Source organism: Peromyscus maniculatus, chromosome 1, assembly GCF_049852395.1.
Source record: "Peromyscus maniculatus bairdii isolate BWxNUB_F1_BW_parent chromosome 1, HU_Pman_BW_mat_3.1, whole genome shotgun sequence".
NCBI lineage: Eukaryota > Metazoa > Chordata > Mammalia > Rodentia > Cricetidae > Peromyscus > Peromyscus maniculatus.
The window spans coordinates 92,294,799-92,581,647 of record NC_134852.1 but is presented as its reverse complement, the minus strand read 5'-3'; the positions used below and the strand labels follow the sequence as shown (position 1 = coordinate 92,581,647).

The 286,849-nt window shown below is 48.9% G+C and overlaps 4 protein-coding genes and 1 long non-coding RNA gene across 25 annotated transcripts in view; 1 reads left to right on the top strand and 4 right to left on the bottom strand.

The window, feature by feature from the left end:
• The window catches only part of Pde8a (phosphodiesterase 8A), a 130,587-nt gene extending 91,737 nt beyond the window's left edge, over nucleotides 1-38,850 (bottom strand). Inside the window, exon 1 of one of the 2 annotated variants that reach the window (XM_006969981.3) lies at nucleotides 38,531-38,850. In XM_006969981.3, the coding sequence (XP_006970043.1) occupies nucleotides 38,531-38,710 (180 nt within the window). In that variant the 5' untranslated portion in view covers nucleotides 38,711-38,850. Of the gene's footprint in view, nucleotides 1-38,292 lie in introns of both variants that reach the window. The other variant, XM_076546029.1, reaches the window with a different exon arrangement.
• A 44,075-nt stretch (nucleotides 38,851-82,925) lies between these two features.
• Slc28a1 (solute carrier family 28 member 1) lies at nucleotides 82,926-131,817 on the bottom strand. Of its 9 annotated transcripts, none has more exons than XM_076546018.1 (20): nucleotides 131,664-131,801; nucleotides 129,868-129,918; nucleotides 129,149-129,556; nucleotides 127,648-127,759; nucleotides 126,808-126,893; nucleotides 125,540-125,631; nucleotides 120,922-121,105; nucleotides 117,966-118,107; nucleotides 116,674-116,787; nucleotides 115,711-115,788; nucleotides 104,988-105,068; nucleotides 102,557-102,637; nucleotides 99,270-99,395; nucleotides 92,528-92,658; nucleotides 89,339-89,507; nucleotides 89,039-89,236; nucleotides 85,685-85,766; nucleotides 84,614-84,712; nucleotides 84,394-84,505; nucleotides 82,926-84,071 (listed from the first exon to the last, which is right to left on the bottom strand). In XM_076546018.1, exons 4-20 carry the CDS (start codon nucleotides 127,741-127,743, stop codon nucleotides 83,999-84,001), a joined length of 1,944 nt encoding a protein of 647 aa, XP_076402133.1. In that variant the 5' UTR covers nucleotides 127,744-127,759; nucleotides 129,149-129,556; nucleotides 129,868-129,918; nucleotides 131,664-131,801; the 3' UTR covers nucleotides 82,926-83,998. The 9 variants fall into 9 exon arrangements, with proteins under 9 accessions (XP_076402133.1, XP_076402096.1, XP_076402136.1 ...); XM_076545981.1 differs by having other exon boundaries at nucleotides 129,868-130,146; nucleotides 131,664-131,790; XM_076546021.1 differs by lacking the exon at nucleotides 129,868-129,918 and adding an exon at nucleotides 130,073-130,146 and having other exon boundaries at nucleotides 131,664-131,790.
• Nucleotides 131,164-143,610, top strand: LOC143267568 (uncharacterized). 2 transcript variants are annotated; one of them, XR_013042805.1, is made up of 3 exons: nucleotides 131,971-133,405; nucleotides 139,304-139,338; nucleotides 140,530-143,610. It is a non-coding gene; the product is annotated as an uncharacterized LOC143267568 (long non-coding RNA). The 2 variants fall into 2 exon arrangements; XR_013042814.1 differs by lacking the exons at nucleotides 131,971-133,405; nucleotides 139,304-139,338 and adding an exon at nucleotides 131,164-131,964.
• A 542-nt stretch (nucleotides 143,611-144,152) lies between these two features.
• Nucleotides 144,153-190,672, bottom strand: Alpk3 (alpha kinase 3). 2 transcript variants are annotated; one of them, XM_006969983.4, is made up of 14 exons: nucleotides 190,489-190,672; nucleotides 184,646-184,684; nucleotides 180,769-180,890; nucleotides 171,869-171,986; nucleotides 170,019-171,294; nucleotides 156,956-159,023; nucleotides 155,507-155,654; nucleotides 155,025-155,152; nucleotides 154,861-154,896; nucleotides 151,161-151,441; nucleotides 149,822-149,910; nucleotides 148,858-149,084; nucleotides 146,527-146,575; nucleotides 144,153-145,786 (listed from the first exon to the last, which is right to left on the bottom strand). In XM_006969983.4, the coding sequence occupies exons 1-14, from the start codon at nucleotides 190,629-190,631 to the stop codon at nucleotides 145,441-145,443; spliced, it is 5,070 nt and encodes a 1,689-aa protein (XP_006970045.2). In that variant the 5' UTR covers nucleotides 190,632-190,672; the 3' UTR covers nucleotides 144,153-145,440. The 2 variants fall into 2 exon arrangements, with proteins under 2 accessions (XP_006970045.2, XP_006970046.2); XM_006969984.4 differs by lacking the exon at nucleotides 184,646-184,684.
• A 15,010-nt stretch (nucleotides 190,673-205,682) lies between these two features.
• On the bottom strand, nucleotides 205,683-260,797 carry Znf592 (zinc finger protein 592). Of its 10 annotated transcripts, XM_076545918.1 has the most exons (12): nucleotides 260,203-260,408; nucleotides 258,885-258,986; nucleotides 244,566-244,689; nucleotides 241,702-241,807; nucleotides 226,489-228,739; nucleotides 221,144-221,322; nucleotides 213,444-213,620; nucleotides 213,006-213,165; nucleotides 212,634-212,921; nucleotides 212,288-212,400; nucleotides 211,398-211,533; nucleotides 205,683-209,557 (listed from the first exon to the last, which is right to left on the bottom strand). In XM_076545918.1, the coding sequence occupies exons 5-12, from the start codon at nucleotides 228,718-228,720 to the stop codon at nucleotides 209,030-209,032; spliced, it is 3,813 nt and encodes a 1,270-aa protein (XP_076402033.1). In that variant the 5' UTR covers nucleotides 228,721-228,739; nucleotides 241,702-241,807; nucleotides 244,566-244,689; nucleotides 258,885-258,986; nucleotides 260,203-260,408; the 3' UTR covers nucleotides 205,683-209,029. The 10 variants fall into 10 exon arrangements, with proteins under 10 accessions (XP_076402033.1, XP_042134685.2, XP_076402048.1 ...); XM_042278751.2 differs by lacking the exon at nucleotides 258,885-258,986 and having other exon boundaries at nucleotides 259,054-260,408; XM_076545933.1 differs by lacking the exon at nucleotides 244,566-244,689 and having other exon boundaries at nucleotides 259,753-260,408.
• Between the last annotated feature and the right edge of the window lie 26,052 nt (nucleotides 260,798-286,849).

Genomic DNA, 286,849 nt, shown 5'->3' with positions numbered 1-286,849 from the left:
TAGACCTGTCATGTGACTCAGATTAACCATTCCTCAATCAACATGCCACAGAGATAACTTTCATATCAGTGTTGATTCCAGCACTGCTCATAACAGCTAAGGGATGAGACCAAGCTGTGTCCTTCAACAGGGGATGGATCAAGAAACTATGGCGTATTTATACAATGGGATGTTTTTTCAACCATAAAGAATGAAGTTATGGCAAGGCATGGAAACACACACCTTTAATCCCAACACTTGGGCAGCAGAGGCAGGTAGAGCTCTGAGGTGGAGGCTAGCCTGGTCTACAAAGCAAGTCCCAGGCCTATATAGTGATATTCCATCTCAAAAGACAAAACAAAACAAAAAGTAGTGTGTCCTCTTCACGTCCCAGCTTTCTACTCTTTTAGGAAACTGGCAAAGATTAGACTTAATTTTTAGTGAAGCTCTGACTGTTGGTCTAGACCACACACCCCTCCAATGCAGGGACTAGCCAAGTTTACCTGACAGTCAAACAGGGCCTTGAAGACCTTCTGGTGGGTGAAAAAATTAGTTTGAAAAGGAAAGGCCTTCCTTTTGTCTTTTTATAGGCAATGATGATCAGTTCCTTCAGTTTTCATCTTTACAACTAGGGACTACATAGCAAAAATCTACTAATTAAGTATTAATAGATAAAATTTGGTACTAATAAATTAGCTATAGTTAAGCAATGTTTACATTTTTTTTGTAGTCTACAGAAGAAAAACACCAGAATATATGTTACAACTGAAACACATTTCACAATACTTAGTCCTCCCACATCCACTGTTATTTTCTATTCTATGTTCTTCTAAAACAAAGTTGGTGCAGTTTTTAAAGGCGTTGCAAATGTTTTTGATGCCTACCATGAAAGCAGAAGACTGTGTACCTTCCTCTACAACCATTTCTGTCAAGAACAGCAGAAATGGTGCTAAAGCTGTTAAGTGTTATGCAAATATCCACCTTCTGTTCTTAGAACACTGGCTCTCTGAATGTTTCCTCTACGACACTCTCTCTTGGAACTCAACCACACTATTAAAACTTCCAACCACATAGAAAGACTACACACACTGTAGTCATCGGTACTAGCTGATAAAACCAGCCTACGGGTAGCCCCAGCCCCAAGATGCGTGAAAGAGACTTCAAACAATTCCAACCATCAGCACTCACAGAGCAGAGATAAGCCATTCCCTCCCAGGACCTGTCCATATTTCTGACCCACAACGTCTGTGAGATTAATAAATGGTAATTGTTTTTTGTTGGTGGTGGTTTTTTGTTTGTTTTGTTGTTTGGTTGTTTTATTCATTTCTTTTGAGACAGGGTTTCTCTGTGTAACAGCCCTGGCTGTCTGGGAACTCGCTTTGCAGACCCGGCTGGTCTTGAACTCAGAGATCTGCCTGCCTCTGCCTCCTGTACCAGCACCACTTGGCTAGTGGCAATTGTTTAATATCACTAAGTTTAATGTGGTTTATTTTATTGGGATAGTAACCAAAACAACAGTGCTAGATATAACCTGATAAACTGGTGTTTAAACCAACTAAAGGGCAGTTTAACAAACATTGGTTTAAAAGACATTAATTCAGTATTTGGAGCCTGGGACTCAACATCCATAGTTTCCACAGCCTTCATATTCTGACAGTCAAAAGTTTTTCATGGATATAAATAAATAAAAGGTGGTATGGAGTAAAGTAGGCCAGAAGGTGTTTTGTCACGTGTATATATCAGCATTAAAATGGCTGGGACACGTTGGGATCAAATTATGAAGCTCATAGGTAGCCTGCATTTCAAGGAACCTCTCCCTTCCTAGGAATGGCCCACATCCTTGTATAGTTTCTTGCTAAAGACTTTCTGGTCTGAAGGCTGACCTCTAGCCACTTAAAGGCAGTCAGCCCTGTCTACAGCATCAGGTTTTTCTGTTAATTGGTAACTTTCATCTAAATATAAATTCAGATTAACCTGTTAAGGATTAGCAGAATCTAAAGAAAGTGGAAAGTGTGCATAGCATTTCTGGTAGATGCAGAGTGTCAAGCCACTCTCCAATCAGATAACTTAAGTGCAACTGATTCCCTGGACTTTCTTTCTTTAAATGCCACTGTCAAGCTAATAAATAAGGAACCAGCCGTGAGGACAAACAGGAAATTCATGGCTAGACTCCCAGGAAGGCAGCCTGGGAATGGGGGCACTACTAAGCCCTCCAAGGAAGAGGAAGTTCTTTATGCAAGCCCCTCCTGAAAGCAGGTCATCCAGGGGAACTGACCTAAAAGGAAAATTTCCCCTGAAACGGAAGGCTCATCAGGGCTAAAAAGAAGCCTAAGTCAGAGGTCAGGTGACTTCAAAAAGAAGAGGTCTCATCCAGGAGATATGGTGGACTTGGGGTATGAAGAACACATTCATGCTACATTGGTAAACACAAAGGTAAAAACAAATAGTTCTGAGTTTGAGAATGAGGGGGGGAAAAGACTAATGGGGAAGGGGGAGTGGGAATCCACTCCAAAAGCCTGAGTTGACATGAACAAACCTGACTTTATCAAGGCATGTTAATCCCAAACAGCAACCATGAAAAAAAGGTCGACTATGCCATCAACTAAGTCTGATGTCTTTGATTTTAATCTGGATAAGCTGTTTGTTGCTCAAGGTCCTCTAGAGTGGAATCCACACATGGAACATTAGGTTTGTGCAATGAGTAAGCTGTAATCATTGTCCAAAGGAGCTATTGGCAGCAATAGCAAGGGTATCTTCAGTGCCACGGTGAAGCCAACAGATTCCACCACGCGCCACACTAGGAAGGAGGAAACTAGGACCAGAGGGTGGAGTCAGCTGACTCAGTGCTGGACGAGTGTGTATGAGACCCTGGGTCTGACTTGCAGCATCACAGAAACCCCAAATACTTGAGAGCTGAAGGTGGGAGGATCAGAAGCTCAACATTACCCCCAGCTACACAGTGAGTTCAAGGCCAGCCTAGGCAGGCTACATGAGACTCTGGAGAGAGCAAGGAGAGTGAAGAAAGAAGGTACATTCTAAGCCAGCCTAGGCTACATAGTGAGACCCAATCCTCAAAAACAAGAAAAACAAAACAAAACAAAGCAAAAAAAAAAAAACAAAAAAAAAAAAAACAAAACCACTGAACTAAGAAAGGGGAATCAAAAGAAGGATGATATTTATAGACAAATGACTAAAAAACAAAAGCTGGTGAGGATTTGGGGAAAGGGGAACCCTCATTCACTGTCGATGAAAAAACTGTAGAGTCACTATGAAAATCAATATAAAGAATTCTCAAAAAGCTAAAAACAGATCTACTATATAACCCAGGTATACCAACCACTCCTTGGCATATGCCCAAAAGACTCAACATTCTACGCCACAGAAACTTGACCATTGTTACTCATAATAACTAGGAGATGGGAACAATCTAAATGTCCTTGACCTGATGAATGCAAAATAAAAATGTGATACACACACAATGGAATTATATTTATTTGCAAAGAAAAATAAAAGCATGAAATTTGCAGATAAGTAGAACAAGAAAATAATATACTGAATGAGATAACCCAGACCCTGAAAGACAAATGCCACATGTTCTCGCTTTCTCTTAAGATTTATTATGTATACAGCGTTCTGCCTGCACGTACCCCTGCACACCAGAAGAGGGCACCAGATCTCATTACAGATGGTTGTGAGCCACCACGTGGTTGCTGGGAATTGAACTCTGGAAGAAAAGCCAGTGCTCTTAACCTCTGAGTAGTCTCTCCAGCCCCAACATGTTCTCTTTTACTTGTGGATCCTAGCTCTGAATCTTTAGATATGAGTTTAGAGCATGGAATACCTAGAAACCAGGAAAGTAAGAAGGGACCATGGAGTGGGAGAAGTAGCTTTGGAGATGGGGGAAAATAGGACACAAGCGGTATGAAGGGGGACATGAGAACAACAGGGGAGTAATACGGAGGGAGAGGAAGGAGAGATAAATAATACTAAAGATGTCTGAAAAAGCCATAGGGAAACACATTTCATACTTGAAATATTTGAAATGACATTATAACACTTACAGAAATAATATTCCCCCAAGAGCTCATAGACTAACAAAAACCCCAGTGATAAGTATGGGACATATCACTTCCAGTTGCTATTCAGGGGAGTCCAAAAGACTCCCCCCAAACAATACAGGCCACTGTCATTGCCCTTGGTTATCTCCTAGAACTTCAAATTAAGAGACTGTTGCTCTTACACACTTCAAATACAGGACTTGGAGGAACTGGGCTGGAACCAATCTAGGAGCCTCCTCTCTGAGGACTAGCACTTATTGTATCTAAAGGTGCTATGCAAGCTGCCTAAAGGGAAAAAAATCAACAGTTCTACTTAGTTGTAAAGCCTACAAACCACAAGAATGACCAGCCCACTAAGATATCCCTAATGATACTTACATCTTGATAGTAACTCACAGCTGTCTAACTGGACTTATGGCCCACTCAATAGGAGGGAATTCATCCCTGGTTGTTATGAAATAATCTTTTTGTACGCTGTGAAGATTTGTCACTTGGATTGGTTTAATAAAAAGCTGAATGGCCAATAGACAGGCAGGATTTAGGGGGCAGATATGATGCTGGGAAGAAGAAAGGTTGAGACATGGAGAGTTGCCAGCTAGAGACAGAGGAAGCAGGAAAGCAGCATGGGCAGTACAGAGTAAAGGTAATGAAGCCACGAGGCAGAAAGTAAATTAATAGAAATGGGTTAATTTAAGTTACAAGAGCTAGTTAGAAACAAGCCTAAGCTATTGGCTGAGTTTTCATAATTGATAATAAGTCTCCGTGTTGTGATTTGGGAGCTGGCTAGCAGGACACAGAAAGTCTCCCTACATCTAGTTCTGCAAGCCTAGCCAACTACATGTGGCTGGTGGGGTCATAGATTCTAGGGAGAAACCACTACTTCCAATTTCCTAAACCTACTCTCTAACTGCATTCTAAATATTTATCCTTCTACAAACAGATAGGTGTAGGTGTCACCCCTCATCAAAGAAACTTCTTTTTGCGCCGGGCGTTGGTGGCGCACGCCTTTAATCCCAGCACTCGGGAGGCAGAGCCAGGCGGATCTCTGTGAGTTCGAGGCCAGCCTGGGCTACCAAGTGAGCTCCAGGAAAGGCGCAAAGCTACACAGAGAAACCCTGTCTCGAAAAACCCAAAAAAAAAAAAAAAAAAAGAAACTTCTTTTTGCATTAGATGGGGGCTACTACAAAAATATACAACTGGCCAAAAGGCAGAGAACAACAGACTGTGGTATACACAACCCTAACTGATACGTCTACAACACAACCCCTATACCTAAGGCCCAGAGAACATCATGGGAAAGGGGCAGAAAGATTTTAAGAGCCAGAAGACAAGGAAGTCTGCGGTGAGATAGTGTCTTCTGTAGATGACACAGAAGCTGTACCCATGAAATACCAACAATATAGTTGCCTAAATAAGAACTGCATAATGACAACACAGACAGGAGAAATTTTACAAGGTCCCACTCATAGATGAAGAGTTACAGGCGATTAATGACTGCTGAGAATGGGAGAATCAGTCTCTCTGGGGACAAGTTCCAATAGGTTATCCAATCCCAGGCGGTTATCACTAAACACACACACACACACACACACACACACACACACACACACACTACTAAATGGACTCAACAACATGTATATGTAAGTGTTAACATGGGGGAGGGGTGACAATCATGTAAATATATAGGACTCATGTATGAAATCCTCAAAAATTTTTAATTAAAAGATGATTGAATAACTTTTGGCACCTAGAGAAGACTAATTACAAGGTAGTTTCTTTTGAATTCTTCTACGAAATGTAGAGAAAAGTAGAAGGGACATCAGCCCAGCAAAACTTAAGCAGGATGGACATATGTTGTTAACTAAGAAACAACTTCACTCATGTACATGGAACTTACAACTAAGGCCAAACTAAAAAGAGGCTTTGACTTCAGAAAATTAAAGATGAGTTGACAAAGGAGGGTCACAACTATTAAGGGAGATTAATAACAAATGAGACCCAATTCACTTTCCACATGGAAATGTCATACAACTAAACCAACATAATACCGAGTACAAATATCAGGTCTCTCGGGAAGGACAGCAGATGGTGACAATAGACTATGCCTCCCTCTAAATTAGCGGGAAACCCAAGGAGTAATGGGAACAGAAAAACACATCACGAGATTCAAAAAAGAACTTCTAGAAGAGGTCATCTTGTAGCTCATTCTTGCAGGGCTGGAAAGAGTAAGCCAAATAGAGAAAGTGAGAAGAGCAGAGGAGGGTAGGGGAGCGGAGCAGAGCCACGACAAGAAGAAATCATATAATCTTCTGTTCCACCCTCCATTAGCTAAAGGCTATGACATGTGGTTTAAGCAAACCTCAATATCTCACCAACCTTGATCCCCTGGAGGCCCCAAACACCACCTCTTCTGAAGGCTGTTCCTATCATTTGTCTGCACTCCATTCTTACTCTCTCTGAATACTTTTGAAATACAGGGAGCTCCTCTAACAATGCTCTGAAACCAAGTGAACAACTCCCCCAGCGACTTCAGTTTCCTCAAACCTCAATAATCCAGAAGGGTCTCAGGCCGGAAAGGCTAAAGTTGTATACTCTATTCTCTGACCAATATTCCTATCTGCCATTAATCCTGAACCCTATTCCTCCTCCATTAACTACCTGACTAACAATCTTTCCCTCATCTACTCTCTCCTGTTCCCTTTCCCATCCTCTACAAACAATGGGATCTTGAACCATGATTCACTACTCAAACCTCTCTTGCTCTGCCTTCTCTCCACTTCTCTTGACTTTACACAATGTCTTAGCTTGCTTTCTACTGCTGTGATAAAACACTATGACCAAAATCAAGGGAGGAAAGTGTCTATTTGGTTTATGGGTTACAGTCCATCACTGTGGGAAGCCACAACAGTAACTCAAGCTGGGCAAGAACTGAAGCAGAGGCCATGGAGGGGTGCTGCTTACTGGGCTTGCTCTCCATGGCTTACTCAGCCTGCTTTCTTATACAACCTAAGGCCACCTGCCTAGGAATGGCACCACACACAGTGGGCTGGGACCTCCCATACCAATCATTAATCGAAAAAATGCCCCCACAAACTCACCTACAGACCAATCTGATAGAGGCATTTTCTCAATTAAGATTCCTTCTTAACAGATGACTTTATATCAAGCTGACAAAAAACTAGCCAGCACACACAGATTGTGCCAAAGCCGATCACCTGCATTTCTTGTTTGTGTACCTGGGCTGCTGGAGAAACTCACATGGCCTTAAAAGGGGGGCCACCAAAAATCCATGGTCTCTCCCGTCAGCTGCTTGAAAATCCTTTAAAGTGCCCCAAACAACTGATTTCCCACAACTCTTTCCCTAGTAAATAGAGGCCTCAAGTCTGAACTTCAACTCTTAAAGTGTGATTTCACTCCTACTTGACAAAGAAAATTAAGACGAGGCAACTTCTTTAAATTTGTACTCACACATAACCTATAAAATAATGGTATTCACTTCCTTCCTTCCAAGGTCTTAAAAAAAAAAGCAAAGATCCTCTCTCTTGTTCAGAGATAATCCTACACCTGTGCCTAACATTTCACTAATTTATTTCTCCTCTATGACTCTGTCTCCTTAGCATATAAATATGTTCATATACTATGACAGTTGATCATCACTGTCACTTGACTGGGTTTAGAATCACCTAGGAGACACACATCTGGTTATGTCTCTCAAATCCACGGCTGTGTTTCCTGGAAGGATTAACTAAAGAGGGAATACCCACCCTGAACATGATGGTATCAGCCCACAGGCTGGAGTTCTAGACTGAAAAAAGAGCTCTTGCAGCCCTGCCTTTCCTCCCTCTTCTGGCCTCCTTGGGCACCAGGCACACAAGAGGTGCACAGATACACATGCAGGAAAAACACTCATACACATAAATGTTCTGAAAAATTTAATAACTTCTAAAATATATATTATAATAATAAAAAACTTAAGAACATTAAACTCTTTTTAAAAATAATGTTTGGGGAAAGCCAATAGAACTGACGGAAAAGGTACAAGTCAGAAGATTTATTAAGTTACACAATAAATATATCAAATAGATTTCATTTATATATAAAAAGGACATTCTGTTAGAAATACAATAAAAGAGAAAATCTTACTTATGAAAGCAAAAAAAAATGTAAGCATGAATTTAGTAAGAACCTCTAAAAATATAAAAACACTCCCCCAAAATGCAAAAGATTTGAATGAAACAATACATTCAGCTAACTGGGAAGCTGAGGCAAGATTATGGTAAATTCAAGGCCAACCTAGTCTAGACTGAGTTCTAGGACAAGTTGGGACAACCATGTAAGATGCTGACTCAAAATTAAATTTTTTTTTTAAAAATTAAAAGCGCTATAGCTAGAGGGAAGGCTATAGCTCCGGGGTAGAGCACTTGCCAAGCTGGGGTGAGGCCCTAGGTTTCACCTCCAAAACTGATCTGTAAAACAAACCATAGAAATCTCCGAAGATGCAAAGAATTTGTGTAACAAGGGCCAGCCGCCTGGGCAGCTATGGAACTATTAATGGGGTGGGGCACCGGGGAGAATGGTCCAGTGACTACGAGCACTTGCTGCACAAACGTAAGGACCTGAGTTCAACTCCCCAGAACCCACATACAAAGCCAGGCATGGCTGTACAGTTCCTAATCCCAGTGTTGTAGGGAGCAGAGACAGGAGCATCACTGGAGCAAGAGCTGGAGAGAGCTCAGTAGTTACGAGCACTTGCTGTTCTTGCAGAGGACCTGAGTTCAGATCCCAGCAACCACATCGGGTGGCTTACAACCACCTAGGACACCAGGGGATCAGACAGTCTTCTAGCCTCTAGCCCACACTCAAAGATAATTTTTAAAAATTCCTTAGCTGGTATGGTGGTGAGTTCCAGGCAACCCTGAGCTACAGAATGAGACCATCTCAAAATTAATAATACATAAATAAATCTGTATAACAAGTCACTTTAAAAGTCAAAAGAGGAATTGGTAGGATTCTTATGTCTGAAGACTCATACCCAGCACAACATAAAATGTGGAGTGATGATGTACACCTGTAATCCCAACATTCTAGGAGTAGAGGCAGGAAGACCAGAAAGGCAAGGTCATCCTTGGCTACACAAAATTCAAGGCCAGCCTGGGCTACATGGGAGACCCAGTCTCCAATTTCCAATACAGAAAAAAAAACCAAAAATGTAAGAAAACATTCTCTTTGGTAAAATAGTCTAGAGGTAGAAACGGGAGAGTCACAGAAAAAGGAATACAAGTGATCCTTAAATAATATAAATATTCACCAATTTGGGCTGGTTGACTAGGGTGTAGATAGATTAACCCAGTAATGGACTAGTTACCCATTGACAAAGAATGAGGAACTGATTTCTCACTACAAGGATGAACCTTGAAAACATTACACTAAGTGAAAGAAGCCAGACATAAAAGCCAAAAATCTGATAATCTATTTAAATTAAATATCCATTATGTAATCCAGAGACAAAAGCAGATTAGTGGTTGCCACGGCCTGAGTGTAAGTAAGCAGGAGAGTTTCTTTGAGTCGGGGTTGGGGTTGCACAACTCTGAATGCACTAACACTACCAAGCTATGATTATGAGCGTGCTCAGGGCTGGGGACGCAGCTCAGTGGCAGAGCACTTGCCTAGCATGGACAAAGCCTTGAGCTGTATTGCCAGCACTTAAATAAAAAAAAAAAAAAAGGATTATATGAATTATATTCTGAAGTTCTTTTCCTAAATAATGAATTCCTGCACAAATGGAGGGATCTCAAGGATATGTAATTGAGTTAGAAAAGCAAAACAAGAATATTACATATACTATGTTACCATTTCTCAAAAAGGATATCAGCCAACCAAGATGGAACAGCCATCCCAGCACAGGAGAGGCAGCAGCAGGAAGACTGTGAGTTTGAAGACAGCATGAGTCAAACAAACCAATGAGACATAAATATAAGAGCATCAGTACCGATAACAAGTGTGACAGATTGAAGTATATGTTAAAATCCTTGAGGCCAGAATAACTAAATGACCCTCCCTTTTTTAGTTTTGTTTTGTTTGTTTGGAGACAGGGTTTCTCTGTGTAACAGCTCTGGCTGTTCTGGATCTCGCTCTGTAGACCAGACTGGCCTTGAACTCACAGAGCTCTACCTGCCTCTGCCTCCCTAGTGCTGGGATTCAAGGCGTGCGCCACCACTGCTGGCACAACTCCCCCCTTTTTAAGATGGGGTGAGTCACATGAGGCCCAAGCTGAAATCCTACTTGCTTTGTTACCCAAGATGGCCTTGAGTTTCTAATCCCCATGCCTCTACCTCCCAATTATTGAGATTATACATATTGAGGTATGTGCGATACCATACCTGGTTTTATTTGGCGATAGGGATTAAATCCAGAACTTTATGTGTGCTAGATGGCTTAGTAGGGTTTATATTGCTGTGATAAACACCATGACCAAAAAGTAACTTGGGGAGAAAAAGGTTTATTTTGCCTTACAACTTTTAGTCCGTCATTCAGGGAAGCGAGGACCAGAATTCAAGGCAGGCATCTGAAGGCAGAGGCCATGGACAAGTACTGCTTACTGGCTTTCTCCTCATAGCTTGCTCAGCCTGTTTTCTTATACCATCCAGGACCACCTGCCTAAAGGTGGCACTACCCCATCCATCACCAACAAAGAAAATGTCCAACAGACTTGCATAGGCCAACCCTATGAAGGCACTTTCTCTACTAAAATTCTTTCTTCCAAAATGTCCCTAGCGTGTATCAAGTTGACAAAAAAACTAGTCAGCACACTAGGCAAGTACTCAGTGAACTCAGCTACATCCACAGCTCCCACAATAATACTTAGGATGATGCTAAAGAACCCACTCTTCTAAAAACTGATAAATTGTGGTCAAGAAAAGACATTTACTCAGCCTAAGTTATTCAAGCCTTATCACAGTTAATGAATTTCTCCTTACAGCATAGTCAGTATTAAGTTAAAAAAAAAAAAAGAATGACACAAAAGATCACTATTTGTCACCAAATTATTACTAATGAATTAAATATATGACTAGCACAAGATTTTTTTTAATATTTATTTTGCTGGGCATGGTTGAGAGCATGTTTAATCCCAGCAGTTGGGAGGCAGAGATGGGCAGATCTCTGAGTCTGAAGCCAGCCCGATCCACAAAGCAGGTTCAAGCAATACAAGGCTATCTATATAGCAAGACCCTGTCTCCAAAAGCAAATAAACAAAAACTTATTTTACTATTTATAATTTATGTGCAGGTATGTATCTGCATGTCGGATGTGTATATGTAAGTGCAGGTACCCTTGAAGGCCAGAGACATTAGATCCCCTGGAGGTAGAATACAGCTGGTTATGGGTGCTGGGAGTCAAACTCAAGTCTTCTAGAAAAGTAGAAGTGCTCTTTTTAAAAAGAATTTCTTTACTTTTAATTTTATGTGTATGGGTGTTGACAGTATGCATGTCTGTACACCACCTGCATGCCTACAGCTAGATTTACAGGTGGTTGTCAGCCACAAGAACCAGTCCTCTGGAAGAACAGCTGGCACTCTAGCTGCAGGGCCATCTCTCCAGCCCCTATCACAAGATCTTGTATAGTATATACTGTCACTGAGTCCACGTGAACAACAGAATATGTTAAAGTTGATTTCTCCGATGTCTCAGTCTCTTAGATACTCCTCTGGCAGCAGCTCATGCTATGAGAATATTTATGCAGCAGCATTTATGAGAACATGGCCTACAGGAACAGAAACTGGACTCCTATTCTAACTGGCCAGTCACACAAGCAAACCATCTTGGAAGTGAATCCTCTGGCCCCGCCCAGCCAGTCCAAGGCTGACTACATTCTAGGCATCCTTGATAGCAACATTATAAGACACTGTGAGTTAGAATCCAAGCCTAGCCAACTCTCAAATTCCTGACCCATGGACACTGAAAAATAATGGTTAGTATTGTTTTAGTCAATACATTTGGGGATAACTGTTACACTACAAATATTAACTCTATTATAAATTCTACACAATAAAGCATTTCAGAATACTAAATCAACTAATTATAGACAATCCTTTAAATGTCTTCACTCTTGCCAAAGGATGCAGTATGTTAAACTGAAGGAGTAGAGGAAGGAGTTAATAAAAACTCACTCCTTTACACTTATCAATCTCAAGTCTCTTAGGGAAAGTATAATTCATCACATTATCTCAAAAGCTATATAAAGTAGAACTTAACATCTCTATTTTAGAAAGAAAGCAATGCCTCACAATTCATTTTCAAGACCTCTCCCTGCTCCCTCTCAATATACTTTGCACTTTGCAAAAGGAAGGGGGGAAGGAGAGGGAGGGAGGGAGGGGGAAAGAGAGAGAGAGAGAGAGAGAGAGAGAGAGAGAGAGAGAGAGAGAGAGAGAGAGAGAGAGAGAGAGAGAGCGCCAACCTACCGAAGCTGGGCACAGTGCTCTGACTTCAAGGCCAACCTGGATACCACAGAGAGGAAGGGAGGAGGAGATTGGCAGGCTGACTCAAAGAAGTCAGTGCCTTGGTTAAAGGTGCAGTTGGAGAGACAGAAAAGGGGGTCCCATTCTTTCCAACACACCCAAATCCCTTTGGACTTTATCAAACCCCTTAAGATCAGAGTTGTATGTGAGTATTTCCCATTCTTAGAAAAATAATACTATTTATCATTTTCTCACTGGAAAATGCAAGGTTATTTAGTGTAGTCTTTAATAGTTAGGCAAATTTGTAAGAAATTGCTGAAGAAAAGAAAAACTGATAAGAATTCAAGGCTCCACTGAATATCCAAATATTTGGCTGCAATTCTAGATGAGTCTGTTCTTCAGGAAGTGTTTGTTAAAGTGAATCAGGTTCTCCAAAATTATCTCCCTGCTTCCCCATCCTTTGTTCCCAGAGCAAAAGGGAGATGCAGTGAATCAACACAGGTAATTATAGCTAGACATAATGATACCACACTTCTTCTTCAGTCTCAGTGGTAAACTGTGAGAGGACACTGGATGCCCTGGAACTGGAGTTGTGGACAAATTGTAGGCAACTATGAGGGTTCTGGAAACCAAACCCAGGTTCTCTGCAAGAACAATAAATGCTGTTAACCACTGAGATACCTCTCTAGCCCCAATACTATACATCTGAATCATTTGTTTAGACAACAATAAAGTTTGAACTGTCTTCTTAGGTGACTGCTATTAAAGTTTTACAATTTTTACACATTGAGTAGACTGTTTATGTTAATTCATTGGATCTTAATAAGTACCTGACTTTACAAATAAGAAAGCTGGAGTTATGTGACGTGCCAAAGGTCAAAAAGTAGGGAGTGGTAGGACTGAGATGGACTAGAACCGCCTGGTCCCAAACCTGACACCCAATCACATACCAAAGGAAAAAAAAACTATAAAAACCACCCAAGAAAGCAATCGATGTAAATGCCTAAGTTCTTTTTCCTACTGCATTAGCTGGAACATTCTTTTGGCCTAATTCTCTTAAGTGATAACAATAAATGAGAATGTGCCATTTTCCTAGATCTAATTGAAAAAGAAAACCAAAGTTCAAAGAAAAATTCAAATAGAGGATATTTATTATACTTCTAAAGTTTTCCAGGGGAACAGTTGAGAAGGACAGCCAAGACTTCAGTATTGAGGAAAAAGGAAATAAAGACTCTGGAGCTGACTTTCAGGGCATATTTCTCAGACTTAAAATAGTCTTGACCTTAGAACTGTCATGAGAAAAGGCAGAACAAATGAAGTCATCATATATAAATTATTCTTTCACAGGAACACGCCTGGTGGACACAGAACTAACTACGTTAAGGAGCCCTGATGATGCAGCCTGGTTTCCTGTTTTCAACTGAATCTTCTTCCTACAGGTCACATTTTAAGGCTCTTAAAATTACTATATTCTCAAAAGCACTTAGGCAACTCGGCAGGGCTTCACGCTCATGCTCCTTTAAGCTTGTGCTCCCCATACTAAAAGTCAAAGGGTGGAGGGCAGCCACTGCTCGCTGTGAAGGCATCCATCCTGTCCCTTTACTGACAGGGACCCTGGCAGCACCAGGAGACACAATGGCTGCCATAAACCCGGCCAGCCTCTGCTCTCCTGAGCTCCCCCGCCAGGAAGCCAGCAATCAACCACTTACACACAGGCGGCTGCCATCGGGGTGCCAGTGCCAACGGAACACACAGCAGGGAACCTGAACCCCGTGTAAACGGGAAGGGTCCTCACCAGAGAACGTGTCTCCGAGGGAGAGTGGGAACTACACAAAAATCGATTAAGATGAGGGGGCAGGATGCATGAAAGCTGCTCAGCTGCAGTGTGTGCTGCAGGGCTGCAACAGAGATCTGCTCAGCTGCAGTGTGTGCTGCAGGGCTGCAACAGAGATCTGCTCAGCTGCAGTGTGTGCTGCAGGGCTGCAACAGGGATCTGCTCAGCTGCAGTGTGTGCTGCAGGGCTGCAACAGAGATCTGCTCAGCTGCAGTGTGTGCTGCAGGGCTGTAACAGGGATCTGCTCAGCTGCAGTGTGTGCCGCAGGGCTTCAACAGGAATCTGTTCAGCTGCAGTGTGTGCTGCAAGGGCTACAACAGGAATCTGTTCAGCTGCAGTGTGTGCCGCAGGGCTGCAACAGGAATTTGTGCTGGAGGTCAGTACACAGCAAAAAGCATGCCCTGCATTATAGCTTAGGCAACCTCATGTGTATAACCACCACCATGGCAAGAAATAGAACATTCCCAGAACCCAGAAGCCTTTGTGCCTTCTCCAAATCACTGCCTCCCCCCCCCCCCGCCCCCCGAGTCAATACCCTCCAGGCCCCAAACACCAGCTGCCAGGTTTTGAACTATGTATAAACCAAATCATGTAATACACAAGGTGTTGGCTAGCCTCCGTCTCTCAACACTGCTGATGAAATCCATCCATGCCTTTGTGTGCAACTAGGGTTCTTTCATCTCCATTGTCACAAGACGTTTCATCCTGTGCTTATTTCCAGTCGTTAGCTAGTGTGAATGATAGTGCAATAACATTCTAGTATGTGATTTTTGTAGTGAGCATGTTTACACATCTCTGTTAGCTACATGCCTAGAACGAGAAGTGGGGGGTGAGAGAGAAATGACTGTGTTGAAGTTCATTAAACGGTGCCAACAGTTTTCCCTAGTAATCTCACTAACATGAATGCCTCCTAACAGCAGACAACCCCTCTCCCGGGGTTAGGCGGGGCTCTCCTAGCAGACAAGATAATCTCTCAGGGTCTGGAGAACAAGGCACCGAGGAAACTGGCCAATGGTCCTTCTCTAGCCTCGGATCCTTATGTGTACCCTTTACGTAAATCCCATAGTCACCTCCCCAATTCCTCAACTTTACAAGGTGAAAGCCATTACAACAACAACTGCACCACAGAGAGAGCCTGGACTGCCATTACTTCCAGATCACAGGGAATACATCTAGAAGTGGCATACCTTAGTCTGATTATAAACCATTTTATATCGTCTGCAGCCCAGACCTTTCTAATGGTCGCTCTCACAAGAAAAGAGAGCTTGCTTTTATGCCACTTATTTTATATTAGTAGGTAAAAGAAAACTAGAGTAGATTTCTTTTGCCTTAGAAATTAAATAAAAATTAGCTTTCAACTTTCCTATCCTTTTTCACTTTGAATATCCTTAGCACATACTAACTAAACGTCACATACTCACAAAAAACTAACACATCAGCAAGAATAAAAGAACAGAAGCTGTGTGAAGAACATTTCCCTTTTTTCCCCTTTAAAATATACTGGGGGGTGCGGGGGTACACATGTGCATGCCTGCCACAGCACATTGTGGAGTTCACAGGGTAACTGTGGGAGGTGGCTCTCTCCTTCCACGTGGGTTCTAGGAATCAAGCTCGGGTCATCCTATGTCAGTAAGCCCCCTTACCTGCTGAGCCATCTTTCTGGCTGTCTCTCCCATGTGTTCACTGTTAGGACACAGATTCTGATGAGGAAGGGCAGGCTGGACAGGAGGACGTGCCCAAGAAGTCTCACAGGCTCATTGACCTGGTCAGGTACTTAATTACTCAGGCAAGAAAAGGGAGGCCCGATCCCAGGACACAATGAGGCTGACAGGCCTCAGGAAGAACCAGCAAATACCAGTGTCCTAGCAGACAATAGGGTGGGGTGGGATGAAGGCAGAAGCTTAGGATTCAAGCAGGAGAGTCAGGAAAAGGGAAGAACTCTGTGGCAGATGACAGGGTCTCATCCTTCGGGTCTAGGGTCAGAAAATTAGTTAGCAAAACACACAAGGACAACCTCAGATGTGCAGAGCCCAGAGATAACAGGGACATTCGGAATGGACAGGCTGTAGATGTTCAGCTGGGAATGCGTGCACAGGCACAAGGTAGTTATTAGGAGCAGGCCGAGGCCCGGAGTGTGGAGCTGGAAGGACTCGAACCTCCTCCAGATGAGCTGGGGCTGGAGGGAGAGGAAGAGAACTGACAAAGTGTCTGCAAGAGAGAAGCAAAGCCAGCCCAAGTTTAGGGAGGAAGGAGGACTCAAAGAACCACGTTGTCCACAGCAGCTACCAGCAGACTGAGACTGGAATTCAAAGCACTGAAACGGTAACTAGCCAGTATTCCACTGTGACTGGGCTACTGCATACCTAAGCTGCAGGAGAGTTCTGGAAAGGGACTCTGCAGAGCCACCCCTCCCAGACCCTGCTCTGCAGGGTGTTCCTTTCAGACAAGCCCTCGACCCCAGCCTTTTGGGACCACATCACCCAGCCGTCTAACCCCGGCCGCCTTCTCCTGGCCTCTAGGTCATCGTATCTTTAAAGATCTCAGTGCCTGGGGCTTTGCCTGCTCCACCCCAAGTTCTACCCAGACAACGTCAAGGTCACATGGCAACACCACTCCCTCGCAGTTCCTTCCCTTTCATTATGTGGTGTGGAGCCCAACTCCACCTACACAGGTCCCACTGCAGAGCCACACTGAGGACACCACCGAGCAAGATGTCTACAAGCAACTCCAGACTGTAACTTCTCAATTCATTATATATACATGTGTGCGTGTGCGTGTGTGTGCGTGTGTGTGTCCCCCCCGTCGTGCGTCACGCCTGTCACATCTATGGGACTCACCCATCTCTTGCTCCCTCATCTGCCATCGCAACAGTTAACTAACAGACAGCCCATAAGATGTAAAACTCTAGATCTAAATCCAACGAGGCAAAGAGAACACAAGTGTGGCCAAGCCCTGCTGAAGAAAGACATCGCCCAAGTTTGCGGAATGGCACCTCGGTGCACAACCTCCCACAACAGGGCTTCAACTTCCTCTCCGTCCCTGGCACGGCTCCCCAGCTCCTCATACACTCACCAGCACACTCATTAGGAAACAGTGCTAGGAACCTTGGCCCTCCAAAAGAGCTCAGGAGAGCGATTCCTTTAGTCCTCAGCCCAGAAACTGCAGTTCTCCTGAGTTACTCCCAGTTTTCCTATTTGGTGAGGCTATGGGAAGCTCAGAGCCAGATGTGGGAACAGCCCCAGGCAACCATGCATGTCCCTAAGGCAGGCATGCATCTTCACATACTGCCCTGGCTCCTGACTTAACTCATCAGTCCACCTTTGTGCTCTCTTGGCCCTGATCCCCTTTCCCTGTCTCTCTACATAGTCTTCAAGTTGCTTCAAATTCTTTTTGAAACCAAGTAAGGTAGGGCAGTCCTACGCTGAGAATGCCACCCCTCTGCTGCTCTCCACATGCTGACAGAGTGAGTCAGGCTGGACTTGCACGGTTTACATTTGTCACCACAGGTGGATGAGGTGTCTCTGTCCTGTGCCAACAACTTTTGGTTGCGCAAACAAGCTTCTTGAGCAACAGTCCCTAAATACTTACCAGTTTATTTCCAACAGCCTTAATGAATGCCACATAATTCTGTCAGTATCCTTTCAGAAATGTCACGTGGCATTTTTCTCAAGTTAGATGTGCCATAAAATCAACAAATACCACAAACTATTCCAAAGAGGTTAGAACAGGCAATCCAAAAATTTTAAACCTATACTCACCTACAATAAACAATTATAAACCAAATACATTCTGCAATGTATATCTTACCTGCTGAATAAAAAGATAAGCAAGGGCTATCACTTGGGAGGCAGAGGCTGGAGAATCAACTGCAATGGGCAGCCTGGGCTACCAAGTAAAAGCCTGCTTTAAAAAAAGGAAAAAAAAAAAAGACAAGCTTCAGAGAAGTTGCTACAACAAAACATATGAATATATGACTACATTCCATTCATTTTAGTAAACAGAACTACATATTTGGGCAGAGGATGTAGCTCAATTGGTAGATCACTTGCCTAGCATGCATGAAGCCTTGGGTTGGAGCTCTAGCACCCTACAAGCCAGGTGCCATGGATGGTGGCACATGCCTGTCATGCTAGCACTCGGGGAGATGGACAGGATGACTCCAAGTTTAAGGTCATCCTCAGTGACACACTTAGTTTGAGGTCAGCCTGGGATACATGAGACCTATTAAAAGGAAAAAAAGGACTCTGTACCATTCAAATCAGAGAGAAATCATTGTGTACATTTTTAAAAGGAAGAGGAAAAAAATAGTATGAAAGGGTGTCATAACCCCACCCGGAATTCCAGGGTTCAGGAAAGTCAAACTAAGAGAACATCAGTTCAAACTCTGCTTGGGCATGCTCTAAAACCATCACAGGAAGGCTAGTGTGGACAGGAAGTGGAACTTGGGGGATCCAGGCTCTATCCTTCCCCTCTCCCTGATCTTTTTCCATTGTATAATCTTTGTATAATTCCTGTGTCAGTCAGGAAGCTTGTAAGTAAAGAAAATGAACCTCAAAATATCATGTGATGAAGTGAATTTAATGATTCATGCTAATGCAAAGTCTAGCATTAGATATCAGAACTGGCAAGGTCCAGAGAGACTCCTGCTCTCTGCCAGCAATTCTCTAAGCTGTTCTCTAGGAGTTGCTCTGCCCTCATTGCCAGGGGCTGGATAAGTACATGACGTTAACTACCGACAAGTGTGGCAGAGACTGGCTGCCCCTTCGAACCCAGTCCCCTTCTCCTGGGCACTAGGCAAACTGCACCTCCCAACTTTTGGTGATGCGAGGTGTGTCTGTCCAAGAAAACATGAACAAACTAACATAGACCCCTTCCAGACCTGACACTAGAAAACCTTTCTCCCATGACCCTCCATGTTTTTCCCCATTCTGTGAGTGTCCAGACATGCAGATAGGATTGAAGTGACCCTGAGACTCATGTGTTAAAGCTGACTGAACCATTGATAGGAGCCATGACTTCTGCATCTACTTAAAAAAGAGGGCCCTACAGATCAAGAACATCTACTTTAAATTTGATGGTACTGATAAACTTCTACGGAGGTTGAATCTTTTGTGTTTTGTTTGGTCTATCCCAACAGCAAGCCCAAACTGCCAGGTAAGGAAATGAAGACCCATAAAATTGGACAACTTGCTCCAAATTACAGTTAGCAGATTCATTACACACATCGTGCAGTGATAACTGCCACTGGAATGCAAAACCAACGGACAGCCACTTTGAAAGTACATGATAAATGAGAAGTAATGACCTGTAATCCTAGATACCCATGACACTGAGACTTGAAAATCACAAGTTCAAGACCTGCCAGGGCTACACAGTGAGATCAAGGACAGCCTGGGCAACTTAGTAAGTTCTCAGAATAAAATGGAGGGCTGAGGATACAGTGTCTACCAGGGGAGAGGGAGAAAGATGGGCTAGGGTCCTCCTTAGGAAGAGGTAAGAAAGGTCAAATTGGAACACACACTCTTTTTATGTTGCACCCAAACGGAGTTTTCCCTTGTGTTATTATTATCCAGTCTTCTCTTACCAAACAGACCAAATGGAAAGTTTCTCCAGCAATGAAACATGCAAACCGCCTCAGAGTCATTATAAGGAATAATGGCCATTACATAGGAAAGTGGGATTCATTCTTAAACTGACAAGCACTGGGAAGCCTCAAACCCAGTATAGGGCAACACTGGCCTCTCTGGCCAACATCCTTTCTTCCTCTAAGGTGTGTTCCCATTCCAGTTGCCTACTTTCCAGGAATACTGCTGCCAATCATGAAGGCTACCTCCTGGCCACTGAGGGTAGGTACGCCAGGCAGGCTCATCTCGTTTCCTGCCTAGGAATTTTCAGATTGGAATTAATTTTCCATTAATAAAGCTATGAAAGGAGGTCAGATGGCATCACTGCCTGTTGAACAACCAACCCTAGAAAACAAAAGATAATGCTTGTCAGAGGCCAGCATACCCACAGCCTTGCCTCCGTTCAGTTACCTAAGCCAAACTACAGTGGCCCACAAATTCCCTTTCTGGCTTCAGCTAGCATTCAAAAAAAATCCTGACCAATTTACAATTGGCCCTCCCTATATCCGCAGGCTCTAAACTTGCAAATTTAAATAACCACGAATAGAAACTATGTGGGGAAATGTGCCTGCACTAAACATGTGCAGACTTCTCTTTCTTGTCATTATTCCCTGGACAAACAACAACTATTTGTATAGCACTTACACTGTATTAGATGTAAGTCATCTAGGAATGATTTGACATTTATGAGGGAATATGCACACTTGAACACTCACAGACCTGCTATCTAAGGCCTTAGAACCAATGCCCTTTCATAATGAGGGATGACTGTGGTCCAGAAAAAAGTCTCAAAATAAGACAAAAAAAAAAAAAAAAAGATTTGTAATGTCTCACAAAGCTCAAAAAAGCCAAGTAAAAAATACAGACATAGCAAAGTACAGCTGTGATATAATGAGAAATAAACATAGTCCCTGGCTTACAAAACATCTTTTGTTATAATATTTGGTCTTTTGTCCTTTAACAGCTCTGGAGAAGCTCCAGGAAAATAAAGGCAAAGGCAAAGAGTTAGGCATGGCAACAAGGAGCTATAATCCCAGCACCTAGGAGGCTGAGGTGGGAAGATCTAAATTAAAGACTAGCCTGGGATAAGAGTATGTGTCCCAGTTTGATACAATTAAAAATAAAAATGAAGGTATAAGAAATGTTGTGATCAAAACGACTCTGAGATACCACCTTACACCTGTCAGAATGGCTACGATCAAAAACACCAATGACAGTCAATGTTGGAGAGGATGTGGAGCAAAGGGAACACTCCTCCACTGTTGGTGGGAATGTAAACTTGTACAACCACTGTGGAAATCAGTATGGCGGTTTCTCAGAAAATTAGGAATCGAACTACCTCAAGACCCAGCCATCCCACTCTTGGGCATATATATACCCAAGGAATGCTGATTCATACCATAAAGATACATGCTCAGCTATGTTCATAGCAGCACTATTTGTAATAGCCAGAACCTGGAAACAACCTAGATGCCCGTTAACGGAAGAATGGATGGAAAAAATGTGGTATATATACACGATGGAGTACTACTCAGCAGAGAAAAACAATGAAAGCATGAAATTTGCAGGCAAATGGATGGAACTAGAAAAAATCATCCTGAGTGAGGTAACCCAAAACCAGAAAGACAGTCATGGTTTGTACTCACTCATAAGTGGATTCTAGATATAAAATAAAGAACAATCAGACCACAACCCATAGAACCATGGAGGCTATATATATAGCATGAAGGTCCCTAGGACGACTGTGGCTTATAATAAATTTCGGTCTTACTAAATTATTGGGGGAAAAAATAGCCAAACGAATGGAAACACATGAACTATGAACCAAAGGCTGAGGGGCCCCCAGCTGGATCAGGCCCTCTGAATAGGTGAGACAGTTGATTGGCTTGATCAGTTTGGGAGGCAACTAGGCAGTGAGACCGAGTCCTGTGCTCATTGCATGAGTTGGCTGTTTGAACCCTGGAGCTTATGCAGGGACACTTGGCTCAGTCTGGGAGGAGGGGACTGGACCTGCCTGGACTGAGTCTACCAGGTTGATCGCAGTCCTGGGGGGGGGGAGGCTTTGCCCTGGAGGAGGCGGGAATGGGGGGGGTGGGCGGGGGGTAAGGGGAGGGGGTGGGAGGGGGGAGAACAGGGGAACCCGTGGCTGATATGTAGAACTGAATAGTATTGTAAATTAAAATAAGAGAAAAAAAATGTTGTGTTATTCATAACAAGCCCCTTTCACCTAAATTTATGTTAGTAAGATAATTTATGAAAAGTCTTAGATAACTGTAAGGGGGGGCTAGTTGCCTGGGGAACCAAACATGTGGCTAAAGAGGACGGGAAGGGAGGGGAGGAGAGGAGGGGAGAAGAAGTGTGGTGGTTAAACAGAAATGGCCCCCACAGGCTCACATATTGAATGCTTAAATACCAGGGAGTGGCACTAATTGAGAATTAGATGTGGTCGTGTTTGAAGAAGTGTGTCACTGGGAATGAGCTTTGAGGTTTCAAAAGTTCAAGCCAGGCCCAGTGTCTGGCTCTTCCTGCTGCCTGCGGATCCGGATGTAGAACTCTTAGCTCCTTCTCCAGCACCATGTCTGTCTACATAATGCCATGAAGATAATGGACGGAACCTTTGAAACTGTGAGTGAGCCATACCAATTAACTGTTTCCCTTTAAAAGAGCTGCTATGGTCATGGTGTCTTGTGACAGCAACAGATCACTGACTAAGATAGGAACACAAAATGGGAGAAGAGGGGAGGAGAAGAAACTAAAAGCTGAGTCCATGACAAATGGCCAGTCATTTAGCCAACTATATGTATGTGACAAAGTCTTGGTAACAATCCAAAAGGATTAACTAGGGGGACTGGAAAGGGGGTAAGAATGGGGAATGAAGTGCATATGTGAGTGTGATCGGAATATACCACACACAGGTATAAAAACATCACAATGAAATCATTATTTTATATAATTAATATATGCTAATAAAAAATTAAAAATAAAAAGAATCCAAAAGGATGGGTTCAAGGAGTCTCCAGGTTTTTCTTTTCTTTTTTCTTTTACTTTTTAAGTGTTTTTTAAAAATGATTTATTTAACTTTATTTTATGTGCATTGGTATGAAGGTGTCAGATCCCCTGGAACTGAAGTTACATATAGTTGTGAGCTGCCATGTGGGTGCTGGGAATTGAACCTGGGTCCTCTGGAAGAGCAGCCATCTCTCCAGGCCTGGTATTTTCTTTTTTTAAACTGGCTTTTAAAAAGATAAATTTATCTTCATGTGCACAGGTATTTTGCCTGCCTGTGTGTCTGTCTGTTCCCCACATGCATGCCTGGTGCCATCAGAAGCTCCCGGATCCAGGATCCCCTGAGCTGGAGCCATAGGCAGTGGTTAGCTACCATGTCAGCAATGGAAATCAACCTCAGGTCCTCTGGAAGAGTAGCCAATGCTCTTAACCACTGAATCGGCTACACAGCCCCTCACTGCATTTTTTTGTGTGTGTGTATTTTGGTGGTGGCACACAGGTCGGAGGTCAGAGGTCAACTTTTCTGAGTCAGTTCTCTCCTTCCACGTTTAAATGGGTTCCAGGGATTGAACTCAGGCCATCAGACTTGTGCAGAAGATACTTTACCCATTGAGCCATCTTGAAGCATGGTCCCAAGTTCTTCAAACAGAATATATCCACACGCCAGGAAGGCGGTGCACCCTATGTCACTGGGGCAGAAGATGACGTGCCCACGTTGGTTTTTCTGTCCTTGTGTCAGAATAGCTGCTGACTCCAAACCAGCCTTGCTGGGACAAGTCAGGCACAACGCACACGCCACCCTTGGAGGCCTGACTGGGGCCTGGTTAAGGACAGGTACCGTTATCCTGATCTCTGAGTGTCCACACACTGAAAGAACAGGTTCAGTTCAGTGGCCCTGACTAAAGACCACCCTTGGAGGCCTGACTGGGGCCTGGCTGTAGGACAGGTACCGTTATCCTGATCTCTGAGTGTCCACACACTGAAAGAACAGCTTCAGTTCAGTGGCCCTGACCAAAGACCACCTCCGCTCCAGGGGTTCGTAACAAAAGCAGCTCCATGAACAGTGAGCCTGAACCAAATCCATGGATTACCCAGAGATTTGCTAGGGGCCTGAAGCTGTCCTGCATTGCACAAACAGCCTTGGTATCTCAAGGCTAGCATAGTTGTTGGTGATGAAAATTATTTTTTCATTTACAGGCCAAAACCTCAGCACATCCTTGTTTGTAGTTCCATTATCAGAATATTTAGCAGCACTAAAAGAATTATGGTACAGCATCTTTCTCCACTGACTTTCTGGTCAGCCGCTGTGTCTTCTACACAAAGACAAAGACCACCACTAAAGTCGCACATAACAGATCAGAAGGTCTGTCCCCACACTCTCTCTCATACCTGCATTTTAACACAAAATACTATGGCTCGCAAAGAACCACGTGATTTTTGTCCATCCTACAGTTAAATAAGCCAAAGCCAGAATTCAAGCCTAAATCCTGACCTCTACCTCCTCTGCCTTCTTCAAGCATCCAGTAACAACAGTACACTCAGATTTCTGGATACACAGTGCACAATCGGGGCAGAGGAGAGACAAACCTGTCCTCTCCGGAGTTTGTTATGTTATCATCTTCACACTGCTAGACGGAAAAAAAAAAAAAAAAGACCTAGGACAGCATTCAGCCCACAGTAAACATTAGGGGGAAATGTATGCTGAATGATTAAGATAATAAGAAATTTACTATGTAAAAATTTATGAAACCAGAGGTGAAATGAAGAGAGGAAGCCTATAACAGAGTTCAAGTGCTTTCTAATTCTTTGTCTCCAAAAACTAGAGACTGCTGGTTTTCACCGCTGCTGAAAATGACTATATGCTACTCACTCGGTCAGCTATTGACGCCTACATAAAGGTCTTTAAGTCTGTGAGAATCCTGCTAGAGCACAAGATCTGCCTTCCACACTCCCAATCAAAACTTTACTCTAGCTCAGCTTATCTGGACCTTTTGGCTTTTCAAGACCTTGTTTCTTTTTTTTTTTAATTTATTTATTTCTATTTTATGTGCAATGGTGTTTTGCCTACATGTATGTCTATGTGAGGATGTTGGATCCCCCGGAACTGGAATTACAGACAGGTGTGAGCTGCCATGTGGGTGCTGGGAATGGAACCTGGGTCCTCTGGAAGAACAGCCAGTGCTGAGCCATCTCTCCAGCCCCCCAAGACCCTGTTTCTTAACACCAGAATATCAAAAGACATAGCACAAGAGCTTAGATAAGAAAAAGCAATAAAACTGCCATTTTATTGAAAAATGTTAAGGCAATTTAAAAAAACTAGCCAAACAGTCTATGAATGATTACATAATAACATAATCTTCATTGTGTGCCAACTCCAATTCTCTATATATGAAGTACAAAGTAAAAAAAGTAGGTATATGTACAGGTCTTTAAAAAAAACTTTTTTTTTTTTTTCAGAAAAGTAGAGTTGAAAATATTGAAGTTTAGGAGTCTTGGGGATTCTGTTCCTTCATTGTTTCTGACACATGTCAGCCACTCCACAACACAGCAGTGTGAAAAGCTGTGTGAGGTGGGCATGCAGACAGCCTGAGGCCTCTGTATCTCAGGGAACTGACCAGTGCGGCTTAGTGCAGAGAGCTTGTCTCACGCACATGACATACTATCCCCAACCCCTAATACAGCTGGAAAGGAAATTGTTAAAAAGAAACAAGAGCGTTTCCCACAAACACAAAGCACCAAGGGGCACAGGACAGACTGTTAACAGGACGAGGTTCTCACCCTGGCTCCCCGTTACACACAGTGTGATTCTGGACATGCTGTCTAAATGTCTTACAGTTTCAGGTTCCTCTCAAGTATGGCCAAGTCAAAGGTTCTAGTAAGGAAAAAATTTCTGCTGGGCAGTGGTGGTGCACGCCTTTACTCCCAGCACTTGGGAGGTAGAGGGACTCAGATCTCTGTGAGTTCAAGGCCAGCCTGCTCTACAGAGGAGTTCCAGGACAGCCAAGGCTACACTGAGAAACCCTGTCTTGAAAACACAAACAAACAAAAAAGAAAATACATTTGTTATAAAAAATAAAATAATTCAATAAAATAACTCATCTGAGCCACGTTTACAAATACAGTTTTTAAACACAATGTAATGTTTTTCATTAGACTGTACCAAAATATATTAAAATTTGACTTCAGAGAATTGATTTTTTTTTTAATTAAGATAGATTCAAACTTTTAAGAATAAATCCAAGAAAAGGACCACAGAAGTGAAAAGACTTATGATAAGACATCCATGGCAGCATTAGTAACTTAAGTTATACTTTGGGGGGAAAAAACTTAATGATACAGGAAACAGTTGCAACGCATTGCTAAGTTTTAAAGTCAAGACATAAAGCCATGCGTAAGTATTTACATTTAGTTTACATTTAGGTCTGGTGATGTAACTAGTGGTAGAGTGCTTAAAGCCTCCTAGCACCAAAACAACAACATTATTGTCATTAAAAACGTCTATGCACACATAGGGAAAAGGTATTACTAATATGAATATTATTATGTAATATATACACACAAACAAATAAATGTAAAAAAAGAAAAAAGCTATATGTAGAAAAGGAACTGAGTTAAAGAAACCTCATTTAGCTGAGCATTTAATCCCAGCACTCAGGAGGCAGAGGCAGGCGGATTTCTGTGAGTTCGAGGCCAGCCTGGTCTACAGAGAGAGTCCCAGGACAGGCTCCAAAGCTACACGGAGAAACCTTGTCTTGAAAAAACAAAACAAAACAAAACAAAAAAAACCAAACAAACAAAAAAAAGAAACGTCATTTATGAACTCTAATCAGAATTATTTTAGATAATAATTATCAATTCCTTCTTAAAGAAAAGGAAAACGCCGAGGCTGGTAGTGAGCATTCATACAGTGCCAAATGCCACTGTGACAAAATACTTGAAATAAACAGCTCATAAGGTGGAAAGATTTATTTTGGCTTATGGTTTGAAAGGTTTCTATTCATGGCCAGTTGGCAGTCCTGCTTCTAGGTTAGGGAGAAGGGAGTACACCCCGGCAGCCAGGAGGCGAAGGGAGGAAGAGCTGAGGCCCGGCATCTCCTGCAAGGGCATGCCCTCCATGCCCTACCTTTCTCCTACAAGTCCTTGTCTCCTGAAGGTTCCATCCCTTCCCAGCAGCTCCAGAGATCACAAGTCTTTAATGTGTGTCTTTAGGTCAGTCATCCAGACCAGAACGGGGCAAGGCCCAACAGCAGAGAGATAGAGCAGTCATCCTGGCCATTCAACCTGAGCGTCTGTGACGGCGGCTCCATCAGACTTCGTCTTCGGATACAATTCATGAATCACCAACAATACAGTCTAAAAATATTTAACTTGAACTTATTTTAGAGACAACTTCTGATTTATAAGAAATGCAGAAGTGTGTATGGGACTAAAAAGATGACTCAGGGTTAGCAGAGCTTGCTGTACAACTATGAGGATCTGAATTCAGATTCCAGCACCTACTACTACAAGCTAGAGTGGTCTCACATGTGCCTGTAACCCAGCACTGCGGGGGACAGGGATAGGAGGATTGATTGCTGGGACTTGCTGGTTGCCAGCCCGGCTAAAAATCACAAGCCCAGGTTCAGGAGAGACCTTTCCTTGATGGAATAACTCAGAAAGTGATCAGAGAACACCTGACACTTTCCTCTGGCTTCAGCTCACAGACTTGTATATATACCATACACTCTAAAAAAAGAGTTACAGAAAGTAGAATGAGAGAGAATTGATAGCTCAGGGAAGCAAGTTTGGGTATGACTGGTAGGGTCTCCTTAAGAAGAGTATGTGTATGTTCCAGATTTTAAAAAAAGTAAATGATCATAAGCAGATGCAATGCAGGACATTTATGAAATTATAAAGGAAACTAGTAAGGTATATAATGTAGGCAGTAAATACTATTTTTATAAATTAATGAAATGGAAATGTGCAGATTATCAGATGAAAAAAACTACACTGCCAAATAATATGTATTTATTTAAAGGGCGGTACCTTTAAAAATTAAGGAGAGTTACCATATGATCCAGCAATTCCATTCATGGGTATATATCCAAAAGAATTGAAAGAAAGGACTCAAATAGACATTTGTATATTCATATTCCTATCAACATTATTCAAATTGTCAAAAGATAAAGGCAATCAAAGTGTTCATCAATGGATAAATAATGTGCTAACACATACAATAGAATATTATTCAACCTTAAAAAGGAAATAATTTCTGATATATACTATAAGAGAAATGAGCCTTGAGAACATTATGCTAAGTGAAATAAGCCAGTCCCAAAAAGACAAAATCTGTACCTGTATCTGTAGTCAAATAAATAGAGACAGAAAGTAAAATGGAGTTTTCCAGGGCAGAGAGGAGACTTAGCAGTTATTTTGGATGTGTGGCATTTCAGTTTTACAAGATGGAAAAGTCCCAGAGTTGGCTGGTGTCAACAGCTGCACGACTCTGTCAATGTACTTAGCACTAGGAACTGTATACCTAAAGCTATTAAAATCTATAAAATCTATAAAAGCTATAAACTTGTTCATCGTCATTTTTTAAAAAGATTTTATTTTTAATCATGTGTGTATCTGTGTGAGCATTGTGCAGGGGTAGAGATGTACAAGGAGGCCAGAATTCCCTGGGATCTGATGATCCTCTAGAGCTGGAGTTACAGGTGGTTGTGAGACTTCCTGGGTTGGGCGCTAGGAACAGAACCTGGGTTCCTTACACAAGCAGTTTGTGCTGAGACATCTCTCCAGCCCCTAACTAGTTTTTAAGCGTAAGCAGAGTGTGGCTCAGTGGCTGAGTACTCACCTAGAGCACACAAGGCCCTAGGTCCCATCTCTAGCATAAGTGAACTACAGTCATGTGTTGTATGATCAATTTCACTGAAAAATGAATATACATACTAACATGTTGTAGCAAATAATTTCAAGACAGTGAAAACTACACTGTAACATCTGCCTATTTTCTAGAATGCATAAACATTGCTTCTGTAATAAAAGAGAACACAGAACCTACAGTCTAGTACTTGGGTGCAGTTTAAGTGCTTTTGCAACTTAAATGATCCTTGTTATTGTGTGTATTTTTCAAGCTCCCTGCAATAAACAGAATTTATACGAGAAAAAGCAGAAGTGTACTTTTATAAAATGAACAAAGTGGCAAAAGCCAAGAACGGCTTTTATGGAAAACCAAGGCTTCCTTCCCTGAGCTCTCTTTGCACTGACACCTGCCCTGTGCTGATAGAGTGAACCTGCTCCTGTAACTGGTCATCACCAAGCTGGACAAGTCATTCGATCTCTTTTAATATCTGCTTCTTTCAATCTTAAACATGGGAAATAAAATCCCTCCATTCTACTCCACAGAGGCCTGGAGAACATCAAATGAGGTGATTGCAGAAATAGCATTGGCAGCCCATAGAGCACGGGACAAACCGTGGCATGCTATCATCGTCCCTCTAAGCTGGTAAACCCCAACCTCTGAGTCACCCTCCACTTCCTTTCCCTTCATCCCCCAAATCCAATCTGTCCTTAGCCTATTAGATGTTTCTTTGTTCATCCCCTCCACTCCCAAACCACTATGCAAATATCAGTTATACCCGACGGCATCTCATTCCTGGACAACAGGACCTGGACAGCGCCTGCCTCTCCCTTCCCCTCACCCAACACTGGAATTCCTGCCTGAAACAATCTTTGTGAAATACATTTATCACTTAACACCCTTCTGGAAATGAAAAGGCCTTTGGAGCTCTATGAGGTTTATAAAATGGACTTCAAACTCCTTATCCTGATTTTCAGGCTTTCCCCCTCTTATCCTCTATACAGTATCCAGGAGTTCCTCAAAGATTGACAGAAATCCCCTGCCTCTGCCTCCCGAGTGCTGGGATCAAAGGCATGCGCCACCACCACTGACTTAATTTCCTCCAAGTCTGCCCATTTTTCAACTGGAAGAACCATATATATTTTGAATACTGATCCTTTATTGATATTATACATTGCAAATATCTAAGTCAGAGGCACAGCTTTTCATTCTCTTTTGATAAGATCTGTATTTTTTAACTTAGTTGAATTTTATCAACTTTTCCTTTATCATAAATACCTTATGGAACTTGCCTACTGAGACCTGAAGACAGACAGACAGACAGACAGACAGACAGACAGACAGACACACACACACACACACACACACACACACACATGGTGGCTAACAACTGCCTGTTAACTCCAGTTCCAGGAGATCTAACACCTTCTTCTGGCATCTACAGTCACTGCATGTACATGGTGCACAGATATATATGCTGGCAAAACACCTACACACAAAAAATGAAAATAAAAATAAACCTTTTTTTTTTAAAAAAAAAAAAAAAAAAAGAAATGTATGTCTTAAAGAAAGGTGTCCTTTGAGCTGGCGACACAGCTCAGAAACTAAGAGTGAGTATACTGTCCTTATAAGGTCCCAAGTTGGGTTCCCATCGTTTATGTCAGATGGCTCACAATGGCCTATAAACAATAAGTGCAGAGGTGCCAATGCCTCTGGCCACCTCTGATACCTGCACTCAGGTGCACACAGACAGACACACACACATACATGTAATTAAAACAACTTTTTTTTTTCCCCTGAAACAGGGTCTCATTATGTAGCACTGGCTGACCTGGAACTCACAGAGATATGCCTACCTCTGCCTCCAAAGTGCTAGAATAAAAGGTGTGTATCACTACTTCCAGCCTAAATAAATCTTGAAAGAGAGAGAGGGGGAGAGAGAAGGGGGAGAGGGAGGATTCATCTGCCTCTGTGGCTCAGTGGGTACAAGCTCTCTCTTGCTGCCAAGCCTGACTACATGAGTTTAGTCCCTGAGAGCCCTGTGGTGGAGGAACATCAGTGACCATGAACTGTCTCCTGACCTTTACATGCATAGCATGTAAACAAGCAAAGCAAGTTTTTTTTTTTTTTTTTTTTTTATTTATTATGTATACAGCATATGTGACTGCAGGCCAGAAGAGGGCATCAGATCTCGTTACAGATGGTTGTGAGCCACAATGTGGTTGCTGGGAATTGAACTCAGGACCTCTGGAAGAGCAGTCAGTGCTCTTAACCTCTGAGCCATCTCTCCAGCCCCGCAAAGCAAGTTTTAAAAGACGTCAAAAAGAAAAACAGAAAGGTACCTGTCCTAGCTTGCTCACCAGCACTGACCGAGGGGAAAAACGAAAATGGTCAATCCTTACATGCTACAATAAAACACTTTTAAAGACATTTAAGTAATCTCACCATAAGTCAAGCATTCTAGTCTCCTTTTGTTTGTTTGTTTTTCTTTTATCTGTGTGTGAGAGGAATTGCTGGAGATTGAACCCAGGCCCCGCCACATGCTAGACAATTGCTTTACCACTGAGCCATGGAGCCACATCCCTGTCCCTCTCTAGTCTCCTACAGCTGAGAAGACACAAGATCAGGATGTGCCAGTTCTAGCACCAATCCCGGATGAAGTGGATGTCAGCCACGTTCTAGCCCCTCCTCCTTTCCACATCACCTCACTGGGGAGCTGCCATCAACTCCAAACACCTAAGGACGGCATGGGGGCGGCGTGGGATACCCACTAGCAATGGGAAAGGAGCTGAGGCAGTCATTAGGACCGGAAAGAGAGTGACAGCTGGTGAGCTCAGCAAACAAGAAGGTATGTTCCCAAGCCATACAGAGAAAAAGCACTGGCGAGTCCCGCACCCGAGTCCTCTGAAGTCACACCACAGTTCAGGGAAATCGGCAACATCCTTCCTGTCGGTGTGGATGGACAGACTACATTTCATGCTTGTAGCTGAGAAACAGCAGCATAAAACTTGTCAAAACAGTGCTCTAGCATGATATTCCACCACTGCCTCCCAACGGAGCAGAACAAAAGTAGAGCAGAAGGAGGGGACCCAGAAACACTGCTCAGCTTAAACATGGCCCAACTGGAGACAATAGTTTACTAATAACCTGGCAGATTAATCACTGGCTCAAGGGTGTTTCGGCTTTTTGTTAAAACACGTGCAACACACCCTAACCATTTTTGTTAACTTTAAATGAGATGAGACAGACCTAGGGAATGTGAACAAAAAGCCCTACCAGACTCAAAGCTGGGGTTAGTTATCCGAGTACTTTCGAGTGTGCCCAGCATGTAGGAACTGTCACGAAACTAGGACACAGTCCCCGTCCTCCTCGAGCAGCCGAAACTCCAGGCAAGGGCCCCACGAAGCCATCTAGGCCTTTAAAGTGCAAGCCCTGCCAGGGGCTCAAGAAAGCCTTTGGTGGGACCTGGAGTGACTCTGGGAGGATGCCTACATGCAAGCCTGGGGGAGAAGCACACCAGGCAGAGGGCAAAGGTCACACAGCTCCTGGAGAGCCACGCTAAGGAAGGCAGTCTGTAGCCTGAGGAGGGGGAAGGAACGAGTCCCTAGGGATTCTTTAGTTGGTTTCACACAGCACAGAGGACAGACTGGAGAATGGATAGCTCATTTTGTAGATAACTGGGAGGACTGAACTGGCTACAACTTCCACACACAGGAACTTAAAGCAGGGCATACCCGCGTCTTCAGTAAGTGAAGACCTAACAACATCATAGGAATACAACTTCAGGACACCCCATTAAAACTCAGGTGACTGGGGCTGGAGAGATGGCTCAGTGCTCAAGGGCACTGGCTGCCCTTCCAGAGGACCCAGGTTCAGTTCCCAGCACCCAGATCAGTGGCTCACAACTCTTGTGCAGCTCTAGTTCCAGGGGATCCAACATCTTCTGGCCTCCCTGGGCACTGCATGAGACAGTGCATAGACAGACACTCGGGCACATTAAATAAATAAGTGAGGGGGCTGGAAAGATGGCTCAGTGGTTAAGAGCACTGCCTGCTCTCCCAGAGGACCCAGGTTCAATTCCCAGCACCCACGGCAGCTCCTAACTGTAACTCCAGTTCCAGGGGATCTGACATTTTCACACTAATGCACATAAATTTTTAAAGAATAAAAAAATAAAAATTCATTTATAGCCAGCCTACTGCAGTGGTTCTCAACCTTCCCAATGCTGTGACCCTTTTTTTACTACAGTGTGTTTTCTTGACCCCAAACCAATACAATTATTTTTGTTGCTACTTCATAGCTCTAATTTTGCTATTTTTATGAGTCATAATGTAAATACCAATGTTTTCCAATGGTCTTAGGTGACCCCTGTGACAGGGGTGTTCAACCCCCAGGGGGGTTATGACCCACAGGCTGAGAACCACTGGCCTATTGGAAGGCCAGTCCCTGGGAGGAGGAATGCAATGGGCAGTTAAGAGAGCAACAGTCTGGAGGTTGAGAGCCAGGAGCAATGTGTTCTGACTCCAGCTTGATTATATGGCCCTGGGTGAGTCTCAAACCACTGGTGCCTTCGCTGCAAACGAGAAAATGACGTCAGCCATCTCCCAAGGTTGCAAAGATTAGAGGCGATACCATCTGTAACACATGTAGTACAAGTACAGCTGACGAAGCAGATGACATCCAAGAGGTGGCAAGGGTTACTAACAGAGACAGTCTGCATCCCAGAACAAGCCCACTGCTCTCTATTACCTCACCACTGAGAAACCACCAGCCTTGGGCCAGACTGGGGCTTACTCCTATCCTAACACCTCCTTTAATTGTATTTTTCGTTTTAACTTTCTGAAATAATCTGTGCTTTAAAGCATTTTATGTTATACTGAGATGTCATCCTCACATCACGAACCTCCCCCTGCTGAAGAACTCAATCTAAATGAGCAAGCCACGTAGGCAGAACCAGTGTCCCCAAATCACTTCAAAAGGGACCATGGGCCCCGTCAGAAACTTCACTTCAGTATGGAAAAGATCAAGATTGACCCAGGACAGGTCATGGAATCCTGACATAATATCATTCTTAAGAATCACAGTTAAATTTATGGGGATAATGACACAAATATTGTGTTTATACATACACACATTACAGTTGCTTGGTGTGTATATATTTTAGAGTAAAACTTGTTTCCTCATCTTAATTTGCATGTGTTTATGCTTGCCTAAATTAAAGCAATTCTCTCTTCATGTGTTATCTGATTTTGTTCTCTGCCAAGTTACTGTTTCTGAGAGTGGGAAATATTTTTGAAATATTATGATACAGGCAATTATCAATGCAAAGCATTTTATGTATATAACAAGATTTCAAGAAAATATTTTTTAATATTTTTTAATTCTTCACAGCTAAGCCTGGCAAAAGACTCTATATACGGGAAGTCATAAGAACACAGTAGTGCACAAACTCACCACCCCGCCCTCCTGAGATAAACTGTACCATACCACAAGAGGAGCACAAAGTTAGATCTTGTTTTCTCAACTACACCTGCAGAGGGAAACTGTCGGTAAATCTCAGTGGAGAAACACAATCAGGTGACACACCAAGAGAACACTGCTTAATTTAACAAACATAAATGTGATTGATTTTTTTATAAATTAACATCAGACAACCAATTTTATTCTAATGTAGATGATAATTACTCTATAACTAAGAAGTCAGTTTGTTTTGGTTGACAAAAATGGCTAGTTTGGCCAGATCTCTGGAGAAAGGGGGCCGGTAGGAAGATCAAGGAGGGAGACTGGACGAGGGAGAGGAAGACAGTGAACGGTCAGAGAAAAGCAAAAGGACAAAAAGAGAATTCCAGGAGCAAGGCGGAAATAGACCCAACTGGAGCATCGAGGACCCTGAGGGAGTTCTGATGGGGACACTAACACTCGGTCAGAGTGAGTGTGCAGCCACATAGTCCTGCCGTGGACTGCCCACCAGGCTGTACCAATCCTCACAACCTTTTAAAACACCAACGTGAAGCAGAAGTGGTGATGATGCACCTTTAATGCCAGCACTCAGCAGGCACAGGCAGGAGGAGCTCTGAGTTCAAGGCCAGTCTAGGACAGCCAGAGCTCACAAAACCAACAAAACAATAACCACAAACAACAAGGCTCACTAGGATGGATATATCTTACCCCACCCCAACCCCCGGGTACAGCTCTCTGGGGAACAACAACCAGAGACTCCCACAAAAGCAATCTGAACTTCACAGCCTCCAATCTAGTGGAAACTCTTGTCTGTGTCTCCTTTCTATGACAGGGGAGATCGTCCTTGCCCAGCCTGTTTCACACAATCCTACAATCCAACAACTGTTCATGGGAGGTCTACTGTGGACCAGGCCTAAGCGAGACAGCAAACAGAGGCATGTCTGCCCACCTCACAAAGCTGATGAGGATGGCTGAGAGCAGAGGGCACCAATCATCAGCAGTCCACTGGGGGTTTGTGAATAGATCTCTATCACTTCTTTCCCCACACACGTTTCAAGGGTACCTCAAGTTCCCACTAAGGAAAAGGGAAACAAAGTCAATCTAAAACCTGACAAGACAATATTGGAATGTTACAGTTAAAGCTTACACTGATTAAAAATAAAAGTGTAAGTGTTCAAGCTGAACACAGTGCTCATTATCTGTAACCACACAGGCTATATAACTCCTGGATAAACACACAGCCAGAGTATTTTCAGTTATACTTAAATAGGTTCATACACTCACCTCCCAGTGTATTCCTAAAGTACCTTTGGAATCATTAAGAACTAAATCATATTTGTTGACTTCTACTGTTAGGTACATTCCTTGTACTTCGAATACTACAATCTCATGGCAGGAATCAGAGCCTATCATGCATGGCTTGTCTAAGACAGAACCCTAAGAAAGGGGCTGGACAATCAAAGAGGTCTAGGAAATGCAACTCTAAACACCCTTTGGAAGATCACAAGGTATTTTAAAAAGTTGACTCTGACAAGTCCTGCATTTAAAAAAGAAGAAAACAACACTTGGCTGAAACCAGTTTCAGGGGCATGCACCTACAGTACACCAGAAGGTGGGAAGCTGAGGCAGCAGGACCCCAAGTTCCAGGCCACTGTGGGTGCCACCCCAACACACTATGGGAAGGGCAAGAGAGCAGGGACAGAAGAGAGGCCAGGAGGGAGGCAGGAACTCTGCTGAACTTACTGAGTTCCTCAAACTGATCGGATCCCAGAACACTTCATTTGTGTGATACTCGTTACCAGTCCACAGACTGCTGCATGGGATTACATATGAAATCTATCACAGTGTAAAGCATACACTGTTCAATCCGAAATGTATTTAATCAGTCCTTCAGCAACGCTGAGGAACTATTTAATGTATGCTACGGGAATATAAAACTTTCTCCACTGAACTTCTTGTTTAAATTCACTCACATATACCTGAATCTGCATTTTAAAGAATGAATACATGCACAAACACCCGTATGTGTGCAAGTTTGTGCCCATGTGCCTGCACGCCTGCATGCCTGCATGTGGAGGCCAGAGGGCCACCTCTATGGCTGATTTTTTGAGACAAGGTCTCTGGCTGAACTCGGAGCTGACCCATGGCTAGGCCGCCTGGACAGCAGCTCAGGGGGTCTGCCTGTCTCCAGCCCACTCCAGCCGCAGCACTAGGTTAAGGTGAATGCTCAGCTTCTGTGTGGTGCTGGGCACCTGAGCATGGCGGGTCTGCGTTCTCACCTGACTGCACTCTACTTCTAATCTATCTCCAAGCTCCCAGCTCCAGGAATATTTTTAATGAACTAGCACAGGCTCTTAAGACATTAATAAAGAAGTAAGTCACTTATAATTTGATCTTGCCAAAGCTTTTCCTCTCTAACGTGTATTTTTCAATTTCCAGAGTGCATTTTCATCTTAATTTTAAGAAAAACAATGCTGAACTAAAGAAAGGCTGTAATTACTACTGCTCTATTACCTGATATGCCTAAACTAACTATCTGTAACTGAGATGTGCAATCAGTATGGACAACCCAGGAGTAAAAGCATGGGAGGAGCTTTCATTTCTATTGGCTGTGCTACTGGAATCTGGAATCTGTCTCCTCCTCTGCACATGTTCATTTTAGGCCTATCTTAAATGTTTTATAGACACAAACTGCAGTGATCGAAGTATCAGTGAGTTAAGAATAAAAAAACAAACTCAACAGTTATTTAGCACCTATTGTACGCATGCCAGGAGGCTAACCGCTCTAAGGATGAACTCGCTTGTCTAGGCCATAACCCAGGCAAAGGGCTGTCAGCACACAATACTTGGAACAGGAACTCTGAAGTCCAGAACACAGAGGATGGCAGACAAGCAAATTGCTGTACAGGAGAGGGTCACAAGATGCCTAATAGACATTTTAAGACGACCAGGCCACCACAAAAAGGCCTGTATGAAGTAAGGTGTCTCACTGAAAGGATGATGTTGGAATTTAATATTGGCTAATGAAATAACCCAGTGTTAAATCCAGAAGGAAACTGTGACAGCGGTTAAGGCCCCCTCATTCTATCTCATCTCCAGTGTCTGGTCTGTAAGTCTGCAGGGCTTCATATAGAAGTTCCTCATCAAATGCAGCTGGCCTAACAGTCTAAACTCTTTTAGCTGTCACAGGTTTCTTTAAAGACACTACAGGGGAAAGAATTCAACTCCTGATAATCAGAATAAGGTTGAATTTTCCCTACGAGTCCAGGTAGGGCGGGGCAACCCCTCCAGTATGGAAAGCTGAACAAGACCTTCCCTTTCATACAGGAAAAGTACCATAATGATAGCTGGAAATTTAAGACAGGCAAATCAACTACATCCTTCAAATGGGGGAGGTCCTGCCCCAACTCGGTAAGCAAGAATCATAATTTCAAAACCTGCTAGTAACTTACATCCAAACCCGGCAGCCAAGCACACTCAGAGTTTGTCTATCTTAATGAAGCACCAGCCAGGGTGTGAGATGTCACTCTAAAATCCCAAGTGTAAATGGAAAGCTGCTGCCGCTGCTGTGTGCCTCGGTGAACTTTTATCTTTCCTTGGGAAAACCTTAGCCCTCGAAACTTTTGATAAGAGCTGAGGCAAAAGGCGCTGGGAAGACACGCAATGAAAAACAAACAAACAAACAAACAAAAACCCTGAGTCCCAGTCAGACAGCCTCCATCAACGATTAACTTCGCCCCGCTGAATCCTTCAAAGCTCACGTCTCCAGGAGTATTTTCTAATCACATAGGCTTTAAATACCACACGTATGCCAATAAACCTGAACTTCAGATAACATGTGCAGTGAAGCCAAACCGATGTTCCAGGTTACGTTTCAACAGTCCCGAAGAAGTGGAAAAGTGAAACTGCGTGTGCCAAGAGGGGACAGGGGTTGGGATACACTAGGCAGGGTGTGTGTTGGGGGGTCGCATCCAAGACCCTTCCCAGAGCCGACAGCCCGGGAACCGCAAGAGCCAAGTGCACCCTGGTTTACCGTCTCGGGGACATCCAGACTATCTCGGGGGTCCCTCACCCGGGTCCCCGATCCGCTGCGCTGGGAAGAAACGGACTCTAGGCGTCCGACCTGGCCAGGGAACGAACGGACGCCACCCCAGCCCCGTTAAAGCCTGGGTCCGCGACAGCCCGCAGGGCGGGCGGCTGGCGTCGGTCAACGGCCGCCCGGAGGGCCCCGGCGGCGACCCCGCGTTTGCCACCCTCCCGGCGCTGCTCACCTTCGAGGCGCCGCCGTTGCGAGGCTGAGGCTCCACGAGCCGGACGCGGCCGGAGCCGGACGCGGTCGACCGTCGTCGCTGTCTAGACCGGGGCGGCGCGGGGCCCGGGGCGCCCCGGTCCTCGACGCTGTGGTTCGCCGCTCGGTTGTCGGAACTGTGGATGCTCGGGGAGCAGCCCATGCTGGCGGCGGCGGCGGCGGCGGCGCCGGGGACACGCTGGCGGGCAGCAGCGATCCGGTCAGCAAACGGCCCTCCCGGCGCCTCGGGGCCGCCGCGGGCGCCGTGTCATCGCGGCCTGAACTGGCGAGCGGGCGGGCGGGCGGGCGAGCGGGCGGGCGGGCGGTGGCGGCGAGCGCGGGTCTCGCGTCAGGAAGCGCGGCCACCTCTTTTATCGCGCTGCGGGCGCGGCGGCGGCGGCGGCGGCGGCCGAGGGGAGGGGGCGCTGGGGCGGGAGGCGCGCGGCGGACGCCCCTCCGAACATGCCCTTCCTGAGGCGGGAGCCGCCGCCGTCTCCCTCACATCGCCGCGCGCGCCGCGGCCACCGCGCTTCCGGGGAATGTCGGGGGAGGAGATTGGCGCTCTCGCCACCGGGAGCCGCGAGCCCGCGCCGCCTTCGCACCGCCGCCCTCGCCCCGTCCGACTCTCGAGGAACCGGCGCTCGCGCGGCGCCGGCGCCCGCTGCTCCTCGGCTCCCCGGGCGGGCGGGCGGGAAGCGCCCCCTAGTCGGGCGACCTTTGGGAAGCCTAGCCCTCCGGCCCTGCACCCCGAGCTACGGGACGGGAGGCACGCGGAACCGGCGCGCCGGCGGGTAGCGAGCGCCTCCCGGCTCCACTCGGGCCGCGCCGTCGAGAAGCGCCCGGGCGGCTGCGCGAGCCAGCGGGGAGGTGTTGCGCGGCCGAGCCCTCCCGCTCCGGGCTCCGGACCGCGTCTTGCGGCCGACGCGCCGCGCCCAGCCCCCAGCGGTGACCTCCAGCGGCTGCTGGCGTCAATGCAAAGCAGCTGGGGCGCCCGCCGCCCGCTCCCGGTACCGCCCGGCCCAGAGCATGCGCGGGCCGCGACCGCAGGGGCGCCCAGCCAGCGTGCCCCGAGAGAGGAAGGGACTGGCTCAATGATGCACAGCGAGACTGCTTCGGGGGGCCACCATCTGATCACTGTCACGTCACTGTGTTTGAGACCGGGAGCTACGTCATCCGGGAAGAGGCCGGTTGGAAGGACTTCATGCCGAAGTGGTCACAAGTCCACGGGGGCACCACACTCCAGGTCCCAGACGTTATTAACAGGGACAGCGGGTTGCTCCAAGACCTGGCACGTCACGCCTCTGGGTGCACCCGGATCGGTGCGACTTGCGAGACTTCTGAAGCTACAGTTGCTGGAAGGCCGGTCCTCTTAACCCAAGGACAGTTCCAGGTTCAACAGTCCCAAGAATCAGAACCCAGGGAAGGAAGGGGTGTGCGCCCTTCCAGCAGGGATCAGGCCTGTGAGGACCCCGGTTGTCAGCACTGTCGCCCTCACGGGCAGACAGCCTAGCTGGGTGACTCCGGATGAGTCTCTTAGCCTCTATGTGGCTGAAGCTGAAGGGCGACGCCCCTGGGTGTGCATCTGGGACCCGGAGCCAGCCACTTCGGGGACCCTCCCGTCCTTCCTTGCTCTCCAGGTCCACCGGGACCCCGGCGGGGATGGAGTTTCCTTTCCTCAGTCCACACCTTTCCTACCCGCACCCGGGAGCGACCCTGAAAAGTCCAGGCTCCCGCCCGCCCGCGGGCTGGCTACTGTTAAGACCCGGAGATATGCTCCGGGCTGAAGTCCCTGCTGTCACGCCGAGAAGGACACAGGTGCTTGATTTCTGTGGCAGCTCCGACGTCCTTGAGCATCGATCTTCCGGAGCAAAGGAGGGTACAGGGAGGCTTTGGGAGCGGATAAGGCTGGAGCCGCTCTGGCCATGGGTACGTGGCTCCTTTGTCAAGTTAAAGCGCGCTGTCCTGTAAAAGTATCACTGGCTCGGTGGAGGTGTCTTGAAAAACAGGAAAGAATAATATCACCCGTTATTCCACCCAAATTGTAGTGTTTTCGACTAGCAATCTTAGAGGGTAGTTTTTACAGCTGGCATCTGGATCCCTGGAGAAAATGCCTCTAGCCGCAGATGTGCACACAAGTCTGAGGCTCTTCTCCCCGCCCACCAGAAGTCTGGCCTTGAGGACTTCATACTGACCTTGCTTGTGAAGCTCCAGGAAGCCCCAGCCCGCCTAGCCCTCCCCGCACAGGCTGGCTCTCGGCGTCCCTGCTTTGTCTTGGGGATCCTTGAGCTTTATGTCAATAACAGGGTGGGGCTGAGGAAAGGGGGCTCCTCTGGAGACCAAAGGCTTCTGGTACCTTCCCCTTCCCCCTCCGCCATCCTGAGTTGGTTATTTACTGTCTGTCATCTCAAAACTGACCTCCCGCCCTGCAATTTAGGGACCCGCAGATTTGGAAACCTGAGGCTAAGAAAGACACTCAGGCAGATTGGAGCCATCTGTTTACTTGTGGAGCAGAAGGATCCCACTTTTCCTGGTCTTAAGACCTTAGCCTGGGTCACAGTGTTGGAGCTGTGGTGAGTAATCCATCCCATCCCTCCTCTGGCTAGAATCTGCACCTGCAGGTCTTTGAACACAACCTGTGAAACCGGAGGCGAAACCCCAGGCCTCAAGGACTGTGACTGTAAAAGGGGTCGTGCTGGCAGATGTACGCCCCCCAGTATGTCTCCCGGGACTTTCAGGGCCGGTGAAGAATCCGGCATGGGCTGGAGAGATGGCTCAGTGATTACCAGCCATACTGCTCATACAGAGAACTGAAGTTTAATTCCCAGCTCCCATGTCAGGTGCCTGTAACTCCAGCTCCAGGGGTCTGACCACCCCCTCTTCGCCCTGCACTCATACACACGGACCCACATGCAATACTTGCAAAATAAAGTTTAAAAAATCCCACCAGTGCTGGGAGTAGTGGCCTGTGCCCATTATCTAGGAGACTGAGGCAGAAGGGTTACCATGAGTTTGAGGCTGGCCGGATCTGTGTGGCAAGTCCCTGTATAAAATTTTTTTTAAAAAGAAAGGGGGCTGCAGAGATGATTCACTAGTTAAAAGCACTTGCTGCTCTTGCAGAGGACATGGATTTGGTTCCTGATGACCCCATGGTGGCTCATAACCATCTGGAGCTCTGTGTACAGGTGACTGGATACCCCCTTCTGACCTCCAGAGGCACCTGGCATGCTTGTACACATACGTACATATATGCAGGCAGGACACGCACATTTTTTTTAAAAAAAAAATCTGAAAAATAAAAAATTTAAAAAGAATCCAAGAGTCTGAGGGAACTTCTGAACTGAGTCCTACAGAGAGTGGCCACCCCCCCACCACCACCAGTGCTGGCCAGCTGCAGCCTCGCTAGCACAAGTAGAACCTACCAGCATCCCCATCCATTTCGGGGGGCACAGGAACCCTGACCAGAGTGGCCCAAACTTGTAACTGAACGTCCCTCTCATTTCCAATTTCCAGGACTCAAGCATGAGGTTCGGTGGGACTGAGCAGAGGCTAGCCTCAGGATCTCAGTTTAATCTCCTCCTGAGGGCTGCAGTTTACACATCAACCATTCTCAGGAGACTCCAGGGGCCTGGGGGCAGGGAGAGAGGATCTTCAGAGCTGCTTTGCTATCTAAATCCAACCCTATTGTTTTCATGCTTCTCCTAAAGCTGACCCCACTTTCTCCAACCAGTTCTCCCTCGGAGGGGCCTCTCTTCCTTCTCCAGCCAGGGGCCAGCCATTTTCAAAGGCCACCGCAGGCAGGGCTTTTCCCATGGCTCCTGTCTTCACCCGCTGAACTTGGCTGATGGAGGAGGGAGCATTCTGACAGCTGGAGATCTGACTCCCAGCCTTGCCCTTTCCTAGACCTTGGACGACCAACTTTACCTCTGTGAGCTGATTTTCTCTGCTGTAAATCTAGGATTAAAGCTGTCTACCTCCCAGAGATTAGATGCGCTCCCGGATGTCAAATGCCAATAATAACCACTGTGTCCCATAACCTCAGCATCCCACTTCCTCTGGGAATTGAACATCCATTTCAGTTCTGACGTCTACACAGCACTACCTTCCTTCAGTCCTAGCCCCCAACTGCTACACACACACACACACACACACACACACACACACACACACACACACCCTATAGGAAGAAATGGAATTACCCAAACAAATCTATGGCTTCTATTTTATCAAACCTCCCCCAACTTTCAAGGTCTTGTATAGTATGATTTTTAAAATTACATTTTTTTGTTTGTTTGTTGTTGAGACCGAGTGTCTCAAATTATCATTGTTTTCAAATTGTACATCCTATAAATTTATATACAGATACATTCTGGGAAAAAAAAAACAGGAAAACATTTGAACCGAGCAGAGGTATGTAGTGTACAGAAGGAAGGGGGGGGGCAGGCACGGTGCCCATTAATCCTAGCACTCCATATGTAGGCAGAGACGGAGAATCTCTGTGAACTTGAAACCAGCCTGGGCTACATAGTGAGTTTAGGCCCCTCAGGGCTGTATTGTGAGAATCTGTCTGTCTCACAAAAAGAAAAAGAAAGGCTCTTTCCTTCTCCAAAGATAACTGTGGTTAACAGTTTTGACTATATGTTCCTAGACCCATTTCAACCTTGATACAATATGGAAAGAAGGCTAGAGTGGGCATTAAAAGGGCATTAAAATCCCTTACAAGGCTTTGTGGGGTTGATTTAATAAAAGTCTGCCCCCTGCTCCTTTGCTGCAGAAGGGGTGAAGGGAAATGAGATCAGAGACTTCCAACCTTGGCTGCCACTGATACAGGAATCATGCTGGCCACCCTCCCCACCAGCCCCTGGATCAAGGCCTTTCTGAGCCATCTCTTCGGATTCATCTCTGTTTCTTTGTTACGCCCTACTCTTGTATTCTCTGACTATCCCAGCCTTTCTCGGTTAACAGAGGAACGGAGTGACCACCTTCAGACAGAAGCCACAGAAGGGAGGAGCGCCCTCTGGAGGCCAGAATGATGGAGGCATTAGACCCCGGTATGCCCGGTCCCCTACCTCCAGGACTGTGTGCAGCTGTGGTCCCCTCTCAGGTTGGCTTGGTTCTCGTCATTGACCTGGGGCCCTGGAGTAACAACTCCGTGTGGACTCCCTTTCTGGAAATGCGCTTATTGAGTCTCACCGTTTGGGAAGTCTCTGGTTGCCAGTGCTCACCCCCATGCTTTACTCTGTGATTCCATGGACCCCTTCCTGCAAGGCCAGGGACTCTGCCCCCTTTCATCTACTGGATAAAAAGCAACACTCTTAATAACATTGTCCTCGGAGACAAGTCCTTAGGGGGCCAAGGGCTCACAGTCAACACAGGAATAGAGTGTGCCACCAAAGACCAGGAGCCACCAAAACTTGCTCACCCTCTTGATACCTTGATTGCCCAGAAAGCATTTTCCGTGAGGCCTCAGAAACCCTCAGCCTCCATCTGTTCAGCCCCAGGACCTAGTGATTTCCACCCTAGCTTGGAAGCACTTGACCCAAGTTCCGTTTAGTTGTGTTTTTTTTTTTTTATTGTTGTTTGAGACAGGGCCTCTTGTAGCCCAGGCTGGCCTCAAACTTGATGTGTAGTCAAGAGTGACCTTGCATTCCTGATCCCCCTGTTTCTACCTCCCCAGTGCTCAGATTCCATGCCTGACTTCTTTGCCCCAAATTCTTCCTTAATTTGTGGTGTTCCAGGGGGAGTCTGTCCCTGTACTTTGCAGGGGTCCATCTTGATTACATGTTCCTATATCTCTGCATTAGTTACTTTTGTCCCCCTGGGAAGAGGTAATCTCAGTTAGGAATTGTCCTCATCAGACCTGTGGACATGTCTCTGGGGTACTGATTGCTGGCTGACCTCGGAGGGCCAGGCCCACTGTAGACAGCACTGTCCTTAAGCAAGTGGGTCTGAGTCTGAGGCTGGAGAGTCAGCTCAGGGGTTAAGAGCACTTGTTCTTACAGAGGACCCGAGTTCAATTCCCAGCACATACGTGGTGTCTTACAACCATCTGTAACTCCATTCCCAGGGGATCTGATGCCCTCTTCTGAGCCCTGGTGTATCATGCTGGCACTTGGGGAACACATACATTCATGCAGGCAAAACACTCAAATACATAAATCTTTAAAAAAAAAAAATGAAGAGAAAGAAAAGTAGTTACGTATGAGCCTGGGTGCGTGTCAGGGAGCTGCACTCCTCCAGGGTGCCTGCTCAGTCCCCGCCTCCTGTGCCCTGGGTGGTGGAGTGTGACCTGAGAGTTGTAAGATTTAAAAAACAAAAACAAAAACAAAATAACTCTTTCCCCCAACTTGCTTCCGGTCATCACAGTAACCAGAAAGCAGACTAGGCACCTTGACAAAGGCCACCGAACGGAAGGGGAGTTTCTGCTCCCTCACAGTGTGAGGGGCACAGGTGGAGAAGGGCTGTCATCGGGAGCGTGAGGCAGGTCACACTGTTAGCTGCAGAGGGGAAACAAAGCTAGATGCAGAGCTGGCTTTCTCCTCTTCATTAGGTCCAGGACTCCAGCCCTGTGGGATAAAGCCCCCCTCCCCATTCAGCATAGGTCTTTCTGCCTCAGGTAACCCTCTGGAGACACTCCAACAGTTGTCTCCTAGGTTGATTCTAACTCCTTCAAGTTGACAAAACCAGCCATCACAATCCTGCCTTAGACTTTTTCTCTTCTAAAAACAAACTCTGTGTGTGTCTGTGTGTCTGTGTGTCTGTGTGTCTGTGTCTGTGTGTCTGTGTGCGCGCGCAGCTACATGTGCAGATGAATATGCATGTGGAGGTCAGAGGTCAATGTTAGGTATCTTCCTGAATCACTTCCCACCATATCTTTTGAGATGGCTCTCTCACTGCACCTGGAGCTCTCTGATTGGCTAGACTAGCCATCTAGCCCCAGAGATCTTCCTGTCTCCGCCTCTCCAGCGCTGGGGTTATGGCGAGCTCTAGGGATGGGAACTCAGGTCCTCATAGTTACATGGAAAGCACTTTACAGACTGAGCCATCTCCTTGGTCCTTTTCTGATGTCTGTCTGTACAGCCCAAGCTAGGTAGGGACTTTAAACCTTCCTGCCTCAGCCTCTTGAGTGCTGGGATTAGAAGTGTGGATCTCCTTACCCCACTGAAAATTCTCAATGGTTATGGAGCAAAGGTCTCAGGGTTAGGTTGACCACCACCACCATCATCATTGCCAACATCATTACCCCACCATTATCACCATAAGCATCACCATCACCACCAACTTTACCATATCATTACCATCATCATCTCCATCACCACCACCCCACACAACACCATCATCACCATGGTCACCACTAAAATCATCATCCCTCCCATCAGCAGCAGGCATCCCACTGCCACAGCCTTTGCAACAAGTTCCTGGGCCCCTTTGCACCCTGGCCCATGGGCCTTCTCCTGGTCTTGTGTTAGGACCCCCTTTGACTTCCTCCAGAGTCCTCACATAAGAAGAGCCATGCTTCCTGTCTTATGACTGAGAAAACACGGGATGACAAAAGCCCCCATGAACTCAAGTGCACCTAAGAATGACCTCATTCATTGTTACTTACAGACTGACAGATTCCTCACAGGACTGTCCCCCAGCCTGGGGCCACTTCCTTCAGCTGGGGAAAACTTCTTACTTGGGAGTAGATCCTCATAGTTCTGGGGCCAGAGACCTTGCCAGGCTGACAGGGCCCTGCCCAGTCTGACTGTATCACTGCCCACCGCCATCACCTCCACGCTGTCCCTTGATGCCATGCTTCCTTCCCTCCCTCGCCCGTCCTCCCTCCCTCCTGGTGAGGGTTCACCATGGTTCCCAGGCAGGCCTGGGATCCTACACTGACCCTCCCACCTCAGCCTCTGAAGGAGCTGGGACTGTGTCATGTGCCGCCACACACAGCGTCATGCTTCCTGTGGTAGACATACATCTAGCTCCGCCCTCAGGACCCAGTCCCGCTCCACCGTCTTTATGATTTTCCTTCCCTCTTCTTGGAACGGGCTGGAATGGTCTTCCACTCACATACACTCACATATGTCATTACATGACTCACCCTCCTAGGACAGACATTTGGGGTTGTAGTAGATCAAAAGCCAGACTCAAAGTGATGTTAGCAAACCAGAAGTGACGGGCTATTAAAGCTGAAAGAGCCAAGCACAGCTCTGACTTCAGGTATGGTCTGATCAGGAACTCAATGACATCGATACTTGTTGACTCTGGATTGGCTCATGTGCCCATCTTAACCAATTGCTGTGGTCATAGAAGTGGCAACACTAAAAATTCCACCGAAATGACGAGCTGATACTAAAGGTAACTGCGGCTTCCCAGAGGAAAACCAGGTGCAATTTTAAGAAAGGTGAGGGGATGCGAATGAAAAGTGCTGTTTCTTGTGTCTCGCCTCAGGACAGGGCTTCTGGACGCTCAGTCTCACCCTGTCCAAGATGAAGTCCTTTCCTCTTGGGGCACACACTTAGAGTTTACCTCATGCCGTGGCACCCATAGCCCTCATGACGTCAGGTGAAACCTGCCTCCCCCACCACATTCTGCACTCCTGGGAGACTGGGTTTCTTGGGTTGTCCTGTGTTCCCCACGTGGGGGCTGGTGCCAACATGGACTGTCACTCTGCAAGGCATCCGTGTGTGAAGCGATAACTCCAGGACCCTCCTTACTAGGCTCTTCGATGGCTGGACTTCCCAGCTGCGCTCCCGTTAGCTTCCCATGCCTTATAAAGCAGGCTTGGAGCTCATACATGGGGCGCATGTTCCCAGAGATGGGACAGAGTTCCCATGAGACCTGACAGGCCTGAGTCCCGGGACCTGGAGAGGGGAGAGTTGATTGATCAGGAAAGGAGCCAGGAGGAAAAGGAGGTTGCTTTAGATTAAGAGCTTTAAAAAGAGTGATTCATGATCATTGTGGCTGACATTTCAAAAGCCCCACATACTTTTGGTAACCAGCATGCTGCTTTGCATTTATCCTGGGAACAGAGCAGCCCACAGTTGCTCTGGGGTGTATCATATTGCACTTTTTGCCTCTCAGGCCTCAGTGATGTTTGACTCCTCGGTTGCCCATATTTAGCTCATTATTCTAGAGTTTATTTTTACAGAAGCCCTTGTACTGTACAGGGTAGACACATTAGGCTCTGGTGTCAGGAAGATTAGAGCTGGTCACTTGCTTTTGCCCTCTGCTGTGTGACTGAGAAGTTAAGTGTGACTCAACTTCTCTGAGGCCCTGTTCCCTGTCGGTGCCGTGAAGACAGCATGGCCCACCATCCTGTGGAGCACTAGAAGGGATTTACATGGGGGCGTTTCTGTGTCGTATGGACACTAGGTCTCTGCCTTAACTCTGATGCAATGGACGGAAGGAGGAAGAAGAAGCAGCGGGCGTCTGGTGTGAGGCCGGAGTGTGGATACCCCTCTCCCACCAGGCCTGGGCATGGACCTGGGCCCCCAGGACCAGGTGTGCAGACACAGCTGGAAGAGGATTGGTCTTCCAGATGCAAACTTTGTAGAACACAGAGTCTCCTATCCAAGGTAGCAACACTGTGGTGTGTGTGTGTGTGTGTGTGTGTGTGTGTGTGTGTGTGTGTTAGGGACAATGGTCGTGAAGGGAGTGCAAGGTGGCCAATCAGCTTGGTTGCGTGGGACTATGGGACTTTCCATACACATGTAAGACTTCGGATGTTCAAGCCTGAGTCTCGCTGCGTTAGTCCCCAGCCACCCTGTGGCCCTGCTTCTCCCTGCTTGTGCCTGGAACCCTCTCCACCCCCAGGACGACAGCTTACCCAGTACCAGGAGTCGGTGCTTAGGGCCCGGCTGCCAGCCTGCTGCAGGCCACCAGGGGCAGAGGGGACCAGGTCCCAAAATAACTAGCTGAAGCTTTGCAGAGGAGGGAGGCCTAGTCAATGAGCAGGGGAAGAGCCAGGCAAAAGGGGTGCTGCCTGGGGAGGTCTGGGGAATCCGGGGTTCCATACCATGAGGTCTTCCCACCTTAGCTTCAGGTGCTGAGATTACAGGCATGGGTTGCCAGGCCCGGCACTTACTGCGATTTTTACCATTGCATTTTCTAATTTTTTTTTTCTGATGCATAACAATATAATGTTACTTTGAATCTGGCCACACTAGAGAAAGATTTCTTCTTAGTGACAATTGAATTGCTGTTTTAGAATCTTGGATATAAAGCTGTGTCATCTGTTAGGATGATAAGCATGGTCTCAGATGTCCATAAATACACCCTACTGAGTAAAGGCTCTTGTGGTCGAGCCTGACTACCTGACCTCCTGAGTTTGATTCCCAGGTTCCATACGGTAGAAGGAGAAAACTGACTCCTGTACGTTGTCCTCTGATCTTCACATGTGTTCTGGTATGCCCATGCTCGCTTTCTCTGTCTCTCTGTCTCTCTGTCTCTCTCTGTCTCTGTCTCTCTGTCTCTGTCACACACACACACACACACACACACACACACACACACACACACGCACACACGCACGCACGCACTCACGCACGCCTGCACACGGGCGAGGGAGGGAGGGAGGGAGGGAGGGAGGGAGGGAGGGAGGGAGGGAGGGATGTAATTAAGAAGAGAAAGATGGCAGATGCCACTGTTGTCCTAGGTTCATCCTGGGCCGTTTTGGGCACGTGGCTTCTCTTCTCTAAGGTAGGAGAACAACTACCCCTCTCCTCACAGACATCTCTGCCCAGCAGAGATCCCACCCAGAAGCTAAAGCTATTTCAGTTGGCGGGTGGCAGAGTCGGGCAGTTGAAAAGCTAGAAGTTGGGGTAAAGACACTGGGAGAGCAGGGTCCTGCCATGATTTCCTTGATGTACCATGTGTGTCTCACCGTATACCTCTAGTGCCACTTTCCTGCTGGGGTGGTTCTGAGGTCCCTCCCACCTGGGAGGCCACTAAGGGAGGCACAGGACTGAGCTTAGGCAGGGGCTGGGTCCAGACAGAGTAAGGGGAGGATTCTCATTATTGATTACAATATGACCTGCCTGATCAGACCTTGGAATGTTCGCTGGGTGACCAGAGGATTCCTCCCATTCTCCCTGCTTCTTTTCTGTGTGTACCTGAGCAGAACACTGAGAGGTGCATGGACACAACTAGCCACATCATTTATGGGGACCAGGGCAAGCCGCAATTACCTTTAGTATCAGCTCAAATTACTTTGAATTATTTTTAGTGTTGCCACTTCCCAGTTGGTTAAGATGGGCACATGAGCCAATCCAGAGTCAACTTTTGTTTTTGTTTTTGTTTGTTTTGAGACAGGGTTTCTCTATATAACTCTGGCTGTCCTGGAACTCTGTAGACAAAACTGGCCTCAAACTCACAGAGATCCACCTGCCTCTGCCTCCCAAGTGCTGAGATTAAGGACATGTGCCACCACCACACAGCTGTCGACAAGTATCGATGTCATTGAGTTCCTGATCAAGCCATACCTGAAGTCAGAGCTGTGCTTGCCCCGTCACTTCCGGTTTGCTAACATCACTTTGAGTCTGGCTTTTGATCTACTACAACCCCAAATGTCTGTCCTAGGAGGGTGAGTCATGTAATGACATATGTGAGTGTATGTGAGTGGAAGACCATTCCAGCCCGTTCCAGGAAGAGGGAAGGAAAATCATAAAGATGGTGGAGTGGGACTGGGTCCTGAGGGCGGAGCTAGATGTATGTCTACCACAGGAAGCATGGCGCTGTGTGTGGCGGCACATGACACAGTCCCAGCTCCTTCAGAGGCTGAGGTGGGAGGGTCAGTGTAGGATCCCAGGCCTGCCTGGGAACCCTGGTGAACCCTCACCAGGAGGGAGGGAGGACGGGCGAGGGAGGGAAGGAAGCATGGCATCAAGGGACAGTGTGGAGGTGATGGCGGTGGGCAGTGATACAGACTGGGCAGGGCCCTGTCAGCCTGGCAAGGTCTCTGGCCCCAGAACTATGAGGATCCACTCCCAAGTAAGAAGTTTTCCCCAGCTGAAGGAAGTGGCCCCAGGCTGGGGGACAGTCCTGTGAGGAATCTGTCAGTCTGTAAGTAACAATGAATGAGGTCATTCAAAGGTGCACTTGAGTTCATGGGGGCTTTTGTCATCCCGTGTTTTCTCAGTCATAAGACAGGAAGCATGGCTCTTCTCATGTGAGGACTCTGGAGAAAGTCAAAGGGGGTCCTAACACAAGACCAGGAGAAGGCCCATGGGCCCTGGTGCAAAGGGGCCCAGGAACTTGTTGCAAAGGCTGTGGCAGTGGGATGCCTGCTGCTGATGGGAGGGATGATGATTTTAGTGGTGACCATGGTGATGATGGTGTTTTGTGGGGTGTGGTGATGGGGATGATGATGGTGATGATACGGTAAAGTGGATGGTGATGGTGATGATTATGATTATGGTGGGTGATATAGGAATGAGGAGGAGGAGGGAGGTAATGATGATGGTGGTGGTAGTGGTGGTGAATCTAACCCTAATTCTGTTCTTGAACCCCTCCTAAGCTGCTAGACACTCGCTGACGTCCTTTGTAGGGACAGTCTTCTTGAGCCTTCCTAACCCTGCTCTGAGATCCGAATGTCATCCATCATTCCCCTTTCACAGGTTCGCTGAGACGCTCCAGCTCGGTAGGAAAGCAAGGGTAGCATGAGCTGAGAATTTTGTGAAGGGCACACTGCCAGCAGTGAGGTATGCAGCCCCCTGGCACAGACAGCTTCCTGATCTTTGGGCGACATCTTTTCATGCTTTTTCCTCCTGGCCTTCCAACACTTCTGTGACCAGTCCCTTTCTTTAAACTGCTCTCTTGAAAGCTCTCCTGCGGTGTCCATTTTCCTCGCTGGCCACTGGTGATACAGGTTCACTATCAGCCAAGGGCATCACTACCACCATCTGCCAGAGTGAGTTCTGGTGGATCAACTGGCAGTGAATGAGGCAGGAAGGGCACTGGAAACCTCTGTGTTCTGGAAGATCTCTCTCTCACACTGAGCAGCTGCCTCCCCTCACTAACGATCGGAGCTCACACACTCGAGCTTCACAGGCCAGCTAGGACTCGGGGTGATTGTGAGAGGAGTGTTCACAGAAAATCGAATGTTTAGTTCCAGGCTGGGAATCAAGACCGAAAGCAGCAGGTTGTGGTGGAGCTGCTTGCCTGCGGCAGAACTGCGTTCACAGCCGCCACCAAATCTTGCGGGATGTGGCTCCGAGAAAGGCCTCTCAACCGCAGTCCAGTGTGTAAGAGGAAGTGAGCTGTGGCCGTGGCTTCCGCCCTCACTGTCTTCCCATGGTCCTCCTTCGGCTTATGGACCCTTCCTACACCCAAGGTGTGAGGGTTGATTGCTTCAGCTAAATGCCATCACTCCTGTCCCCATGTCAGGGACTGGTTTAATCGTGTGCACGTGACACAATTTTGGGCAAGGAGGTGTGTGAGTTTGCCTGGGAGTGGTGTCTGAGAACATTTTTTCTCATACAAGGGAGGGAAGGGAGGGAGGGAGGGAGGGAGGGAGGGAGGGAGGGAGGGAGGGAGGAAGGAAGGAAGGAAGGAAGGAAGGAAGGAAGGAAGGAAGGAAGGAAGGAAGGAAGGAAGGAAGGAAGGAAGGAAGCTATTTTCTCAGCAACCTGGAGCTGATTCAGAAATCTGGCCCCCATGACATAGCCTGCCAACACCTGCGGAAGGCCGAGCGGGAAGCTGGGATGAACCTATATCATCCCACTCCATGTGTGATCACGGAACTGCGAGATCAACAAACTGCAAAGCCAGCCTCTGAACTCCCTGCTGTGTGGTAAGATACACGTTGGTGGTTCAAACTAATTGCAGTTGGGGCTGTCACCTGTCCCCAGAAATGTTCAACTTGCCTCATGAAGCCACCAAACAGATTTCTGGATCCTCCTCGCACGTGCCACCTTGTGATTCAATGTGTTCCCCTTTCCAGGAAGGCCAATGAGGCTCAGCAGGAGGAGAACATGGCAGATCCATGCCGCTCCCTCTGCAGCACCCACTCCTGCCCTTCGTACAATGCTAGAGAGACTTGCTGAACAGACCTCATTTCTAAGAAACGCTTCCTTTCCTCATCCGCCGCCTGCTCCTCTGTGCCGCAGGCAAGTCTGAGATGGAACCACCATGCCCCTCCGTCGTTTTCCACGCTGTAACCCAGCCCTGTCCATGTGGGCCCTTGGGACCCAGCTCAGGAAGGGGGCAGGGCACTGCCTGCCCAGCATGTAATTACCGTGCTGGCAAGCCCCGGTGCTGCCAGCTGCTCTCGGCCACCCAGCCACTGTGCTCCTGCCGCTGCAGCTGATGAGGAAGATCAGAAGAGGAGGAGTTCAAAAGGCGTCTCTCCCTTTGGAAATGTGGACAGCTGCCAGTGCCCACATGCAACAGAGCCTCTGTGAATCCTGATTTTTTTTTTTCCTGGCCTAACTTTTGGTAGGAGACCAACCCTGTGTACATTCAACATTCTTCTGGCTCACGCTCCCAACCTTGCAGAGTTTCTTTGTGGCTAGCTGTTCAAGCAGCGGCGGGGTCAGGGAAGCTCTGCTGGCATCTGCCCAGCCTCCAGCTAAGCAGGGAGTCTGGTAAGGCAGAGTCATGAGAAGGAGTGCGAGCCTCTGCTGAGGCTGGACCACAGAGCCGGCCCGAGTGGCAGGCAGCGGCGTCAGGCAGATCATGACTTAAACTCTTTTCTTCCTAACTAGGACTGTTTACATATGTAGCATGTATAAACATGCTCCTTTTCCTCACAGTGCTTGCTCTTGAATCTTAAAAGACAGGGTTGTATTGTGAGGTTCAGGCTAGGAGGCTTGTCTCTTAAGAAGGCAGACAGTCTGGGATTCCCCCACGGGTCTCAGTCAGGGGCTTTGTTTCTATGTCAGACTAAACCCATCTCTAGCTAGATTAACAAAAAGAAAAGGAACTTTCCAGAAGGAGTATCAGGATACCAAGGGCTATGTGTGATACTGCACAAGGACTTCTGAGGATACTTAACAGTCAGGTGCAGACCGCTGCCCCAGATGTTCAGCAGCAATTATGAATGTGGCAGTCTACAAGATGGGTAGGGTAAGAAGACTTGTGGCTTCCACCCTGTCCTCTCCCTCTCCCACACTCTGGTGGAAGCAGCCACCACATGATGAAGACACGGGAAGAGAAACTGAAGCTTCCTACCAAGATGTGCAGGTGAACCAAGGTTTGCGACGGAAGCCCTTGAGGCTGGTAGGCCTGTTGACAGCTCCTCTGTCGCTTTGTGAGAGAATCCTCGACACACATAGCTGGGCAGTGAACTGAGTTTTTGCTCCTGCCTTCAAAACGTCCGTCAGGGAGGCTGTATTAGTTATTAGTGGTTCCTCCATGCAGCAGAAGAGGAAACCAAAGCATAATCAAGAAGTACAGACAGGTGGTAGTGATACACGCCTTTGATCCCAGCACTCAAGAGGCAGAGCCAGGCAGATCTCTGTGAGTTCTAGGCCAGCCTGGTCTACAGAGTGAGATCCAGGACAGGCACCAAAACTGCGCAGAGAAACCCTGTCTCGAACAAACAAAACCAATCAACCAACCAACCAAACAAACAAAGACGCCAGATCCCCAGCACTAGACAGTGGCATGTAATCCCAGCACTTAGAAGGTAGAATCAGGAGAATCAGGAGTTCAAAATCATCCTCAGCTACATAATGAATTTGAGGCTAGCATGGGATACATGAGACCCTGTCCAGAGATGGAGGGGAGAGAGGGAGAAGAAGAGAGGGAGGTGGAAGTAGAGAGAGGGGTAGAGGGGGAGAGAGAGAGAGATGCTCGTGGTTCTGGGTGCCTCTGTCCTCCCTTGTTCCTCAAGTACGGGCTATTTGGACCTTCTAGCCACATGACATGAGGGCGAATAGGAAGGGCTGCCTCCCAGGCTCACTGATCTCAGTCTTCCTTCAGCACATAACCTGACTCAAGTACTCATTCCCAGATCTGGCAGCCCTCTCTTCCCCTCCCCCTACATACACACTCATCCATAAACCCTAGAACTCCTGAGTTTCCCAGGTGCACCTGGGGCCAGTATTTCCAGGAACAGCGATGCTTTGTTAGAAAGGACAGTCCTTTGGGGCATGATGTAACCAACACCCCTGGGTCTTGTGGGTTCCCTACTGGAGTAGCCTGGAGAGAAGTTCCTATAGCAGCAAGTCCTATACCTGACTGCTGCCAGCCTCAGTCTGGTACCAAGTCTCCCAGGGAAATAGGCTTATGCAACTTTTTCTAGGATTTAACTTCCTCTTTCTCTTTGGACTTTATGTTCACCATTTTGTCTTCGTCTGAGTGAATTGTGTGTAGTTCATAAACTATCAAGAAATAGCTGAATTGCTGGGAAGGGAACTTCGGAGTCCTTGGCATCCCTTTACGAGCCAGTAGCTTTGAAATTACATTCCAGCAAAGATTCTGCCCAGTGTTCAACACAACAGCTAAGCTTTTGGCCGGTTAGGGGCAGAAACCAAATCATACTGTCAGCCTCAAGATCCCCTGGGGTGCAGTCCCCAGAGGCAACACCGGAAAAAATGTTATAATTTCAGGACTAACACCTTCTCCCCAAACATACCCAACTGGCAATGCAACAAAGCAAATCCCAGCACCTGAGCACCCCAGCACCCAAGCATCCCAGCACCCGAGCACCCGAGTACCCGAGCACCCAAGCACCCCAGCACCCAAGCACCCCAGCACCCAAGCATCCCAGCACCCAGCGCCCAAACACCCCAGCACCCGAGCACCCCAGCACCCGAGCACCCGAGTACCCCAGCACCCAGCACCCGAGCACCCCAGCACCCAAGCATCCCAGCACCCAGCGCCCAAGCACCCAAGCATCCCAGCACCCCAGCACCCGAGCACCCAGCACCCGAGCACCCCAGCACCCGAGCACCCCAGCACCCGAGCACCCCAGCACCCAAGCACCCCAGCACCCGAGCACCCGAGCACCCAGCACCCGAGCACCCCAGTACCTGAGCATCCCAGCACCCTAGCACCCCAGCACCCGAGCATCCCAGCACCCTAGCACCCGAGCACCCAGCACCCGAGCACCCCAGTACCCGAGCACCCCAGCACCCAAGCACCCCAGCACCCAGCACCCAAGCACCCCAGCACCCAAGCACCCCAGCACCCGAGCACCCCAGTACCCGAGCACCCCAGCACCCAAGGACCCCAGCACCTGAGCACCCCAGCACCCGAGCACCCCAGTACCCAAGCACCCCAGCACCCGAGCACCCCAGCACCCGAGCATCCCAGCACCCGAGCATCCCAGCACCTGAGCACCCCAGCACCCGAGCATCCCAGCACCTGAGCATCCCAGCACCCCAGCACCCAAGCACCCCAGCACCCGAGCACCCCAGCACCCGAGCACCCCAGCACCCAGCACCCAAGCACCCAAGCATCCCAGCACCCCAGCACCCGAGCACCCCAGCACCCGAGCACCCCAGCACCCGAGCACCCCAGCACCCAAGCACCCCAGCACCCAAGCACCCCAGCACCCGAGCACCCCAGCACCCCAGAACCCGAGCACCCCAGTACCCCAGCACCCCAGAACCCGAGCACCCAAACATTGCAGCACCCAAGCATCCCAGCACCTGAGCACCCCAGTACCCCAGCACCCGAGCATCCCAGCACCCAAGTATCTCAGTACCCCAGCACCCAAACATCCCAGCACCCAAGCATCTCAGCACCCGAGCACCCCAGCACCCAAGCATCTCAGTACCCCAGCACCCAAACATACCAGCACCCAAGCACCCCAGCACCCAAGCACCCCAGCACCCAAGCATCCCAGCACCCGAGCATCCCAGCACCCCAGCACTTGGCCAGGCTTTAGTGCTACTTCTGCATGAACCAGGAACCAGGACAGGAACTTGTGGCAGACGCTCCAAATGACAGAAGCTTCCACAGGCTTATTTTTATTTAGACATGTAATTAGAGATCTGTACAGAAGCAAGCAGGATGAACTACACTCATGCATCCTCATGTGCCATACCCACAGAGATTGTAACATGTGGCTTCCACTTCAAGGAGCTGAGACAGTGTCCAGCACATGCTCAGTTTAGCCAGAAGGAACAAATGTGACCAAGTCAGCTGATTTGCCCAGGAATGAGCAACTTCCCAGTCTTCAGGCCTTTCCGTGCTAAAAACCAACAAAGCCCCAGGCAAAGTGGAACAAGTTGGTCACCCTCGAGAAAGACAAGGCTCCACTGATCTGGAGCCCTCCTAGAGATGTGGGAACTGCAGAGGAGGATACAGCTCCTTGCTGTATCCAGCCTCCCTGGTTGTACCACACAGACCTTTCTTTCCAGCATAGCCTGGAATCGGGATGGAAGCTTTTCCTTTCATTTCCAGCTAGAGTTACTCTCTACCCTTCCTCTCCCGTGGCAAAATCTCACTCTCTCTCTTCCTGCTGCTTTCAAAGGCCATACTTGTATCTTTCTCCCTCCAGGACACCTCACAGAACAGAGTCAAGGTTACGACTAATGTCAGAAAGATTCACCAATTGTGGTTTCTGGGTTCTGGCCACGGAAATTAAGCAAGGCAAGGAAATACCTAGGAATTGACTGGCTGGCAAGAAGCGAGGGAAGAGGAATTAGGAAGCATATGACAAGTTAATGTCCCCATAAGTCATCTTGCCTCTGCCATGGGACGAAGGAAGTGTCTCCTCCTGTCACAGGTTCTGTTGTCAATCTCACACACTTCCTGGCTCTCTCCTCTGGCAACCTCACCTGGTGGCCTTGAGACGTTCTCACCCGGACATCTTCCCGGAGGAGGAGGAGGCTGTGGTTATATCTGTCAACTTTCACTAAGCTGTGCAATCTCACAAACAGCCCTCAAGATTCACTTCTTGGGGCCTGAGTCAGCCAGGGTGGCTGTGCTACGTTGGACACATGACCTTCGTCCTAGGATTCAGGAGGGAAGTAGCAACTTTGAGTCACGCTGGTCTTTCAAAAGCAGATCAGGTTGATAACGCAGAGCATGGCCTTGCAGGGATAAACCTGAGCAAAGCCTTCTGCTGTACCAGAGTGCATGTCTCGGCACCCTTCAAAGGCTGGTACTCTCCTCTCTTCAGAGGTGAGACACTGGAGGCTGAGTTCATTTTCTTATCCAAAGACACACAGAAGCAAGAAGTAAAACTGGAACTCCCCTGTGTCAGGTCCCTGAACTCCAAAAGGCAGAAGGGACAAAAGGCTGCGGTATTAGCATACTAAAGCACGTGCTGGCCTCTAGGCTCCCTCAGTATCACAAGTACCTGGTACACATTTCAAACTCTGTGCTAGCATCCTGGCTCTCCTCCCCTTCCCTCCCCTAAACTCCCTCCAGCTCACGGGCTTTCCTCCCCCAGCTGCTCCTTGAAGGGATTTCTTTTATTGTTCTATTACTAAGTAAAACTCAAGAGTCAGATATTGGGGTATAAACCTGATAGATGCACAGAGCAACAGAGACACCATCAGCTGACCCTGCCTCTCCACCTCCCCAGAGGGAAAAGGCCTTGGACTCTTTCTAATCCCTTACCTATTCCTTCTTGTGTCTCTCTATTCTCATCTGGGTTGGCCAAAAACTCTATGGTTAATTCTGGCCAGCTGATTGTTGACTCCACCCTCTGATTCAAGGTTTAACTTTATTGGCAGTCTCCGGAGTGTCCGAGTGCGATCAAAATATCCCACAGCTCATTCTCCCTATAACCCTGCTATTTTGGCTATTCTCTCGGCCTCTCTCGGTCTCTCTCGGCTCTGTTCCTGTTTCTTTCATAGACGGGTCCAGTTTGCTGGCCATGCCCAGTCTACTTTTTTCTTTCTCTGCTTGGGACCCTTCCAGATACCTCTGGATGTTCTCTCTGTCATATTCACAATAAAAATCTTCCTTTAACCATACTATGAAGTGGTCACATCATCAATTCATACAACCTGGCTCTGCCTGCCTCTGCCACCCATCCACTCCCTTCCCCTCTCTTCTGTTCCTACAAGGGAGATTCTGGACCTACCAGTTAAACAGTGACTCGAACATAATACATTTAGCCTTATTGTCTCTCAAAACCCCGCTTTAAATAAGATTAAATGCATAAAAGATTCATAAACCAATAAAGGCCAAGAGAAGAAGCGTGATGATACAGGTAAGGCAGGAACACTTTGAAAGATGATGAGGTGGGAGGGGAGGCAGAACAGAGAAAGCAGAATGCTGCAGCTCAAAAACTGAGGTAACCGTCACTGCACTAGGAACACTGGAAACAGCTTGGTTGGGGGCACCCCCAAATGCCTGGTAACTGTCTGGCTCTATCTTCCTGTCTCACACAGGAAACTAGAGATTCTTTCCTATAGAGGTGGAAGCAGGGATGCAGGGCCGTGGAGGGGAGGATTGTGCATTCTTAAGAGGAGTTAAGGGAGAGTTTATGAATTTTCTTGGCCACTAACTCCTCCTTTTTGATGCATTTCAAGAGCCAGGGTGACAGCTAGGCAGCAGACCTAAAGAGAATCAGCTACGGGAAGGGGGCAGAGGGCTCTTGGATGGTTGTTTCTGCTTTAGATGCAAGGATTAAGAGTCAGTTCTTGAGACCGGCGAGATGACTCCACAGATAAAGGCGCTTGCTGCCAAGCCTGATGCCCTAAGTTCAATCCCTAGGGTCCACATGATAGAAGGAAGAAACCAAGCCTCCAAGTTGTCCTCTGCCATCCATGTATGTGTCCGTACCTGCATGAGTGTGTGTGTGCATGCACGTGTGCATACACACATTCACATGCATGTACACGCGCACACACGCATGCACACACACATACACACACAAATAAATATAATACATTGGGTTTTTTTTTTGTTTTTTTTGTTTGTTTGTTTGTTTTGTTTTTTCGAGACAGGGTTTCTCTGTGCAGTTTTGCGCCGTTCCTGGAACTCGCTTTGGAGACCAGGCTGGCCTCGAACTCACAGAGATCCACCTGCCTCTGCCTCCCGAGTGCTGGGACTAAAGGCGTGCGCCACCACCGCCCGGCAATAATACATTCTTTAAAGAATCAGAAATCTCTCCTCCCTAAGTATCCCCCTCGGGTGGGAAACTCTTCCACTGAAGAAACAAAAGAACTCTACCAAACATACCTATAGGTACTGGCATCTGGGGTACCCCACCTCTCTGGTGAAATGGATCGTCCCAACCCAATACCTGACAGTGATACTCACTAGTGACGAGTCGCTAAGCCTTACACCTCCATGCTGCATCCCAGCACTCCGACCACCTCCCAGGGACTCATTATTGTATATATATAAAACCAAAATGTCACTATCCATTTGAAGAAGGTAGCCAGCATGACAGGTAGAGGAAATCAAACTAATTCAACAAAAGGGTAGTGGGGTGGAAGGCCACAGAGGGGCAGAACTTGTAATCTCAGCACCAGGAAGACCGAGGCTAGGGGATTGCTCTCTGTAAGCAAACATTTTTTGTTTGTTTGTTTGTTTGTTTGTTTGTTTTTGTTTTTTGAGACAGGTCTCTTTGTATAGCCTCAGCTGTCTTGGAACTTGCTCTGTAGATTGGCTGGCCTCAAAATCACAGAGATCTGCCTGCCTCTGCCTCCCGAGTGCAGGCCTATACACACACACACACACACACACACACACACACACACACACACACACACAACTATAAGCAAACATTTTAGTTTGTCTTGCAGTGCTGGGATGGAATCTAAGCCCTCATTCATTTGATATGATACACGTGTCCTTAATTTTTATTTGCATAACTAAGTTACTAGTCTGTGCCTTGTGACTGTGCCTGAGAAACGATGTTTCCTTACAAAAACCACATGCAGAGTCCTTGCACCTTAGCTCTCACCCTCAGAATGGAGGAAACTTGCTTTGTAAAACAGAATCGCACAGGGCAAAGGCATGACTCGAAGGCTGCTGTTCTGTATGACCTGGAATAACAGGGCAGGGCACAGCCTCCTCTGCTCGTAAGGAAGACAATGACCGTGACCTTCCTTGTAGCTAGTGAAACCCACCAGCGTGGTCAAAACTACTGGCACGAACTTCTGCAAACTCATTCCCGCTTTAGCTGAATGCCAACCTGTTCGCTAGCCTTTTCCACCCCGGCCATCACCAATCCTCACCTCTGCCTTCTGGTCACACCCTAGGATCACACTGGCTCAGAGCAGCTGATGGGAAAATAAAAGGCAAACTCCAGGCACAAGCGGAGCAGATTAGAGCTCTCTACCCTGCAGGCACTGCCCAAGAGCAGTTCCCTTGAAAGTAGCCTGCATTGATAGAGTTTGTTTCTTCTCTAATTGAACCCACTGACAAAATTAGATAGATAGATAGATAGATAGATAGATAGATAGATAGATAGATAGATAGATAGATAAGAGGGAGAGAGAGAGAGAGAGAGAGAGAGAGAGAGAGAGAGAGAGAGAGAGAGAGAGAGAGAGAGAAGCCAGTGGTAGCGCACACCTTTAATTCCAGCACTAGGGAGGCAGAGGCAGGTGGATCTCTGTGAGTTCAAGGCCAGCCTGGTCTACAGAGCAAGTTCCAGGACAGTCAGAGCTGTTACACAGAGAAACTTTGTCTCAAAAAACAAACAAAACAAAAAAACTAGGTGAGAAAATAAACACATGTTTCCTCTAAAAGTACAGAAGAGTCTTGGTGAGACATGTTTCAAGACATAAACACCCCATTTACAGCACTAGTGGGGAAGTTGGGGACGGCCCCAGGAATGGTTCCTTCCTCCACCAAGTGAGTCCCAATATCAAACTCAGGTTCAGGCCCGGAGGTGGGAGCCCTCCCCTTGTTTTTAGACAGTATCACACACCATAGCCCACACGATAGGTGGTCCAGGCTGGCCTTGGAACTCAGCCTCCTGAGTGCCGGGATTAGAGCATGAGCTACCACACCAGGCACTGGTTTCCCATTCCTAAAGCACTTCTGTCCTTCCAGGAAAGAAAAGAAAGAAACTGTGCAGGGGCCGGGCGGTGGTGGCGCACGCCTTTAATCCCAGCAAAAAGGAGGCAGAGGCAGGCAGATCTCTGTGAGCTCGAGGCCAGCCTGGGCTACCAAGTGAGTTCAGGAAAGGCGCAAAGCTACACAGAGAAACCCTGTCTCGAAAAAGAAAAAAAAAAAAAGAAAGAAAGAAACTGTGCATGGGAAACTGTCTTGGTGGCAGCTGGAGCTGAGTAGCCAGAACAGTCTGAGGGAAGCTTTGTGACCTGGAGACCACCACCACACTCAGCCATTTGGACAGGCAGAGTCATTGTGTGCAGGGTACCTCCTGGCAGTGTGGAGACTGCAGCTTTGCGTGTGGCAGTGAGCAGCCCTGATCTGTGGGGCAGCACCAGCCTTACGCACAGAGGAGAAACGGGGAGTCCTACCTTGCAAAGATCCGAAAGGTATTTGTTTCGAGTCGGGTGACAACATGACTGTGTGGGGATTTGAACCCTGTTCCAAACAGTTCTCGGGGGAACTGTCTTTCTCTTCCTTATTCTTGTGGCTCTGAACATAATTTGCAAGGGTTGGCAGGTGGGGGGGGCGCTTCTTGAGGGAACTGAGTCTCTTTTCTGGTGGCATCTTGCTGATCCCCACCAGGTGATGACAGACATTTGATTGGTCAGAGTGCACCAAGCTTCCCGGTAGACCTGTGCCGGGTCAGCTTTTCCACTGCTCTGAAAAATTCATCTAACCAAAAGCAACTTGGGGAGGAAAGAGTTTATTTCATCTTACACTTCCAATTCACAGTCCACCTTTGAGGGAAGTCAGGCCAGGAACCTGGAGGCTGACTGGCTTGCTCAGCGGTCCCAATCAGGCTCGGGATACCTGGAGGCTTCTTGGAGAGCCTCCAAGCAGCAACAGCAGCAACAATAACAACATCAGGACAAATCAACTCGGAGGCAAGAGAGGCCAGCTGAGTGAAGGGTTCTTCCGTCTGCCGTGCTCTATTTTATCAGGGCTGCTCTCGGAAGGTACTGCCCACGTTGGAGGCGGGTCTTCTTACATCCATTAAGGCAATCGGGACAATTCCTCAGGTGAGGCTTCCCGTTCAGGCGATTCTAATTTGTGGCCAGTTGCTAGTAACCCTAACCGTCACAACTGTCACCACATGCTAAAAGCTCCCACACAGTAGACCTGCCTTTTTCCCACTTCTTGCTCCAGGAGTCTGAGGCTTAAAGCTGCCTGGATGCTCCATCTGGCTCTCCCCCCACTTTCCCTCCCCTGTGGATGTGTGGCCAGTGGATATACTCCACATTAGGACTTTGCTAGAAGGTGTGGCCCTATAGAAGACCTCCACTAATCACGTCAGCCCCGTGTTACCATGGAACCAGCAGTGCATGGGAGATGGGCACCGGGTTGTCGGAGAATATTAGTTGAAGATGTTACATTTGTTTATGTGGTGAAACATTCGTTTTAATGATGCAAAGATGTGTTGCATTCTTTTTTTTTTTTTTTTTGGTTTTTCGAGACAGGGTTTCTCTGTGTAGCTTTGCGCCTTTCCTGGCCTCGAACTCACAGAGATCCGCCTGGCTCTGCCTCCCGAGTGCTGGGATTAAAGGCGTGCGCCACCACCGCCCGGCTTGTTGCATTCTTTTATGTTGCATTTGTTTAACTCTGTGAAGCTGTGCTACTGTGCCTGTGTAAAACACCTGATTGGTCTAATAAAGAGCTGAACGGCCAATAGCAAGGCGGGAGAAAGGATAGGTGGGGCTGGCAGACAGAGAGAATAAATAGAAAGAGACATGTAGGAGCAGAAGATCCAGGAGTGAGAAAAGGAGGAGAGGAGGACTCCAGGGGCCAGCCTCCCAGGTACACAGCAAGCCACAGAGTAAGAAGTGAAGAAAGGTATACAGAAATAGAGAAAGGTAAAAGCCCAAAGGCAAAAGAAAGATGAGATAATTTAGGAAAAGCTAGCTAGAAGCAAGCCAAGTGAAAGCCAGGCATTTATAGGGAAGACTAAGTGTCTGAGTATTTACTGGGAGCTGGGTGGGGGGCCCCCAAACAGCAAAAAGTAAAAAAGTAAAAACCAGCAACACTGAGATAATAATATTCTGTTCCCCCTTTGTTTACTGCATGCATTGTCATTCTGCCTTGTCCTTCTTGTCCACTGGCAGGGGACATGTAGCAGAGATTGCAAATCACAAGTCAGACATGTATTCCTCTCATGGGAAGTCTGGACAGCCTCTTAGTCTAGAGCAGTGGTTCTCAACCTTCCTAATGTTATGACCCTTTAATCCAGTTCCTCATAGCGTGGTGACCCCCAACCATAAAATTATTTCATTGCTACTTCATAACTGTAATTTTGCTACTGTTATGAATCATAATGTAAATATCTGATATGCAGGATATCCAATATGCGACCCCTGTGGAAGGATTGAGAACTGCTAGTCTAGACTGTCAGACTGAATAAATGGTCTATTAGGGTTTGTAGGTGAAGTCTCCTTCCAAAGGCTCACGTGTTGAAGGTTTGGTCCCTTTAGATAGAGCCAATCACTAAGCTGTAAGTGAATCCTGAGGCCTCCAACCTCACCTACGGATCAATCCATTGTTAGATTCCAATTCCATGCCGTTATTGGAAGGTGGTGGATACTAGGAGGTAGGATCTGATCGGAGTAAGTGGGTCACCTTTGAGAAAACAAGGGGTGAGCCTTTGGAGGTTGAGCCTTTGAAGGATACGCCTTGTCCAGATGACTTCCTGTCTCTGTGCTTTCTGGCCACAAGGTGAGCAGCTTTGTGCCACCATGCTTTCTTTGGGGGATGCTCTGCCTCATCACAAGCCGGCAACCATCAGACCAAGCAACCTCAGACAGAAACCTCCGAAGCCTTCTTCCAAAACAAGTCCTTCCACTCTGTAAGTTGTTCAGCTCAGGTACTGTGCAGAATAGTGAGGGAAAGCACAGGAGCACGTTCTTGTGGCAGCCCCCAGGATCCGGCTCATTCTACCTTGAGCCTGCCTCCACCCCTAGCCTGTTATCTTTGTCCCCATGGTACAAGATGGCTCACCTTCCTACTGCACTCTAACAAATATGTGAAACAAATATGCAAAATGGAGCAGGAACATGGAGAATACGCCCCCTCATCTAAGGCAGGGGTTATAAAGTAGGCCCTGCTTTTGTGTTTTGTGAAGGGGGGGGTACATATGTGTGCACATGCGCATGGAGACCAGCAGTCAGCATCGAGTGTCCTCCTCAGTTGCATCTCCGTCTTGTTCTCACTCACCCTGGAGCCATCCAGTTAGGTTTGGAAGGCAGCACAGCCAACCCCAGATATGTTCCTGTCCCCATGCTTCCCCTCAATAGGTGCGTGGCATCATGCCCAGCTTTTTACATGGGTTCTGGGGATTCAAACCGGTGTCTTCATGCTCGTGCGGCAAGCACTTCATCAACTGTACTGTCTCCTCAGCCCAGAACCTAACTTTGCAAACAGTTTTATTTTTTTATTTCATTTAAATTATTAGTTAATTTATTAAAATTTTTTTTTTAAAGATTTATTTATTTATTATGTATCCAGTGTTCTGTCTGCATGTGTGTCTGCAGGCCAGGAGAGGGCGCCAGATCTCATTACAGATGGTTGTGAGCCACCATGTGGTTGCTGGGAATTGAACTCAGGACCTCTGGAAGAGCAGTCAGTGTTCTTAACCTCTGAGCCATCTCTCCAGACCCCTAATTTATTAAAATTTTATACTCTCGTTTATATAAGTACTTAGAGTGCCTGGCTGCTTTCAAACAGTAATGGGTATCTGCAAGAGAGATAATAAAAACTAAACTATTTACTCTCTGACCCAATCCATTATTTTTTTGGTTGTTGCAACCTGCAGGATGAAGGGTTTAAACTAGTTCACAGTTTGACAAAATGCAGTCCAAGCTGTGGAAGCGCTCGGGGTGGCAATGTGCGGTAGGAGTTCTTAGCATGTGGGCAGCCTGGGAAGCAGGGAGTGGGGAATCCTGCTCAGTTTACTCCCCCTTTTTATACAGTTCAGGATCCCAGACCAGAGGACGGTGCAGTTCACATTCAGAGTCTCTCCTCCTCAGTTGGGCCTCTCTGCAAACATGCCCACAGACACCTCCAGAGGTACATCTTCTAGGTGTTTCCAAGTCTGGACAAGTTAATGATGAAGATGACCTATCGCATCCATTAAGGAAAACCCTGCTCGCCTTTCCTCTAAAGTCTTGAGACACAGTCAGCCTGGTTGGCTTCTGTTCACCCTGTTGGCCAGACCTGAGTTATCTGGCCACCTAGCTACAAGGAGGTTGGGAAATGTCATCTGTCTCCTAAGTGAATGTTGGGGAATATTATTTTAAGGTGTGTTACTTTTGTTTAAGTTGCATTTGTTTAACTCTGTGAAGCTGTGTTACTGTGCCTGTCTAAAACACCTGATGGTCTAATAAAGAACTGAACAGTCAATAGCAAGGCAGGAGAAAGGACAGGTGGAGCTGGCAGGCAGAGGGAATAGATAGAGGGAGAAATCTGGGAAGAAAGGGGATCTAGCAGCCAGAGAAGGAGGAGGACTTCAGGGGCCAGCCACCCAGCTACATAGCAAGCCACAGAGTAAGAGTAAGATTTACAGAAGTAAGAGAACGGGAAAAGCCCAGAGGCAAAAGGTAGTTGGAATAAATTAAGGAAAGATGGCAAGAAAGAAGCCAAGCTAATAATAATAAGCCTCCATGTGATTTATTTGTGAGCTAGGTGGCAGGTCCCCCCACCCTAAAGAAGAGAAAAATCTGCCCACAACAGTGACTGTTCTAGTTAGAGTTTCTATTGCTGTGATTGAAAAACAAAACAAAACCGGAGGTAGGGATTGATGCAGAGGCCATGGAGGGATTCTGCTTACTGGCTTGCTCCTCATGGCTTGCTCAGCCTCTCTTATGCAACCCAAGGCCATCAGTCCAGAGATAGCACTGCTCATGGTGGGTTGTGCCCTTTCACATCAACCATTAATTAAGAAATACCCCCAAGACTTGCCTCCAGGATAGTCTGATGGAGGCACTTGCTTCCAGGATAGTCTGATGGAGGCACCTTCTCAGCCCATGTTCCTCTTCCTAGATAATGCTGGCTTGTCAAACTGACAAAACAACAACAAAAATAAACAACAACAAAACCAACCAACCAACCAGGACGGTGACCATGAACCCTTTTGGACTACAGCTGATACCGAGGCGGGAAAAGAGGACAGTGACCACCGGATGCCCACTCGCTATCTTTTCTATTGGCCATTGCCTTTTAGACAGACTGTGGTGCCTAAAACTTTACAATTACCTGGGCCAGGGAGGTGTAAGGAAGGAGGGGCAGGGGACGGGGGTGGGGTATGCTTGCTGCCAAGTCTAACAACATGAGTTCTATCCTGGACCTCACAAACTGCTCTCTGAACACCATACTTACAACGTACTCACGTGCGCACACGCTAATTAAAATTTTTAGCTAATCAGCAAGGTCCTTGATACTCACTTGCAGCTGTGTTGATTTCTCCCATCACAGCTGCCTCTCCTTCCTCATTCAGCTGTGTTGCCCTGGCAGAGCAGGATTCTGTTCAACATCTGGCTTCCCTTCCAGTGTCCTTCCTGACAACTGTGCCCTCAAATGTGGAATAAGTACCTACTCATGCTGGCCTCTTTGGTGATATTTTATTTGTGCTGAAATGCAATTTTATTTGTATGTTAATAAATAAAGTTGCCTGGGGGGTCAAAGCTAATAGCAAGCCATTTAGCAGAAGTCTGGCAGTGGTAGCACACGTCCTTAATCCAATCACATGGCAGGCAGAGTCTGTGCGTTCAAGGACACAGCCAGCATGGAGACACATGCCTTTAATCCAAGTACCAACCACAGAGACCTGGAGATCTGTATAGACAGGCATTGACGAGGAAGTCATGTGGTTGGGTTTAGAGCCAATGAGAAGGTAGAACAAAAAGGCAATAAAAAGACAGGACACACAGGAGAAGGTCTCTCTCTCAGGGGAAGGATGGCAGTGAGTGGTAAGCTAAAGACTATTTGCTAGTGCTCTGACCGCTTGGGCTTTTAACTCTTTATTTGGCTCTGTGTTTCTTATTTAATAAGACTGTTTAAAAAATCACATCTACAGGCCTCCCCCTTTTTTCCAGTCATAAAGTGTTATTTGTTTTTGCTCTTTTGGTGGGGGGGGAGCCGGGGGGCGCTGACACCCAGCTCCCAAATAAATTTACACACAGAGGCTTATACTTAATTATAACTGCCCAGCCTAAGCTTGTTTCCTGCCAGCTTTTCTTATCTTAAATTATCCCGTCTATCTTTGCCTCTGGGCTTTTCCCATTCTCTTACTTCTGTAAATCTTACTCTTACTCTGTGCCCTGCTGGTTGTGTAGCTGGGTGGTGGGCCCCTGATGTCCTCCCTTTCTCTGGCTCCTTCTCCATCTCCCTCTATATAGTCTCTCTTCCTGCCAGCCCCACCTATCCTTTCTCCTGCCTTGCTACTGGCCAGTTCTTTATTAGTGTTGGTTAAACGGCGGCGCGCTGCTCATGGCGGCCATGCCAACGGAGGAGAGTGCTAGAGGAGGAATCACAGGCTATGGTTATCTTTTTAGAGCTTTATTGGGAGAGGGGGGAGAGAGGGAGAGGAAGGGAGGAAGAGAGAGGGGGGAAGGGGGAGGAAGGGGAGAGAGAGGGAGAGAAAAAGACAGACAGAAGGAAGGAGCAGAAAAGAAAGAGAGGGACGCACAGAGGGCCCACCCACTTTCTAGGCTGGGATGTCGTCGCAGGCTGATGATGTAATTAAGGACCAAATTCTTACATGCCAGACTTTCGCTTATTATTAAAAAAAAAAAAAAAAAAAAAGCAGGTAGATGGGACTAGGAACGTCGTTCCTCTCAAAAACTGCTTCCAGCTGACAATTGGACATCGGTTGGCTCTTGGGGGAGTCTTCCGAGGTATACAGGTGTTGTGGGATGCTGTCTGTCATCCGTTTGCTCTGAATACATGTATCCCTCTTGGTTGTAGCTGAACTTTCTGTTTGACAAGATGTTGATGATCTCTGGACTCCGGTTCTGTGGTGGTCCTGTATCATTGGCTGAAGAGTGAGTTAGAACAGGGAACTGGGAAGAGAAAAGCTTGTGGTGCATGAGAATTTATTTTTTGGAATTAGGGACAAGGCAAAGATCAGGGCCCTGTCTGTATGCACGTGAGAATGAGTGGGTAGAGTTAAGGTGAGTTGGGGCGAGTCGTAGAAACCGCCCAAGCCCGCCCATTTGGACTCGCCCACTGCCAGCGGAAGTCAGACAGAAAAGGTTGCATGTGGCAGACGCAGAAGTCGGGAGGGAGAAGGGTTTAGAGCTTTAGCAGAAAGCTTGGGGATAAAGTAACCCTTATTTGCCCATTTGCTGGCAGAAGTTCCCATGACGCTGTTATGTGGCCAGGTTTACTGGTACCCGCCCCCATCTGCCAATGTAAGTGGTAAATGTATCGTATCCGCCCCTTTGTCTCATGGCTGTAGCCGAGAGAAAAATAAAAAATTAAAATAACAAACCGGGATCAGACTCCAATCTCGGGCATCCCCGAGAGTGAAGAGAGATCTAAGAATCAGTTCAAGTTCACCATCCTCTTCGTCAAGGGATGGGAAGGGCTGCAGCTGCACTGCAGTTGGTCCACAGTGGACCTGAGACAGCATTGACCCCCTCGTCAGGAGTGAAAATGTGCCTGCCGTTGCCAGCACAGCCCGAGGACTGCAGACTCACTCACTGTGGTGAAGAATCATGCAGTAGCATTAGTAGATGCTGTGTAGGGGTCCAGGGGAGGCAAGGGACGCACACGCGCTTGCAGTCTCGAGATCTCGCTGGATGGGGGAGGAGGCGGCAAGCGGCAGCAGTCAGCAGGTCCTCGGTGCTCAGTGGTGCATCTGATCACGGCACTAATGTTGGTTAAACGGCGCGCTGCTCATGGCTGGCCACCGCCCGTGGCAGCCATGCCAACGGAGGAGAGTGCTAGAGGAGGAATCACAGGCCATGGTTACCTTTTTAGAGCTTTATTGGGAGGGAGAGGGGGGGGGAAGGGAAGGGGGAGAGAAAGAGGGAGAGAAGAAGACAGATGGAAGGAAGGAGCAGAAAGGAAAGAGGGATGCACAGAGGGCCCACCCGCTTTTTAGGCTGGGACGCCGTCGCAGGCTGATGACATAATTAAGGACCGAATCCTTACAATTAGACCATTAGGTGTTTTTATTATGTGGCGAAGGAACTTTTGTGTGTGTGTGTGTGTGTGTGTGTGTGTGTGTGTGTGTGTGTGTGTGTGTGTGTGTGTATCCAGCCTATTCGGTGTTCTGTAAGCTTCTTGTATCTTCATAGGTATTTCTTCCTTTAGGTTAGAAAAGTTTTCTTCTATGATTTTGTTGAATATATTTTCTGTGCCTTTGAGTTGGTATTCTTCTTCTATCCCTATTATTCTTAGGTATGGTCTTTTCATGGTGTCCCAAATTTCCTGGACGTTTTGTGTTACAACTTTTTGTTGTTGTTGTTGTTGTTTTTTTTCGAGACAGGGTTTCTCTGTGTAGCTTTGCGCCTTTTCTGGAACTCATTTGGTAGCCCAGGCTGGCCTCGAACTCACAAGAGATCCGCCTGGCTCTGCCTCCCGAGTACTGGGATTAAAGGCATGCGCCACCACCGCCCAGCATGTTACAACTTTTTTGGCTTTAGTTTTTTTTTTTTTTTTTGTACTGGCGTCTATTCATCTCTTCCTCCACTTCATGCAGGTGGGGTCTGTGTCTGAGGGTGCCTCTCCTGTTCTAATTGATAGTCTTGGTCCACTAGGAGTTCTTGGTCAAATTAGTGCTGTTGAGCTCTGTTTCTCCAGGAGCAGCTTAGTCCAATCAGTGTTAGTGGGTTGGGTCTCAGGGAGCAGTTGTGCCCAATTGGTGCAGGGTGAGCTTATGGCTCCAGTGGTTGTTGGGCTCATAGGGGTTGTTTTTTTGTTTTGGTTTTGGTGGGGGAGCAGGGGAAGGTAGCTGTCTGGTCCCTGGGACTCCGATGGATGGGGCCTAGGGGCTAGAGACCTGATCTGCGGGCGGCAGAGATGGGGGCTTACCTGTTCCCAGTCGGTGTAGGGTGGGCTTATGATTCTGGTGATCTGGTTCGGTGGCTGGGCGGAGCCTTTTGTGTTCTCAGGTCACGTTTTGCTCGTTAGTCAACTCCTCAGCTGATCTTGTTTCCTCAGACTGCAGACTGTAGGCTTCTGAAACCTCTCCCGAATGGATCTCAGCTGAACAGGTTGTTCAGTAGGGCAATCTCACCAACGCCTCCATGTTGTTGGGTTTCGCAGGATCGGCAGCTGGGCCCTGGGTTGGCCTCAGGCAGAATGTTCGGGTCAGTTCTGGTGGCTCGGGTGGCGTCTCATGGAGATGGCTCCCTCCCAGAGTGCTGGGATTAAAGGTGTCCCTGCTCCAAGATCTTAATCTGTATGTTTTCACCAACTCCTCAGCAGATAAAAGCTCAGCTTCCGGTCTGACTGCACCTCTGCTGCCTTAGCTCTGCCCGCCTCTGCCGCCGTTCCCATCAGGTGTTTTAGACAGGCATAGTAACACAGCTTCACAGAGTTAAACAAATGCAACATAAAAGTGACACACCTTAAGCCGGGCGGTGGTGGCGCACGCCTTTAATCCCAGCACTCGGGAGGCAGAGCCAGGCGGATCTCTGTGAGTTCGAGGCCAGCCTGGGCTACCAAGTGAGTTCCAGGAAAGGCGCAAAGCTACACAGAGAAACCCTGTCTCGGAAAACAAAACAAAACAAAACAAAACAAAACAAAACAAAACAAAACAAAAAAGTGACACACCTTAAAATATTCTACTACATAAAGTCTCCCTTGGGGGCTGGAAAGATGGTTCAGCAGTTCAGTTCACAACTCTTGCAGAGGACTTGAGTTCAATTTCCAGAAACCATATCCATGACTCAAATTGCCCATAACTCCAGCACCAATGGATTCAAAGCCCTCTTCTGGCCTTTACAGGCACCTGTACTCATGTTCACATACAGACACACATATGTACTAAAAATAAAGTCTCTAATAAGAGTCAGTTGGCTTTACTCCTGCTTCACTATTCCATATCATCAGAACTTGTCCAAAGTGTCAATCGCCTTCTACCTCTGGGAATATAAAGTGACTACCAGGCAAATTAGGAATTGGTTATGATCTTGAATGGCAGCCTGTAGTGGTATTTGCTCCGCCCATGACCTTGGGCTATACAGCCCAAAGGAGGTGGTGCTTCCCGCTGTTGTACCTGACCTCTTATCAGGAGTTGGAGAAGGGTCACATGACCCTTCTCCCTGCTTCTGCCTGCAAGGTGGATTCGCTCCCGTCAGATCAGAGGATGATTTCCGCTGTCTACTCCGTTTTGTAATTGTGAGTATATTTCCTCAATTTATATCTCAATAAATTGTTATCCATTTAATAGACGCATGTGGATTGATCGTAATAGCATCCAGGCCAGCAGGATATCCTAACATATAAGGTTCTATCCACTCCACCCCTGCACTGTCACATCTCCAGCCCCCTATGTAAACTAAGCTGGAACTTTGTCCCACAATGACAATCCCTCCCGACTTCCTCCTGAAACATGCAAGCCCGAGGGTCGAGGACTTCAGAAGCAATCACAGCCTCTCAACACGATTCCTTCCTAAGAAGTCTGCTCTTCTGAGAACGCTGCTAAGGCCATGTCCAGATTTTAGCTCCGTTACATCATCCTGGTTACACCCATGAGGTCATCTTTACCACGCTGTTCACTGGCTTCAAATCGGACTTGCTCGTGACTCACAGGCTGCCTGTATCGGAATGCAGAACAGCTAAAATCACATCTTCTATGTGTTACTTGAGGGACAATTGAACGAACTAAAGGTCCCTGCCTCAGAGAAGGGAAACCTGGATGGTCACCATCTTTAAATGGTTGAAGAGGATTCATCGATGAGATGGCTAAGCTTGGCTTGCTGTCAAATCTGATGACTTGTGATCCCTGGGATCCATGTGGTGGAAGGAGACAAGTGTGTCCTGTAAGTTGACCTCTGACCTCCACATGTGCCCTTACATACACCCTCACACAGAGAGAGACAAAGAAATTTTAAAATTTTAAATTAAAAAATTGTACAAAAATATTGTTGAACTATCATGGGGTGGGGGCGGAAACTAGACTATTCCTATAGTATGTCTAGAAGAGTCAGGTGCAGTGGCAGAGGTCTGGAATCCAAGTACTCAGCAGGCTGAGACAGGAAGCTCTCTGTGACTTTGAGGCCAGCTTGTTCCACCTAGTAAGTACCAGGCCATAATGAAACCCTGTCTCAAAACATCAAAAATAAAAATAAAGTAAGAGGTATCAGATTAATGAACAAAATATTACTTTGGTTACTAGAGGAAAAGAACGGAGTTCCAGCCAGGAGCTGAGGCTGCCTCTTGAACAAACCAGAACAGCAAGACAGATCAAAACAGAACATTTCTTGATGTGAAATCAAAACCCCAGAGGTCTAAGACGGAGAGTCCCCCAGTGTGGGATGGGCTACGTTGAGAAGGTCTTGTCTTTGACGGGATTTAAGGGAAGACTGAACAGCCATGATTCCAAGCAGCCCAAGGGCGGGCTGATCAAGGGACTGCTCTAAGCAACGTCCTTCCGTTACAAAGGGAAGTCTTCTTCCATTTACCCAGGTTAGAAGAAGTGTCTATAAAGAACTCGGCCTTCCAGGCTGGATAGAGAGGGGGACCCTGTATCAAAAACCAAACCCAGGCAACAGTTCTGCTCTCACCACCCTCAAAGAGGAGCTGAGCGAGAGCTGCCGGAAGGGTGGGAGTGAGCTCAGCTCCCAGACAGCCCGTGGTGGTGACTCAGCTCCCAGCTCTCGGCCTCTGGCTTTTATAATTCATATTCTTTTTCACCAATCTGAAAGGCCATTGGCAAAAATACGGACTTGGCTCTTCCCGGGTCAGGCATTCGGTCGTGTTCAATCAGTGAATCACTCTTAGAAGCGGAGTCTCCCAATTAACATACAAAACAAAAGCCCAAACAAAATGTGGTGACCGACACCATCCATGTCATGGGTGTAAAATTTCTCAGAAACACTGGGAGGCAGTGGGGGGGGGGTGGTCACCCTCAAAATGATGTTTAAGGTCCTGTCTAAAAACTTGGGGCTCGCTACTTGTGAGTCAGAGGTAATTTCATGTCGATGATGTTTACCACATGGTTGGAAAGAGGTCAGATCTCCTCCATATTGAGCTGAAGACACGAGCTGGAATTAGTGAGGGAGGCAAGGGTGAGAATGGGGCCGTGGGAAGAAGGGCGGAGAGACTCCAGTGCCGACCCGGGTACCATTGTCAAGAGCGGAGATAGTCCGGGCTAAATTACAGTCGTCCACACAGGGGTTCCCCTTCATGACTTTTTGTCAATCGACTTTTGGGAGCTGGGAGTGGTACCACACAGCTGCAATGCCAGCGCTCGGGAAGCTGAGACAAAAGGACTGAGTGTGAAGCCAGTCTGCACTGCGCAGTGAGATTCTCTCAGGAACAGAAAATAGAGGCCAGCAAGATGGCTCAGCACGTTAGAGCACCTGCCACCATGCCCGAGGACCTGACTTTGATCCACAGGACCTACATGGTGGGAGAACCAACTCCTGAAAGATGCCCTCTGACCTTCCTTCATGCACCTGACATGGCATGTGCGCACCCATACATGTGTACACACAAAACAAAATGCAGAAGATTCAATAAAATAAGCTTTTAAGTTTTAGAAATTTAGATTTACAGAAAGGTTTCGAAAATAATCCAGAGTTCCCATACGCACCCCCCCCCCCAACTCAGTTTCCCCCATTGCTCATGCCAGGCTTTACTAGGTGCTGAATTTTATGCCTCCAAGGTGATCATATCGGGGAGTGGGGCCTTTGGGAGGTGGTTATGTAGTGAAAGCAAACCCTCCACAAATGGGCTGCACACCCTTACATGAGGCTTGAGTTAGCTCACTGGCTTTGCCTACCAAGCAAGGACACAGCAAGACGGCCATCTTTGGGACACTGACCCTCGTCAGATGCTGGATCTGATCCTGGATTTTAAAAGCTTCAGAATGGTGAGAGAAATTTGTCTGTTGTTTGTAAACCATGCCATTTGTGTTTGTTTTGGTATAGTGTTCCTAGCAGAAGAGACACTGTGGTCCATTGCTATCATCGATGAAGCTCGGCCAATATGTGACGGGAGCTGAACTCCATGTTTGATTTGGACTTCATTGGTCTTTCCCTGATGTGCAGGAGGCACAGAGGTCCTCGAGCTCACAGATAAGCACTGGATAAGCCCTGGAGGAGCCAGGAATGTTAAACATACAGGGTTGTCCTTTCAAAGGGAGGGATGCATAACCTGTTATCCAACCCAAAACAGATGTGATTAATAGCCTGGTGACCTTTGCACTATCTGTGTGGCTGAGACCACACCATATCCTCCCTCAGACACTTGTTGTGAGCTTGTCAAGCTATAGAACCTATATTTATGGAAGGTGCCACATGTAGTCAATCTATAGAATCTTTATGGAACATGTCACATGTACTTTACAAAGAGTTTCAATGTAGTCACATCTTAGGCTTTTTGTTGTTGTTGTTTTGTTTTTCAAGACAGGGTTTCTCTGCACAGCCCTGGCTGCCCTGGAACTTGCTCTGTAGATGGGCTGGCCTCAAACTCACCTGTCTGCCTCTGCCTCCCGTGCTGGGATTAAAGGCATGCACCACCACCACCTGGCTACATCTTAAGCTTTAATTGTGCACATAGAACTGAGCTACTTATCACCAGGAAATCTTTCACCAATTTGTGTTCTGCTTAAATATGCCTACAATAAACTCCTTGGGGTCAGACTCCCAAAGTTTGAACCAACACTGGCTTAGTTGTGCCTCCCGCTGATCATTTCTTAGCCAGTCGTGGTGGTCGCAGAGACCCCCACACTGATGTCCTTTTTCTTTCCAGGATGCCTACACCAGTCTGCTAGGGCTGGTTTATTCTCAGGGGTCTGGAGGGCAGAAGTTGGCAGTCTGCCGGTCAGGCCCGGCTAAGCTCCATAGAGGAGGGAGGCTCCTTCTCTGCCCTTCCCAGCTCCTGCAGACACAAGTCCTTCCCAGCTGGTAGGAGCAGGGCTCTAATCTCCCCCAGTTTTCACGTGGCTTCCTTCTGTGTGCACCTCTGGGTCTGAAAGTCTCAGAAGTCCCTATCCTCCTCCTACCTGCCATTCCCTGCCGTACCTAAATCAGGATGATTTCATCCTGGATCCTTAATTTACATCTGCAGGACCTGTGTGTCAGTCAGCTTCCTATCACCATGACAAAGCTGTCTGGGATAACTCACTTACTAGGAACAAGACCTGCTTTGGATCATGGTTGCAGAGGTTTTGGTCTGTGGTCATTTGGCTCCGTTGTTCAGGGTCACTGCAAGGTGATCGGGAAGCAAAGGAAGAGAAATAGGAAGGAAATAGGGTTCTGATATCTTCTCCAGTGAAATATCTCCCCGGGGAACTATCTTCTTCCGGCCCATTCCCACCATCTCTCAGGCTGGGGGCCAAGCCTCCAACACATTGCCTTTGGGGGATACTCTAGACCCAAACTATAGCACTCTGCTTCCAAATAAGGATGCACAGATGCTGTGAGCTCATGGGGGGTGGGGTGTGTGTGTGTGTGTGTGTGTGTGTGTGTGTGTGTGTGTGTTGGTGAACGACACAACTTAACCACTACAATATCACACTTAGTCACGATGTCTCGTTAGGTTCCATTGGGCAGGTTTCACTTGTGGGCGAAGGCTCTGACAGTTCTGTGGCATCGTGGTTGAATATTTTGTAGATTATGTCATGGCTTGAGTTTGTTCACTGTTTTCCTTGTGTTGAGCCTGAGGTTCTAGGTGGAGGGAGCGGGACCTCAGAGGGGAAGGGCCGCTCTCATCACTGCCTCCTGAGAGCGAGCATGCGACACCGGCTCCCTCCCTGCTGGTGTTAGCCGTGCCTAGGAGGCCTCTCCCCTGCAGACTTCCTTTCTTACTTCCTCTATTCCCATGCTGTGCTCTTTGGAACCACATCTCTAAGCCCCGCCCACACTGAAAGAGATGGGAATCATGCCACTGTCCCCAAGAGATGTCTTTGCATGAATTATTCAGACGCCTTCCATTGTCTTTGGAAGTTTGCTCTGTTCTCTCACATGAAAGGGACTGTGGCTCAGTAGGAGCGCTTGCCTCACAGCCACAGAGCCACTGAACCCCAGAACCCCAGAAACCGGGTCTGCCGGTACACACGTATAATCTCATCACTCAGGAGGTGGAGGCAGGAGGATCAGAAGCTCAACTTCATCCTTGGCTATGGCAAGCTTGAGGTCAGCAAGCTTGAAACCCTGTGTCAAAAAAAAAATCTCTCTCTCTCTCTCTCTCTCTCTCTCTCTCACACACACACACACACACACACACACACACACACACACACACACACACGAGAAAAAGAAAAATAATTGAGTCATATACAGTTCGTCCTCTGCATCTGTGGTTTCTATGCCTGTGGATTCAAACAACTGAAGATTGAAAATATTCTAAAAAACAAAAGTGCAAGGGTGTGTGTGGGGGGTATTGCATGTGTGGTGAGCATGCATATTTCTCTTTCTCTTGTCATAAGTACCTTAACAGCACAGTATCACATCTGTTTATGCACACCTAAATTGTGTTATAACAAATATATCCTAGAGTAGGATATATTTAGGCTGTATGCAAAGGAACAGCATTTTGCTTTATTTAGTTTGGTGTATTTTTGTTTTTTGAGATAGGGCCTCATGTCACCCAGGCTGGCCTCAAACTTGCTGGGTACAGGGATTACAGGCATGATTCCCACATAGCCAGCGACATGTTATACAAGGGGCTTGAGCATCTGTAATTTGGACATCTGCATGGGATGCTGGACCCAATTCCTGACAAGCTCTGAGGGACAACTGTCTGAGTTATTATTTTCTAGTCATTTGTTCCGCCGTCTTCCCAGAAGCACCATCCAGGACCAAGGCATACTGCAGGCAGCTCTGTCACTAGGCCAGGTATGCCTCATGCAGACTTTGGTATTCCGGGTTACCACCTCACCAACATGCCCCTTGTTCTCTAGATGTGGTAGAGAGGCCGGGACCCAGCCACAGGCCACTGTCGCAGTCACTATGCCCAGCTGTGACTTTTTTCCCCAGAGTGGGCTTCTCCCAACACTGCCATCCGTTGCAGGTCCTGTCCCACCTTAAAAGCAAAACAGACCCTCTCTGGCCTGCTTCAGTCAGCTCCATGTATGGCCACTGACGACAGGTCTGCCTGGGAGGGTTCTTGCCCACCCTAAGCTTAAGGTGCCCTAGTATTGCTAGTGCTCTGGTCCATGCTGGGGATAGCAAAAGGGGACCGGAGCTTGGCATCCATGAAGGGCTGCCAATGCAGAGTTTTTGCTAAGCTCCAAGCAAGCTATTCATTCACATGGTTGTGGGGACTAAACAGAGTTAATTACCAGTCCAATCACCGGGAATTAATTTAAAATGATGAATATATTGATTAGTACTATACCAGCTACAGAAGAACACAGAGTCTACATGCTTATGGGAAATATGCAATCACAGTCACATATTTGATATAAATAATAATGGTTTTTGAATTGTTAAATTGGGCTTTGGGCAAAAATTTATTAAAAAATATTGTTATTAGCCAGTAGACAAGCCAAATATTGCAGCACATTGTGTCTTTAAATAGATAGATAACCCTTGGCAGGCGGTGGTGGCACACGCCTTTAATCATAGCACTCAGGAGGCAGAGGCAGAGGTGGATCTCTGTGAGCTCAAGGCCAGTCTGGTCTACAATGCAAGTTCCAGGACAGTCAGGGCTGTTACACAGAGAAACCCTATCTCAAAACAACAACAACAACAACAACAAAATAAATAGCCCTTGATAAAATGAATTTCAACAATCCATTTGACATTATTTTCACTTTGTAATATACAAGCAGTCTCAAAAAAGCATGCCAGGGGCTGGAGAGATAGCTTCGTGGTTAAGAGCACTGGCTGCTCTTCCAGAAGATCAGGGTTTGAGTCCCAGCATCCACATGGTGGCTCACAATCATCTGTTAACTCTGGTTCCAGGGGATTCAATGCCCTCTTCTAGGGTACCCGCTGCAGGTACCAGGCACTCAAGGGAAGCACAGACACACATTCAGACACCGTACACATAAATTAAGTAAAAACAAACATAAAGTATGAGCTGGGTGGTAGCAGTGGTGCACACTCGCCTTTAATCCCAGCACTTGGGAGGCAGAGGCAGGCTGATCTCCAGGATGGACAGAAGTACAAAGAGAAACCTTGTCTCAAATCAACAACAACAGCAAAAAAAAAAAAAGTAGCATTGACTCAAGGCACAGTGGCACACATCTGTAATCCCAGCACTTGGGAGGGAGGTGGAGGCAACTCCCTCCTCTCTAAGGAAGAATCCGATCCTTTGGCTTCCTATAGGGTCTGCTGTTCCCTTAAGCTCTGCTCAGGGTCTGGTACATAATAGGTGTGGACAGAGCTCTATCTCAGTAGTTCCTGTTATGAAGCCCTGGCTCCCCATGTGATGGATCTGGAGGTTGGGCTTGAGGATGGTCATTAGGTTCAGATGAGGTCATGAGGGTGGGGCTCTGTCTTACATCAGTCTCCATTACAAAATACTATGAACAGGGTGGCTTATAAACAGGAATTCATTTCTCACAGGCTTTGAGGCCAGAAGGTGCCAGCATGGCTGGACTCCCTTGAGGACCGCATTCTGGCTCACTGAATGCTAACTTCTGACCCTAATCTCACAACACTGGGGAGTCTCTTGCATAAGGGCTCTACCCTGATGACCTTATCACCTCCTAAGGTCCCATCTCCTAATGTCACCTCAGAGGTTACAGTGTCAGCATATAAATCTTATAGGACATGCAATTCATTGATGGATCCCATCTTTTGCAGGAAACCCTCTCTTTATACTGCCTGTAATTTCTGGATTCTTTGCCAAAATCCCACATCCTTGGTGGCAAGTTTTAGTTAGTGTTTTGTTTTGTTTTGCACTGAGGTAAAACAGTTCCTGAAAAGGAACCTTGATCTACTTGGTGGTGGTTTCTTGTAGCAGTGAGCCTTCTGGATATGGTTAGAGAAGGCTGAGATCGATTAGCAATGCCTGCCATGGCTGTTGGAGGGACAGGTAGAGGTACCTGTGCCAACCTGGCTTAAAAGATGTTATCTGTTTTTCTTTTGGCTTTGTTGTTGTTGTTCTTCTGGGTTTTTGAGATAGGAACTTGTATATCTCAGGCTGACATTTAACTCATTATATACCTGAATTCCTGAATATTCTAGAATTCCTGATCCTCCTGCTGCCCCCTCCCAAATGCTGGTATTATAGGCACGAACCATCATGAATGCAGTGAAGCATGGACACTGGGTGCCAGCAACCGTGACTCTAAGCAATACATACTTGTGGCCCCCTCCTCAAGGAACACCCGGCTTCTGTGGGTGTCGATGAAGAGAATGGTGGGAGTTAAGAGACAACAAAAGTCCACTGCTCTGTGACTACAGACCCTGAATCCTGCCCAAGCCCAGAGCAGATCAGTAGGACTGTCACCACACGGGACTCTCAGCAGAGTTGTGATCCATTTCCACAAACCTAAGTCCAGCACCGTGTTAGGTACTTGGGGAGGAAAACAGAGTGCTGTGAAGCCCATGTCCAAGGTGTTGCCATTTTCCCAGGAACACCACTGGCCATGCAGTGAGTAGGCAGGGAGTCCAGAACATCAGGACAAGGACAGCTGGACCCAACAGGCAGGTAAGGAAGGGGTAGAGCTTTGGCCTTGAAAGACAGCTGTGCACACAGCTTTAGCAGTGTCTGGCTAAAAGCTTGAGGGCAGTGGAGGAGGATTTAGGCTTCAAGTGGAGGGCTGCAGTGGAAAAGGCCAGGACCATAGACATGGGGTACAGGAGTCAAACCAAGCCTCCACACTGCAGAGCTGAGGGCCCAGAGGACTGGCACTCAAGCCAGCGATGGGGTCTACAGGGCCAGGAAGGTGGCCCCGGAACAAAAGTCCATGGCAGAGACAGCAGGGACCCAGATCACTGTGGCAAAGCCAGTAACTGCCACACAGGGCCCCACATTCCCACTGCCCCCCGCAAATACAGTCCACACTGGGAAGGAAGGTGGAGGGCCCCACATTCCCACTGCCCCCCGCAAATACAGTCCACACTGGGAAGGAAGGTGGAGGGGGCAGGTAGGGCGAAGAAACAGGTGCATGAAGGTCCCCGAAGCCAAAGGTACTGGTGTGAGTGTTGAGATTAGGGGCCTGGGCAGGAGGGCAGGGAGGGTGTGCCAGAGACAAACTCCAAAAGCCAAGGCCGGTGTCCTACTTTGCTTTTCCTGCTGTGATAAGACACCGGCCAAAACCAACTTGGGAAGAAAGGGTTTGTTTGGTTTCCATGTCCCAATCACAGTCCATCGTGGATGGGTCCAAGGCAGACGCCAGGGCAGGAACCACAGCGAAGGCCATGGAGGAACACAGCTTACTAGCTTGTTCATGTCGTGTTTTTATACGACCCAAGACCACCTGCCTAGGCTGGCACTGCCCACAGTGGGCTTGACCCTTCCGTAGCGATTAGCAACCAAGAAAATGCCCGAAAGACGTCCCCACAGGCTAATCCGAGGATGACAATTGCTCAGTTAAGGTTCTCTCTTCCCAGGCGACTCTGATTTGTGTCAAGTTGTCACAAAGCCATTGACCCCTGTCAACCTGACACACAAACACATCACTATTAAAGCATAACCTTCAAGGTTTTTTGTTCCCAAGATCTCATGCTAATACTAAGATCAAAATATAAAATATGATCCAACTTTTAAAAGTCCCTCTGTCTTCAAAAATTCAGTTACTTAAAAGTTCAATATCTCTTTAAAATACTCAAAGTTGGGGCTGGAAAGATGGCTCAGAGGTTGAAAAATACTTGCTGCTCTTGCAGGGGACCCACAGCTGTCTCTAACTCCAGTTCCAGAGGATCCAACATCCTCTTCTAACCTCTGAGGACACCAGACACATTCATAGTACATATGAATACATACATACATACACACACACACTGCAGTATATATGTGCCCACAAACATACATCTTACACACATATGCAATAAAAATAAATAAATTTAAATATTCAAAGCCATAACTGTGGACTCCTATAAAATCCAAAATAGATCACATATTTTCTTATTCCAAAAGGGAAGAACCAGGGCACAATTATAATCAGATCAAAGCAAACCCCAAATCCAACAGTGTACAAAGCTCAGTCTCTGACATTTGAGACATTCATGATCTTCTGGGCTCCAAAGGGCTTGGGTGGTTCCATTTCCCTGCTCTGCCATTTCTGACATGCACAGCTAGTCTCCAAAGCTCAGGCCAGCTCCACTCCCTCCCTGCTGCTGTCGTTGGTGACATCCCACAGTCCTGACATCTCCCATATGCTGGGGTCTCCACTGTAACTGAGGCTGTCCCTGTACCAGTGTCCTCCCCAGGCCTCTTCAGGACTCTCACACCTGGTGCTGTGCCTCAGTTTATCTCCATGAGCCCTTCAGTCCTAGGGTCTCCACTGGAACTGAGGCTGCACCTCTGCCAGTGGTCCCTCCTAGTTCCACACAGTTCCAAGCCTCGCGGGCTCCTCATTGCTCTCCATGACCCCTTCATGCCTTCAGAACCATGTGTGACTCTTTTGCATTGCCATATTCTGCTGCCTGCTTGATGTACCGCCTTAGCTTAACTCCGTAGGCCACAGTTTCTGTCTGCTGATCTTGAGGAGCTACTTCCCAGAAGAGTTTGCCTCAGCAAACTTAATCCCAGCCAATTTGTCATGCCAGCTCACCAGCACTGATTGTCCCAGTAAACTAAAGGTTTCACTTCCAGGGACCCTTAGTCCAAAATATCAAGTGTCCTTGATAGTCTTTGGGGGACTCTGAAGCTTCATAAGCCAGGTCTCCATCATCTGCACTTCTCTCAACATTCTTGTCTTCCCAAGTTCCCACCAAGAAAAGTTCCTGGAGCTGAGAGAGAGAGAGAGAGAGAGAGAGAGGTGGTGCACACCCTTAATCCCAGCACTCGGGAGACAGAGGCAGGAGGAACTCTGTGAGTTTGAGGCCAACCTGGGCTCCACAGTGAGTTCCAGGCCAGTCAGTGCTATGTAGCAAGACCCTGTCACAAACAAACAAGCAAAACAAAAAACAAAACAAAGAAACCTCTTGAGCTGGCAAATGACCCCTCAGGTAAAGAATTTGCCATGCAAGCCGGCAGACTCAAGTTTGAGCCTCAGATCTGTATAAAGGTGGAAGAAAACAACCAACTCTCAAGTTATTCTCTGATCTCCACATGTGAGTAGTGGCACTCACACACCCTTACACTCACGTCACACACACACACACACACACACACACACACACACACACTAATAAAGTTTTTAAATAGTATTTATTATTATTATTATTATTATTATTATTATTATTATTATTATTATTATTGGTTTTTCCAGACAAAGTTTTTCTGTATACACTTGACTATCCTGGAATTCTCTCTGTAGACCTAGCTGTCCTGGAATTCTCTATGTAGACCAGGCTGGCCTCAAACTCAGAGCTCCACCTGCCTCTGCCTCCTGAGTGCTAGGATTAAAAGTGGTGTATGCCACCACTACCTGGCTGCATTGTATTATTTTTAATTGGGAGGCGGCAGGGCATGTGCCATAGCATACATGTAGAGGTCAGAGGATAACATGCAGAAGTCCTTCTCTCCTTCCACTATGTGTGTGTAGGGGTCTCAGGGATCAGAGTCAGGTCATCTAACTTAGCAGCAGATGCCTTTACCCGCTGAGATCTCTTGACAGCCCAAAGAACAAGTTCTTCTGGGCCAGATGTGATGGGCACACCTGTACTTCAGGCACTCAGGAAGTGATGCAGGAAGATCAGGAGTCATCCTTAGCTACAGAATGAGCTCCATGAGGCCCCCCATCTCAAAACCTAGCCAAACAAACCCCGTCTAACTTTATTTAGGTCCGTGTTCCAAACTTAGTGAGCCGTGGACCGCTGGGAACATCCAGCCTAGTGAGATGCTGTCCTGCAGGACACCAGTTTGGAAAGCACTCCGGGACTGAGTGAAGGTGGGTGTCTCTGGAGGCAGCTCCTGGGGGAGAACCCCAGCAAGTCTGATGCTTGCCAGGGAGCAGGGAGGTAGTTTGGGGCAGGTACACGTGAGGACCCCAAGGGAAGAGGAGTAGAGAGGACCAGCATGTTAGCCTGCAGAGGCCTAGGGAGCAGAGGGATGCTGGGAACTCTCACTTGAAGAGGTAGGACATGGGGGAGCAGTGATGTGACCAGGGGTGGGAGGAGTTTTCATTTACTGAAGTTTCCATTCACTGTAGCACCCTTTCCCGATGGTAGAATGGAAGTAGTGATGCGTCCCGTGGCCTCCTTGAGGACAGACACCTTCTGGGGTGAATGACTCCTGAGGGCAGGAAGACGTTCAGTTCCAGTTATGTGCAGATTGTGTGATTGTAAAATCGACAGCAGTTGTCCAGTGCCTCGGGGCCGAACTCCAAGCTGGTGCTGAAAATAAAGCAAACGCCACAGTAGGGTATCCAGGCCACTTCTGCAGCAGCTGATAGACTGTGCAGCCCTGGGAAAGTCGCTCTACGTCTCTGGTCCACCTTTCCTCCCCAGCCTTGGTCTTTAAGCCTTCATACGCCCCCCACACCCTCATTCCACACCCCCTATCCCCCCTAACCCCAAACTAGTAACAGCTGCTGCAGACATAACATTCCTCCTACCCTGCCCCCAGTGCCGAAAGCAGGAGGGTACTTGGGTCTTCTGCTCTGTGACTCTTGCAGCTCCAGGTCAGCCACCACCCACAGCCCGGGCGCTCGCTCACCTCTGGAAGACCTGGCCACAGCACTGGTACACCTCAAAGCTGCTGCTGCTGAGGGTCTGGTTCAGAAGGGACACACAGTCCACCTGGACGCCCCTGGGCACGTAGAGGACCCCTGTGGAGGGAAACAGCTTAGAGGCTTGGCCTAGCCGACCAGCCCTGCCTGAGAGGGGCTTAGAAAACCAGGCAGGCCGAGTTCTGAGCCTGCTGGAGCAGCACTCACCTGCCACACAGGCGTTCATCAGGGACACGAAGGCCCCGGTGATCAGCGCCCGGAGCACAATCTGGGAGAAGTCACTCCTCCGATGGGGGACCAGGGAGGCTTCAGAGGACATGAGAGCTTAGAGCCAAGGAGGCCTCCCACCCGCCCACCCCTCTGCCTACCTCTTGAAACTCTAGCACCCCCCTCCTCTGCTGAGTGGCAGGAGGGCAGAGGTGGCCCCTCATTGTCCTCTGGCCTACTGGGAAGCATTCAGTGATGTCTCCTTCACCCTACCCACTATAGCAAGAGAAGGAAAAGAAGTTAGCTTCTCTCTTTTCTTTTTTTAATGAAACAGGGTCTCTCATAGCCCAGGCTGGCTTTGAACTCCCTATGTAGTCAAGAATGATCTTGAACTGCTGATCTTCCTGCCTCTGCCTCCCGAATGTCGAGATGCCGGGCACCAGCCACTGTGCCCAGTTGATGTGGCACTGGAGATTAAACACAGCCTCCAGCATGCGAAAGCAAACACTCTAAGCGACTGAGCGACATCCCCAGCCTTGGGGTATGTATGCTGTCGTTTGTTCTGTGACAAGGTCTCATACAGCCCAGACTGGGCCTGAGTCACGATTCTCCTATTTCAGCCTCCTGGATGCTGCAAGGACAGGTGTTTGCCACTATGCCCGGCTAGGGAGCTGAGTTTGGGGTGCGGCACATTGAGGACTAAATACAGGCCGAGCCATTTCCTGGCTGACACTTCACTTCTCCGACACACAGTTTCACTCTCTCTAAACCAGGCCAACTGCACCTTGAGGGCTGCTGTGCCCATCTGTGCAGAGCCACATTCACGAGGGGCCTTCCTCTCGCTGGCTCCGAGGGCACAGTGTGAGGCAGAGGTGAGCCAGAAAACTCACATTTCAGGGGAAGAAAGTGGGGGAGCAGGAAGGGGACAGGGTGAGGGTGTCCTTCACTTACCTATGGCCTCCCTCCCTTTACACTGCCCATTGTCTCCATCACCCCTTCCCAACCATCCCCTAGGAATCCTCCTGGCTCCTGGCTCCTGGCTCCTGGGTGCTTCAGAGCCCAGGGACTCACTCAGGCCTCCCAGCATGATGCCGATGGAGCTGAAGTTGGAGAATCCGCAGAGGGCATATGTTGTCAGGATTTCTGCTCTGACCTGGAAATACAGATTACAAGGAGGCCTCAGCCCAGGCAATAAAGCCTCCCTGGTTTGTTTGTTTGTTTGTTTGTTTGTTTTTTGGTTAATCGAGACAGGGTTCCTCTGTGTAACCGCCCTAGCTGTCCTAGAACTAGCTCTGTAGACCAAGCTGGCCTCGAACTTACAGAGATCTCCTGCCTCTGCCTCCCAAGGACTGGGATTAAAGGTCAATTCCTTTATGGCCTTAGCCTTGGCATCCTCCATGATACTCCTTTGCCAGCCTCATACACGCACTCTAGGTCAGCTCACACTTCTAACTTCAAAGATCCCACCCCCTCTCAGCTGTCCTTCGGTCTGTAGCCTAAATGCCCACCTTTTGTTTTGGTGACAGGGCCTCAAATAGTCCTAAACTGTCCTCAAGCTCGTTGTGTAACTGAGGATGACTTTGAACTCCTGATCTTCCTGCTTCTACCTCTGAAGTTACGGACAGTAATATACACTACCATGCCCAGTGTGTGGGGTGCTGGGGATTGAACCCAGGGCTTCATGTATGCTAGGCAAGCACTCTATCAACTGAGCTACATCCCCAGCCTAGTTACCAGCTTTTGGGGATCTGATTCAGGCAGGTTCAGTGTGCTGAGGGCAGTCCGAGGATAGCCCTTCTCCCAGCTCTGCGGTCTCTTGCTTCTTTCTGGTCCCTGCAAATACCTAAAAGCCCAGACCTCAATCTAGGCACCGCCAGGCTGGAGTGGGTGGTCTGCTGCCGACAGCCATTGGGAGTCCAACCTGCCTGGCTTCCCGGCTCGTGATCAGCTTCTCAGTCACAAGGCCCGTGTAGTATAGAGGAAACGCCAGGTATACAATAGGTGATTAAGCAAAGTGGTTCTCCTCCCATTGTGCTGTGAACAGCTGTCTAATTTTCCAGAAAGAAATGTCAAGAGCCCAAATGAAACACTTAGGAAGAAAAAAAAAACAAAACTGGGTGCCATCATAAAGCTTCACACCATAAAGCTAATTTTAGAGCACTGAGAGCAATAGGAATTTGAAGCATAAAATGTTAGGACATGTATGACAATAATGACTATATTTACACGGTAGTATTACTATACTCCTCTGGGGGTGAACTAAATAAACGGAAGCTCAGAGAGATAAGTAACTGGAAGTTCGTATATCCAAAAGACAGCGGTGCCAAAATTTGAATCAGCCCTGTCTGATCAGCTCACGGTCTTAACTATTATGTCACATTGTTTCAAGAATTTAATCAGAGCTCTCCAGATCACCTCCTAAGAATTTAAAAAAAAAAAAAAAAAAAGAGAGAGAGAGAGAGGAAAAAGGAACCAAGGAGAAAGATTTGGTATAAAAATTGATGTTTAAAAAATTAAATTCTTCCAAACAAAATGAAACTGAGAAAAAATAGAAAACCCTAACAGAACCCAGGCCTGGAGGCTTAGGCCTTATAATCCAATCAGGAGGAGGGAAGAGGACTGTGGATTAAAGACTTCCCTGGTTAACTTAATGAGACCCTGTTTCAAAACAAAGGGCATTTGTAAAGGTAAGAAAGCTTTCCTGGAACTCTATGTAGCGCAGCATGGCCTTGAACCTCTGATCCTCCTGCCTCCTTAACTGGGCATTGGGATTGCCAGCACGTACCACCACACCTGGAGTTTATGCAGTGCTGGGGACCGAACTCGGGGCTTTGCGCATGCTATTCGAACACTCTACCGAATGCGCTACACCCGGAGCCCCCAAACCTGGTTTTAAGTACAGACTTCCGATGCTGCTTTGTTTCTGGCGGTGGCTTTGTTTCAGGGAGTGTGACTAGGTGGCACTAACCACCACAGGATGATTAGGAGAGCTGCTGCAGGCAGACTCTGCATGGGGTTCTGCTCCCCCACAGCTGAGGGAGCTCCTGAAGAATGACCCAGGAGGCAGGGAACGTTCTACGTTCAACATCGTCATACACACAGCCAAATAAGGAGTTGGGATGAATGACCCAACGGCGGCACAAGACTAGTAAATACGAAAGACACTCACAGCTGAGTCTGTGAGGTGCCTCAGCGGGGAAAATGTCTGCCGTAGAGGCTGACAAGCTGAGTTCAACCATATGTGCAACACGCACATGCACACACACACACACACACACACACACGCACACGCACGCACGCACGCACGCACGCACACGCATACTGAAATAACTATTATCAAATATTTTAAAGATACATTAATTTTGGAGCCGGGTGTGGTGGTGAATACCTTCAATCCCAGCACTCAGGAGGCAAAGGCTAGCCTGGTCTACAGAGGGAATTCCAGGACAGCCAAGACTACACACAAAAGCCCTGTCTCAAAAAAAAATTGGGGGTGGGTGGGTGGGCGCGCAAGGGGGGAGCCAGGGTCCACACATAAATTTCAAATGGTGTGTAGCTCAGTTTTAGCATACACAACAAGGGCCTGGTTCAATCTCCAGCACTGAAAACAAAAAGCTACATGCGTCAGTCATAAAGACAAGGGGAGAAAGCTGAGTACCGTGTTCTGCCAACAGTAACTGAAATTCTGTCTGAAAAAACAAAACAAAACCAAAGAAGCTGCTCCTGGAGGCTCACACCTGTAATCCCAGCACTCGAGAGGAATCAAGAGTTCAGGGCCATTCTTCCATGTATCTTTGGCCAGCCTGGGCTACATGAATCCCTGTCCCCCCAACAACATGTGCAAAAGAAGAAAATGGCTGGAAGAGCAATAGCTGTCATCTTAGCACAGTGAGATTATATACAGTTTTTGTTCCCAACAGTATGTTCTGACTTTGTATTCTTTTAGAGAGACTAATGCCAGAGCCCTTGTATCATTTTGTTCACGGTGGTGTTTTTAGAATAAATGTCAACAAAAAAAGCCAAGCACTAGACTGCGCACGCACCGTGTATATCATCGGGGGCTGTGGTGGAGGGTCTCCTAGCTCACTCACTCTTGGAGCTCACTAGACTCTCCCACGTGCTCCTTTGGGGAGCGGTAGCGGGTATTACACCCCTGTTTTCCAAAAGAGAGGCAAGGCGCAGTAGCTTCCCCAAGGCCAAAGCAACTGTGGCCCCTCGGGAACTCGGTCTCAGACAAATCTCTTCCAGGAGCCCACAGAGAGGCCCTGACATCTGTCTGGCCTGCCAGGATAGCAGGACATGGGTGATTAAGCACCACCTCAGTGTGGCTCAGGCAGGCCCGGGGAAACACAAAAACAGTTGCCAGGGGCCCGAGGGACGCTGCGCCATGCCGGTGCCGCCGCCGGGAAGAAATGCGGCCCTCACCGAGATCCACTGTTTCTTGCCACCGAGCCACTCCTCAGCCCCCGCCAGGCGTCTCTGCTTGTACTGGGAGAGCTCTTGATAGGCCACAAACTCATTCAGAAACAGCTTGATGCCCAGCAGCTCAGCCACCACCGGACAGTCCTCCCAGGCCACGCCCATCAAGAAGGCCACGGGCCGCAGGATGTAGGAGCAGATGAGCTGCAGATAAAGGGGCAAGAGAAGTGGGTCAGGCAGAGGGCTCATGCGGGTCTCCGTTTCTCATTGCCTAGCCTGAGACCATTCCCGCCACCACAGCCACACCTGGAAGCTGAGTCCCTGGATATCCACCATGTCCCCCAGCCAGGAGAGGGCGGCGTTGATGAAGGCCAGCACAGCCAGGAAGGCGATCAGGTTGGCGGCGATGTTGGCAACGACCTTCACGGAGATGGCGGCCCCAGCGCTGGCCGCCTCCACAAGGTTCTGAGCGTCTCTGCCATTGGGATCAAGAGGTGTCATTACGCACAGGAAAGGTCCCCACCGTGTAGGTTCAAAGAGGAACCTTGGACAGAGGGCCTCAGAACCAAGGAGCCTTGTTCTCGTTCTGAGATAGGGAGAGAAAAGATCTTCAAGGAGGTGAGGGTGGGGGCACTGCTGATCAAGGAATGAGAAAATACCCAGGGTTCTGGGCTGCGCTGCAAGCCAGGAGTTGACAGTTCAGTGAGTCTCTGGCTGCTGGAAAGGGGTGGCCGCAACCAAGCTGTGTTGAAAATTCAGTCAATACCACTGTGGTCAACACCACTCACGTTCTGAGGAGTTGAGACGAGGGAGGGAGGGAAGGAAGGAAGAAAGAGAGGAAAATATCTTAGCTTTTGTTTTATTTATTTTTATTTTGTTTTTGTTTTTGGGACAGGGTCTCTCTATGTAGCCCTGGCTGTCCTAGAACTCATTATATAGACCAGGCTGGCCTAGAATCACAGAGCTCCAGCTGCTTCCCAAGGGCTGAGATTAAAGACTTGCCCCGGGCTGGAGAGATGGCTCAGAGGTTAAGAGCACTGACTGCTCTTCCAGAGGTCCTGAGTCCAATTCCCAGCAACCACATGGTGGCTCACAACCACCTGTAATGAGATCTGGTGCCCTCTTCTGGCCTTCAGGGACACACGCAGGCAGAATACTATATACATAATGAGTTAATAAATCTTAAAAAAAAAAAAAAAAAAAAAAAGACTTGCCCCACCACATCTGGCTTCATTCATTACTATTTTTATTAATCACATGATGAAAATATTTTTGATATACTGGTTTGAGCAAAAGATTTTATTAAGGGGCTGGAGAGATGGCTCAGAGGTTAAGAGGCTGCTCTTCCAGAGGTCCTGAGTTCAATTCCCAGCACCCACATGGTGGCTTACAACCATCTGTAATGAGATCTGACACCCTCTTCTGTATACATAATAAAAATCCTTTAAAAAAAGATTTTATTAAGAGCATCTGTTTCTCTTTATTTTTAAAAAGCCACCATGAGTGCACACACCTTGAATCCCAGCTGATCTCTGTAAGTTTGAGGCCAGCCTGGTCTACACAGCTATGTCTGAAAAAGAAGATGCTTGCTGCCAGGGCTGATGACCTGGGTCTGATGCTTGGGAGCCACATGGCAGAAGCAGAGAACCAACTTCCACGAGAGTTGGTTGGAACCAGCCTGTTTTCAAGAGGCCGGAGATACACTGAGCTATCAATTCCTATCTTGCAGCCTCTTCAGAAACCTGAGTCCTTTCTCAGTTCTGTGATCAGCAGACCCTTTCCCTCTTGGAGTTCTTTTCTTTCTCTGTCTCAGAAAGAAAACGAGGTTCCTCTGAATGTCCTGTCACCTCCACACAAGTGCTGTGGCACACGCGCGCGTGCGTGCGTGGACCCACTCATATACACACACAGTAAATACATGAAATGCAGTAAGAAGATGTCTAGGGCTGAGGAGATGGCTCGGTGGTTAAGAGATCTTGCTGCTTGCAGAGAACACAGGTTCAGTTCCCAGACCCCACCTGGCAGCTTATAACTGTCCCTAATTCTAGTTCCGGGGATCTGTTTCCTTCTGATCTTCAAGGGCACCAGGCACACATGCAGTACACTTACATACATGTGGGAAAAACCAGTCATAAGCCTTTAAGTGTGTGTGTGTGTGTGTGTGTGTGTGTGTGTGTGTGTGTAAAGATGTTTACTAGAAAATATGTAATAAAGGTTAGGTATGTAATTCAACTGTTAGAGTGCTTGCCTAGCACGTGCGAAACTCTGGGTTTGATTCCCCAGCACCCCAAAAGTTGGGTGTGATGGTACACCTATAATCCCTGCATCAGGCAGTAGAGGCAAGAGGATCAGAGTTTCAAGGTCAGATACCTAGACAGTTTGAGACAAGATGGGATACTTGAGACTTTCTCAAAAAAAAAAAAAAAAAAAAAAAAAAAAGGAAGAGAGAAAGAAAGAGGAGGGAGGGGAAGAGAGAGAGAGAGAGAGAGAGAGAGAGAGAGAGAGAGAGAGAGAGTAGTGGGGGTGGTTTGCAGTCTATTTCCACAGGGCAGAGCAGCCTCAGAGCCTCAGGAGGTGTGAGGTTTGGATAAGTAACCCTTGTGTCTTTTCAGCATCAGTGTGGAGATGGCCTCATGGAGCCTAGGCTGGCCCGGAATTTACTGTGTAGTAATGGTAAGGATGCCCTCCGACTCCTAACCTCCCTGCCTCCATCTCCCAGATGCTGGGGTTACCGACATATGACACCACACCCAGCTTCTTGTCGATATTTTTCAAGGACCGGTTAATGGTGATGATTAAGACCGTGACAAAGGCGGATTAGGCGCCTGGCATGCCACTTGTCAATGTGAGGCTGCCACCTGGTGGTCAGAGGCCAGGCACGCCGAGACGGTGGCACCAACCAAGAGGGGAGCCTCACTGGCGAACCTTGACAGCCCTTTTTTTCTTGCTAGTCAGGAACAGACAGATTATAACTTGAAAAGTGAGATCAATATTCATTGCTGGTTCTTTTTCTTTGTTTTGTTCTGTTGATATGAGTCTCACTAGGCAGCCAAGTTGGCCTAGGCCTTGCTAGCTAGGCTGGCCTTGACCTCTCCATTTCCCTACATCAACCACTTCAGCAAGTCTATGTTTGGGTTGGAGAGATGGCTCACAGGTTAAGGGTCACTGGCTGCACTTCCAGAGGACCCAAGTTCGATTCCCAGCCTCCAAATGGAGGCTCATAACCTAACCCATATGGAGGCTCTGTAACCCCAGTTACCCTGCTCTGGCCTCCCCGAGTTCCTGGTCAGATAATACACGCAGGCAAATACTCATACATACTAAAGAAATAAATTAGTTCTTTTAAAAAAAAAAAAAGAGTGTGTTTTTGCCTGTGAAGCCACACCATGGTAGTGATGGGAGAGAAAGCTCCGTGGAGACGAAAGGAACCGAGTCAAGGGCAGCCCTGCTCCTCCCCACCTCAGCCCCCTCCCCAGTGCCCCCTGCTGCACCCACCCATAACTCAGCCTCACTCCTTCCGCACTCCGGAACTTGGACTCCTCCACCTCCGGGTAGACCAGCTTGGAGAGGGCCAAAGCGCACGGGGCCGCCATGACCGAGGCAGCAATTAAGGAGGCAGCGTCAATCTGTAAGAACAACCGAGAGGGGCGGGGTGGTGAGAGCAGAGTGCTTGTCCAGCGTGCACGAAGGCCTAGATTTCATCTCCAGAACCACAGAACCAGGCACGGAGGTGCCCTCAGGAAGTTGGAACAGGAGGATCAGGAAGTCAAGGTCATCCTGGGCTACATAGTGAGTTCAAGGTCAGCCTGAGACCCTGTCTCAAAAATATAAATAAATAAAATAAATGACAGGGAGGTAGAAGGGACAGGTAGAAGAAATGAGGTGGCAGAGGGACATGTTCTTCACCCCATTAGTATGACCTCGCTGTATCACTGCTGGCACGGTGATTAATAATCCCCTTTATGTTCAGAGGCTCTCCCAGGACTTCTGTAAGGGCCCATGAGATGGCTGAGCAGGTAAAGGCGCTTGCTGTTAAGCCTGAAGACCCGAGTTCAATCCCTGGAACTGACGTAGCAGGAGAGAACTGACTGCTGCAAGTTGTCCCTGCCTCCTACCCAGGTACACAGATACACACACAAACAAATGCATGTAAAAAAAAATAACAAAAAAGAGTGATCGCTGCTTCCCTAAAAAAAATACTCCTGCAAGGTAGGCAGTGCAAGTATTATTACCCCATTTATATGCAAGGAAACCGAGGCCCTGGACGAGTAACTAACTATAAGTTGCTCAAAATAAAGGATGAGGAAGAATTAAAATCCGACATGGCCTTTGGCTCCAATTTCACGGGTCCTCCTCTCATCTAGGCTGTCTCTCTTTGACCACTAATCCCCACTGGCTGAGGAGTTTGTGACAGATTCAGACAATGCTCCAGAACTGAGAGATGGGATGGGTGCGAGAGGTAGCCCATCCCCCTCAACCTTCAACACCCCCCCCCACACACACACACCTGGCATAGCTTATGTGCCAGTCTATGAGCGCAATGCCTAGCCTATATTCGATCTCTGAGTACTTGACAGGAAACTCACTGCTTCAAAGCAGCCGTCATGCTCACTCCCATACTAGGAAGCCCTTTTCAGGAGCCAGCCTCCTTCCAGTGCCCTGGAAACACTGGGTCTGTCTCTGGGAATCACACTGGACAGGCGCTCCAGCAAGATGGGTGGGGGTGCTTCCCAGACACATACCCTCACTGCTCCAGAGACAAACGAGACAGCCCTCCCCTCCGCTGTGTTATCCACTGGCCAGCCGGTGAAATCAGAACCAACTCAACCATCTAACAAGGAGCAAATGGCCGTGTGAATGGCTGTTTGGCCTACATGGTGGTGCATTGCGGTACATCATAGGCGCCTGGTGCCCGTGGAGGCCAGCAGAGGGCCTCAGATCTCTGGAAACTGAGTTACAGATGATTGTGGATTGTCCTGTGGGTGCTGGAACATGGGTTCTCTGTAAGGGCAGCCAGTGCTCTTACCCACAGAGCCATTGCTCCACTCTGAGAACGGTCTCTAGAAAATGATGCTTCTCGGGGTCCTGCGGTAATGCCCACAACATTGCACGAAGAGTGGGACCGTAAAGATGACGGAAAATAAACACCAAACCGCCTAGAGAGAACCCCAGAAACAAGTCCCCCAAATTGCCGGCACACTGGCTGCTCCTGGTGAGCTGGGTTTGAAGTAATTTTCTTCCTTGCTGCTTTTTGGTAGCTTCCAATAGGTCCACAACTCCGTAACATTTTTTTATAAACAGGAAAGTGAACTAGATCTTTTCTCTTTCAATTTTGTAGTAAGCCAATAGCAGTTTTCTGGGATGCAGGTCAGTCAACAGAGAATTTGTCTAACATCAAGAAGTGTTGAATTCCATCCCTGGCATCACACGAACTGGGGAGGGTGGTGCAGTCCTGTAATTCTAGCACTCTGGAGGTGGTGATGGAAGAATCAGGAGTTCAAAGTCATCCTTGGTTTCTCAGTGAGTTTGAAGCCAGCCTAGATGCATGAGGCCCTGTTTTTAAAAGGGGGTGGGGCTGAAGAGATGCCTCCATAGTTAAGAATGCTGGCTGCCTTGCAGAGGAACCTGAGTTCAGTTCCCAGCCCCCCATCAAACAACTCAAAACAGATGCCCTCTTCTGGGCATGGTGGCACATGCCGTTAGTTCCAGTAGAGGCAGGCAGATCTCTGTGAGTTCAAGACCAGCCTGGCCTATGTAGTAAATTCTAGGCTAATCAGAGCTACACAGTGACCCTGTGTCTCAAAAGAAGGAAGGAGGAGAGGAGAGAAGGAGGAAGGTGAGTTTACATGGGCTAATACAAGCGGAGGGCAGAAGTTCCCAGGGAACAGTCAGGAAGCGCAGAGGCGGAAGCAGGTCTGGAGATCTTCAGGCTCAGAATTCCTCCTTCTCTTTCTAAACTTGCTTGTTTCTCCTCATCCAGAAGCAGAAACCACTCAGGGTGTGATAATGAAGTGCTGCTCTCACAGGCTCGGGTGTCAAGGCTTGGTCCTCAGCTGGTGTGATAGAGAGGCCCCTGGCTCACAGCGGGGAGGGCCTAGCCTCAGCAACAGGTTAATCCATCAACACGCTGAGTCGGGAGGAAGAGCCTGGCCAGAAGAAGTAGGTCACCGGGACATACCTTTAGGGACATCTGGTGCCCAGACTCTTCCTCTCTGTCTCTCTGCTCTGCCATGTTGTCCGATCTCAACACAAGCCCACAGCGATGGGGCAAAGTGAGTATGGGCGGAAACCTCTGGTGGCGTGATAATTAATAAGATAAATCTGCATTTTCAGCATTTCTCTGGGGTGCTTTGTCATAGTAACAGAAAGGTCACTCATATCCCATGAAAATGAGCCCGCAGTGGCCCCCAATTCCTCCGTCAGGAGCACTAGATGGCAGGCTCAGGACCCCGGCTCCTTCCTGGATAAAGGGCAGTTTGCATGGGTGCCCTCTTTGAACTTTCTCGGCCTCACTTGTCTCCTCCCTGGCTGCCCAGCTGCAGCGTGGAGAGTGCCACACCTGCAATCTGGGGCTTTTCCTGACCTCTTCTTCAGCTTGAAGAGTACACCCGGTTTGTGAGCTTCGATCTTAGTAGGGAAGACGTATTTCAGAGCCAATGCAGCCACAGCCTCAGATCCCACAGTGGCCATTCCTGCTCTTCATGGAGAGGTGGAGACCTGCATGCAGGCCGTGAAGCTCCTTCATCCCACACCAGCCTACTGCGGCCCCTTCGCGATTTCCCCAGCCCTGTCGCCAGGAGCTCAGTCAAGGATGCCTTCCATCAGCTACCCAGGGCCCCTTCTCCCCAGGTGTCCCACGTGGAAACAGAGGACAAGGGCACACCACCTTTCAGGAAGGAATTTAGTGAGAAAGAAAATAAAGGAGCCAGTCGCTGGACGGATTTCTGATCTGACTATGACCACCTTTTCAGCACCATGCTACGTGTCTTCTGCCCATCTTCAGTTCATCTACTGAGGTCAGGCAGCCAGCACATCTGCCCATTTTACAGATGTGGAAACTGAACAACAGAGTCACTTTACTCACTCAGGATCTTGCAGATCCTGTTCCACTTGGGGGCAATTCAATAAGAGACATGAGTGGCTGACTCCTGAATGTTACTCTGAACCAGCTTGGATTCAGAGACCCCTGCACCAAGAGACCAGTTTGTTTGGATTTGCAGTAAAAGCTGGTGTCTGTTCTAGAGCCTTCGGAACAGCAGCATGGTTGGAAATGTACATGGTAGTCACTACAGAATGATTCAGTCAAGTGGCACTTGGGGCTGTGTGACAAAAGAGAAGACCCCGGTCGGCACTGTCCAATACAACCTTGACGGAGACCACACCTGTAATTTTATGCCTGTCACATTCTTTTACATGGGGTCTTGTGTAGCCCAGGCTAGCCTCAAAGTTGCTAGGCCGCTGATGGTGGCCTCAAACTTGTGATCTTTCTCCTCTACCACCCAGGTGCTGGCCCGGTAAGACATGTGACACCACACAGAAAAACACCAACACCTTCGCTGTGGCCAGTAACCACATTTTTTAAAGTGCAAGGAAAGCCAGGCCTGGGGGCAGCACGTTGGTAATGCTATGTTGGAGGCTGAGGCAGGAGGTCACCAGTTCAGGCCAATCTAAGTAACTTAGTGAGACACCATTTTTAAAAAAAAAATTGGAACGTCAGCTCAGCGGTACAGGACTTGTGTAGCACTTGGGATAGAGGCCCTGGGCTTGCTCACTAACGCTGAGAGGAGAGTGAAAGAGGAGAGATCTGGTTCATTTTTAATGTGTTCTAATTAACCCAATGTACCATCAAAGCTTTTCTCCCCCCCCCCATAATAATATAAACTAATTTAATAAAACATCTTAATTTTTTTTTCTGCGCAAAGCCTTCCACACACCTCTTTTCAAACCAGCCACGTTTCCGGTGCTCAGTAGCCCCTCACTACTGTGTGGACAGGTCCTGGAACTATCCAGACACCTGCAATAGGAAGGTTGTGGGCCAAGGGTCGGAAGCTGAGCCACAAAGAGAAATCTGTGAACTGAGGGGAGAAGGCTCAGCGGGTCAGAGCACGTGCCATACCAAGCCTTAGTTCAAGCCCAGAGCCCACGGTGGGAGGAAGAGAACCGGCTCCCAAAGGTGTCCCCTACCCACACACGCATGCCTTTGACAAGTGTGCCCTGTGCTCAGACACAAACAATAATAGTAAAAACAATTTTTAAATAATGAATCTGTGAACTGAGAGTGTAGCCCAACGACTCGCCTAGCACACCCAGGGTCCTGAGTTTGAAACCCAGCCACATAAAAACAGAGCAAAAAAAGACTGGGAGTCTCCCGGGGACAGGGCAGGAGGCCGGGCAGTGACGGCCAAGGGCAGGTGGGGGCAGAAGAGAGCTTCTCCACAGCCCGGGATGGGAGGAGTAGAGCAGGGGAGAGGGGAGGAAGGGAAGAGGCGGGGAAGGGAAGAGGAGAGGCTGGTTATGTCCTATCCCAGACCCTGCTATGATCGCAGCCTGAGGCTCCCCCCCCCCCTGCCCCGGGGGGCCCTGTGGCAGCCTCCGCACATCTGTAAGGCTACAGAGGAGGGGTAGCCAGACTGTCAGCTGGGAGGAAAAATGTCCCCAGGGCCAGACTCATGACTAAAAAAGAGAAGGAGGGAGCTGAGTTTTAAGCCAGATGGTGTAAAAGGGACAAAGTGTCTTCCGGTATGGTGTGGATGGTCTTTGACTTAATGGCTCAAACAAATAGTTTTTACATCAAGGTAGTCTTAAAGTGATAAGCGTTTTGTAGAAACTGCACTTGGCATTTGGAATGGTGATCTTTCCTAGGCTAGCCAAACACTTTCTTGTAATGCTGGTGGCAGCAGCCAGCCAAGCCCCCCATCCGGGTCTGCCCCCACGATCAGGCCAGGGGAAGGCTTGGTGCTCACAGTGTACTGTCTGTGATGGAGCAGGTTAGACAAATTCCGTGCATTTTCAACTTACGATGCATTTATAGATGTGTTACTGGGCATAGGCCCATTACATCCAATACAGCAGACTGTTCTTAAGTTTTCTTTTACTTTTTGAAGTGGGGTTTCACTATGTGACCATGGCTGGTGTTGAACTTTCAATCCTCCTGCCTCAGCTTCTGGATTGTGCAATTATAGGTGGTGACGGATTTATCTTTTATTTTTTATTTTACTATGGTATAACGAACTCAGGGCTTTCCAATGGTAGGCAAATACTGCCTGTGAGATACATCTCTTGCCTTTTAAGTCCTAGTTAGTGACTGAAGGTCTCTGCAAATCTCACATGGCTAGAAAGAACATGGGGTGATTCTTAATACTGACCACAAGGCCCAGAGCAAAGCTAAGACATTTAAAGACCTTCAGATGTGAAAATAGTATGTCCAATATATCGCTATGAGAAGCAATTTCACGCACACAGTTTGGGGTTTCGATTTTTGTCTGTTTTGTTTTTTTCTTTGTTTGGTTTTTGAGGCAGGAGAGCCTCCAGCTCTGTATGTACCTGATGACCTGGAACGTCTGATCCTCCTGCCTGTACCTCCCAAATGCTAAGATTACAGCTCTTAAAAAATAAAAATTATGTGTGTGGGGGAAGGGTGGCACAAGCCTTTAATCCCAGCCCTTGGGAGGCAGAGGCAGGCAGATCTCTGTGAGTTCAAGGCCAGCCTGGGCTACAGAGAGAGTTCCAGGACAGCCAGAGCTACACAGAGAAACCCTGTCTCGAAAAACAAAACAAAACAAAACAAAAAAAACAAAATAAAAGTGTGTGTGTGTGTGTGTGTGTGTGTGTGTGTGTGTGTGTGTGTGTGTGTAGGGTGATAAGGCAGATCTCCAGGGACTATGGAAAAGTGAGCACACATTTCAGAGTCAGATAGATCTGGGTTCAGATCCTGGCTTTAACCATTCATTTATTCTCTGAGCCTCAATTTGCTTATCTATAAAATAGGTATACTAGAGTGCCCAGCTCAGTGCCTGACACATAATAAAAGCTTAGTAAAGGGAATTCAAGGAACCTGCCCCAGCAGCCCCGTGAGAAGCCTGAGCAAGTGGTTCAGTCCAGCAGTCCTGCCTTGCTCAGGCAAAGCTGGGCTTTGAGACAGAGAGGGGACACCCCATGGCTGCTGTGACTGTATGGAGCTTCCAGAAAGGCAATCTCGGAGCTTTGGCATAGGCAAGCAGCGGAAGGTTCAACCTACCCCAAAGGAGATGTAGGCGCCCAGGAGGCTGCCGGCAATGGTGGCGTAGCCTCCAGTCATGACGACGTGAACTTCAGAGAGTGTCATGTCTGCTAGATAGGGCCGGATCAGCAGAGGAGCTTCGGTCTACAAACAAGACAGATGGCAGACAATGAACTGGGGTGACTGGGCACTGTTCTCATGCACCTCGCCCTGGAAGTGATGGTCATGGTGCATGATGAAGAATCTCAGAGGAGGAAACAGCTGGGTAGTTCCTAGTCGGCGGGGTCTCTCCAGACCTCACTGTCCTCCCACCTCTGTGGAAGGACCACCACACCACACTGTGTTTCACACTGCTCCCTGTGTTGACACATACCATGTGCCTCACACCCAGGCATCTCCTCACTGCTTACAACCTGAGACAGAAAGAGCCTCACTTTCCAGGGGAGCAGAAAAGGGGAAGCAAGCCTGAGCTGTTGATGAGGCCAGAGGGTACCACCAAGAAAGGAGCTGGGTATGCAATGGCCATTTGCTTCGGGACCTGTGGGGAAGTCTGGGCCACTCTTTATTTGTCCAATACAGCTACAGACTCCCTGGCATCTTGGTACTGTTCTGCAGGATAGGGAGATGGGAGGATGATGGCTCATCTTCATTGTCAAGGTGACTGGGTTCAGAATCACCATGGAAACACACCTTTGGTGCATCTGGAAGGGTGCTTTCAAAGAGGTCTAACTGAGGGGGGGCGACCCACCTACCCTGAATGTGGATGGCATCATCCCATAGGATGAATACAAAGTGGAAAGTGAGCTGAGCACCAGCATGCATCTCCCCGGCTTCCGACTGCAGACACACTATGATGGCTGCCTCCCACTCCCGGGCCGTCTCTGCCAACATAGACTGCACCTCTAAAATGTGAGCCAAAGTAAGCATCTCCTAGGGAAGCCTAGGGTGCTGCTGTCAGTATTTCATCACAGGAACATGAAAAGTAAGCAACACACCGAAGGGGTAAGAACTCTCCCTGGGAGCAGGAAGAGGGAGGGAGGTCAAGAGGAAGGAGAGAGAGATAAGAATAAGGAGCCAGGTAGATACTCGCTATGGTTTTAGAGGGTGATGGAATCTATGAAGAGATGTAAGAAAGAAGACCTCATGGTTAGGGAATATTGGCAAAGGTCTCTTTGAGGATGTAGCATTGAGTTAATGTTAGCCAAGATGGGAAGGGGCCGACCATGGACTTGTGGCTCAGCAGTCAGGCAGAGCGAAGGCCTGAGGACAGGAATAGCCTGGCCAAGTTTGAGGAGTGCTGAGGAGGAAGACAGGTCTGTCACGGAGTGCTGTGTGTGAGGACTAGTCTGATATGGAGGCAGAAGAGCGCAGATGGGCTCTGGGGGAAGAAGTCCACTTGTTTGGGTAGGGCATGGCATTAGGTGTGTGTGCGTGTGCGTGTGCGTGTGTGTGTATGTGTGTGTCTAGGATAGAACCTCTAGGGTTTTGCCCATGTTCAGCACGCATTCTACCACTGAGTCACACCCCCAGCTCCTCGTACATGTTTTTGACAGGTCACTCAGCCGTGTCTAAGGATGGATGGGAGGAGTGAGGATGGAAGCAGGGAGGAGGACAGCAGGGAGGACGGGTAGTGATGGCAGTGGTCCAGGAGACTGGCAGCATGGCTCCCAGCAAGGAAGAAGGGCAGGACCAGGGATGGATGGATGCAGGGGCGGAGCTGAGGGACTTGGTTCCAGGTGGGATGCATGGGTAGAGCAGAGTGAGGGAAGCAGAGGAAGGTGGGATGGCTTTCTGGGTTGTCTGAATAACCCACGGGAGATGTTGTCGCTTCCTGGGAGTCTTAAGAAGATGCAGCTGTGTCAAGGAGAGGGACTCTGGGTCCTGCGTGGTGAATTTGAGACATCTCTGAGGTATTATTGACTCACAGGTAGGAAACGGTCAGACCACCAGTCCAGAGTTCAGGGAGGAAGGATGGGCTCGGGGCTCCAGATCAGGACACATATAAAGCATTTACAGCCACGAGACTACCGTAAAACCTTGGGGAGGGAGTGTGGACTGCGTAGGTGGGCCAGGCCTGCCATGGTTATAGACTGAAATGGCGTCAGCAAACCTTTGACGCTCTTACTCTGTCCTCCCTTTGATGGAAATGAGGCAAAGGGTCTAGGGAGATTGGACCAACCACGTAGACACACTAAGGGACGTTGGGAGCTCTTTACGGCAGCCAGAGCGACACCAGGCACCGCTGCCGTTCTTTTCTCAGCAGAAACGGGCTGTGTCTTTAAGCTTTCACCATAGTCGGGGTTCTGTACTCTGGGGCCCTCCTCTTCTTGGGCCTCAGTTTTAACATCCTAAAGGGATTTGGTTGGTGGTTCACGCCTGTGACTCAAACACTCAAGAGGTAGAGGCAAAAGGAGCAGCGGAAGGCCTGTACTCCCAGCCCTCAAGAGGCAGGGACAGGTGGATCTCCAGAGTTCTAGGCCAGCCTGGTCTATAGAGTGAGTTCCAGGAGAGCCAAGGCTACACAGGGAAACCCTGTCTCGAAAAACAAAACAAAACAAACAAAAGCTCAGAGAGATGGGGCGGGGGAGGGAGGGAGATAGACAGAAAGAGGATAGACAGAGACAGACAGAGATAGAGACAGAGGGGGGTTATTTTGAGAACATCTTATCTGCAACCACATCTGTCTAGAACACCAAACATACAAAGTATAAAACCCTTTAAAATTAGCATGCTTGCACCATAACAAAAAATAGGCTGATATTTTCTAAAAACTTCTAAACTACCCAGTGACATAAGAAACCACTTGACAAGGGCATCTCTTAGGGACTCCCTGACTTGCACAGTTTCCTTCTCAGGAGGGTCAGGCCTGAAGAGACTCGGGAGGCCCAGCGCCTTCAGAGCCATAGTTATTCTGAAAACTACATTTCGGATAGAAGAAAGCTGAGACAAATAATACAGTGGAAAGAAGTCTGCTGAGGAATCAGACAAACGAAACCTAAATGTTGTCTTCACTTATCCCTGGGGGGTCTTGGCCAAACCATTCATAGCTTCCCGGCCTCAGTTTCCCCATCTAATGCCCGTGAGTCTCTGAGCTGATGACAACAGCCTAGGCTGTAGTGGCAGAGATGCCGAATAGACCACGTCTGGGTTTGGCATGACACAGGCAGGGCATGCAGCCACCAAACCAAGCATCCCTGGGCAGCAGCCTTCGGTGACCCTGGGGACAGGTTCGGATGGCTCTCCCTCGAATTAAATTGGATCCCTGCGCCCGACTCCAGTCTGGTTTGGGTAGATGCGGTACCCACCTGGCTCACAAAGATGTTTCCGGCCACACTCAGGGTCTCAGTGGCTGAGGTGCCCATGGTGACCTGCATCAGCCAGGCAATCTGGGGGGGATAAAAAAGAGTGCTCATGAGTGGACATTAGCAAGACCAGACTCAGAAAGACTTGAGGGGTGATGTGATGTGGTGATATGTTGTTTGTGCTCTCGCAAATAAAGCTTGCCTGGAGATCAGATCGGGGAGCTCGCCACTAGAGGCCAGGCAGTGGTGACACACACCTTTCATCCCAGCACTTGGGAGGAGGAAACAGGAAGTGATACAGCTGGGCCGAAGTGATAAGGCGGGAGGAGACAGTGTGGCCCCTGGCAGTCTGAGGATTCCTCAGAGGTAAGCAGTCTTTCTAGTGGCTGCTGCTCTGCTTCTCTGATCTCTCAGCTTTCACCCTGATATCTGACGGTGGGTGTTTATTACTAAGACCAATTAGAATTCACACTATGGGGTGAAGGTACCTTAGAAGTCTTCCTTCCAGCCCAGGGCCCTGCTGTGGTTTGAATGGCCTCTCCAAAACTCATGGTGAACTTTAATTAGCACTGGGGTAGTATTACAGGTGGTGGGGGACTGGGGAGATGACGGCTCCGTCTGTCAGGTACCCGTGTAAAAAGCAAGCACCTGTAATCCCAGCGCTGGCGAAATGGAGACAGGGGATCCCCGGGAATTGCTGGCCAGTCAGTCTAGCCAAATCAGTGAGCTCCAGGTTCAGTGAGAGATCCTATCTCAGAAAACAAGGTGGAGGGTGAGCCAGCTGGCTCATCGGGTAAAGGCATTTGCCACCAAGCCTGATGGCCTAGTCTGATCCCCAGGACCCATGAAGTGGAAAGAGAACCTACTCCTGCAAGTTGTCCTCTGACTGCTACACATGTCTGTGGCATACAAACATACATACACAAAAATAAATTTATATATATAATATATTAGCCGGGCAGTGGTGGCCCATGCCTTTAATACCAGCACTCGGGAGGCAGAGCCAGGCAGATCTCTGTGAGTTCAAGGCCAGCCTGGTCTGTCTACATAGTGAGTTCCGGGACAGCCAGAGCTACATAGTAAAACCCTGTCTCAAAAAAAAAAAAAGTTCACCGTAATGTCTGGCCTAGTCCCCTCAGCTACTTCACTAGAGACTTCCTTTTCCAAGTAACATCTGGTAGCATGCCAGGGTCTAGAGTTCAGTGGAAAGGGCTTGGGACACATTGTTCTAGAAAGTTCCTCCCTGGAATGTTTCTGCACCACTCCCGCCTCTCAGCCTGCCCTTGTTCAGCCTCTCTTCGTAAGTGTTTGGAAATAGCCTTCTTCCTCTCGTCCAGGCCTGTCACTCTCTGTCCCTCCAGGCCTGCCGTGTAGGCTGTGGATTCCAGCCCTTGTACTCTGTGGCTTACAGCACGGTTTGTCCACGGCCATGGTTGAACACGTTCTCCAGATCCAGGGACAGTCCCCTCCCTTGGATTCTGCCGAGTGTGCTCTTGACATAACCATGGGTCACTTTTTATTCTTGCTCCCATCCAAAGGTGCTGATTTATTCTGAGCATCTTTTGTGAGGTCTGATGCTGTCGAGTGCTGTACAATGCTGTTTCCAACATCCTGATGTTATGCAGCAGATCTCACAAACCTAAGCACCTTTGGGCTGCCAGGGTGGCCCAGCAGGTAAAGGCGCTTGCTGCCAAGCCTACCAACCTGAGTTTGAGCCCCAGGTCTCACACGGCAGGAGGAGAAGACCAATTCCTGCACTGTGTCTTCAGACCTCCACATGTGCATCCTGATATGTGTGCATTCACACATGTGTGTGTGCGCACACACACAATAAACAAACAAATAAATAAATGTAACAGTCTTTTTTTTAAGTGAGCACATTTATATTAGCTAAGTCTGGCCAACGTGGCCTGATGTTTTAATCTCTCGGGATCATTTTGGTATAATTTTTCTCCTAAAGCTCATGTTGCCTCATAGGCCCCCAACCCTCCCTCCCGTAAAGACTGCATTGAATTTTGATGCCATTTTCCCCCTAGTATTGGGATGAGAGACCTTCTGAAGGGATGTTTGATTAGCAATAGATTCGGAGAGAATGTGAAGTGTGGGAGCAGTGGATTCTGGGAAGGCATGGCCTTGAGGAACAAGAGACTCTGGGAGGGTATGGACCCTGGAAGCAGAGGATTCTGGGAAGGCATGGCCTTGAGGAACAAGAGACTCTGGGAGGGTATGGACCCTGGAAGCAGAGGACTCTGGGAAGGTATGGATCCAGAAAGTAAGGAATTCTAGGGTAGGGAGGTAGACCTTGAGTCATGGGATTCTGGGAGAGTATGGACGCTGAAGGCAGGGACATCCTGGGATGACAGGATTCGAGAGGGCGTGAACCTGAGAGCTGGAGACTCAGAAGACCCCAGAAGACTCAGGCCCGAGAACTCACCTTCAGGATCACCCACTGCATGAGGCCCAGATAGTACAGAACCGACATAACACAGCTGAAGAAAACAATGATGGGCAAAACCTGCAGGGAAACAGAGGATCTCGGGTAAGAGGTGCAGGCCAGGGCTGGGCTGTGGGGTTGTGGGGGGGCGGCTCTGCCCACCTGTTTCTTGGGATTGTCATGAAGGGTAAAGGAGCAGGCTCAGGTCTAGCACCCCGATGGACTCTTCTACTTCTTCATAAGCTCAGTTCTGGTCTATGGCTCTGGCCTGGTTGGGCCCCCTGCACTCTGGGCCCGAGTGAGGCAACTCTCCTCATTGTGGCTTTCTGCTTCTGTTCAGGGCCATCAAGCTTGGAGCAGAGTTATCCTGGCCCTGCCATTAGCATCTCATCCTGTCACCCTGCTTCCTCTTCAACCATGCCGGGACCCTCACATCCATTCACCCTGCTTCCTCTTCAACCATGCCGGGACCCTCACATCCATTCCTTCCCTTCCAGACCCACAGCCCCACCCCGGGGCTTTCTCCCTACAGCTCTTTTATTTATTTATTTTTAAAGATTTATTTTATTGTTTTAATTATATGTAGATGGAGGGGCATGGTACGCGCACATGCGAGCAGGTGCCTACAGAAGCCAAAAGAGGGCATCCGGTGCCCCGGGGCTGGAGATGGTTGTGCAATGCCCGGCACAGGTGCTGGGAACCGAACTCAGGTCTTCTGCAGGAACAGAGCACACTGTGCACTGCCGAGTCCATCTCCCCCCGCCCCAACTTCGGCTCATTTGTGGTAGCAGAACTTGCGTGTCTTCTGACAGAGGGCTGATTTAGTAGCCCACAGCATGGCCACATGCTGTGAACTAAATGTCAGGAAATGAGAACAAGAAAGCTCTTGGAGTCTCTGGAGAAGCTTACACACGCGTCTTGAGTGTGTGCCCTTCTCCTAAGCCCTTCTTGCTCCCTCAATGCTCCTGCTAAAAATAAAACGAGAGAATAGGAGAGTAAGGGAAAGCTCCCTGTGGGGACTTGTGAGAGGATTCTCCAGGCAGGCTATCAAGCTGGTTGTGGTGGCACACGCCTTGAATCCCAGTGCTGGGAGGTAGGGGCAGGAGGACCACTGTGAGTTCAAGGCCAGCTTGGTCTTCAAAGCAAGTCCCAGGACAGCCAGGGCTGCACAGAGAAATCCTGTCTCAAAAACCAAAACCAAGCTATTAAATGAGAAAAGGAGAGACTTACAATTGGCACATAATGTGTACATGAGGGAAAGGCAAGAAGTTCGTGTGGACATGGGACATCATCCAAAGGGTTTGCAAGTGACCAGTGACAATGGACGTCTGAAAGCAAGTGGCTGAGGCCCAGGGCTGGGGGGACATGTGCCTCTTAGGTCCTTCTTCTCATTGGAGTATTTCTCATCTGTGTATTTCTTTTTCAAATAGTTCAAAAGTCCTACAGAGTTGCTAATAATATGGTAATTCTCTCTCATTAAAAAGTTGGAAAATGGGGGGCTGGAGAGATGGCTCAGAGGTTAAGAGCACCGACTGCTCTTCCAGAGGTCCTGAGTTCAATTCCCAGCAACCACATGGTGGCTCACTACCATCTGTAATGAGATCTGGCGCCCTCTTCTGTATACATAATAAATAAATAAATCTAAAAAAAAAAAAAAAAGTGGGAAAATGTCGATGGTGGTGCATGCCTTTAATCCCAGCACTCAGGAGGCAGAGGTAGACAAATCTCTGAGTTCGAGGCCAGCCTGGTCTACAGAGCTAGTTCCAGGACAGCCAGGGCTGCACAGAGAAACCCTGTCTCAAAAAACAAAACAAAACAAAAAGTGGGGAAGCTGGAATATTAAAACATGGAAAGGAGCCAGCAAGCCGGTTCAGCAGGTAAGGGTGCTTGTCACCAAGCCTGGCCACCTGAGCTGCGTCCCTGGGACCCACACGGTAGAAGGGAGAATCAACACATTGTTTTCTGACTTCAACACTGGTACTGTGGCATGTGTGCACCTGTTCTCACACAGCCACCCACCCACACACACACACACACTGAATCAATCTTTTTAAAAAGAAAAAAAATAAAATAAAAGGCACTACTCCCAAACGAACACTTACTGCCCTGGGTGCCAGAGCCATCAAGAATTTCGTTCTCTTTTTAATTTCTGAATTTCCCATCTGTTCCTATAATTTTTTCTTCCTTTTCATTTTGTGGGTGCTGAGGACCCAGCCCAGGGCTTTATGCATGCTCTGCCATATGTTCAGTCCCTGGCCTGAGTTCCTGTAACTTTCTCTAATGGCAGACATGTTTCAAGGAGGGCACAAAGGCAGAGGAGAGCCGTGGGATCATCAATTTAGTTTTGAACTTGGTGGGTTAGAGGTCCACAGAATCTCCGAGTGGAATATTCCACTGGATAAAAGCATCCTGGGCCTGAGCGGGAACACTGGATAGGGACTGCATTGTGAAATAGTACTTTAACTAGGCAAAGATGTGTTACATTTCTTTATGCTGTGGAAAGGTGTGTTGCATTTGTCTATGCTGCATTTGTTTAATGGTGTAAGGATGTGTGTTTAATTATGCAAAGATGTGCTGCATTTGTTTCACCTTGCCTGCCTAAGGCACCTGATTGGTCCAATAAAGAGCTCTTGGTCCAATAGCTAGGCAGGAGAGGGACAGGCCAGGCTGGTGGGCAGAGAGAATAAATAGGAGGAAGACTCCAGAAAGAAGAACAAGAGGAAGAAGAGAGGAGAGAATGAGGGAGATGCCTGGGGCTGGAAGCCAGGCAGTTGCCAGCCAGCCAGAGAGCCAGCAGGAAAGTGGGACATACAGAAAGAAAAGGTAAAAGGCCCCGAGGCATAACACAGAGAGGGAGAAAGAGGTGAAGTGAAAAGAGCTAGCTAGAAACGAGCCTAAGCTAGGCTGAGCACTCACAACTAATAAGAAGTCTCCATGTCATGATTTAGAAGCTGGTGGGTGGCCCAAAAGAAAAAGCCTGCTACAGGACTGGATTTGGGACTTGATCCGAAAGAAATGCAGCTGAGGCCTTCAAGATGGCTGAGCAGGCAAAGGCTTGCCATCAAGCCTGATAACCTGAGATCTACCCTTGAGAGTCACACGGCAGGAGAGAACTGACTGTCCCAAGTTGTCCTCTGACTTCCACATACACATGTGGCACACACACATGCACCACCACTCCACACACACACACACACACACACACACACACACACACACACACACACACTCAATTAATCAATTAAAAGTTATTTTAAAAGAAAGAAAAGATGATGAGGTCAGCCGAAGCAACAGAACAAATACCACTCACAGAACTGCTCAAGTGTGCGGAGCAGGACCCTGGAGTCTGCGTCGCTAAGGTGAGAGGAAGCGAGAGAGTCCAGAAGGAGCCTGAGGACAGCCCGAGTTAGAGTGGTCAAAAGCAGACATGGCCAGTCAGCTATGAGGGGGCCCCAGCACTCTGGCAAGATGCGGGGGGCTTGAGACAGACTGGGGAACTGTGTGAGCCGCGTCAGAGAGGATGTGGACACAGACCAGAAGCCACTGGGAAGGGACAAGAGGCCCGGGGATGGCCAGGACAGGCAGCATTTCCAGAAGGCCAGGCTGGCAGGGAAGGCTGGAGAGCAGGAGCGGGTGATTTGTGTTTTGAAAAGGGAGAGTCTTGCACACTCTCTCAAAACAAGCAGATGGTCGTAGGTGGCAGCAAAGATCTGCTCCCCCAACCCGGCTGGGGATGAGAGAGGGGTCTGGCTGAAGGTTCCCCTCCCCTCCCCAACCAACACCCCCGCCCTTCTCTGGACTTGTTCCATTCCACCCCTACCACTGGGGCATGCCTGCTGCTGGGTTGTCACACAATAGGTACTTGAGGTACCGGCTTCAGAAACCCTATTCCTGCCCTGTAACTCCTCCTTTCCCATGCATGGAGCTGGAACTACTATCCACAGCCCAGGGTGGTGACATCATTCTGCTCTCCCAGAAGCCAGAGCTGCGTACTGTCTAGTCAGCTGGTGTAATTGATCATGTGAGGGGCTCCAGGGCAACCGGCTGGCTACAGCCCCAGGCTCAAGCCAGGAAAATACATCCAGGATTGCAGGTGGGGGCTGTTGGTAACAGGGAAGCTGCGTTTGGGGTGATGTGGTGAAGAGGGGGTGGCCGTTGGGTAGCTTAGTGATGAAGCGTTTCCTAGCATTTGAGGCCCTGCTTGGAGGCCAAGGAGCCCCCGCACCAGAAATAATAGAAGAAAAGCTCGAAGGGGAGGGGAGGGGAGGGGAGGGGAGGGGAGGGGAGGGGAGGGGAGGGGAGGGGAGGGGAGGGGAGGGAAGGGAAGGGAAGGGAAGGGAAGGGAAGGGAAGGGAAGGGAAGGGAAGGGAAGGGAAGGGAAGGGAAGGGAAGGGAAGGGAAGGGAAGGGAAAAGTTTTCCAAGGTAGGATATGTAATAATGTCCCTGTGGCCAGGATGATCTCACAAAACCACCTTTGGACCAACAGTGCCTAGGATGGCAGACGCAGGGTAGGTAACATCGGGCAATGGCACTGAGGAAGGATGAAGGAAGTACTATTAGCTCCTACTATGTCCTGGTGGGAAGTTCTACTATGAGCCAGGTACCCATTGATATGTGGTGGCTCACTGAACCTCAAAGCAGTTGAGATGTTGGTGATCATCTCCACCTGACCAATGTCTACACCGAGGCTCTGAGGTGTGGGCTGCCTGTCCAAGATCACACAATGGAGGATGGGCAGAAACCTCCTAGCTGCCAGGAAGGTTGCCAAAGTCCTGCAGGGCTGAGGCATTTGCCCTGGGGGAAGTTTGCTCCTCTGTGTCCCTGCAATGGGCTGAGTCTCCCAGATTCACACGATAAAACCAAAGCTGGGAGACAGGATTAGAAGGGCCAAGGAGGTGATTGGGTCACGAGTGTAGCCCTCATGAATGAAGTCAGCTTCCCTTACACAAGAGATCTCCCCCCCACACCCCCCCCCCCCCCGTGGTCTTCCACCACGTGACAATTATGAGCAGGAAGAGAGATTCCTCATCATGAATGTGACCATGAGGGGCCTCTGGAACTTTCAGGAATGAATTCTTGTTTGTGAGCCAGCACGCTATGGTTTTTCATCAGAGCATCCCGTACTCTGAGGACCATTGCTCCAGAGTCTCCACTGTACCACACCCTTGGAACAAACTTCATCCTGCCTGGAAATCAAACCTGCTCAAACTGGCTCTCTTTCCTCGGCCATCCCATGTCCTTCCTCTCAACCCTTCCCACTCAGTCCGGGCTCCCTTCCCACCCCTTCTCTGAAAATAATACTGTTTACCTGAGGGGATTAGAGTCGGCCTCAGGCAGACTCCCTCAGACTCTGGGGAGGTAAAAAGTCTCTTTCACCTTAGGGGCTCCTCAGGGGGAGCAGTTGAAGAACAGTTCTTAGCTGAGTAGGTGGGGCCTGTGCCAGAGGCTGGAGCCATCCACTGTGAAAGGCAGAGGGAGTGTGATCTTGGGTCAGCCAGCCCCAGCCAGAAAGCAGAAACTGGGGATGTGAGGAGGGGGGCACAGGGGGATTGGGTGGAAAGTTACTAGAAGTGAGATGGAGCCAAGCAGGGGTGGGGGCAGGGGTGGGGGCAGGGGTGGGAGCAGGGGTGGGAGGGTGACTAATCAGGCAGACACAGCCAGGACAGGGACACCATGTGGACTGTGCAGAACTCTGGGCCCAGGAGAAGCTGCAGGCTGAAGAAGTCCCAGGGTGATTCTACTTCCTGGAGAAAAGATCATTTGGACTAGGTCCCAGCAGGAGACAGCCTGGCTTCTAAAAATCTGCAGGCGCTCAGGGAAGGCTTCTCTGGAGTGGACACTGGCCAAAAACTTAGACTAGATTTGGGAGATTCTGCACAGGAAGAGCTCAATACCTAACCCTACCTTGAGGGCAAGTCTCAATGTTGAAAGGGAGGGAGGGAGGTGTGTGTGTGTGTGTGTGTGTGTGTGTGTGTGTGTGTGTGTGTGTGTGTGTGTCCATCCATCCGTGTCCTGTGTCCCGGCCTTGCCAAGGTTGCCATTGGCTAACACACTGATGAGGAATTTATGTGTAGGACTGATCTCCCAAGTCCAGGAAATTTCTTGGATTGGACTGTAAACTGCTGAGGCTGGTCAGTGATGAGCCATGTGTTTCTCCTTCCCCTAACCGAGTATCGAGTCCTCAAAGATTTTGTTAGCATGAGTGCATCTCCAGTGTTACTAAGGGTGCTCCTGGGTTTACAAGAAAAACACACCATTACTGGTATCACCTCAGAGTGTGAGGAAGGGGGCTGACTCTTGTTACTGGACGTACAGTGACAGGTCTGGCCCCGGACAACCCTGCCTCCCTGGGTGATTATGGCCCAGAGCTTGGCTAGACCCTCTGTAAGTCAAGGGAGGTCAAAGGCCACAGGGCTTCTGCCTAGCTCTGACAGTTGAGGTTCAGTAGTTGTAAAGGGGTGATTGGAGGAGAGACACGTGGGAGATGTGTGTGTGTTCTTCCAGAGTGGACGGCACAGCCTCCACCAGAGAGGGGAGGACACAGAGCCATCCCAGGGACACTGACAGGCTGCCGCTTTGGCTGACCTGGAGCCCCCTTCCTTCTTTAGTTGAGGAGGTTTTGCTGTCCATCAACAACACCTTCTTCACTCTCGGCCTGTGGGCTCCTGGTGTGACAGGGAGGTCAGGTGTGTGTCCTGCCTGTGCCTCACGTGTGTGCCGTATGTGCCGTCAGCCACTCTGTAGGAACTAGTGAGACGTCAGCCTCTGTCTGTCTGTCTCTCTCTCCTTCTCTCCTCCCTTCTCCCACCTTCCCTCTTTCTCCTTTCTAATGCTGCTAAAGCTTGTTGGATACCAGTCGGGTAAATATTTGCCACCACCTCAAGACAGCCTCCTCATAGCTAAAACTGGACATCGGAACCAGGACGGAGGCAAGATCGGACCAAGGCAGATAGATTCCCCGAGCACCTGGCAGCAGGACCTGAAGTCCCTGTACTTCCCTATCATAGAAATCAATCTTTTCTAAAAGATTGCCCTAAAGCCTGTTGGAGTTTGCCTCTCTGCATATACAACTCATTAACAAAAGAGTTGAGCACTCACTGGTCAAGAAGTACTGGTCAAGAAGCCCAGACTCCCAGATAGAGTCCCAGCTTAGCTGTGAGACACTATGGAGGAAAACCGGCCAGAGGCTCCATGCCCACGCTGCTTTTCCCAGGCAGGGATGCCATCTGTCTTCATTGCTCTTATCCTGTACTAGACCCCTAACACAAGCTTGGAACACTAAGGGGCCCTGAAAATATAAACGGTCACAGGTCCTCCAGGGAGCTAGCTGGCTACCTTGGCTATCAGTGCCCACCTCTTCTGGGAGATACTCCAAAGGATACTTTTCTCTTTTGGCTTTGTGTTTTGAGACAAGGTTTCTCTATGTAGCCCTGGCTGTCATGGAACTCACTACCTAGACCAAGCTACCCTTGAACTCAGAGATCCGCCTGCCTCTGCCTCTGAGTGCTGGGATCAAAGGTGTGTGCCACCACCGCCCGGCTAGAGGATGCATTTCTAAGGGTTGCTTCCATTCAATCAATGCTTTAGTCTCACAGCCCCAGCTTCAGGACACAAGAGCTCAGCTGCTCCAGTTGCTGGATGCAGAGTAACTGGTTCAAGCATCATCATATTATCTAATGCAGCCCAATCAGAACCCTGCCACAGGACCTGTCCAGCTGGCAGGGAAGAGCAGATCCATGCTAGCGGGAAGACCGAACATCTGGTGCTGATGGGGTAAACACGGTGTGAGGGATGAGTCTGACCCTGAAGGCTAAGAGAGACTGTGAGACCGCAGCTGTTCTGAGGCCTGATTCTGGCCTCTGCCTGCTCCACCTGCCCTTCTAGTTCATGAGCCAAGAAGCAGCCCTGGCCCCTCCTCCCCCGGAAGCTGGGTGCGAGTGGTTTTGTACCGCTCAACCAGCAACCCCAAAGAATGCTATCTCTTATAAGCCAGGAGGAGAACAGATGTTCTGAGACCCAGATCCCCTTCCACCTAAGGAAAGGGCTCTACCCCCATGGGACTGGACTAGGCCTTCTGGATAGGCAAGACAGTTGTTTAGCTTGAACTGTTAGGGGGCCCTCAGGCAGTGGGATCAGGATCTGTCCCTGGTGCATGAGCTGGCTCTTTGGAGCCCAGTGCCTAGGGTGGAACACCTTGTGCAGCCTTGGTGTAGGGGGAAGGGGCTTGGACCTGCCTCTACTGAATGTACCAGGCTCTGCTGACTCCCCATGGGAGACCTTGCCTTGGAGGAGGTGGGAATGGGGGGGGGGGGTTGGGGAGGAAGGCTGGGGGGGCGGGAGGAGGGAGGAGAGGGGAATCTGTGGTTGGTATGTAAAATGAATAGAAAATCTCTTAATAATACAAATTTAAAAAACAAATAAAAGGGCTCTAATGTCAGGGCACAGAAACTAAAAAACAAGAACATTGGGCTGAGGCTCCCTTTTTAACTCACGGGCCTGTGACTTGGCACAAGCCACAGCCACTCTGAGCCTCAGGCCCCTCATCTATAAAGGGGACAATCGTATTTCCTCTGAATGGTTAGTGTGAGACTGAAATTCAATAGTCTGGCCACATCTTCTCTCTGTGAGTTGCAGCAGTTATTAGGATTTTCTCCCTTTGCCCCAACTGCCAAGCTTTTCTTTTCTCTTCCACTAGAACATCCGGCATTGAGTGGGACAAAGTGGTCTGTAATAACCCTGAATTGCTTCAGAGTCTGCGGTCGGCTGGCCCTTGAGGGATAAGAAGCCTTGGGCCTTGCTGCAGGAGCTAGAGAGGAGGACCCTTGAATCTGGCATGGTGTTGCATGCCTGTGATCCCAGCACTTCACAGGGACAGGAGAAGGGTCATGAATTTAAGTTCATACTCAGCTCTGGGATGAGGTCAAGGCCAACCTGGGCTACATGAGACCCTATCCCAGCACTCGGGAGGCAGAGGCAGGCAGATCTCTGAGAGTTTGAGGCCAGTCTGGTCTACAGAGTGAGTTCTAGGACAGCCAGGCCTACACAGAGGAAAACTCTGTCTTGAAAAACAAAGAAAGGTAGTTCAGCCCTTGTGTTAGACCACAGGGAAGTGACTCCAGGGCCACACAGTCACGGGGACATGGATTCCTAGCGAGCACAGAGGGACTTCCCAGGACCGTTCCAGATTCATCACTTGTTTACTTCACTCATTCAGCAAACAGCAGAGGCCCTGGACATGGCTGTGTGAGGCTTAAGGCTAAATGGAGGATGCAAAGTAAGACGAAGCCTTGTCCTCAAACGGTAAATACTCTTGGGACAGCAAAGTGGAACTGAGGGACAAATGACGTCTGTTGTCCCTACCCTGGCAATCCTAGGCTTCAGTGCATTTTCTTGGCTGGGCCTCTTCCCAGCACACACACAATAGATCTCCAGGGCAAATCTGCCCAGGGTCAGGTAGTCTCTAGGAACCTGGGACACCTTTCCTGGTGGCACTGGCATCATTCAAACTCTTTGGACAGGCTGGATCTTCCTCAAAGGGTCACTGGCACAACAGACACTGAGCTCCAAGGAAAGTGGTAAGAGGTCAGGGTTCAGGCCCAGAAGAAAGGCCTTGACTTTATTTGGCTCTACACGAGCCCACAAGTCTATAGTCGAGGCTGGAAGCGCCCTGGGTCCAACATCCCCAGCAGAGTAGAGAGGCTCTGGGAACAGCGACCAAAGTAAGAATTAAAGGCAGAAGCTTCAGAACCTACCGACATGGTCTGTGCAACCCCTCCATGGGTTTAGCGGTCTAGACAGGCCACAGTGATTCATCTCCTTGTTACTATGGCATCAGAGGCAGAAAACTGGGGCCAGCTGTCACTCACTCTGCCTGGCTTTTGGAAATGCGTCTGGAGTAAGCTTCAGGGTCTCTAGACAGTTCGGCTGTAAAGCAGACTATACTAAAGGGGGACTGTGCTCAAGTACTCACTAACCAAGGAGAACGGGGGGGGGGCACATCAGCAATGTCTCCAGCATGAACTGCTCTGTTTTGAACTAGGTCTGGGCTCTGCCATGAGACAACGGAGTTTTTGTTTGTTTTTTGTTTTTTTCGAGACAAGGTTTCTCTGTGTAGTTTTTGGTGCCTGTCCTGGATCTCGCTCTATAGACCAGGCTGGCCTCGAACTCACAGAGATCCGCCTGGCTCTGCCTCCCCAGTGCTGGGATTAAAGGCAGGCGCTACCACCAACCGGCCGAGACAATGGAGTTTTTAAAACAGAAGGGTAACTTTAATCTTAATTTCTCCGGTAATATTTTGCATGACTGTAGATGTACAATAAAATGTTGAGAGAGCAGAAGAGAGAGAGGACAGAGGGAAGAGGGGGAAGGAAGAGGGAGGAGGGAGGAGGCTGGCTGTGAAGGGTGGCGAAGGAGGGTCTCACCGGAAACTGCACTTACAGACCAGTGTCCCTGCAGCAAGCCGGGAGCTGCCTCTCAGTCCCCACTTCTTGCCCTCGGCCTTCTAGCAGTTCCGTGGTTAGCGTTTAAGAAAAATAATGCAGAAAGAGCAGAGTTGCCCACACTTAACAAGATGTAGCACAAATATCATCAAACAGGTTGCTGGGTTCTTCCTCACTCTGAGCTCTGGCTGCATTAGCATCCTGGGGACCAGCTGTGCCCACTGGAACCCCCATCGACCTGAGCTCAGCTGCCCGACCCCTGCTGGAGCAAGACGCAACTAACCTGAAAGGCAAAGACGTCATTGACCAGAGCCTCCCCGAAGACGAAGCTGGAGCCGGCCACGGTGTAGCTCAGGAAGACCTAGAGGAGACACAAAGACAGTGAGGAGGGGCAACCATGGCCCAAAAGCCGGGCTGGAGCGAGTAGGTCCAGCCCCGATGAAAGAAGGGTGCCGTGGCCACAGGCCTTCCTGCCTCAAGATGTGCCAGCTCTGGGACACGGGTCCTGTGTGCAGCCTCCAACAGCTGTGTTATTTAATAAGACCTACAAGAGTCAAAGCTGGCCGGGCAGCGGCGGTGGCGCACGCCTTTAATCCCGGCACTCGGGAGGCAGAGCCAGGCGGATCTCTGTGAGTTCGAGGCCAGCCTGGGCTACAGAGTTCCAGGAAAGGCACTTGGGAGGCAGAGGGAGGCAGATCTTTGTGAATTTGAAGCCAGCCTGGTTTATAGACTGAGATCCAGACCATCAAAGGCTATATAATGAGACCCTGTCTAAAAAGAAAAAAAAAAAAAGGCAGCTGAAAAAAAGAAAACAAAACCAAGTATGACTTCAACAAACATTCTTTCTAAATCCAAGTGCCAAGTGGGTAAATTTTGTTGTTAGCAGTTGAACTCATATACATCCTAAGCCACTGAAAAGCAACACAGGTCACATGACCTGGCATCTGCACATCCTGAGAACCTCACCACCTGGGAATCCATTCACACCAGACCCAGCCTCTGAAAGGATGTGAATGGCTGGGTTCCTTGCTGGTGGCTCCTGCGAGCTCCTGGCCAGTTCCCCCCCCCCCCAACCTCTACCCCCAACCCTTCCAACCCCCCACCCCCACCCCCGCTCCATCCTCAGCCCAGCTATGGGGCCCTAGTTTTGCTGGTCCCAAACCATCTCTGCGACCTCCACACTTATCTTCCCCTGAATCAAGTGGCCTCTCCCCAACTCTTTGGAAGCAGGGTCCAATATACACACCTGGATTTGATCACCGAGCCACTGGAACGCAACAAATCCTGGTTCTGTTCTGATGACAAAGAGACCCAGCACAAACTGCAGCCCAAGGCCCCAGGACACAGTCCGCCATGACACCTGCCAGCCAACAGAAAGGTCCTAGTGAGCTCAGATGCTTGGGGGATTCACAGGTCCACGGCGGTGGGGTTGGGGTGGGGAGGGGGGAGGACACCATGAGCTCTGTCCTGCCTGCAGCTGCCTGGGGCCAGCCTAGCACTGAACCTGCTGCTGACAGACACAGGAATTCAGACTAGGCCAGGCTCTTGGCAGCTGTGAGACAGGAGCAGAACCGTTTTCTACGGACTGTTGTGTCGTTTGCCTGGTCTTGAGCATGACACAGCATTCAGTTCTCAGACCATGATGGCCTTAGGATAGAGACATGAGCCTGCCCAGGCCCAGCCCCTCTCCAGCTCACTGTATGCCTCCTAACTGCCTCGACCCTCACCATCTATCCTCCGTGGGCTCTCAGCCCCCTGACCTCAGGTCTCATGATGGCCCATGTGACAGAGGAGAGCCCAGGCCCTAGGGCTGCTTTTCCCACTCAGCACAGAATGACTCCTTGAAACCTCCCTGGGACACGTGTGCAGCCATGCTCTGAAGCGCCCAGGGGTCCTGATTCTGGGGCATGGTTGCTTAGCTATGGAGACAATGGGAGAAGAGCCCATCCACTCAGTATAGCAGGGAGGGACTTCCCTTGTGAGCAGGACACTGTGCTGGAGGGCCAGCCTCACTCCAGAGTTTCTAGCCCCATAGGTGAGTCAGGCCTAAGATTTAGCATTTCTAATATGTTCCAAGGAGATGCTGTGGCCCCTGGTCTGGGAAGCAGACCTCAGGAATCACTATTGTAAGCTAATGATTTCAGGATACTCTGGGATTCTCCCACAGAACCAGAAGCTCTTGGGTCCCCTATTTTCTGGGGGGGGGGGTCCTGAGCCTACAGACCTAAGGAACATGTCACTAAGGAAATAAACAACCCCAGTGGTCTGTGAGTTTGGAGAGATATCAGCAGTCCTCCCCAGAAAGCCCCCTGTTCCCTGGGGAACTCAAGGACTTCTTAGACATCTTTCCACTTAGGGTCTCCAGGCCCAATATGTCCCTCAACAGCTGCATAGGGAACTTGTCCCAGCGCATATTGCTCTTTCCCGGCTGAGCCTCAGGTGTTCTCCCAACAGGAGCATCCATCTCCCCACAGCCCCACCCCAGCCCACAGAGAGCATCCACTGGCTTCCAGCCTGGGTAGCCAGCTGAACACTCACAGCTCGGTGATGCTTGGAGCCAGCGAAGAGAAGGGCGAGGAACACACAGATCCCTGCAAAGGACACCAGCTGTTCGGGCCGCTGGGAGGTGTCCAGAGATAGCCACAAGATCAGACCTAGGGCAGCAGCCAGGGCTAGACCTCTACAGGAGAGAGACAGAGAGATAAGAAGCCATCAGCCTTAGCATCTCACACACATGCACAGGTGCACGTGTGCGCGCGCGCGCACACGCGCGCACACGCGCGCACACGCGCACACACACACACACACACACACACACACACACACACACACACACACACACACACACACACATGCACCCTTAGGGACCCAGAGAAAGAGTGACTCTTCCTAGTACTCTACACAATGCCCTGTGGGTTACAGGTTCTTTATTCTGATGGTTGGAAACAGACCCTCTCCTTGGCTCTCGGTAATTCCAGACCCAATTGCCTCCCATCCTTTTCGGTGGGTCTTTGAGATAGTTTCACCAGAGGCATTCACTAATTAGAACTCAGCTGGATGTGCCAGAGAAACACTGGAGCTCTCTGGAGCTTTCTCTCCTGGCAACCGCTTCATTTTCAGTTTAATATGTCATCACCGTAGAAGGCACACATCATAATCTTCGGCTGAATTCCAGCGGTCCACATGGTGCTGCTCCTGCAGATATGCAGGCTGCGAGAACGATAGGGCCTGGCTTCTTCCAGTGGACTGCGAAGAATGCTGGGAGCAGTCTAGGGAATGTGGGTGTAGAGGCCTGTGGTCTTGAGCTGGCAAGAGGGTTCAGCGGATAAAACCGCTTGCCACGCCATCCTGATGACCTGAACTCAACAACACCCCCCACATGGTGGAAAGAGAAAACCGATTCCCAAAAGTTGTCTTCTGACCTCCACATATGTCCACGCCCACCCACAACAATCATGCACATGCGCACAATAACAAATATAACAAGATAGTTTTTTTTTTTTTTTTTTTTTTTTTTTAAATTAAGGTCTTGCCAGGCGGTGGTAGCGCACATCTTTAATCCCAGCACTTGGGAGGCAGAGCCAGGTGGGTCTCTGTGAATTTGAGGCTACTCTACAGAGTGAGATCCAAGACAGGCACCAAAACTACATGAAGAAACCCTGTCTTGAAAAACCAAAAATAAATAAATAAAATAAAATGAAATAAAAAAATTAGGGTCTTGCCTTCTTGGAGTTCAAACTTGCTTGGGTCCTGTTGCCCCGTCTTCCTGTCTCTCTCACCTTTTTGGACTCTGTGTCCTCTCATCTGCTGTATTTAGGAAGTAAACACCTGTTTTGATGTCCAGGCTCTCGGCTAAGAGGAGTTTGCCCTGACCCTCTGATGAGACTTGGGACTTGCCAGTCCATGTCTGACCAAGTAAAGACTCTGGATGGTTGAGACAGGAAGCCACGTTGTGTGTGTGAGAAGCTCGGGGTTTGGGGTGGGCCAGGCAGGGATGCTATGGTTTGGGTGTGGCTTTTCCCATCAAAACTCATGTTGAATTTGTTTTGTTCTGAGACAGAGTCTCGTATAGACTAAGCTGGCCTCAAACTTGCCACCCCCCTGCTTCCAACTCAAGTGCTGGGATTATAGGTGCTCACCACTGTGTCTGGCTTTTCATGGTGCAATTAATTGTCACTGTGCTGGAAGGAGAGTCCTTTGAGAAATAATCAGGTCCTCTCCTGCAGAAACAGGCTAATCGTGGGGGACACGAGTGAATTGTCACTCCACGGGTCTGGATTAGTTACTGTGGGTAGCAGGCAGGTAGTATAAATCCTCTGCTGTTTCTGCTCTCCCAGGGGCTCTTGCTTACCCTTCTTCTGCAGTGAGCTGAAGCATAAGGCCAAACAAATGCCAATGCCAACCTCTTGAAATTCTCAGACTCCAGAACTGTGAGCCAAAGGTAAACCTTTCTTCTTTATAAATATCTCTGTCTGTAGTTTTTAGTCATAGTCACAGAAAAGAGTGGCAGGGGATCTGCTACTCTTTCCCCTAACGTCCCTCTCCTCTTGATGGTGTCTCTGTGGTTTCCAAAACATATTTTTTAAAGATTCATTTTATTTTTAATTGTGTATATATGTGGGGGAGGTGGGTATGTGCATATGAGTATATAGGTGTCTGCCGAGGCCGGAGGAGTGGATCCCCTGGAGCTGGAGTTACAGGCTGTTGTAAACCGTCCAGTGTGGGTGCTGGGAACTAAACAAGGGTCCTCTGCAAGAATGGTAATGTTTTTAACCACCAAGCCATTTCTTAAGCTCTAGGACTATTAAAATAATGTTTTATCAAAAATTATTTATTACATGTGTGTGCGTGCGCGCGCGCATGTGTGTGTGTGTGTGTGTGTCTCTGTGTGTGTGTGTGTGTCTGTGTGTGTGTGTGTGTGCCTCTGTGTGTGTGCCTCTGTGTGTGTGTGTGTGTGTCTGTGTGTGTGTGTCTGTGTGTGTGTGTGTGTGTCTCTGTCTGTGTCTCTGTGTGTGTACATGCATGTAGAAGTCAAAGAACAACTTTTGGGAGTTAGCTCTCTCTTTCCACCAGGGACTCCAGGGATTAAACACCAAACTATTATTCAGAGACATGGCTAATTGTATCAGAATCCCCTGGGGGCTAATTTAAAGTGTTGGCACATGGCCCAACCTAGCCTGTTGAACTGGGCTCCAGGGATGTCCCCAGGCATCTGTGATCTCTGCAGCTGGCTGATAAGCTAGGCCCAGGTGATCCACCTAATAAGACATTATGGAAAGGCCTCTGTGCTTAGTGGCCAGGCTCTTGAATTCAGAAAACTCTGACCAGCCTGGCTTTAGCTCTCAGTTACCTTTGCATCACAAAAACTGGCAAAATGCCAGAGCTGGCCGCTGCTGTTTGAAGCCGCCAAGCACCTCTCTCTGCCCAGGGCTCCAGGGGACAAGCAGAGTGGGACGCATTCCCCTAGGAGGCCAGCGGCTGAGGGCTCACTCACCTTTTCAGCCAGAGGCTCAGGCGGGAATGGCCTTGAAACTTCCCACACCTCCTCAGCCTGGGCCCCAGAAGCCTCTTCAGCAGACCGTAGGTCAGAAAGACGAGAACCACACAGGTGATGACCAGCAGCGCCAGGGCCCTCTGGAAGTCCAGCAGGCAGGCGGTGATCAGGAAGGCAATGTAAGCTGCGGGAGGAGGCATTGGCCGGCTCAGCAGGGGAAGACCGCCGCTCTAAACCCTGGCTCTGCCTCGCTTGCCCGGAGCATTCGGGGCAGGGAAGTCACTCAGTTCCTCCTCGCTTTCCTCATCCAGAAGTGAAAACACTTGTCGCTACTGGGTCAGAAGGTTATTAGGGGCCTGGGGACACAGCTCAGCGGTGGAGGCTTGCCCAGCATGGCCGAGGCCCTGGTAAAATGTGTGAAAAAGGCCTTTGCACTTTAGAAAGTGATGACAGAGACAGAAACAACATAATGGGCCTCAACAGAGCACCTGGCCTGAGCCATGCTAGGTCTAGAGGACCAGGCTGGGTGAGTCAGTGACTCCATGACTCCAGAGTGTGCCTCCACCCTATACTGTTAATCAATGATCGCTCTCTCTTCTCCTTCCCTCCCTCCCTCCCTCGTGTGTGTGTGTGTGTGTGTGTGTGTGTGTGTGTGTGTGTGTGTGTGTGTGTGTGTGTGTGCATGCGTGTTTATGTATGTGTGGGTGCCTGCTTGTACATAGGGTTGTTAGGTGTGGTTTAGGCCACACTCTCTGCTCTCACAGAAATGGCAGGCACCCCACTAGGTCTGTGGGTCTGCAATCCTCATTTCTAAGGGCTCAGCAAGCTCGGGTTACTTGACTCTGGGAACTCGATAAGGCCCCCTGCTGTGCCCCTGCCGTGGCTAAGGAGGATCCGCTTCCGCCTTCCCCTGCTGCCCAGGCAACCTGACTACAAGCGCATATTATTGACGACTCATTAACTTCTTGGCACGTGACTGTCCTCCTCTCTTTGAAACCTTTAAGACAGTGGTTCTCAACCTGTGGGTCATAAATATCCTGGATATCAGATGTTTATGTTATGATTCACGACAGTAGCAAGATTACAGTTATGAAGTAGCAATGAAAATAATTTTATGGCTGGGGGTCACAGTGACATGAGGAACTGTATTAAAAGGTCGCAGCATTGGGAAGGTTAAGAACCACTGCTCTAAGAGAAGGAACCCCACTCTGTCTCCTGGGCCTGCACTCATCCAGTCCCGGCCACGCTGCCTGCCCATAGTATTAAGAACTCCACTGTAACAGGGCCCCAGGCCTTAGCACAACTGACTTCATGATGGAATGACACCATGACATCAGGCCATAACACTCAGCACACAGACAGCACCACCTGCCAAAACGAAAGCAGAGATCTAACCTATCAAGGGCCACAGCTCTGGGAAAGTCTCTGAATGGACTAACCTTGCTTTGGGGATTCTGTAGTTCCGCTTCTGGCTCATTGTTCTTGTTAACTGAAGCGTGTCAACCCAGGACATGGTTTTTGCATTTAAAAGCTCACCCTGAGAATGACTGGGGACTACACTGGGATCCCGACACCCAGGGTAGTCGCTGGCTGGCTAATAAAGACGTGCTGTTGGCTTGAACCCGTGTCCCCGCCGTCTTCTCTGGCGGACACCCCACAACACCACTGATACGTCTCCTCCCTCAGAGGACACTCATGATGGAGTTTTCCACGTGGATATTGGGGTCCTGTGTGTCAAGCGCTGCACTGGTGGAGCCGCCCCCCAGCCTCACCACCAACAGCTTACCCCTAGAGTTCCCTCGTGCCTGGCCTGACTCTCCTGTGGGCCACTGAGCCAGTCTGAGCGGCTGCCTCAGAAAAGGAACGTGACCTTAGCCCAGGGGGAACGCTTCTCCCTGGCTTTTGAGTTTCAGAATCCAAGGCTCTTGAAGAGGGGAAAGGACTTGGCCACCACTGGAAAATGTGAGACGAAGCAGTTCAAGGAAATGTGAGTCTCACCTTACCCTGCCACCTGCTCTCAGGTTACTTAGAGCGGGGCTCAGCAAGGGTCCTGGGGCCGGACCGGAAGGTTGAGGCGTGGACCTCACAAACTGGCCCAAGCCCAGGGCGTTTGCGGCTCGGCAAGCTGAGGGACCCTAGGCCTTGCTTCCTGAGAGGAGTCCCAACAGAGCACCGGCCCTTCAGAGAGGAATGCTGTGCATGGCCTGCAGGTAGGCAGACCTCGAGAGCACTGCACCCCACAGCAAGCACAGAGGCTCTGGAAAAGCCCTGCAGTGGTGCGGAGAGGTGGGGAGGTGGGAGCCCAGGGCGGGTGCACCCTGGAGAAAGGAGACACCAGGGTCACCCGCCCTGAGAGAAGCTAGGACAGTCACAGAAGTGGACGGGGTCGGCAGACACTGAGGACCGGTCGTGGCGAGGGCCGGCTGGAGAAAGGTTCTGAAGGACAGTCCAGAGTCACAGAAACCAAGCTCCGGTCACTCCAGAGATGACAGACTTGAAGTTAATCAAGCTGAACAAATGAAGTTCCCCTTCTCTCACTAGGGAGCTCGCACGGAGCAGGACATTCCTTACCCATTCCAGCTGCAAGACCTGCCTCCTTCCTCCCCTCCCTCCTGGAGCCAAGACAACCTTGAATTACAACCCTAGCCAACCAAACAAGTCCAGGATCTCATAGCCCATGAGGGCAAACAATTCAGCACGTAGCCAAAGATGACCTTGAGTTCTGACCTAGCCTCCTCCATCTCCCGAGTGCTGCAAGTCCAGGACGTGCCGATGCCCTGTTTTGTGTAGTGCTGGCATTGAACCCAGGGCTCTGTGCACACACACACGGTGAGATCCCTACTGAGTGAGCTGCAGCCCCAGGCCACTTAAAAAGAAAACTGGAATTTATCATGGGGTGGCACCTCGCAGGTGCCACTGCACAGGTGTGGAGGTCACGGGACAACTTCTGGGAGTCCGCTCTCTCCTTCCACGCCTACCTGGGTGTCAGGGACAGAACTCAGGTCCTCAGACTTGAGTGACAAGTGTGTTTGGCCACTGAGCCACCATCTTCCTGACCGAGCTGCTTTTGGAGACAAGGACTAATGTAGTCCAGGCTGGCCTCCACTTCACTATATAGATGAGGCTAGCCTTTCCTCCCATCTTCCAGGCACCAGCATGTCATTATTTCATCTTCTTTCTAAAAAGTCTCCTGAGCTCAGAAATACGTTCAAACTGTCTCCCAACAAGAACACAGGGCTGAGCTGGGCGGTGGTGGTGCACACCTTTAATCCCAGCACTCGAGAGGTAGAGGCAGGCTGATCTCTGTGAGTTTGAGGCCAGCCTGGCCTACACAATGAATTCTAAGTCAGTCAGAGCTACATAGTGAGATCCTGCAATAAAAAACAGGGATGGATGAGGGGTCCGGCAGGGAAGACCACCGGTGAGTGCACATGACTAACTCTTTGGAGCTTAGGCAGGCCTAAAGTTCACTGTGTAGTGCAGGCTAGCCTTGAACTCATGGCAATCCTCCTGCCTTAGACTCCTGAGTGCTGAAATTATAGGCATGAGACTCTAACGCTACCTTTACATCCCTGTCCCTAAATCAGTGGACACTGCTCAGCCCTTATCCCTGGCCCTCTGTGGACGAACTGTTGATCCTTCCCTTTTGAATGAAGCCCTTGGTTTCTGCAAGCTCTTTATATGTAGCTGGTCCCAGACTTCCCGCCCCTAACTCATTTCTCAAATCACTCTGTGAAGACCCTTTGGGAAGGACTACATCTACCCATGGCTTAGAAATTCTACCCCTAGAAAATGGCTTTGATTTCTCCCTCCCTGTGGAGACCACCTCCTCCACCTGTCCTCTGTGGAAGGAACTATCATGTCCTGTTTCTACCCAACCCCCCGTCCTCCAAGCAGGAAGCTGAGGAGCCTTAACCTGAGGCCTCCTCCATCCTGCACGTACTGTCACTTCCCAGGTTCAGCAAGCACCAGTCACTCCCTTGATTCTCAGATCCCCCGTCTCTCCTGCAACCAACGGTATGATGTCAATATGTCTGGACAATTCTCCGTGTAAATCCTTCCATGCCTGTCTCTGGACATCAGGGTCAAATCCAAGTTCCTGACCACATCACCTGCCTCCCTCGCTCCCGATTACCAGGCCCTTCAGAGTCCTCCAGCCTCAGGAGACTCAGGCTGGGTGGGCACCCTGCAGAAACTTTACCCTCGGGCCACACTAGACTATAACAGCCCACACCCTGCCGGTTTTCACCTTTGCTCCCTGACCTTTGTGCTTTGAGGGGTGGGGTAGGGGAGGGTCTCAAGTGTCATTGCCCTCCCCTGTACCTAGCTGGTCCATGACCGTAGCTCTGAAGGTTACCATCCTCCCAGGTGGCTTATTGCACCGTGTGAGCGTATTTGGGCATCTCTGTTGCTCGTTGGGAATGGGATCCAGTTAGGTTTGATGGAGACCTGAGCTCCTCTCTTGAGCTGGCCGAGTGGGTGCTTCAGCAAACCTTATTGGGGGTGAGTGAATGAGCCTTATAGGCTGGTGGGGTGAGTGAATGAGCCTGCTCTGTGATGCGGAGACTAGAGGGGCAGTGGCTGTCTCAGGAATGGGGCACGGTGGGTCCCCACTTACCGGTACAGAGCAGGCCTGTGAGGATCCATTCAGACAGCTGCTTGTGCTCCCTGTACAAGCTTCTCATCCGCATGGCCAGCTGCAGGCTCCTCCTGAGGAGAGGACCGCCAGCGTTCATAAGTGGCCCCCAACTTCCACCCCACTGGAGAGCCCCCCAAACCCGCAGGTAGAAGCTCCTCAGGTATGTTCCCAGAGCAGTAATGGGATAAAGCCCAGGCTGGCCTTGCTACCTGACAAGGCTGGGAAGCAGCCATAGTCAAAAGACACACGCCATGGTTCTGCACGTGCTGAGGTTTGCAAGGCTGGCCCTGCTCTTGGGTGACAGAGGGAACTAACCCACAGCTAGAGGCTTATGGGCATTCAGAAAAGTACGACCATGGCTGTCCGACCTCCTCCCTGCTTCCACCTGCCCAGTGAGCAAGATGGAGACTCCCAGCTCTGTATTGGTTCCCCTGGGACAGGAACATTTATTGTCTGAGTCCTCAGTGCCTAGTCAAGAGACAAGACACGTAAAAGTATGCAGCCGGCCACCCCACTGCCGCGGGTGTCCAGAATAGACACTAGTCCTCTGGCCAGCTGGTCACTTGCCTGTCCCTGGAGGAAGGGCTGCTACCCACATCTCCCCTAGGGCCCTGCTGGCCAAGCGCCTCGTTGCTCCTAACATTCAATCCTCTGCTGATGTCGCAAGAGTTCCCCACCTGGGGGAAACAGGGCATCTTCTCTAGTCCCCCCAAGAAGCTAGAGGACCCCCTGACTGCCACACCCTGTCCTTGGGGTGTCCTTCCTGCTCTGCTCAGAGCTGGATTTGGCCAGCCAGGACCCTCTAGGCTCACACCAGACCCTGTGGGTTGGCCCCTTCCTCTCTGAATACAGTGGGGAGTCTGGCCCAGGCCAGGAGTGTCACAAACCTAGTCTTGGAGTCCCCAAGGTAGTTCAGCAACTAAATGGCAAAGGAGGAGGTGGCAGGGAGGCCTGGCCAGTTCCGGGCCTGAGAAGCCCCGTGTACGCATTGGGCTTCCTACTGGGATGACATCCTGGCTGCTCACAAGCAGACAGGTGGGCGCCTGGGCCTGGCTCGCCCCTGAGGCAGAGGCCTGCAGAACTCCCTTCCCTGGACTTCCTTTGGACAGACTTTCATCCTCTTTTCCTGTGACCCCGAGTCCCTCACAGAGATCACCTACCATCTGGGTCCCTCACAAAGATCACCTACAATCTGGGTCCCTCACAAAGATCACCTACCATCTGGGTCCCTCACAGAGATCACCTACCATCTGGGCTTCGTCTCTGCTTTGTTCCAGCTGCCTCTGCCCTCGGATGACTGGCTTGAGTTACCACACGGGAGCTGGCCTTCCTCCTAAAACCAGCAGGGAGCAGTCAGGGCCAGTCTTCCCACCAGGAGACAGCCGTGGCTGAAGGGCATGGAGATGGGAAAGCCACCTTGCACACACAGGCACCTCATGAGTGGAGACAGAGACTGGGCTCCTGAATGGGAAATAGAGGGCTCCTTAACTAAATTCCGCAAAGCACGCATTGGGCACCTACTATGTTCAGACACACGGTGCCTTCCTGGAGACCAGACGGAAATACCTAAGGAGGCCCCAGCAGGTCCACCCCCTATATGACTCCAGGGCACCTCTTGCCTCACTGTCCATGTGTTATTAGTAAAGGAGAGGGAGTCTTGTTAGGAAAGAGGGGGAACGGATGATATCAGATTAGGCTTCACAGTTGGAGATGTGGTCCTCAGCTTGGCCTTTGGGGAGCCAAGACAAGATTGCAAGTTCTTTGAAAGCTGAGGCTTCCTCAGACACCCCCCCACCCCACCCCCACCCCCGCCCATCATCTGCCTCTCTCCTCTTCTTGTGGATCAAATGTTCTTCCCTGCTGGGACCTTTGCTGACCTTTCAGGTGAGGACAGGCAAGGCAGCACACAGTGGGTACTCAGGACCCACTTTTTAAGGGGTGAAATAAAGGATATGCTTTGTGCTGGGGGAGGGGCGCTCTGTGTGCAGAGGTGAGCAGGACAGAGTGAGGGAAGCAGGCAGACCAAGGACCCTCCCACCCGTGAGCCGTGGTCAAGCCGAGGGGGCGCTACGGGGAAGCCAACAGACCATGCTTTCCAAGAACTCAGCCCCCATGTTCTCCAGGCCATGGGCCACAGGTGTGAGAGAGACGGACTCTCTTTGCCTCCGTGTGTCGTCTGCCATGTGCCAGGCTTTTCAGCTGAAAGACAAAGAAGTCAGGAAGGGCTGAGCGGTGGTGGCGCACGCCTTTAATCCCAGCAATTGGGAGGCAGAAGCAGGCGGATCTCTGTGAGTTCGAGGCCAGCCTGGTCTCCAAAGCGAGTTCCAGGTCAGCTAGGGCTACACAGAGAAACCCTGTCTTGAAAAACAAATAAACAAACAAAAAGTCAGGAAGGGTCCAAAGCTGAAGGGAAGGTTGGTGAGAAGAAGAGGATGGAGAGAGAGAGAGAGAGAGAGAGAGAGAGAGAGAGAGAGAGAGAGAGAGAGAGACCTTCCTGCCCTCACTTCAGATCCTCTGAGAGGCAAGTCTTTGCAAGCTCCGGGTATTCCTGGAGAAGCAGTGAGCTGTCCCTTTGACACCAGGAAGGAAAAGCAGGAGTGATGTCTGCACTTGGTATGGCCACTGTTCAGGAAAGGCCACTGTCCATTGCTTCCTACAACAGGTGAAAATCACTGCCAGTGAATGAAGTGCTCGCTCTGTCCATCTTGAACACAGGGTTCCAGCCCCTGGATCCAAACACAGCTGAAGCCAGCCCTCCGCCTGGACTTTTCCATTCAAAGCCCAATGTACTTCCTTTCCGGTGAAGCTGCTGCTTTCAGGTTTTAGCTCATCTGAAAATAGAGCCCCCAAAGTCCCCTTTGCCTTACTGCGCTTCCCTCTCTTTTTCTAAGCCTTAAGCGTATCCTGCTCTGTTCACACAGCAGCTGGCTAAGTGGATCTCTTCACTCACGCAAGGAGTGAAACTTGTGTAGCACGCCTTGAGGGCCGGGGACTGGCCGCTGCCTGGGCACACACAGGCCCACAGCACACCTCGAGAGTCAGGGACTGGCCGCTGCCTGGGCACACACAGGCCCACAGCACGCCTCGAGGACCAGGGAGTGCCCGCTGCCTGAGCACACACAGGCACTCAGCACGCCTCGAGGGCCAGGGACTGCCCGCTGCCTGGGCACACACAGGCCCACAGCACGCCTCGAGGACCAGGGAGTGCCCGCTGCCTGGGCACACACAGGCACTCAGCACGCCTCGAGGGCCAGGGAGTGCCCGCTGCCTGGGCACACACAGGCCCACAGCACGCCTCGAGGACCAGGGAGTGCCCGCTGCCTGGGCACACACAGGCCCACAGCACGCCTCGAGGGCCAGGGAATGCCCGCTGACTGGGCACACGCAGGCCCACAGCATGCCTCGAGAGTCAGGGACTGCCCCTGCCTGGCACACGCAGGCCCACAGCACGCCTCGAGGGCCAGGGAGTGCCCGCTGCCTGGGCACACACGGGCCCTCAGCACACCTCGAGGACCAGGGAGTGCCCGCTGCCTGGGCACACACGGGCCCACAGCTGTGGAGAGGGGGAGAGGACCCTGTGCTACTCACGGATTTGTAGTGAGCAGGCAGCGTCAGGAAGGACTGAAGGACGGGTTGCTGTGGGGAGGGCTGGGTCCAACCTGCCTGGGCTTTGGCCTGTTCAGTTCTGTGGAAATGCCTGGGCAGAGTCCAGAGCTGGAGTAGGCTGGGCTTCCTCAGCGCTCAGGGCCACAGCTGAGGTGGGATGACAGCTCAGTTTTGGGAAAAGGAAGTGGGGGATCCAGGCCCACTCAAGGCCAGGCCCTCTGGCTCCTGCCCTTTCCCACACCAGCCTCTTCTGGGCCTTGCTTCTGGCTGCCTCCTCTAGGAAGCCACCTTGGTTGTCCCCTGCTCCTCTTTCTGTCAGCCACTGGTGATTTGTTTTCACACTGTGTCTCAGCCTCCTCTCCTCAAGGGATCGGCACTCATCTTCTGAAACTGGAAGACACAGAAAGCAGCGTCACTGTCACAAACGGGGGGGTGGGGTGGGGTGGGGGATGTCAGGTCCAAGTGTTGTACAGTCACAAAAGCAAACCGAAATCACACCGTTTCCTCCCTCCCTCCCTCTCTCCCTCCCTCCTTCCTTTTCTTCCTCCCTCCCTCCCTCTCTCCCTTTCCCCTTCCTTCCTAGGCAGCACGTGCAGAGTTGAGGGACAACATTTTTGTCTTCAGGCCTCAAACTTAACATTAAACCTACAGGACAGGATTAGCAACATCTCTTTAATAATTAATGATCCTTTATGACATACACGAAAGATACTCCTCCTCACACAGAGGCGCACACTGGCTATCTTGGAAATCTGGAAAAGAAAGAGATTGGAGACAGGGATTCCCCCTGCTCTTGGAAAATTTCTTTTTCTGTTTGGGGTTGGAAGAATAGGGTCTCATCTCACCCAGGCTGGCTTTGAACCTACTGTGTTGCTGAGGATGGCCTTAAATGTCCAATCCCCCTACCTCCACATCACAAGTCCTGGGATTACAGGTGTGCACCTCCACACCTGGCCTTCAGTCATCCTAGGCACCGACCACTGCATGTGCAGAAATATACAGAGAGCAGGATTTTTCCTTATTTCCTCCTAACTGTATACTATTTCATATTATTCATTTTTCAATAGGAAATCTTACTACCCCAGGGTCTTCAAAGCTTGCTTATCTGACAGAGATCCAATACCCACTGTTTGGGCTCTGGACCCCTTTGGTCACAAAATAAATGTTTACCTTGAGCAAGACTGGGATGGGGCCAGAGCTGATACTGAAGGGGGGCTGCTGTGGATATCACTCTATATAAATAAAACACTGATGGCCAGTGACCAGGCAGGAAGTATAGGCGGGACAAAGAGAGAGGAGAATTGGGGAAACAGGAAGAAGGGGGAGAGACACTGAAGCCACTGCCAGGACAAGCAACATATAAAGACGCCAGTAAGCCACCAGCCACGTGGCAAGGTATAGATTTCTAGAAATGGGTTAATTTAAGATATAAAAACAGTTAACAAGAAGCCTACCACGGCCATACAGTTTATAAATAATATAAGCATCTGAGTGATTATTTTATACGTGGATTGTGGGACTGCGGGGCTTGGTGGAGCCTGGAGAGAAGCCCTCCAGCAACGGGGGCACCCTCAGCCTCAATGAAGGAAAAGGATCTTATCCATTTCGATCCCTCTGTCCTTTTCAGTGGCTCCTTTCATGCCCCCACCCCTTCCCTCTGCCTTTTCTTCTTCTTGGCATCCAGAAGCAGGCCAGAGGTGCACTGATCCAGCAGTGAGTAGGCTCTTTCAGATCTGCCTTACCCCGCAGCCTCCGGGGCCCTAGCCTCTAAACAAGGATTTAACGTGGTGTGCGTCACAAGATGAACCTTGAGCTTGGAGCCCAGAGATCTAGATTCACCCTGGGCTCTTAAATTAGCATACTCCCTCATCTGTGAACTCCTGAGGGTGGGAACTAACGCTGAGGATTAAACCAAGTGCTTGGCAGGGAGCCTGGCACGGGCAGGCTGGCAGCTGACCTTGCTCCCGGGCACACGGCTCCCTTCCTACATCCCAGGATGCCCCATATCCTCCCAGGCTGCTCCCTTCAGCATTAGAGTGGCCAGCAGGGATCACACCCAGGAAGTCAAACCTCTCTGAGGCACAGAGGCTGGGCAGTCAGGAGACTGAAGGACTAGGGTTCAGACACCAGGGCGGGACAGGGAGCAGGGATTGGGTGGGTGTCTGGCTTCTGCCTCTCCACCTGGCTGCCTCACTGGTCCCCTATGCTGTGGCCTGATTCCTGAGGGAATGGTTCTCTGAGGTCCCACTTACCCCACCAGGCCAGCTGAGGGAGGCACAAGCATGGGTAAGCAGGGTCCCGGGACAGTTTGGAGAAGACTATGAATACGTACATCAGTAATCCCAATGGCCAAGAAGAAACTGTTGGTGCCTCAACACCCCCAGCCCCCTGCTGCTCCTTGAAGACAGCCCCCCAGCCGATTTAGCTCTCTTAGGAGCTACTTCCCATTTCAGGAAACTTCTTAGTCAAAGAGCTAGCAAGGAGCCCTCCTTCTCACCTGGCAGTCAGATGTTCATGGTCACCGTCCAACACTGAGTGAAAGGATGGGCCTGCCCCTCACAGACCTCAGTCACAGGGCAGGACTGGTTAGAGGAAGGACACCTGGCCCCGCACCCAGCAGGGGTCAATGCCGTCAGCCAGGGAGAATTGACTCAGTTGAGCGATCACTGTTGGCAGATATCTAATTGGCTGGAGCTTTGGAACGGCCACTTCTTGATCGCGCTGTTCTTTCTGTCTGGCTTGGCTTGCCCTCACACGCTCCACACAGGGAGGGACTGAAGGGTTTCAGTCTGAGCAAGGTAAGATAGTCTGCAAACCAAGACCCACCTTCTCGCCAGCCATTCTGGCTTCTGTGGGATTTGCAGCAAGGCTCCATCTTCCTTCTGAGTGACCCGTGTTCCTTCTGTCACCGACAAGGGTGAAGGGAGGTGGGGGGCCGTTAATTTTGGTTTCTATTGCCTTGTTGGCTTACTTACGTGGCTGCACTTACGGGGGAATTTATTAGTTATACCAGCAAAAATAGCTCCTTGTGTAGTTAGTCCATCACCTTGCTCCCTGTGAGAGAAGTTGACTAACGTGCTACAAACCTAGTTAGTGTGCTTAAAAAAAAAAAATTATTAAAAAAAATTGAGATATGGTTTCATGTATCCCATAATGGCCTGGAATTCACCATGTAGCCACAGATGACCTTTAGCTTTTGATCCTTCTGACTTCAACGCCCTGATGCTGGGATTAGAAGCTTGGCAGCCACCACGCCTGACTTAGGCAGTGCTGGGGGGTCAAACTTGGCCTCGCACGCGCTAGGCAAGCACTGTAGCATCTGCTCCATCCCTACATCCCACGACTCATTTGGACCCACCCCTTCCACTTTGTCACACCCACAGAAGCAAGTTTCATCGCCCCGTCCCTTCAGCTCCATGACTAGGAGGAGTGTGTAGGTGAAGCTGGTCACTTCCAGGCCAAGCCCTGGGCAGCTGGTGGGTCAGCGGGCTCCTGTGTCGTTTCCTGTCGGTTCCCACCAGGCTTCCACTCCCCAGAGAGAGCCGACTGCTTCCTCCCAGACCGATGAGAGCTGAGAAGTCAGTGCTCGGGGTCAGGGACAGAGGTGTGTTGCCAGTCCCTTCCCTGAAGGGACTGGAAAGACAGGGGGCCCCTGGCATGGAGGAGGCGGGAGGCAATGCACGAGGGGTCCTGAGACACATCGTAGAGTCCCGGGAGACGGTGACAACCGTCTGCTTACTTGAGAGCTTCGTGGATCGCAAGCTGAGCACTGACTCATTGCGTCCTCAGTCACAGTGACGCAGTGAAGCAGGTGCCGCCTACCATCTTTCCAGCTGTCCTCCACAGAGGCGGGACAGGGAGCCAGCACCATAAGGCAGTCCTGTTCAGGAGAGAAATAGCCTGAGGTGAGCTGAGCGGGCAGCTGTATACTATGCTGGCATTTGGGGAATCTGAGCTTGCTCTTGAGGTATCTGTGGTGGTTCCAGAGAAAATGGCTTCCAAAGCGAATGGCACTATGAGAAGGTGTGGCTTTGTTGGAGTGGGTGTGGCCTTGTTGGAGGAAGTGTGTCACTGTGGGGGTGGGCTTTGAGGTCTCATACATGCTCAAGCCACGCCCAGTGAGGCAGTCTACTTCCTGTTGTCTGCAAGATGTAGGACTCTCAGTTACTTCTCCAGCACCATGTCTGCCTGCATGCTGTCTTGTCCCACCATGGTGATAATGGACTGAACCTCTGAACTGTAAGCCACCCCCATTAAATGTTTTCCTTTATAAGAGTTGCCGTGATTACAGTGTCTCTTCACAGCAATAGAAACCGTAACCAAGACAGTCTCTAACCCATGTTTCCATTTGGCAGGCAGGATGGATTCTGGGCCCAAACTTGGACCCCTTCATTGTGAATCACATACAGTCTCTGCTCATGATCTGTACTGTGAAGGACATTGTGTCCCTGAATGTCTTTCCAAGTGAGCCCCAGTGTGAATTCTGTAAGGGATGACTGTCCCGGGCAGCCAGCCCAACACCCTGAGCAAGAGCCCAACAACTCCAAGAACACGGTCTGCCGGGATGGCCCCTCCGACACTTGGGTTCCTGAGAGAACCAGTGCAGCACAATGTCTGCCAGCTCTGAGGTGTGCTCCTGAGACGAGGGAATCTCATGAGTGATGCGCTGGGCAGTGCGCTCGGACGGGCTGGGGAGGGCCGCAGAATCTGGGGAGGGTAAGAAGCCAAAACGTGGCCTCTCAGCTGGAGCCTGGCTGTGCTCGGCTGCACAAGGGAAATGAAGAGCACACCCTGCACCCTGCCCAGCCCTCCCTGATGTCGCCTCCCAGGCAACCTTGCTTCCAGTTGGTTCCACGTGACGCTTCAGAGAAGAGCCATAGCCCCTGGGGGATGGGTTCCACGGCAAGGGAGCCTGGGGTTGGAGTCTGCAGCAGCTCAGATAAGTGGGGACCAATTGCTTCTTTGGCACTTCTGGCTCCCCAGAAGCAGGAAGCAGGGCTCTCCTAACATAGGCTAAGACCTGGCAGTCTGTTCCCCACAGATATCTGCACACACATGTGTGCACATGGGCCTGCCTCAGGCATCCCAGAGAGGACCTGAGTCAGTCTGTTCCAATCAGAATCTTTATCAGAAATGGTGGAACCAAAGAGGTTTGGTATGGAACCAGGGCATTTGATATGGCCAGAAGTGTCAGCTGCTTGAATTAATAGGGTCCTATCCCATCATGGTCCTGGATGTACTACATTATTATTGTTGTTGTTTATTGAGTTTTGTTTTGTTTTTGTGTTTTTTGGGTTTTTTTTTTTGACACAGGGTTTCTCTGAAGCCCTGACTTGTCCTAGAATTCACTTTGTAGATCAGGCTGGACTTGAATTCCGATATTCGCCTGCCTCTGCCTCCTGAGTGCTGGGACTAAAGGCGTACACCACTACTGCCCGGCTCACTACTTAATTATTAAAAGGCAGAGGAGAGAAGTGGATGAGATCATTATCTCAGCTCAAAAAGCCATCTCAAAAATCATTTCCTATTATAACTCTACCATCCACCTAGGGCCTTAATTACAGGGTAAGGGGCCTTCCTCACGCGTGGTACATCCCCTGAGGCTGTGTGTATGGTCGCTACTACTCTGTCTGCCCTTTAGAAATGCTATCTCTAAGTTCTGTTGGTTCCAGGATCTCTAGTACCAGTAAGGGGCACCTCCTGCCCAGAGACAGTGGCATCCACAGAGCCACAAAAGTCAGGTGACCCAGCAATCTCCACAAGAGAGCTAGCTCTCTTAATTTTATATGTATGGGGGAGGGGTGTTTGGGCTTCTCAGGGAGGGGGATTGCACACATATGTGTGCACGTGGGCATGTGTGTGCAGAGGCCAGAGGATGATGTGGGTGTCCTGCTCCATCACTCTCCTTTAAGACAGGGTTTCTCACTGAACCTGAAATTAGGCTGGAAACCAATGAACTCCGGTGATTCCTGTGTCTGTCTCCCCGGCCCCCAGCACAGGGGTTACGGGTGGTGCTTTTGACCACACCCGACTATTTTTAATTATAATTTAATTACAACATTCCTCCCTTCCCTTTACCCGATCCAAACCCTCCCACATGTGCTCCCCTCCCCATTCTCCTTCAAATTCACGCCTTCTTTTCTCGTTGTTATTGCATGTATAGATGTATATGCATATACATGTATATTCCTAAACATAACCTGTGTGTCCATATAGTGTTACTTGTATGTATGTTTTTAGGGCTGACTATTGGGCACTAGACAACCAGCCGGTGTGCTCTTCCTTAGCGAGGACCACCTCTCTCCATCTCAGCCTTCCTCGGTTGCCTGTAGTTCTTTGTGCAGGGCTGAGGTCTCATGGGCTTTTCCCCATCCAGTTAGGTGCATCCATTGGTGTCACACTTGTTCAGCTCACCCTTAGGCAATCACGTGGGTGAGACTTTATGAGTATAGCTTCTGATGTCCCTAGGAGACACAATCTCACAGCAAATTCCCTGATCCTCTGGCTCTTACACAGCCCCTCTGTGGTGGTATTGTGTTCCCCAAAATATTGTGCACCCTAATAAACTTATCTGGGATCAGAGAACAGAACAGCCACTAGATACAGAGGCCAGAAAATGCACACGCCTTTAATCCTATCACTTGGGAAGCAGAGATCCATCCGGATCTCTGTGAGTTTAAAGCCACACTGGAAACAGCCAGGCATGGTGACTCATGCCTTTAATCTCAGGAAGTGATGGCAGAAAGCAAAAAGGTATATAAGGCATGAAGACCAGAAACTAGAAGCTTTTGCCTGGTTAAGCTTTCAGGCTTTGAGCAGCACAGTTCAGCTGAGATCCATCTGGAAGAGGACTCAGAAGCTTCCAGTCTGAGGAAACAGGATCAACTGAGGAATTGGCAAGGTGAGGTGGCTTTGGCTTGTTCTGCTTCTCTGATCCTCCGACAATAACCCAATAAATAAGACCATTTAAAATTCATGCTACACCCCTCTTCCACAACATTCCCTAAGCCTTAGCTGCGCGAGTGTTTGTAGATGTATCCACTGGGACTGGGCGCCACAGCCGTGCAGTTTGATTGGCTGTGGTTTTCTGTAGTGGTCTCTGTCTGTTGCAAAGAGAAGTCTCCTTGATGATGGGTAAAGATACTTATCTGAGGGTCTAAAGACAAATATGTATGGGTTGTTTTAGGGAGTTTGGTAAAATACTTGTTGTAGATTCTCCCCCAATGACCAGGACTTCACTAGCTAGGTTTCCAGTACCAGGCATGGTTTCCCTCTTGTTGAGTGCACCTTTTTTTTTTTTTAACATTTGTTTATTTATTATGTATAAAGTGTTTCTGTTTGCACGTATGCCTGCATGCCAGAAGAGGGCACCAGACCTGATTTTAGATAGGTGTAAGCCATCATGTAGTTGCTAGGAATTGAACTTGGGACCTCTGGAAGAGCAGCCAGTGCTCTTAACCTCTAAGCCATCTCTCCAGCCCTGTTGAGTACATCTTAAGTCCAATTAGGGAGTTGTTGGTTACGACCAAGATGTGCATGCCGCTTTTGACATGGATGCTGGGGATTCAAATTTAGGTCCTCACGCTTACGCAACAAATGCCCTTTCCAGCTGGACCGAGCTATCTGCCCAGCTCCGGCTTTTGTTATACGAGATAGGCTTTTGCTCTGCAGCCTCACTATATGGTTTAAGCTGGCCTTGAACTCGCAATGCTCTCCTGTCACCCTCCTGAGTGTTGGGGTTACAGGCTCATGTCACCATGTCACCACTCTCCAGGGCTAGACAGCTTTGTTACCATGTTTAGTTCCTCTGCTTGTGATATCACACAGGAAACTACTTACTTACTCGGGACCAGCAGGGCAGGCAGAAAGCTGAAGAACACCCAGTCTCAAGGACATCTTAGGCTGCTTTGCCAGCTCTGGGTGGACCACATACAGACCTTCCTCCTACAGACTCTTTCCTGAGGAGAAATTACTTGAGCTGAAAACCACCATCACCTGGTGTTTGTCCCACCTGGTTGTTGCAGTGGGTCCTAAGTGATGCCTGCTGCTCTTAGGATTGATGCCAATGTGCGTCCGACCCTTGGTTTTGCCTCTTTCTGGGCCTCACACTGCAATGCCACAGTCTCCTGATGACCACGTCCTCACTGCATGAGCTTTCATTCCATCTCATCCTTCTAAATAGTCAAGTGCCACACAGGCCCGACAGTGGAACCACATCCGTGGCAGTGTGTGATACTATGATAGAGGTGAAAAATTCTTCTCGTGCAGGGACATCATCGCTGTTGTACAACAACACAACTCTTTGTGTGTCTGGCAATGCCGCTGTCAGCAAACCGACCGCACGGTCTGTTGTCGAAAACTACAGCACATGCAAGGACGTCCTGTACGCAGTGTGTGACGATGACCACTAAGAACCGTCTTAAAGTGTACGGCAAACGTGCGCTGTCACCCAGCAGCCACCTCCTGGGCCTCATTTGCCATGTCATTTGACCACATCAAGAGGCCACAGTAAGCCAGACACGGTGACACAAGCCTTTAATCCCAGCGCTCAGGAGGTAGAGGCAGGCAGATCACTGAGTTAGAGGTCAACCTGGGCTACACAGGGAGTCCCAGGCCAGGCAGGACTACATAATGAGACCTTGGTTGTTGACAATATCAAGAGGCCACCACAGATGGTTGACATGCACTCAGTCCTTTGGAGGGGTGGCTGGCGGTTAAGATCACTCGCTGTTCTTCCAGGAAGAAGAAAAACACCCAACAGTAAGGTCATCTAACACCACACATGTCCAGACACGTCCCCTTGGCTGCGCCTGCGCTTTGAGCTGTTGCACTCGTGGTTTCTTGGATCTGATTTGTTCTTGCCTTTCCCCTTCCTTTTCCCAACCCCCTCCCGACCTAAGCTCAGTTGCCCCAGAGTCTGTCAATCAAAGTGAAGCTGCATCATGCCAGCTTCGACTGCTCTTCTTGCCAACATATGTTCTTTGGTATTTTTCTCCTTTGAGACAGAGAATCATGTAGCCCAGGCTAGCCTCAAATTTCTATGCAGCCAAGGATGACTGAACTTCTGACCTTCCATCCTCTACCTCCTGTGTTCTGAGGTTGTAGGCAGCACCATGATATTGGATTATTATGGTGTGGCTTTGACTCTTGCCTCCCCTCCAGGACTATAAACTCCTTGAGGGAGAATTTTGGGTCTGTCATGTACACTGTTATAATTGCAGCACATATAAGTACCACGTAGTGTAGAGGGTCCCTACAGCTCAGTTCAGAGAGGCTAACAGAGCTGGGGTCAGGATGGCTGGGACAGCGGGATTTAAAGCAAGGCTTGTCTGCACACCGAGTCTCCCAATAACACGGCTTCCTGTCGCTGCTCTCTCCAGAAGAGGGGAGTTAGCCTTCTGGTAACCGCAGCATGCAATCTACTGTGCGTTTCTCACTTAAAGCTATTAAGGTGAGTTTACAATGTGCAAGTTCCGATTCCTGGGAAACTGAATGGAATGAGGCAGCCCTTCTCGAGTCTGACCAACACAGGGGTGCTGAGTTACAAAGCTGGGACCCAGACTCTGCCCTGGGGAGACCGACTGAGACAAGAGAGCCCTTGAGCCTAGTTTGGAGTCTCTCTGAGGTGATGACCCTGGGCTAAGGCAACCTTGCAGAGGTCTAGTGCATGCCTCTGGGGTGCGGGATGGGCTAGGACCTTCACTGTGTGCTCCATACTAGTCGTTTGTCTAGACACCTACCCCACTTTGGGGTGGGGGTAGGAGACAGAAACCAGCCCTCCTCCACCTCACAGTAGCCCTGGTGTCCCAGCCTCAGGGAAACATGAGGCCCAAGGCAAGGTTTTCTGTCTTGAGAGGAAACTCAGAGAAACAAAAGGCAGCTGTTGGCTTTGAGTCATCCAAAGGGAGCATGTGATGACAGCGAGTTGCTGAGGTCATCAGATGTCCTGGTTACCATCTTCTAGAATTGCCAGTCAGTGTCTCCTTAGCCCCATGGGCTACCCAGGCATCCCGTGAATAAGTCTGCTCCTACCTAAGTCACAGCCAGATGAGGGCGGGCAGAGCTTAACCCCACACACGATCTCACTAGACAGGAAGGTGACCTAACCGGGTGATTTTTGACTTCTCACTTCCCCAGGGCGTCGGGACTTGCTTCTGGAGTTTGTTGTGAAGGTGAATCAGGGAGAAGCACATTGAGACCCTGTTCATACACTAGGATGGGAAAATCACTGCACACCTATTTTTTAAAGTATTTTTTATTACCTTGGGGGTTGGAAAGATGTCTTAACAATTCGGAGTGTTTGCTGCTCTTCCAGAGTAGACAAACTCTGTTCACAGTACCCATGTCAGGCAGCTTATAAGAACCTGTAACTCCAGCTCCAAGGGAGGCCTTCTTCTGGCCTCCAAGGGTAACACACACACACACACACACACACACACACACACACACACGCACACGCACACGCACACGCACACGCACACGCACACGCACGCACGCACGCGCGCGCATATACAAAGATACCCCCACAATAGACTACTGGCAATGGTCGAGAGACAGCCCGAGCTGACCTACTCTGGTGATAGGATGGCCAAACACCCTAATTGTCATGCTAGAAACCCCATCCAATGGCTGAGAGAACCGGATGCAGAGATCCACGGCCAGGCCCCAGGTGGAACTCCAGGAGTCCAACTGGCGAGAAAGAGGAGGGTTTATATGAATGAGAATTGTTGAGACCAAGGTTGGATAAAGCACAGGGACAAATAGCCAAACGAATGGAAACACATGAACTATGAACCAAAGGCTGAGGGGCCCCCAGCTGGATCAGGCCCTCTGAATGGGTGAGACAGTCGATTGGCTTGATCTGCTTTGGAGGCATCTAGGCAGTGGTACTGGGTCCTGTACTCATTGCATAAGTTTGGAACCTGGGGCTTATACAGGGACACTTGGCTCAGCCTGGGAGGAGGGGACTGGACCTACCTGGACTGAATCTACCAGGTTGAACTCAATCCTCAGGGGAGTCTTTGCCCTGGAGGAGATGGGAATGGGGGGAATTGGGGGGAAGGCGGCAGGTGGGGGAGAACAAGGGAATCTGTGGCTGATATGTAAAATTAAATTAAATTATAAAATAAAATAAAATAATAAAAAATAAAAAACAAATAGTAATAGAAATAAATCTTTGATGATTTATTTATATTACACTTAGTATGTGTGGGAGGGAGTCAGAAGAGAGCTTGCAGGAATTGGATCAACCTTGGGTCATCAGACTGGGGGCCACGCCCCTACCCACTGAGCCACCCTACCATCCCTCATTGGTCACCTTTTAAAGCCATTTATGATAGTTCAAATTCTCTTTCCCTCCACAGGAGTGAAGCGAGGGACCTTCTGTGATTATGTAGACATCTCCTTGCAGCGTGTAGCCATTGATTTTGCTTAAAAATAAGCCCAGCGGTTAGTTCCGTAAAACTGGAAATCCACCTCCAGATGACACACAGCCTCACCCAGTTGCAGAAGTCACCACCTCACCCAGCAGCGTTCAGAGTACACTGACTACAAGCTGACAGGAGCATTTCCTTCGTGCTCTGTCAGGAGACAGCCTCCCTTTGCTGACGCTACACTACTGCTTGGTCAACACACAGAGTCCACGCTCTGCAGCATCCCATGAGGAAAAGAAGAGACCGTGCCCTGAAGAAACTGCACAGAACAGAGAAAACACGCTGTTCAGAGACGAGGCAGAAACTTGTGAAATGGTGCTCAGCAAGCTGAACAGCGGAATTCGAGCTCGGGTCTTCTCTACTGATGCACACGGTCACCAGAGGCTCTTCATTCAGCATAGAACCTCACAGACCCTGACAGATTTTCCCACTTTTGAGGACATTTATGAATAGCATAAATCTGGACCAAATGTTGGCTTATGCTAGGTCACATCAAAGACCACAGGAGCGACTGCAGTTACGTGTGCCTGTAGTTCCATATGTTAGGTCACACCAAAGACCACAAGAGCGGCTGCAGTTACGTGTGCCTGTAGTCCCAGTGACTTGGGAGGCTGGGATGGAAGAACCTTTGAGCACAGGAGTTGGGGTCAAGCTGGGAAACACAGCAAGACCCTCACACATGCTCTTAACAAACACAAAGACCAACACGAGAAAAGCAGGAGTCCTAAGATTTCAGGAGACAAAAATGTTTTACTGGGTCCCTAGTATGCATCCATCCCCACCTGCCTCTGCCTTCGGGCAAGACAAAGAAGATGGATTCCTGCTGCCTCTGAGAGTGGGTGGGGCTCTGCTGTCTTCCCGCCCCTCCCCCCCCCAGAACTGGCCAGCAGGGCTGCCCCCTCACCACAGCAGTGGAGCAGCAGAGCGGACTGGGTGACTAATGGACTTGGTTGTAGGAGCCAGCCTTGGAGCTGAGTCTGAGGAATGGGAAAGGTCAGGCAGCCCCTGAGTGTTACCTGGTGGTCACTGTGACTAAAGACTTCTGGTTGGACCAACAGGCGAGTCTCAGGCTGCCACAGTAAAAGTCAAGACATCCTACCTGATTTCTAGACTTCACCCGAAGAGAAAGTCAGGCAACCAGGCTGGCCTTGAACTCACAGAGATCCGCCTGGCTCTGCCTCCCGAGTGCTGGGATTAAAGGTGTGCACCACCACCGCCCGGCGAAGCCCCTATTCTTACAACCAGATAGATGCATACTGTGAGACTTCCTTCCAACTTCCTCCAAGAGATGTGTTACGGTTGTGGTCTGTAGGACTAGGGGGTCAGCAGTTTCTCTGGATGCCTTAATATGGCACATAATATACGTGTGTGTGTGTGTGTGTGTGTGTGTGTGTGTGTGTGTGTGTGTGTGTGTTGTGTGTGTGAGCAAGAGAGAGACTAGTAATATAGGACTTGGAAATGCAAGGAGCACACACTTGCTCCTTGAGGAAGTTCTGGTGGTAATTGGGACTGTTGAGTCAGAACAGTCTTTGGTTTTTTTAAGTCCCTTTGTACTATGGGTCAAACTCCTTGCCATTAAAGTCCATTTAATGGCACTGATCAATCTAGAAGGCTGCCAGCTCTGGGCTGGGCCTAAAGCAAGTGAAAGCTCTCGAGCTGGGATAGCTGCTGAAATAACTGGTCCAGCCAGCAGGCTGCAGGTCCAACCGTACGTGAGGGGTCTACCTGTGGCTCATGGGGAATTACATCTCCATGTAATTGACAGGCCTGTGACAGGCTTTGCTAGAGAGCTCATGGTTATGCCTAACGAGAAAAATATGGTGGGAGAGTCCAGAATTTGGGACCGAATGGTGTTCTAGTCAACAGGTAACTATTACCCTTCTGAGAAACAGCTCTCTGGCTCCCCACAAGGTCCCCAAGGAAGATACACATCCTCAGAGACAGTAACTCAACTGAAAGCCAAGGCAGCCATTCAGGGTCCTTATAGTGAGCAACCTGTGAAAAGAGGTTATGGACACAGCTAGCAGGAACCCGGAGGAGAAAGAAAACAGGCTGCTACGTAACGCAGAGCAGGACTAGAGATTCCTGGAGTACTTCTGGCCTCGTCCTGTCCAGAAGAAGGTCCTGTCACACAGGCAAGACTCCCAAGGAGGCCAGACATGAGAACCGAGCCCAAGAGGCCAAAAGCCGGGAGCTTCTATCATTTTGGTTGAATTTGGTTAATCTTGCCAGTTCACAGAGTGTAGAATTTCAAAGTGGGAGTATGAAAAGCCGTAGCTACCAGCGCCCGACTTTGACAAATGGCAGCCTCCCCGGCTGTCCTTAGGTTAGCAGTTGGGTACTGAGTGCATCCCTCTCTAAGCGGGGCATTGGGTTGTGACTGAATGTGGACGTGGTAACAGAATGCATGTTGGGGAAGTCTTTGTGTCTGGGTCACGGTGTGTCTCTCAGCATTGCCCACCAAATCCTTTCTGTCCTCCAGTCTCCGTTCCTCCGAGAAGACTGGCTTCTTAGCCTGGGTAATTCCAGCACTTTGGAGGTTCAGGGCCAGTCTCTCAACTACTATGTATAGTGAGTTTGAAGCCAGCCTGGGCTACATGAGATGCTATGTCAGAAATAATCCCCAACTTTTGGAACACTACCTCTCCCCCACCCTGGGAGTCCCTGAGCCCCAGGTCACATTGTCTTGGCCAGAATTTGAATTTTGGTGGAGAAACCTGCTGGGAACAAAGGCAGCAGCTACTGAGAGCTGCCCAGGCTCCTTCTTCCCCAAAACTAACTGTTCAGCCATTCCTTGGTTCTGAGTGATCTGCTCCGGTATCCTTCCCAAAGCCGTTTTCCCCATTCAGTTGGTCCAAGTTATAATTTCTGCTGCTTAACATCCACATCCTAAAAAATACACCTAACTCCCAGACTGATGCACGTTGCCTTTCAGGAGCTGCCCGTCTGGGTCTGGCATCCAGCAGGTGCTTAGTATGTGTCTGCTGAATGAATTAATGCTTGAACAATGAATGGCCCAGCTCTCACTGGATGTGCAGGCTGGTGGAACTGGGGGCACACTGGGGCAAGGAGAAAGAGTGAGGGTCACCGGAGCAGGGAGGAGGGAGAGAAGTGACAGGCACCCCCAGGGAAGGGGAGGCCCTGGGCGGGGCAGGGCGGGGTGGGCAGGGCAGCTCCTGAGCCCTTGCTGAGCAGGAGGAAAGGACCTGGCCAGTAGGTGAAAGCCGGCTGGCTGCTCTGCTGCCGGGCTCCCCTTGCTGTGGAAGCGGCCCAGATGAAGTTTCTGCTGCGCCCCCAGCTCCACTCTTCTTCTTGGATCCCTTCCTGCCAGGCCCTCTGCCAAATGAAGGCTCAGTTCCAAGGGGATGAAGTAAGTTCCCAGCCTCCTGCTGCAGGGCAGGGGTCATCAGCTCCAGCCCAGCCGTGGCCCCAGGTGACTGAGACCAACCCAGGCGAGGAGCCAAAGCACAGCCATTTTGCCACAGGCCCGGGGACTGCTACAGAGAGTCTTCTTGACCTTTCTTAATCGATAATCACACCAGACGAGGGCAAGAAACAGGACACACAGTTGCTGCCTTTATTTCATAACAAGGGGAGCAGGCTAGCTCCGGGACCTACCCCATCCTGGGTCTCAAGGAGGGGTGTCTAGGAAGGACCCAGGGTGCTGGACCCAGCACAGAAATTCCCTGGGAACCCACACCTGAGGATCTGGAGTTGAGTCCCAGGATCAAGAGCAAATGGTTGGAGGTAGGTACAGAGACATCCTTCTCTAGCCGAGCACGTGAATGACGGCAACCCGCCTGGATCACCCTGTGTCCCCTCCCTCATGAGGAAGGGTCCCAGCCTCCCACTCCTTTAGGACAGAGATGTGACGTTGGCTGCAGCCTCACTGCTCTCAGAACGGAGCACAAGGTGCCTCAAAGTCAAAACCCTGCCTCTGCGTCCAGCTGTTCACGCGCCCGCGTGCTCCCTCCCTCCTCACGAGCGGAGAAGCCCGGAGAACCAGGAAGAGTGCCCTGGGGTGGAGCGAAGCCAGAGAGGCCGCTCCTCACCCAGCCACTGGTGGGCAGGGTGCAAGGTCAGGATGGAAGGAAGGCCTTGGACAAAGGGTCAAGCACAAGCCAGTGAAGGGTAGGCAGCAGACTGCATCGGGTGCAAAGCCTAGGAAGAGGGCGTGTGCAAGGAGCATGGGCAACAAGTGCGTGCCAGAGTGACAAGACCATGTATCGTCACACAAAAACAAAAACAACACCGCTCGAAGACACGACTGGGCTCCAGAAGGGCCCCGGGTCCCAGCTGGACTCGGGGCAGGTGAGTTGCAGGATAAGCCGTGACGAATGCGGCAGAGAGGCTGAGAGATGAAACCCTGAGAGTCACAAGGCTAGACCCCACAGGAAGTCTGGCGCCCTGAGGACAGGGAGAGGGCGGGATAAGCAGGGGGGTGAGAAGGTAAATGCTGGCCCGCAGGCCCCAGACTGCAACCTTTGCTTGCATGGCGGCTGGGGCTGCATCAAGAGTGCAGAGCTCATGCAGAGGACTCGGGGAGCCTCCGGCAGTGGCGAGTGTAAACTTAAAGGAGGGCCGAGGCCACCAGGCGCTTGGAGGTGGGCCCCACTTGAGGCCTGGGAGCCCTGGGCAGTAACGGCACTAGAAGAGGCCACCAGGTCACGTGCTGTGCCCAGAACCTTCCAATGAGGTGAAACTACCGAGAGAGGTCCCCAAGAGGTACCTGCTTGGGGCACCTCCTCGGCTTAGTCCTGAATTGAAAAAACGTCTCCATCTGGTTCAAGCTGCTTCCTGTTGGTCTGCTCTCGAGTAGAGGCCCCCAGCCTCCTGTTGGGGCTACCGCATGCCCTGGGCCTTCGAGCTCCCCTCTGGGGCAGGGGCCTGTCCTAATAACTGACCGGTGACTGCCTCGGAGGCCTGAGGTGTGGTCTTGAAGCTTGGCGCACTCTTCCGGGAGCCCTGGGGACTGGGAACGCCTTTCTTCGGAGGCTGGGGACTCAGCTGGGAGCCTTTCCTTCCAGCAGATGGACTCTTGGAGCCTTTGGCCTTGGCTGGGGGGTGGGCAGCCTCCGGGCCCTTGAGGGGTTTCAGCCTCAGCATCTCACAGTAGGTGCTGCACTGATGGGAAGAGGCAAACTGGTCCAGCAGCGCAGGGAAGCAGCTCTCCTTGAGGCCTTGGTATCTGCAGCCAAACACAAGCGCCGAGTGGGCCTACTATGTCACAGGCCCGCGGTAGCCGGCTTTAGGACGGCTGACGTCAGAGTGCTACCTCAGGTGGTTCCCTCCCAAACCCCAATTTAAAACGGCTTCATCCTACCCTGACACCTAGGATTCATCAGATGGGCCATTTTTGATGTAAACTGCTGTAGTCTGGTGGCCCAGCTGTCTAGTTGCTCTACAGCTGTCTAGTTGGTCTACAGCTGTCTAGTTGGTCTATGGCTGTCTAGTTGGTCTATGGCTGGCTGTCTAGTTGGTCTATGGCTATCTAGTTGGTCTACAGCTGTCTAGTTGGTCTATGGCTGTCTAGTTGGTCTATGGCTGTCTAGTTGGTCTATGGCTGTCTAGTTGGTCTATGGCTGTCTAGTTGATCTATGGTTGTCTAGTTGCTCTATGGCTGGCTGTCTAGTTGCTCTACAGCTGGCTGTCTAGTTGGTCTATGGCTGTCTAGTTGGTCTAGCTGCAGGACCCTTGCTCATCTGTATCCTGTAGCTTCTCAAAGGAAGTAGAAGGGGGCCCAGAATTGCAGGAAGCTTTTTGTGTGGGCATTTGGGTCAGAGGTATGGGGCAGGGAGGATCAGTGTCCCCAAGGTGTTACCACATGGTCATAGGTTCAGTGACTGGGATTACGCAGCACCTCGGGGTTAGGGTATCTGACACTCCGAGAAGACTCTATAAGACATTCGGTCTCCAAGAACCACTCACCCTCGAAGTTTGGTAGCAATCTGTACGTCGGTCATCTTCCAGTCAACCCCTGGGGGAAAAAAGTAGAGAGTTGATGGCAGCCTGGCCAGCTGCCAGGACCCTGTGTCTCCAGCCCAGTGTCACCTTAGGAAGGAACTTCTAAACTGACTGGAGCCAACTCTGCAAGCTGGCCTTTATAGGTCAGACCGGTCCACAGAGTGGACCATCCTTAGGCTCTGGACCAAAACCTTCTCCTTCCTCTTAACAGGGTAGTCGTCCAGCCAGGGAAGAGAAGGTGGGAATGGGACCGCAGAAAGACAACACTGGCTGAAACAGGGTTCATACTCTCACAAAGGCAGCAAGAACTCCAAGAAACCAGAGACCTGACTGGGAAAGGCAGCCTCGGAGAACGGCCCGGCACAATGCGGGTGGGGAAAAATCTCTCATGCAGGTTAGTCCGTAAGTGTCTCCGGCATTCAGGTTCGGGCCTATGGTCCTCTGTCCCCGTGTCTAAGCGGCCCAGCCTCTCTCTAGGAAGGTGCCTTTCCCTCATGGGCTGGGAATCATCATGTGAAGGGTGGAACAATCGTGGGCTACAGAATCAGACCGATCTAGATTTCTATTTCAACGCTTTCACTCCCAAGCTGTATGAACTAATAAGACACTTGATTTGTCCCATTCCATTGTGTGTTTTACTAATGACCCCCACGCATGCACAGAATTTTAGCTTGCAAAAGGCCTTCCCAAATGCAGGGTCTCCATGCTGATCACAAGTCTGAGGGGTACGAAGACACCATTCGAGAGAATGAAAGGCAACCACATTCCAGAGAGATTATTGGCTTGACCTGCCTGAGCTTTGCTTCCCTTATGATTGCTTTGGTGTTTGTTTTTATTGTTTACAAAAGGGTCCTGCTGATTTCCTGACTCAGTTTCCCTTGTGCCAAGATGATAGGTGTGCACTGAGAGTTAATATATTGAATAATGATGGCTTGGTATGTCATCTAGCTCCCATACACACACGCACGCACGCACGCACGCACGCACGCACGCACGCACGCACATCAATGATATCTCAGTAGGTAAAGATACTTTCTGAGAAAGCCGGTTAACCCAACTCATGCTGGAAGGAGAGAACCAACTCAACAAAGCTCTGCCTCAACACACACAAACACACACACCACACACACCACACACACACACATACATATATACATACACACACACCACACACACATACACACACCACACACACATACATACATACATACACACACCACACACATACCACACGCACACACCACACACACATACACACACCACACACACATACATACATACATACACACACCACACACATACCACACGCACACACCACACACATACCACACGCACACACCACACACACATACACACACCACACACACATATACACACATACACCCCACACACACATACACATACCACACACACATACATACATACATACATATACACACACCACACGCACACACCACACACACACACACACACACACACACACACATCTTTCAGGTAGCCCAGGCTCTCTTCAGATTCACTATGTAGCCAAGAATGACCACAAACTCCTGATCTTTCTGTGTCTATTCCAGAGTGCTGGGATGACAGTTTGTCTGTGTTGAGACAGTCTCACTTGCTGCTCAGGCTGGCTGCAGGCTTAGAATTCTTCCACTTTGGCTTCGCAATCCCAGGATTGTAGGTACGCAGCACCATGAATGGCAATAATGTTTTTGCGCTAGGGTAGTAGAGCGTTTGGGAGGTTTGGAAGTGAGAAAGTCGAGAGCAAGGTGAGAAGCAAGGGGAAGGAGGTATCGGAAAGCTGATTGTGGGTTTTGAATCAGATCCCATGCAATGCTCTAGAAAATAAGCAGGTGGGCCTGAACCGCACCCCTTTAAATGCAACTGGGACAGGGTGCCATTGGGTACGCCTGTAACCCCGGTACCTGGGGGACAGGAGGCCAGTCTAGTCTACATATCAAGTTCCAGGCCAGCCTGTCTCAAAAACAAGCACTAAAACAAACACAAACCCAGCTATTTTTCGTGCCTTTACATAATAAAAAACTGACATCTAAAACAAATCATTTCAATTTTGGGTGGGTTTGGACTTCAGCCCTTCAAATGTAACTACATTGCAAACTGGCCTCTCGGTGTATCCAGGGGCTGCAGGCAAAACAGTCTCTGCCCAATCTCAGTTATAAAATCAGTGTTACCACAGAGGAGGATAAATGCACTGTGAGCCAACACGCGTGCTCTGTGCTCTGCCTGGATCTCCGCATGCTCCCACATGGTGCGCCTGTGCGCCCTCCACCCTCCTACCTGCCAAATCTGTGACGAGGAAGCTGCCGTTCGTCCACTGATAGAGCCAGTGCTGGAAGGTCTGGCACTTCTGCATGGCCTCGGAGCCACTGGGTGCCGCCGGGGCCCCGGCACAGCCCGGGTATCCTCGGGAGCAATAGGACTGCAGGGGCTTGCCCAGGTCTTCCTCCAGGGTAGCGTAGGGTATGTTGTTTGCCGGCCGGTAGATCAAATACAGTGGGATGATCCTAAAGAGAGCTGCACTCAGCAGAAGGTGGGAAGACCCGGCCACAGAGAGCACCTTCTGCCTGCCCTGTTCATTCCCTATCTGAAAGAAGGGACCTTCCTGGAAAGAGTTCTCAGCCCTGGGCATGATGGACAGAAGGAAGGATGGAAAATGGCCCCTGACTTCAGAGCTGGGCCCATTCTCTGTGGTCAATAGGACTAAAATTAAACCCTGCTGGGGCCCCCAGCAGCCGGTATTTGGGTGAGGGCTGAGGAAAGTCTGTGCGAATGGGAAGGGCACCTGCAGGAAGGGATTTAAGGGATGTGGGCTTGATGGCTTGATGCCAGCGAGAGACCCGATGATGCAGGAGAGGCATTCACAGCTCATGCCAGGAGTCCCCACTGACCCATCCCGTCCACCTGCCACATTAGAATCCTACCCAGATGCCTAGCATCCCTACCCCTTCCCCTCTCTCCAGAGCCCCAGAACCGGCTGTGGAAGGAAGTTCTGCCACTGGGAAATCTGGGCTAAAAGTGAGGGGAAGGAACCCTGGGAGGAGGGGGCGGGGGACTTTCCTGAAGTGGATAGTGAATCTTGAAGTCCTCACTTCCAAATGTGGGATCACTGAGCTGAGTGTGTGGCGGCTGGGAGGCCATCTGTACCTGGTTGGAGCTCAGGAAGGCCCCGAGAGGTTGTGAAATCACGGTCTTTGCACAAGCCCAAGGCACGTGCTACACAGGCCCTCTTTAGTGTACTTACTCGGGTACCTCCCCGAAGCCAGGCACTGCCCGGGCTTCAGCTGCAAAGATTTTGCAGTACTCCCGACTCATGTTCTGGATTTTGCACCCCTACGGATTAGAAGAAAGCAAATCTCGTCAGCAAGGAGGCTCCGCCGTCATCTGGTGTGCCTGTCAGAGTGAATGGGCCGCCTGCCAGGGGACCACAGGGAGAAAGCCTTGCCTGAGGAAAGCAGGGCTCACTGCTTCAGGCTTTCTTCTCCATGTCTAATTTTCTCTTCTGAATAACAATGGGCTGTGGGCTTTTGTCTAATTGAGGTTTTCAAAGTGGTTTCTGAACTGGGTTTACTGGAGCCCTAAGGCTAGAGAATGGTGCCCCAGGGACCCTTCTGAAGTACACGGGCAGACTGTCCTCCCCACCCACACCACTCCCTTTTATTTCCCATAATAAGACTTCAGTGAGGTTGGATTTGAAGCAGGAGAAAGGCTTCTGCTACGAAAAGGATAATTTGGGGACTGGAGAGGCAGAGCAATGATTGACTGGTCTTCCAGAGCCCCTCGGTTTGATTCCCAGACACACGTGGCACCTTACAAGCAGCTCAGGGGTCCGACACGGTTTTCTCAGTGTCACATACACGTAGGCAAAACACCCATACACACATAAAAAAAACACAATTTTTTAATGGGGTGTGATAGCACATGGCTTTAATCTCCGCATTCAAGAGGCAGGGACAGGTGGATCTCTGAGTTTAAAACCAGCCTGGTCTACAGAGCAAGTTCCAGACCAGCCAGAGCTATATAGAGAAACCCTGACTCAGAGACAATGTACATAATTCAGGGGCTGAGTAAAGGGCTCAGTCGTTAAGAACATTTGCTGTGCATGCATGAAGACCTGAGTTCAAACGCCAAGGACTCGTGTAAAAAGTCAGCCTCGGCTAGGTGTGCTGGGCTGCCAGGGCTCACTGGTTGCCCAGGCTCACTGGCTGCCGGCCTGGCTGCAGGTTCAGCAAGAGACCCTGTTTCAAGTGAATAGGGCAGACAGTGGTAGTGCAGGACACCCAACATCCTCCTCTGTCTTCTGCATGAGCACACACACACACACACAAACACAAACACAAACACACACTTTGAAAAGTAGGTGCCAAATGGTTCTGAAACTCTGAAGTTATCTGAGGCCAAGGGTCTGGATTCACAGCTGCATCTCAGCCAGTCCTTGAACCCACCCTAGAAGCCTCATGAGCTTGAAATGGAGGTGGCTTCTATCTCTGCATGGGGCTTCCAAAAGAACCCAGACTGGGAAAGGGAAGAGGTAATAGAGTAGAGGGAGGGGGCATAGGGTAGGGGAGAGGGCGGGACAGTACCTGGATAGTGACGTCATAGTTTCTGCCCAGAAGAGAAGTCTCACTGCTGGGTCCAAACACAAGCAGGCTGGAGACCTTGATGACACACGTGCGGCCGGATTCGAAGATGGGTTCTAGCCCGTAGATGACCTTGGCCTGGGAAGCCTTCTGAAGGCCACATCCATGTCCACCCCCTCGGAGTTCCTCGCTCACCAATCGCCCAAAGAGCTTGTCCCCCCAGCAGCCAGAGTCAGCCAGACCCTTAGCAAACACCATGGGGGTCATCTCAATCTCTTCTCCAACTGAAGGGGAACAGGAGAGACATGGGAACTCGCATCTCCTGCCTGCCTGAGGTAGGGTTCATAGGAAGGAAAGGGCTTGGGATGCAAGACTGTCACACAGTAGGGGGTTCGGGGCAGAAGCTACCTGACTCGTACCACTTAACATTGTTCCTGTGGTGCCCATCACACCGTGAATGCTCAGCAAGAGCCTGCGGAAGGCCAGCGTCTTCTATGGCATTTGCAGTCAACACAGATTACCAGAATTACCTCATAGAGTTAAGTGTTTTGAGCAAATAAATCAATGACTTTATTTTAACCAACATGTTTGATGAAAACAAGCTTCCCAGATCAATTCAATAGCAGTGAAAAGCACCAGTGCTCAGTGTGGTTACTAAGCACCATTTCCCGCTAAAGGGACCAGAAGCCCCAGAAGAAACAGCTGGTTCCAAGGCTCAACAGGAAGTGTAGGGTATGGATCTAAAACATTAGGGTTACTAAGCACCATTTCCCGCTAAAGGGACCAGAACCCCCAGAAGAAACAACGGTTCCAAGGCTCAATCGGAAGTACAGTATGGATCTAAACCATTGTATACCACCAGAAAACAAGGATGTGACCATGAACTGCTGGAGGCCGGACCTCCGGGTACAGGCCTTTCATCGTAGGTACTTGGGAGGCTGAGGGCGCGGCACCACAGGGCCAAGGCCTGCCTGGGCTACTGTGTGTGAACTTCAGGACAGTGTAGGCAACTTACTGAGACTCTGTCTCAAAATAAAAGGTGAGAAGAGGGTTGGAGACACGTTCAATAGGAGAGCATTTGCTTAGTGTATGCCAGGCCCTGGGTTCAATCCCCACCACTATAAAAACACAGAATGAAAATACTGGAGATTTGTCGAAAGAGCATAAGAACCAACCAAAGGGACTCCATTTGGCCCAAAATGAAGCAATTTTAGCAACAAAGAGGATAATTAGTATAAGGCACTGTGCATGTCAAATACATTGAAAGTCCACTAGTTCATAATGGTAATTGAAAAAAACTCTCAGTCCCCCTGGAAAAAGAACCAAGCCTCCCTGGTCACTTCAGAGGCTTCCCAGAGATCAACTTATTATTCTGAAACTGGTAAGTACAGGGGAAGTCAGCACTCAGCCTTCACCTCCTCCCGGAAAGCTTGTATCAAGGTAACTGTGGTCATTTCTTCTCAACTAATGGATGATGATGAAATGGCGGGATCGTATACCGCCATGTTGCAACTCCCAAAGAGACGATGTACTCAGGCAATAATCAGTGACCACTAAGTCAGCCCACATGACGAAGTGGGTGGGGAACAGTGCTTTTTAACTTCACAAAAGGGTTGCTGATCCCACCGAGCACCGAGCATTACCAACAGTGAAAGGATGTAACACTACCTGCTTCTAGGCAGGAAGAAAAGGAAATAAACAGTACTCCTGTGAGTTACTGCTTTTGGTTTTTGTTCATTTGTTTGTTTTGGAGACAGTGGCTCACTATACAGCTCAGGTAAACCTTGAAGGCATAATCCTCCTGCCTTAGCCTCCCAAGGGCTGGAGTTCTAGACATGTAACACTACATCCAGTCTGTGGGTTATTCTTGCCAAGAAAACAAGCAAACACGTTACACCTGAATCTGAAGCTGACCCAACTTTTTTTTTAGGGGGGCGGATTTCAAGACAGGGTTTCTCTGTGTAGCTTTGGAGCCTGTCCTGGAACTCACTTTGTAGCCCAGGCTGGCCTCGAATTCACAGAGATCCGCCTGGTTCTGCCTCCCGAGTGCTGGGATTAAAGGCGTGCACCACCACCACCCGGCTGAGCCAACTTTCTAATCCATCAGTTTAGAAGAAGCATATAGATGGGAGGTACACGAAGATACAGTGAGCAAAATCTGGACTGGGAAACACCACAGGGGTGGGGAGATGGCTCCATTCACTGAATGGCTTGCCAGTAACGCATGAGGGCCTGAGTTCAATCCCCAGTCATGGAACACTATCATGAATCCCTAGGGTTCACTGGCCAGTGAAATCGAAAAGACCCAGGTCTCAGTGAGAAAGCTGTCTCAAAAAGAGCAATTTCTCCCGAGGAGCAACACTCAAAGTGGATCTCTAGCACCTACACACTCATGTACGTGTACCTACTCACATATAAACCCACAACAAAGAAATTCTATGTATCCAGTGACTTCAGCAAATGAATGGCAAGAGAGAAACCAAAGGGGGCAGGGCCAGGGGCAGGGGCTAACGTTAGACAAGAGATGTGTCCACCAAATAAATTAGTGGCTCCTGACTCCAACCAACACACGGACACAACAGGGCAAAGTGGACATTCGATGATACTAAAGAATCCCTATGACATTTTTTGATATGCTTGAGCATTTAGTTTCTTTTATTTTGTTGTTGTTGAGATAGGGTCTCATTCTGTAGTGCAGGGTGGGTTGGAACTCACTATGCAGATCAGACTTGCCTGAAATTTATGATAATTCTCCGAGCTCTGGCTCAAAGTGCTGGGATTACAGACATGCCTAGCCCAGATAGCGGTCTGTATGTGATAGAGATTAAATATTATTTGACAACTGAAGAAAGGGACTTTTTTAAAAAGTAACTTATTTTTATTTAATGTTAATTTTTTTTTTTTTGCCTGTATGCATGTCTGAAGCCCTGGAACTGGAGTAACAGACAGGTATGAGCTGCTATGTAGGTACTGGGAATTGAACCCAGGTCCTCTAGGAAAGTAGTCAGTGCTCTTAGCCACTGAGCCATCTCTCCAGTCCCTGAACAAAGAGATTTTATGGCAGACTCTCCTCTGATAGTCAAACCCTTGAAGTGCTTGTCAAATTTTGGGGGTAGCCAAGGCATGGTGGCACAGACATTTAATTTCAGCACTCAGGAGACAGAAGCAGGTGGATCTCTGAGTTTGAGACCAAACTGGTCTACAGAGTGAGTTCCAGGACAGCTGGGGCTACACAGTGAGATGCTATCTCAAAACAAACAACTTGGGAGTATATCTCACTATCACCAAAGAGCTTCAGAAAATGCACATTTTCCAGGTCTTCCCTAGACATTCAGGACGCTTGAACAAGGGGGCAGAGGAGCTGTGTTCACAGCAGACTTCGGGTGACTCTGATGCCAAAGTCCACGGAGCACCGTGAGAAACTCTGCATGCCCTGGTGGCAGTCCTGCCCTCAAGGACTCTGAAGGGGGCGGAGGACTGCATTAACTCCTGCCAAGGGCTCCCCCACCGCCAGCCTGTCTTCTTCTACAATCTTTAGAAACATCAGTTCTCTATCATCCCCCCAAGCCATACCTTAAACTGGGGGGGCAAAGGGGAGCAGCATGCAGATTTAGGAAGGATTGTGGACCCCTAAGGAAGGAAACCCTGCAAAGGGCAGAGTTGGGGATGGAGGCCCACCCTCCTACCCAGAGGGGCAACATACCTTCACCTTCCTCTCTGGAGATGAAGCCAGACAGCACTATGTGGAGAAAAAGAGGATACCGCTGCCTTCTGGCTGTCTGCCCAGGCAGAGCACCATCCCTGCCCAGCACAGTGCTGCCACCCACAAGGCCTGGCCCCCCAAGATCCTAGCAGCAGGACACTCACCCTCGGGGCTGAGGCAGAAGTCAGTGGAGGCCGAGCCGTGCTCGTTTTGGATGGTACAACGATACGTGCCGCAGTCCACGGGAGACGCCCGGACGATGGCCAGGGCCGCCGGGCCCTCGTCCCCTGCGCTGCAGAGAGCGGAGACCTTTCTCGTGAGGGTCGTGACCATGACATGGGACCTCCGCCCCAACTCTCACGGCTGCTGGGAACCCAGGCTCTGGGAGCCCTGGGGAGGTGGTGAGAGGTTCCAAGGACAGAAACGGGTCCTTAACCACACAGGGGGCACTCGCTGCAGGATTTAGGACCCGTGATTTAAGACCTCTAAGCTTCAATTTTCTGATCTCCAGGTGAAATATCAGACTCCCTCACTGGGGCTACTGTGAGGGCGAAATGAGGGGCTGGGTTGAAAATATCAGGACAGTGTCCGACGTGACTGCAATTGGGGAGCCTGGTCAGGGGCCGGTGGTACCCCGGCGGCTTACCTCCTGCTCACCTCGCCCACTGGGTGCTGATCCTTCGCCCATGTCAAGACCGAGTCACTAACAATGTTGAAAAACTGGCACCAGAGCTTCAGACTGCCAGAAGAATCTGGAAACTGCTCTACGCGAATTTTCCGGATCACCTGTGGGGCTGCCAACAGGAGACACCAACATCCAACTGAGCTCAAGGGTTCTCTGTAACAGCCTACCACTGGACTTGTTAAATGGATTCTTTGTATGTTCAGAGTAAAACTACATTCTTTTCTCATTTTAATTTACTTGCCTGGCCTGGGAGAGCTCCTGGGTTCAAGTCCCAACACTGAAATAAATAAGATAGCTCAATCCTGAATAGAAGTCAGGTTCCAATTCCCACGATGACTAACAACTTGCTTGATCCCTCTTTTTTTTAAGATTCATTTATTTAAATTTTTTTGTTTGGTTGGTTGGTTTTTTCTGTTTTGGGTTTTTTGTTGTTGTTTGTTTGTTTGTTTGTTTTTGGTTTTTCGAGATAGGGTTTCTCTATGTAAAGCCCTGGCTATCCTGGAACCCACGTTGTAGACCAGGCTGGCCTCAAACTCACAGAGATCTGCCTGGAGTGCTGGGATTAAAGGCATGCGCCATTGCCGCCTGGCTCCATTCATTTAATGTTTAAAGGCTTCAAAAAGCTACATCCCCAGCACCCTGTGCCCTCTCCAGCCACACCCCTGCATCCCCGGGTTTCCTTGGGAAACAGACTGAGCCCAGACTTTCATAGCCCTGGCTGTCTTCCATCTATATCTCAGGCTTCTACCCTGACCCCACCCCAGCGCACATCTCAACCAGGAAAATAAAAATCTCCCAACCCCAGGTCTGGGAGGGACTCAGCTAAGCACGCTAACAGTGACAAGCAGTCAAGAAAGGTTCCTGTCTCGACAGACCTGCCATTGAGTCTTAACGTGACCACGAGGTCACCATGGGGCAAGTCTAGTGACCGTGACGGTGATGGCGGATCTGGGATGCCACCGAAGCCAGGTCCTGCGCTGAGTGCCGCCTTTTGGTTTGCTTATTTTTTGCTGTTTGGTTTTCAGACAGGGTCTCCCTACGTAGCCCAGGCTGACCTTGAACTTTCTCAGTTCTTCTGCCTTAGTCTCTGGAGTGCTGGGATCAAAGACGTCTACCACAGGACCTCACCTAGTACTTGATTTCTCCCATGCATTTACCGCTCACTGCGCCACCGCCACCGAGGCTGCCGCCTCTGTCACCTCACTTCCTGAGGAAGGAGAGCATGACAAACGCCAGCCCTCTCTGACAGCTCATGGGGTGCTGTTCCCAAGGGAACCTGCTGACCCCTAGCAGGGAGGTGCTCCCACCATGGGGTGGTACTGGGCGCAGGAGTACTATGCTCAAACTGGCTGCAACTTCCTGGCAGCGCCCCCCTGCCCCCCCAAAAAAAAAAAAAAAAAAAAAACTCACCTTTCAGCAGGTCTTTGGCTTTCCGCGGCTTGGCTGGAGCTTCCTGCTTGCCTTCATCCAGGGCAGGCTCTGAGTCCGGGCCACTGGCTTTGGGTCTGGAGCCCAGGTCTCCTGCTGCAGGCTCTTCTTCTGTCCCAGGCACCTCTAACATGTTGGTCTTTCGGGTCTGGGTAGGGGAACGTCTCTCCCGTCCTGGAGTTCCTAGGGACCCTGGTGTCAGGCCCTTCCTGGGTCCCCGAGGGGAAACTGTGGGGCTCTCCCTTTCTTCAGCCTTGTTCACATCTCCATCTGCTGCTGCTCTGACCTTAGGGACGAACCTCTTCCTCCGGGCCCCTAGAGCCAGTTCCTCGGGTGTAGCTGCGGGGAGACCCGTCACAGCCTCCCCTGGGGTCGACTCTTCTTGGCAGGGCTCCTGGGTTCTGCTCTCTGCTGTCTGCCCATCCACCTCCCCTAGTAGTCCATCCTTGTCCCTTTCCTGAGAGGTCTCCTCCCTGGAATCCCCTCTCTCGCCAGCACCAGATCCTCCTTCCTCACCCACCACAATGGCCGGGATGGTGAGGGGGCTGGGGCTCGGGCCCCGGGAGCCCTGGGCAGCAGCCAGGGCCTGCTGGCCAGCCTGCACCTCACGGTCCAGGAGGCCAGTAAGTCGGCGGGAGGTGCAGGGGCTCAGCAGCAAGGTCTGTGCACTCTGCACCAAGTGATTGTTCTCCACGCGTTCCAGGATGCGCCGCGATGTCCTGGGGCTCAGCCCAGCCACTTCCATGGTGGGGACCAGAGTAGAGGAGGAGGCTGGGCCTCCAGTGGCGGCCTCATCCTGGGACTGTGCCCTGGCTTCACCCGTCTCTGGGCTGGAGAGCTTCAGCAGCAGAAGCAAATAGTTCTTCAGGGAATCGATAAGCCCGGGGTCGCAGCTCCGGGTGCCCGAGGACCTCCCCTCCACATCTGGCTCCTTGGCACAGGCTCCCTCACTGCTGGTAGCCATGGCTTCTGGTGGGTGACTCTGGGTGGGGGACCCTGGCCCCTGTTGCCGGGTGGGAGCAGAACTCAGCAGGTCCTGGTCCCTGGAGGGGAGGAAGTTGTCTGTGCTTATGTGCTGAGAAGCTGTGGGGCTGAGTAGCCCCTCCTGCAGTCTATTGGTCAGGCCGGTTCCAGAAAAAGAGGGCATGGTGGGCACCTCCTGACTCAAGCCAGTTGAATGGCCACCAGGGAGATCCACATACAGCGTTCCCCCGGGCTGCTCCTCCTTGGGGCACTGAAACAGGCTGTCCTCGTGCTTGGCCTTGACCAGACCTACCCACTCTGGCTTTTGACATGTTTCTCTCCCCAACTGCTCCGAGTTCCCCTCAGGGGGCAGCTGTGCTGGGCACATCTGGTTCCCTGACAGGGGACCTAGTAGAGTGTCCTCATGGCTTCTGGAGGCTGTCACTGCTGGCTCTTCAGACCTAAGCAAGAAACCAGATTTTTCTTGGACCTGAGATGCTTCCGGGCTCGTCTCGAAACATTCCATAACCTGAGCAGCTGTAGGGCATTCTGACGGAGAGGGTTTGAGGGCCCTGGGCGGTGAGCTGAGGCTGGCCACAGCAGGCTGCTCTGGCTGGGTTTTGAAAGCTGTGGGGATGCTGTCCACTAACTGTGTCTCCTTTTCTTCCTGTATCCTTGTGTCTCTTGGGTCTCGCTGCTGCTCCTCATCTGCCTGCGTCTGCCCTGCCTGCGGATCCACCCTCCTCTGTGTCACCAGATCCTTCTGCGAACTCCTGTCTGGCCGCGGCGGCCTCTCACTTGCGTGTGTCAGGACATCCACCTGCGCCTTCTCGGCGGCCTGTGTCCTCTGCGGGGCTCGCGCTCCGTCTCCCGCAGTCCTTCCGTCCACTTGCAGCATTCCATCTGTCTGGGTTGCCTTCCTGCCTCCAGGTCTCTCCTCAGCATGTGGCCTCCCGCCCTCTTGAGCTTCCGTCTCCATGGGCTCCATGACACCTCGATTTCCAGGGGTGCTGCCGTCAAATGAGACGGTACCGGGGCTGCTGCTGGTGGACATGGCAGGGGCCGTGGTTGCCTGGGACTCCAGAGCCTGAGAACACACAGCCCAAAGGAACGTCTTAACCACACTGGTGCTGGGCTCTGCAGTATGGCACCCCGGCTCTCTCTGGCCTCATTCAGAACTGCTCTGAAGGGAACCTTGCCCCTGGATTCCTCAGGCATGCTGAAGGTCAGGCAGAGACATATGACGGAATCCCAAGCCTCATGTCCCGAGCCCAGAAACTAGATTAAGGACTATGAAGAATCCAGGCCTGTCTGGCCTTCTGACCTCTCCCTGGATAAATCCTGCTTGTCGTCATGGCTGACTGACTTCACCTCTGCCATTTGGAGAATATTGTCCTTGCCTCAGGGCTCCCAGAACCTCCGTTTAATCTCTCTCTCTCTCTCTCTCTCTCTCTCTCTCTCTCTCTCTCTCTCTCTCTCTCTCCCTCTCTCTCTCTCCACCCCTTCCTACCTACCTCCCTCTCTGTCTGTCTGTCTGTCTGTCTTTTGGAAGGTAGAGAGCCTGGGTTTCAAACAGGGTCATACACAGCAGAGTATAGCCTCAAACTCATTCTGTAGCTGAGGCTGGCCTTGAACTATTGATTCTCCTGCCTCAACCTCCTAAGTGCTGAGATACAGGCACGAACTACTATCCTGGCCAGTCCCTACGTAATAATCAGCCTGTAGAGAATTAGAGGTAAACTGAGAGAATTTCAAAACGTGTGCTGACAGCGGCCTCAATGACAGCATCTCCCAGCAATGGGCATGTGGGAACATCTGACGTCATCCAAACAGACTCAGAGAACCCGGAAGAGCACCTAGGCCACGAAGTCAGTGAATCCGCAGTGTTCTCTTTACGGCAGCTGCGGCCGTGGAGCACTGTGCTGCGTTCCCACACACCAGGCAGCCGGCCTCTGCCGATTCTCGCTACAACATGAGCGAGCGGGATGGCTCTGGGGGAAAAGCACGTGTGGTGCAGGCCTGACGACCTGAGCCTGGTCCCCTGGTGCTTCTGTAACCCCAGCGCTCCCCCGCAAGATGAGAAGCAGAGACAGAAGAACCTAAGCTCATGGGCCGGCAAGCTGGGAAGACACAGCAGGGCTGAAAACGAGAATGACCCTGCTTCAACAAGGTAGAAGACAAGAGCCAACTCCCAAAAGCTGTCCTCTGGCCTACACACACACACACACACACACACACACACACACACCCCTAAAAATAATTTCTTTAAATATCTTACCACAAACAGAACATTAAACCAGGTGTGGTGGCAAACGCCTTTATTCCTAGCACTCTGGAGGCAGAGACAGATGGATCTCTGCAGCCAAGGCTATCCTTGTCTATAGAGAGAGTCCCATGCCAACTAGGGCTACACAGTGAAACCCTGTCTCAAAATAATAATAAATAAATTTTAATTATATATAGCCAAAATACAGTATAATTTAAAGTTTCTTCACTAAATGCAGAATTTTGAATGGGTGGTATGACTATGGGAAATATTCATATTTGGTGAATATGAGGAGTCTGACTGAAGGATTTTAGCTAAAATGTTCTTTAGCTTCTCTCTGACAACCAGGATGTATGTCTGTGTACAGTTATGTGCATGTGTGAGCGCAGGACCCAAGATGTCCTGGAGAGGGCATTGGAGTTACAGGTGGCTGTGAGGTGAGATGCCCAGTGTATGTGCTGGATATGAACTCTAGCCCTCTGTAAGAGCAATCCTGAGCCATCTCTCCAGCCCTCTTAAGTACATTTTCATTTCATACCATGTGCATATGACACACATTCAACAAAAATTTAATTAAAAATGAAAATAAAAAATAAACCCTTCAGATGAGCATGGTGGCACATGCCTTTAATCCCAGCACTCAGGAGGCAGAGGCAGGAGGATCTCTGTGAGTTTGAGACCAGCCTGGGCTACATAGTAAGTTCCAGGACAGTCAGAGCTACACAGTGAGACCCTGTCTTGAAGATAGATAGATCGATTGATCGATTGATCTATAGACAGACAGACAGACAGACAGACAGACAAACTCTTATGTGATAAGTGAAGTCTGTCCTTCAGCAAGAGTCCCAGTATCTCCAGGTTCATCTCTTTGGTCCCTCCACCTAACACTAACTTACTGTAACGACTGTAAACTACTTTGCTTTTTCTCTCCCAGCCATACTGATCCTGCTCCTTGCCTACCTAGTCAACTTTGGGTAGGGTCTCTCAGGAACTTTCACCTTGATTTTTGAGACAGGATTTTCTACTTAGACCTGGGGCTCACCAGTTCAGCTAGGCTGACTGACCAGTGTGCCCAGGGACCTGCCTGTCTCTGCTTCCCCGGGGCTGAGGTTACAAGCATCTGTCACTATGTCCAGCTTTTTAAGTGGGTGTTGGAGATGAAACTCGGGTAGTACTCGGATTTGTGCAGCAAGCAATTTGGCAACTGTGCTGGTTCCCCAGTCCCAACAATGTAGTTCTTCAGACAATTATGCAAGCTGCGGCTGGAGAGTCGGCCCAGCAGTAAAGAGCACTTATTGCTCTTGCAGAGGACACAGTGGTTCACAACTCCAGTGACAGGGGATCTGATGCCCTCTTCTGACTCTGTGGTCACCAGGCACACACATGGTATAATACATACATGTAAGCAAAATACTCACATACGTAAAATAAATTTAATTTTTTGATTATGCGGAGTGAACCTAGGTGGTGCTATCATATAATTTTTCTATTACAAATAACATTAGGAGGTTTTCCTCTCTCATCCATTTCCTAAATCCTCAGAACAAGGGCCCGGTGATCATCTCTCCAGGCCTCTCTGCTGCAGTCTTCTCTTCTTTGGGACTCTGTCTTTTTCATTATTTCCCATGCTTCCTTCAGATTCAGCAATCCATCTCCCTGGTATTTGTCATGGGTCCTTTGGACTGCTATCTGGGTGTTTGAAGATTTATTTGTTTATTTGTTTGTTTATTATGTATACAGAAGAGGGTGCCAGATCTCATTACAGGTGGTTGTGAGCCACCATGTGGGTGCTGGGAATTGAACTCAGGACCTCTGGAAGAGCAGTGGGTGCTCTTTAACCTCTGAGCCACCTCTCCAGCCCTGTTTGTTTGTTTTTAATTAAAGTGCCTTCTTCTGTGATGAACAAGGCCACAACTTTACCCTCTTGGGCCCGATTACACACGCCATCTTTGTCATGACAAAAGAGGAATCCCTTGCCCTTGGGAGTCTATTCCAGATCCTACTCAGCTTCCTTCAGTCTTTTTTTGGGGGGGAATGTTGGAACTGTTCGGACTAGAATTTTTCCCCTGCAAAAAGCCCTCTTTCTCCAATTAAAAAGGAGAGAAAAAGAGAAGTCCCGGGCAGTCGCCTGGCTTCTTGCAAAGCTGTGTACCCTTGCAGGTCATGGTGAGCCTTAAGCTTTTATTCTTACTCCTCTTTTCTTCTCAGCAACCAGAAGACGATGATGCGGAAGAGGGCAATGGCAGAATAATCTTGTTCTCTTGCTTGCTTTTTCTTTTTAAATCATAGTCTCATGTAGCCCAAGATGGCCTTGAACTCACTATGTAGACCAGGCTAGCCTCAAACTCAAGGATCTGCCTGTCTCTACCTCCTTAGTGCTTGGATTAAAGGTGGTGCACCACCATGCCCAGCCAAGATTTATTTTATTTTTACTCACATATATATGTCTGTATATGCATGTGGGTTTGTAAATGTATGAGTGCAGAGTCTGGAAGTGGGTGTTGGATCTCCTGGAGCTGGAGTTACAGGAGGCTGTGAGCTTGCCTGACATGGGTGGTGGGAACCAAACTCCTCTGCAAAATCAGTGTGCACTCTTAGCACAGAGCATCTTTGCAGTCCCTGTGACTTCCTTCTCAAAAGAATCTCTTCTTTGAGCTCCTCATCACTTTTGGGGAAGGTGGAGGTGTTTTTCCTGGAACTCATCTTTTCGAGATAGATTCGCTACATGGAAAGGAAGAAAGAGATAACCTTGGAAGAGATGACCTTGGAAATCTGGAGGATCTATACAGCTGGTCGGATCTGCCTCAGCATCTTTAAAAGAAATGGATCTTGGTTTTGGACTCCTAAAATGTGAATGTCTTGCCCGACCCCCAGAATGCCTCTGTTCCAGACAGGACTGTAACGCCCTCAATGGGATCTGCCTCAGTTGCCCTCCATCCTTCCTCTGCATCTACACGTCATCGTGTGCCTCTGTCACTTTCTGTAATCCTGACGATAATCTCTAGAATGGTTCGGTATCTGCTAGATCTCCCCCACGTCCTGGATGAGGCCTGGGGACTGTCGCTCTTCTTTCCAGGGCTGGAACTTGATGAAGCAGGACTGTGATCCTAAAGAACAAAATCTAGGATTGGGCACAGGTCTTCTGAGGTCTCGACTTTACTGTTCTCAGCAAATAATAGTAATCTTAGCCCACGTAGGCTCCTCTGCCTTCTCTCCTTTACGTTGTATCTCATATGTTAATGTACATTAGAAACTCCACCAGACAATAGCATTATTTTTTTGTTTTCTAGTTTCAAATATATTTTTAAAGAATTCAAGATTGGGCATAGTGGCTCATGCTTATGATTTCAGGACTCTGAAGTCTAAGGCAGAAGGATTGTCAGGAGATTGAAACCAACCTGGATTACATGGTGAGTTCTAGGCCAGCCTGGGCTACAAAATGAGACCCAATCTCAGAATACAAAATCAGAAAGAAAAAGAATTTTTTAAACTTTTTTTTTTTTTTACTTTTTGAAATTATTCTTACATCAGTTAAAAAAATTAAAAAGAACAAAACCCAACAGAGTTGTTAAACAATACATTAGTTCTTTCCTTTTCTGGTTTATTTTGTTTGTATTTTTGAAACAAGGTCTCACTCTGCAGCCCACAGTGGTCTGCAACTCAGTTACAGCCGAGAAACCCTGAACTCCTGATCCTACCAGCTCCTCCTCATTATAAAGTTATTTAGTCAGGTGTGGTGAAAACCTTTGATCACAGCCCACTAGAGGCAGAACAGGCCAGCCTGGTCTACAAAGTGAGTTAGTTCCAGGACATCCAGAGCTACATAATGAGACTTTGTCTCAAAAATCAAAATAAAATAAAAGGAGCTAGGTGTTGGGATCATCTGACTTAGAAGCAGCTAAACATGACAGGAAAGTGTGACCACACAATGGCTAGGAGCCAAGAAAGTTCCAGAAGTTGGAGATGTGATAGATAATGACCCTGGATCCCCTGGAGCTGGAGTTACAGGCAGATGTTGCTGGAAACCAACCTCTGGTCCTCTGGAGGAGCAGCGAGAACTCTTAGCTGCTAAGCCATCCCTCTGGCCCCAAAATGTTTACCTAGGAGGCAATCTTCTTGAGTGTGTTCAGGCGGCAAGTTCCATTCAAGCCTCTGAGGTCGTGGTTTTCGTATCCGTCCATTTTCAAGTCCTCGCCTGTGGTATCTGGGTCTGTCCTTTGTGTGTGCCACCTGTGGCCGGCTTAATACTTGATGTTCCAGCTACATCCATTCTCAAACTTGGAACAAGTTTAGAAAGGTGTATTCATTTTATTTTATTTGATTTTTTGAGACAGGATTTCTCTGTGTGGCCCTGGCTGTCCTGGATCTCGCTCTGTAGCCAAGGCTGGCTTGGAACTCACAGAGATCCGCCTGCCTCTGCCTCCCGAGTGCTGGGAATAAAGGCATGCACCACCACTCGGCTATGTGTAGCGTTTATAAAGTCAGTTATTCATGAGTCTCAGTGGTCATTTTACCAAGTTGCTCCCTCTTCATGATCTCCCAAACATTCTAGATCCCTATGCCTCTGGAATTTCCCAGTTCTACCACATAATTCCTCCTTTGAGCCTTGCCTCAGACAAAGAAGAGAATTCAGAGGAAAACAAACAAAAATCCTCATCAGGGCTCTGTACCATGATCTTTGAACCACAGCCCTGTGAATACAGAGAACATCCTCCTCCCTCGAAGTTCTAGACAACTGGTTTCTGCCACCATGTCACCATGGTCACAAGGAGACCTAGCCTCGAGCCTACAGGGCTTCCGAAAACTCTCTGTCCATGTTAATGGCCACGTCCTCAGCTGCCATCCAGATCTAACCAGTGAGGCAGCCAAAGGGCCAGACGACAGCCCATCAGAGGCTTGAACACTTGACACAAGCGCTCAGCCGTGAGCTCACTCCCCAGCAGCATGACCCAGAGGTCCCCGAGCTAGGTCAGTGTGAACAGCCAGGACACATCCGGGAACCTGGACAGAGTTAACACGGGGAGACGCAGTCTCATCCCCACCTCTCCTCTCCACCTCACCTTTTCACCTCCTTGAACTCAGCAAGTAGAATTTTAACAAATCCTGTCTGGGGCTGTCAAGGCGGCTCAGTGGGGAAAACCCTTGCTGCCAGACCTAAAGACCCGAGTTCACTGTGTGGGACCCACACGGCTATGTGTAGCGCACACAAGTGGATTCTTGCAGGAGAATCAACTCCTGCAAGCTGTCCTCTGACACGAACAAGTACACACTCACACTAAATAAATAAACATAATTCAAAAACTTAAATCATGTATAGTAATCCCCAAAGCTGGAGCTCTATGGTCGGCAGGCTTTCATTTGTTTGCTTAGTTGTTGTTGTATTTTTGTTGTTTTGGTTTGGTTTGGTTTTTTTCAAGACAGGGTTTCTCTGTGTAGTTTTGGTGCCTGTCCTGGATCTCGCTCTGTAGACCAGGCTGGCCTCGAACTCACAGAGATCTGCCTGGCTCCACCTCCCGAGTGCTGGGATTAAAGGTGTGCGCCACTACCGCCAGGCCTTGGTTAGTTTTTTTGAGACAGGGTCTCTCTACATTAGTCCTGGCTAGCCTGGTACTCACTTTGTAGACCAAGCTGGCTTTAAATTGACTGAGATTCATCTGCTTCTGCCTCCCAAATACTGGGGTTAAAGGCGCGCACCACCACACCATACTTGGCTCAGCCAGCTTTGCTGATTTTTTTTTTTTTTTGCCTGTTCCCTACCCCCACCTCACCCCTGCTATTTATCTTAGGTTGCTAAATATTATATTAAGAAATGATTTGAAAAAACAAAACAGGCATGGTAAGCACCCACATGCAATTGCATCCAGCATTTGGGAGACTGAGGCAAGAGGGTTGCAGCACGTTTGAGTCACCAAGGCTCGGGAATCCCGTCTCCATCTCCCAAGTCCTGGGATGACAGGCAGGCCGGCAGGCCTGTCCAGCACTGCACAGCTGCTGCCCAGCCAAACTCTGGTCTACACGCTTGCACAACAAGCTCTTTACCTGGTGAGCCGTCTCTCAAGCCCCTGGGCTCACTAGTCTTTTATAAGACACGTAATTTATTTATTTATTTTATTTTATGTGCATTGGTGTTTTGCCTGCATGTATATCTGGGTAAGGGTGTCAGAGACCCTGGAACTGGAGTTGCAGACAGTTGTGAGCTGCCATGTGGTTGCTGGGAATTGAACCCCGGTCCTCTGGACATGTAGCCAATGCTCTTAACCACTGAGCCATCTCTCCAGCCCTCACTATTCTTGGTTTCAATCTCCTCCCCGAACCTGGCCCACTAACTTTCCACTCTTTTAGCTCTCCAATGCTTTCAAGAGGACACGTCTCGTGTCTTGCTCAGGGTTTCTAGCTTTCCCCAATAGTGGAGTTGGTCCGAACTTCTAGTTAGTTAGCACCTGATTAGTGCTAACGGAAGCTAGTGTTCAACAAACATTAGTTCTTTCCTCCTTTCTCCCTCATCCAAACCTTAGTGCTGCAGAGAGTGGGATGCAGCAGACACACGTAGAAGGAAAGCAAGTGTGGAGAAGGTTCTAGAACTCTGAGGCGCTGTCAGCGCTGTGAGTGGGGCCAGGTGGCTTTGCAGCCCTTGTGCAGCCCACCGCCTCACCTCGACACCCTGGCTTCAGTTGTTCTTCCTAGAACGGCATCCTTTTCCTTGTATCTTTGTATCTGAAGAGATTGTGGGCATTCCTTTACATTTTAAATAATTCAATGTTTTCTCCTAATACTCTATCACGAGTTATCAATCCATGATGTCAAACAAGTCTGGCCTCTTCTGAGATGCCTCTCCCATTGAAATTTGAGCCCCCCCCCCCTCTGTCTCCAAGCTACTGCAGCTGCCAGTTCCAGGGGATCCCCAGGCAAAACAGTCATATATATATATATATATGTGTGTGTGTGTGTGTGTGTGTGTGTGTGTGTGTGTGTGTATGTATATATATAATTTTTTTTAATTTTTAAAGAGAGGGTGGAGAGGCATGCCCAGGTCTCAAAGCATCAGCTGAGAATTTTCATGCCTGTGCTGTCTCCTGGGAAAGTCTAGGCACACAGAAAAGGTGGCTAAAATGTTCTTGCTGTGGCATTAAAGATCATGCGGAATTTTTTTAGACCATGGAGGAAGTAATGAGAAGGAAATAATGAGAAGCTTAAAACCAACAAACAAAAGAAGGCAGTATGGAAAACTAAATTAGGGGCAGAACAGACAAACGGGCCTACTGTGCGAGCCTGGTGACCTGAGTTCAGTCCCTGGCTCCCTCAGTGGAAAAAGAGAACCAGCCCCTGAGGGTGTCCTCTGACCGCCACACACACTGTGGGACGAACTGCTCTAAAGAGAAATATGCACACACACACAACAACAACAATAATAATAATAATAATAATAATAATAATAATAATAAATAGAAATGAGGGTCTGGAAAGATGGTCAGTGGTTTAAAAAAAAGCACTACTGCTTTTGTCTTTTGAGATAGGGTCTCTGGCTGGCCTCCAACTCAAGAAATCCCCCTGCCTCTGCCTCCCAAGAGTGGGATCAAAGGCGTATGCTACCACATCTAACAAACTTGCTGCCTGCTCTTGCAGAGGACCTGGGTTTGAGTCCCAGAATCCACATGGTGCCTCACTACTGTCATAACTAGTTCCAGGGACGCCAGGGCTCCATCTCTGGGACCTACACAGTGGAAGGATAGACCCGGTTCCTGCAAGTTACCTTCTCACCTCTACACACACTCGGTGACAAACCTGTGCACATGCACACACACACTCACATGCACGTACAAGTATATGCACACAAAATAAATAAAATGCGTATATATCTACATGTTAAATGAATATTTGAATTGTTGTAAGTTTACCAACTATATACATAAAATAAAGCCAGACAAGGTTCTGGCAGCAGGAAAGCCAATACAGATAGCTTCTGAGGTGTCTGCTCTGCCCTCACCAGCCCCACCCGAGGGAGGGCCGAGCTGGCACTTCCATCCTCCTGTCAGGAGATACAGCCACCTGGGGGTGAGGGTCCCACCCTGTAGGCAGAAGCCGAGTTCACACACACACTTGGCAGCTAGCCTGATCACTTTCTAAATGAGCTCCCTCCGGGCCCCCAAGGGCTATTTCTCTGGAAGGCTGCTGTGCAGCCTGTGGCTGTGGGTGACACAGAGCAGCCCTACCGAGCTTTCCTGGAGCCCCTGAGGTTCTGACGTCACCAGGAACCTCGAACAAGGCAGGCAAAAGTGATAAACAGACACAGAACATGGTGTGGGGTCTTTGAGATTTGTCCCACGCCAAAGCCCTCTGGTCGCCTCTTCCCACAGCCTAACCTTAGCACCCACTGAGATAAAACCACATCCAGGCACCACTGAGACCTTCTTCCCTCCTGAATGTTCTTTCTCCACGGGATAGCCCGCCTCTGCTATCCACCAAATACCCTCCTCCCCAACTTGCCCTAAGCTCCTGAATCAATTGTCCCTCGAGTGTTTCCCTTCACTGTTCCAGAAAACCATCTGTCCTGTCCGAACACCCGAGAAAAATGCCTTCCCATGGAAAGCCTCCGCTCAGAAGAGCCGGGACTCTGGCTCCCTCTCCCCTGAGAAACAGCCTTGGTGTAGTTCCTGCCCGGATCCGGAGCCATCTTTCTTCACTTAGATTTAACACAGAGAGATGCAGCACAATAAAACTGGAATTTCTGATAAACAGAAATAGAGTCTTGGTATAAACGTGCCCTGTTTATTGTAGCCCACCCACACTCGTGAGAACACTGTCTTCCTCCTGTCTGCCCAGAGATGGAACACTCTAGTCCTAGGTAAGTCTTCCGTCCCTCTGCCTCCGGAGCGTGAGACCCTGGGTACCTCTCATCCTCTTGATCCCGCTCCTCAAGCTCCATACTGCTGAATCCCATCTGTCTCTACCCGTGGCAGGTGGGTATCCCTGCCCCTCCTCCACACAAAACACGTCTTCCTCTTGGCTACCCATTCCCTAGAAATGACTGACTCCTGTTCCCAACTTTCCCCCTCTCCCACCACAGGAGAGCTTATACCATCACACTTAGTTCATGTGCACCATGCCTCCTAAGCACCCAGTTCTTGAATGACTATGAGTTATTGTTATTTTGACTATTATTTGCCCAAGACCCCACCTCGCTAAGGGTTGCCAGCCAGGTATATTGGTATGCCACATCCCAAAACTTAAATGAAACCAGAATGAACCAGTACTTCTTAGACATTCAGTTTTCGGGGTGCTGGGAGTGACTTTGTTTTGTTTTGAAACAAGGTCTTACTATGCATCGCAGGCTAGCCTTGGCTCACAATCTTCCTGCCGAAGTCTCCCAAGTGCTTGGGTCATAGCATACAGTCTTTTTTAAGTCTTCTGGTGAGCATCCTGTGTATGGCTACACACTACGGAACACCCTCATCTCCCCCTTGAAGCACTGTAGCATCAGCATGGCTATAAAAAACTCTCCACTGATCCCTCTTCCTCCCCCCGCCCTGCCCGCCCCCTAAAGAACGGCATCTTCCTCCTCTCCCCTCGGCTAGGAGCTTCAGTATTCTCTTGGACAAAAAGAGACATAGTCATCCTATGCTGCCTGCACGCTCCTGTCTGGAGCATGGTCAAGCAAGGGCCGTGCCTGTGCCCCCTTGCTCCTGGCTGGAACTCCAGCCCTTCCCCACCCCCTTCTATTAATAGCCCACCACCCACGGGTTGCCAAGCCCTTACAGCAAGAGTTTCCATGAGGTCAGTTTCCCAGAGCAGCCTCCACACACTCCCGTCCACACTTACCTCTCCTGGAGTCTTGGAGCTTGTTCGTCCTTGCGAGGGGCTATCTCGAGTGTTGTATCTCCGTCGGGCAGGGGGTGTTGGGACCTGGGCAGAGGCTGGAGGCAGGGCTTTCCCTAAGCTCTGGGCCACAGATTCTGGTGCCTGACTTGAGGAAGAAGCGGTAGCGGGCTCCACTTTGGGCTTAGGAGGAGCAAATCTCTTCCTATTCAAAGGCTTAATGGGCGGGGGGACCATGGACGGTGTGGGCTGGCCAGAGGCCATAGGTACCTTCTCACCTCTAGCCTTGACAGGCTCTTTCCCTGAGGGACTTTCTCCAGATACCCTGGTACGTGGGGGTGGAGGCAGCTCCTCTCCTTTGGGCCTGCCTGCCTGGGTGCTCTCCATGTACATGTCCTTCAGGGAGAAATAAACTTGCTCTGAGCTGAGGTTTGGGATAGGGGCTGGGACCGGGACCGGGGCTGGGGCCGGGGCCGGGGCTGGGGCCGAGGCAGGAGCATCCTGGACCTTGTCTTGAATGCCCACAACAGAGGCTGACTTCCTGGTGCTTTCTATTCCGGAAGGCCCAGGCCCCCGTGCTATCCTGCCTCTGGGCTGGGTCTGCGCTGGCTGCACATCCGTGGGTTTCTCTCTTCTGCTGGAATTGGATGTGTCTGGACCGGGGATGCCGTTTTCTGAAGAGCACTGGCTTCCATCCGCCTTTTCTAACTCTGGCCTCTGTACTCCTGGTTTACATTCCTCGTCTTTCCTTTTCTTCTTAGCCCCAGACTCCTTTGGAGGGGCGTTCTGAGGCGCCAGCTCCATGACCTGGCAGATGTACGTCAGCAAGCCATGCTCTCCCTCTTCCCCGTTTTCTGGGGCCGGCTCCCCATTGGTGGGTACCTCTCCGGGAGCAAAGCTGTTGATCAAACCCAAACCTGGGTGCTGAACAGACTCAGTCTCTCCTTCCTGCCAAGCTGCGGAGGACCTTTCCTCAGTTTCCCTGACCGGGGCTGAGGGGACGGCCGCTTCGGCTCCACTCAGCCGGCGCTTCCGTTGGAAGCGGTCGGGGCTGATCTTGCGAAGAGTGTCGCTCTCCGCTGATGCCTCCTTCCCGTGCTTCCAGCTCTGCTCAATCTCCCGCATCTTGGCTGCAGCCTTGCGCTTCAGCTTGGCGAACCAGCGCTGGTGAATCTTGTACTCGGTCATCGTGCCCACCTCTAGGACCCCTGAGCAAGACACGATGCCCTTGGTGTTCCGAGCAGAGGCCTGGTAGATGGCAGCATCTTCTTCCCGGCACCTAGAGGCAGGAGCATGAGGCGCCATCTCTCCCTCCTGGGAGACGAGAGCCCTCCTCCCCACAGCCAGAGCCTCTGGCATTGACCACGTGCTCCCTCCCAATCCAAGTCCTGCCCTACCTTAGGCGTCATGAATTTCCTCAGTTACAATGGAGGAAACTGAGGCCACGGGTGGGTGGCAGCTGACCAAGGCCATGCTGTCCCAGGAGGGATTAGACTTGGGGCCCAGAAGAGCTCCCTTCAGAAGCAGGTGACCAACACAGCCCCCGAGAGCAGTAATGATGATACTGTTGCTTTTTCTGGCTGCTGACCTCATGGAAAAGGTTTCTGTGGGTCAGGACCTCCTCTGGTTGCACTCACTCGTGGCTGTGAGAAGCACGCCTACCCTGGCCTTGGGAGATCCCAGGCACTGGCAGACAGCGCAGTTCACCAGGTAGATCAGCTCAGCCGCAGAACCCTGCCCTCTAACTGCCGAGAGAGCCTGGGCATTCCACCCGGCTGACTCCATGTCTGCTGGCAGAATCCCACGTAGGGCCCTCAGGAGGGCAGAGAGCCAGGCAGGCCCCTCTCCCTCACCTGTACAGCTGCAGGGTGTGACGGTTGCCTTGGTGAGTGATCTCATATTTTGGCAAGCCACAGTAACGGTCCAGTTCTATGTCATCCTTGTACCAGGTCACCTCTGGCTCTGGGTATCCTGAACAAGGAAGCAAGAGATTGAATGAGGTTAAGGTGGGATCCACACAGTGTCGAGGGCTTCCTCACTGCTGGAAGAGGCTGGACAGTACCCGTGCCCCAGGTCCTCTGGAAACACCAGCCCTGTTGCTTAGCTCACTTTTAGAACATAGGATGTGTCAAATCGGAAAGCATTTCCCCTCTGGCTGGAAGGAAGAAAGTTCTTTTTTTGTTTTGTTTTTCGAGACAGAGTTTCTCTGTGTAGCTTTGGAGCCAGTCCTGGATCTCGCTCTGTAGCCCAGGTTGGCCTCGAACTCACAGAGATCTGCTTGCCTCTGCCTCCCGCCTGCTGGGATTAAAGGTGTGTGCCACTGCCGCCCAGCTGACTTCTCAGCTTTCTAGTAGGAAGAGGTGAGGGATTTCCAGCAACTGATAACTGGGAATAACATGCTTCCTTTCTATAACAGACCATTCAGTATCCTCATGTATAGAAATGACTCTACCTGATAGGTCTCCTCTCCAAACCCCATCTTGGCTGCATCCACTCCTTTCATTCCAGGTTCCTATGCTGCATCCTTTGACAACAGAACTGAAACACCCACCCATCCATCCACTCACTTTTGATCTGCCTAGCCACCCATTCACACACACACACACACACACACACACACACACACACACACCGTAATGAGGTTAATTAAAGAACCTACCAGTCGCCAGGTGGCACATGCCTTTATTTCTAGCACTCAGGAGGCAGACAGGATCTCAGTGAGTTCAAGGCCAGCCTGGTCTACAAAGTGAGTTCCAGGACAGCCAGAGCTATTACACAGAGAAACTCAATCTCAAAAAAAACAAAAGGGACCTACCAGTCCCTTCCTTGGGGACTCCACGCTCGGAGGGCAAGTCCTTTCCTGACTGAGCACCTGGACATAGAATTCTGAAGAGTGTGTGAGGCAGTCTGTTCTGAAGCACAACTTAAGAAGTGGATAACGCTTCTTTATAGTGAGAGATAAGGAACCACACAAACCGGAATTGGAGAGAAGCCAACACACTTCCAAATCCCACTTCTAAACATGGCATGGTGGTTCACGCCTACAGTTTCAGGCTAGCCTTGGCTATAGAATGAGAGGCTACCCTGTCTCAAAAGAAAAAGAACAAAGAAGAGAGATCTTTTATTTATTGGCTTATTTATTTATTTATTTATTTATTCTTATTTTGTTGTCGGCTTTGGGGGTTTTGTTTGTTTTGTTTTGTTTTTGAGACTTTCTCTGTGGGGTCCTTCTCTGTAGCCCTGGCTGTCCTGGAACTCTGTCGACCAGACTGGCCTTGAGCTCATAGAGAGCTGCCTGCCTCTGCTTCTGAGTGCTGGGATAAAGGCGTGCGCCACCACACACAAGGCCGTAGAAATCTATTACAGAGCTTTCTCCACACCTTCCAGCCCTGCTCCTGTTCCTTTTGATACACCAGAACCATCCACCATCCACCACCGTCACCTGTGACTTGCACATTCCTAAATCACTGCTCCCTTCCCAGACTGACTGGCGCTAGCTGGTCCAGGAGCAGCAAGGACCCCTGACGTGGCCATCTCCAGCCCAGCCCTCTCCCCTCAACTCCTGACCTGTATCATTGACTTGATATTTGTATCTGCACTTGAAGGTCTGGCAGGTGACAGGTGTGAACCACAGACCCCTTATTCTTGTCTCAAGACAATTCGCACACAACTGAGTAAGTGGACACAACCCATCCCCCCAGTGTGGTTCGGGCCAAAGCATGGAGTCATTCTTGTCCCTTTCTTTTCCTCACGTCCACTCTGTCAGACAGTCCTAAGGCTTTCCCTTTGGAACAGATCCAGAATCTGACCACTTCCTGTCACAGCCTGGTCCCCTCCAGGGAGACCTTCCTTGATGACATGACTGCCTCCATCCTGGCCTCTCTTCAGCCCATGGAAACACAACAAGCGGACTCAGGCCCACATTCTCAAAGCACCCCAGGGGCTCCCATCTCACACAGGCCCGCACAGTCTACACCCTATTACTGTGCTGCCCTTATCTCTTCTTCTCTCCCCTCTGCACGCTGCACCCCAACCTCACAGTCCTGCTGGCCCACGCTGACAGCGCAGGAGGATGGACCTCAGCTCCTGCGGATCTCTGCCTCCCAGTTAACTCCTCACAGAGGCCCTCCCAACACCCCTCAGCATTTCCTTTTTATGATTGTTGCTTCCTAGCGCACATAGCCACATGGCACGCTGAGCTTGTTACTTGGTGTGCGCCCTGTCCATCACGGAATGTCAGCTTCACGGCAGCGGGGACTTATCAGTGTTCTTCGCTGCTGCCGTGTCCCCAGCTCCTAGAATAGTGCCTGGCATGCCACCCACAGTAAGTAAATATTTACAGATGATTACATCAACAGTGTAGGAAGAGCCTAGGATCCAGAGAAGGAAGCGAGCTCCTTGGCTGAGGATTTGGTAGAGCCTCGGAGTGAGTGACACTTGATCTAGACCCAAAGGCTAAGCAGAATTTCGGAAGACCTTCCCTTCCTCCCACAGGTGCGATCGCCCCCTTCCTCCTACTAATCATGGCGCTGGAAAAGCCGAGCTCCTTGGCCACCTCCCCTGCTAGAGCCCAGACCCCAGCGGGCGGGAAGGACCCCTTGTTCACTGCCGTGGGCGGGAAGGACCCCTTCCTTGTTCACTGCCGTGGGCGGGAAGGACCCCTTCCTTGTTCACTGCCGTGGGCGGGAAGGACCCCTTGTTCACTGCCGTGGGCGGGAAGGACCCCTTGTTCACTGCCGTGTCTCCTTCACCCGAGACGGTGCCTGCCCAGCAGTTACTTGCTCCGTCTGTTAGCTGAGCCAGTACAGGAGTGAACAGTGAACAAAAGGCGGTGGGAAGGGCATGCCCGACATGGCAGCGGCGGCGGTGTGTGAGGAAAAGCAAAGGGCACTCCAGGGAACGGCACACAGCAGCAGGGAGCAACAGACTGGGGCTGTGCGGGCTGTAAAGCGAGCCCTGTGTTTCCACTGCACCTAAAGCCCCTGGTTACATCACCGCACCCGGGGGCAGGGCCAGCGCAGGTGCTCTCACCATCCTGTCGGATGATCTCATCCACCAGGGCCTTAGACCTTCTGCCTCATGACAGCCTGCCCGGGACAGCCTCAGCCTCCAGTGCAGAGAGGAGGAATGGCCTCACAGCGGCGGCCTCACCCCCCACAGGAGCTGCTTGTGATTCTGCGCACAGCTTGGATCAAGCTGACCATTTGGGGCTTCCTAGCAGGAGTAGCTTTGAAAGCGAATTTACTTGGGGAGCATGCTGGCTAGCCCCTGGCCAATGCGAACTATATTATATAAACGCACACACGCCGGACAGGGCTAGGTCCTTCCCTCCGCTGTACATACTCCTGGGCAGGTATGCATGCGTACACACAGAGAGACAGCGCTCTGGCCAGAAGAGTTCAAAATGGAACCTGAGCCAGTGTCCTTCCCCTGGCCCCTCACAACCTGTGGTCGGTTTCACAGCTAGCTAGCTTGCCTAGGAACCCCACTTGGACACCTACAGCCTCATCCCAACCACTCCCAGTTTGGGGAAACGCAGATTTGGAGAAACAGGAGTTTAGAGTTTTCAGAGAACTCAGATATAGAATTTCACTTGGTTCCCCTGAGCAAACGTTGCTCACATTTATTGAAGAAGACTTACTGTGTGCCAGAAGCTGAGCTGAATGAAATACTTTTCACGTATATCTCATCTAACCCTTCTAATGGTCCTAAGGAGAAGGCAATTGCTAATCCTCAAAATAAGCAAAAGAAAATGAGCCGGGTGGTGTCAGCACACCTTTAATCCCAGCACTCGGGAGGCAGGGGGAGGTAGATCTCTGTGAGTTCGAGGCCAGTCTGGGCTGCAGAGATCCAGGATGACAGCCAGGGCTACACAGAGAAACACTGTCTCAAAAGACATTAAAAGGAAGAAGAAAAAAAAAAAGGAAAAGGAAAAGGAAAAGGAAAAGGAAAGCAAGGCTCATGAAATAAAGACTTCTGCCACAGTCCCCTAGAGAGTGAGCAGCAGGGTCTGAATTCAGATCCGGCTCTGCTATAAAGTGATAGGTGTAACCCCTACTTCATACAAGCTCCACAGGACCCAGGGGAGCGACTACCCAGGGCCACTCAGCTGGCACATGACACAGCCAACTTTCCTTTTCAAGCATTCTTTCCAATGAGGATTCTGGGGTCAATGTATAAAATTTTGCTCCTAAAAGTTATCATATTAGACTTATTTCCCAAAAAAATAAGATTTTTTTTTTCTTGAGACAGAGTTTCTCTATGCCCTATCTGTCCTGGAACTTGCTCTGTAGACCAGGCTGGGCTCAAACTCACAGAGATCCACCTGCCTCTGCCTCCCCAGTGCTGGGATTAAAGGTATATGGCATCACTGCCTGGCTTTTTTTTCCTTTTTTTTTTTTTTTTTTTTTTTTTTTAAGAAATGTGGTTCTTGGAGACTGGAGAGATGGCTCAGCAGTTGGAAGCATTGGCTGCTCTTCCAGAGGACCTCAGTTCAATTCCCAGCACCCACATGGCATCTCACACCCGTCTGTAACTCCAGTTCCAGGGTTTCTAAAACCCTCACATGGACATACATGCAGGCAAAACACCAATGCACATAAAATAAAAATAAATTATTTACTGAAAGAAAGGTGGTTCTTACTACGGATTAGGTCCCTTGGTTCAATCTGCCTACCTCTGAAGCTCCCTTCCTCCATTTCAACATGTGACTATGCACATATGCGTACATACACACCCCAACACAGTGCACCCCAGAGTTGAAGAGAGTCAAGGAGGGAGTAGGTATGAAATGAGCAGTCTCTAGACAGCTGCATTCCAGCCTAAAGGGACCTGCAGGATCCAGGAGGCAGGGCCCAGCATAGGTCCACCGTCTCCCATTCTCCCACTGTGAGTGAGAAGAACCCTGGAGGTCCTGGGGTCCCTCTCCATGTCTGCAGGGGTTCCTCCCGAAAAGGCCAGTGAGTTCCCTGTTCCTTGGAAGATGGGAGTCTTCCTCGACAGGACAAAGGTTCAAACAGGAAAGCATCGCCTGTGCTTAGTGAGGCCCTAGATTCAGGCCCTGAGCCCTCTACCCTTGCTCAGGGATGCTTCCAGCAGGGAGGAAGAGAAACTGATGTGGTCGTGTCCCGTCGTCGTCCCCCCCCTCCCCCGCATCCACCAAGAGAAGCCAGGGACACAGAGACCAGTCTCCATCACTGAACAGCCAGGAACACCTCCAAACTGAGGAGACCTAATGTCTAATCCTGTGTCCCCAGTTCTTGGTGCCCTCTCCATTTCCCCCTCCCCATTTCCTACAACCTACATCTTCTCCTTGTTTGCTTCTGGTATACAACGGTACCATGGCGACCACGGTCTAATCTGCTACAGAAAGCTGAAGGAGCTGAGATTGGGGATGTATGCAGGGATGTGGAGGGGAATACAGCAGTGGATGAAAATGTGGATATTAGAGTTGCCCAGAGCCCTGAAAACTGTACCAGTTCAGTGGGTAGCTGCTCCTCAGCAGAAGACCATGGCCTGGGCTGCTCATCATGAGATGCAGGGATTAAAAAAAAAAAAAAAAAACCCTGAGGCCCATGAGATGGATTCATTGATAAGGGTGCTTCCTATCCTCCTGACAACCAGAGTCCCATCCCCAGGACCCATGTGGTGGAAAAACAGAATCGCCCCCCACAAGTTGTCCTCTGACCTCCACACAAGCACTATGGCACATGCACACATTAAAATAAGATGTATTTTTTTTTAAAAAAAAATTATTCCTTTGGGCTCAGTGTTTTTAAAACACTTGCTATGTGAGCCTAATGACCGAGCTCAATCCCTGGAATCCAGGATGTAAGGAGAGAACTGACTCCTGAAAGTTCTCTGACCTCCACACATGTGCTTTGATATGTATGCTCAAACACATATCACACACACGTGTGTGTGCACACACACACAATAACAATACTTCTGTAATTGCTCCTTTGGATTGGGCTTGAGCAAAAGGCTTACTCCTGTGAGGAAATTGGGAGCACTCAATAAACTATCCCACGATTCTGTACACCAAACTGGTGTCTGGCAAGTCCACATTGATTCTGAGAAGCCATGACACCCTTGATGCCTGCTTTTGCTGAGGCTCCCATACAGGTCTCCACAACAGATACTGCTCCCCCCTCCCAAACTGCAACTGAGTTGAGCCAAGTGGAAATGACACTAATTTGGTCATCACCATAGCCAGGTCATGTGGCAAATGAGTACTGTGGCAACTCCACAGAGGCATCAACAAGTCCCCTGTGCACCCTGGCCTTGCCGATCTCACGCTCTTGGAGAAAGGCATTGGTAGGCAAGGTAACCGTGCCGTGGAGGAGGGAGCAGGAGCCCTCCTGAAAGGGCTGGAGACGGCCTTGGGAAGGGCTTGGAGCAAAAGGGACTGGCCAGGCAAAGCAGTGGTGGCTTCTAGGTAGCAGAATGAACATTCGAAGGGGCAGGGAGACTGCACACACACGCATGCGCGCGTGCGCGCACACACACACACACACACACCCTAATGGGGAGAACAAGCAAGAAGAGAAATGGGAATTACAAACTTTGTAAACAGGAAGCAGACAGGCAAGTACAGAGCAACAGGACCCTCAAGAGAGCCAAGCCCTGAGTTCAGAAGTGGTAGAAATGGAGAACTAGCCAGAAAACCCCCAGAGGGCACTGGAACTGGTGACTAGGGGTACAGGGGTCAGAAGGAAGGTGAAAATGTCTTTAAAAACAGAATGCTGGCCGGGCGTTGGTGGCGCACGCCTTTAATCCCAGCACTCGGGAGGCAGACAGGTGGAGCTCTGTGAGTTCAAGACCCACCTGGTCTGAAGAGAGAGTTTGGGGCCAGCTGTCGATACGTAGTGAGATTCTATCTTAAAAAGCAGCAAGAACAACAAACAGAAATGGTAGCTCATACCTCCAATCCCAGGTTCTGGGAAGACAGATTGGTGGAAGGGATAAATGGCTGTATTTTGATAAATATCTTTTAGTATAATTTAAAGCCTTAAACTACGTACATGTATTAGTTTAATAAAATAAAATTTAGTTTTCTTTGAGATAGGTTTCACGCATGCCAAGATGGCTTCAAACTGGCTGTGTAACGAAGGATGACCTTGAACTCATGATCCCCTTGCCTCCACCCACAGTGCTGGGATCACAGGAAAGCCCCACCACAGGTTTATATGGTGCTGGAAGACAACTCCACCGCCTCAGCATGCTCTGGAGCACTCCACATCCTGTATAAAGCGGCATATGAGAAAGTGTGGCGTGAGGTTATTTTCTAGGGAACCATTGGTGCCGCGGAGACTCAGCCGTAGGCAGCGCACAAGGCAAAGGCAACCAGCTCCTCGTGACCTGGGCGGCTCACCTAGCCTCTTGTAGCTTCGTCCTCTGCAAAGCTGGGCTAACAATAGCACTTACTTCACGGGGGTTTGGAAGAATTGAGTTGCAACACACCAAAGATAAAGGACAGAGGGAGTCGGTGTCCTCTAGCATACGTGGCCGACAGTCCTGGTAAATGGGACAACTACCCACGAGAAAACCAACCCCAAAGAAGCTGTCTAGCTGGCTGGGCTAAACAAGTCCACCCAGGATGGGGCACTGTGACAGCTGGAAGCCACCCACGCCCTGGACTAACTTAAGAAGAAAAGGGGGGGGTGGTCTTGGAGGCATGTGAGTCTGGGCCCTTTGAAATGGTGAGTGCAGCGGACAGCAAACGTCCTGTAGGCCTTCCTTGAGGCAGGTCAGGGTGGTGCAGAGGGAGGCTGTAGTGGGCGGGTGGGGAAGGAACAGCGCCTGGAACCAGTGTCCCAGCACTCGCAATCCCTGCTGCTAAGGGGCACCACTGGGTGTCCTACTTAAACCCCAGCAGGGAACCAGTGGAAAGAGAACCGTCTTGATTCCTAACACTGTGTGCCAGGTGCTACTCCAACGGCTAAGCAGGTATTCACCCTCTCACGCTCATAATGCTATGCTACTCATAGCAACCTGCTGGGCACCATCTACTGAGTCTAAGGATTCCAAGCCAGGCAGTTTGCCTCCTGGGTCTATGGTCAGAATAACTATGATTTACTGTCTGTCAAGCTAAATACTCCCAAGTCACAAATGGCTCAACTATGAAGTGGTATGTTCAGGAGCTAACTTCAAAGATCAATCAAGTGATCATTAAAGATGATCTTCAAAGATCATCAATAAGTGAGTCTACTTGAAGGGGGAGGAACTTTGCTGAGCACAGTTGGAGGCTTATTGTCTTCATTTTCTGTCTTTTGAGACAGGGTCTCATGCAGCCCACCCTGGCGTCAAACTCATTATGTAGTTGAGAATGACCTTAAACTTCTTGTCCTCCCAAGTGCCAGGAGCTATTCCAATGGCTACACAAGTATTCACTCACTCATGCTCACTCACGCTCACTCACTCTGGCACAAACTACTATGCCAGATTCATGAGCATAAAACCTGGGGCTTCATGTATGCTAGCAAGCACTCTCCTGAGCCACATTCTCAGCCACATCCTCAACCCTGAACACAGGTTTTAAAGAAGAAAAGATACACACACATACACATACACATACACACACACACTTCCAGAGAAAGAGACACACAGAGTTGTGGGTTGGAGGTTGGGGAGCTAAAGCCAACTCACTCAATTTGGTACCCATAATCTACCACCCCTGCATACCCATTCTATCCTCCTGGTCCCCCGCTTTGTGCAGAAACCCTGGCAGGGGCTGTATCAACAGCTTCATTACCTGTGACAATGCAGGTGAACCTGACGTCACTGTCTTCAGACACAGCCCGGGACTTGAGTGTGGTCTCAAATAGTGGCTGGGTCTCTTCTGTGAGCTGAGCAATGATGGAGCAGAAGGTGCTCCTAGAAAAAGCAAAAAAAACATTTAGAGGAGCCCTCCCTACAAAATACACCCTGGCCTGGCCTCGCCCGAGTGTAAGCCTTACCGTGTTTACCAGTCAGCCCGTGGCCAGAGTTCCTGGTTATACCTGAGCATGTCTTCACTCAAGAGTGCCGGGGCTTCCTGGCCTGGTTAGGGATGGGCACTAAGGGGCTGAAGGCCATCTTGACCCAGGGCCATTGCAATAGGCAAGAGGCTGACAATAGACCAGGCCCCTGAGCCCACCAGACCACCATTCTACACATCCCCATCAATCCTTAGTCAGGGATGGGAGGGAGCTGGCTTCACCCTCCATTATCATCTCCAGGGAAGCTGGTGTGTGGGAGACACACATGTCTTAAAGATGGAGCCCTAGCATAGCACAGCCATACCTTAGAGGGAGAAGCCAGCCAACCCTCAAGGATTCAGAGGTCCTGAAGGCATGGAACTGTATCCTAGAGCTCGGATTCCAAAGAAAAGCACCAGCATTTGTGAGCATAGGCCACGGTAGATGAAGAACGAGCTGGCAATGCCAGGGGCCTTGGCCCTTAAGGGGACTCGACTCTACGGACTATCAAATGAAGGTTGATGCTGCAAAGAACTATGGGACGGCACTAGCAAGCCAGCTGTGGCTCCTCTGCTCCTTCTACGGACACTATGTAGGGAAGCTGAAGACACAAGCTGGCAGCTGTATGGGACGGCAGAGCCACAAACAGACGGGCTCCTGGAAAAGCCAGAACCCCTGGTTCCCTTGACGTAGAGTCAGCCCCTCTTGCAGGACTCCGTCATATCTACGGGCTCCTTGGGTCTACCCCAAACTCACCAACAATCCTCGGGGCTTACAGTCCACTCCCTCCTGGGCACAGGAAGCAAACCTAGGTGCCAACCCCTTTCACGGGCCAGCAAAGACAGTGCATTCCCAGGCATGAAGCTCAACCACAGAGCCAGGCTGTGTGGTGCACAAGCTGTGCCCAGCCCTCCTCCCCTCCCTGGGCACACACCCCTTGTGAGCAGCCGTGGGGACCGTGAAGGGAAAGTCAACAGAAGCACAAGGAACCATGGAGAAAGGTAGATCATTCCAAGTTGCCTTTCTCTGGGCCTCAGAGGAAGGAATCGACCCCAAGAGCCATATTTACCTGCTCATGACTCTCTAGCAGGTACAGAGTGAGAGGAGTGTGTGGGGATGCAAAGAGAGGGTATAACCCTACATGCTTTGCAGGGAGAAGACTCTATGGTCAACGTATCTTTTCTGTAAGCATTATTCTGCACTTGAGTTCTAAGAGAAGGTTTGAATCCCAGGAAATGTTTTGAATCAAGTAAGATGTCTAGGGATGCAGACACCCAGGCATTTGAGTCCTCCCTCTAAGGTCCAGCCAGGATGGGGTTATCCCTGTCAGACACCTGAGCTGAACCAGCCTGAAAGGAGCACTCGGTAGCATTCTGCAGCATCCTCTCCCTGAGACATCAGCTGTCGGGCAGGATAAGCTCCCTTCTTTCCCCTTTAAGTTGTTCAGAAATAGAAAACCTGTTGGGACGGGGGCTCTCAACTCCCTGAACACTTAGAATATAACAGCCGGAAATGTTTCTTTTCCTTTTTTTAGACAGCATGTTGTATGTAGTCTAGACCTTGTGATCTACCTGTTTCAGCCTTCCACGTAGCTGTGATTTACAACCCTGAATATGTTTCAAATGTTTCTTTTTCTTTGTTCTTCCTCCTCTTCTTCCTCCTCTTCTTCCTCCTCTTCTTCTTCCTCTTCTTCTTCTTCTTCTTCTTCTTCTTCTCCTCTTCCTCTTCTTCCTTTTTAAGATGGATCTCTCCATGTGGTCCTGGCTGTCCTGGAACTCAATATGTAGACCAGGCTGGCCTCAAACTCACAGAGATCCACCTGCCTCTGCCTCCCAAGTGTTGGAATAAAAGACATGCACCACTGCACCCTATTTGAAAATGTTTCTTGTCCCTATCATATCATAGCAATTTCTGGCTTGAACTTTCTAGAAAGTTCTAAGCCAAATATAGCCCAACTGCTGTTAATCCTCATTACATTACATAACTTGAGCTTGGTTTTTTTGTTTTTGTTTTTGTTTTTTTTTTTTGCTTGTTGCTTGAAACAGACATGGGGCTTTATTTTATTAAATTTGTGTATTTACTTTATGTGTCTGAGAGAGAGACAGAGTGTGTGAAAGAGAAAGTGGGGGTGGGGGAATATGAGAGAATGTCGTGTGTGTGTGTGTGTGTGTGTGTGTGTGTGTGTGTGTGAGAGAGAGAGAGAGAGAGAGAGAGAGAGAGAGAGAGAGAGAGAGAGAGAGAGAGAGCGCTTGGGGCCCAAACACGCCACAGCAGACATGTGGTGTTCAGAGGACAACTTGCAGTTTTCTTCCCTTCGACTTCTGCGTGGGTTCTAGAGATTGGACACAGGTCACAGACTTGAAGGACAAGGCAGTGCCCTGGCCTGCTGAGGCGTCTTCCTACCTGTTCTCTGGGGACTTTGGGTTTGTTTGGTGGCCTGCGACTGTGTGTGTAGACCAGGCTGGACAGGGAGAGTCACTCTATTCTGTTGTGTTCTGTTGACTGTTACCCGGCTTCTGGCTGACACAGCTTTCTGCCTGGCCTCCACTCTGCTGTGGGCTAGACTCCAGGTGCATCCTATCCAGGCACCTAAGGAACCAGGAGATCCGCTCACATCTGGTAACGGTCTTTCCAACCACGATAGTTCCAAGTCCATCCAATTCCATGACTTTTGAATGATCTCATGGGCTACTATGTATCTTGAAAGAACCCCAGAATCATTGGTTTCCATGATGTTCAAAGGAGCCTAACCCTGACTTTGGGTGTGCTAGACCCTCCCTCTGAGTCCCTGATAACTCTTGGTACTTCCACACATCACTGAATCTGTTGGGCTATCCGCTCTTCTTCCCAGACGTTTCCTTGGTGTTCATTCCCATCAAGGAGCGAGCACACCCTAAGACCTGACTAATCGTGCCTAAAGACATGATGAACTACTCAGAAACCAGTTGGCTAGTCAGAAATCTTCCTCTGTGTAAAAAAAAAGGGGGAGACAACTGTCCCCAAACCTCTCAGTCTGGGATGGGACCCAGGAGGTGAGAAGTAGCCAGGAAACAGTCCCACCCTGATGGTAACAGGCAGTTCAGCCAGAGCTAGGGAGCTGTCTCCAGCCTGGCAGGTGAAAGGGGAGCTCTTCCGCTGGAAAGCCTTCACCACAGACTTGCTCAGGCTCTGAGCTGGCTCCAGAGTCAGAGGATCTACAGGACAGTGAGGTGGTCTTCTTTGATCTGACAGAGTTCTGAGTCTCTGGGAGTAGGGAGGGGTCAATGGAAAGGAAAATTCAAAGGAAGAAAAGGTAGCAGGTGAAGTTACAGGATGGCTGAGGAAAAAAATGTAAAAGGCAGGGCCACTAGTACAGGAAGATGGACAAGGCATCAGAGCTAGACATGTGTCTCCTGTGGCTGGCGGCTGCCTGCTGTGTCCCCGTGGCATCTGATCCAAAGGCAGAGGGCTGACACTGCAGCATCTCAGCGGCTCTTCCCCACATCTTCGTTCCTGAGACCCAGGCCCATGCAAGCGTCAACTCCGGTCCCTGTGAGCCCCATGCCTGTGTGAGTACCCTCTGACACCCTCCCCATCACCCCATGCAGCCTGGTTAGTGTGCAAGCAGTCACCCAGTGGCCTCTCGAGGCCTCTCAGAAGCAGTCGGAAGAACGTAATGCAATGTGCGTTTACCTTCCAGAGCTGGGGTGAGACAACCGGTTGCTTGATAAGCTAAGCAAAAACAGTAAATGGAATCATTAGGCCCAAAAGCAAGGAGAGGAGGCAAAATCAACAACAGTCACAAAGTATTAATCAGCCACCATCTGAGGCCCAGAAGCCCTTCTATTAAAAGGAACCAGCTGTCTTAGTTGGCCGCTCCTGTTAGCAGCGAGAGGCCTCACCACTGGACACCAATATATCTGAAACCGAGAGCTCGTTAAATACAGCCGAGTCCAGGAAATCGGTTAGGCAGGATGGAGGTCCCTGGCCGCTGTGCTTTGAGAGAAAGTTGTACGTCAGACATAAGTCTCTTTCCCCAGAGGGAGACCTATGCCTGTTCCCCGCCCACAGCATTACCAGCCTGGGGGTAACTGCTGCTTTAATTCTTGCCTTTGAGGAAGAGCAGCCTCCTTCCTGGAAATCCCTGCACAGGCTTGGAGAAGAAGACCCACCATTAATGTGTTAAAGTGTGGTTAAAGAGCAAGGCAAACGAGCCGGGAGAGCCAAGAGAAGGAAAACAGAGCAGTTAATTCAGCAGGAGCTAGAGACGCCCAGCTCCTCAGTCCAGCATCGCATCCCTGCTCAGGGACCTGGGGCACAGGACCGCCTGATCCTCCCTTAGGGAGCCAGATCCATACTTAAGCGGAGCACCAGCCCGTCGGTGATGAGCCGACTTGGACCGCTTCCTCCAGTAGACCCCAAGTCTTTGGGAGATGGCAAGGGCCATCCCACACACACACACACCCCTTCAATTTACCCTTCTTTACGGCACCCTAAGCTGCTCAGTGGCACTCAGGGAAGCTTACATTCCCATCTCTTGATAACTGGTCCCTCCTCTTTCATTGTGCCCGGGTTATGTGGATGCCACCAACATTCTTCCAAACTCCTAAGATCAAAACCTGCCATCTTGGCCTGGAGAGATAGCTCAGTGGTTAAGAGCACTGGCTACTCTTCCAGAGGACCCGGGGTTCAAGTCCCAGCAGCCACATGGCAGCTCACAACTGTCTGTTACTTCAATTCCAGGAGATCTGACACCTTCACACCAATGCACATAAAATAAAGTTAAATAAAATTATAAAAAAAAAACCCTGCCATCTTGAGCTCTTCCTTCTCCTGTTCCCACAAACCCAACCAACACTTCTTTCTCCTTTTCTAACACTCTGTCCTTGTGCTCCGATTTATCCTGACAGTTCCACACTTAACAGTGCGCCCCGCCCCCATCCCATAATCCTCTCACAGGCTGTTGTTTGGGTTTGGTTTTGGTTTTATTACCCTGTTTGCTTATGTGGTTGATTTTGGGGGCACAAAGTCCGATGTAACCCAGGCTGGCTTCAAACTTACTGTGTAGCCAGAAGTGATTTTGAATTCACAGTGATCCTCCTGCCTCAGCCTCCCAAGTGCTGTGATTACAGACATACACCACCAAACTTGGGAAACGCTGCAGTACACCTATGGCCCGTTTGTCCAGACTCAACTCACATCAACAGCTAAGGCCCAAAGTCTTCTTACAGTCCCTTCCACCACTCAGGTTCTAGGGCAGCCAAGCCCATCCAAGCATGGCCACATCCAGGGCTACCACTTCTTTCCCTTCCTCTGCTCAGCTAAACCCTGCCCGCACAGCCTTAAAATCTAGGTCTTTTTGTAACTTCTATGGCTCTTCACGTAGTGCTGGGCGTACAGTGGGTAACAGTGACTGTATTTGTGGGAGGAGAAGGAGGTGGAGGAGGAGAAGAGGGAGAGCATTTCAAGAAGGAAGGGTCCTGCCCCCTCCCCGCGGGCTGCCGCTCCAGAAGAGTCAGGAAGCGGGCACACACCGCAGGTGGGAGTTTTAAAAATCCTCTGGAGGCTGTGTGGGCAGAAGCTCCCTTAGTACTGGCAGCCCTAGTCTTTCCTGACCACGAATTGCCTTTGTCCGTCTCCTTGGAATTGAGAGATTTCCCCTTGAGTCTGGACCTCCTCCCTAGGAGGAGAGGCATTGGGCCAGCTTTCTAATTTACGACGGAAAATGACAGGTTCCACCTCCACGTGGGCAAGAGACTGAGTGGAAACAGGGTGTCCTCTCCATGCCTCTCGGGCTGTTTGTGAGGTTCTGTTTCTTGGCCCCATTGTCTTTCAGCCACACCTTAAATGCTTGTTTGTTAACGTTTTGTGTTTTTTTAAGGTTTTACTTTTATTATTTTAAAATGATTTATTTACACATGTGTATGTATGTGAGTGTACAAGCACCCTGCGAGGACAGAGGCATCGGATCCCTGGGAGCTGGAGTTCCAGGTGGTTTTGAGCCACCCAGTGTGGGTGCTGGGAACCCACACCAGAGCCTCTGAAAGCAGCACACACTCCTAACTATGGAGCCATCCCTCTGACCTGATCTCTATTATTTTTAATGATGTGTATGCAGTGAAGAGGATGTGTAGATGTGTGCAGATGCCATCAGAGGCCAGAAGATGGCATCAGATCCCCTGAGCTACAGTGACAGACAGTTGAGTGGCCCCGCTTAGATCTCGGGAACCAAATCTGTGTTCTCTAGAAAAGGAGAAAGTCCTCTCAACTGCTGAGCCATCTCTCCAGCCCCTTACCTTGCATGTTAATCGGGGGAGAAGGATCTGAGGCCTCCAAAGGTCCTCAAAAAGCAGAAGATCTGTTGAGGCCTGGCTGACTGACTGTGCTAGCGGAGGTGTGTGCTTCTGGGTGTGTAGAGGGCGGGGTGGGGCAGGGAAGGTCAGAGACATCTAATGTTGGAGTGGAAGGACTTGAGAGTTCTGGTCATGGTCCCATTGCAGAAGAGGAATTCAGAAAGCAAAGTGCTCCTTCTAAAGGAGCAAACAGACCTGGAAGAGCCAGGGCAGGCATGGAAGCTGGGGGCCTCCCATCGCCCTGCTCTCCATCTATTCTGGGACATAAAAAGGCCTCTAGAAAGTTCCGGCCCAATGCCTTAGTTTCCCTAACACCCTAGACAACCTGCCTTACCCAAGAGGAGCAGCAGAGGTTGTCTTGAAGTGGTCTGCAGTAATGCCACCGCCCTTCCGCTCCTAAGAGCCCACCAGGATCAGGGCCTTCTGGAAACAAGAGGCCAGCCAGGGGCTTGAGAACTTCTGAGTGCCGCACCAAAGCTAGTCAGTCATTGTTGTTTACTCTCAGCTTCGATTATTTAAAGTACTGTAGCCTATCCACATACTGCTTCCCTGGAGAGGCGAGGTCCTCACCTCACCGCTGGATAAGCAAAGAGATCGTCCACCAGATGGGACAGCCAAGCGGGACCTCAGGGAGCGGCAAAATATCCTTGAACTGACATGAGACTAGAAATCTCCCCAAGGATCGTGGGCAGGCAGGAAGTATGGAACACGTATAGATTCTGGAGGCCAGCCATATGGCAGTTGTCCATAGCTCCCAGGGAAAGCCCTGTCTCAGAGCCCTTGGGAAGGGTGTCTTAAGAGCCCCACAACAAGTCAGGTGGTGGCATCATCGGCGCACGCCTTTGATCCCAGCACTCAGAAGGCAGAGGCAGGGGGATCTCTGAGTTCGAGGCCAGCCTGGTCTACAGAGCGAGATCCAGTACTACACAGAGAAAATCTGTCTCAAAAAACAAAAACAAAAGATCCACCACAGATCTACAGAAAGGCAGACCCAGAATATTTTGGACCCAAACTGAGTGAGGGCAGAACTTGCCTCTCAGCCAGGACCTAGGGTTAGTCAGGGTTCTCAGCTGGGCTGGAGCTGAACACAGCTAGAAAAGTCCTCAAGCGACCCCTCTCTTTGTTTCTTGGGCTCCCTCCACCCCCACAGGCAGTCACTAGAGGGGCACAGTTCCCTCCTCCGACACAAGTCAGACCTTCCCATAGTCCTGGGAACTATCCCTCCGCCCACCCCACCCCAGCTCAGCCCGCTTCACAATCTTTTCCTTTTTTCTTGTCTTTTTTTCTTTCTTGTCTTCTCTCTCTCTCTCTCTCTCTCTCTCTCTCTCTCTCTCTCTCTCTCTCTCTCTCTCTCTCTTTCTTCCTTTGCCATGGTCTCATCCAGAGCCAAACAAACCTGGCTGCTCTTGTCAGGACCTGTGGGGGTTGGGGGGAAGGGGGGGTCTGTAGCCAGTTGGCAGGAGGTGAGAAAGTACAGGGGCAAAACTGTCCCAAGTCCAAGACTCGAGAAACCCTCACCCACTGCTCCTGTCCGAGGCCTTCAAATGGCCAACAAGAACAAAGAACAGCCTTCTAACAGCATCCCCATTGAGGTCCAAGGACTCAAGCCAGACAAGTTTTCTAACTTCCAGCCCTCCGCCTGGCACACTGAAAGAGTCTACCACAAGCTCAGCCAGGAAGCAGCCCCATGCCCAAGCCTCCAGCCTTGCTGCTCAGAGCCCAGATCCTGAACCCGCTCCACTCTGCCCGGCTTCCAAACCATCCTCTCTTCCCTTCCTCCACTGCTACATCTCCAAGAGAAATCCTGCTCCCTCTTCTCCTCCTTTCACTAGTATTGACAAAAGCCAGATACAGAAAGAAGCAATGCCCAGATAAGTCACAGCGACAAGTGAGAGAAACGTGAGGTTCTCACTGGGAAGTCAGCTTCGCTGAGGACTACAGTAAATGTCTACATTTCATTGCCATGTCCCACCGAGCCAGTAACTGGGGAAAGGGAGCCCCACCCCAACCCCCTGCAGCCCAGGAGCCTGGTTAAGTCTGACTCAGTCACTAACACCAGCCCTCAGCCCTGCCCCAAACATGTGACACCATTTGCAGAGTTTTATGCAGAAACAGGTTCCGGTTACATATGAACTTTTCCACCTCCAAGGTCAATAGGACTCAGCCGATCCAGGAGGAAGTGCCCAGGGCTTTTCCTGAATGTCATTGGTGCTTGTGTGTGTGTGTGTGTGTGTGTGTGTGTGTGTGTGTGTGTGTGTGTGCTCTTGAGAGCAGACGTCTGCAGACAGTGTCTCAGAGAAGCAACTTCTGTACAATACACAAGCCAAATTCTGTGCTAAGAAATAATACCTATTCCAAGAGTCACACTGTCATATGCCTGGGCTGCCCACAGAGGGCAGGAAGTTTGTCTGAGGGGCAAATGTGCATTGAGTGTCTGCGTCTTTGGGTGTCTTTCCAGAAGCTTGCCTATTGTCTGTGTATCCTTGTATCTAGGAATAACAGCTACTAAACAGTCTTCAAACTTCCTTCTCTCCAAGGCAGCCAATGAAGGGTTCTTGTGTCCCACCCCTACCGGTCTTGAAACTGGGCAGGGCCATTGACTCCCTCCCTGGTTTCCCAGACAGGGCCACCTGTCACCACCTGGCACCCCTTCCTCTCAACCAGACACAACACGGTGCTGGAAGGCCGAAGCCCTGGGCCCAGAGGAGGAACCTGAGTTACCCCACTCATCTCTGTCTCTCACTCTAAGCTAAATAGCCTCCCCTGGCTCCCCCACACCCACCCAACGGCAGCTCCCCCTCCTTTGAAGCAGAGGAATTTCAGCCACTCTGGATCCCCTTATCACTAACAGTGGAATTCAGCCCTGGGAGTCGTCCGGTGTGGGGTGAGGGAAATAGGAAAAGTCTCAGGCCTCTGTAAAACAGCCTCAAAGGCGCCTTTCTCCTCTCTTGGGCCGCACATTTGAGGCACACGGGGTCTCAGGGGGTCAAAAGAGTACCATGAGGGTCTCTTCTGGCCCTGTTCTGTCCCCCAGACCTTAGGGGTTGAGAAAGCTCGAGGGCACGGGCCTCACCCCAGGCCTCCATAGCTTCGGGTCGCTTCTGAGAGCCTGGCCACACCCGGCCACCACCCAAGGGACAGCAGATCGGAGCCCCGGGCGACCCAGGGCCGGGGGCGACTCACCTAGTCTCCGGCCGCACGCTGAGCAGATAGCTGCGACTAGCCGGGCCGGGCGTCCACACCGGCCCGTCGTCCTCGCCATCGCCACCCGCCCCTGCCCGTCCACCCAGGCCCCAGCCCCGGCCCGCGGCCCTCCGCGACCCCATGCCACCGCCGCCCCTGCCTCCAGCCCCGGCTCCTGCGACGCTGACGCGCGCCCCTATTTATAGCCCAAGGCTGCTGTCACCTGCTGCTGTCCCTCCCCCGGACCAGCGCGACTCCTCCAGCCTGACCCGAGGGCCAGGGCGGCCTGCAGAGAAACGCTGTGAATGCCGGCCCGAGGCAGAAAGAGAGGGTGCCTAGAACCCAGGCCTCCCCACAACCGTCCTCGGGCTCCCTTCCAGTTTTCCGAGAAGCTTTTAGAGAGAAAGAGCGAGGCAGAGGCCCGAGCAAAGGAGAGCTTGAGATCCTGAGACCCACTGACGGCCACCAGGGCAGCGGTCTTTAGGCCAACTTAGAGAAACTCTGTTAGCGACCCCCCTCTGTCCAAAGGAGCCCAAGATTCCTGGGCACACATTCCGAGTCTCCCCAGAACCCTTGCCAGTGTCTACCATATATTATTAGCGGCTCAACAAAGGCTTCTAGAACCTCTTCGACCCACCCCTTCAGGCTTCCTTTCCTAAGGTCAGAAGGGGGAAAATGATGATTATATCCCTCAACATTTCCAGGGTAAGCTGCTAAGCACTGCCTAAACCTGGCGCTTACTTTTGGGGGCGTCCACAGTGGATTTATCTGTCTCTTCCACGTCCCTGCATCTAGAGAACGCCATGGAATGCAATCCCTCTGTTGTATTCGGGTCCCCACTGTTTGGAAACGGCTTTCCCCCACTGTGTGGCTACACTCCCCTCCTCCTCTGACCTTAGCCCACTGCAGTCTGACTCAGGTTAGCTCATTCACGGTCATGTCCTGACCACAGACCCAGCCCGTGCCAATTAGAAGTCTTCACCAAAATAGTCTCTTCTTCTCTCTCAGCCCTGCCTTCAAGGCAAGCACTGGGACTATCGGTGTGTGTGTCGTCATTCCTGACTTACCAAAACATTCTGTTAAAAAAGTATTGCAGTTTACTTAGTATGTGAGTGTGCATGTGCACATGTGTGTTCACTAAGGTGTACAGAGAACATGTAGATAAAATCACATAAAGGTCAGAAGTGGAGAGATGGCTCAGCACTTAAGAGTATGTTTTTGTTTGTTTTTGTTTGTTTGTTTGTTTGTTATGGTTTTTTGAGACAGGGTTTCTCTGTGTAGCTTTGTGCCTTTCCTGGAACTCACCTGTAGACCAGGCTGGCCTCAAACTCACAGAGATCCACCTGCCTCTGCCTCCTGAGTGCTGGGATTAAAGGCGTGCGCCACCACCGCCCAGTCAAGAGTATGTATTACTCTTGCCGGAGACTCAAGTTCAGTGTTCAGTTCCCAACACCTTCATCAGACTGCTCAGAGCTGCCTGGATGTCTCTGGTCTCCTCAGGCACCCACACTCACATACATACATAGAGAGAGGGAGAGGGGGGAGGAGGAGGAGGAGGGGGGGGGGAGGAGGAGGAGGAGGGGGGGAGGAGGAGGAGGAGGAGGGGGAGGAGGAGGAGAAGGCCTATCCCTCCCCCTAGGTCCCAATGGCAAACCAAGGTACAATTCCACCAAAGTTCACTCTGGGGAGCCCTGGTCAGGCATGTGGGTGGCCTTGAAGCAGCCACAGCCGGGACTGCACCCAGCAGGGTGGTGAAGCCCTGTGGCTGTGTAGAGGGAGTCCCCTCCCTTCGTCCTTCCCTGCCCACTACTCTAGCCCTTCCTTGAAGCCACATGCAATTACAGCAGAACTGTATTCAACCGGTTGGGAGGGGTGACCAAGTACTTGAGTGAGGGTCCCATGACCCTCTCCATCCCTTCTTCTCTGAAGGAACATCAACCGTCGACAGGCCCGCCTCAGACGCTCAGGTGGTCTTCTGCAAGCAGACATGGCTGATCGATGAAGACAGTGGCAGTGTGCTCTGGAAGACAGTCCTGTACAGCAGGACAACTTACGGACTTTCTCCTGTCTTTCCACCAAAGAGGGCTTGGGGATCAGCTTGGGTCATCTGATCTGCTTGGCAGCAGGAATACTTTTTTCTTTTCTTTTTTTTGGGTTTTTTTTGTTTGTTTGTTTGTTTTTTGTTTTTTGTTTTTTCGAGGCAGGGTTTCTCTGTGTAGCTTTGCGCCTTTCCTGGAACTCGCTTGGTAGCCCAGGCTGGCCTGGAACTCACAGAGATCCTCCTGCCTCTGCCTCCCGAGTACTGGGATTAAAGGTTTTTTTCTTTTTTAATTAACGTAACTTCCTTACATTTTCTTTTCTTTCCTCACTCCAAACTCCCCCTTGTTCTCTCTCTCTCTCTCTCTCTCTCTCTCTCTCTCTCTCTCTCTCTCTCTCTCTCTCTCTCGCTCTGTTTCAAATTCACAGCCTCGGCCAGGCAGTGGTGGCGCACACCTTTAATCCCAGCCCTCAGGAGGCAGAGGCAGGAGGATCTCTGTGAGTCTGAGGCCGGCTTACTCTACAGAGGGAGTTCCAGGACAGCCAAAGCTACACAGAAAAAAACTTTATTGAAAAAAAAAAATAAATAAAAGTTCCCTTAATCAATTCATGGCCTCTCTCTATTTTAATTGTTACATATATATATATGTATGTTACATATATATATATATATGTATTCCTAAATATATAAATACAATATACATTCAAGTCTGTGTAATGTTATTTATATGTATATGTTTTCAGGGCTGACCATTTAGTACTGGATAATCAGCTGGTGTGCTCTTCCCCGAGGAGACTGTTTCTCCTGCTCTCGGGGTTCCTTAGTTGCCTGTAGCAGTTTGTCTAGGGCCCTGTGAGCTTTCCCTTGCCATGTTAGCATCCTTGTATCATCCTGTTCAGGCCATGTTTAGGCAGCCATGTTGGTGAGACTCCGTGATTATAGCTTCTGACATTTCCACGAGACACAATCTCACAGGCAACTTCTCCATCCTCTGGGTCTTACTCTCTTCAACAACTACCCCAGCCTGAGGCACAGGGCTTGTGTCATGATCGCGTGCCCCCGCACATCTTTGTTCTTGGGTCTCTAGAGATGCACATGTTAAATTTCCTTCTCCAGCCACAGCGCCAGCCTTCAGATATTTGCAGTTTTGGTTCATTGGTTTGGGTCTTGTGAGCACTCACACGTCAGGCTAGGACTGGGGTCACATGATCTAATAAGAGAGACAAACACACAAAACAGTGCAAGGGGCCACATACAATTACAGTCCTAGAGAGACGGACATAAAATCAGAAATAGAAATAGAGTGATTAGTTCGGCCTGAGGATTTGGTTAGGAAGGAAATAAAGCTTGAGCATGATTTTTAAAATAGGTGCTCACCAAGTAGACTGTGGGGAAGACAGACTATTCCAGATAGAGCAGGTAGTAAGCATAAATATGGGAGATATGCTTGCCACACAAGTGTACAAGAGATGGGAACTCAGAGTGGCAGTCACCGCTAGACAGGAACCCGAGTCTGGAGGCCTAGTCTAGCCCACTGTGGAACTAGACTTGCCTAGACCACTTCTCCCGTGACGGTAGATAGTATATCACTACATCTATACCACCCTGGTGACCCTCCAGCCTCACCCCCACCTTCCTAAAATGATATTAGCATCTCTCAGGGTCTATACACATTAACAACTTTTTCCACAGATTATTCCCTTGACTTCTAAACCTTTTCAACATGAGCTACTGCTCTCCTACATTTTCTGAACTTCTAATAAAGTCCTTTCCATGAAAAAGGCAAAATCCTTCAAAGAATTTTTTTTTGAGATTTAGTTGTTCTTCATTGTATGTGTATGGTGTATACACCTAGTACCTCTATGTGTCTGTGCACCACGTAAATACAGTGCCCACAGAGGCTGGAGGAGGGTTGGAGACCCTGGAGATAGAGATGTGAGTCAGCCACCATGTGGGTGCTGGAATGGGCCCAGGTCCTCCAGAAAAAGTCAGTGCTTTTAACCACTGAGCCATATCTCCAGCCCAGGAAGGTAAAACTCTTCCCCTTTTTGCTGTGGTTTATTTAGAACTCATCTTCCTCAGGCTCCCTTTCCTTCCTGTCTAGAACTTTGCCAGCTTCTTGTGATCTGAAGATTTTGTTTTGTTTTGTTTCTGCTTTTTCCTTTTTCGAGACGAGGTTTCTCTGTGTAGCCTTGGCTGTCCTGGAACTCACTCTGTAGCCCAGGCTGGCCTCAAACTCACAGAAATCTGCCTGCCTCTGCCTCCCTAGTGCGCTACGTAAAAGCATGCGCACCATCACTATCTTGCATGCTTAACTTTTTTTATGTGTATGGGTGTTTTGTCTGCATGAATTTCACTCCTGAGTATCATGTCCATGCAGTGCCCAATGGAGGTCGGAAGGGGCCATCAGATTTCCTGGAATTGGAGTTACGCATGGTTGTGAGCTGCCATGTGGGTGCTGGGATTCAGACCCAGGACCTCTGGAAGAGCAGCCCGTGCTCTTAACTGCTCAGCCATCTCTCCAGCCCCTGTTGATTTGTTTTTTTGAGGCAGGGTCTCACTGTGTACCTCAGGCTGGCCTGGAACTCATGGATCACCCATCTCAGCCTTCCAAGTGCTGGGATTACAGCTGCGCACCAGCACACTTTTTTTTTTTTCTGAGACAGGGCTTCTCTGTGTAGCTTTGGTGCCTGTCCTGGAACTCACTCTGTAGCCCAGGCTGGCCTTGAACTCACAGAGATCTGCCTGCCTCTGCCCCATTAGTGCTGTGCTGGGATTAAAGGCGTGCGCCACCACCGCCCGGCTGACCTCATTCTGATGTATGTATCAGTTCTCTCCTTACATCCTGGATTTTGGAGACCCTGTCTTCAAAAGCAAATGGAAGCAGGCTAGAGAGGGTGCTCATAGTAACAAACACTTACTGCTCTTAGAGAGGGCCAGCATTTGGTTCCCAGCACCCACCTGGTGGCTCACAGCCAACCATGTACCTCCAGGTCCAGGGGATCCAGGGTTTCCTTCTGTTTCCTACCAGCACCAAGCACACACACGGTGGACATACATACATGCAGGTGAACATTCACACCACCAAATAAAAGTAAACACATATTCTTAAAAAGAAAGAAAAAAATACCCAGACCCCCAAACGAAGCAAGAGCCACTGTACACCGAGCGCTGTCCACACCAGGCTCCTGTCCACACCAGGCTCCTGTCCACACCAGGCTCCTGTCTACACCAGGCTCCTGTCCACACCAGGCTCCTGTCCACACCAGGCTCCTGTCCACACCAGGCTCCTGTCCACACCAGGCTCCTGTCCACACCAGGCTCCTGTCCACACCAGGCTCCTGTCCACACCAGGCTCCTGTCCACACCAGGCTCCTGTCCACACCAGGCTCCTGTCCACACCAGGCTCCTGTCCACACCAGGCTCCTGTCCACGCCAGGCTCCTGTCTACACCAGGCTCCTGTCCACGCCAGGCTCCTGTCCACACCAGGCTCCTGTCCACACCAGGCTCCTGTCCACACCAGGCTCCTGTCTACACCAGGCTGCTGTCCTGCATCAGCCTGTCTGGTGACTCGGCCAGCACCAGGCAGCAGGTACACTGACCTCGTCCTCTCACAGACCCTCACCTTCCCTTCGCTTCAGCAACCCAATCAAATGCTTGCCACTCTAACCTGGTCACCAGGAATCCCTCCACCTCTAAGGTGCCAGCCCGTCACCCGTCTCCCTCCCGGGCCCACACTTGTCTTTGTGGCAGCTCTGGACCTCCCTCCTCCGGAATCCTTATGCTGTCTCACTTCTTCCTCAGCCACCATGCCCCAGCTCCACACACATGGGAACGTAATGTTCAGTGGACAGTAAGTACTTCACCTGTACGCTGGATAGTCTTACGTCAGCTTGACACAAGCTAAAGTCATCTGAGAGGAGGGACCCCAGTAAGCCCCAGCAGGGCGGTGGTAGCGTGTTCACACCTTTAATCCCAGAACTCAGGGGGCAGAGGCAGCGTGTGAGTTTGCGGCCAGCCTGGTCTACAGAGTAAGTTCCAGAACAGCCAGGGCAACACAGAGAGACCTTGTCTCAAAAAAGAAGAGAAATGCCTCCATAAGATCAGGTTGTAGGTAAGCCTGCATGGCATTATTTAAATTAGTGATTGATGGCGGAGGGCCCGACCCATTGTGGATGATGTCATCCCCGAGCTGGTGGTCCTGGGTGTTGTAAGAAAGCAGGCTGAGCCGGGCAGCGGTGGCACAGGCTTTTAATCCTAGCACTCGGGAGGCAGAGCCAGGTGGATCTCTGTGAGTTCCAGGCCAGCCTCATCTGCAGAGTGAGATCCAGGACACCAAAGCTACACAGAGAAACCCTGTCTCAAAAAACCAAAAAAAAAAAAAAAGAAGAAGAAGAAGAAGAAGAAAAGAAAGAAAGAAAAGCAGGCTGAGCAAGCCATGAGGAAGGAGCAAGCCAGTAAGCAGCACCCACCTCCAAGGCCTCTGTACTAGGTCCTGCCTCCAGGTTCCTGCCCTGTTTGGGTTCCTGCCCCGACTTCCTTCAGTGATGAACAGTGTTGTGGAAGTGTAAGCCAAATAAACCTGTTCCTCCGCAGCTTGCTTTTTGCTCATGGTGTTTCATCGCAGCAATGGGAAGCCTGACTAAGACATCCTGTGCTTGACTCAAGTGGTGCTTGCTGCTTGCCCTTCTACTAAGTTGATCTTGTAGACGCCTAGCCTAGGATCTGGCTAAGGGCTCCATCTTGCTCAAGGGAGGAGCGCTGTTTATGATGTCCAACCTGAATCCAGTTTTTGGAGCCTGGCCATCCATTCACACTCTCCCAAACTGACATTTTCCTTTTCCTCCTCTAACTCTTCCAAACAAGACCCCAGGAAGTTGGGTGTGGTGGCCCATGGCTGTAATCCCAGCACTTGGAGGCCTGCCAGGAATCCAAGGCTGCCAGGGCTACATAGTGAGTTTCAGGTTAGCCTAAACTAAAATGTGAAACTATGTCTCAACAGAAAAAAAGAAAAAGAAAAAGAAAGGAAGAAAAGAGAAAGCAAAGAAAAGGACCGGACTTCCAATGAGGGCCTGGGAAGGGGCAGCAGCAGCTGTCAGGGTGAGGTGAGCCAGTGGGCCAGGAGATGGATCAGAGACCAGACTTTCAGTGGAAACAAACAAGGAACCTGAGAAGCCCAAAGAAAACGCCTTGGGGATGCACCTCCTGCCACAGGTGGAATTCAGAAATCCAGCAAGAGGGCTGGAGAAATGATTCAGCAGTTAAGGGCACTGGTTGTTCTTCCTGAGGACCCAGGTTCAATTCCCAGCACCCACAGTGGCTCACAATCGTCTACAACTCCAGTTCCATGGGATCGGATGCCCTCCTCTGGCCTCTATGGACACCAGGCACGTACACAGTGTACATGCCTACACACAGACAAAACACCCATAAACGTGAAATTACAAATATAATTAATTAATTAAAAAAGAAATCTCTGGGGCTGCAGAGATGGCTCAGTGGTTAAGAGCACTGACTGCTCATTCAGAGGACCTGGGTTCAATTCCCAGCACCCACGTGGCAGCTCACAACTCTCTGTAACTCCAGTTCAAGGGGATCTGACACCTTCACACAGACATACATGCAGGAAAAACACCAATGCACATAAAATAAAAATAAATACATTTTGGGTTGGGGATTTAGCTCAGTGGTAGCAAGCGCAAGGCCCTGGGTTTGGTCCTCAGCTCCGAAAAAATAAAAAATAAAAATAAATTTTAAAAAAGAAGAAATCTGGCAAAAAGCAAGCTGTGGCTGAGATGATGGTGACTCTTTCCCCTTCCTATTTAAAATCTGGACTCTTTGCCATAGCACCTTTTGGCATGTGTAGCTGGAATTAGTGTTGTCTTAGAACTGCCATCCAGTATAACACACTTTTGTAAATAACAATAATTAAAAACAGAAATAAAGATTCTAACTTCCCCTTCCTCACTCCCATCAGCCCACTGTTTCTTCAAAGCATGGGGGTGGGAGGCTGGGGAGGGGGGAGCTGGGTATGGTGGCTCAGGCTGGGGAGTGGGGTGCTGGGTATGGTGGCTCAGGCTGGGGAGGGGGGTGCTGGGTGTGGTGGCTCAGGCTGGGGAGGGGGGTGCTGGGTATGGTGGCTCAGGCTGGGGAGGGGGGTGCTGGGTGTGGTGGCTCAGGCTGGGGAGGGGGGTGCTGGGTGTGGTGGCTCAGGCTGGGGAGGGGGGTGCTGGGTATGGTGGCTCAGGCTGGGGAATGGGGTGCTGGGTATGGTGGCTCACGCCTGCACCTTGGAGGCAGTGGGAAGGAAGACTGGTATGAGCTAGGTGCTAGCCTGAGCTACATAGTGAGACCCTGTCCCAGAAAACAAAAGGAAAAGAGCAAAGCAGGAGAACTGCTCTGAGTTCAAGACGAGCCTGGGCTACCCCGGGAGACCCTGTCTCAGAAAACTAAACAGAAACACCACAGGGCAAAGTGCGGTTACCGGGCAAGAACACCAGCTCTGAAGAACAGACTGGCTTCTGTCCATGTCACGGCAACCTCTGTGTCCGAGTGACTGCTGTCCCCTCCCAGGGCCCCCAGACCCCGGCTTCCCAGCCGTTCTGCTCCACAGCTTTCTGTCTGCCGTGGCTGGCCTTCCCTCACACGGCTGTGAGGGTTATCCAGTGTTTGCCTTTCCCTGAGATATGAACCCTTCCTTCCTGAACTTCTCAGAAGAGCCCAAGGGAGACCAGTTCCCTTATCGAGCTGTGACAGGTTAGCCGACCTGGGTGACAAAGTACAAACAATGGACTCCCATGACTGTGCCATTGAGAATGGCCAGATGACAATGTCTGAGGGCTAACTTGATCTCCTAGAGACCAGAGTCAGTGCCCCCGACTGGCACAGGAGTAAAGAGAGGGAAGAATCAATGGCCACAGCTCTAAGGGAGGAAACTGAGCAGGGTCCAGTCGGGGCGGGCAAGACGGGAACTTGGCATCATTAAGTATCCCTCAACCTTGATCCCCACCCTGGCATCACTGGACCTCAGCACTAGCTAGAACGTCCATCCTGGAGGCACCCAGCCCCTGCATATACAACTCCAGGCTGTGAAAAACACCCCTCCCGTGCGCATCCCACCTCATTTCTCCCTGATTCTAAATTAAGCTCCATTCTGAGACCACAGAAGCCTAACTTCTCTTGTGAGAAGACGCAGACACACGACCCGTGGGATATCTTTTCATTGTCCTTGTTTGGTTCTTGAGACAGGGTCTCACTATGTGGTGGCTTTGGATGACATGGAACTTGCAATGTAGACCAGGCTGGCCTTAAACTCAGAGATCTGCTGCCTACCTCTGCTTCCAGAATGCTGGGGTTAAAAGGTGTGCACCACCACACCTGACTTTCTTTTTAAATGTGTGCGGTGCACGCATGTACACTTGGCCTTGTGGGACATGTAGAGGCCAGAGGTGGATGTCTTTCCATGACTACTTTTCGAGGCAAGGTCTCTGAGTGAACTGGAAGCTGACTGTGCTAGACTGGCTAGCCAGTGAGTCCTCAGGACCCTCTTGTTCCCACTCCCCTCAGTCCAGCGTTGAGATCACAGGCGTGTGCTACGACACTAGCTTTTCTGTTTTCCTTTGCTTTTTGTTTGTTTCTGAGACAGGGCCTCTCTGCATAGCTATGGCTGTCCTGGATCTCCCTCTGTAGACCAGACTGGCCTTGAACCCAGAGATCCACCTGCCTCTGCCTCCTGAGTGCTGGGATTAAGGCGTGCGCCACCACCGCCATCCCCCCCCCCCCCCCCAGGCATCACTCAGCTTTTTTACTAACTCAGATCCTCATGCTTGCACAAGCACGTTAACCAGCCAGTCATCTCTCCGGCCTGGTGTCTCCTTGCTTGATGACACATCCACTCCCTCCAACAGTTCCTTGCTCGAGAAATGGCTCAGAGAGCCTCCGGTCGCAAGCTCTTCCTCTCTCGACATGTCCACCTGGCTACTGTGCCACGAAGCACCACAGTTTATGTGAGCCTCTCAGAGCAATGTAGAGCAAAATCATCAGTAACCTCCCTCTAGCCTGGAGACTTCCTAGACCTTATTTTGTGGTTTTGGCCCCCATGTAGACTCATAGCGAGGTGACCTTTCCCACCAGCATGGCACACGACTGTGTCACAGGTCACTTAGGAGTTCCTAGCTTCCCCTCCAAGCTCTGCAGACTGGTGGCCTGTCTCAGCATTAGCACTTCAGCTGAATCTGTGAGCCTCCATACTCCTGTATTTCCCCCTCTTCATCCTCCCTATTCTAAAGTCAAGTCCCAGCTCTGAGTCCAACAGATCTCTGCTGGTCTGTGTACCCATGCGATCCTATTACCTCATAGTGTAGGCTCTCCTTCCTGCAAGCTGATCTGGCCCGTGTGTGTGTGTGTGTGTGTGTGTGTGTGTGTGTGTGTGTGTGTGTGTCCACCCCAGGTAAGCCAGACAAGCACTCCAGCGCTGAGCTACATCCCTGTCCTCTTTCTTACTTTTTGGGTTTTTTTTTTGTTTGTTTGTTTGTTTTGTTTTGTTTTTTTGAGACAGGGTCTCACTAAGCTGTAAAGGCTACATTTGAACTCATTCGTAGCCTGGGAGGCCTTGAAGTTTGAATCCTCCTGCCTCAGCCTCTAAGCATCTGGGATTACAGGCCTGTTCCACTGGGCCATGTCACGACTCTTGAATGCTTGTCTCATCTCCCTCCAAAAGCTTAGGTAGCACTCAGCTCAGGCAGCTGAGCCTCTGTTCCAAGATGGTGGGGCCCCCAGGTCCCGCCCTTCTGGGATGAGCTAGTCAGTCTGGCATGTTCCTATCCTGGGACTGGAGATGTGGCCACAGCTGTGTTGGACTAGGTGGGCACCAGTTAAAGGATTACAGGCAACAAGAAGGCTCTCTGATTCTAGTTTGATTGGAAGGGGAATTTGGGTCCCCAAAGTAGAGCTACCCAGCTAGGTATTCTCTCCATCCTACATACTCTGAACACATGCCAGACTGCTACACGGCCAGGCACTTTCCTGAGGAAAGGGTAAATGGGGTCACAGGTTAGTTAGTTAGTTAGGCCCAGAAAAACCAACTCACCTCACGTTAGCCTCTCCTTCTAGGGCAAACCGGCCCTTTCTTCCCTCCCCCACTCCCATGCTGAGGCTTGAACCCTGGCCTTGAGAATGCCTGGCAAGTGCTCTACATCGAGCTCTACCCTAGCCTATTTCTCATTTTGAGACAGGGCCTTCTCACTCTTCTCAGTCACCCAGCGTGGCCTAGAGCTTGGTGATCCTTCCCTCCGCGTCCCAAGTGGCCAAGATTTCAGGCTTGTGGTCCCAGGGCTTCCTGTGGCTTACCCTCCCTCTCCTATACATCTGCATCTTCTCATTCTTTTGAATTTCCAAATGCCTCTCTGTAACAACTGTTCCCATTCCTGCCCACGCAAGGAATGCCACCAACAAATTGAGCCACCACCGACCCGCCCCACCCACCTCCCATCACCCTCCCCACCAACGACAGGGGTTGAACCTAGAACCTCGAGCACACTAGGCAATGTTCTAGCACTGAGCCACACATCCGGCACTACCACGACTTCTAGCCCAGGCAGGGCTTGAACCTCCTCCTCATCCCAGGCCAGTGTCATCGGGCCTGGCCCTTCCACTGCTTTCCTTCATTGCCATCACCTCCTCAGTTTTTGAGTCTTTTCTATTTAGCTATAGCTGGCCTGGAACTCACTCTGTAGACCAGGCTAGCCTCGAACCTGTAGAGATCCTCCTACCTCTGCTTCCCAAGTGCTGGGATTACAGGTGCGGACACTATACCTGACTCTTTTGAGTTAAAGGTCATTGTAGCCCAGGCTGGCCTCTTTTTGTTTGTTTTTGTTTTTTGTTTTTCGAGACAGGGTTTCTCTGTGTAGCTTTGCACCTTTCCTAGAACTCACTTTGTAGACCAGGCTGGCCTCGAACTCACAGAGATCCACCTGGCTCTGCCTCCCGAGTGCTGGGATTAAAGGCGTGCGCCACCACTGCCTGGCTCAGGCTGGCCTCTTGAACTCCTGGTTTTTCCTTCCCTTACCTCCCCAGTGTTGTGATTAAGGCGTGTGCCACCTCCCTAGCTTTGGCTCCATTTTAAAATCATATCCAAAAGCCTCTTCAGAGCTGGCCTTGGAAGGAAATGTGAAACCCCCACAGGCAGAGCTTCTTAGACAGTATCAAGCCTCTAATCCCAGCACTAGGGAGGCAGAGGCAGGCGGATCTCTGTGAGTTCTAGGCCAGCCTGGTCTACAGAGCGAGATCCAGGACAGCCAGGGTTAGATAGAGAGACCCTGTCTCCAAAACCAAACCAACAAGCACATTAGCCATGCCCATTTTCAGAGAATAGAGGTAAAGGTCCATGCTCTGACTTTAGTAGATCAGGACCATGGCTATCTATGTGATACCATGTCTACCCTTGAAGTTAGTGATACTACAGGTCTGTGGTCACTTAGTCACTCAATATGATGGGGCCCCTCTCAGCTGGAATTGGCATAAATGGTTTTATCATATTTTGTGATCCATTTTCCATATGATCAATAACATATTTATTGATTTGCAGTATTCTTGCACTAAACACAGTTTAAATTTGAAAATTAAAAACAAAACCCACTGGGTGTGGTGGCTTGCACCAGTCATTTTGGAACTTGGGAACCTGAAGCAGACCAATGTTCATGAATTTGAGGCCAGCACATACTACATAGTGAATTTCAGGCTAGTCTGTGCTAGAGATGAAACTGTCTCTATGCACACACACATATTTTTAAAATTTTTATATTTATTTATTGGTTTTTCAAGACAGGGTTTCTCTGTGTAGCTTTGTACCTTTCCTGGAACTTGCTCTGTAGCCCAGGCTGGCCTTGAACTCACAGAGATCTGCCTGCCTCTGCCTCCAAAGTGCTGGGATTAAAGGCGTGTACTACCACCGCCCAACAAATTTTTATTTTTTTAAGACAGAGTCCCATGTATTCAGGCTGGCCTTGAACTCACTATGCAGCCTAGGCTGGCCTTGAACTCCCAATCCTCCTGTATCCATCTGCCAAGACTGCAGGTGTATACCATCACTCCCAGCATAATAAAAACATATTTGAAGGCCACTACACTGTACAATGAACTAGTTCAAGAACTCATCTGGATGCAGGTCCCTAAAGTGCCTAGATGACAAGATTTGAAGATGCCTGAAAATTATCAATGGACAGAAAGTCCAATTTGGAAGAGTTAACAAAAGGCAAATGTAATAGAAAATAACTTAGTATGTAAAAGCAAAAACCTGATACAAATTGCAATACAAATAAATGTACTGGGAATGCAGTTCAGTGGTAGAATGTGTGTGTGTGTGTGTGTGTGTGTGTGTGTGTGTGTGTGTGTGTGTGTACACAAAAGTAAAATGACAACTATTTGCTGGGTAGGATCTTTTCCATTTTGTGTAGATTTTAGTCAAAAAGTAAATGAATAAGTAAAACACTGTAAGTGATAAAGTGATAGTCTTCTCTACTTGGGCATAAACATATGTACATTGAGAAGATAGATCAAGCCAAGTTCAAGATACCCAAGGACATAAAACAATCTCATTATCTGGCAGATGAGAGAACCCAGGACCAAATGACTGTGAACAGGGACCAGGAATGAGCATTTCTGATTTCTAGTTACTGGCTTTCTCCATTCTCTTACACTGCTCTTGAGATCACCCAAGAAAAATTATAAAGTCTTTGTGGTGGTGATGCCTGTAATCTTATTATTCAGGAAGCCGAGGCAGCCAACCTGGCTGCAAAGCAAGACTCTGTCTCCATAAAACAAAACAAAAAGGACTAGGAGGTGGCTCAGTGGTAGAGCACTTGTCTAGTATGCCCAACACCCTAGGACATAACTGCTATCATCATTATACCATAAATTCAATTATGAACATGCCAAAGGACTGGAAGTTGATACAAAACTGATAACTACACTTTGTTGTGGGATGTTCTGTATGTCCTGTGGGAGCCCGTTCTCGGGTTCCTCGTGGCTTTACCCAGCAGGTCCGCATAGAGGATGATCAGGACCACAGGCCTGAGTGCAGGTGTCTGAGATGGTCTGCACTTGGCTGTGCTGGGGGATGGTCTGTATGTCAAGTTGCTCTGATTGGTCAATAAATAAAATACTGACTGGCCAGTGGCCAGGCAGGAAGTATAGGCGGGACTAACAGAGAGGAGAAATAAAAGAACAGGAAGGACGGAGTCACTGCCAGCCTCCACCCTGACAAGCAGCATGAAAAGATACCGGTAAGCCACGAGCCAGGGTATAGATTTGTGGAAATGGATTAATTTAAGCTATAAGAACAGTTAGCAAGAAGCCTGCCATGGCCATAGTTTGTAAGCAATATAAGTCTCTGTGTTTATTTGGTTGGGTCTGAGTGGCTGTGGGACTGGCAGGTGACAAAGATTTGTCCTGACTGTGGGCAAGGCAGGAAAACTCTAGCTACAGCACTTGCTAAGAGGATGGGATTATAAATATATGTTTTGGGGCTGGAGAGATGGCTCAGTGGTTAGGAGCACTGGTTGCTCTTTCAGAGGTCCTGAGTTCGGTTCTCAGCAACCACATGGTGGCTCACAACCACCTGTAATGGGATCTGATACCCTCTTATGGTATAAAGGTGTACATGTAGATAGAGCACTCATAAACATAAAATAAATAAATCTTTAAAAATAAACAAATACGTGTTTTACATTTTCTCTATTAGTGGACCATCATTTTCCAATTAAAAAAAAGCATTTTAAACAGGGACCTGGAAAAAAAATCATGTATTCGAGAGTCATGGCCCAAGGCATCCCGTGTGCCTTCCTAAGCTGCTGTGAGTATTAATGAGGTGGGTGGCTGTCGAGACCTCTTGGAGAAGACAAAGGACATATTCTAGAATCTAGAGGGTCCACTCTTGTTTAGGTCTGCATGAGAGAGTCATGGCTATGTTACTAGTTACTAGTTAAGTTAGATCTGTTCATTCACGCACACATCCATTCACTCATCCGCACACCTTTTAAAGTACCGCTGGATGCAAAAAACTGTTTGAAGCTTTTAAAAAACTATACTGACCCAGTGTCTAAGTTTTGAACAACCTCTATAACATTATGTAAGTGAAAAAAAGCAAGCTTCAGAACATGGTGTATAGAATGCTACTGTTTGTATTAAAAATAGATATATAAATATACATATTTATAAACTCATAAATGCATAGAATTGCTCTGGAAAGATACACAAGATAAAGATAACAATGAGGAACTCTGGTGAGGGCACTGGAGGCTCACCTCCATCAGGAAGTTAACTTTTTATTGTATATTCATTTGTATTGTTGAATGTTTTGTTTGATGTCAAATGTATATGCATCTATTTTTTCCAAACAAAAAAATTAAAAAAAAATACCTGGTGCTGAATGTACAATGTTGAACAGGACAGAAGTTCCTCAGTCTGGGGCAAGGCAAAATGTGGAATTCTGGGGGGTGGGGGCAGGGGCCACAACACAACCATTAAATTTTTAAAACCCAGACTGTTTACATACGAGGCAAATTCTTTACAACAATTAGTCCATGGTAATTCGGCGTATCATTTTACAAAGACAAAGCAGTTAAAGTGTAAGTACTAGTCACGTGTCAAGCCTCAGTGTATTCGATGGTGGTTTCTAGAGGAGAGAATCTTATCTAACTTGATGAGGAGAGTACCCACTTCAGCAGTGACGTGCCTGTTACAGCAAGCGTCCTCAGAAGACAGACAATAGTGCATTGAAAATGGTCATGCGCAATCGGGAGATGCCGGCTCCAGGGAACGTGTGTTCCCCGGAGAGTTAGGTAACCTCTTCTACAGTGCTCCGGAAATGATGGGTCTTCAGATAGCAAAGTAAACCCCAGTGAGAATGAACGATGCAGGGACACGGCATGTGAAATGCAGGTCCCTCCTTGGGGTGACAAGGCACTGGTGGACTCCATGGAGGATCTGACACTGTGGGGCACCCTGCCTTTTCAGAGAGTAGGGTGAGCTTTGGACGGCTCCGTGCCACCGACAGGCTGGCTGCCACCGACAGGCTGGCAGCAGCCAGAGCAGCCCTGTCACTAAGAGAGCACAGTGGTTGACAGGCCTGACTCAGCACCATCGTCACAGGTGGCCCAACATATCTGTCATTCAACCTCTCTAAGGCTGTTGTCTTCTCTGTAAAACAGAAGGATAACCGGGGTCCTTGTGAGGACTGAATGAACATCTCTGTTAAGAGTTAACAAGATGCTGGCCATGAGCGGGACTGGAAATGCTATCTTCATCTTCACTGAATAATGAATAGGCATGCAGGCTAACTCTTAACCGATACCCCGCATCCAAATGTGAGCAGCAGATGAGATATGCTCGTCTCCAGGTCCAGAGTGCAGAATCCCCATGCTATTCTGGAAACTAGAAAGTGCTCGCACACTCACGGCTTCATGAGAGCTTGGGAGGAGCTGGATGGGGATTCCTAGCTCCACTCTGACGGGGTGGAGCCTGTGAGGAGGGAGGGCTGTTAGGAGCCGGTCACGGGCAGGAAGAACTCAGGCCGTGGCTCAGGCTTCCCAAAGCAATTTCTACTCTCCACTCCAAGAGGCTGGGGTTGGCATGCGCACAGGTGCTCTACCCCAGTCTCTCCCCCTGGGTTCCAGCTCCCGTGGTTCCTGAGTAGGAAGAAATGCAGACCTACAGCTCAAAGCCCTCTGTTCACGTCCTTAAGAACCTGTTCTCATGAATGATCTGGGGTACAGACACTCCCTGAAATGGGGACTAGCATAAGGTGAAAGACTGATAGGATCTGAAGAGAAGCCAGATTTATGCAATGGAATTGGGCAAGGGACAGTGGCTGGCTTCCCCTCACTGCCAGCTGGAGAAGCAGGGAAGTGCCTCCCAGGAAGAATGCTCACTCAAATGGTACAGACAGGGAGCCTCTGGATCTGAGCAAGCACTCACTCTCCCCAACATTGGCCATTCACCTCAAATCTGGCATTAGATAGAGCAAGAAAAAAATGTCTTCAATTGTGAAAAGGCCATGCATATTTATCCAACTTGATTCTTAATAGCTATTCATACCTCCTTTGAAAGGTCCAGTCTAGGAACTCAGCCAGCAGCCCTTCTCCAGGTTGCCCAGGAAGGGTCCTGCTGGTCCAGCTGCAGGCCATCTGAGTCAGAGAACACTCCCACAACCTGTCCCTGTGCTCGGGCAGGTCCCACCTCTCGTCTAGCCCTACGCCTACCACTTGTCTGGGTTTGCTGTGGCAATGGCAATTGTCTCCGAGTGCTGTACGGAAGTCACAGAATCCCTCCTTTCCACCCCTCCCCAAGAATCTCTTGGATTGAAAGCCCTTTCACGGAAAGATGCCCAGAGAATATCAACAGGCCTTAAGGCCAATGCCACTAGGCCAGCCAGAGTCCTTGGAGATGGCTTGTAACCAGTACTGACACCCTCCCTCTGCTCCTTTAGAAGTCTCAGAGAACCAAGATATCCAGGAGTCCTGGTTTCCCAACCTCAAGCTCCAGAGCCTAGAGCTCCATGGGCAGCAGAAACACGGTCTTCCTTCAGGTGGGGCAGTCGGGGAACTCTGGGAAGAGCCTGGGGGGAGCGGGGAAGTGCTAGCTCACATGAAGATGAATGCCAAGAGCCTACCTGCATGGTAAGAAGATTTTTTTTTATTGAAATATCGTCTGAGCAACAAGAATGTAGCCGAGAGGAGGAGGGGCTGGCCTGCCCGAGGCAGCAGCCTCTCTAATGGCACAGGATTAAGAATACAGACATCCCACTGTCTGTGTACCCACGCCCCACCTGTCTGGGATTGCAGGACAGCAGCAGGAGGGCCTGGCTCTCGGCACCTGCCTGCCTTGGCCATACTCCACGCTTCCCTCAGTTCCAAACACGAGGGTACTGCCATTGCTCCCCCCACAGAGACATGATCAGCCAGTGTGACAGGTGAGGTCCTCAGGATGGTTCTGGGGAAAAGAATCCGACAAGACAGGAAGGAAAGGGTGGTCAAGGAACCTCACCAAGCCAGGCTGGGCAGAGTTCCGGAGGAATGGCCAGCCCCTTCATTCTCCTCCTCCTTGGGCTCTGAAGGCAGGAAGGAGAGCTGGTGCCTACAGAAAACAGCTCTGAGGAGTCCCCGCTGATGGCAGCAGGTAGGGAGCCCAGAGCCGCACTGAGGAGCTGCAGGCTGAGTGGACAGCACTGGGGTTGGACTAGCCTGGGGCTGGAAAGACACGGATGAGAACTGGGGTACCAAGAAGCAGCATAAAGCCATAAATAACAGGAGCAAACTCAGAGCTGTGGGGGATTCTGGATGCCCCCCTCATTTTCTGGGGCCGGTGACATCCAGAGTCTCCAGCTCAGGACAGACACTGCTCCAGAGCGAGCAGAGCGGTCACACACACTGGGCAGAGCTTTCTAGTTCCCAGTCTGCACAGCGGTGGAGGGTGCCAGGCCTGACTGACGGCCACAAAGCCTCTGGTCACACCTGAGGAGATAGTGCATGGCTGTTCTGATCCTGAGAGGCCTGTGGTTGATTTTGGGGGCCTGGGGTACTGTCTTCCTCCAGGGACAGGCCTAGTGACCTCCTTGGCTTTAGGTCAGCCACCGAAGGCTCACGGGCACATTCTTCCAGTCCATTCTCTCTAGTTTCCTTGGCCACCTCCTCTCCAGAGCATGTCTCTGGGTCGGCGGCTTCCACCTTCACTTCCACAGTCTCCTCCTCCTCCTCTTCCTCCTCCTGGTCTCTCACTTTGTGGACTATGAAGAGGTGGCGGCTGAGGGAACTGGCGGACGTGTAGCACAACCCACAGAGGAGACACTGGGCTGTGGAGCTGTCCACCTGGTGCTGAGGTATGTGGCTCTGGAACTCGGACTCTGAGTCTGTGGCAAAGCTGCATTTCGCACACTGAAACAGGGACTTGTGCCTTTTGGTGGAGGAGACAGCCTCGCCATTGCTAGCGCCTGGAGCATCTGCCATTCTGCTGACTGGTCTTTTCAGATGGTTGACCTGAAAGAAAAGTCAGAGCAGAGATGAGGCCGGGCCCTCAGACGTACTTCCTGCTTACCAGGGAGAGCGCATGTGTACCATGGAACTCGTGCGGAGGCCAGAAGACAGCTTGTGGGAGTAGTTTTTTCATATTCACAGCAAACAGAAGGACATCCCACATCAGTGGGTTCTAGGGATAGCTCAAGACCTTTGGTTTTTTAATTTTAATTAGATTTATTCATTTTCTTTCACATGTGAGTGTTTTGCCTGCATGTATGTACGTGCACCATGTGCCCGAGAAGGTCAGAAAAAGGGGTTCAGGCTCCCCAGAAGTGCAATGCTGGCTAACTGTGAACCACCACATGGGTGCTCGGAATTGAACTTGGGTCCACTGGCAGAGTAACAGAAGTATTCTCAGCTGCTGCACCATTTCTCCAGCCCAAGTTGCTGTGCTGTGTTTCTAATGTTATGTATAGATGTGGCCTAACAGGAAGGTACAGAGTCCTGCTACCCCACTCCTCGGGCCTGTCTTCAAAGAACGTATTACTGGCTATGCTTAGTATTTGTCAACTTGACAGGTCATCTGGGAAGAGGCACCCTCAGTTAGAAATGCCTCCTTCAAATTGGCCTGCTGTAGGGCACTTTCTTGATTAATGATTGACATGGACGGATGGCCCCAGCCCACAGTGGTGGTGTCACCCGTGTATCCCTGTGCAGGTGGTTCTGGAGTGTTTAAGAAAGCAGGCTTAGCAAGCCATAGAGAGCAGGACAGTGAGCAGTGTTCCTCTATGGTCTCTGCTTCTGTTCCTGCCTCCAGGACAGACAATAAACTATAGGCTGCAATGAAGTCCTTCCTCTCCAAACTGTTTTTGGTCATGGTCTTCATCATAGCAATAGAGAGCAAACTAAGAATCCTGGGTTGTACAGCTCCTCTAAGAAACAGCTCATGAATGTTTAAAAAAAAAAAAAAAAAAGCTGTAAAATGATCGCATGCTATGCTCAATTCTCTCCCTCTGCAATTTGGTACCTAATAACACCTCCTGGAGCTTGTCTCCATGTGAGCAAACACACAAGCTTCATCTTCCTAGTGGCAGCACACTAACCCTTGTGGGCTGATGGTTTCCTCCAGCAGATACCCAAGTTCCGCCCCGTCACTGCGGGGGGCAGACATCACTGAGCACACTGCTGTACGCCTAGGGCTCAACACTCTCTACCCAAAGGTCCTAGAAGCAGAGCTGCTGTGTCCAAGGCATGTGCATGTCCTCATGTGTTGGTGCTGACCGAAGAGAAAGAAACGGCTACTCGACCTGCTTTGTGTGCTAGCGTCACTCCCTGACAGACAGTTTCAAGACAGCCCACGAGCCCCAGGGAGCTCTCCAACCTACCGAGTCCTCCTCAGAGCCCCTGGCTCTGTGCCGTCATGTGGGAAGACCTGCAGTGCAGGCCCGTCAGGCTCTCTAGGAGCTCTCCAGAAATGGGAAAGGGGCACGCAACAGGATGAGGGAAGACAGCAAGGGGCTGGCGGAGGCTCTGGACCTGACTCTTCCCACAGCTAGAGCGACGGGGAAGTAAGGACCTTCCTGACAAGGTGCCCCCGCTGCCCATCCCATCGCATTTGCAGGAAGCAGAAGTAAGGTTAGAGTGATGAACGTCTCGGGGGCAGGCTTTCCCGTGGATCTTCGTTCTGTCTCCCACTTATGCTCAGTGCCCTAACGGGACACACGGAAATAGTGACTACATTTAGGTGTCACTCTGCTTGCTCCAGGACCACAACTACTAAGAGGCTCCTGAAGCCCCTCTGATGCCTTTCCAGTCCCAGGCCTCAGGAGCAGCCAGTTCAAGGCAGCGATCCCACACTTACCTGAGGGGAATGTCCACCCGGATGTCTGGCTTTGGACGTCTGGCTCAAATCAGGGTTTCTGATACCATGCATAAGGCTGATGTGGCTCTCCAGGAGGGAGGGCTGAGGAAAGCTGGGGCTATCCTCAGTGCAGTACCTGCAAGAGCACAGTTGAGGAGGTGGTGAAACCCCGGGATCCCCGAGTTCCTCACCAATATGCGAAGGAAAGCTATGTGAGCAGGTAGACCCGTTAATCAAACCAGTGAGATGGCCAGGGAGCAGACAAGAGCACTCCGAAGGCTGATGTACTCAACACTAGGCCCTCATCCCAATGCCGTCCAGAGGGCCTAGTGCTAGGCCAGAACACATCTGTCACTACTCGACATCATCATCTCTACTCTCAAATATTAGGCCCCATTGAGAAAATTCGGGCTAAGGAGTGAGAAAGGAAAGGGTCAAGAGCGGCCAGGCCCTGGACGCTGGTTCCTGGTTGTTACTGGATGTTTTGATCACAGGAACACTGCGAGACTGCCACCTTGAATTGGGCAGAGTCAACGACTAGTTGATGGGAATTAGCCACAGAGATTTTGGAGGACCCAGGATATGATAGACAGGCACAGGAAGGGATAAGGAGGGGCTTAAAAAGATTTGCGGGCCTTTTTGATCTGGGAATTGTGGAGACAGGGTCCGCTGGTTGTTCCTTTGCTGCTTTCTTTTTTACCCCAATATCTGATACCTGAGTTTTTATTAATAATAGAACAATTTAGATAACGGCTCCACCTAACTTGCCAGATTCCTAATTTAGCTGGTGTTTTCCTGCTGGCACCCCATCTCACAGCACAGAAGAGCCCCAGTGGTGCCCAGGCAGAGCCTTCTGAATTCCAGGACTTCCTTTCCCCTTGCAGACTCACCCACAAGTGTAGACCTTCTTGACTGTGTCGTGGTTGTTGCGTATGTGTTTGCGCAGGCTGCTGGGGGTATGGAAGGACTGTTCACACTGCCGGCATGGGTACCGCTTCAGTGTCTGCGGGAAGAGGAAACAAATCCCAAAGCATCAGCATCCCAAGTTCTGGGTCCTCTTTCTAAGTTGTAGCGATATGGCCAGAAAGGAGGATAGCCCCAAGACCTTAAGATCTACCATACACACGCTGCCCCAAGCACCAGGAACCTGCAGAGGTTAGCACATAAGAGGATCCTTGCCTACAGGACAGACGCCCCAGATTCCAGTGCCACACTGTGACACGTGGCTGCACTCACCCGACCGTGGCTCTTTTTCATGTGGGACACATAGCTCTCTCTATCAGGAACCCATTCCTGGCACTCCTGGCAGGTCCAGCCAGTGCTCCTCATCCGGGGCCTGGCTTCAGCCCTGCGGTGGGCTTCCGGCCGGCCCCAACGACCAGCCGTCAGGGAGCTGCCTCTAGCAGCTACATTTGTGGCTGGGGGCTCAGTGGGAGCCCGAGACGCAGGGCGACTAGAGGATGTGTCCGCTGAAGACTGGAGGCTGGACAGCTCATCCACGTTCCGGGGAACCCCGTGGGTACTCTGGGGATGGAAAGATGCACAGAGTCACACCCCTGGCCCAAGGCACATCACTTCTTCCGAAGCTTCTCTCCCAGGGCACCTCACCTTGACATGCTGCATTAATTCTGGCTTCTGCATAAACAGGAGCGGGCACTCAGGGCACTTGAAGACACCCGCCTGTGTCTTGCTGACATTCTGGTAAAAATGCTGTTGAATGTGCCTCTTCTTATTGAAGACCATTTCACAGGAGCACTTATAAATTAGCCTGACAAAACAAGCCCCGGAGGTGTGAGGTAACCAGGGCTCTTCTGGCAGGATCAAACAGCCCCTCTCCCTGTCTCTGCCCTCTCTGAACCAGGGTGAAGTCTGGAGACTCACTAGCCTGAGACAGTGTGCATCTTTTCCTGCCTTGGGATGTCCTCAGGAGACTCCACATCATCTCTCCATAGAGCCTCAGTCCCCCAGCCCATCCTTATGCCACCCGTACAGCATCCGGACCACCCTCTGCCCCACAGGACCTGCTGGTCCTGCAGCTGCACTCACTGGGAGGGTCTGTGGGGCTGGGTGGGGTGCTGGGCGGTACTGTGGTCCATTGTACTACTGGCAGTCTTGAAGGCCATGGGGCAGAATGCACACTTGTGGAAAACCTGGCAGTGTCGCTCCTGGATGTGGCTTTTCAGCAAGGCCAAAGTCAGGTGGATGACACCACAGTGGATGCACCTGGACAGCAAAGGTGGAGGAGGGTTAGACCCAGGGTAAGGCGGGAAGAGGATGAAAGGCAAGAAAAAGGCCACCTCAGGGCCCTGCTCCCTCATTCCAGTCCACAGGCTGCAGCCTCTGCACATACATCCTAATACTGTACTTGCTGCTATCTGCATAAATGCACAAAACTCCTTGTGCCCAAGGTCATGTCTGGCAGAGAAGGAAGGATAATCCTAAGTCCTCTCCAAACTGGCCATCCTGCAAACTAAAAATCTGAAGCCTTCCTGAGAGAAGCTGGTAGGAGTGGAGAAGAAGGAGAACAGTTCAGTACTGACTCAAGTTCAGTTCCAGGCCAGCAAGATGGTTAGGCATGCACAGGTTCTTACTGCCCGACTTGAAGGCCCAAGTTCAGTTCTCAGAATCCAAGTGGTAGGAAACTACCAACTCCCATAAGCTGTCCACAGGCCTACACACACACACACACACACACACACACACACACACACACACACACACACAGAAAAATCAACTTCCAGCATACACAAGTACTTCCAACTCATAACCACATTTTAAAAATGAAAGACAATTTTATAATTAATGCTGTGAAACATGTGAAGTTTTAAAATAAGTGTATAAGCCGGGCGGTGGTGGCGCACGCCTTTAATCCCAGCACTCGGGAGGCAGAGCCAGGCGGATCTCTGTGAGTTCGAGGCCAGCCTGGGCTACCAAGTGAGTTCCAGGAAAGGCGCAAAGCTACACAGAGAAACCCTGTCTTGAAAAACCAAAAAAAAAAATAAAAAAAAAAAAAAATAAAATAAAATAAGTGTATAATATTTAACTTTGTCCATTATCAGCAATAAGAAAACAATAAATAGTATAATTGTGCTTTCTTATGACATCATTGGCCACATTCCAAATCATTTAAAAAGGATAGATTAAGTTTTAAAAACATCTGTGGGAAGAAGGGCAGAAAGAATATGAGACAGCCAGACTGGCTCAGCAGCCTGAAGCACTGGCCGCTCTTCCAGAGGACTGGGTTTGATTCCTAGTACCACAAGGTGGTTCATCTGTGACTCTAGTTCCAGGGGATCTGACACCCTCTCCTGGTCTCTGTGCATACCAGGCATGCATATGGTTCATAGACATACATGCAGACAAACATTCATAATAAATAAAGTTAATTTAAAAATAGTAAAACTAAATTTAAAAAGAGAATCTAAGAGACAAAAGATAGGAAAAGGGGCTGTGGAATGCCACCTTCTGAACAAGACACAGCCACTGCCATCAGGAACTCAGAGCATCAGGCATTGGTAGCTGGGTCTGCATAAGAATGGGCTCCTCAGGCCAGCAATGGTGGTGCACACCTTTTATCCCAGCACACGGGAGGCAGAGGCAAGAGGATCTCTGAGCTTGAGTCCAGCCTGGTCTACAGAGCGAGTTCTTGGTCAGCTATTGAGAAATTCAGGGAGGGGGCTTGGTGATTCCACCACGATCAATGGACAACTCCAATTCAATGCTCACAAAGATGACCCTGGTTAAACTAGGTCATAGAATGAAACTAAGTCATGTGACTCTGGAAAAGAGACTGGTAGGGATGAAGGTTAGAGGCTGATAGAAAAAAGGAGGAATTAATCAAAATATATTATATACACATATGAAATTGTCAAAAGAATAAAAATCAAAACTTTAACTTCCTAAAACATATACATTATACATGTATTTTACAGAAAATGCAAATTATATAACACACACACACACACACACACACACACACACACACACACACACACACAATGTACAAGCTTTTTAGCATTGTCCTAAAACAGAAAGAATACAAAATACAAACTAATATTGTAAAAACCCTGTAGTAGCATTCAGTAAAATGAAACAGTTATCCTTTTAGAAATTAGTGATTAGCATTAGCACCAGGAGACTGGGGAGACATATCTACAATTCATACATCTAACAAGGGACTGAGTAACAACTGTTGGCAAAGACAAAAGGATAAAAACTTCATACCCTGCTGGTAGGAATTTAAAATGGTACAGCAGCTGTGGAATACAGTCTGCCAGCACCTCAAGAAGCTAACTAACCACAGAATCTGGATTTGGTATTCCTAGTTACTCCTATGCGTCCACTCAAAAGAAAGGAGCAGGAGGTGTGAGGCTCACTCCTGCAATCCTGGCACACAGGAAGCCAAGGCAGGCAGATTGCCATGAATCTGAAGCCAGCTTGGGTAACATTGTGAGCTACAGTCCAATTTGAGCTACATAGGTAAACCCTGTTTCAAAATTAACAGAAACTGCTGGTGCGTGCCTTTAATCCCAACACTTGGGAGGCAGAGGCAGGCAGATCTCTGTGAGTTCTAAGCCAGCCTGGTCTACAGAGTGAGTTCCAGGACATCCAGAGCTACATAGAGAGACCCCGCCTTGAAAACAAACAAACAAATCAATAAATAATAAAGGGGGTTTGAGAAATGGCTCAGTGGACAAGAGCACTTGCTGCTTTTCCAGAGATCTCAAGTTCAATCAGTTCCTAGCACTCACATCAGTACCCAAGGCAGCTCCCAACCACTATAACTCTAGCCCCAAGGGATGTTCTCTTCTGGAATCTGCACATATCTGGCATACATACACACATATACAGAAACATAAGTAAAAATAAATCTTTTTGTAAAAAGATTATAGTTGAGGAACTTAAGTACCTCCCCCATACACACACACTTTTTTCCCCTCAAGACAGGGTTTCTCTGTGTACCCTAGCTGTCCTGTAACTCGCTCTGTAGACCAGGCTGACCTCGAACGCATAGAGACCCACCTGCCTCTGCCTCCCGAGGGCTAGGATTAAAGGTGTGTGCCACTACCACCCTGGAGTGGGTAGCCATTCCAGCTTTGACCTGGAAGTTCCAACCCCCATTGAGGCTTCAGTAACTGTCACACCTACAAGGCAGAGCCGAGAGAGGACCCTGAAGACCCGAGATCCGGATGCATGGGCTCTCTTGGTTCCTGGACCCTGGTCGCTGGAGGCAGACTGAGCAGAGTTCTCCAGAGAACACCGCCAGACTGCGCTACACCTTTCCCAGACCCTGTAAACTATTCCTTCACTTGTGAGTTACCCCACAAAATAAACCTCTTTTAACTGCGTGGAGTGGCCTTAATAATTTCACCAATACCACTCGGCCTTAAATAACCCTTTATTGGCATGTGTCTTCTGAGTTCAACACTAGTCCCTTGAACATTTTAATGTCACTCTTCTCAGAACAATGTTTTATATGGCATTCATTATAAAAAGGCTTGATAACTTAATTGCTTTTAACACATTCTTTTTATTATTTTTTTTTAAAGATTTGTCTGTTTATTATGTATGCCTGCATACCAGAAGAGGGCACCAGATCTCATTACAGATAGTTGTGAGCCACCATGTGGTTGCTAGGAATTGAACTCAGGACCTCTGGAAGAATAGTCTGTGCTCTAAACCGCTGAGCCATCTCTCCAGCCCTATCTTTTTATTCTTAAAGAAGTAAAATAAATATTTAATTAAAATGAAAGGTTTACCAGGTATGATGGTGCATGCCTGGATCTTAGTGCTAAGAACCCAGAGGCAGGAAGAATGTGCAGTTTGAAGTGGTGACCAATCTGTGCAACTGGGAATTTCTAGAACTAAAGAGTCAAGAGACAGAGACGGAGAAGCATCTCTGTGGCAGAGCACTCGCCTAGCACTTGAAGCCCTGGCTCCAATCCCTAGAATTTAGGAGAGAAAAATTAGAATATAAGTCTCTTGGTGCTGGGTATGGTTGCACATGCCTTCAGTCCCAGCACTTAGGAGTCAGAGGCAGATAGATGGAGGCAGATCTCTGTGAATCCAAGGTCAGCTTGGTCTACATAGTTCCAGCCAGGGCCATACGATGAGACCCTGTCTCAAAACCACAACAACAAAACAAGAGGAAAGAAAGAAAAAGACACACCCTCTAAATATTTTGGTATCGAATGAATTGCTATTAGATTGGATTTGCTCTTAGAATTAGCTGTATAAACTTGTTAGTTTAAAAGGTATTGGGAGCTTTTATTTTGTTTTGCTTTAAAAAAGGATTTTATATGCCAGGTGCTGGTAGAGCACGCCTTTAATCTCAGCTCTTGGGAGGCAGAGGCAGGCGGATCTCTGAGTTCGAGGATGAAAAACCCAGATAGATAGATAGATAGATAGATAGATAGATAGATAGATAGATAGATAGATAGATAGATAGATAGATGATGGATAGATGGGTAGATGGATAGATGGATAGATGGATAGATGGATAGAGATAGGTAAAGGGACTTTATTTTTAATTCTGGGTGTGTGTCTGTGTATGGGTTTATGCATGTGAGTTCAATGTCTACAGAGGCCAAAAGAGGGAGTCAGATCTCCTGGAGCTCAAGTTACAGGTGGTTGTGAGCTGTTCAGTATGGATGCTGGGAGCTAAGCCCAGATCCTCTGCAAGAGCAGCATAGGCTCTCACCTGCTCAGCCATCTCTCACAGAGGCCAAGATTCAGTCCCCAGCACCCACATAGTAGGAGCGAACTGACACCTGCAAGCTGTTCACTGATCTCCACAAGCACACTGGCATGGACTCTCACAAACAAAGAATGAGTATTATTTCTTATCCAAAATTCTAATGAGCCAGACCCACACTTGATGCAAACCTTTCTGCAGCTCTTCACTATCCTGGCTAAAGTCCACAAGTTTGACAGTGAACATAGATGCTGCCTGGCCTGGCCCTGCCACCTCCCCAGCTCATTTCTCACCATTCCCTCAGGTCATATTCACAAACCTTCCACCCATTACCCTGGGAATCCCTTTTGTGTTTGCTAGTCTCCCTCTCCGCCCTGCCACAGACCCTCTCCCTCACCCTTCTGCTTGAAAACCTCCTAATGTTCCTGTGGTGGCCATTTGCAGATCAGATGTGAGCTCTCACTACTGCCTGCCACCACACTCCCACCATGACGGCTCCCCCCTGACACTGTAAGCCAGCCTCCATCAAATGCGTCTTCTGTAGGTTACCTTGTCCTAGTGTTCCTTTATCACAGCAATACAACAGTAACCTGGACACTCCCCTTTCAGAGACTCCTGACTGTTCCACTCTGAGTTATAATTGTGTGTGTGTGTGTGTGTGTGTGTGTGTGAGAGAGAGAGAGAGAGAGAGAGAGAGAGAGAAATTTGAAACAGTCTCATAATGTAGCCCAGGCTAACCTTGAATCCCCCTTTTAAGACCCTTTTAAGGTCTTTTTTTTTTTTTTTTTGCTTATGTGTATGAATGTGCATCTATGTGTATGCCTCATGTATACATGCCCACAGAAGCCAAAAGATGGCACTTAATCCCTGTAGCTGAAGTTATAGGCAGTTGTGATGTGAATACAGGGAACAGAATTCAGCAGTAAGTGCTCTTAACCACTGAGCCATCTCTGAGATCTGAGATTATAAGCATGCGCCTCCACCGCTCCAGTAAATATATATACTTTTAAAAACCAAACTGACAATCTGAGCATGACAGTGCCACTTGTAGCCCCAGCATTGGGAGGCTAAGGCAAGGTGGCTGTGAATCTGAAGCTAGCCTGTTAACATACAGAGGTCTAGGCCAACATGGACTACATACAGAGACCTTGTCTCCAAAAAAGGGGAAAATGCCACGTGCGGTTGCACATGTACATAGTATACGTGTGTGTGTGTGTGTGTGTGTGTGTGTGTGTGTGTGTGTGTGTGTGTGTATGCATGTGAGTGTATGTGCACACATACTCAGGAAGCAAAGGAAAGAGGGGTACAATTTTAGGTCAGCCAGACACAGAATAAGACAGGCAAAAGGAAATAAAGAAAAAAACAAAAACAAGGAGGGAGTTGGACAAATTGACAACTAAATATACTCTTCCCCTTCAAGGCTATTTTTTCTAATATTTAATTTGATTTTTGTGTTTTGAGGGTTTTTTTAACTTATTTTTTATATATGTAGGTGGTATGCGTATACATACTCACCTGTGTGGGCAGACACATATAAACATTTGTGTGCAGCGACCTGAGGTTGATATTGGTATCTTCCTCTACCATTCTTCACTTTATTTACTGAGGCAGGGTCTTTCCCTGAATCCAGAATATGCCAATTCCGCTTCTCTAGCTAGGATGCTTGCCCTGGGGACCCACTGCCTCTGCTTCCTGAGTGCTGGGATTCCCGCCTGGCTTTTGTGGGGGTTCTGGGGATCCAAACTCCAGTCCTCAAGCTTGATCTGCTGAGCCATCTCCCCAGCCATGTTTCTGTATTTTAAGAAATGGTCTCCCGTGGTATGGGTTAGCCTTAAATGTGCTAAGTATCCAAGCGTGACCATGAGCACTTGATTCCCCGCCTCTACCTCCCAAATGCCAGAATTACAAGAATGTGCCACCCTACCTGGTTTAATATTTAACTTTTTTTTAAAAATTAACTTTATTTTTTTCTTTTTAAAGATGTATTTATTTATTATGTATACAATATTCTGCCTGCATGTATGCCTGCAGGCCAGAGATGACACCAGATCTCATTACAGATGGTTGTGAGCCACCATGTGGTTGCTGGGAATTGAACTCAGGACCTCTGGAAGAGCAGTCAGTGCTCTTAACCACTGAGCCATCTCTCCAGCCCAATATTTAACTTTTAAAAAACTCATTTTCTCTCCTCCTTTCTTTCCTCTATAAAACAAAATGTATATCTACCCACTAGCCAACATTGCTTTTGTTTGTTTTTAGACGCAGGGTCTCAGATAGCCCAGGCTAGACTTGAACTCCTGATCTTCCTGTCTCCACCTCATAAGTACTGGGATAACAGGCATGTGCTATCATGCCCAGTCTTTTGATATTGTGTTAGGGATCAAATCCAGGCCTTCCTATGTGGCATTGTGATGTGTGTGCATGTGTGTGATGTGTGGGTTGGTATGAAGGTGTGCATGCAGCACTGTGGAGAGGTTGGAGAACACTCAGGTGTCAGCCCCTGTCTCCTTCTTTGAGACAGGGTCTCTGTTGTTCACTCTTGTGTATACCACGCTATCTCCTTGCAAGTTTCCAGACTTTCTCCCATCTCTACCCAGTTCACCATAGAAGCACTGGAACTGCAAACACATCTTCTATGCCCCGTTTACAGAGGTTCTAGGAATTTGAGCTCAGGTTGTCACGCTCGGGTGGCAAATGCTTTATCCAGTAAGCCATCTTCTCATTCTCCTATTGGGCTCTTAAAAAACAACAATAACTGCATTTACTTATTTTAATTTACTGTGTGTGTGTGTGTGTGTGTGTGTGTGTGTGTGTGTGTGTGTGTGTGTGATGGCATGGATGTAGGTCAAAGGGCAACGCACAGGAGGTGTTTCTCTCCTTCTGTCATGTTGGTAAAGTGTATCAAACTCGGATCATTAGACTCATCAGTAACACTGAACCACCTCACCAGCACCGCCCCTCAAACACATACTGGGTTCTATAACCAAACTCCAGCCTGGAAAAAGGATTTGCCATCGGGCAATACCAGGGTAGAGAGCTGGGGAGCACCCACCTGTAGCCCACTTTTCGGGCATAGTGCAGGCAATTCTCTTTCACATGGGTCTGGAAGTAGGCAGAGCGACAGAGGACACCACACTCCGGGCAGCAGTAGGGGGACTTGTGAGCGTGAATCCGCTGGTGGGCACAGAAACTGCACTGGTTTGGCAGCAGCATCTGGCACACCTGGCACGTCTGGAAAAACAACAGAAAGCCAATGACACGGGTGGGGTGGGGTGGGAGACAGCTGTCACCCACACGGGTGGGGTGGGGTGGGAGACGCGCTGTCACCCACGGACACCAGCCAGGCAGCTGATGCCCAGAACCCCAGAACTTGGGAGGTTGAGGTAGACGGATTGCTACAAATTCCAGCACAGTCGAGGTTACATGCTGAGTGATACCATTCCAACAGAACCAAAATCAAAACAATAACAAGGAAAGAAAAAGAAAACAGACCAGTGTAACATGGGCTTTGTGTGTGGCCAGGGATACAGCTCAGAGGAAGAAAGCTGACCTTGCATGCCTGAGGTCCTACATTATCAATACAAACAAACAAAAATAAGCAAGCTAGCAAACAAATAAGGCAAACATGGTGGCACACATCTGTGACCTTAGCACTTGGCTGGAGAGTCATAAGTTCGAGGTCAGCCTGGGTTACTTAGGGTAACCCAGATGTTTGTTAAGAAGATAGAAAAGGTGGGACATACCTGTATTCCTAGCACTTGGGAGGTAGAAACAGGAAGATCAGAAATTCAGGGCCAGCTTTGGCTATAGAGTAAATTAGGGGCTAGCCTGAGAAAGCTACATGAGACATTGCTTCAAAACAGATAGAGAAATAACAAAAGTAAAAGCCCACTGCGAGACTTTGAATGTAATTAGGAAAGCTCGACTGGAGGTTTGTGCTGGGTAATATTAAAGAATGTTATTAACTTTACTAGGTGTGACAACAGCATAGTTGAACAAAAACTTAAGAATAAGAAGATACACTCTACCAGGCATGGAGGTGCACATCTTTAATCCCAGCACTCAGGAGGCAGAGCTAGGCGGATCTCTATGAGTTCGAGGCCAGCCTGGTCTATATTAGAGTTCCAGGACAGCCAGAGCTATGCAGAGAAGCTCTGTCTCAAAAACACAAGGAAGATGAGAAGAAAATAACAACGATGATATAGGCCCTCTCTGCTGACATTCTGTCCTAATTAAAAGGCTGGAACATCATAAGGGAAAGGATGAAAAGTGCTCCACCCATCCCCCAGCCCTCAGTCAATACAGAGGGAGGCAGTGTTCCTTCAGGTGCAGACTTCCAGGAGGAGGACAGAGATCCAAGCATGCTGTTCCTGCTTCGGTAAGGAGCTGCACCCCACCTATCTAAATAGCCTTTGCCCTGGCTCTGTGGCCTGATACTGGTGCTGTCATGGGATCCCAAGCCCAGTGGCCATCACGGTGAACTCCTGATCTCAAATCTTCCTATGTAGAAGCCACATTTAGCAATAGGAGATACTCTGAAGGATTCAAGCTAGGCTAGCTAAGAGAAGCCCAACAGCCTTCCAGCACAGTCTCTTCAAACATGTTTGGATTGTGCTTTTATGTAGCTCCCACCACAACAGAGCGACACGGGGAAAATGCAGTATGAGATTGGTGCCAGCCCTGATTCTATGCTCTGATTTCTACCTACACAAGACTTTGGGTAAAAAAGCAATGTGGAAAACATCACAGACTTAGGCACCAGACCTTCACAGCCAAAGACCTTCAAGGACCAAACTCAGAAATAGGAATCCTGGCCCAACTTAAATACGCTAGGACAAACAAGAACACAAAAGCCCCTAGAGAGGATGCTGACCTCACTCCATCTGACTTATCACAAGAAAAATAGAACAGAGAAGGTGAAGATGAGAGGCTCTACATGACTGTGGTGGTTTGATCAAGAACAGCCCTCATGGGCTCACAGATTTGAATGCTGGGTCATCAGGGAGTGGCACTACTTGAGAGGGACTGGGAGGTGTGGCCTTGTTGGAGTAGATGTTGCCTTACTGAAGGAAGTGTGTCACTGGGGGTGGGCTTTGGGGTTTTCAAAAGCCCAGGCCAGGCCCAGTGGCTCTCTCTCTTCCTGCTACCTGCTGACCTGGATATAGAACTCTCAGCTACTTCTCCAACACCATGTCTGCCTGGGTGTCACCATGCTCCTACCATGATGACAATGGACTAAACCTCTGAAACTATAAGCAAGCCTCAGTTAAATGCTTTCTTTTATAAGAGTTGCCAATGGGTGATGGTGGCACACGCCTTTAATCCTAGCACTCGGGAGGCAGAGCCAGGCAGATCTCTACAGAGTGAGTTCCAGGACAGGCACCAAAACAACACAGAGAAATCCTGTCTCGGGAAAAAAAAAGTTGCTGTTGCCGTAGTTACGGTGTCTCTTTACAGCAATAGAACACTGACTGAGACGGTGACCCTATGGTACTCCCTGGCCACTTCAGACACCGAGTCTTCTGCAGAAGCTCAAGTTCCTGCCACTACCCAGGACATGGCCAACCACACCTTACCATCTCTGCAGAACTCTGACCTCTGTTCCCCACAGCCAGAACCCCTTCAGACACCCTCTCCCAGACCTCACAGGCCCAATTTAACTGACACAACCACGTAACACTGCACCTACGCCTGCCATCACTATGAATTAGACCCTCAGATGTCAGTTATACAGCTGGGTTCTTAACCTTGTTTTAATCTCAATTGTCTGTCAGACACACGGAGGTTTGGTGCAGACTACTGCCTACTACTATCACCTGGCCTTTAAAAAAAGATTTATTTATTTCATTTTTATAACTATTGAGTATTCCGCCTGTGTGTACATATCTGTGTGTGTACAATGTGCATTCATGGTGCCTCCAGAGGTCAGGAGTGTATGAAATCCCCAGAAATTGAAGCTATTGGTGTTTGTGGGCCAACATGTAGGTGCCAGGTAACAAACCTGGGTCCTCTACAAGAGCAACAAATGCTTTTAATCACTGAGCCATCTCTCTAGCCAGTGATTATAGTCTTTATTATGCAATAAAAAGCAAACTAATACAACATGCTGTGTATACAGGCCTGATTTAGACAGTATCCATGTAAATATGCTGTGTATACAGGCCTGAGTTAGACAGTATCCATGTAAACATGCTGTGTACACGGGCCTGAGTTAGACAGTATCCATGTAAACATGCTGTGTACACGGGCCTGAGTTAGACAGTATCCATGTAAACATGCTGTGTACACGGGCCTGAGTTAGACAGTATCCATGTAAACATGCTGTGTACACGGGCCTGAGTTAGATAGTATCCATGTAAACATGCTGTGTACACGGGCCTGAGTTAGATAGTATCCATGTAAACATGCTGTGTACACGGGCCTGATTTAGACAGTATCCATGTAAACATGCTGTGTATACAGGCCTGAGTTAGACAGTATCCATGTAAACATGCTGTGTACACGGGCCTGAGTTAGACACTATCCATGTAAACATGCTGTGTATACAGGCCTGAGTTAGACACTATCCATGTAAACATGCTGTGTACACGGGCCTGAGTTAGACAGTATCCATGTAAACATGCTGTGTATACAGGCCTGAGTTAGACAGTATCCATGTAAACATGCTGTGTACACGGGCCTGAGTTAGACAGTATCCATGTAAACATGCTGTGTACACGGGCCTGAGTTAGACAGTATCCATGTAAACATGCTGTGTATACAGGCCTGAGTTAGACAGTATCCATGTAAACATGCTGTGTATACAGGCCTGAGTTAGACAGTATCCATGTAAACATGCTGTGTATACAGGCCTGAGTTAGACAGTATCCATGTAAACATGCTGTGTACACGGGCCTGAGTTAGACAGTATCCATGTAAACATGCTGTGTACACGGGCCTGAGTTAGACAGTATCCATGTAAACATGCTGTGTACACGGGCCTGAGTTAGACAGTATCCATGTAAACATGCTGTGCAAGCCTACGGGCCTGAGTTAGATAGTATCCATGTAAACATGCTGTGTATGGCTGTGCATGAATGTGACCCCGGTGTTGAGGGGTAGAAACAGGCAGATCCTAGAAGCTTGTTGGCCAGCTAACCTAAGCAAAATGGTGAGCTTCCAATTAAAAAAGACCCTGTCTCAGCCGGGCGGTGGTGGCGCACGCCTTTAATCCCAGCACTCAGGAGGCAGAGGCAGGCGGATCTTTGTGAGTTCGAGGCCAGCCTGGGCTACCAAGTGAGTTCCAGGAAAGGCGCAAAGCTACACAGAGAAACCCTGTCTCGAAAAACCAAAAAAAAAAAAAAAAAAAAGACCCTGTCTCAAGGAAATAAGAAAAAACTTATGTTCTTTGTAATCTACATGCACACACATGTTTGCATATGTACATATAAACAGACACACAAAGACACATAAAGACATACATACAGATACACAAACACAGTCCAGTCTGGAGGTCTTTCTTTTCTTTAAAGATAAAGTCTTACTACACAGCCCTCCTGCCTCTGGCCCAACATGTTGGGATTATAACTATGTACAAACACAACTTGAGGCTGTCTTCTTGACAGAATCTGCTACCAATACCAAGGGCACTAAAGGGTACAGCACCAAGTGCCTTTTAAAACAAACCACATACCTCACCAACTCTAAGTGGGAATCAGAACAAGCAGAAAAGCTGAACTTCTTTCTAGAGCTGGGAGAACATGGCTGAGAGATGGAGACTGCCTGAGGCCTCCATGCCTACACTCGCCTTCTTTCAGCTCAGCCTTGCCTCTGTCCTGACAAAGAGGCTCTGCTCAACAGCTGTCTACTGGGGGTGGAATGACTTAAAGACACAGTTCGTAGAAAACAGACTAAGGGATACGGCAGGAATTCACCTGTCCCCAACCCCAGGTTGTTTGGACACATGCCAAAACCATGCTGCCATCTGCTAGAGGCCAGAGAGAGACCACCCACACCAAGCCCTAAGAGACCTGAATTTGGACCAAACAACTGCCAGTCTGAGTGGGAGTGGACATGGGACATGTCCATCAAGACACTGTTTGTTTTTATTTGTTGAGACGGGGGTCTTGCTATAACCCAGCCTGGCCTCAAACTGATCTTCCTGCCTTAGCCTTAGTGCTGGGATTATAAACATACACCACCACCCTCAGCTAAACTTGCTAGGTTTTCAGGCTTTCCTCACAGATTGGATAGGGTATCTTTGCAAATAAAAACCAAGCACTATATAATCAGGTGAGACACTAACTATGAAGGCAGATGTCCTCTTCTAAGACTCACATTAGTGGGCTTTCCCCAGTTCCCATCATGAACCTGTGTGGGCCTGAGGCCCAACACCCAACACAGCAACAGTCCACTTACCAGCCCCTCGGTTTCCTCTGCTGTTCTCTGGAAATGTGCAGCCAGGACCATATAGTCTCGCATCTGCTTGTGACACTCAGGACATTTGGTTCCATACCGGATGAGCCTCACCGGGTCGGGGTAAAGTGGCAAGGCTGGAATTGCAGGGTTGGCATTGCCTGAAGTGGGGGTGGGTTTAGGGGAGGAAGAAGCGGCTGGGGTTGCTGGTGCCGTGGAGTTCACAGGAGCTGTGACAAACATCTGGTCCGCAGAGATGGGCTTCACAAGCAGCTGAGAACACTGCATGACAAGTCCCTTGCTCTTGTGGTCACGGGCGTGCCGAAGCAGGCTGCACTTGTTGAAGAAGAGCAGCGTCTTGGAGCACAGCGTGCACAGCACCTCGATGTGCACACTCCGCCGGCTGTAGTGCTGGCTCAGGCTCTTCTCTAAGGCAAACGCGTCGCCACACTCCAGGCAGCAGTACCCACTGGCCGGCACATGGATTCTGCTGTCTACAGGCGGGCTGAGATTTGGCGCATAGAGGGGCACAGGGTTAGAGCTGTGGAGGACCTTGTTGAAGACCTCCACGATTAGAGGGGCGGCCTTCTTCACCTGGTGGACCAGGGGAACTGTCATTTGCGTGACCTGAGGCTGGCTCCGTCTCTGTGCCGAGGACTTGGCAGTCACAGACGCGGCAACACTGTGGGGGACCAGGTTCAAGTTGGCCAAGTGCACAGCTTTGGGCAACAGACTGGCAGGGGCCAGGGTTGATGCCTGAAGTGCTGTGCTCTGTTGCTTCTTGCTCGTCTGTGAGTTCAGGGCAGCTCCTTTTGGGGCCCGGGGCCCAGAGATGCGGCAGGGAGATGACGAGTCACTGGCCTTTATCATGCTCTCGTCCCCTTTTCTGTCACCCTGGGGGCTCCCTGAATTTATGCCTGCCTCAGGAAAGTGCTCTTCCACAGGCAGGGCTGTGCCCTCATCCCCTGGCACCTCACTTGGGGCCTCAGCAATGGTGCTCCCTACAGGTGACGCAACAGGGGACTTACTTGGATCATCGGGGTCTGGCAAGATCCTTGTAACAGTCCGTTTGATTTCTCCTGATGATGTCTTAATTGTTTTGATTCTGACTTTGGGAATTGCTGGTGGGGAGCTGGCAGCCACAGAAGGGGACCCTTTGCTGCTACTGTCACTGCAGATGCTCCGAGGGCTGTCTGATGGCTTGATACTTTTTCTAGTGGCCTCCAGAGGGCTCCGGGGACTCTTTGGTGACTTGGGCATTTTGGGGCTGCCTTTAGAAACCTCTTTAGTGGGCCCTGAGGAATCCTTTATGTGACCAGGCTGATCCTCCTTGGTGACACTGGCCACCCTTTTGGCCTGTAGGGCCACCAAGGCTGCAACACAAGAGGACAGTTTGGAGTGGGCTGGCTTCAGACGCTGCCTAGGGGGCACAGAGGAGCAAGCACTAAGCTCTGGAGCAAGCTTCTTGGGCTCCCCAACACTGTTGCTAGAGTGACTATTGAATTCCAAAGATTCCCCAAAGAACCGACTGGAATCCAGATCCTTGTGAGGCTCCGACACCTTCGGCCCACCCCGCTCCTGCTCCTGGGGGCTCTCTAAAGGCAAAGGCTCTGGTTTGGGCTCTTTCTTACAGAAGTGATCAAACATGTGTAGCTCTGGGACTGGGAACTTACCCAGAGCTTCCAAGACTGGGCCCCCCGCAGCCCCACACCCAGGAGGGGGAGGGAAATAACTATCCGAGTGCTTGGGCTTTATCCCAAACCCGCTGTTGTCTTTGACAGGGTCCTCGGGCTCTGGGCTAGAGATCGGGCTGAACTGGCTGAAGGTGGGTAACGGCTCTGACTTGGAAGGCTCGAGCTTGCCCGTAAAACTCCGAATACTGTCTCCATTTATGAAAGCAGAGTCGAACTTCCCACAATGGTGGGAGTCTGGAGGCAGGTCTGAACCCCGAAACCCGTTGTGTAGGAGACTGGGAGCAATGTGGTCTTTGTCCGCTTCAAACGACTCCTGGCGGCTGGTGTTCTTGACAATGACACTCACGGCCGGCACATCTGGGGCGGACCCTGAGTGAGCCAAGGATGCGCTCTCATCCATACACATGCCTGAAGACTTCAGAGGACTCTCATTCTCCTCACTGGGGGTCTGGATGGCCTCCTTGGCATCAAGACTTGTGGGATCTGGGATGTCAAAGGCAGCCAGAAGGTCATCAAAATCGGGGGTTTTCATGTCCCCCATGGCTGGATGCTGACAAGAGCTATAAGAGAAACAAAGAAGAGAATCAATGACCACCAGGGCTTCTCTGAACTGTCCTACATCATCTGTACTGAATGTTCACCACACTAATACATACGTGCAACTGGCCTGCCCCTGCAGAACCCCACCTTTTATAGTATGAAGTCACATACCTGAGTTTCAGCCTAAGAGGTTTCTAGCCTGCTGAAAGGTAGGGGAGGCTAAAAGGAGAAGTTTATATGTGGTAACAAGCTTGCCTGTGAAGTCTTTTTTTTTTTTAAAAAAAAAAAAAAAAAAAAGATTTTTATTTATTATGTATAGTGTTCCGCCTGCACATACCCCTGCAGGCCAGAAGAGGGCACCACATCTCATTACAGATAGTTGTGAGCCACCATGTGGTTGCTGGGAATTGAACTCAGGACCTTTGAAAGAACAAGCAGTGCTCTTAACCTCTGAGCCATCTCTCTAGCCCGCCTGTGAAGTCTTACTCCTCAATACTTGGACATTTCTGGCTGGCCCCATGACCACATGGCCAGAAGAGAGGGCAGATACCCTCCTATCCAGTTGAGCCCATCACCTCTACCTGACTCACTCCCTGTATTTCATTGGTATGTTCACCCCTGGGTGGCTCCCACAGTCCACACACATGAATACCAGGAACAAATGGTACCTAGAGTCCTCTGCACCCACTGCCAGAGTTTGAGGATCTTTGCAGCATGTGTGTGTACTCAGATTCATATATGCTGTCCCCCTCCTCTCTCCATGTTTTCTTCTCCTTCTTCTGATTTTGGAGACAGAGTCCCTCTATATATCCCTGGCTGTCCTGAAACTCATTTTGTAGACCAGGCTTTCCTCTAACTCCCAGAGATCCACCTGCCTCTGCCTCCTAAATGCTGGAATCAAAGGTATTCGCGACTACGCCCAGCTGCTCTTGCTTCTCCTATTAAAATCTCTTTTTAACATTTTTAATGCATGTGTATTTTGCTCACACGTACATGTGTGAGGAAGACTGGGGACACAGCACCCCACTGTGGGAGGTTAGGAGTTACTATGCTGGGGTGCTAGGAGTCAACTGGGGTCCTTGGCAAGAACAAGTGCTCTTTATTGCTGAGCCACCTCTCCAGCCTTCTTAATAAAGAAAGACCATGAATAAAAATGGAAAATATCATGCAAGTAAAGAGATATCAATGTCTGTGGTCTTAGAGTTAACTTTAAGGCTGAGGGGACGGATCCCTCCATCTGGGTGCTGGCATCCGCAGAAAGACTTTGTCAGTTCAATTCCAGCACCAAATCAAGAGTGTGTTAGGGGGGGGTGAACCAGGTGGGTGGAGAACGCTTATAATCCTAGCACTTCAGAGGGGGAAGCCGGAGGATCATAAGTTCAAAGTCAATCCTTTCTTACACAGAAGACTCAGGGCCTAGACTAAACACCTAGGAATGGGGAATGATTAAATATTTGACTATTATACAGTCAACAAAAACATGGTCAATAATCTACACAACAAAGAAAATTACTTGTTAGCTTAAAAAAGACTAATACAAAAGTTTTATCACATTATGATAACAATATACAATATAACAATTTATATTGGAGCTATGATTGAAAAGAAAAAGAAAACGGTTTAGGGTGATGAGATTACTAACTAGCAAGTTATGCAGATGCAGGATGAAAGTGTTTCTCTTACCTCTCAAGAGGCTTGCAAGTTTGGTTTCTCACATCACAACCACCAACACCCAAGCCCTCAAAGAGCAGAGCTCCCTGCCTAGGAGGTCCCTAGAAATGAGAAAAGCATACTTCCTCCCATTGGAAAGACAGCCAGGTATGGTGGATTTCAATACCAATTATTTAAACACAGGTCAGCAGACTGTTCCACTGGAATGAGATTAAGGTTTTAAACAGAACAGATATTTGTCTCATGGACTAGTTGTTGGAGTCCATAAACAACAGGCAGACACCAGCATCCGGATACCAAGTGAACAGATGTGCAGGGCAGCATAACGATGAGGAGATGCCTTCAGGGCTCTTTTCCAGAAGCTCCCTCCCTGTTTCCTCTTGCCTTCCAATGCCGAGAGCGAAGAAGGCTGAAGAAAAGTCGCACAGAGTGGCTCCTCAGCACAGGAGTCTCAGCACACAGTGAATGATGTGCTGGGGCTCAGTGTCCTTCACCAGAAAACAACAGGGCTTGGTGAAGAGTTCTTAGATCAGAACGGTGCTCTTGGGAAGGCTGAGGCTACAGTACTGAGAGAAGGGTAGCCTGGGCTACATCTCAAAAAGTAACTAAACAAAGACAGATATGGTGGCACATACCTGCAATCCCAGCACTCTGGGGGTTAGAGGCAGGATGATCAGGAGTTCAAGGCCAGCAACAATTATGTCTGGGGTCAGCCTGAACGCTATATGAGAACTTGCTTTAAATTTTTTTTCTTAGCTGGGAGGTGTTGGCACACACCTTTAATCTCAGCACTCAGAGGCAGAGGCAGGCAGATCTCTGTAAGTTCAAGGCCAGCCTGGTCTACAGAGCAAGTTCCAGGACAGCCAGGGATATACAGAGGAACCCTGTCTGGGGGTAAAAAAAAATTGTTTTTCTTTAAATAAAATGTAATACTCCCAAGTGTTACAGAGTTGTGGTAAAAATTTTATAAATAATAATTTATATAATAAATAAATTATAAATTGTTAAAGCAAGTTAACAATGCATAAGTAAAGCCAATAGAGCCTGGAGAGATGGCTCAATAATTAAGAGCACTTACTGCTCTTGCAGATGACTTAGGGTCAGTTCCTAGCACCCACATAGTGACCCACAACCATCAGTAACTTCTAGGGAATCATATGCTTCCTGGCTTCCTGTACACTGCAATCACATAATGTACATACATACATTCAGGCACATACATATACACATAAAATTAAATAAAAATTTTTGAAAGAAAAGCCCAATAATCCCTACAGAAAAAGAGATATAAATGGCAAAGATAATTATTACAGAATTTCTCAGAGAGGATCGCTGTAGTTCAAACTGGCTTTGAACTCATGGTAATGTCTTAACTCCCAAGAGTGTGGTTACAGATATTACCACCATATCAGGGTGGAAGTCTAAAATTATTAATACACATCTGGCATGATTTATCAGGGCAATTAATGCTAGTTAGAAAAGAACAATGGAATAACTCATAAAATAAAAGGTATTATACAGCCGGGCGGTGGTGGCGCACGCCTTTAATCCCAGCACTCGGGAGGCAGAGCCAGGCGGATCTCTGTGAGTTCGAGGCCAGCCTGGGCTACCAAGTGAGCTCCAGGAAAGGCGCAAAGCTATGCAGAGAAACCCTGTCTCGAAAAAAAAAAAAAAAAAAAAAAAAAAAGGTATTACACAAATAAGTGACTTTGGCATACCTTGGGGTGGACGATGTGTTGAAGGAAGCAAGCTAAGCTGGGAAGCTCTAGCAACCTTGCCTGGAGAGATCACAAACACCACCTTCGGCCAACGGCTCATGAAGAACAGCCCGTGGCAGAGGATGACCCTGAAGTATCTGGACAGACCAGATCCAGACCTAGTGTGTTCACTGAATGGCTCAGGGCGCACTGGCAATGGAGAATGATGAGGACCACTGGCTTTCAGTGAGCCAGACTGAGAACCAATTTTTCCCAAGGAAGAAACAATGGGAGAATAAAACAACCCGGAACTGGGCAAGGTTGAGGGAGAACTGGCTCCAGACCAGTCCAGACTATGCAATGAGACCCTATTTCAAATAACAAAAGAGAACAATTGGAAGGCTGGCAGAGTGAGGGTAAGTTTTCACTTCAGGGAAGATCTATGGAAGGAAAAAAGTGAGTATAAACTCCCCTGTTTTTATAGGCTCTACTAGATTGTCTGGGAAATTTTACCAAATACTTTAGCAAGGAATAAGGAACATCTTAATTGAATGGGGTCTCACCAAGTCTAACTGACCAATTAGAATTCTGTGAGGGGTAAAAATAATATATAATTTTATATGCCTATGGCAAAATTAGTAGGCAGAATTTCTTGACTTTAAATATCAAAATCCAGGGCTGGAAAGATGGCTCAGAGGTTAAGAGATAGGTCTTGAGTTCAACTCCCAGCAACTACATGGTGGCTCACAACCATCTATAATGAGATCTGGTGCCCTTTTCTGGAGTGCAGGAATACATACAGGCATTCATTTATAATTAATAAATAAATCTTTTTTAAAAAATTAACCATCACAACATAAAAAAAAAAAAAAAAGAATTTAAATATCAAAATCGTACCAAAAACCAAATCCACTAAGCTGGGCAGTGGTGGAGCACAACTTTAATCCCAGCACTCTGGAGGCAAAGGCAAAGGAATCTCTGAGTTCAAGGCCAGCTTGGTTAACAGAGTGAGTTCCAGGATAGCCAAGGCTATAAAGAAAAACCCTGTCTCAGGAAAAAAAAAAAAAAAAAAAAAAGCAACTGAACACCATAGAATTTGAGTGACTGTCCACCATACGTCTAGTGGGCACATGGATATGATTGTCATTTCTAGGTAACTACATACATACATACATACATACATAAAAGATAAATAAATAAATAAAAATAAATAAATAAATAAAGGTGTTAACCCACTGACGAGTCCTAGGCTCAAGTTTCATGCTTTTATAAGTTACCTAGAATGCTGGATCTCAACTCATGAGACTATCTGTTCTACTTTGGATCTTGGCTATCTCCCAAAAGCGGTGCACTGAATGCTTGGTTAGCAGCCATGGCTCCACGGGAAAGATGGCGGAGCTTAGGAGAAGGCAGGCAGCTCACTGGCGGCAGGCCTCTGAAGGACACTGAGCGCCCAGCCGTTCTCGCTTTTGTCTCACAGCTGCCATGAGATCATACAGCTGCTCTGCCACCACAAGTTTCCTCAATCAGGCCCAAAGTAACAAGGCAAATCGATTAGGGACTGACACCTCAGAAATGATGAGCCTAGAGAACAAAAGCAAAACCAAACCCACAACATTATTGTTCTTTGAAACAGGGTCTCACATTACACACTAGGATAATGAGTTTAAACCAAGCTGTTCATAAATAAGGAGGCCTGATATGCTGACTAGTTTCATGCCAACCCGACACAAACTAGGAAGGGAACCTCAACTGAGAAAACGTCCCCACTAGATTGGTGTATGAAAAGCTTGTAGCTCATTTTTGACTCATGATTGATGTAATAGGGTACAGCTCACTGGGGGTAGTGTCACCCCTGGGCTGATGGTCCTGAGTACCATAAGAAAGCAGACTGAAGGGGCTGGAGAGATGGCTCAGCAGTTATTAGCATTGATTGCTCCTCCAGAAGACCTGGGTTCAATTCCCAGCATCCAAATGGCAGCTCACAACTGTCTATAACTCCAGTTCCCTGGGATCTCACATCTTCACACCAATGCACATAAAATAAAGTTAAAATAAATTAAAAAAAAAAAAGCACGCCACTGCTCCCAAGACCTGCAGGAGCTTCCGCCTAGACTCTGGAGGGGACATTGGTCATTGAGACATTGCTTCCATGGATGGTATTCAAAGGAAGTTAGCAAAATCACCAACGAGATCAAAGGAAATGTGGGGGGAGGGGATGCATATTTCTGGACCCAGAACCAAGTCCCAGACTAGGAATGGTAGAGCTAAAGTAATAAGAAGTTATGAGCCCTAAGGACTGGCTTTCTCCCTGCTGTGCGGCCAGACTTTGATTCAAATGAATGATTAAACTAGCCTTAAGGACTTCAGAGTCCCTGAACAGACAAGGCTACAACAGCTGGGCAAACTTATGCACAGCTAATAAATTTCTACTAAGTATGGACTCCGAAGGTGGATAACAGACCCTTCCATACACACATCACAACTCTCCTGGACATAATCAAGGCTTGCTTATAGGACAAGTGGCCCAAAAAAATCACACATATTCTAGTGAATGGCTAATGTTTCGCTCCATGAGACACCTGACGTTCAAACAATTAAAAACAGAAAAACAGCCCAAGGAGCCTCCGCCTTAGAAAAGCAGATAAGAAACAGCTGTTCTGTGGCAGGCACAGGCATTACACAGGATGTAAGAACAGAAGAGGACCTCCAAAATCATCGTGTCTGGTGGCTTCCAGGTGCCACTGTAACTGCTGTGGTCTGCCTATAAAGCAGAAAATAAACAGGGCCAGCAAGACAGCTGAGCAGGTAAAGGCACCAACTGCCAAACCTGACAACTGTTCAAGCCCCCAAACCCACATGGTGGAATGTTGTGGAATATTCCTTTACACCGTGTGAAGATGTGTCACTGTGATTGGTTTAATAAAGAGCTGAGGACTGGAGAGATGGCTCAGAGGTTAAGAGCACTGACTGATCTTCCAGAGGTCCTGAGTTCAGTTCCCAGTACCCACATGGTGGCTCACAACCATCTGTAATGAGATCTGGCGCCCTCTCCTGTCTACATAATAAATAAATAAATCTTTAAAAAAAAAAAAAAAAAAAAGAGCTGAATGGCCATTATCTAGGTAGAAGGAGGTTAGGCAGGACTTCTGGAGACAGAATGGACTCGGAGAGGAATAAAGGCAGGGTATGGGATAAAGGACCAAGCCACATAAAAGAACATAGATTAAAAAATGTAGGTTAACTTACGTTATAAGAACTAGTTAGGGACAAGCCTAAGCTATAGGCCGAGCTTTGATAGTTATAAGTTTCTGTGTCATTTTTTGTGAGCTGGTGGCCCAAAGAAAAATCCACCTGTAGTGGAAGATGAGAAACAACTCCTATACATTGTTCCCTACCTTCCACACAAGTACCGTGGCATGTGTGCACATACACACACAAAGAAATAAAACGTAATACATGTAAAACAGTAGTAGTAGTAGTAGTAACAATCTGCAAATGACTAAAACAGATGCCCAGGCTCCAGACACAGCAATTCTGACTCAACAGGTCTGGGTCAAAGCTTCCTGGTTGTTTCTAGAACATTGTTCTACTCCAACCTCTTGATTTTACACATGGAAAACTAGGGTTCAGTGAAGGGAGTTTATCCCTGGGTTACAAAAGCTGAAGCTTACGGAGACCCTGCTCTGGAACTCACACCGAGGCACGGGATCCCCACGGAAGTCACCCAAGCTCCGTAGTTTTCCTTACTCTCCCATTATTACAGTTGTTTTCAATAAAATCTTTGCTTTCCTGCCTTTCCAAACCTTTGGTAAGAACTCACTAAATTATTAACTGTACTTCTAGACTTGGCACTCTCCTTAGATGTCTAACAGACACCTCACATCTACTAGACCTAATAGCAACTTCTGATTTCCTTACACTCATCCTTCCTCAGTAAATGACACTGCCATTATTCCAGGTGCTGAGGTCAATTTTTTTTCTGCCCTTCATACCTTCCACCTAACCCACATGCAAATACCATGACTATACTTTTAAGATATATCCAAATCCAGCCATTTCTCACTACAAGCAACAGCATCAGCTCTCCTGGATTCCCACCATGGTCTGGATTCTGCCCTGGCCTATAACAGACATGGTAACATAACAGCCAAATGCTGCTTTGAAAATGTCAGGCAATAACCCCCCTCATGCCTCTCCAACACCATCCTGTCTCCTCCTGAACAAGCTCCAGTCTCTCTCTCTCTTGCAGCCTACACAGCCTGCTGCATCTCACTGGCATGCCTCCTCCACAAGATTCTATCCCATCATAGAATGGGATAGAATGGCACCCATTGATCTCCTTACCATTCCTCAAGCATTCTGGCAATGCTCCTGCCTCAGAACCTGTACATTCCCTGCTTTCTCTGATCTACAAGTCCTTACCCATTGGTGCATACCTATAATCCCATAATTTAGGAGGCTGAGTTGGAGGTCAGCCTGGGCTACACAGAGAAACAAGATGAAAAGAAAGGTTCTTGTTCGAGGTCCCCGTGGGCTCACCTCCTCGTGTCCTACAAATCTTTACTCTATGTGGGTACTCTCCACAACCATCCCTACCCCTAATCTCCAGCCCTTTATTTTATTTATTTATTTATTTATTTATTTATTTATTTATTTATTTATTTATTTATTTATTTCTGCCTTGCTTTTTTTTTTTTTCACAGCACTTACGATCACTAAACATATACTACCATCCATTTCCTTATTTGTTTACAAGTCCCACTGTGTTTACTGGAAGGTGATCCACCATTAGAATCTCCCGAGATCATTTGTTCAGAGCTGAGATTATTCAAGGGTAGTCACAGATTCCCAAGTAAGTTTATTACCAGTCAAGTATTAGGCAAATGTGCAACATGTTGTGTATAGTTTCTAAGACTTGGAATCGGGGGCTAGAGACTAAACTCAGGTCACTATGCACACTGAACATACCCTTGACCACTTGCCTACATCCTAGCCTCTGAAACTTCCATAAAGAAAGGCCTTAAGGGGTGGTAGGCCTTGTGAGCAAGAAAGGATCTATCTGAAGTAGCCCTTGTCTATGATTCCTGGATCCCTACAGAAACTGATTAAATCTAAATATTTCATCAGTGAAAACGCACCTATTGGTCAAGGTCCCAGGATAAGGACATCTGCCTGAACATGAGATCAATGAGAAACCAGTGGAGATGAAAGGCTAGCTTTAAGATCTAGGAGCTAGGCACAGGTTGATCCTAAGTCATAAAGGAATACAACTTTATGAACACACTAAATTCCACTAAATTATGTATTGTAAAGGTCCTGAATGGTATGTGAGTTTTCCCACAATAAAACTGCTGTGTTACAAGAAAATGGAATATGGGATGGAGAGATGGCTCAGTGGTTAAGAGCACTAGCTGCTCTTCCAGAGGAACCAGGTTTGATTCCCATTTGACCCAGGCTAACACCTGTTTATAACTCTAATTGCAGGAGATATAATGCTTTTTTTCTGGCCTCTGAGGGCACCAGGCACACATGGTATACAGATGTACAGACAAAAACACCCATGCACATAAAATACAAATAATCAAAATTAAAAGGAAAACAGATTAGAAGCAGAGGGGGTAGGAATTATACAGACTATAAAGCCGACTGAGAAGGAGAAACTAGGACTAGGCAACAAAGTCAGAGAGCTGGGGGTGTAGATAAAATCTGACACTTTGTAATCTGCAAATCTGTAATTTGCCTTACTTGCAAACAGAGCTCAGCACTACCTGGGCACTCCACTTGTGAGAATACAACACAGACACTGAAGAGAAAAGGAGACAGTAATCCTCGCTCACACACCATCTTAAAGAATCCCTCCCACTGAACCTTGTAAAAGCATCGTGTCTTGGTAGTAAGGACGCCTCAAAATTAAGCAAGAGTCTAATTAATAACCTCAGACTTGCTAGAAACCAAACCTCCATTCCCGAGAGGAGAAAGCAGCCATTCCACAGGACCACTGGTCCCATCTCTGGTATCACCGTTCGGCAGTTCTGAAGCTGCCCCTTACTCATCTCATCTACCGAAGCCGACAACAGTCGAAAAGACTCATGAGCTAAAATGTCACAGGAACACGGGGACATACGCCTAGCCTTGGAGACTTCTGTGGTTGCCACAGAAGTAGGTAATAGAAACAGAAGGGGCTTCTCTCAGCCGCCCCGACACATGCACAGAGGTTCCTTAGCTTACAATGGGATTTGCTGCAGAAAAGTCATTCATTTTCAATTAAAAATGCAAATAAAATTGTAAGCATAGGGGTTGGTAAGACAACGCCATGGGTGAAGAATGCCAAGCCTGACAACCTGAGTTTGATCCTCCAGACCCACATGGTGAAAAGAACCCACTCTCCAAAATTGTCCTCTTCTTCACACACACACCCCATGACAAGTGCACACATACTAAGTACTAAATGTTTTATTTTTAAATGTAATCCTGATGTGGAAGTGCATGTCTATAACCCCAACACTTGGGGGTAGAAGCAATAAATATTCAGGAGTTTAAGCCCAGCTTGGGCTACATGAGACACTGTTTCAAAAACAAACAAAATTTAAGATACCTACTCTACTTATCTGGTTTGAATGTCTCCTTCACAATTCACACTGAAATTTAATAACATAGTGACAGCATTAAGGGGTAGGACTTGATTTTTTCTTCCTTTGGGGTTCAGAAGGTGACACAATGTCTCATACAGCCAAAGATGACCTTCCTCCTGATCCTCCTAAAGGCTGGAAATACCGTAGTCTGGGGTGGGGCTTGAGAGGAGACTGGGCTATAAGGATTCTGCTCTCGTGAATGGGTAAAGGAAGGAGTGGTTCTTAGTAAAAATGGTGGGTTTCTGTCTCACGTACATGCCCACTACTTCATCTTATACAGCACAAAGGCCCTCACCGGAGATGTGGCCTTCTGACCTTAGACTGCCCAGCCTCTAGAACTATAATCCAAATAAGCCATTGTTTGTACATGACTCAGTCTATGGTATTTCTCTTACAGCAGCAGAAAACAGACGAAGAGACCCACTAAGCATCATAGATTGGCCACACAATACACTACCATATGGGTGGTTCGTCCATGTGATCTCAGGGCTAGCTGACCAGGAACTGTGGCTCACTGCCACTGCCCAGCCACAGCCAGAGGACGACGAGAATCCAAATTCGAAGTATGTCTGTCCTGAATGCCTACCACTTCACACTTCACACTGTCTAATCAAGCCAGAAAATGAGGAACTCAACGTACTCTCCCTTCCCATCCACCTCTGTTCCCTATCCATGCGCAGTCAACCATCTACCTTTCTTCCTTCTTCCCTCCCTCCCTCAGTCCCCTTTCTTCTCTCCAGAGATCTGGGTGGCCTCTCACCATAACTGCCCAGCCCTAAGGGCAGTCAGCCTCCACTCTAACCTTAATCTGCAGGAAAGTGATCCCAGCTAAGGCAGACTCTCCCCAACAACCCCTCACAGCTCCAGACACAGCATCCAACCAGCTGTATTTACCAGTGTACCCACTGTGATGCTCCTGTTGATCTAAGAGAGGAGTTCTCAACCTACGGGTCTCGATCCCTTCACAGGGGTCAACTATCAGATACCCTGCATATCCGATATTTATATTACAATCCATAACAGTAGCAAAATTAGTTATGAAGTAGTAATGAAAATAATTTTAGAGCTGGAGGTCACCACAACATGAGGATATGTACTCAAGGGTAAAGGGTCACAACATTAAGAAGGCTGAGAACCACTGATCTAAGGGAATATCGGAGAATATGTCCAATGGCACATCACCTTTTTATCATCAGACAAAATGGAATAGTAAGAGTCCTTTTGTTAGTGGATGTATAGGCATGAATCCTTTGGTCCCAACTACTCAGAAAGCTGAGGCAGGAAGATTACTTGAGCCCAGGAGTTTGAAGCTAGCCTGAGTAAAATAGCGAAATCCTATATTTAAAAAAATAAAAAAGCCCCTGTCTTCCTTTTGTTTGTTTGTTTTGTTTTGTTTTTCTGGTTTCTCTGTGTAGCCCTGGCTACCCTGTAACTCACTTTGTAGACCAAGCTGGCCTAGAACTCACAGAGATCCACCTGCCTCTGCCTCCTGAGTGCTAGGCTTAAAGGGGCATACCACCACACCCAGATGCCCTTATCTTTCTTATTTTTTAAAGACATAGTAAAACACTTACAAATATAATGACATGATACATGGGATTTGCCTCAAAATAACAAAGAACAGGAGAAAGAACAGGAGGGCACATCAATGAAACAACTGGCCGTGAACTGCTGAGTGAAGATTTTAATCAAATTATTTTCTACAACATTTCTGTTTCAGGAAAATAGTCCCTTGCCTGGTGGACTCCATGGGTCAAACTAGATAAGCCTGTAAGTTACACCCACAGGACAGGTAATAATAATATGAACAAACAGAAAATAACAACTCTTGGTAAGAATGTGTGAAACCGGAAGCCTTGTGCATTGCTAGAAGGAATATAAAATGGTATTACAGCTGGGCGGTGGTGGCGTACACCTTTAATCCCAGCGTTTGGGAGGTAAAGGCATGTTCTCTGAGTTCGAGGCCAGCCTGGTCTACAGAGGGAGTTCCACTACACTACAGTTCCAGGGCTACACAGAGAAAACCCTGTCTCAAAAAACCAAATAGGTAGGTAGGAGGGTAGGTAGGTAGGTAGATATTGCCACTATGGAAAATTCCTCAAAAAATTTTAAAAAGAACACCAAATGACCCAGACGTCCATTTCTAGGTGTATGGGACAAGCATGGGAATGCAGACCTTTAATGTCAGTATTCAGGAGGCTGATGCAGAAAAGTCAAGTTCAAGGTTTGAGCTACAGAGCAAAACCCTGCCTCAAAATAAACACATACACAACACACACACTACAAGGCCTCAAAATGTCTACATATAACAGTCACAATTACAATACCCAAAGGTGGGGCAACCCAAGCACTTATCAATGAATGAACATATTAACAAAATATAAAATATATAAAAATGGAAGGTTACTCAGCCTGAAAAAGGATGGAGGTTAGGGATATGGCTCAGTGGGAGAGTGCTGGCCTAGCATAGACAGTCTTGTATTCTGTTCACATGATGGAAGGAAGGAAGGAAGGAAGGAGGGAGGGAGGGAGGGAGGGAGGGAGGAAGGAAGGAAGGAAGGAAGGAAGGAAGGAAGGAAGGAAGGAAGGAAGGAAGGAAGGAAGGAAGGAAGGAAGGAAGGAAGGAAGGGGGAGAGACAAGGAACTCTGGACACATACACTACGGACAAACCTTGAAGACAGTGTGATAGAAGCCAGACGTTCCATTTACATGCCGTCCCTAAAGCAGGCAAATCCACAGACAGAAAGAAGAAAGAAGGTGTCCAGGAGCGTGGGGACAGACGGGTTATTAATGGACAGAACTGGGGACGGATGGACAACTGCAAATGTACTTACTGCCGCCACCACCACCGCCGCCGCACATTTAAAAGGAGAGCTGTTGTATTTTACCCCCAAAATGAAACCCAACAAACAATAAAAGCTCTCTTGTAGCCAAACTCAGCTCTTCAAGCCCAGCTCAGGTCAACCTAGACATCATACCTTAGTGAGGTTCTCAAAACAAGGGTGTGGTGAACGCTGCTGGGAGAGTAGAGCTGCGGAGAAAGGAAAAACTACCTAGGCACATGGTCTAGAGTCCAATCACCACCTATGGAAAGAAAGAAACAAAATGCTTTTAAATGGGTTTAAAGATAAATGTTAAAGTAAGGAAAGAATTTAAGAACACTAGAAACAACCATCCCAGTATAAGTACACCTGAGTAAAGCCTCTCAACTCAAAGCTAGTCCCCCAAGGGCGAAACTTCCAGTCCCAGGCCTGCCCCCACCTCTACATAGCATGGTGGTTCAGAGCATAGACTCTGCCTAGATAAAATCCCCCTGACAGCTCACTAGCCATGTAACCTTGAGAGAGCATCTACACCTGGGTTTCTGTTTCCCGTATGTAACATGGAGCTACCGCATAATGAAAGCAGTATTTATGATGTTCTGCCAACCCCGGTGGCAGGCAGGCTTCCCCTCACACCTTCCAGATCACCAACAGGAAGAAGTGCATGCAGAGCGGACAGGAGCAAGCAGTCAGGCAGCTTTGCCCACAGCTCCCCATCCAGTGCTCAGGATGCAGGCCACGGAGGCTGAGGAAGCTCGCCAGGACAGGAGTGGACCACAGGGAAACCACAGGTAGGAGGGCTGAGGAGCAAGCACTAACAACTGATGGGAGCCAAAGAAGGGACGGAACAGCTGGCAGACGGGGTTTCTCTGTCTAACAATCATGGCTATCGTGAAACTCGCTCTGTAGACCAGGCTGGCCTCGAACTCACAGAGATCCACCTGCCTCTGCCTCCCAAGCGCTAGGATTAAAGGCGTGCGTCACCACCGCCCGGCTTACTTAGGTGGATTTTAACTATAGCTGGACCTGAGGGATTACCTTGGGTACTTTGGAAACTGTTGATGCTTGGCTACTACCCCAAGATTTAGATTTATTTGGCCAGTGTTCCGAAACACTAGTCAAAGGTCTATCAGTACTCACGAATGACAGGATTGGAGAAGAGTGTGATAGTACACCTATAATCCCAGCATTCAGAAGGCCGAGGCAGGAAAGTTGAAGATCAGCCTGGGCTACATAGCCGGCTAGACCCTGTGTTTAAAAACAGGAAGGTGATAGAAAGTTGGCTCAGTGGTTACGAGCACTGGCTGCTCTTCCAGAGGACCCAGGTTTGGTTCCCAGTACCAGCATGGTAGCTCACAACTGCCTGTAACTCCAGTTTCAGATCTGACATCCTCTTCTGACCTCTGCAGAGAGCAGGCATACACATATAGGCAAAACACTCATACACGTAAAATAAAATGTAAAAGCCTAAATAAATAATAGCAGTAGTGGTGCACATCTTTATGACAGCGCTTGGGAAGCAGAAGGAGACAGATCTCTGTGGCCAGTCTGGTCTATAGAGCAAGTTCCAAGACAGCCAGGGCTACAGACAGAGAAAATCTGTCTCAAAAATAAATAAATAAACAAATTATAATAAAAAGGAAAATAATCATATATGATGAGGCACACTTGTCATCTGAGCACTTGAAGCAGAGAGAGGAGGATCAGGAGTTCAAGGCCAACCTGGACTATAATGAAACTCTTTAAGAAAATAACTTCTTAGCCGGGCGGTGGTGGCGCACGCCTTTAATCCCAGCACTCGGGAGGCAGAGCCGGGTGGATCTCTGTGAGTTCGAGGCCAGCCTGGGCTACCAAGTGAGCTCCAGGAAAGGCGCAAAGCTACACAGAGAAACCCTGTCTCGAAAAACCAAAAAAAAAAAAAAAAAAAAAAAAAAAAAAAAAAAAGAAAATAACTTCTTTTTTTTTTTTTTTTTTTTTTTTTTTTTTTTTTTTTTTTTTTTTTTTTGGTTTTTCGAGACAGGGTTTCTCTGTGTAGCTTTGCGCCTTTCCTGGAGCTCACTTGGTAGCCCAGGCTGGCCTCGAACTCACAGAGATCCTCCTGCCTCTGCCTCCCGAGTGCTGGGATTAAAGGCGTGCGCCACCACCGCCCGGCCTATAACTTCTTTTTAATAGGGAAAAAAATAACAAAAAAAATTTTTTTAGTGGGGGGAAATGTCCTATCATTGGCCTGGTGATACATGGGAGATGGATGTTGAAACTCACTAAATAGCCTGCCTTTTCTACGCTCTCATTTCCCAAGTGCTATTCCAATAAAGTTGATGACCCCAAACCTTGGAGTTGAACATTTTAAACCAAAGGAAAACCGTTCCTAGAGAAAATTAAGGAAAAGGAAGAAACAGCACAGGAGGACAGCACTCCTTTCCTTCTAAGCACACCAAGCCACAAGCAGACTCTCCCCAAGGAGAGCGGACTGGCTGGGCTGGGAAGCGTCACGTCTCCACGAGGCTGTCACCTTCTGTGAGCTGCCCATTTTAGCTGTCTAGGATCAAAACGCTTATGTTGTAAGTTATTTGCATATTTTCATGTTCAGCTTGTGGGGCACCCTTAAACTTGTTTATGGTTCAGACTATTAGCCAGGCATGGTGGTGTACTCCTTTAGTTCTAGCACTGGGAGGCAGAGACAGGCCGTAGATCTTTGAGTTCGAGGCCAGCCTGGTCTAGAAAGCAAGTTCCAGAAAAGCCAGGGCCACACAGAGAAACCCTGTCTTGGGGGGAAAAGTTTCAATCGTTAAAGGCGTCTGTATGTTTTCTTCTATGCGTGTACCTTGAGACCGTTTGTTTGTTTTTAGAGACAGGTTTTCTCTGTGTAGCTTTGGAGCCTATCCTGGATCTCACTCTGCAGACCAGGCTGGCCTCGAACTCACAGAGGTTCACCTGGCTCTGCCTCCTGAGTTCTAGGATTAAAGGCCTGCGCCACCACCGCCCGACAGACTGCATTTGTCTGTACACCATATGCGCACCTGGTGTCCTTAGAAGCCAAAAGAACAAATGGGATCCCCTGGGACTGAGTTACAAGTTGCCATATGGGTGCTAGGAATTGAACTCTGGTCCTCTGGAAGAGCAGCCAGTACTCCAGACTGAGACCTATTTTTGGGGGGGGGGGGGAAACTTGGTTGTGATAATCATTAGGACAGCTTGTGTGAAACTTACTTGCTACCAAAGAACAATCTGCAACTGGCTGTATGTCTGTCAGATATCCTGTTAGCTTTCCTGAAAGGGTGAAGAGCTTGAATTACTACCAAATTTAATCATATTTCCTTTCTTCCTTTTTCTTTGTTTTTTGTTTTTTCAAGACAGGTTTATTTTCTTATTAAAGGGTTTTGTTGCTCTTGGTTTTTTCTTTTGTTTTTAATAAAACACATCTGTCTAGAAGGGAAAGGGGGGGAGGTTTCATTTCTTTAATTTCTTTTTCTGTTTTCTTCTTGGCTGACCTGGAAGTCACTATATAGCCAGGCTGGCCTCAAACTCACAGAGATCCTCCTGCCTCTGCCTCTCAAGTGCTGGGATTAAAGGTATGTGCCTGGCTATCTCTTTAATACCTAATTAAGTTCCTTCTGCCCTTTCTCACTCTAATCATGCATTTCCCAGCCTGACTTCATCTTTATCTTTTTTTGTTTTGTTTTGTTTTGTTTTTGTTTTTGTTTTTGTTTTTGTTTTTCTAGACAAGGTTTCTCTGTGTAGCTTTGCGCCTTTCCTGGAACTCGCTTTGGAGACCAGGCTGGCCTCGAACTCACAGAGATCCGCCTGCCTCTGCCTCCAGAGTGCTGGGATTAAAGGCATGTGCCACCACCGCCCGGCTTTCATCTTTATCTTAATCTTGACAGGTCAGCTCTTATTTTAGATTCTAAACAGAGATACAGATAGTGTTAATGGAAATGTTGAAGGACACCAGGTACCCCAATTCTACAGAAAGAAACAAGGATTAAATTGTCTGAACTTTTTCCTTTTCACGTTTGGATCTTAACATTTCAAAACAAACGAGGCCAAGTGTTGGCAGCCCGTGCTTGGAATCCCAGCACTCCAGAGGTGGAAGCAAGATGATCAAGAGTTCAAAGCTAGCTTGGGCTCCATGAGATGCTCTCTCAAACAAACAAAACAGAAACTGTAACGTCAAAATTAGGACAAAAACCAGAGGCTGAGGTAAGGGCAGGTATTAGACCTATCGTCCAGTGTGAGTAAGTTCTGAATGTACCTGGTTATTCACTCCAGGATAACCTCGGTGCCTACAGCCATGGGGCTCTGGCCTATTAACCAGAGAGTCTAGGGTGTCCAATAGTCTGGCTGTAGAGAGGGCTAACAGACCTCAGACTTTACTAACCCAGTTTATTGTTTCTTCCAAGCCACTGAAATCACAGACTCTGGGTTTGATGTAAGAAATTTACCATTTACAACACATTACTCTCACATCACAAGAAACTCAGCAGTAGGTGAGCCATGACTAGTACTCAAAGTGCTCAGGCTTCTGCCTCCTTCCAAAGACCAAGATGCCCTTGTACTAAAAGCTCTGAAGCTTCTAATCAGTTTTCCCATTTCCCAGCATGCTCATCTTCCAGGATCCTACTGGATGGCACAAATTTTCCTTCAGTTTGGTACTGAGACATTCACTGTAACTCTTGTCATAATTATGACACACCTTAGTGTGTTGTAAGACCAGGATTAGAAAACATTGTTCTAGAATATCTTTCTAGATTAGAGGTTTTTTTTCAACATCAGAAACACAAAAGCCTGCCAGAGCCAAAGAGATTCCAGGAACTCATTAAATTTAAGCCACTCTACAAATAAATAGGCCCAGAGAGGTGAGGCAATCAGATCAGCAAAGGGATACAAATTGAAATTTTGTTACCTGCAAGGTTCCCAGCATCCCTGGCAAGATCACTAGACCATGCCCTAAGGCCTTCCCATCACAGGGGGTAACCACTGGGTCTCCTTCCAGTGCTGGAGAAAGAGCTTATTTAATCCTGAATCAGCAATTCTCACCCTGGATGGACACTGGAGACACCTGGGGAGGAAGTAGGGATGACCCCAACACCTGGCCCCAGCTCAGCCCACTGGTGTCAGGCTCTGGCTGGGCCTCTGCACTCAAGCCTTCCCTGTCTCTTAAGCACTCTGGCCTACAGTGGTTTCCATTTGCATTTCTCCACGCTGATCACTCTTCCCTCAGACACTTGCACAACCAGTTCTCACCAGCAGATCTCTACAAAGATCTTTTTATCAGTGAGAGTTCTTTATATTTTACTTTAAGACAGTTTTTCTTCAATAGCCCAAGCTGGTCTCCTTTTCTCCTGCCTCAGTCTAAGTTCTAGGCTTGACTTCTCATCCATCCATCCATCCATCCATCCATCCATCCATCCATCCAATTTTATTACGTGTGTGTGTGTGTGTGTGTGTGTGTGTGTGTGTGTGTGAGAGAGAGAGAGAGAGAGAGAGAGAGAGAGAGAGAGAGAGAGAGAGAGAGAGAAGGAATAAGTGGAGATCTGAGGGGAACTCGCAGGAGTCAGCTCTCTCCCCCTACCATGTGGATTCCAGGGGTGGAACTCAGGTCATCAGCTTCTCCGAAAGCTCCTTACCCACTGAGCCAACTCACCAGCCCCAGCTTCTCCATTTAAAATAAGAAGCCCAGGGACTGGAGAGATGGCTCAGTGGTTAAGAGCACTGGCTGCTCTTCCAGAGGACCTGAGTTCAATTCCCAGCACCCACATGGCAGCTCACAGCTGTCTGTAAACTCCAGTTCCAGGGGATCCAATCCCCTCCTCCGGCCGCTGCAGGCACCAGGCTTGTATATGGTGCATAAACACATACACAGGCCAAACATCCTACACATAAAATAATAAAATCTTAGAAGAAACCCAGAGCTGGAGATGTAGCTCAGTAATATGGACTTTGCCTAGTATTTTGGAGACCCAGGCTCAATACCCAGTATCAAAGAGAGAAATCTGTCCCCCAAGTCACCTACCCACCACACCTACTTTTATTTTTCTTTGTATACTTCTCGCCATCTCTCATATTTAGTACTTTCCTGTTTATTGACTCTACGTCCCCAAATCCCTAGGTAATGAGCTCTATGAAGAGAGATTTTAATCATGTTCTCTGTTATGTTCCCAGTGCTCGGTGCCTAGTACACAAGCCTACCTGTACATAACGTGCCACACACACTGGCCAGCACACAGGAGCCTGAGGCAGGAGGATTCAAGTTTGAGGGCAGCCTGAAATACAGAGACCCTATCTTTAAAAAAAAAACCAGTAAACTGACCAGAAGCCTAACAAAAAAGAAACCATACAGAAATAAATAATTTCTATTCAATTTAATCACTTGTGAGTCAGATAATCTGTCCTGAGAAACAAAATCAGAGACAGAAAATGAGGCTGAAAGGAGGTGATGGAACAAAGGGATTTCAGGCAGCACCCTAGGGTGCTACCTACAGAGCCATACATAAAGGATCTCGCCACCTTGAAGCAAACAAAGCACTCTCAGCAGACCAGGAAGGACAGACAGGCTCCTCTGGGTAACAGTCAGAGATGTGACCCACGAGAACACAAGCCCTACTCACCACCACCAGCCACTCAGACGGCCTGTGCTTCCTACTTCCTCTTCACACTTCATCTGCTTCAGAAACTTGTTTGAAACCACCGACATGTTCTAGGTTAGTGCACTGAAACCCGGCAGATGTCATCCCTGTCACCAGGTCTCAGGGACACCATTTGTTCCCTTCCATGTCTGCTGACCCTGTCCTGCTGTCTCGATCCAGACCACTCCGGTCTCTCCCTACAGCATCAGTTTGTGTGACTCCTCTCCAACACTATCTCATCCCATGACCCACTATGTTCAAACAAAACAAACCTAACACAGTTTCTTACTGCCCACCACCTCAGGTTTAAGCAAGGCCAGGCTCTCCAGAAGCCTTAAAATGTAGGCCTAGACCAGGTCTTCCGATCTGATATTGCAGCAGCTGCTCCTTCCCTCCTCAGAACACACAGGACCACTGCCTTCCCTCTACACACCAGAAGAGACAAGACCCACCCTCCACTTCTGTCAGGAGCGTTCTCATTCTCCTCCAAAGGATCTCTTCCTTCTTTTCATCTTCCAGCTCTATGGCACTCCCACCCCATCTGCACAATATGTACACTACACACATGCGCGCACACACACATTTATCCGTTCCATATTAGTTCTACAGTGTGTAGTTCATGACTGTAATTCCATCACCCAGGAGTCAGAGGGAAGAGGGCTGTCATGAACCTGAGGAAGGAGATACTGGTTCATAAAGGGAATCAGAAAGCCTTTCTCAACTGGGGTTCCTACTCCCAAATCAGAAAGTAGAGGGAATATAGTCTCAGTTCTGAAACAAGTGAAAGAGCAGTCCACATGAATAAAAAAAAAAAAAAAGAGGTTTTAAGCAAATGAGAAAAACCAAAGTCTGAAGCAGGAGCAGTGGGGGAGACGGGAGAAGGCAGTTGATGAAAGGCCACTGCAAAGACTTAGACTTTTAAGACTGACTTTATTTTTAATTATGTGTATGTGTATATGTCTGTGTGTGGGTATGTGTACAAGTGTGCAGATACCTGAGGAAGCAAAAACAGGTGCCATATCACCAGGAGCTGGAGTGATGTGTTTGTGAGCCATTCACCATGGGTGCTGGTCTTTGCAAGAACAATATACACTCTTAACTACTGAGCCATCCCTCCAGTCCCCAGGACTTCGATTTTTAATCTATAAAAGAACTTGGGGCAAGGGGTGAGGAATTTTATATTTTAAGAGAGATCTGGCCGGGCAGTAGAAGTGCACGCCTTTAATCCCAGCACTTGGGAGGCAGAGCCAGGCGGATCTCTTTGAGTTCGAGGCCAGCCTGGGCTACAGAGTAAGTTCCAGCAAAGGTGCAAAGCTACCAAGAGAAACCCTGTCTCGAAAAACCAAAAAAAAAAAAAAAAGGCTGGAGAGATGGCTCAGTGGTTAAGAGGACTGTTTACCCTTCCAGAGGTCCTGAGTTCAATTCCCAGCAACCACATGGTGGCTCACAACCATCTGTAATAGACCTGATGCCCTCTACTGGCATGCAGGCATACATGCAGACAGAACACTGTATACATAATCAAGAAATAAATCTTTAAAAAGAAGGAAGGAAACTGGGGGGAAATAATATAATTCCACCTCTATTTGAAATCCCTCATACTCAACTCAGTGTCAGACACACTTTACCCTATGACCCAACCAACAGAGGACCAGATAAGCCTGGTATTGGAAGAACAAAAAAAAGGTAGCTCAAAAGCTAGGGACTCTGATAGCCATGAAAGTTTCTAGCAAAGTCTGGTAGCCTTATTTCCTATAGTAGGCACCTACTAAATGCCAAACCTTGCGTCAAAACAAGCTGATCCTGTCCATGTGAGGAAACCTATAATCCTACCACTTGAAAGGTAGAGGCAGAACCTAGAATTCCAAACCAATCTCAGTTCCATAACAAGTTCAAGGCTAACCTGCACTACATGAGACCTTATTTCATACACCAAGATCAAAGTCTCTTTAAGGGCTAGAAGATGGCTCACTGGATGAGAGCAGTGGCTGCTCTTCTAGAGGATCTGGGTTTGATTCCCAAACCCCACAGAGCAGCTCACAGCCATCTCTAACTGCAGTCCCAAGGTGGGGGGGGGGTGCACATCTAACACCCTCTTCTCCACAGGTACTTCACAGACACACATGCAGGCAAAACACCCATAAATTAATTAAGAAGGGGGAAATGTCTTTAAAAGGTTTCTTTCGTTACCCTCAATTCTCTCCTGCCATGCAGAAGTGTGTCACTTCGGAGTCCTTGCCCTAAATGCCTGCCTAGGCTTCCCCTCAGTCAAACTAATTCCTGATAATTAACTTACCATTTGTTGATAAACTACAAGGAGTATAACCCCTCCCAGGAGGTGTAAATAAATGTTAAAAGCCTCTCTAGGTTAGGAATGAAAAGATAATGGCTATAGGCATGGAATGCAATGAGTCGGGACACTTCTTTTGTGGACAGGGTTCCCTCTGGAAGAGTACAGGGGTCAGTGGTGGCAGGGGAATGAATATGTGGCCAGTGACAGTGCAATGTTCTAAAGTCCAAAAGGCCCTGAATTAAATCCTCAGCACCAAAAAACAATTAAAGTGGGATGGAGTAGGGGAACAAGTGATGGAAAATGAAATTACACAACTGCCACCATCTCCTTCCAAATGCTGTCACTCTATCTTGGGTGCCAAGAAAGTTCCTGAGAGGTAACCCCAGCCACCTCAAATGAGTAGCACATAACCACCACCCACAAAGAAAAGCCCCCTTAAGATACTTCTGGCCAGCCAGGCATGGTGGCACACACCTTTAATCCCAGCACTTGGGAGGCAGAGGCAGGATCTCTGAATTTGAGGCCAGCCTGGTCTACAAAGAGAGATTCAGGGCAGCCAGAGCTACGCAGAGAAACCCTATTTTGAAAAAACAAAAAAAGACACTTCTGGTCTAGAAGCAAATTGTTCTGTAATTGCTTGCAGTGGGAGGGAGAGCTCCTAAAGGCAAAGTTCATCTCACATGATTCTTTTATGTCCTACAAAGTACAGTGCTCTGGGCTGGGCCAATGGTAAACCTTTCATACTTGGCTGTACACTGCCTGGCAATGATGTATAGGTGCACAAAAAAAAAAACATGCAGGATTTTAAATACAAGTAAAGCATTCTTTGTTCCAGGTGTGATACCAGGATCAGGGAGGCTGAGGCACAAGGACTGCAAATTCAAGGACAGCCAAGGTTGCACAGCAATTTTCAAGCCACCTGGGGCTACAGAGTGAGACTTTGTCTCAAACTAATGAAGAAGCTGGGCACATGATGCATGCATATAATGCCAGCACATGAAGGTAGAGGCAAGAGAATCAGATGTTCCAGACTGGTATACACTACATGGAGATTTGAGGCCAGCCCAGGCAATATGAGGCCCTGTCTCAAAAAACAAAAAACTAACGGGGCATGCTTGTGCGGACCTTTAATCCAAGCACTTGAAGGCAGAGGCAGGTGGATCTGGATCTCTGTGAGTTCCAGGTCAGAGTCTGAGGCCAGCCAGGGATACATAGACTGACTCTACCTCAAAAAACAAAATATGCAAACACACATCACAACAGGTCAATGCAGGAAGCCCTCCCAGAAGAATCTAAACAGCAACTCCCCGCCCACTCCTGGGCTTCTCTCTCCTCTAGAATGACTTAGCTTTGTTTTCAGACCTTGGGACAGCATGGGTTGTAGTTACAACTGACCCATCTCTTCAGAGGTCATTGCTACAGTCTCACTTTGCCCTTTGCCTTGCACAAGTGAACAACGTTGACTTGATAAACTGAATTGGCAGAAAGGAGAATGTTGTAAACTGCAGCAAATGAGGGTGTCAACAGGAACCACAGTCAATTCCAATGGCCCCCACTAAGGTAGTGTGGATAAACTATCCCTGTGTCCAAAGACTGCAGAGAGGAAGGAATAGTGCCCACCTCACCCTCAAGAGTGTCAAGCCTCCAGAAAGAGAGATACCCTAGGAATGCACCTTAAACTTACACATGGATCTAACTCCTTTCCTTTGCAGTCTCTTGAGCTCTAAACTGTACCCTCAAGACTTTTGGCATTTTCCATGTGGATGTGTGGGAGACTGCCTGAACCATACTGAAACCAGGCCACACCAGAAACAAACTGATTTCTTTAGAAGCCGGGTGTGGTGGCACATGCCTTTAATCCTAATACTTGAGAAGCAGAGGCAGGTGGATCTCTTCCCAGCCAGCCTAGTCTACAGAGCGAGTTCCAGGGCAGCCACAACTATACTGAGAAACCTTGTCTCCAAAAACAACACACGCGCACACGCAAAAGCAATCAAGCTGGGTAACTGGGTGTGGCAGTGCCTGTCTAATTCTAGCACATAGGAGGGGGTTTGGGATTTCAGAGTTCCAGGTTAGCCTGTAATCCCAGGACTCAGAGAGCTTAAGCAGAATGATTTTGAGTTGAAGCTACACTAGACTACAAGATCCTCCCTCCCCACCCCACTCCCCAAAAAGAAACCCAAATCAGGTTCACACTCTACTCACTATCCCAGGCTCTCTGGATTCAAGGACTACCCTGACCAGAGGTGCTAGCCTAACGACCCTGGAACAAGGCAAGCCATCTCAAAGCACCTAAAGGCAACTTTCCTTCAGCATGGCCCCGTCAATCCCAACATCATACTTCTTTTATAAGGTACAGCTGTAGTCAGTTTCAGTTTTTGCTACATGGCCCTCAGTGTTTGTCTCCAAAAAGTAGACTTTTATTTGTTTGTTTGTTTGTTTTTGTGAAGATAGGACATTAAAACTTTTATAAGATTCAAATCTTATAAAAGGAAGAAAATACAAAGAATAAAGTTTAAAAACTAGGGCTGGAGAGATGGCTCAGCAGTTAAGAGTACCAGCTGCTCTTCCTGAGGTCCTGAGTTCAATTCCCATTGCCCACATGGTGGCTCACAACCATCTATAATGGGATCCAACGCCCTCCTCTGATGAGCAGAGGAACATGCAGACAGCACACTCATACATAAATAAATAAATCTTTAAATAAGATTCACCTAAAAAAAATTTAAACTACATACACATATACATACATTCCTATGAAGCACTTAAAAAAATGTTCTAACTACATTCACTCCACTCAGAGGCAAGAGTTCATAGAAAACTGTCCTTCAGAGGGGAAGCCATCATGCTGAGTTAGCCCTGGTACAGCTCTTGCCTTCTCTGCATGAGTCTCTGCATGAGTCTCTGCATGAGTCTCTGCATGAGTCTCTGCATGAGTCTCTGCATGCATCTAGATTTTTTGTGAAAGATCTAAGGATCTTTCACAAAAAATCTGGACTACTAAAAATAATTTCAGTTAAAAAAAATAAAAACTAGGTATGGTAGAACACACCTTTAATCCCAGGACATGGGAGGCAGAGACAGGCGGATCTCCTCTACATTTGAGGCCAGGCTGCACTACCTAGTGAGTTCTGGACAGCCAGGGCTATGTAGAGACCCTCTGTCTCACAAAATTAAAATAAAATACAATGAACATCTTAGAGTTTCAGGATCTTCCGGGCCCAATAACTCTGGAACTTCTCAAATCCGCTGTAAGCTAAGCCATGCAGGCTTCACACACACACTGACTTGAGATCGGGAGTAGCTGGCTCCTGGCCAGGAACACACATCCTCCTCTTCACTCAACCTTGTGAGTCTTTTGACGACCACAAACAGACATCACACCCGGTCTTGTCTACTGGAGCATGCTAATAATGGAGGGCCACCATGACCTCTTGATATAACACCTTCAGTTTCCAAAAGGCAGACAGTAAAGGACTTAACTAAAGTCACACACTAAACAGGATAATCCAAACATCAATTGGCAACACCAAACTTGAAATGAGGTCATTTACTTTTCTGGAAGGCATAAAATTATGCATTGGATAAATTATATCAAAATATGCTTCCCTGCTATCAAAATAAAAGCAACTTGGTTGAAAAAAAAACTTTCTTAAGTGTAATTTTCTTTTTTTTTTTTTTTTTTTTTTTTTTTTTGGTTTTTCGAGACAGGGTTTCTCTGTGTAGCTTTGCGCCTTTCCTGGAGCTCACTTGGTAGCCCAGGCTGGCCTCGAACTCACAGAGATCCGCCTGGCTCTGCCTCCCGAGTGCTGGGATTAAAGGCGTGCGCCACCACCGCCCGGCCTAAGTGTAATTTTCTAATGGATATCATATTCTACACTCCTAGAGCAAGCAATAGACCAGATGCCCACCAATAGAAAGACTTAGGTTTTAGGTATATGAAACTATTCTACCTCAAGGAAAACATTTTTCAGAATTCTTTACCTTTCAGAATGTTCCTATTTTTATAAGAGAAAGTTAAACAAAAATAGGGATGGAAATAAAGATCTAATACAAATATCAAAAGGGCTGAGAGATGGAACTAACTGGGAGAACACTTGCTTACCATGCACAAAGGACCTGGGTTCAATGCCCAGTATAGCAAACAACAAATCGAATATCAAATATTAAGCTGGGTGTGGCCAAGCCTGTAATCCTAGCACTTGGGAGACAGGAAGATGAGTTCAAGGCTAGCCTTGGCTAGATGAAACCCTGTATTAAGTAACAACAACAGGGCTGGAGAGATGGCTCAGAGGTTAAGAGCACTGAATGCTCTTCCAGAGGTCCTGAGTTCAATTCCCAGCACCCACATGGTGGCTCACAACCATCTGTAACGAGATCTGCACCCTCTTCTGTATACATAGTAAATAAATAAATCTTTAAGAAAAAAAGAAACAACAGCCAAGTTGGTGGGGAGGAGGACTAGGGGGATGGGAGGGTGTTCTTGGTTTTTAGGAACAAGAGAAATGGCTGGGCAGTGGTAGTGAGTGACTTTAGTTCCAACATCAAGGCAGAGGTAAATGGATCTCTGAGTTCAAGGCCAGCCTGGTCTATAGAGTGAGTTCTAGGACAGCCAGGGCTACACAAAAAACCCTGTCTCAAAAGAGCAAAACAAAAAAGAAACAATTTTAAATGTTAGTATAGTTCTGAATATAAGACTTATCAGCAAGCTTTATTTCCTCTGAATTCCTATCTGCATCTCCTAATTTTTCTTCATGAATATATATATACATATATATAATTATTTTAGAGATTATTTGACAAGGATTTCATTTTAAGTACATGTGTATATTCGTGTATCTAAGTGTAGGTATGTGTACATGAGTTCAGGTGCCTACGAAGGCCAGAAGAGAGTGTCAGATCAGCTTAAGCTGGAATTACAGGTGTGCTGAGCCTCCTGGTATGGATATGGAAACTGAACTCAGGTCCTCTATAAGAACAGTAAATGCATGTTGGATGATGGTGTTGCACGCCTTTAATCCCAGCACTCGGGAGGCAGAAGCAGATCTCTGTGAGTTCAAAGCCTGCCTGGTCTACAGAGCAAGTTCCAGGACAGCCAAAGCTACAAAAGAAACCCTATCTCAAAAGAGAGAGAGAGAGAGAGAGAGAGACCAAGACCCTGCCTAAAAAAAAGGAAAAAAAAAAAAACAAAAGAACAGTAAGTATTCTTAACTACTGAGCCATCCCTGCAGCCCCAAGTTTTAAAGTTTTAAAAGGAAAAATCCATCTACAGTCTGGGTTACTCCTTGAACAATTCCAACGCATATACCCATACTACTTCTTAGCCCAAGACTACCCACACAACACAGAATTTTCATATTCTTTCTCTGCTAACTTAGTTCTAAAAAAAATCTCTCCCATCAATTTTCCTTTCTTTCTAAAATTTATTTAACTTTTGTTTTTTGGGTAAGAAAAGGTCTCATGTCAGCCAGGCTAGCCTCAAACTCAGTATAAACCTGAACTTGTCAATTTTTTTTTTAAAGTTATTCTTCCTCTTTCTTAAGTTTCACAAGCACAGGATCCCACCCAAATAACACAGCACTGCTCACTCACTCTATCAATAATATCAACTATATAGAGTAGTGCCGAAGAAAGACTCATGTATGTTCATGTCCATGAAGCCTGAAAAAAACATGGGAATTGAGGGAGTTTGTAAGTTGCCCTAGCACCAACCAGAAAGGGGAAGAGCAGCGGGAACAATGGCCAGAGGGTAGAAACATCTGTCATTCTACAGTTCCATTTGTATGGTCAGTTAATGGTGTAGGTTTACTCATCAGTCCCCTCCGAGTTTACTGAATGAGTCAGTCGCCCTGAATCAGCTGAAAACCTCACTAAACTCAAGTTTTGGTCTCCAAGTGTAGGAAGTGACACTGAAGCCCAGGGTCCCCACAGAGACGAAGCTGCCCCAGAATGACATTGCTCTCCAGCTGCAACATAAAATGCATGAGTTGTATCTAATACTCTCTAATACTCTCTGTCACATCGCCATGGCTTACAGACTAAAATACAAACTTCTTGACCTGTGTCTCATAGAGCCCTGTCTTCCAGCCTCATCTCCAAACAATGAGCCCTCTAACAGTTGAATGCTTTCATATTCAGGGCACTAGATAGACTGTTTCAGTCTTACTAACCTGCAAAACTCCTATGTAACATGAATCTTAGACGGTCTTATTAATAAAAACAAACCTGAGCCAGGTGTTGGGGTGAACACTGGAAGATCAGAGAAGCAGAACAAGCCACATTCAACCTCACCTTGCCAATTCCTCACCTGATCTTGTTTCCTCAGACTAAAAGGCTATGAATCCTCATCTGAATGAATCTCAGCTGAACTGTGCTGCTGAAAGCTAAAAGCCAAAAAAAGGCTCTAGTTCCTGGTCCTCACGCCTTATATACCTTTCTGCTTCCTGCCATCACTTCCTGGGATTAAAGGCATGTGTCACCACACTTGGCTGTTTCCAGTGTGGCCTTGAACTCAGAGATCCAGATGGATCTCTGCCTCCAGAATGCTAGGATTAAAGGCGTGTGCTACCACTGCCTAAACCGGTGTTTAATATAGTGGCTGTTCTGTTCTCTGACCCCCAGATAAGTTTACTGGGGTGCACAATGTATCACCCTCTAAAGCTCAGTTCAGAAGTCACCTCCTCCGGCATTTCTAGGACCTCACATACCCCAGCTAACTTCAAAGACTACATTGCTGGCCTTCCTCCTTTCTTCTACCTTCCAAGTGCTAGGACTACAGGACTAGGCCGCCATAATGCGCCCCCAATAGCTCATTAGCCACCGCTATATCAGAGAATTTAAATAGCTATCATAATCCATCTGTTAAAATAATTTCCTTTTCCTGGACACTCTACTAAAAGAAAATGGTATCTAACAGTTCTCACTTTGTAAGTTCTAGCGCAGTATCAAAGCATGAAATGAGATATCAATGTTGAATGATTGATCATATGGAAACAGCACTGGCACTAAGTTAAGAGGAAAGAAGAGGGAAAGGAGATAGTTACACAAAATTCAAAAACTGAATACCACCAGGCGGTGGAGGTGGTGGTGGCGGCAGCGCACGCCTTTAACCCCAGCACTTGGGAGGCAAGAGGCAGGAGGATCTCTGAGCTGGAAGTCAGCCTGGTCTACAGAGAGAGTTGCAGGACCGCCAGGGCTACAGAGAAACCCTGTCTTGAAACAAACAAAAGACCTGAATTATCTATTTAATCTTATTCAAAATAGCCACAGTATAGCTGAGAAGCAGCAGGATTTTTTTAGTTATGGAAACTAATATTACTGAACAAGTGCTAACCTTTATATAGCTCAACTCTGTCTGACTTTATGACATAGACACTTGCACTGAAGATGAGGAAACTGAGGCGGGAGCAAGTTAAACAGAACAGGTGTGTGAAGTAAAATTAAAGTCCTGTCGTCTGACTTCAAAACCAGCGAGCGCTGGAAAGAGGCTGCAATAGGCAGCCGGGTTTCAATCCAGCTGGGTTACACTCCTAACTGTGGACACATCACCTCACCTCTGGGCTTGTTTCCCTGTCAAATGCACGTGAGAATCGTGTCTCCTAGGGTGTACAGATTAGTCGGTAATGTAGACAAAAATCATTCCAACAGCTTCTCCCACCTAGCACACACTCAGAAATGCTACTTCGTTTTCCCTTCCTAAAAGCTGGGTAAAGAACTTAGAGGAAAAGAAAAACCGAACGCACAGAGGCAAGGCGGTCCCACACACTTGAGATCTTTTAAACAGAGAAATCCTTGCCTTATCTCAAAGTCAGAACAGAACCCTGGCCAGAGGCCTTATAAAATGCAAATACTCCTAATTACCCTACGCTAAGATCCAGCCTAAAGAGGGTGAGCGTCCCACACCCCAGGCCTGGGTGAGCAGACCAGCCCGGCTCTCCACAGACTTTTCTCTCCCCTTTCTTTCTTCCTCTAGCCCATGAACCTCTCTCTTTCACTTCCTCCAAGTTGCCAAGCTGAGTGCTGTTCCACACATGGTTAGTTAACTCTTAAGCCTTCTTTGGGTCGTGACCTATGGTGCTTTCTCCGGGAAGCCTTCCCTGAGCCCCTAACTCAAATCATTCTCTTTCCCCATCCTCTCTGTCCCTTGAACTCGCCAGAGCGTATAACTTTTATATCACCATTTCCTTCAGAGTTTTGTTCCAAAGACTCATCTGGGGCCAGGTGGAGCTCAGAGGCAGAGTCTATGCTGAGCAAGTGAGGCCCTAGGGTTGATTTCCCCCACTGCAAAAACAGACTCAAAACACACACACACACACACACACACACACACACACACACACACACACACACACACACACGGGAGAGAGACAGAGAGACAGAGAGAGAGAGACAGAGAGACAGAGAGAGTCCTTCCTACCTACCTTCTGAGGGCCCTGCCATTGTGATGTTAATTAAATTCTCTCTGAGCCCAGGGGTGCTGGTGTTTAGGTGTCCCAGCATTCAAGAGGCTGAGGCAGGAAGATCTAGACAAGTCAGTCAAGAAGACATAGTTAAACTGTATATACAAAGAGTAAAACAAAAGCCACCCACCCTTTCCTCAGATTCTCCTTCCCTCTCTTCTTTCTGCCCTCAGTATTAAGTAGACAGAACATATTTATTAGACACCACTTACGGTCTTCCCACATACTGGAAAGAAACGCGACAAGGGCAGTTATTTTTCATAGCTTTGCTCACCACAGCGAAAGCATATATTTATTGACAAACACTTTCTTTATTACTAGACTTTGTCTCACAGCTAAGATTCCAGCACTAAAATAATGGTGTCTTTCTGGTTGACACAGCATCTCCAAAACCTACTTTAGTCATGGCCCATACTATAAGTGCTCAGAAAAAATTTTTTTTGCAGTTAGGCATGGTTGCCTGAAGTCCCAACTACTGGGGAGGTGAAGACCTGAGCCTGATGGCCAACCTGGCTAAAAGGCGAGATGGGGGAGGGGTAATTGCTAAATGAACCAAAGCCACCGTCATTGGAACAGCAGAAAATGGTAAAAAAAAAAAAAAAAAAAAAAAAGGCTTCAGCACCAGGCTTCCCCGGCTCTTTCCCCGTGTAAATGGACCTGTCAGGTTAGCAAACATCCCACTGAGCGCACCCATCCTCCGGCCAAGCACACTGTGTTTCAGCCAGTGTACACCTGACACAAGCCCCCCGCCCCCGGCCCCCCAGAACCTACACCAACACAGACCTGGGGCTAAGTGGGCAAACCCTGGTCCCAACCCCTTTTTACCCACCCGAGTCCCCCTCTCCTCCCGAGGAAGGAACCATCGAGGCTAGTCCCGGCGGCTACAAAAACATGCTCCCTGGGTGGGCCTGGGGGTTGATTCCCAGCCCGGACTTTTAAATGTCACCTCTGGCCTGCTCGTAAAAAAGAGTTAAAAAGCCCTCACCACCTCCAAGGATCCTCCAGAGCAGGCACACCTAAGGTCACCCGGACCCCTCCCCCTCGCCGACGCCGAGCCAAGGCCAGGAGGCCATCTGTCCAGCAGACGCTCCCCTGTCCTCCCCCCCGGGTCCCGCGGAGCCTGTCCCCCTCGACCCCAGGCTGGCAGGAAGCGTTCCCCGCGGAGAGAGAAATCCAACCCCGATCAACAGGCCTGGTCACCCCCCGCCCTCCCCGCGGACCCCAACTCTGGAGGAGGAAGCCCTGCCTGCCCCGGGGAAGAGACCTCCCCGGGGGTCACCCCTTGGGCGGAGCGGAGGGGGTGACCGAGGAGGGCCGCCGCCGCTCCAAGGGTCCTGCCCCCGGGACGGCGCCCGGTCCTGGCGCGGCGGGGACCGCGGAGCTGACAGGGCGTCCCAGCTGCGCGCAGGGCACCGTTATCCCAGCCCGGGCCGGGCCGGGGGCTCGGCGGGCGGCCGGGCGCCTGTCGCGCGCGGGACGACAGCGGCGTGCCCGGGCCGCCCCCCCTGAGCGGCGAGCGGCGGGCGGCGGCGGAAGGGGCCGGCGACCCGGGCCGGGGGCGGGGTGGGGTGGCGGCCGGGGCCCGCCTGGCGGCGGTCGGGGGAAGTGGCTGCCGCCTCGGGCGGCGGGCAGGGTCCGCCAGGCTGCAGGGCCGGGCCGCGCGCGCGCGGGGCGCGGGCTCCGAGCCCGCTCTCCTCAGACTCCCCTGCCGGAGCTGGAGCGGCTGGGGCGGTGGCCTCGCCCTGTCCGGGCGGCGCGGGGGGGGCGCTTACCTGGCGGCGGCGGCGGCGGCGGCAGCGGCAGGCCCCGGGCTCGGCCGCGCGCGTCCCCAGCGCCGGCTGCGGGAGCCACAACATGGCGACGGCGGTGGCGGGCGGGGCTGCGGCTCCGGGGGCGGAGCGGGGGCGGGAGCCGGGCTGGCGGCGGGACCTGGCTGAGGCCGCGGGGTGGGGAGGGCGGACGGGCGGAAGGCGACTCGGGCCTGGGCACCGGCCAGGGCGGTGCGGCGGAGGAGCTGCCCCGGCCCCGGCCCCGGCCCGGCCCGGCCCGGCCTCGCGCCTTCCGCCTCCCGTCTCAGGCGAGCGCAACCCTGGCGACGACGCCGCTGCCGCCGCCGCGAGGAGGGGCGGGGCGGGGACGGCGCTTCCCCTGGGCTCGACCCGGGGACTCCGACCTGGGCTGGCTCCCGCCGCCCTCCGCGCGCGCGGCCCGACACCCGGGGGCTGCAGCGGCCCGCGCCCGCGGCCTCTCCCGGCCGCCTGGGCCCGGGGAGCTCGGACGCGCCTCTGAGGCCTCGGTGCGGCCCAGGCCGCCCGCTAGAGGGACGAGTGGTGCCTGGGCGGCTGCGGGCCGGACGGACGGCGAGCGCCTCTGGAGCCCGGACGACGTCGTCTTCGCCTAGACCTGGCCGAGCCGGGCCTGGCCACGGCTGTTAAGTGAAAGGAAGCAGGGGTGGCGTGGGCCTGGGCACTCGGGTGCGCCCTAGATGGCTGGTGATCGCAGGATCTCAGGACATGCTCGCGGGCTTTGGAGGCGTGGGGCGCTCAGACATGTTGCCTCCGGGAGAACCGAGGGACGGACGCGCGGGGAGCGGAGTCGGGGGGCTGCTGACCTCTCGGGGTGGTCTTAACGGGGGAAGCAAAGACTGCAGGGCAAGAACATGGAGAGGCGGGCAGAAGATGACGAGGGTGACCCGCAGGACTTCCCGAGAACCCCAAGTACCCGAGTCTGCCCCGTTAAGGCGACGGGGAGGTCGGAGTGCCCTGCAGTTAAGCAGGGAGAAATTCCTTCGGAAGAAACCAGCACTTTGCAAAAGGGCTGGAGCCGACATTCAGCTGGGGTCTCAATCTGCTGTGTGCCAGGCCCTGACTTGAGCCGACACTGCGATGAGGAGTGTGTTTAGTGATAAAGCAGTTAAGAGAAATGACTCCAGAAGTTTGGCAGGGAGATGGCGAGAAAACTAGGCCTCTATCTTAAGGAGTAAAAGAAAGGTTTGTTTTGGGTTTTTCCAGTTTGAAAGAGAGAGAGAGATCTCAAGCCAATGGGAGATAGAGTGATTTATAGTGCGTATCCCAGAAAAGATGGGAAGTGGGGAGGAGGAAGGCCAAGAAAAGGGTGTCTTATCCGATGAGGTTAAAGGATGAATAAAGACAGAAATACTTCTCCCATGTGGTAGTGCGTGTGTGGAGCTGTTGGGAGGATAAGGCAAGAGGATCTTCAGTTCAAGGCCAGCTGGCATTGCTCATTGAAAGACTGACTTAAAAGCCAAAAAAAAAAAAGGCCGGGCGGTGGTGGCGCACGCCTTTAATCCCAGCACTCGGGAGGCAGAGGCAGGCGGATCTCTGTGAGTTCGAGGCCAGCCTGGTCTCCAAAGCGAGTTCCAGGAAAGGTGCAAAGCTACACAGAGAAACCCTGTCTCGAAAAACCAAAAAAAAAAAAAAAAGCCAAAAAAAGAAAGAGAAAAGGGAAGGATTTTATATGTTTATTTGAGACAGGCTTTCTCTTTGTAGCCCTGGCTGGCCTGGGACTCTGTAGACCAGGCTAGCCTCAAACTCACAGAGATCCGCCTGCCTCTGCCTTCTGAGGACTGGGATTAAAGGCATTCGCCACCATGCCCCCATCCGGGCTTTTTTTTTTTTTTTTTTTTTTTAATTAGGGAATCCTGCATGTTTCCACACATCAGCTAGCAAGGATGACCCTAAAGACATTCACAGACAGGTAGATTCTCTGTCTTTTAAACTTTAGCTACAGTTGGTTCAAACTCCCGTACCATAGTGGCATGAATGCCTGTAATCCAGCATTCTACTCCCGAGATAGGAGGCAGGAGAATCAGGCATTCAAGCTTTATCTTGGCTGTGTATCCACTTTGAGACCCAACTTGAGCTGCGTGAGGCCTTGCTTCCCCCCGAAAAAAAGCAAGAATAAAACCTCTACCACTTCATGTAGGAAATAGCATAGCCATCAGAGTTGACACCGTCTCTAAGTGTGAGGCACTTGATCTTTTTTCCCCAAATGTCTTTGGTCCAACCCCTTTATTTTGTGTGCACTCCTGTATCTGTCTGTGTGTGGTCACGTGTGTCAGAGGACAGCTTGGGAGAGTCAGTTCTCCACTTCAGCTCTGTGAGTCCCAGCATCCCTGTCCACGGAGCCATCTCACCAGCCCTAGTCCTAACTTTGTTTAAAAACTGACAAAACAGCAACAAAACCCTTTCCTTTCAGGAAGTTTGTTTCCATTCCCTGGTTATATCCCTTCATTTATCCCACCACCACCCCAGTAATACACTATACCTGTGAACAAATGGCCAGGATAATAAGATGGTAAATAAATTAGAGTCTGTAGTCATTAAGCCATGTTGAGGGGCTGGAGAGATGGCTCGGTGCTTCAGAGTATACACTGCTCTTGCGGAGGCCCTGTGTGAGTCCCAGCACTCACATCAAGCAGCTTGCCTCTGGTCTCTTTGGGCACTGGTATTCATGTGCGTGTATACACACACACACACACACACACACACACACACACACAGTTAGAAATAACAATAAATGAGGAGAGGAGAGAGGTGGCTCAGCAGTTAGGAGCACTGACTGATGTTCCAGAGGACCTGGGTTCGATTCCCAGGCCGTCCGGTGTCTGATCACGCCAGCATAAAGAAAGATATAAATGAGTGAATGAGTAAATATGCCCAGGGGCCAATGAGGTGACTTAGGTAAAACTGACAACTGCGTAAGTGTGAGGACCTGAGTTCGATCCCCCTGGAGTCCACAGAATCCAGGCACTAGTATGAATATTTGTAATCCTAGCACCCCTGTGGGTAGGTGAGAGCCAGAGGAAATCAAAGCCTGGAAGCCCAGGGGCCAACTAGCCTGGCCAAGACAGCAGAAAAACTCCAAGAGATCCCATGTCCAGTGAGGAAGGGAGATGAAGAGCAATCCTTGAGATCATCCTCTGACCCCCACAGGCATGGCATGGCACAAACTTGCCCACACTGTCGCAGAACATAGACACAATCATGTTATCTACATGCAGACCTCACACATGCACGCCAACTGTGTGTTCATGGATTTGTGAGGCTTCAAAGAATTAGGAATTAGCTCATTTAGGTATGTATAGGACTCTAACCATCAAAATGGTCTAGGTGAAGAGACTCTCCTAGGGAAGGAGCTAGTTCACAGACCAAGAATGCCCACCAAGAGGACTGTTTGGCCATAGCCCAGGACTCCTGGGGAGAGTCGAGGAGCCTGTCTGGGAGGTCAGGAGCATCGGAACACAAGTGAGTCAGGCTGAACTCCAGACTTCTCAGACCCGGACGGAGCACTGGAGCTTGAACTGCGTGGGCAATACTGTGTGAAGTGGATTTCCCCATTATTTCTCACTCAGTAGGGTTGAAGGCCTCGGCCTTTGGTCCTCATAACTGGACATTTGGTTGACTCAGAACAATGAGGCAGGGAGAACAGTGTATTCCAGCTGTTTAAACAGTGCAAAGTGGGCATTGCTTCTCTGTTCATTACAGTTTTTTTTCACTAGACAATAGTTTGTGTAGAGAGAAAATTATCAGGGGGGGAAGGAAAAAGAAATATGCACCTTAACTAGGGTTGTTGACTGTTCAATTTGTTGCTGTTGTTGTTAAGTTTTAAGATTTTATTTTCTGTTTATCTATTTGTGCGAATTTATGCCATGTATGGGTGTCCTCAGAGGCCAGGCCAGAAGAAAGTGTGTGGACACATGTGGGCTACTAAATGACCCTGAAGCTGAGAGTTATAGGTGGTTGTGAGCTGCCTGATGTGGATCCTGGGAAGCAAAGTGAAAGCCGAACTTGGTTCTTCTGGAAGAGCAGCAAGTGCTCTTAACTGCTGAGTCATCTTTCCACGCCTGTTTGACTTTTGAGACAGGCTCCATCTCTGCTCTGGCTAGTCTAGAACTTAACTTTGTAGCGTACCCTGGCTTTGAACTCCTGATCCTCTTTCCTTACCTCCCAAAGCTAGGATTACAGGCATGTACCACTACACCCGATTTATGCAGTGTATTGGAGACCAAACTCACGGATGTTAGATAAGTGTTGTACTAATTGAGCTATATTCCTGGCCCCTTGATTTTTTTGACATAAACTGGCATTGAACTTCCATCTCCTGCCTCAGCCTCCTGGTCCTTCCCTCTTTTCCTCCCTTCCCTCCTTCTGTAGTACTGGTCACCGAACCTAGAGTCTCCAAGGCTTCATGCTTGCTAGGCACCCCCAAGAGCAGGTGTGGTGATACAAGATCCCCCAAACCTCAAACTTACTTTAAATAGTTTAGGATTGGTATGACCATCATAGACGGCAAAGAAGTCAAGTGTTGTATAGCCCTGTAATCCCAGAGTTTGAGAATTGGAAGCAGAAGAATCTCCACAAGTTTGAGAAAGTTTCAGGCCGGCCAGAACTACACAGTGAGATCCTCTCACAAAAACAGATCCTAATCAGCACTCGGGAAGCTGAGACAGGCAGATGAAGGAGTTCGAGGTCAGCCTGGTCTGCAGAGCGAGTACTAGGACAGCCAGGGCTAAACAGAGAAACCCTGTCTCCCAACAAAAACAAAACAAAAAAACAAACAAAAAAGAAAACATTCTGATGCATACTCACTTCAAATAATTAGATTACCTAGTACATTAGCAAAATATACTATAAAGATGTACTTTCCAGTACTCATTCTTGATGCAAGTGGTGTGTTCAGAGAAAGTGGTGGCAAAGTGAATTAGCATAAGCTTTTAAAAGCAATTCAAAGAGCCTTCATAGACATGCGAGTCCCTTTGCCTCACCCGTAGCACTCCTAGAAACTTCTCTTTGGGAAACAATCCTCCCTCAAAAGATAACTACAGACACAACAATGTTTACTATAATCTTAATTGTGACAAATTGTAAACACAGTAAATGGTTAAGTAACTGATGTGTGAAACATTGTATAACAACACTAAGCAGACAAGAGTGTGACTTGGAAACATTTGATTATATATTAAATGATAAAAGATACAATTCTCTAGTGCTTACTTAAGAACTACTGAAGTACATATTATAAAAGCTGTTTTTCTTCAAAAGATAAAATTCGCCTTTTCTGCTTTTGTATCAGTCAAGAGCAGAGCAGCAGGAAACAGATGGAGCACTCAAAATGTGTAACTGAAGAGAAACAATGTACAAAGATAGGGAAACCGACAAGGAGTTGTGACCCACCCTAGGTCTGCAGGGAAGCCGCTATCAATCATCAGCCTGAAGGGCCAGAGATGCGACAATTACCCCTGCTGTTAGCTCTAACAGAGGAAGGACCGACAAGATCTAAGAGACACACAGCCATGCTCGCTTGCTTTCAACTCTGCTACAGTACCTCACACTGGTTGAACCCAAAAAGACACCTAAGGTGAATTGAGCCCAGGTGAACTGGTTTTCAAGGTCAGCCTCTAGAGATAAAGAGCAGAGAGGTGGAGTGAGGAGGACTGAGCCAAGGGTCAAAGGCAGGCTGCATAATAATGTAATCACGTGCAACCGGGACTGCAAATGGAGCTCAGCGCAAGAGCACTAGTCTAGCCTGTACAAGGTTCTGGGTTCGACCACATGGGAAAAAGAAAAGGAAAAACGAAAAGATTTAGAAAACAAACAAACCTTAGCATGTAGCCAAGGACCTCAAGGGAACTTGGGAAAGCAAGTTATCTAGAGTTTGAAAGCACAGATAGCCAGGAAGCAGATAGGGTAGATAATAGGGGCAAGAAAGACTAATTCAGCTGAGGCCAGGGTGATGGCCCCCAACGAGGCCGCTCCATTGTTTTGTTATAATAGTGCACGGGAGTCTAGGAAGGCAGGTCAGGAAGGATATTAATGAGAGATGTCTATGAAAGGATTAGAGAGAGAGCTCACTTTGTGCCGAGTACTTGCTACAAATGTGTGAGGACCTGAGTTTATTCCCCAGCCTTCACACAAGAGGCTGGGGATAAGGCCAAGTGCGGTCCGCACGTCTTGAATCCTACCACTCAGAAGGCGGAGACAAGCAGGTCTCTGTGAATTTAAAGCCAGCCTGGTCTACAGAGCGAGTTCCAGGACAGCCAGGGCTACACAGAGAAACCCTGTCTCAAAAAACAAAAATAAAAATGCTGGGTGTGGTGATAGACACTTGTAGTGAAAGTGCTGAGGAGGTCTAGATGGCCAGATTCCTGGGGCTCAGTGAGTACCAGGCTCCATTGACATGGAGGACAGCACCTAGGAACCACACAAAAGGATGACTTCCGCCCTCCCAATGCACGCTCACACACATGCAAACCCCACCCACACATACACATACACACACACACAAATAGATTTTTAAAACATTTTTAAAGATGTATATACGTTTAAATGGAGTTAAATAGTCTATAGTCTATAGTCTACCACTATAGACTATTAACATAGATTTCTCTTTCCTAGCAAAACTTCATGCAGTCAACAGATAATTATGTGGTACCTATCCTGTGCCAGGAACTGTGGGGCCCTGGGGATTGAAGCGGAAACAAAATTAGCCTCCTTGCTCTGTGGAGTTTACATCCTGGTGGGGGTGGGCAGACCATGCCTAAGTGGTGATAAGAGGACTGGGGAAGGCGGGCTAGACTTCTGTCCACTCTCCCACCTGTGATAAACCTCTTGATTTGAACCACATCACTCATTTCGTGCCAAACCCTCTGGGCAAACTAAGCCCTTGGTGTCTCTCACTTAGACTAAGATCATAATGTCCTTAATTGATCTTCCTGTGTTCCACATCCTCCAACTATGCTGTGAGGATCTCTGAAACAAAGAATTTCAGCATCCTGCTTAAAAATCTCTAATGCTTCCTCATCTACAATGTTGAGTAACAGCTAACCTGCTCATCACCACCCATCTGTTTGTTTGTTTGTTTGTTTGTTTGTTTTGGGGTCTCTTTTGAGACAGGGTTTCTTTGTGCAGCCTTGGCTGTCCTGGAACTCGCTCTGTAGACCAGGCTGGCCTTAAACTCACAGAGATCCGCCTGCTTCTCCCTCTCCAGTGCTGGGATCAGAGGCGTGCGTGTGTGTGCCGCGGCCGCCAGGTTCAGCACCCCTCTCTTATCTCATGGTTCCATCCTTTGTTTCCGCCTTCCTTATTCTCCTTTTCACCCCGATAGCCTTTATAGTTTATTGAACATGCCATGTCGCCTCTAATTTCTGCCCCATTCCACAGACTGGATTTCTACTCTTTTTCTTTGTGTAGTACTTGGGCTTGAACCAGGGTTTGCTCATGCTAGACTAGGGCTCTACCACTAGCCCCTTTGTTTTTAGCTTTTTGTTTGTTTATTTGGTTGTTTTTTTTTTTTTGTTTTGTTTTGTTTTGTTTTTTGAGACAGGGTTTCTCTGCAAAACAGTCCTGACTGCCCTGGAACTCACATCTGTAGACTAGACTGGCCTTGAACTCACAGAGATCCACCTGCCTCTGCCTCCTAAGATTAAAGGCGTGCGCCACCACCTCCTGGCTTTTGTTTTTATCTCCTCTTAGAGATTTTTTTTTAATGTGTTTGGGTATTTTGCCTGCACGAATAATATACATGCATGCCTGGTGCCATGGATCCCCTGGAACTGGAGTTACAATTTGTGAGCTGCCATGTGGGTGCTGGGACTTGAACCAGGTCCTCTGGGGATCACCCAGTACTCCTAACTGCTGAGCCATCTCTCCAGCCCCGTTTTCATCTTATTTTTAATGTAGACATGTGTTTCTCATCTGTGTTCAGGTGGGGGGTGTGCGTGTGTATACGTATGTGTACATATGGAGGGTAGAGATATATGTGTTGTTTAGTTTCTGTCCACCTTGTGTTTTGGAATGAGGTCTCTCATTGACCTGAAGCTAACAGGTAAGAGGCTGCCTGACCAGTGAACACCAGGGACCCCCTTGTCTCTGCCTCTCCAGTGAGGGGTTATAAACACGAGCTGCCACTCCTTGCATTTTTACGTGGGCTCTGGGCATCAGATTCAGGCACTTTGCCAACAGTTATCATCGCTCCAGCCTAATTTTTTATTGGAACAGTTTTTTGTTTTGTTTTGTTTTTTGTTTTGTTTTTTGAGCTGAGGAGGAACCCAGGGCCTTAGCGCTCTACCACTGAGCTAAATCCCCAACCCTTGGAACAGTTTTTTTTTTTTTTTACATTTTATTTTGTGTCCATGGGGGGGCGGGGCGCACCTGTGCCATGGTGCCACATGTGGAGACCAGAAGACAACTAGTGGGATTTAGTTCTCTCCTTCTACCTTGTGAGGCCCAGGTTGTCAGGCTTGGTGGCAGGCACCTTTACCAACTGAGCTATCTGTTGCCACCACCTCAGTCTTTAAGTCAGGGCCTCCCTTTGTTTCCTTGGCTGGCCTTGAACTCATTCTGTAGCACTTGAACTCACAATCCTCCTGCCTCAGACACCCAAATCACTATGATTACACACCTGTGCCACGAGGCCTGGCTTTCTTTCCACTTGTTTCTTCCCACACCCTCTGTTCTCACTAAGACTGACAATCCTCTGTTCATTCATCCGCAACCGTCGATGTCATCAGTGGCCTTTCCAGAGATGAGGGTATCTCCCCGCTCCTGCCTGGGTATTTTATGGTGCCAGTGAATGTACTTATCACACCATGAAATCTTATTTTTTAAACTTCAGTCAAGATGTTATTAAATATAATACATAAATCAAGACAGCATATTTCCTGGTCCATATGTTTCCTCTTTCCTTTGGAGGCAGCATGTTTAGGAATGGAACCCGGGGCCTCATTCATACTATACATAACCTGGCTACGTCCCTGGCTCTGGGTAGCCTTCTTCTGTTATTCCTAGTCCAGCCTAAACACTAGGACTGGCGCTCTTTATTCCTGGGATTGTAACTCAGCAGTAAAATGTTTTCTCACCACGTACAAGGCCCCAGGTTCAATCCCCAACACTGGGAGGTGTGGGCTTATGTTTACCATTTTCTTGTTCTTTTTTGTTGTTGTTTTGTTTTGTCTTCTCAAGACAGAGTTTCTCTGTGTGCAGCCCTGCCTGTCCTGGAACTCACATTGTAGACCAGGCTAGCCTTGAACTCGGAGATCTTCTGCCTGCCTCTGCTCTGCCTCCCAAGTGTGTGTGTGTGTGTGTGTGTGTGTGTGTGTGTGTGTGTGTGCACAAGCTTATATGTGTGCACTTGTATGTGAAGGCTAGAACAATTCCTTCTTCAGGAATGGTCTACCTTGTACCTTAGGGCAGGCTTTATCTGGAGCTCACTAAGTATATATGTCTCCTGGGGCTGGAGAGATTGCTCAGTGGTTAAGTGCCATGGGATTGTCTGTATGGCAATTGTCTGTATGTGTTGCTCTGATTGGTCAATAAATAAAACCTGATTGGCCGTGGCTAGGCAGGAAGTATAGGCGGGACTAACAGAGAGGAGAAATAAAAGAACAGGAAGGCAGAAGGGTCACTGCAGCCGCCCACCAGGACAAGCAGCATGTGAAAATGCCAGTAAGCCACGAGACAAGGTATAGATTTATGGAAATGGATTAATTTAAGATATAAAAACAGTTAGTAAGAAGCCTGCCACGACCATACAGTTTGTAACAAAATAAGTCTCTGTGTTTACTTGGTTGGGTCTGAGCGGCTGTGAGACTGGAAGGTAACAAAGATTTGTCCTGACTGTGGGCCAGGCAGGAAAACTCTAGCTACAGTTAGGAAAACTTGTTGCTTTTCCAGAGAACCTGAGTTTGTGTCTCAGCACCCATATCCAGCAACTTACACCTGCCTGTAACTCCAGATGGCCTCCAAAAGCACCCATACACACGTCATACACTTACACAGACAGACAGATGTACACGAGTAAACATAAAACCTTTTTTTTTTTTTAAGTATTCTAGGCTTCTTGGTCTATGAGCTCTTAGCAATCCACCTGTCTCTCTCCCCAGCACTGGAAGTTACAAGTGGATTTCATTGTGCCTGGTGGCTTTTTTGCCTGAATTCTGGGGATTGGACTCAGGTCTTCATGCTTGGAAGCCTGGCTAAGCCATCTTTCCTAAAAAAAAAAAATCCATATTTTTAGAAATTAAAAATGGTTTATGAAAAATAAAGCTGGATGTGGTAATACCTATTGCTTCAGTACATAGGAGGCAGAGGCAGGAGGATCACTGGAAATTTGAGACTATTCTTGTCTATACAGGGAGTTCCACGTCAGCCTGGGATACAAAAACAGATCCTGTCTGGAAAAAAAAAAGAATAGTTATAAAATCAACCCAGGTGTGACATTGCCTGCCTGAATTACACTTGGTAGGCTGAGGCAAAAGGATTATCACTAGTTTAGTACTAGCCTGGACTACATAATGAGTCCCAGGACATCCAGGGCTACAGAAAAAGACCCTATATCAAATAAATAAATGAACAGAATTACAAGCTAGGTGTAGTAGTGCAATAATAGCATTCAGGAGGCAGAGGCGGGAAGTTCAAGGCCAACCTGGTCTATAGGGTGAGTACCATACCAGCCAGGAGACCCCTAGAAGAAACAAAAAAGAGTTGATGTTGAATATATTTTTTTGTAAACTTATTAGCTGTGTAGCTTTGTTTCTCTTTTATGAAGTGTCTGGTTATGCCTTTTTTCCTCCCCCTTTTCTGCTCTAGGATCGAGGTGGGCTTTTTCAGCCTAGTCAGTACTGCGCTACTAAGCTGTTGAGCTTCATCCCTCCTCGGTTTTGTATGTTTTGTTTGCTCCTTGTTGTTGCTTTACGTTTTTTTAAATATATTCATTTAGCCTTTCCTTACAGGGTCTCACTATGTAGCCCTGGCTAGCCTGGAACTCACATGTGAACCAAGCTTGCCTAGCATGTGTGAGACCCTGGGTTAGAGTCTCAGCACTAAGACATGAAGACAAGCATCACTTGAAAACAAAACCGTCCTTCATTACCGCCTCCACCAGCCTGCCTGCCAACAGGAGTAACTCCCTGGAGTTTGCTGATCCATACAGACACAGATGTAAGTGTAGACATTCACATGCGTGTAGATTTGCTTCTCCATTCAAGTTGAGCCTCACACTCCCTAGGCAATTGCTCTACCACTGAGCTACATCCCAAGACATAAAAAAACGACCAGATCTTTCTATGTAACCAAGGCAGGTCTCAAATCTCAAACTCATTATGTAGCCCAAACTAGCCTCAAATTCTTTGCCTCAGCTTTCCAAACACTATGATTATAATTCTTTCCACATATTTTAAAATGTGTTTTATTTGCTTTTTTTTTTTTTTTTGAGACGGGGTTTCTCTGTGTAGCTTTGGAGCCTGTCCTGGAACTCACTCTGTAGCCCAGGCTGGCCTCGAACTCACAGAGATCCTCCTGACTCTGCCTCCCGAGTGCTGGGATTAAAGACATTCGCCACCACCCACCGCCCAGCTATTTGCTTGTTTATATTGTATGGGGGGAGTGTGCCATGACATTTGTGTGGGAGTCCAAAGACAACTCTCCAAAGGCAGATCTGTCCTTACCATGTGTATTCTGGGGATCACACTCAGTTTCCAGGTCCTCGGACTTGGCAGCAAGCTCCCATAGCTCTCAGTCATCTCAGTGACCATAGTTTGATCTCTCTTTTTTTCACTTTTGAAGATCCTATTTTTAAGCACAGGAACTATATTGTACTTGTTTACCTATGCATTTTAGCCGTAGTCATAACGACTGTCTATGCCGAGCAGGACTGTGGCTGTTAATCAGTCTGCTGGAAGGTGCACTGTGTACACCAGCAGGACTGTGACTGTTAATCAGTCTGCTGGAAGGTGCACTGTGTACACCAGCAGGACTGTGGCTGTTAATCAGTCTGCTGGAAGGTGCACTGTGTACACCAGCAGGACTGTGGCTGTTAATCAGTCTGCTGGAAGGTGCACTGTGTACACCAGCAGGACTGTGGCTGTCCATGGGTCTGCTGGAAGATGCACTAGGGCAGCGCCTGGTCAGAAGACGACAGTCTGAAGAGAGCGATAATTCAAGCTGGGCAACCATGCGAAGGCATAGGAAAGCCTTGGCTGTGGCACTGAAGGACTTTGCTGTTTTGTTTTTGTTTTTGTCATGCTGGTGTTTGAACCCAGGACTTTGTGAGCTGGTCAAGTGCTCTGCCACTGAACTACACTCAGAAACCTAAAGCATTTGATTCCCATCTTGGAGGTGATGGGGAAGGCATTCAAGACTTCTAAGTGGAAGAAGTTGTTTGTTTTTACGGGTTTTGTCGTTGTTGTTTTCCAGAGACAGAGACAGCCTGGTTACCTAATGGCTTTGTGCAGGATGCAAGGCAGGAGAGGACGGACCATGAAGGATGCAAGGCAGGAGAGGATGGACCATGAAGGATACAAGGCAGGAGAGGATGGAGGATGAAACCGAAGACTGAAACTGAAACAATAGGGGCATATGCTTCCCAAGAAGAGCTGGTTTGTGGGCTGCTTAGGGGTGCAGCCTGGAGTCATTCATTCAGGAGGAACCTTGGGGGCCTCCTCCAGGAAAGGCCCAGGCTGATGCTGGGAACAAACACCACTCAGCAGGAGGCGAAGGTGCAGCTTGGGTCAAAGGCAGACCCAACGGAGCCCTCTGATGTCCAGCTCCTGCTGGGGGGCCTTGGCTAACTTACCCAAGCCGTCTGTACCCCACAGGTGCTGTATGGTTGCTACTAACTCCACCCTCGCAGGCTGCCGAGAGAATCCAGTGAGTCCTCCATCCCCCAAAACCACACAAACTTCAGGGCCTGCTGGGGAGTCCTGGCAGTGCCCTGAGGCAGAAACCCAAGTAAAAACATGAGAGACACAAAGAAAGCCTGAGCTGGATTTCTACATCATGGGCTAAAGCGGGAGAAGAGAGAGGGAATCAGGGAACGACCCGGAAGGGGAAGTGAGGGCAAACTTCTTTTTTTAGTTTTGGCTTTGGTGAAGTTTTTTGGTTTATCTGTTTTGTTGTTGTTTTGTTTTTAACCCCTTTGTTGCTTGGTTATTGTGAAGTTGTGAGAGCTCTCTCTCTCTTTCTCTCTCTCTCTATTTTTTTGTTTGTTTGGTTGGTGTTTTTTTGTTTGTTTGTTTGTTTTTGGGTTTTTTTTTGGTTTTTTGAAACAGGGTTTCTCTGTGTAGCTTTGCGCCTTTCCTGGAACTCACTTGGTAGCCCAGGCTGGCCTCGAATTCACAGAGATCCACCTGGCTCTGCCTCCCGAGTGCTGGGATTAAAGGTGTGCGCCGCCGCCGCCCAGCAGTTTTTGGTTTTTTTGAGACAGGGTTTCTCTGTGTAATGGTCTTGGCTGTCCTAGAACTCTTTGTAGACCAGTCTATCCTAGTCACAGAGATCCGCCTGCCTCTGCCTTCCAAGTGCTGGGATTAAAGGTGTGAGCCGCCACTGCCGCTGCCGCCGCCGCCACCACACCCAGCTCTATATTTTTTAAGTGCTTCATGTATTGGCACTCTCAGCCCGGGACTGGGAAAACTGTCGTCGTCTACTTCCTCACCATGTTTCTCAATGATGTTCAGGGCACCCTGGCTAATAGGACAGTATGGGTGGAGCTGTAAGACTCATTTTTTTCAAGACCACCAATGTCCTCCATCAGAAGACACAGGCTTTCCTTCTTTTGCAGCTTATCTGGAGGAAATAAGAAAGGATGCCATGCCGGGCGGTGGTGGCGCACGCCTTTAATCCCAGCACTCGGGAGGCAGAGCCAGGCGGATCTCTGTGAGTTCGAGGCCAGCCTGGGCTACCAAGTGAGCTCCAGGAAAGGCGCAAAGCTACACAGAGAAACCCTGTCTCGAAAAACCAAAAAAAAAAAAAAAAAAAAAAAAAGGATGCCAAGGATGATGCTGATCTTCTTGTCTGGGGGGGGGGGCAGTGAGCAGATTCAGCAGCAGCATGAGCAACTGGCCCTGAGAGGTCCCTGTCTCAAAGTTACCACAGTCCACACCGTTTCTTTCTGAATCCTGCGTTCTTTAGTAGGGCTACCAGACAGAGGCAGCAGGTTATACACAGTCAGCTGCAGATGAGGTGTTCGGGCCCAGCGGCCACGTTGCTCATGGCCCAGGCAGCCTCTTTCTGGATAGAAGACTTCAGTGCTTCGGGAGCTAGCCCAGTACCTTCAGCATGCCGGCGGTGATGGCCTTCTGGGTCTGTTGGTCTGTCTGTGACAGTGTTGCCCATAGTGTGGAGAAAAGGGTCAAGACAGTGAGCTCCAAGTTGGTCACGGGCTCTATGAGCCTGAGCAGGACCCCAGTGGCCACCACGTGATGGATGCACTCATGGAAGCCCTCTGTGAGGTAGGACAGGGCCCAGCAGGTGTCTGAGAGGATCTCATTATCTCAGCAGGAGCTGAGAGGGTGGGCAGTGTCTGTCTCATCGCCTCCTCCCAAGGGTACAGATTCTTGTTTTGACTTAGGTTGGACAAAGCCCATGTCAAATGAGCCATGTCTCAATAGTCAATTTTAGAGGAGGGTTCCTTTCCTGAGACAACATTTTCCTGGCAGCCTGGTGGCCATAGGATTGGATCTGGGTTATTCATGCCTTTGATTATGTCCTCCAGAGTGGGGCTGGCTCGAGAAACCTAGCCATTGAAGAACTGGCTGCTATTTCTTCTCTTTAAGGCCTGTTCATCTTTTGTGGCCTTTCACCAGAGTTCCAGGCTAGCAGCGATCCTCTATCGTCTCATAGACACATCTTTGCCTTGGTATGTCAGCCTCTCTTTGAGAGCTTCTAAGGTAGGCATGTTGATTGGAGGAAAGAACCCACCTACCGGTTGGTCCTGGTTGGTCTGTTTTAAGGCAGGGTCTCATAGAACCTAGGCTGGCCTTTAGTTCCTGATTCTCCTGCCCCTACCTCCCAAAGGCTGGGATTGCAGGTATGAGACACTAGGCCTGGACTTATTTTTGTTTGCTTTTTTAAAACAGTCTCATGCTGTAGTCCATGCTGGCCTGCAACTTGGGGCAATTCTCCAACCTCAGCCTCCCAAGTACAAGGGAGAGTTTTAAAGGCTGACAAGGAAGATAGAGTGAAAGACACTAAGGATCCATGGCTGCAGATCTGCTCTCTCCCCTGACTGTGCTAAAAGGAGGAGAGGGACCCCAGGTGAAGAGGGAGACCCTCCATCACTTAGACAGTCACTTCCCAGCCAGGCGGTAGGTAGTGGCACATGCCTTTAATCCCAGCACATGGAGGAAGAGGCAGATAGATCTCAGTTCCTGAACAGTCAGGATTGTTACATCGAGAAACCCTGTCTCAAAAAACAAAAAGGAAGGAAGGAAGGGAGGAAGGAAGGAAGGGAGGGAGGAAGGAAGGAAGGGAGGGAGGAAGGAAGGAAGGAGTCATCTCCCTTGTGAGCCACTGGAGGAGTAGATGTGGATGCGGGGGCGTGGCATCTAAATTAACCATAGGACAGTGAGAAGGAATGTCACCAATGAAGGAAGGAAGGCGGGTAAGCTGTGACATTTTGAAGAAAAGGGAAGGAAGGGAGGAACAGAGTACGGGACATTATTCAGGGCCGGGGGCTGAGGTGGACAGCAATGTGACAGGTTGGGTACATTCTTCTGATGGTCCTCGGAGCCACGGAAGAGAAAAGCACACCCCAAAGGGGGACAGACTTATAGACTGTCATGGCGGCAAGGACAGGAGGGGGAAGGTGTTTGGGGAATTCCTTTGATTTGCCAGCTGACTGCCCAGGAAGACTAAGGTGGTCTCCTGGGTCACTATAGTGTCGGAGTGGGTGGAGTAGGACAGCGAAAGAAGGCGAGGCAGTGACCTGAGGCCTGCAGAGCGTGAGAGCACTGACTGCCCAGTGAAAGGGGAAGTAAGACATTAACCAGGGAGAATTCCAAAGTCAAGGGAGGCCTGTTTTTCTTTCTTTCTTTTTTTTTTTTTAAAGATTTATTTATTTATTATGTATACAGCGTTCTGTCTGCATGTATGCCTACAGCCAGAAGAGGGCACCAGATCTCATTACAGATGGTTGTGAGCCACCATGTGGTTGCTGGGAATTGAACTCAGGACCTTTGGAAGAACAAGCAGTGCTCTTAACCTCTGAGTCATCTCTCCAGCCCCCCTGTTTTTCTTTCTAAAGGTCAAGAAAGTAGTATCTTTTTTTTTTTCTTTGACTACAGGCAGGAATTATAGATGCTGGCCAGTAAAAAGTGCCTAGAAAAGTGAGGTTGAGCATGGTATGGTAGTGAATAGCTCCTTTGCACCAGGATGTTCCATAAGGCTATGTTATCCTCAGAGGAAGAAGCTAGGACACGGAGAATCAGCTGTTCAGGGGGTACACTGCTAACCGATGGCAAAGCCATGGACTGAACCCAGCTTGTGTGACTCCAGAGCCCTGGTTCCAGAGCAGCGTGGGTGAGAGGGGACCTTCTCCCGGCACGGTGTGTGTGTGTGTGTGTGTGTGTGTGTGTGTGTGTGTGTGTGTTAGAAGACATGCCTGTACATATGATCTGGCTTTACTGTTTAGGGTTACCTCCTTCCCACTTCCATACGGCCTTGTAAAGGTTGTGTGATTGGAAAAGCCTCACTTCACACACAGAAGATCCAGGCTGACCCTTTTGAAACCAAACAATGAACAAGGCCTGGCCAAGAACGTTTCGAGGACGGACAGATTGAAAACAACCGTGTGAGCCCATTGACTCCAGCCCTCTGCCCCAGTGGGTACATCATGGGACAGTTACTCCCCTCTTAACTCAGGAGAGTGGAGGGGGAAGTTAGTGTGTATGGACAAGTTTATGATCACTATGAGGATATTAGAACTTTCTCTTCCTTCCTTCCTTCCTTCCTTCCTTCCTTCCTTCCTTCCTTCCTTCCTTCCTTCCTTCCTTCTTTCCTTCCTCCCTCCCTCCCTCCCTCCCTCCCTCTCTCCCTCTCTCCCTCCCTTCCTTATTTTCTTTCTCTCTCAGGGTTTCCTCAAGGCCAGGCTTGCTTAGTTATGCGTTTTCCAGTCCCTCTGTGGTCTACTGAATGCCTTTGTGCCCAGACACTGTCAACTATCTGTTATGACCTCTGGGGCTTGTTCTGTAGCCAAGGATGACCTTGAACTCCTGATCCGACTGCCTTCCAGCTTCCAAGTACTGGGATACGGGTGTGTGTTTCCACACAAGGCTTTGAGATGCATCCCTCACTCACTATTTTCTGTTAACTTCAGAACATCCACCTACAGAACAGACCTCATCTGTTCTACCACACTCTCATGTGCGGAGAAAACCAAACAACCAGAGGACAAAGAAAACTGCAATGTCATGGTCAGGTCCCAGGCTAGGGCCAGAGAGACAGGAAAACTTGGAACTATGGTGAACTAATTGGGCAAATAGGACCCAAGGTCCAGAACACAGGAGCAGGGCATGGGGGTGGGGTTTGTTGCCATGGCTACGTTCAAGCCCCAGAGGTCATAACAGATAGTTGAGACAGGGTCGGGCCACAAAAGCATCCAGTAAACCACAAAAGGCCAGAAAAAAGCTTAACTAAGCAATAAGGAAGTGACCACCTGACCCAGCTTGCAGATTAACCCCTACATCCCCAGCCCACCCACTTCTCAGGAAAATTCCATTCATCACGACACTCGTCGTCGTTTGCTGTGTAGATAGATGATAGGAGACAACATACGTAATTTGAAATTTTCTCCCCCCCACACACACTTTTTAGGGGTTGGGGTGGGTAGAGAGGTGGGTGGAGCAGGGTCAGCTACGTAGCCCTAACTAAATCCCAAACTTGTGGCAATCATCCTGCCTTAACCTCTGGGATTACAGCTGTGAGCTACCACACCTGGCTTAGGCTGCAATTTAAAATTTTTTAGTAGTTGCCAGTGAGGTGGCTGGGCGGGTTAAGACACTTGCCACCAAGCCTGAGTTCCATTCCGGAGACACACATGTTGGAGAGGGAGAACTGACTCCCGCAAGCTGTCCTTTGACTTCCACACATGCACTGTGGTGTATAGTGTGTGTGTGTGTGTGTGTGTGTGTGTGTGTACAAAACAAACAAATACATGTAATAAAAGTTTTAATGGAAAACAATCTCCTAGTAGCCCTATTTAAAAGTACAATTAGGCCGGGCGGTGGTGGCGCACGCCTTTAATCCCAGCACTCGGGAGGCAGAGCCAGGCGGATCTCTGTGAGTTCGAGGCCAGCCTGGGCTACCAAGTGAGTCCCAGGAAAGGCGCAAAGCTACACAGAGAAACCCTGTCTCAAAAAAACCAAAAAAAAAAAAAATAAATAAAAGTACAATTAGGTCCAGGTGTGGTGGTACACGCCTTTGATCCCAGCACTTGGAAGGCAGAGGCAGGCCGATCTCTGAGTTCGAGGCCAGCCTGGTCTACAGAGTGAGTTCCAGGACAGCCAGGGCTACACAGAGAAACCCTGTTTTGAAAAAAACAGAACAACAACAACAACAAAAAGAGTACAATTAGTAGCTCCATTTAAAATTATAGACAGGGCCTGGAAAGATGGGCCAACAGTTAAGAGTACCTACTGTTCCTCCAAAGGATCCAAGTTCAGTTCCCAGTACCCACATCAGATGGCTCACAACTACCTATTACTCCATTCCAGGTGCTTTGATAGCCTTTAACCTCCATGGACACCTACACATATGTGGTGCACATAAACTTGAACAGGCACACATACATACATATAAATTTAAAAGAATATGGGGAGGAGTATAGACATAGTGATTGAGTTGAGAAGCCTGGACTCACTCCTTTTTTTTAAAATTTTTTAAAAAAAGATTTGTTTATTTATTTATTTGTTTATTTTATTTATTTATTTATTTTTAATGCTGAATGCTGTTTATTGAAGGAATGAGGAGGTCTTAAATACAGGCCTACAGCACAATGGGAGAACCACAGAGGGCAGAAGTTTGCTAGGATGTTTTACAATCTTGCATCTAAGCTGTTAACGCCCATTATGCAGGATACACAGACAAGGAACTTCCCTTAAGCATTCAGGAGGGTGGAACCCAGCAGGGAATTAGCATAGGGAGGATATCAAGGTCAAGGTCAGCAAGCAAGGCAATAGTTAACCAAAACGGGGGCCAGGGCCCTACAGGTCCCCCTTTTACTAAAAAATGAGCTTCTGACTTAGGCTTTGGCTGCGTGGGATGTCAGCAGGTCACCTTACCTGTCATGGAGACGCCTGCCCAGGCCACACAGGCACTCTGTCTTAGGTTGGTGAGCACCCCCCCAGACATTACCCGTCTCTGAATACTCATTATCATACAGGCTCAATCTTGTGAGAGTTGCAGAGTTAACTGCTGCCAGAGATCTCAAAGTGGCACTGGTCTTGCAATCTGTGTGTTCGACACAGAAAAGACCAACAGAAGCTGGACTCACTTCTTGAATGTGCACTTTTACCATGTAATGAATTTCTTCCAAATTATTTTTTAAAAAGCAGATACAAGCCGGTCGGTGGTGGCGCATACCTTTAATCCCAGCACTCGGGAGGCAGAGCCAGGAGGATCTCTGTGAGTTTGAGGCCAGCCTGGGCTACCAAGTGAGTTCCAAGAAAGGCGCAAAGCTACACAGAGAAACCCTGTCTCGAAAAACCAAAAAAAAAAAAAAAAAAAAAAAAAAAAAAAAAAAAAAAAGCAGATATAAACAAATGAAATTAATTTCATTAATATACTAAAGCTCATATATCAAACAGTGTCTGTAAGGATTCGGTCCTTAATTACGTCATCAGCCTATGGCATCCCAGCCTAAAAAGCGGGTGGGCCCTCTGTACATGGGCCCTCTCTTTCCTTTCTGCTCCTTCCTTCTTCTCTCCCTCTCTCACTCCCTCTTCTTCTCTTTCTGCTCTCTCCTTCCATCTGCCCCCCTCTCCCTCCCTTCCTTTTCCCACTCTCTCCTTCTCTCTCTCTCTCTCTCTCTCTCTCCCTCTCTCTCCCCCCCTCTCCCAATAAAGCTCTAAAAAGGTAACCATGGCTGTGATTCTTCCAATCAGCACTCTCCTCTGCCAGCATGGCCACCATGGGTGGTGGCCAGCCATGAGCAGTGCGCTGTTTAACCAACAGTATCATTTCTACTTCTAATCAATGTAATATAGATAGATTTAATCCTCTGTGTGTGTGTGTGTGTGTGTGTGTGTGTGTGTGTGTGTGTGTGTGGTGAGGCCAGGGGTCAACCTCAGGTGTCATTCTCAGACTCCATCTCCCTTGTTTTTTGAGACAGGAACTCTCTGGCTTGGATCCATGTGTCTCTGCCTCTCCAGTGCTGGGATTACAATTCTGTACGACCATGTTTGGCGTTTTGACATGGGCTCTAGGGGTTGGACTTAGGTTCTCATGTTGGAGTGCAAGCACTTTTATCAACAAAATCCCCATCTTTTTTTTCTTTCTCTCTCTCTTTTTTTTTTTGTCTTCAGATAGGGCCCCACGTAACCCAGGCCATGTGTAGTAGAGAAAGACCTTGTGTGGTGGTGGTGCATCCCAGAACTCAGGAGGCAGAGAAAGGTGGATCTCTGTGAGTTCAAGGCCCGCCTGGTCTACAGAGCTAGTTCCAGGACAGCCAGGGCCACACAAAGAAACCCTGTCTCAAGAAAAAAAAAATCAAGAAAAAAAAAAAAAGAATGATCTTGAACCTCTGTTCCACCTTTCTCTTCTCCTAAATACTGGAGTTACAGATGTGAGCTACCACACCCAGTTTATGCAGTGCTGGGGACTGACCCTGGGCCTTGTGCAGACTACCACACCCAGTTTACACAGTGCTGACCCTGGGCCTTGTGCAGACTACCACACCCAGTTTACAAAGTTTACCACCAACTGAGTTACATCCTCAGGCCCTAAAAAAAGAATCTGTTTTTTGTTTTTCAAGATAGGGTTTCTCTGTGTATTCCTGGCTGTCCTGGAACTCACTCTGTAGAGATCTGCCTGCCTCTGCCTCTCGAGTGCTGGGATTAGAGGCAAGCACTGCCGCCACCGCCGCCGCCGCCGCCGCCGCCGCCGCCGCCGCCGCTGCTGCCGCCGCCGCCACCACCACCAACAACAACTGACATCCTTACAAGTTTTTCTTTGGAAATGCCTGAATCTCTGACATAGTGTTTATTCTCATTTCAGATTAGGTAATGCCTGAAGCCTCCATTCATTTCCTTATTGGTTGGCTGGTTGGTGGGTTAGTTGACCAAATTTCCCATGGTTCAGGCTGGCCTTGAACTCAATATATAGTAGAGGATGACCTTGAACTTCTGACCCTCTGTTTCCACCTCTCAAGGGCTTGGGATTACAAGCTTGTGCTACCCTACCTGGTTTATGTGATGCTGGGGACGACACTCCTGGTCTCCTTCATGTTAGGCAAGTATTCTAAGTTACATCCCCAGACCAGGACCTTATTTTGGACTCAGATAAATGAACAAATGGGATTAAAGTTCCATGACATAAGGGACACATAATAACACACAGGGACATACGTATGGCGTTGCTCGCCCAGAATGCCAGCACTTAGGAGGGTGGAAGCATAAGGACCAGGAATCCAAAGCCAGGCTCCAATTCACAGTGTCTTCAAGAGCAGCCTGGGTTATATGAGTTGCTATCTGAAATCATACAATCAAGACAAAAACCACACATAGAGCCAGGAGTGGTAGTATATACCTGGAACCTCAGTACTGGGAGTCTGAGGCAGGAGGATCGCAAGGCCAAGGCCAGCATGGACTACATAGTAAGATCCAGTCTCAAAAAAATTGATTCATACAATAAAACCACACTACAATAGTTGAAAAGGTGATTAACTCTGCTTGGAGAGGACCTGGCAAGCTTTAAAAGGATAGGACTCTTGAATCAGATCCAGAGAATATGCAGGAGTTTGTCATCCTTCGAAGCGGGATACTATTCTGGTAACTATCACTTATAGAGCGCCAAGCATATTCTAGTGGATCTCACTCATTAGCACACTTAATCTTCACTTAGAAAACAATGAAACTCCTGGGGTGGAGTGTAGCACAATGGTAGAGTACTTGTTTAGCAGGCACAAGGCCCTGGGTTCAAGTTCCAGTACGCCCTGCCTCCCCAAAGCTGGAGAGAACCCTAGAAACCACAACCTCTGCTTATAGATGAGGAAACGGAGGCACGGGCACACCTTGTCCAGAGTCAGACATTTGTAAGGTTGGAGCAGCTTGGTCCCGGAGCTGGATTCATTAACCCCATGCCATATCCTGGGACTGGAGGCGGTTGGATATGTCTGGATTAGAGGGTAAAGTATCTCCAAGGAATGTCAGAGGTCAAACCAATGAACAAGGCAGGGCCAGAGAGTTTTAGCTTCAGCACTTTGAAGGCAGGTGCATGGTGTGTGTGTGTGTGTGTGTGTGTGTGTGTGTGTGTGTGTGTGTGTGTGTGTATGAGTGTGTGAGATTGCTAATGACCATATCCTTGAATGTGGTTACATTAAGAGATTCATAATCAGGCTTACCAGCCACAAATCTAGTGATGACTCAACAAAAACAAAAACAACAACAACAACAACAACTAATTCCCGTAAGATTGCTAAGCTATCTAGAGGACCATCAGGAGCCAGGCCTCTGCTGCTAAATCCAAGGGCTCAAAAGGAGGGTGGGAGCTGCAGAAAGAAAAGAGGGTGGGGAAGAAAGGCAGCTCATCAGAGAAAGAGGCCCAAGCCGCAGCTAAATGGAGCAGAAAGGCTGGTGTTCCTTATTCTTGGCCTCTACTCTACCCACGGGGCTTCTCATGCACAATGGGGCTCTCTCTCTAAGAACTCACGTTCCTTTCTTCCACAAGCAGTACAGCCAAGCAGGAAACTGGTACGTCCCTGACCCTTCCATTACCACATATATGCACATGCCAATCCAGAGGTATTCACTTCCTTCTCCCAGCTGCCTCTGCAGCTGTCTGGGACTGTTAAAGAAAGCTCTTCAAACATCTTCCAGGGCGATTTGAGTGACTCCAGTAATCCCTCTGCAAATAGAGAGTGCCTTTGATTTGAGGGAATGAACTATCTTGCGGACACCCCACGCTGTATAAGTTTGCTTTTATATCATCTCTGGTTTCACAGCCCCGGACACAGTAAGCAGAAAGTCCTGTCTCTGGAGGCCCCTGGCTTAGCCTTGAGGAGGTTAGCTCTCCTCAGAAAATCCAGGAGATCCCTTTAGGAGACAGTCCTGGAGCACAGTCATTTCTGGTCTGGTCTATGTATTAGCGTCGTGTGACATGCCATGGCTGCTTCCTTATCTGAACTGTAGAGTCTTACTTCCTTCATTGAGAAGGTCAAGGAGGCACTGTGTGATTACAGTTATGTGCATATGCATGTTTGCATTTTTTAACAGTTTGTTTCTATGGGTGTGTGTGTGTGTGAGAGAGAGAGAGAGAGAGAGAGAGAGAGAGCATATGTGTGTGTGTGCCATCTCGTGCACATGTAGATACCCAAGGACGCCAGGAGAGAGGGTTGGATTCATTTGGAGCTGGAGTTATAGGCCTTTGAGTTGTCTGATGTGGGTGCTGGGATCCGAACTCCAATCCTCATGATGGAGCAGCAAGTGTACTTAACTGCTGAGTCATCTTTCCAGCCCCACATTTGTTTATATTGTTTATTATGTATTTATTCCTAGGGTGGAGTCTGGGACCTCAAGCATGTGTTCTATCACTGAACAGCTCACACACTCAAGTGTGCTGACCTTGAGATTCGGCCTTCCCAAGTGCTGGAATTAGAGTTGAGCCACCAAACCCTATCATGAGTCGTATCCCCACCCCACCCCCATTTCCTGTTCCCCCACCCCCAGCCCCACCCTCCCATTCCACTCTGCAGAACTCAGAGATCCTCCTGCCTCTGCCTCCCTCCTCGCTGGGATTAAAGGTATACACTACCACCTAGCTCCATGAGTTCTTTTTTATCCCCACTTTACACACTAGAAAATGGGGATTAAAAAAAAAGATAAATGGGCTGGGGTCGAGGTAGAATTCAGGAGGAATTGGATGGAGGCAGTGTGGGTGGATATGATCAAAATACATTGTATGTATGCATGAAAATTTCCAAAAACAAATAATATATTTTTTAAAAAAAGGTAACATAACCATTTGGCTCAAGGTATCTTGTGGTTCAAAGTCAAGCGAGAGTTAGACTTGACTTTTAGGCAAGTAGTAGGCTACCTACAAAGGAAAATGCCAATAATTGTATTTGTTGGGAAGATTGGCGTTGCAGCCGGTGAGGAAAAGATCGTGTTGAGTCCACATTTGGAAAATGTAGTTCAGCCGGGCGGTGGTGGCGCACGCCTTTAATCCCAGCACTCGGGAGGCAGAGCCGGGTGGATCTCTGTGAGTTCGAGGCCAGCCTGGGCTACCAAGTGAGCTCCAGGAAAGGCGCAAAGCTACACAGAGAAACCCTGTCTCGAAAAACCAAAAAAAAAAAAAAAAAAAAAAAAGAAAATGTAGTTCTTTGGGCTTTGCACCTTTTTTGTTCTTGAGTCACCTGAATACCTAAATTCTTTTTATAGGAGACACAGTATCTGTCACAGCAGTGTACGGGGCCTTGGTCTGCTCTCCCGCATCTTCCTGAGGCAGGGCAGAGTGAACGGACAGACGGACAGACGGAAGTGGGAAGGAAGGCAGCCCTGGTTGGAGTCTCTCCTGCTGAGAGCACAGCAGGCAAAGGTGATTGGCATACAAGCCTGGCAACCCAGGTTTGAACCTGAAACCCACGAAAGGTGGAGAAGCGACTCCGTAAAGTCTTCTGTGGCATGAATTGTAAATGGTCTTATAATAAAAACCTGGAGCCAGATATCAGGGTGAAAGCTGAAAGATTGGAGAAGCAGAGCAGCAGCCACCACCTCTTACCTCACCAACTCTTCGGCCTGAAAAAGCGAGAGTTCCTGTCTCCTCCCGCCTTATATTCCTTTCTCTGTCCAGCCATATCACTTCCGGTCTCAACCTTCCTAGTGCTGCGATTAAAGGGGTGCACCACCACTGCCTGCCTCTGTTTCTCTTTTAGACTGGATTAATCTTGTGTAGCCCAGTGTGGCCTTGAACTCACAGAAATCCAGATGGACCTCTGCCTCCCGAGTGCTAGGATGAAAGGTGTGTGACACCCCTGCCTGGCCTCTGTTTAATCAAGTGGCTTGCTCTGTCCTCTGATCTTCAGGCAATTTTTTAAAAAAATATTTTTATTTTTTAATTAACTTAATTTCACATATCAGCCACAGATTCTCCCATCCTCCCTCCTTCCATCCCCCTTCTGGCAATGTTTATTTGTTCAAAACATCACTACAGTCTTCTGATTCCACATGCTCAGCATGGCATGTGCCTCTCCACACATCATACAAAGGCACACATGCACAATGTTTAAAGACTTAAAAAACTATTTCAGCATCATTAAAATAATTTGCTGTGAAGATTGCTTATATAGAGACAACATTCCTTTTATATAGAAATATTTCAAATAATGTTAAAATAGTAATAAACCATGCTTAAGGCCTGAGCACATATGAGCTTCAAGTGTGGGCCTTATTCCTTAACTGTAAATCTGTAATTTTCTGGGAATGTCCTAAACAGGATTGTAAACTTTGTAGTAATAAAAATGTCTCTTAACACCTTTGTGACCTATGGCTTTACCTTATAGATATAATCCTGTCTAATACACCTCAGGAAAGAGAAAGAAAAAGTGTTTGTCTTTGCGTGTGTGTGTGTGTGTGTGTATGTGTGTGTGTGTGTGTGTGTGTGTGTGTTAGAAACCCTTTGAACAATGTAACTTCAGAAGCCACCAAAATCATATTACTGACTTATGACTGTTAAGACTTACTTAACTTACTGACTGTTAAGACACCTCAGTGAGCTGGGTGGTGGCGCTGAGGGTGGGGAGGGATAATTCTGGGAAGTGGAAGGGGACAGCTTTGGCAGGTGAAAGAACTGGTTTTAGCCTGAAGAGGGATGGCTGTTTGTATGACCTGAAGAGGGATGGCTGTTTATATGACAGAGACCAATAAAAGAGGCAGAGATGGGTTTGGAAGCAAATAAACTGCATAAGGCAGGGAACTGAAA

Bases quoted from the DNA above. Each gene is read 5' to 3' on its own strand.
- Slc28a1 (XM_076546002.1), bottom strand. From the start codon at position 127,743: ATGGCAGACGACACACGGAGGCAAAGAGAGTCCGTCTCTCTCACACCT. The intron at 118,108-120,921 runs GTGAGTGAGCCC...TCTCTCCTGTAG, and splicing joins CTGAGCCTCTGGCTGAAAAG to AGGTCTAGCCCTGGCTGCTG. The intron at 115,789-116,673 runs GTGTGTATATTG...TGTCTCCTCTAG, and splicing joins GGCTCGGTGATCAAATCCAG to GTCTTCCTGAGCTACACCGT.
- Alpk3 (XM_006969983.4), bottom strand. From the start codon at position 190,631: ATGGGGTCGCGGAGGGCCGCGGGCCGGGGCTGGGGCCTGGGTGGACGG. The intron at 155,655-156,955 runs GTGAGTTTTTTT...TCCTGTTGGCAG, and splicing joins AGCCAAAGACCTGCTGAAAG to CCCCACAGGTGATCCGGAAA. The intron at 155,153-155,506 runs GTAAGCCGCCGG...CGCTCTCTGCAG, and splicing joins GTGGGCGAGGTGAGCAGGAG to CGCAGGGGACGAGGGCCCGG.
- Znf592 (XM_076545947.1), bottom strand. From the start codon at position 228,720: ATGGGGGACATGAAAACCCCCGATTTTGATGACCTTCTGGCTGCCTTT. The intron at 213,166-213,443 runs GTGAGTGCAGCT...TTGTTTTGTCAG, and splicing joins CAGCCCCACAGACCCTCCCA to GCTAATTTATAAGTGCTCCT. The intron at 209,558-211,397 runs GTAAGTGTGGGA...CTTTTCTTTCAG, and splicing joins CGGGTGGACATTCCCCTCAG to GTCAACCATCTGAAAAGACC.